Below are 233,933 nucleotides of genomic sequence, written 5' to 3'. Positions count from 1 at the left end.
GAGGCTATCATTCTTCCAGTGAGTTTGATTGGCCCCTTTATCAAAGATGAGGTGGTTGAGTGTGTTTTTGGTTGTGTCTGTTTCTTCCAGTCTGTTCCCTGGCAAGTGGTTCTAAGATGGCAGGGACCCACCCACTGGGGGGGCTAGCCAGGCTGCAAGAGTGCACATGGCCCTTGCAACCCTGTGGGAGCGCGAAGACTGTCTGCTGGTCATAGATGGCAAGCAGATCAATGCGCTGATTAAATACACAGTGATGGCAATCAGATCCATGGAGTAATACTGCTGAGGTGGGGATGGGATCAGTTGACCGGTTAAGTGCCACAGTGATTAAAGGCAGGGGATTTGGAGCCAAAAGGGTTTACACTCAGATCCTGGCTCCACCACCCATGAGCTGCATGACCGCAGCAAATGTACCTCCTCTGAATCTTTTAATCTGAAAAATAGGAGTGACAGTGACCCCACCAGGCACCAAGGTATCCTAAGGACTTTGCATGCAGCCCTTCTTATAGCCCTTGAAGACAGCAAATGGGAATATGTGAAAATGGGTATATTTATGATGGCCGGGACTGTGACTGTTACCACTGTGATGGTGATGATTGTTAATATTCTGTCTCCAGAAACACAACCCCCTGCCCTCTGGACAGTCCTCTCCCTCCTAGCCGTGCCAGCCACTCAGCCCTGCAGGCCCAGCTGTCTCATGACACCTGTGGCGCTCTGTCTCATAATGCCTGCGGTACACAGAGCTCACAGCCCGTAGTGGGTGATGGTACTCAGGAGCGGGACCTGAGTCCTGACTTCCCTGCTGGAAGGATAGACAGGACAAACTGGATAAACACCAGTAAACAGACGTGGGGAGTCTTACAAACACAGGCCCGTGCCAACGCCGCTTCTTGCTGATAAACACAGCCCAGCCAAGTCACCGGGTGGGAGCAGAGGGAGCGGGCAGATGCAGAGCGGGGTGGGTTGCAGGTGGGGGCAGGAGACAGCAGGAACGCGTGAGGCAGATGGGAGAGCCCGGCCAGGGAGAGTGGAGTGGGGAGTGTTTGGAAGGTGGCTGTGCTCCTGGCCACCACTGTGGGGGCAGAGAGGAGGGTGTCCTGGACAGAGTCCTCAGTTCAAGTCCCTGCTCTGCCTCTTGCCAGCTCTTGGCCTTTCTGAGCCTTCAGTTAAGCATCTGTAAAAAGGGACATGAGAGAGTGTTAGACTAGACCGCTCTGTCCAGAATCCCTTCCAGCTTAAGACTTCTAGGAATTCCTGCCCCACAATAAAATCTCTGCCATAAACTTGTTCATCCTGAATTTGAGTCACTGTGGCCATCACCTTCATCTGCCCAAAGTGTCAACACTTAACAGTTTGTAAACAACATTCCCTCTTGTTTTCTCATCCACTTCTGCACAAGATGAAGTATGAGTCCCATTTTACAGATGAAGGACCTGGACTCCTGGAGGGGAAGGGACTTCCTGGAGGCTGGAGCCAGGTGGCAGTGACACCATGCTCTGCTCAGGGACCATCTCAGCAGCTCCTGAGCTCAGGTCCCTGTTGGAGATGCAATCAAACTGGACTACTCTGGTCCCCGCACACTACTCACAGACACTCTCATGGCCTGGTCCCATGGTCCAGGCCAGGCCCTCTGCCCACATGGTCTGTCTCATCCTCTGGGCAGGTGTGGTTGTGGTACCCACTACATGGATAAGCCTAATCTGCTCAGAGAGGTTGAGTTACTCCCCAGGGTCACCAGCTAGTGAGCATCATGGCTGGACTGCCCAAGACCTCACACACACTCCGTCCCTCTTTTACACCCGCCTAGAGAGGGAGCTTATACCTCACTGGCACCTAAAAGCCATTTACTCTCTGCCTCATGCCCCCCTGCCTCAAGGCCTCCCCCTTGCCACTTCTGCCAGGAAGCCTTCTCAGCCTGACCCATCCGCTCCCAGGCATCCAGCCTTTCCTTTTCCCCTGGTGTCACTCATAGGACCTTCCCATTTGGGTCCTCCTGGTGATCTTTGTCACCCTCCCGGGAGAGGAGGACTGATTCTCCTCCTCTGGGACTGGGGCTTGTCTTTCTTGTGTAGGTTTGCTTTTTTCTAAATAAGTTTTAAGGACAAAAGAAAAAACATGCTTATTATAAGAGTGAACACCATAGAGGTCAGCAAAGCTAGGGCTTATATCTGTGTCACCATGCTGCAGACTTGGAGCAGGACTTGGGCACAGGTCATTCATCTGCTGCTTTCCTTAGGATGTTTTATTGGTCGTGAGCAGGGAAGGGAGGGAGGAATGGAAGACACCAATCAAGGTGTGTGTAGTAGGTGAGTGCTCCAGGCAGTGGGACTCCATCTAACCAGTGAACTCTGTGAGCCAATACTGACATGTGTGGGGGGTTAACACTTGTGACACCAAATCTACGGAAAGTTTTCCCACACCAACCTCTTCCCCAGCTTTCTACATTGTCCTATAGTTCAAGCATGGCACCAACCACCTAGAGTCAGCACACAGCCCAGAGATGAGGGGCTCAATTCTACAAGATGCCCCCCACTTTGAGTGCCAACAGCCAATGGTGAGTCCCCAGTGTCCCAAACTTCTGTCGTACTTGGCCATCAACCAGATGTCCCCATTACCTCTCCCTTGGCTTGAGTCATTTGTCCTGGCAGCTTCCAGAACCATGATGGCCCACAGAAAGTATGCTGACAGATGCTGACATTTACCAGTTGGTGCTAAAGGCCACAGAGGAGCAGTAAGTGCCATGGGGTGGTTCTGCCAAGGCACCCTGGGGACTTTTCACATTCCCACAGAGGTCATATGGGCAAAGGCTTAGACCACAGTGAATCTTGGTCTCAGGGGAACACCTCTAGACTTTCAGAAGTTCTGGAGATTTGGAGGTGCACAAGGAGTCTCATGAAGCCACCTCCTGCCCCACGCTGCATGATCTGGAAGGTCATCAGGAGGCCATTTGTCTTGCCAATGAGGCTGCTGCAGATTATGAGACTGGCTGCAGCCTAGACCTGGTCTCTCAAAAGCTGCCCTAGTGCTTGCTGACCACTTTCCCACGGATACCATCTTTGTGGCGTACGGGACAAGGCACACTTGGCTCCTCTTCCTTTTACAATCAAGTGGCTCATCATCTCTTTATGGGATGGATCAGCCAAGCCTCATCCCTGCCAGTTGTGTGCCTACCACCAGGATGGAATGGTGACACAGAGTCCAGGGAGGGTGGCCTGAGCAGAAGGAAGCAGGGAGGTGGGGGACTGGTGGAAATCATACCAGCAAGAGGCCCTATCTAGAGCCCCGGTGGCCACTGGTGGTCCCTGGAACCAGCTCACTGCAGGCAGGGCTGAGTCGTGGTGCACGGCAGCCAGACTCCCTGACAGCTCCCCGGCCCAGGGAAGGTTCCAGCACAGCTTGGAGTCATTAGCTCTCTCTGCTCACTGCCTGTGGTGACAGCTGGGCTTCAGACCCAGCCTCCTCTCCTGCCCATCCTTCCCTCACTTCCCCACACAGTGGGTGTGCCCCACAGCCCTGTGGGGAGGGGAGATGGGAATGTTGCTCAGCCCCCCAATATCCCCTCCATCATCCAGCTTGATTTCACTCTGCACCCCGTGGTTGCTTCTCTATTGCTCCATCTGAGATGAGCCACTATGGCCCTTGGAAGACAATAAAAGGAAAGTGGGGTTCTGTGTCATGTCCACTGTGTGACTTTGGGAAGGTCACATAACCTCTCTGGGCATCTGTTTATTTTGCTTGTCAGCAGGAGCTCCTAGTCCCTGCCCTCCCTCCTCCTTTGGAGATGAGCAAAGCATGTCTGAGAAACATTGACATGGGAAAGCAGATGCTTCAAGGCTGGAACACATATAATCTGGAGGGGTCAGGCTGTGGTCAGCCCGGAGGATGCTGGAACACAGAACAGCACGCAGAGAGGCCACCTAATTTTAAAGATAGGGAAACTGAGGTCTGGGCTTCTTTCTCCTGCACCACCTTGTCCTTTGATGATGCCATGGGGAACACTGACATAAAGAGCATTTATGTGTCAGACGCCATCCTGAGAGCCCTCCACAGAGCGCAGCCATGCATCCTTGGGACGTGAGTTTCAGTCCCATCGGGCCTGGGACTGGAGTGGCATCGGAACCTGCAGGGACTGTTTGCTTACAAGGCAGCCTTTTCCAGGCCCAGAAGAGGAAATCTATGCTTTGTTGACATAAAAAGAAATGATAATCTTTTAGGACTTTCCTCTCCAGTTGGATGAGAGACAAGATAGGGATGCTCTCAAGGCCCCATGGGACAGTCTGCTTCTTGGGGTCAGTGTGGCTGGGACTGGGACACAAGGAGGGACTTTTCCCATGCTCCTTCTCAGCTGATGCCAGGGAAAGGCCCCCGGGGCAGTCTCAGGTTAGTGCCAGGCATGACCCTTGCAAGGGATGGGGAATTTATACCAAAGGAGGAAGGGGGGGCATGGGACCAACTCAGGTCTGAGTCCCCACTCTACCACTCACTAGCTTTGTGACTCTTCATGTGACTTGATGTGACACCTCTGAGCCTCTGTTTCCCTAGCTATAAATCAACACTTGTTACAGTCTCATTGAAAAGATTTGAAAAACTCATGGGATACACTGGACCTGGAGCCAAAAGTTACAGTGGGACCATTGAGCAAAGGGCAGTGGGACATGTGTGCATGTGTGTGTCCAGGGCAGCCTGAGGAAAGAAGGAAGCTGTCAGAGCCGCCTGGCAAGAGCGACCAGCAGAAGGTAGCAGGCCTTCTCTAACCTCTCTGATGCCCTCATGGTCAGAGCTGGCCACTGCTCAGACACCTCATGGAGGGATCCTAGGGGTCCAGACCAGCCTAACTCAACGAGACATGTTCTGGCAGAGACCCCACGTTCTCCTCCGAACAATGTCATTCTCCCAGCCAAGGGCAGCAAGAGGTAGGCCAAGGAGCTGACAGCACTGGGTCGCTTCCGGGCTCCCACTGCTGTGTGCCCTCCATGTTTGCATGTACCCCTGGTCTGGCTGCCTGCTTCTTCAGTCTTACCCTGGCCAGGATCTCAAGAGCCACACAGTAGCTCAGTGGCTCTGGGCCATCCATCCTTAAACTGAAGAACTCCTAAGGAAACTGGGTCACTTTCCTATTCTGTAAGCAAAGGCCCTGGGTCATTTGCAGAGTGCTAAAAAAATGGCTGCCTACCCATCTCAGGCCATCTCCAAGGCTCTGCAAACATGCGTATCTCTCAACATGAGCAGGTGTGAGCATGTGCGCATGAGCATGCATGGGATGCATGTGCACATGTGTGTGGATGTGCGTGTGCAGAGGTGTTGTGCCTGAGTGTGTGTACTCACAGGGGAGGCAGAGCTTCCTGTCCTGTACTCACAGGACAGCAGAGCTTCTAAGGGCTGTCAGCGGCTGCAGCCAGCTGAGGCCCATGGCTGCACTGTCCCCCATCTCTGCTCCTTCCATGTGGGCCCGCAGCCTGGCACTGGCGGGAGCACCATAGCGACCATGTGGTGGGGAAAGGCCTCATCTCCTGCCCCACAGAGTTTTTGTGCTGAGGAGAGGCTGCAACACACAGGTAAACTAGCAAGATGATGTTGGAGGACTGGCGATGAGAAGGAAATGAAGCAAAGCTGAGATGTGTGCCTTGTCTTTTCCTTCTTTCTTCTTCTCTCAGGCTTCTAGGGGACAGAAGGCTGTGAAAGGTGAATTGGGGCAAGGAGTTAACGGAAACAGCAGGAGCGAGGTGGGCTGCAGGAAGACGCCAGCGTGGGCTCCTGCTGGCCTTGTCAGCATCTGAGGAGCCGAGGCCTTGGTCCAGGCAGCCCAGTTGCCCCACACCCCAACCAAAGCTTCTGATACCCAGAGGGGTCCCCACCCTTGCACTTCAAAGTATGCTAAATTTGTTGCTAGTGGAAAAAAAGAGCAAGAAAGATAGAAAATCTCATTGCAACTTTTTGAGTGAAGCACAAGTTTCCCTCCTTCCTTCCTGTCTTTCTTCCTTTCCTCCACCTTTTCTTTCCTTTTCCTTTTTTTTGTTTTTTGAAAGACCCATGAAACATTAACAAAAAGGGCCCCTAGGATAAGTCAGGGCACTCTGCTCCAGAACCCCAGGGAGCCCGTGTTCTCCTAGAAGCTGGGGTCTGAGCAGAGGGACGGAGGGTCATGAGCCGACTGGAATCAGGGCTGATCTCTGGGCTACTTGGGAACCCTCCCTATCTTCTGAGCGTGGAGCTCAGAGTCTCAGCACCACGAGGTCCCAGCTTGTGAGGGTAGCCCTGCTCTGCTGCCCTCTGTGGTCACAACTACTTCTCCATCTCCCAGTATGCAATCTCCAAGCTGTCTACTACACAGCAGGCTCTGTGTGGCCCCTGAATCTGAGATGAACAAGGCACCGGGTTGGTAGGTCACCAACCAGGTTGTCAGCACAATGTTCGCATGGCAGGGCCACCTGCCATGTCTCCTGGCATGCACACCAAGTCCCCCACATCGAGGCCAGCACAGAGTATGTGATGGGTTGGTCTGCACCCAGCTCTGTGGCACAAGAGCTTCTTTCTGGGCACCCGAACACTTCCAGCCTCTGTCTGGATTTCCCTGACTGTGGAGATGGACAGGGCATCACCAATTTCTGACCACAAACTGGGTCCTTTCTCCCTCTCAGCATTGTGGAGCCAGTAACAAGACCAGGCACAAATTGAGCAATGAAAGGAGACTTCTATTCCTGGTCAAGAACAAGAGATAAACTCACAAATCAACTTCTCAACCTATTGAAAGTCAGAAAGTTATAGATATAGGGTAAAAGATGTGTCGGGGAAGGATAGCTAATGAAGGGAAGGAATAGTTGTGTCTTTTCTAGGAATAGGCTGAGATTTTTCTGAGAATTCCAGTGCCACCTCTTTCTACTCCTTTCATTGTTCCCTCTGGTCGTCATCAAGGCAGTCATTAACTGTCGCGTGCAGAGGGCACTACAATGAAGTTAGAGGTGGAGTGGGAGTCACTCTGGCAGTCATCACAGACACTTTCTGCTAGCCCACCTGGCCTGCAGGCACCCTGTCCTTACAGATAAGCTAGACTGGACAGGACAGAAGTCAACTTGGTCTAGTAGTCAGCACAAGATAGGGCAGGGTAGCAGGAAGAAGAGCCCAACAAAGGAGCTGAACCTCTGGTTAGAAGAGCATCAGAGAAGTTAGGAGAGCCGGCTCTGGAGCCAACAGCCCAGCTCCATCCGCACAAGTTGTGTGGCCAGAATCAAGATCCTGAGTCTTGCTGAGCTTCTGTTTCCTCACCTGTCAAATGAAAGCAATCAGAATACCTTTCCCATAGGACTATTGTGAGCATGAACTGAGCTAGTGTGCACTTAGTCCAGTGCCAGGCACATATTGAGGGCTGGGAAAGCAGGAATTATTACTCTTTTCCCATAAGAATGGAAGCAATACCCCAGCCTTGATACTATCACTGAGTATCATGTACAGATATATGGTCTAAAGTGGTTATTCCAACATGGTTGTCTCACAGAATGGAAGACTATGGCTCAGATATGGGAAGCAACTTGAAAAGGTCAGATGGGTTGCTAATAAGATGATAAATTGGGGTCAAAATCCCAATCTGCTGACTCTATGACTATTCTGTTTCTGTCTCTTGTCTAGATTTTCTAGTGGAGTAGACACAGAGAAGCCCAATAAGTCCCCATCTCAGGCTCACTCCTCCTTTAGCTCCTGACACCGTGGGGAGATTGATGGGTTGTTCCCCAGCAAGTCCCAGAAGCTGGTTCCACTCAGAGCCAAGGATGTCTAGAGTGTTCAGAGGGGCCTCCCTGAGCCCTGGGGCTGGGAGCGGCTTCAGGGAAGCACAACCTCAAGGAGCATTAGCCTCTCCCAGGAGCCCTGGTCCCTCCCCTTCCCCAGCCTCCCTCTGGCCCATCTCCACAGCTGTCTGTATTGGGTTCCTGAGGGCCTAGCATAGCCAGAAGTTCACAATGGCAGGTGAGACGGCCCCTGGGCCTCCAGCACCTAAGAGCAAGCTTCCTTCCTGAGAAGGGGCTGCAGAAGCTGGCCTGCAGCCTAGGGTCTGGACTGGGGCCCCATCACAGGATACTTGCCACAGAGGGAGATGTGGGTATAGACAAAACATCCCTTCTTGTATCTGGAGTCTTGTCTCTGGCCGAATCGTCTTCCTGCCTTGCCTTCCTGCAGCTTCTCCCTTGCCGCCACCTCACATTCATCAGAATTCCAGCATGATGACATGCAACTCACACATGAGGCCCAGGAGGATGCAGAGGAAGACACGGTTATCACGGGGCTGGCCCACAGGAGCAGGGAAGCCGTGCAATGGGGTGAGGAGAGCTAGAGCTGAGTGCTGGTCTGAGTTCCATCACAAATTTCATGTGGCCTTGAGTAAGTAACAGCTCCGCTCTGGGATGGCGTCTCCACCCATCTATCCTTTGAGAGGTCTTGTGGGTCTGACCTAGTGTTTGCTCTTCTTTAGTGCTTGCCAGTACCGTAACCACTAGCTAATACTAAGCACCCATCATGTGTGACGCCTGGTCTTCAGGCAGGATAGGGACGTCATTATCCATCGTGGCAATGCTGCTGCATGAGAAATGACCCCAAACTTAGTGGCCTAACACAGCAATTATTTATTCTCAAGGAGACTGGCTGAGGCTTAGCCGCTCTGGGCTCTGCCTCAGGATGTTTCGTATTGCATCAGCTGGAGACACCTGTCCCAGAGATGTGCCTCTCGACCTCCCAGGACGAAAGAATAACTGGGACATTTTTCTTTCGTGACAGTGACATAAAAGGCAGAAGAGGGATGAGGAAGTGCATGCAGCCTCCAGGGAGCTGGTGCTTTCTTGCTTCTGCCCTAGGCCACTGGCCAAACAAGTCACATGGCCAAACCCAGGCTCACTCCACCACGACCAGACCATGCAAGGTGTGGCTGCAACAGGAGTAAAGAATCAGGGCCCAGCTTCCACTCTGGCCCACAGAAATGACCCGGCCTCTTTTAACATAGTAGGCAAACTCTTCTTTCATATGCTTTATTCCTATTACACTTTTTAAAAACAAATGAACACAAATATATCCCCTTACTTCCCCCTTTGAAAGTTTGAGATTTAAGCATGAAACCTCCCATCATCAAGAAAAAAAAAAAAATTCCTACTTGCTGGAGGGTAGCTGGGTCCTGAGTAGAAGAAGCTGAGAACAGGGTTTAAGTCTAGGACCAGGGTGGGAAGATTTCCCCAGAGGCGAAGGTCAGAGCAGTGTGTGAACAGTGTAGATAGGGGGAGGATTGAGACTTGATGTGGGAAGGTTGCCCAGAACTGTCACATGAGGTGACTCAGAAAGAGACCTCATAGAGGGGCATTTCTAACGGCCCGGGAGCTGCTTGGACTCTGAGGCACCATCTGCCAACCTAAGAGCAAAAAGTTTCCATTGCCTGGGACAGGTCAACACCAGTGGACCCCTGGCTTCACTTGGGCCCCTCATGAACAATCGTCAGGTCATAGAGAAATCACCAGCCAGATACTGGACTTTGCTGAGAGCCATGTGATGATCCTGTGTGAAATTTCCATCTGTACCCTGAGGTCCTCACGCCAGGTCTCATGTGTGAGTCCAGAGGTAAGTGCACAAATGGTGCCCCACGTACCATAGGTCAGAAGTTTTCTCCTCACCATCTGACACACTGTTTCCCTCAGGTGCCTCCCGGACCTCAGCCCTAGGGCAGTGGCGCACAGGAAGTGAAATCACAGCCCTCACCAGCTCCCAGTACACCATGTAGCTGAAAAATTCAGCTTACATTAAGGAAGTGTTCACAAGCCCCATGGTGCAGGGGACATCTCAGTAGAGCAACACAAGACCTTCTTCCACCAGACATAAGAGATCCCTGGGCTACCGGAGAAGCAGTGTAGATGGAAGCCTCCAGAATGTCACAGAATGGAGAAGTAATAGTGTGCTGAGCTAGTTAATACCAGTTACTCCTTCATTTATTCAACAGCAACTGTGTGCCAGGCTTGGTAAGAGGCCCATGGAGACACGTTGAAGGGACATGCTTTCTCATCTCAAGGTGCTTATAATCTCAGAAGAAAGACTGCAGAGCCTTTGTGGGAGGGGAAGGATTTCATCTATCTTTTAAAGAAGAGGATAGATTTTTGGAAGCTGAGACAGGAGGATTGCAAGTTTGAGCCCAGCCTGGCAACTTAGTGAAACCCTGTTTCAAATTTAAAATTTTTAAAAAGGTGTAGTGATATAGCCCAGTGAGAAGGCCCTGGGTTCAATCCCTAGCATCTCCCTCAAAAAAGGACAAACTGTACAGAGGTGGAGAGACATGTTTTTCAGCAGGAGAAAGCAAGGCTTCTTTCCACAGGAAACTTGGTTTGCAAGGGTTCCACAGTAGAAAGAATGGGCATGGGCAGTTGAAAAGTGTGATTCTGCTAGTGGAATTCTACTAGTGCCAAGCATGGCACCTGGAGATACCAACCACGTCATCCATATCCATAGTCCCCTCCTTTGTGGATCTGTGGCTCATCTTGCTCACCACAGCCTGGGTAAGTTTTCGAGCAGCTTCACAGAGGCAAGACATTCTCTTTTCACATTTTTCCCCCTAAGCCATGATTCCTTGCTTCTGGAAACATAATACGCCGCCCGAGAGAAGTGCTATGGAAACCTTACCACAAATAGACAACCTCCCTGGTTGTACTAATTAAAGGAAAAGCCTGGTGGAAAATGATTGGAAGGAAACACAGTTTTATTATTTCTAAGTTAATCCACTTGCTCGAGAGAGCAGACCACTAAGCATTCCACAGTGACAGTCTGGAGGGGACCTGCTGTCAGGGATTTATCTGGTAATTCATTCCCTTACTGAATGCATCATGGGCTACAGGCCAAGGGTACAAGCCTAAGTCAGTCCCTGCATCTGCTTTCAGGGAGCTCAGTCTGAAGAGGGGGGACAGACCCAGAATCACCATTACAAAGCCAAGTGCAAAGCATAGCAAGAGCGACAGGTAGGAAGCACAGCACAGGGTCACTGTACAAGGCAGGATGTTGGGGTCACCAGGGTACTCATATTCTTGGAGGACTGTGGAGACTTGCAGGAGAAGAGCCGGGGCTGGGTAGAGTCAGCAGGAAGGTATCTCATGCAATGAGCGTGGCAAGCTCAAAGGCCTAAAGAGGAGAGGCAGCAGGATGAATAGAAAACCAGAAACCAATTAGCTGGGCAGATGAGAAGGCTTGTGACGGCAAGAGCTGAGGCTGGAGCACCAGGTGAGGCCACACCCTGGCACCTGTGAACTTTAGGAAGGCTTTGCCCTTTGTCACATAAGCACTGGGGACACTGAAAAGTTCTAAGCAGGGAGGGATGCAGATAAATGTGTGCTTCTGCCAGAAGGCCATTGCCCACGCAGCATGGCAGATGCTTTGGAAGTCAGGGGTCAGCTGGCAGGAGACCAGCAGGAGTTCAGGGGCCCATCCTAGGCCGTGAAAGGAGGGATGGAGAGAAGAGAATGTACTTGAGACATGTTTAGGGGGAAAAAATAGTGGGTCCCGGCAGCTTATGGGTATAAGGAAAAGTGGGAGAGGGAGAAATACTGCTATGTTTACAGCTTGAGTTACAAGGCATATCAGTCAGTGCTCACTAGAGAAACAGGTTTAATACATATATAGGGATTTTTGAGGTTGGCTTAAAATGGTCGCCTGCAGAGTCGGGTGTGGAAGAGTGCAGAAGGGCTGTCTGAGTGCTAAAGATCTGAAGAATCCAGTCAAAAGCCCTGGCACTCACCGTAGCGTACTGTGCAAGTCCGTATCAAGCAGCAGAAGGGTCTGCGATGGAAGGTTGAAGGGTCTGGCCTGGAAGCCAGGAGACGGCATCCAAGATGAAGGTGAAGACTGGCCCTCTTCCAAAGAAACAGAAACAAGCCTTCCTTCTTTCCCTTTTTCATTCTGTCCAGGCTACAAGCCTGTCGGTTGGTGCCACCCCCACACAGAGCAGTTCTTTCATCTTCAGAATCCACTCAGCCACACCCAGAACTATCCTAAACCAATCAGTTGGGCATTTCCCACTCACACTGACCCAACAGTTTACTGTCAGGAAAGGCGGACAGTGATGCTGCCAGCTGAGACTAAGCAAAGGTCATTTTGGAGAAGGGAAAAATAGGATCAGTTTCAGGGGTTGAGATGCAAGAAGCTGTGGGTATGGGACTGACTTCGGTGGAGGGGACAAACCGGCAGGTGGATGCTTGAGCTTGCTGCCATGGAGGGAGAGGTAGGCCGGGACAGTTGTGAGACCATGATGAACTTCAGAAGCCACAGGATGTTTTAATTTTCAAGAAACAGAACACCTCTAAAAGGGGCTCCGACAGTGAGGGCACCTATTTATTTCACTCATGATGTTTCCAATCCTAGGCTGCTTCGTCCTCTCAGTGTTTACTAAGGACCCAGCTGTATGTATTTTGACACCGCCGCGTCAGTTCTTCCCTATGTCCCTCAGTAGCATGGAAGGCACGCTAGGTCCTGGAGAATGTTTAGCCCCGGGAGTGAGGCTTAGAAACTAATTTTTTCATAAATGTAAAGACTGCCTTTCGCTATGTTTGGCAAGCTGCATTAAAAAAAGGATTAGATTCATAAAAGAACCGGCTGCTTAATAAGCAGAATGAGAGGAAATTGAATATCAACTAATTAGTAACTGTGGGATTAGAAGAGGTAACTGCTTCTTAACCCTACATGGGAAAAGGTAAAGTTGAGAACTGTTTTCAGTAAGAAAGGCTGCGAAGACTTCTGCTTTGGACTCCAGCAGAATAACAGATGCTGGGCCAGCCCACCACCACCATAAAAAAATAAAAAACTGCATTAAATATATGAAGCATCTGTTTTCAGACACTAGATAACCAGCAGAACAAAACTGTGTCCACTTAATAAGATGAATTTTGAACAACTTCACTTGCTCCCTAAAGGCACTGATCAGACCATGGCTCCAGTAATGGGAACCAATACAGAGCAGAAGTTTCATTGTTTTAGGAGACAGAGACCCGAATTCTCAGAAGTTATACAGCTGGAATTTGCAGAGTGAATACTGGAGGGAAGACAGCTGCATAGGGAAAGAGCTTTTGAAACTACTGAGGTGTCTGAATCTCTGGCTAAATAAGTACGCACGTGTAGGATGACGTCCGTGAGGTCTCAGACCAAGAACAAATACTGCCGAAAGAATCATTATTAGGGAGTTGTAAGCTGAACAGTGTTCTGAGCTCAGATATTAGACTGTATTCAAGTTTAGGCAATCAGAGTAGAAAAACTTCAGTGAGCACTGGCATAGTGAGTGAAGACCTTAGAAGTGGCTCCGTACCTTAGGAGTAGCATTAAACTAGCAAGCCCTAGCAAGAAGGCTGTTCTAGACCCATCCTTTCAAACATTTGTCCCCTGCAACTCTTTCTCTGGAGCTCTAATTACATATACTTAAGATCATTTATCCGACACTGAGAGTGCATTAATGTTTTTCTCAAACTTGCCTTTCTCTTTACGTTTCAGTTTGTCTTCAATCTCACTGATTTTTTTTTTATCAGGTCTAATTTGCTATTTAGCCTACCAGGGGAATTTTGATCTTATATACTGTATTTTTCAATCATTTTCCAAATTTGGTGAAAAATAAAATTCCATGATCTAAAAAACTCAATGAATTTCAATCAGGAAAAACACAAAGAAAACCGTACCAAGGCACATTACAGTCAAATCATAGGAAACCAATGATGAAACAAAAGACTTTAAATACAGCCAGAGAAAGGTGTAGGCCCTGTGGCCAGGATTAAACTGATGGTGTCACTATCATATCCATTGTTGAAAACTCTGAATGGACTGAGGTGTTTTTAATTAGATCTGCTAATGGGGGCAGTGGGATGACCATCGCATCTAAGTTTGAGAGCTCAACCTACCTGCAAATCACTGCCCCCAAATCCAGCAGTTTGAAAGGAATGGAGGCCAACGGGGACAGAGAGAAATTCAGAAAATATAAAATGTGTACCTACCTAAAATAAAAACCAGGTATGTGGCCTTGTCCAGATTCAAATAGATAAAACTGTTATAAAAACAATCACAACTCTGGACTTAAAGAGTCTTTGTTCAACTCGGGCTTTCAAAAATCTACAGATTGGAGAGACTGAGAAAAGTGCTCATCACTGGGGAGGGCCTGTTTGCCAGTGTGCACTCTGGGTGGGGCTGGGGGAGGCTGGACTGTGCAGAACGGCAGATGTAGCTCCAAGCATCACACTTTGCACAGTGATAATTCAGGTGGAAGGCAAAAGAAGGGCTTTTCCCTCATCTCCCCCTGTTGGTCAGGGAGAGAAACCTTTCAATGAATGCCCAGCAGGCTTCCCCTAGGTCCCATCACCACCACTTGATCTCATACCCTCACTCCGGTTATGAGGGAGGCTGCTTTAGTGGGCATCCGGTGATGCTGGCCTCAGTTACAGAAGGTGGGAGAGGAAGGGATGACTATTAGACCCCTCAGCCTAACCCAAGAATGGGAAATGAGGTGACCCAGAGTGGAATCCTGGGGAACATCAACATTTCTTGGAGCTCCATGGATGGGGCCAATGAGAGAGTGCAGCTAGGTTCTTAGAATAAGTTTTCCAAAAGCTTAATAGTTTAAAGCAGTGAAGATTTATTTTTTCATATTCTCTGAGCACCAGGAATCTGGATGATGCTGACCCAGGATATCTCACGGGGTGGCCATCGAACTGGTGGGTGGGGCTGCAGTCACCTCATCTGGGGTGAATCTGCCCCTAAGAAGGCTCCTCACATGGCTATTGGTTGGAGACCCTATTTCCCCACTGGTCAGTGGCTGAGAGACTCAGTTTCTTTCCCAGCAGGCTTCCCTACAGGCTGCCAAGGGTTGGCAACACATATCAGCTGGCTTCTCCCAGAGCAAGTGATCTACAGCAGCAAATGAGAGAAAGCCAAGGTGGAAACTTCCCGGGGTCTTAACACCTAATCTTGGAACTGACCTTCCACCATGTTCTTTCAACCACATTCACCAGCCCTAGTGCAATGTGGGAGGTGTCCATGCAAGGTAAAATCCAGGAGGCCGGCATATTTGAAGACCATCACAGAAAATGGCTCCCAAGAGCCCTTAAAGGTGACAGAAAAGAAGATGAGAGAGTTGAGGCAAGCTTCAGAGCCTGATATCACCAGGGCAAAAGGAAAGCGTTCTCAAACAGATACATTTGTATATTTCAATACAACAGTGAGAATCAGTAGCCAAGCATTGAGAAATGTCAATCAGGGTCATTTAGGTTACTAAGAGCAACTTCTGCTGACTGGTTTGCAGCAGATTGAGGTTTGGGTGGCTGAGGAGCGAGTGGAGAAGAGCAGGTGTGGGTTTTTTGAGAGGGCTGGATGAAGAGAGGAGAAGGGAGGTGTGGTGGACAGAAGCTGGAGAAGGCCGAGGAGGACGGAATTTTTGGATATAAGAAGACTGAGTGTATTTTTAGGCAGTGAGACATAGCCAGTGGGTGGGGAGAGGGAAGATGCAGGAGGTAGAGGATGATGGATGAGTCCACCTCTTGGAGGAGGCAGGCAATGTATAGGTCAAGGACACAGGTGGGCTGGCTGGCTTTGAACAGGGAGATGCCTCATCCTCAGAGCCTGCAGCGGGTGAGGCAGGAGGAGTCTGGCTGGGGCAAGACCTGTGGGTGAGGAAGCCTGGAAACTGAGAACACATACCTGATGGCCTCAATTTTCTTGGAAAGAGTGGGAGGCAAGGTCGCAGTGAGCAGAGAGAACAATGAATGGTGTGAGTCACCATGGTGATTGCTAACATATGAAGGAAGGCTCAGAAACAGTCTGTTCTCCTAAACAGGGCAAGCTCAGTGATCTCACGTTCACGTTCTACGTCTCAGCAAACTCATTTTTCACAGCTGATAATGTCTCCAGACAGCACCTGTCTGAGTTGCCACAAGGTATGAGTTGGCGAAGCTGCAGTGAATGAGGTGGAAGATACTAGAACTCAGTGGTGTGAAAAAAAGCTAACATCTCAGTAGGGCAAGGACTTCCTGAGTCCCATCTGACTTTCCAACCAAGAATCTTTCTCACTGTCAAAGGTTCATCCATCCTCTGTGTCATCTCCCACTGATGGGGAACTCACTGCCCCTAAGAAAACTTACGATCTGCAAACAAATCCTTCAGTAGGGCGATAGTCTCATTCCCCATGTCCCTGGTGTTGCAGGATTCCCAGAACAAGTCCTATGCCCACCTGACAGCCCTTCACCAATGAATATGAGTTGCTTCTCTAGAATATATGTTGTTTATTCCATCTTCCTTCACTTGACAGGGTTTCTTGACCCCTCCTGACTCTAGAGTTGCCTTCTCCCCTACATTTTCCCTATAATGTTCCTTAAATTTCAGCCATTAGAGCTAGTCATGGTAGTGCAGCCTGTAATCCTAGCATTTGGGTGGCTGAGGCAAGAGGACTGTTGCAAGTTAGAGGCTAAATTGGGCTAGAAAGTGAGTTCAAGCCCAGCTTAAATTTCACAGTGAAATCCTATCTCAAAAAGACAAAGAAGAAGAAGAAGAAGAAGAAGAAGAAGAAGAAGAAGAAGAAGAAGAAGAAGAAGAAGAAGAAGAAGAAGAAGATGATGATGATTCAGCCATGAAATGGCTCGCCTTCCTTCTTCAGAGCTTCCCAGTGTGTTTGGAAAGGTGCTCAATGACACAATCTCCGAGTGCTGTGCTGTTTGCCCTCTCCCTGGATGATTTGATGGGGCTGTTGGCCTTGCAGATCTTCCCTTCATCCTTTGTCCAGGTGTTAGGATCCCTTTTAGTTACTTTTCTCATTGCTGAGACAAAATACTTAATACTGACAGTTAAACGGGGAAAGGTTTGTTTAGCTCATGGTTTGTAGAGATTTCCATCCATAATCAGCTGGCTCCAAGGCAGGATGGCATGGTAGACAGGTACCGCAGAGGAGAAACAATTCATGGCAGGCAGAAGGCAGAAGGCAGTGTGGCAGCAAGTAACAGTAGCAGTTTCTTTCTGTCCCTTTTATATTCTATCTAGGCTACCCAGCTTAGGGTGAATGCCAAACCAATCAGTGGACTAATTTAGTAATCACACAGCTTAATCTCCACAACACGGGTTCTAGATCCAGCCACCTCTGAAAAAGCCTAGACTGCATGAGGCTTTGGAGGGACATCTAGACACAAGCCATAGCATTCCCCATTGAGCTATGGGACTTAATTTTTGCCCTACTGGATTTGGGATTTGCTTGGGTCCTTCTCCTTTTTATCTCCCTATTTGTATGTTTTGGAAAGGTAATGTTTATACTCTGTCATTATATATTGGAAGTGTTTAACTTTTTTTCATTGTACAGGGGCTTGCAGCTAAGAGTTTGCCTTAAATCTCAGAGGAGACTTTGGACTTGGACTTTTCAGCAATGCTGAAACTGTTAGGACTTTGGCAACTCTTAGGGATGGACTTTGCATAAAAGGATATGCATGAGTCTTTAGGGGGCCAGGGACAGAATGCTATGGCTTGTGTCTAGACGTCTAGAATCCATGATGCTGAGATTAAGTCCTGTGATTACTAAATTAGTCCACTGAATGGTTTGTCACTTGCCCTAAGGCAGGTAGCCTACATAGAGTATAAAAGACACAGAAGGAAGCTGCTATTATCATTTGCTGCCACGCTGCTTTCTGCCTTCTGCCTGCCATGAACCGTTTCTCCTCTGAGATGCCTGTCTGCCATGCCATGCTGCCTTGGAGCCAGCAGATTATGGATGGAAACTTCTACAAACTGTGATCTAAATAAACCTTTCCCACCTTTAACTTTGGGTGTTGAGTATTCTGTCTGAGCAATGAGAAAAGTAACTAAGGCACTCCACATCCATGCTGTCAACAGCATGCCCACGTGTGGGTTGCATCCCAGTTCATGTTGCTCCAGCACATTTCTGTGCTTGGTTGCCCTCTTCACTGCAAGCCAGACAGCGACCCCTGCCTGGATTTGGTCATGTGGAAAGTGGCTCAAGATCTTCCTTGTGAGTCTGTTTGTGATTAGTGGTGGTGTTTTTAGAGGCTCTGTCTGGGCTTCGGGAAACCTAGGCAGCACTAATCAATGGTTTTCACCTGGTGATATTTTCCCCTTCCCTCCCACCCCCACCCAGATTCTATCCTGTGTGCATGGTCTCAGGGAGCAAGTGTAACTGCAGGAAGCAGAGGAAGGAGTCTCCTGCCTGGGAATTGAAAGCTCTAGAGCCCATAAGGCAGCAGTGACAAATCTACAAGGGAACATGAGCAGAAGCAAGATTTCCATGCCTGACCTTGGCAAAAGAGCCCCTTCCTGGAGTTGCGGAAGGTCAGGTGCCACTGAGAAAGGTTTCAGAGAGACAGCCCCAGAGAGCTTTGTGGGGATCTGAGAGCAGAGACCTAGCTCCTATTACCCAGAGAGCCTTGGGAAGTGACAGGACCCCAGGAAAAGGAAATGGCTTCAGGGAATGTTCTGGCAGCAGTCTTAGCCAGCCTTGCAGAAATTCCAAACACTAGCACAGACCTGAGAAGCAGCATAATGAGGATAACATGGGACTCATCAAGGAAGCAGGTCAGCAGGGCCCTGCAAAAGACAAAGGCCATCTCCACGGCAACCTACAGGGACCAATGCACAAGGACAAGCATGGTGATGGACACCATGGGTGACACTGAAGTCAAGGCCTGGACACCACTTAAGTCTCCAGGAAATTTGAAGCCACTGTAGAAAAGGAGGTGAACTCCAAGTTGACGCTAATGACAGTGCTACCACTGCGGCAGAAGAAGGTCTTAAAACTGACAAAGAATAGAGCTGGTTCCACAGTTTTCAGACCTGGGTAGTGCACGGGTCTTGTTTTCCCACCAGTCTTCTCTCCCATATCTGCACAAGTGTTTCGGCAGGTGGGGACCTCGTGAGGTTGTATGATGTGAGCTCACAGCCAACAAATGAGAACTCAGGGCCAGGGTGGGCTGGGGATGGGATGACAAGAGGCCCTGGCTTTTCCGAGTGGTGGAAGTTGGGCCCATGCCGTGCCTAGGAGCTGAGGGTCAAGGAGGCACCAGGTGTGGTGCTTGGATACAGGGAAAGATGATGAAGTGAGCCCCTCTCTTCTCCTGCTTCTCCTGCACCCTTCCCCTCTCCTGGGGTTATTTTCCTGGGATCAGGTGAGGCACAGAGCCCCTGAGGACATTTCTGGGGGCTGCTCCCTGAGAGCCCTGTTTCCCCTTCCTCTGATGTACTAGGCTGGTTTAGATACTGTGATGTATGAGACATGCAGTGTCTGGCTCTGAGCCCAGCTTGTCAAACTGGCTTAAAGAAAGGATGGCCAGAAAAACAAGAACTTTATTAAGGAGAAGACCCTAATATGAAGGCAAAGTCTCAGTTTCCACAGTTAACTCTGAAGTTTTCATAACTCTCTTTAAATGTAGCGGCAGAAAGCCCAGCAAGGAAGACAGCATGCAGAGGACAGAGGGAGGGAAGGATGCTTGGCGTGTCCCTGCCCCCTGGGTCCCCTCACCCAGAGAGCTTCTCGCCTCTCCTGGAGGGAAGATCTCTCACCTTAGGAAGGGAGCCCAAGATGGGACCCTGTGACTTGCCTCTCCACACCTCTCCCTCAACATTTCCACAGAACAGTCCCCAGCTCCATCTCACTTGCCCCGCCTCCTAGCAGCTTGTCTTTCCACTCCCTGCCTTCCCCAAGCCGGCCTATGAGAAACAGGAGTCACAGGCAACTGACATCAGGTTCGTAGAGGGCCCAGCCACATGTGGTCCTGGCTGGAGAGGAGGCCCAGAGACAGCTCCTGGTTACACAGTCATGAGACAGGTGACAAGCCCGTGGCTCCCAAGCGATGGGATTCCATTAGCTTGAATTCCCCAAGAAGTATGTCTCTGTTCTGTTAAACTTGGCTGCCTGAGGCAGACAGGCAGGGCAAATGTCATATGGCATGAAAAACACCAAGCACAGCCCTTCAGATTTGTAACCATCTGAGGAAGGGCTCGAGTGGGAATGTACAGCACAGCATGCTGGGAAACATTCCCAGCAGTCAGGCTTCATTTCCCCAGGGAGCCAGCTACACATTGCCCCCTGCAAAAACTTCGTAAGGGACTGACCTTGCCTGCCTCTGTCTGCAGTTTCTGTTGGGAGCACCTCTTTCTTCACACTTTGCAAGAAGGACCCTTGTTCTTCCCCAGCAAGGACAGCAGTTCCTTGACAGGATGAGTTTGACCCACAACAGACAACTGCTTTTTCTTCTTCTTCACAGGCCCCAGTTTCAGTTCCTCCAAGCAGAAGCCTTTGGCAGGGAGAGTTTCCTCTCTGGCTGTCTGGGCTCAGCACCAGACCAATTGGGGGTTTAGGGCCAGGTGAGTGGGTTGGGGGAGTCAACGCACACTCCCCTCCTCATTAGGACTCTTGAGTTGCCAGGGACTGAAAACCCAACTCAGCAGGCTTCAGCAAAAAGACTTTTTTGAAACATATTACTGAAATTCTCACCATAGCTCTGCTTTAGGTGCAGCTTGTTCCAGGGTTTTGAGTTGTCTCCAGGAAGCAGTCTTGGTCATTTTCTCAGCACTGCTGCCTTCGAGTTGTTTTCATCTTCTGGCATCAAGCTGCAGAAAGATGGTTGTCAGCAGCTCCAGCCTATACCTGCCCAGGTACAAATTCAGCAAAAGAGAGTTTCCTCCTCTACTAATGGAAAAACAAACTCTTTGGGTCTGGCTGTCATTGGCCCCAAGTGGAACATGTATCTATCTCTGAGCCAATCACTGCAGCCAGGAGAGTGGCATGAATGCACTGATTGGTTCATCCTAGGTCACACGCCCCCTTTAAATGATGTGGGTGGAGACTGGGAGGGATGAGTGTTCCCCAAAGGGAAACTGGGGTGTTGGTGCTGGGGGTAGGGGAACAAGATCATGAATGGTAATGAAAAGAAGTACCTACCATATCACTGTCACCAGAAGCCATGGTATATGACATGGACAGACAACTGGAGTTCTAGAAGCATGCATATCTGTACCTCAGTGGTGAAAAATCACAGAACTTTTTATGCTATTATTAAATGTATTTTTGTTGATAAAAAGACTGAGAGGTCCACAGGATCGTGAACCAAGCATGCGTATGGTGCCTCAGCCCATCTGCTCCTCCTAGTAGCTCTACTTTCTGTCTAGTGATGGTGAACATGGGTTTGGGGATGTTGACTGGGGAACATGAGTTTTATCCTGACCCTAGGCAGAGGTGGATTGCTCTGTGGATGAGCATGTGACCTAAGCTAGCCCTATCAGAATGACTCTCAGGACTTTGATTTCCCTTCCTCCTTTAATGGGATATAAGACAACATGAAGCCTGGGAGCTGTGGAGCGTCATCTTGGGGCTACAGGGAAATGGGACTGAAGGATGATGATGCCATGTTGGAAAAAGTAAAAGGGGAAGGAGAAAAGGAGAGAGGGAGACATGAGAAAGAAAGAGGGAGAAAAGAAGAAAGGAGGGAGGAAGATAGGGAAGAGAAGAATAAATAAAAGAAAGAAACCCAGTCCTTAGTGACACAGTTGTGTTCTAGATCAAGCATCACCTGAAGCCAACTTGCCTCTGGAGACAGACTCTGAGACAGATGTGTATTCAGGAAGGGGCAGGTACTGGGCTACGTGAGCAGGGCTGGGCAGAGGCCTGTACAGCCTGCATGCACATCTGTCTCAGAGTCTGTCTCCTCGAAAACCTGAGCCATGACACAAGGTGTGCAGGAGTCGGCTTTGTGGCATGACATTAGAGGCCTGACTCCAGTTAACAGTTGTGTCATCTCCTCCTCCTCTTTTTTTGTTTTATTTTTTCAGGACTATAGATTAAATCCAGAACCTTTGCACTGACCTATTTCCCAGCCCTTTTGTTGTTTATCTTGAACCAGGGTCTTGGTAAGTCACTAAGTTGCCCTGGCTGCACTCAAACTTACAATCCTTCCCACCCAAGCATCCTAAAGTATTGGGACTGCAGGCATAAGCCACCCTGCCTGGCAGTCATGTGTCCTTACTGATGGGAATACATCCTGAGACCTGCAACCTTAGGTGATTTTTGTCATTGTGTGACCATCATAGTGTATTTACACGTAAGACAGCTGCAGCACCACTGGGTGGTATCACCTGTGAGACTATCAGAGAAATGCAAACCTCCATTCTTGACTGAAACCCCATCATACTGCACACGACTTCTTTTCCTGGACTCATGGGAATAGTGTTAAGGAAGCAAATGAGGTTGAGAAGCACAGACACTTGTTTGGGTTTTATTTAAAATTAAAAGAAATGTTTTCACCAGAGAGATAATATAGATTCATTATAGAAAAACCTGAAAAGTCCAAATATCCAAGTAAATTAATCAATTAAGACTCCTCTCCACAAGAAAAGACTCCCACATCCTTCCACAAGCAGCAACAGCTTTGTATGTTGAATTTGAAAATATGTATTGAGACCCTTCTACGGCCCAAGGCCTTCATGCTTCAGACAAAGGAGTGGGTGGGCCTCTCATCTCTGCAGTGCCGCTGTGGGCCATGTGGAAGCTGAGGAGCAGGGCCGTAGAGCCCAGGTCTCTGACTCTAGACCAGCACTGCTATGGTTTGTGTCTAGGTGTCTCCCCAAAGCCTCATGCAGTCATGGGGCAGGCTTCTAGAGTTTTTGACTGATTATGGGTGTGAATGCTACACCCACCCTAGGGTGGGTAGCCTGTCTGCAGTGTAAGGAAGGGAAAGAGGCTGCTTGCTGTTGCTCCTCCCCTTTTGCTCTTGCTGCTTTTGCTGTCTTCCAACACCTTGAACTGTTGCCCTCTGCCATGTGCCACTCTGCCTTGGAGCCAGCTGAGTACAGACTGAAACCTCCACAAACAGTAAATAAACCTTTCCTTCCAGTAAAATAAACCTTTCCTTCCTTAATTTTGGCCATCAGGTATTTTGCCTCAGAAACAAGAGAAAAGTAACCAAGAAAAGCACCTTCCCCCTCACAACTTCTCCCAAAGCACATGCTTTGGTGAGGTAGAGGGTGTGGGTGAGAAAGAGACTTCTAGACTAGGAAATCCAACACTTTGCTCTCGTCCTGGCTCTGCCACTAACTTGCTGGTTGACCTTAGACAAGGATTTCCACCTGGTGGGGTCTTCGTGTGGGAGTGTGCAGGTCTGTGCAGGATCCCTGAAAGGAGAGAAAAGAGGCAGGATTAAGGCACACAGTGGCTCTGGCTGCCTGCAGGGGGCACCACTGAGAAGAGGACAAAACTAAAAGGGAGGTGGGACACTCGTCCTCCCAACAAAAGACACTGTACCCACTATAGGTCTCCCACGGGGCTCCAGGGGAACAGGGAAGGGACTCCAGGGGCAGCAGGGGCCTCCAGCAGAGCCAGAGCCACGCAGGGTGGGGCCCAGAGCTGGAGCCTGGTACATCTCAGTAAAAGGCTTAATTTATCTTAGTTCTCTTTGGCCAAGGGAGATGACAGGAGAATGTTTGACTTTCTTTCTTTTTTTCTAAAGAAAACTTTCCATTGTGGAAATGGCATGTGTTTATTTTTAAAACTCCAGCCACAAGGCTATGTAACTTCTGGGGGAGGGAAAAGGCCCAGGGGCCGGTACTGACCCTCCTGCCATTAAAATCGGGTCTGGGTTTCTTTAGCCAGCCAAATCCTCCTGGGCCTCTCTTTTTTGAGCAGAAGGGAAATCTTGTTCTTGGATGAGAGGAAAAATGACAGAGTAGATCCGAGGTCCAGGAAGTTAAAATACTGTCACAATAACTATGGCTGACATTTATTAAGTTCTTACTATGTGCCAAGCTCTGGTCTAGGTGCTTTTCACACTGGAAGTCCCTGGGAAAGAGGTTTACTATCTGTACTTTATAGACGCAAAAGTCCAGTCACAGAGAAGTAGTTGCCAGCCCCAGGTGGTGAAGGGAGAATCACACGTAGGTTCAGCTGACCCCAAAGCCATAACTCACTATCTTATGTTGTGGCAGAATCTTGGAGCCCTGTGCTCACTACTGCAGGCAGGAAGGGGAGTCTTTTGTTTGGGAGGAGGACTGACCCCCCCCCCCGCCTACTACCCAGGCCTCCTCCCTCTTTGCTCACTATGTGGAGGATGCCAGGACCAACCATTCCCTAAAGTAGAAGCTTCTTACATAGAACACACTCAAGTTCACTTCCTCCCTCTTGACCACAAGCCCTCCCTCTGCAAAATTCCCTTTTGGGTAAGGGATGAAGAAGGCACCTGGAGAAAAGTATAGGTCAGAGGCATTGCTTGGGGTGGGGGAAGAAGTTCCCCCTAATTGTGATGAGTTGGGGGTGGGATGCAGAGCTCAGAGCGCATGGCTCCCCAGCCTCCCTTCCTAACAGCCTGACCTTGAGTGAGTTACATAACCTCTCTGCACCTGGACTTCCTCATCTGTCAAATAGGAGAACAGAAATACCTACTGTTGTGAAGGTTGTACACCATGAAGGATATAATGCACTTAAAACAGTACCTGGTACAGGGTAAAGACTTCAAAAAATTAGCTACTGCTATTCTCCAAGTGGACCATGGTGAGCAGATATTCACAGCTGAAGAATAAATGGTCAGACAGAGGGCATGGTTTTCTGTTATGTCTTCTGTCCCACTGGCCAACAGTGCAGCTCCTACCCCAGGTTCATTTTACCTAATGTTTGAACCCAGACACTCCTCTTGGCTGGAAGCCCTTGGGATTATCAAAAGAACCTGATGAGCTTGAAAGCCCCAAATCTCTCTGTTCCAGAATATTTCAATATGGTTCTCAAGTCCTAAGAGGAACCATCATGACCTTCTTGCCTGTCCAGGTACAGATTCCATTAGGAGTTATCTCTTATCCAGCTAAGAGAAAGGACAGGACCTGACATTCTGGAAGAATTTGTCCTCCCTGCCCCCACCCTAGCCCCCAACACCCCTTTTCTAGTGGTTCTTCCTTGGATCTGCTGGACCCGTGTTTCTAAGATACATACCCAGACTGGTAAATCCTTAGCACCTTTTTGATTATCACAATCAATCACATGATTAATGCCATTACCATCAATATCATCATGGTCAATGTCATCACCTACTCCTGGTCACCATCGCCCCTACTAGCAACAGCACCACTGCATCCCACAACCTCCTCAGTCATCAGTGTGGCCTTTGCCATTTTCATTTCCCTCCTTGCCATCACCACCGCTAGGATCTTGCGCATGGTCATCTTTATGCTTCCACGATCACCCGCTGCTCAGAGTCAGTCAGAATCCTTGGTAGTGAGAAACAGAAACTCAAGTCAACTAATAAGAAAGAAAGTGATTTGGGGGAAGGGGATTATGTCTCATACACCCAAAGCAGAAAGACTACCATAGGGATGGCCATGGGCAAGGGACTCAAACACCCAAACACCAACAAGCAGCTTTCTTTCTCTCCTCTCAGCTTCTCTCCATTGTTCATTTCAGTCTCTTCTGTGGACAGACCCTATCCATATGCATGACATAAAATCATAAGGATTTCCACCCCCCAAGATCAGATTGAAAAGTCCAAGGAAGGCCCCTGTCTGATTTAGCTTGGTCACCTTTGGGCTGATCACAGTGGTTGGAGTATAGGTTCTATGGCTGGCCCGGATTGGCCATATGCCTAGTAAAGACATGGCAACCAGGAAAACTTAATGAACAGGTGATCATCCTGGTTTGCATCCATATTCACCCCATCACCATCACCACCATCTTCACTACCATCATCGCCAACATCACCGTGACCATCACCTTCATCACTATGACCACACTGATGCAGCTTTGCCATCACTGTCATAACTACTACTGTCACATCACCACTACCACCATCACCATCACTATCACCACCACCACTATCATTGCCAGCACCGTCACCATCGCCAGCGCCATCACCACCTTCACACCATCATCACCACCATCGCCACTACTACCACTGTTTCCGCCACCACCATCACTGTCCCCACCAGCATCACTTTTTTGCTAAAAACTATAATGGCTCCAACCTTGAGCTTCACATTAGAAACTATAATAAATGCGAGTTTGATGAAATCCCCAGCCCTGCAGAAAACATCTCTGGGAGAGAAAGCGGACATATTCAAGGAGATGGACTCAGAGTCCCTGGCCATGGGAGAGGAGTGAAAAGGGAAGTTGTGGGGACAGACTCTGCACCCTGGCAGGCCCAGTGTTCTTGCAACCACCGGAGCTCCTGCACATCTGCACAGCCCTGCCCCAGCCCAGTGCCCCACACCCAAACAGGGCCCTCCCCACATTGCCCCGTCTCCCGGGGCAGGGGCTTGCTTTTGGCTCAGTGCCTCATGTTCCTGCTCCATCTCTGAGCAAACATCTGTTTCCAGATGGTGTCCCAGAGCCTTATAAAGTTGAGGAAGGCCTGAGTTAATACATCTAGAGCAGACCCGCCTGTCGGCGGCAAGCTGATGTCAGGAACGGATCAGTCGAAGAAAGCAGGACCCTCATTTCCTGAGGGGGCGGGGTGTGCAGGAAAGACAAACAGGGCTCCCCACCACCGCTTCAGAAATGACCTTAACAAAGCAACCGCATTCAGGAAAAAGGGGGAGAGGGGAAAGACGCCTTTGTAATGAGGTTTACAGAACAAATGTTTCAGGCAGGTCTGCATTTACAGCTACTGCTGGCGAAGGAACTGGAGGGGGAGAAGCTCAGCCAGGAGAGGAAAGCGTCCCCAGCCTTACTGGCCATGGGCCCCAATCCAGACAACAGGCTGAGCCTGAACCTGGGGCCTGGGTGGTACCCGGCAAAGAAGAGACCTGGCCCAGCTTTGGCTGGGTGACCACACTCTGACCTCTCTGTGTGCGGTTTCTACAGGTGTCACATAGCAGTGGAGCCTCTGAACGCATATAAATGTCCTTCTGGGAAGGTGTGGGGGATGCTCCTGACTTGGAGCAAGAAGACCAGCTCCTAAGATGAGATTCAAAGAGTGAGTGGCGTGGTCAAGACAAGGGAGACCAGAGTGGTAGGGGTGAGCACAGGGCTGGGGGCCAAGAGTGGGCAGAGACACAAGGCCTTAACTTGCACGTCCCAAATGCTGGTAAACAGGAATCTGTTCCAGTAAACAAATCAGGCTCTTTGTTATCTGTCTGTCGTCAACCAGAAACATCTGTCCTCAGACCGCAGTGCCTGCCTTTCTGACAGCTCCGCCGCCTGTCAGGGGGAGCACACAGCCTGGGCTACTTCTCCAAGCACATACGTAGGGCGCCTTCCACTTGCTCTGTGCAGAGGCCCACATTCAGAGCACTGTTTCCACAGGCTGACAGCTCAGGGCGTCTCTCTCCTCTACCGACTGTTCTGTCTCCAAAAAGCTGCAAAGAGGGCCTCATGCACGCATTTGCTCATGGGTTCTGACGTCCGCCTACAGCATGAGGATCTCCATCCGATCCTGGGGATTTTATGCTTTCCAGGACCTCACACACATGATCTGAGTGTTTCATATTCCCATGAGTAGGAATTAGTACCCCGCATTCCAGACAGGAGGATGACTTCCAGTGAGGTTAAGACAGTTACTGATAGACACAGCTTGCAGATGGAGAAGCTAGGACTCAGAGCTTCTGAGTCCTTTATTTAAAACTTGAGTCAGCAAAATGGTTTCAACTCAAGTATTAATTTCGCGATTGATAATAGCATCCTGCTTTGAGAAGCCTAAGAGGTTGTGTGTGCGTGGCTGGTGATATTCTGCAGTTGATTAGTTATGTCTGCCAATGGTATGAGAATAGGAATATTGGAAGAATAAAAGGGACTAAGGGCCCAGGTCCTTGGGTATCAGGAAGTCATTTGGTACATCCCTGACAAGGACGGGCCACAAAAAAGTTCGGAGTTTGTTGTCTTTCTCCTCTCCTCCACCTGGGTCCTGCCACACTACAAGGCCCAACGCAGGCCTCCCTCTTCCAGGAAGATTTCCCAAACCTTCAGCACCAGTCTTCCTCACTCCCTTTCTTCATGTCCCAAGACACTAGTCACCCACCTGCTTGTTTGGTCCTGGGCACTGCTCTCCCCTTTCCTCCACACCCAAGTCCCTGCAGAGGCCCTCAGGACTTCAACACCTGCCTCAGTTTTGCTTCTAGCAGGAGCTCCATAATGGGTGGCACCTATGGACTGAGCACTGACTCAGCCAGCACTTGACATGCACCACTGCACACAATACTCCTAGCATCTCTAGGAGACAGGAAGTGTCCTCCCATCACTCAGACTTTAAAATCAGATGCAGAGCCTGCATGATTTTCCCAGCATTGCATAGGTAGTAAACAGTGGAGCCAGCACCTGAAACTACCGGGAACAGCCTCCAGGTGAACAGAGAACAAGTCAAAGCTGTTTATGCCTGTTAGAATAAGGCCATGTTGGAGTTATTCTCCAGCCACCCAAGATCAGAGTCACGTGGGCTGTTTGGGGCCCCTGCTGTTCCTGGAAGAAGTCAGCAAGAAAGAGCTGGCTAGGAAGGCTCTGGAAGGATCTGGGGTTAATAGATGGATATGACCTTTGCTAAGCATACCTTTCTCAAACCTCCTTAGCAAGGTCAAATGATCCTCTAGCCATGTCCACTAGCCTGCCCTACCAGGCATTTCCTCCTTGCTGGGGTAAACACATCTGTAGCCTCCATTGGCCCATGCATCCTGCTATTTGAAGCCTTAGGTAGTCCTGGGCTTGGCCGTATGATTTGTTTTAGCCGAGGGACACTAGCAGGAACATACATGCACAGGCATGAAAAGCCCCCTCCTGGAACTCTGCATCTGAAAGCCAACCTCATGTTGTGAAGATGCATAGGAGAGACTGCAGAATGTTCCAAGGCCACCTATACTGGCCCCTAGAGGATGAGACGGCACCTTGGATGTGTCCATTCCCACCAAGCTCTGCCAAGTTCCCAGAATGCAGCCATATGAGTGACGTCAACCATACTACTTAGAGCAACAAAGCCATTCAGCTGAGCCCTATCAATTCACAGGTTTAAAAGAAATACTACATCACTGTTTTAGCCTCTGAGCCTTGGAACTATTGGTTACACAGCCACAGGTGACTGAAGTACTGTCCTCATTACTGTTCCTAACAGCTATGGCTGGGGTCCCAATGGTTCAGAAGCATGTACATGTCCTCCTATACACTCTTGACTTCTATCTGGGACCCATGCATGGACACATACCCGTAACACACACACACACACACACACACACACACACACACACACACACAGAATTGGAGGCAGCCCATGTGTATGCTGGGGGTATTCCCAGCTTAGTGAAGAGGGTCCCCACTCACAGGGCCTCCTGGGAAGCCTGGCCTCCCCCACACATCTGCAGCCCTGATCCTCGACCCTCATCCCTGCTCTGCAGGTCACAGCTCTGCACGGTTGCATAGGAAGGAAGTGAGGACTCAGGAAAAGACATTTCCAAATGTCTACTCTGCGGCTCCCACCAGGAGCCTCCACTGGCCCTGAGGCCCTAAAGTGTTCTTCCTGGTGACACTGCACACTACTCTCTCCTGACCTGGGGCAAATATTTGATTTTACAGCCTGCTCAAAGGCTACATTAAGATCCAAAGTCCCAGAGAGCACCTGCCTGGGGCATCCCACGTCTGCCTGGGGCAGGCTTCAGTTTCTGCGCTTTGGGATCTGCATCTCATGCCTATCAATACCTCCCACATCTAGCATGGAAGCACAGCATCTTTCATAGCTCCCCTTTACCCTCAGGACAAAGTCCAAAGCCCTTCTCATGCTGGCTCATTTTCCACAAACCACCCAGCTTTGCTGAAGCACTTCTCACTTCCTCACCTCCACTTCCCACTTTGCACAGGTGGGACCCTCTGCTTGGCCGCCCAGCCTCCCTTCACCTGGATACTCTGCTCACCCTCAGGTGTTAGGCCTAACAGGGGCTCCCCACACACCCACAGCAGTACATAGCAATACGGCCTGCACCGCTGGCCTGCTTTGTTGCATTCCCAGCACCAGCACAGGGCCCAGCCCTCAAAAGTCTTCATAAATATTTGCTGCATGAAGGGATCTTTGAGCTGGGATGCCTCTAAGCTGCCCACTTCTTTCCCTTCCTTGCCCACTGATCTCTACATCTCTGCTTCCTCTTTCCTGCACACAAGAGGAAGGAGAGGTGCAGAGCTTGGAAAAGCCAGAACACCCCCATCATTTATCACATGCATGTTCGCTGATTCCTATTGCTGTTCCGGGGCCCTTGCTCCATGCTATCCACATGGGTGGACACAGGTATCCCTGCTCCTAGGAGCTCACAATCTGAGGTGACAGACTCAGGCACAGTTAGGGTAGGGCTCAGGCTAGAAGATGGGCCCAGGACCACCGTGGCTCCTAGGAGCTAGGTGACTTTTCACTTATGTGAGAGTCCAGGCTTGTGTACTACTTAACCCCACGAAGCCTCTAGGGGCCCAAGAGAATCAAAAGCAGAGCTGGAGATAACAAAGCTTTGACAAGAACTCCGGCATGGGGAGTCTGGAGTATTTGGAGAGGTTCTGGTGGGTCCCGGCCCAGCCCCCTCAGGTGGGCTTCTCGGGTGGGGTTTGCCAGTGGTCGCCACTATATGAGAGAAATGGGTTGGGTAAAGGAGTAGGCTTGGTCCAGGCACCAGGGGCAGAGAATGCAGACAGGAGGGAGGTACCAGGAGAAACTCAGGTGGCATTCACAGGGCAGTCACAGCTGAGTGAAGGAGGGAGCAGTGAGATAGACTCAGACAGGCTGGGCCTCAGAGCAATGCCAATGCCCTGAACCAGGGGAATGAACAAGAAGCAGAAAGAGCCAAGAAGCTGGGTGCCAGGGGAGGGAGAGGAGCTCCCAGGGCCCCAAGAGCCAGCTGGAGATGTGGGTGTCAAGTGTGGGGAATGTCATCTGTGAGTTCACAAGGGAAAGCCCATAGGCAGAGAGAAGAGAATGAGCCCAGGTAGGACAAATCCCCCCAGAGCCAGGGTGCAGGGCACGGCCGCTACCCTGGAGAGTCCTCCAGTCCCTGGGGGGGTTTGTGAGTGGGATAAGAACTGATTCCTTGCCACCTCCCACCAACCACAGAGAGATTCAGGGTCAATAAGTGGGGAGAAGCCCTCTGTGTGACTCCAGTCTCTCAGACTTGCAAGAAAAAAATCCAGTTCAAATTGGTTTAAGCAAAACTGATTCTCATGGGTAGAAAGCTCAGCCATTGTGTCAGTTTTCCATTGCTGTGACAAAATACCTGAGGAAAACAGCTAAAAGTAGGAAAGGTTTACTTTGGTTCATGGTCTCAGAGGTTTCAGTCCATTTGGATGACTTTACTGCTTCCATGCCTGGAGTCAGGCAGAAACGTGTTGGCAGAGGATTGGTGGAGGAAAACTGCTCATTTCATGGTGGCCAAGAAGCAGAAAATGAGGGAGCCTGTGGCGTGGGCTTCCTCTTCCTTCCTCTTCTGTTCCATCCTGGCCCCCAGCTATATTTAGGTGGGCCTCCATCATCAGTTTGGTGTTCCACACACCAGTCATCTCTGGAAACACCTCCACATGCACGCCAAGAAGTGTGCTTCACTGATTTCCTAGGTGTTCCCAACCCAGTCAAGTTGGCAGTCAAAGTGACATTATAAGCACAGAGGATCTTCCAGCCTGTGAGGCCAAAGGGCTTCTGATGGCTTCAGGACTTGGTCTTTCACCATTGACTGCCTCCATGTTGGCTTCATTCTCAGGCTCCATCGTATTTCCAATAGTGGCAGGGTGCACACTGTAACCCCAGCTGACACCCTGCTAGCCCTTCCCAGTAAAGTAGCCGTCCCTTCCCAGTCGGTGCAGCCTGGTTCTCATTGCCTGAACTGGGCCGCTCCTCATGTCTGAAAAAGAAATTCACTGGTTAGGTTAGTTCATATGTCCCAGGGCCACATTGGTATTAACCCTGCCAGAGCCACATGGACAGAGAGGAAGACGGGTCCCCAAAGGAAGCTGAGCCACAGTTGCCAGGAGAATGGGGAATAGGGTTAAGTCAGGTAAAACAACCAACACCTGTTTTCCTGTGGCCTCCATGGGTGGTTCTGCTGTGCAGCCAGGTGAGAGCTGTGGACAGCACAACCCAGCAGAGGGCCTGAAGTCCCCAGGAGTCTGACCACCACCTCTGACACAGGGAGTGGGGGCAGAGGAGTGTCCAGGAAGAACTGGACAGTAGACGCTCAGCAGTCAGATAACGCAGGCTTTGGGAAGAAAGAAGGTGATGTAAAACCATGGTGAGAGCAAGAGAAGTGGAGTTCATTCAGTAAAACTGTGTTCAGAGCAAAAGGCAGGATTTTATGGGGCAGAGGACAGGAGGATGAAGACGACCTGCCTGGCAGACAGGAGCAAATGTGTGGAGGGAAAAAAACACAGAAAATTCCCAAAGAACTGTCCATATTTATGCACAGGGGCATGGTCTCTTAGCGGTCCATCCTGGTTCCCAAAGTGACCGTTTTCATCTAGAATATAACTGCGACTGCAGACCAAAGTTGGCAGTGAAGGCCTCTACCTTCTTGCTGCACATCAGAAATTCTGTTTCCTGGGGACTCTTCCTAGATTCTGTCCTTCTTTCTGGGGACTCCTGGAGACCCTTTCTCTCATGGCCTGGCACAATCTCGTGGACTTTCACTGCTTGGCCTCGTGTGGTCATTGCATGGCAATGTGGCCTGAATTTTTAGAAGACAAGGTCATTTCATCTCTAAGCCTCTGGGGTGGGATCCCCAGCTCTGAAGAAAGAGGGGTTTAAGAAAAGCCCAGTTTGCTGCAACATTTATCTGGGAAAGTCAGTGTTTAATCGGAGAAAGTCTCTGGGGTCAGAATTTCAAATAATGCCAGAGAAGGAAAGGGACGTCCATGGCCCCTCATGTCACAGGAAGTCTTGTTTGTCTTGAGCTGTTATCCAACCATCAGCTGTGGGAAAACAGAGGCTATCTGCCACTTGTTTGTTTCTTTGTGGGATACAGTTTTTGCCCCATTTCAAACCTGGGAGCCCAGAGGTAGCTGTGTCCTACCTGGAATTAGCAGTGATATCATTTATTGAGTGCCTATTATGTGCCAGGCACTGTGATTTATATGGATTTCCTTATTAAGTCCTCCCTTCCGGACCGGGCGTGGTGCAATCCCAGCACTCGGGAGGTTGAGGCAGGAGGATCGTTGCGAGTTCGAGACCAGCCTGGGCTACAAAGCGAGCTCAAGGCCAGCCTGAACTGCATAGCGAGACCTTGCCTCAAAAAGACCAAAAAAAAAGTCCTCCCGTATTGCTAGACACTTTTAGTATAAGCCCATTTTATAAAATGAAAAAACTGAGGCCCAGAGACAGACTCCAGCATAATGGAATATGATCTATGCCTGCGTTTCTCTGACTTCAGCAGTCCCAGGAAGCTGTGTGGCTGGGACATGTTTGCAGTGTTGGGGTCCATAATGCACGGCCCCCTCCTCTCACCTCCCAGTCACAAAACTGCCATAGCCCCATACTGTTTAGGTTTCCCTGCCTTAGCATTTAAGGGCCCCTGGCAACCTGAGAGGGAAAAGACCAGCTTGCTGAATAAGCAAGGATTGAAATTAATTTCCAGTACAATTCCTCTATACCTGCCTGGAAGGGAGTGGGGAAGCCCCAAATCACAAATTTCCTGGTCTGCACCACCCAGCTGAGAAACTCTCCAGTGCCCCCTAGTGGTCTTTCATACCTGTGTTCTCAAGGGTTGGTACTCTGCACAGGATATCCCGGGGCAGGGACATAGAAACAAAGGTGCACTTATTCAGTGAGGCACATTAAGGAAATCCCAGAGCTAAGACTGGAATCCAGAGCTCCTGGCCACCCAGGCCTTTCTGCTCCCCTTCTCTTCCTATACTCCTCCATGGCAGCAATGTGACAACGTTTATTACTTATGACATAATTACTATGTCACAAGTTGAAGGCACTCTTACACGTGCCACTTCTACTAGATGTGCTGTGATACTATTTTACTCATAAACTCCCTCCCGTCCACAAGTGCATGGTGCAGTTTGTAACAACACCCCCTGTTAATATGAAGAGTTGCTCCCACCTCCTTTTCACATTCAAGGGCCAGGCTTCTCTCCCCTGCCTGGCTCTGGCTTTCTCCAAAAACCCAATCTCACCACCTCATTCGCAGGAATGTCCAGAGACACAAGGAGATAAAGTCTCCTGGCACACAAATCTTACTTAGAGTGGCTGGAGGTGACAAAGGAAGAGAGGAAACTACAAATGCAAAACGGCCCTCAGCTTTTCTCTGGGGGAGTGGGTATGGGAATAGGAAATGGCAGCAGGAGGGAAAGGGTATGGGCAGGCGGGACTCCTGCGGGGATGGAGGCCGAGTGTAACAACTGCTCACCTTCGCTAGCGGAGATGAATGGGCAGGCTGGTCCAGGAGCAGCACAGGGGCGAATGCTAATGCCCTTAGATCTCTGTAAGCAGGAAGGGAAGCGATCAAGGTGTGACCCCCGGCTCCCCTTCTCCTGTCTCTTGTGAGATCTCAGTCTTAAAGGAAAGAAAAGGATGGCAGGGCTGCTGGCCTTTGGAGGGCTGCCTTTTCGCCCCAGAGTCTAGATGTAGACCCCGGATAAATTCTCCTCCACGGGGCGACGGAGGAGCTACAGAACTCGGGGTATAGAGACCAAAGTGGGGTTAGCAGTGGGGGAAGCCAGAATGGGAGAGAGGTTCCGATAGTGCTGCCTGGGACCCGAGGTCCATTTGGAAGCCCTGCCGATGACTCAGCCAGGTGTCCGGAGCGTCCCAGAGGCCGGCTTTGCTCACTTCTAGGAAGGTAGAGGGCCGAGGCGCAGGATCCTGCGACTGTGGCAGCAGGTTAACGGACTCCCGGGGGGAATCTGGAGAAGGGAGAGCAGTGCAGCCCCAGCTCCAATCCACACACCCTCCTGTCTATAAATAACCCCAAGTGTCACTTCAAAGAGGACAGGGAGCGCGGGAGAGGGGCTCCCGGGCCCGCAGGCGGGTGCAGTGGGCCCCGCACACCACGCCCCCCACCCCGGGCGAGTTTGCATAAATAAACAAATCCAGGCCGCCTGCCCCGCAGGAGGTGGAGGAGGAGTGAGGAGGAGGAGAAGGGAGGGGGCGGGAGAGATTAGTTTGGGAAGTAGCACGGATTGCTCATCCGATCCGTGCGGCCGCAGGGAGTGTGTCAAGTTACAGAGGCGCCGGAATCGGCCCCAGCGCTCCTCGGCGGCGGCCGCGACCCACCTCTACCAGTGGGGCACTCCGCGCGCGCCCCTGCGCCCGGGGACTGAAACTGGCTGGCCCGGGGGACTCGAGACACCCAGCGGCACCGACTGCGCGGCACCAACGCGGGGACCCGGCACGCGCTGGAAGGGAAAGGCGCGCGGAGAGCTGGCCAGATGCCCCCAACTTTCCTGGACTTGTAACGTTCTTCGAAATAACTTTTTGCTCACTTCGTTGTACTCTGATTTCCGCTGGTCGTGACTTTGGGCTTTCCCTCACCTACTGCTAATTTTTCCGGTCCTCTTTGCACGGAGCAAAGGAAAGGGACGTTTGCCAGCAACACAAGTCCTTTCCCCTAACTCCGCAGTTTGGATTGCTCCTTTTGGTAGCGGCTTTGGCTTTTATTTATTCTATTTATTTATTTATTGATTCTCAAGACCCGAGGGGATGGTGGCGGAGCGCGCCCGCAAAGCTGAAGCCGCTGGCGTCCGCTGCCCGGGGGAGCTAGGCGCGCCCGGTACGGTGGCGCAGGCGGAGCACTGCGCGCGGCTGCCTAGCCCAGGGGCGTGCGGGCTGCTGGCGCTGGCGCTGTGCTCGCTCGCGCTCAGCCTGCTCGCCCACTTTCGGACTGCGGAGCTGCAGGCCCGGGTAGTGCGCCTGGAAGCAGAGCGCGGGGAGCAGCAAATGGAGACGGCTATTTTGGGACGAGTCAACCAACTGCTGGACGAGGTCTGTGCTCTTTGTTGGCTTTTATCCCTCCCCGCGGCGCCCCCTCGCGCAGCCTCCAGACTCCACCGGCCAGTGCCCAAGGGCGCTCGCTCTCCGCCCCGAGCCGTGCCCCCCGGGCTCGCACCAATTGTCTGTGGGAGGACTTGGGCCACAGACAGACGCCGCCCGGCCAGGGACCCGGAGCAGCTGGGCGGCAGGAGCGTGACCCGGGTTCCCGCCCTAGCAGGCGACTCCGATACCCCGCTCTGGGAGCGCCCTAGGCGCGCTGGGCAGGTGGAGGAAGGCAGGGCGGGCGGAGCCGCGCGGAGGCAGGCAGGCTGCTCTTCCTCCCTGGGGCCTAGTGGGGGTGGTGTGAGCCGCCCCGCGCCCACGCGGCTGGCAGCCAGCCCTGCGCCCCGGCTGCAGCGTGCGGAACCCCAAGCCCCACCCCCACGAGAATCGGTACCGGCCTGTTAGGGCGACATCCGAAGAGGAAGAGGAGGCAGTCGGCCAAGTGTGCTGGCGTGGGGCAGAGGGCACAGTCTTTTCTGGAAGTGGTGTCTTGGTCCTTGCTGCTGCCCCAGGCGGCCAGGGCCCAAATGTGGGTCGCCTGGCCCTGCTGTCCTGGGGCACAAGTGAGCCCATACTTTCCTGTTCCTAAAGGGGATCTTCTACTCAGGCGCCTCTGGAAGGGCCCGCAACACTTTCTGGGAGAAAGATGCTGAGCTTCCTTTGATCCTAAGTGGGCTAGAAGCTGCCAATGTGTGCCTTAGCCCGGGCGATCTTGAGGCTTCAGGAAAAGGGACCACCCTCTGGGAAGGAGAGCCTCCGGTCTCCCTGCACCACCAGAGCCAAGGCTGGGGCACCATCAGAGCCAAGGCTTGAGAACGTGAGGCCTGGGGACAGGCGGGGAGTCAGGGGCACAGAGGACCCAGGCCCAGTGGAGCAGAATGGGGTGGGGGGAGGCTGCAGTCTGGGTGTCCTGCTGGAGCAGCTGGACTGGAACGTTCCCGTGGGGAGGCTTGGGAAGGGTCTCTGATGTAGCAGGAGGTAGGGTGGAGCTGTGAAGAGCAGGGCAATGCCTGCAGCTACCTGGATTTTTATCCCCACTGCTACTTGGAAGCTGTGCAACTTGGGGCTACTATGCTAACCTCTCTGAGTTTGCAGCATGCTGGTGGTGATGGCAAGCTCTAACTGGTAGGTGCTGTGGGCATTCTGGCAGGACACACTGGTTTCCTACAGCCAGGCCTCTCTCCAGGGCCTCTTGTGCTTTCCCATTCCCCAGGATGGTCAGGGAAGGAAGGAACACCCACAGGCCAGGGCACCAGGCTGTTACTAGTGCCCCACGGCTGCCACCAGTCACTTCATCCCCACTCCTGCCAGCCCCCAGGGAATCCATCCCAGCTGGTCCCCTGGGCCTGTGGCAAGCCTGGGTGCAGTAGGAGGAGTGGGTGGCCTTGCTGGCTGGCAGGGTATGCAGAACCTTCACCCACACCCCACAGCACCCCACCCATACCCCATGTTTGCAGGGATTGGCCAGCAGAGAAGGGGGTTTGGGTGCCTCCTGGACCTCCGGGGCCCTGGCTGTGCCCAGACCAGCATCTGACTCTGGAGCTTAAACTCTTGCCGCCCTCTTATGGAGGTCAAGGTGAGCCCTGCTCACCACCACCCCCGACCCCCGCTTCCTGATTCTCTGTTCAAGACGCAGCCTCACTGCGCTTCCTGCTCTTGGTGTGGGGCTACTTCACCCACACCCCACAGCACCCCACCCATACCCCATGTTTGCCCTGCAGACTGATGGGCAGTCAGATGGGCTCCTCATCTGCCAGAGCTAAAATCACCCTCAAAGATCATCTGAAGTGACCCCCATTTTAAATGGGAAGTCTGAGGCCCGGAGAAGGGCAATAGGTTGCTCTAGGTCACATGATGAGATCTGAGACCAGAACCTAAGTTTGCAGACACTGTAGACAGTGCTCTGTCCTCCAGTGTTTACTGAGGGCCAGCTATGGGTTAGATGTCGTGGGAGACATACTTCTGTCCTCTACACATAATGGCAAGTGGGACCCAAAAAGACAATGGGCAGTGACCACGTTGTATGGGAAATGGCGATCATGGAAGGGGGCGGGGTAAGTGTATGCAGTGCAGCCTATTGGCAGTGGCAGTCGTGGTGGTCTTCCTGGGAAGTAATCTTTAGGTGAGCAGTTGAAAAGGAAGTAGGAGTTTGCTGGGCAAAGAGCATGAGTGTGGGGCTTTGTGCTAAGGGCCAAAGGAACAGCTTTTGGAGGCTGGAGCCAGGGGGAGTGCTTTGCCTTGGGCTCAAGGAAGTCCAAGGCTTTGGGAGGTGGGAGAGAAGGAGGTGGAAGCTGTGGCTGGAGAGAAAGGAGCAGCTCAGCTGGAGAGGGGCTTAGTGACAGTGAGATCTACATGAGGGTAATAGGGAACCACTGAAGGGCTCTGAGGCGGGCATTTGTGTTCCCAGAATGAGAGTTTAAGGTGGGCAAATCAGCAAGGCCAAACTGCTGCAAGCCTAGGGGCCATGACCAGGACTGGGGCAGACACGGGCAGAGAAGGTGACTGGACATGGTGGCCATAGTCTAGGGACCTGAGGTTGGCAGGGAAAGGCATTGGGGTCAAAGGCACTGAGGGGCCGTCTGGTTGGCAGAGGCCTGGCACAGGGCCTATGGTCCTGGGGCTCCCAGAGGACACTCTAGGGTCACATGCATCCCATGGAGTAGCCACCAGCCACACGTGACTTCTTATATGTGCATTAATGAAATTAACTAAGATTTAAATTTGAGTTGCTGGGTCATACAAGCCCCACCTCCAGGGCTCCGCAGCCAGGAAAGCTAGTGCCTGCCACACTGGGCAGGGTGGTGGTGCTGCAGGAAGTCCTCCCCATGGCACTGTCCTAGGGGTAGCTTCTAGCCCTGCAGAGGTGTCCCCGAAGCCACTTGAGGGAACCCACCCTTGGCCTCTCCATTCCCAGGAGTGTCCTCAGATCTGAGCAAAGACTGAGGAGAATAAGGGGTGAGGCAAGGCCTGGGGGCAGGGGCCAGGAGCAGGTGAGGAGAGGGACAGGTGGAGGAGAGAGGCCACATGGCTTTGTTTTCAGTTACAGTCATGCAGAGGGCCCCCTCTCACACGGCGCACGTAGGCGGCTGGTGAGCTCAGGGGGCCAAACCCAGGATTCTATCAGCTGTGCCAGCCATGTAGCCTCAGGGGAGCCCTATAAACTGCACTGAGTCCCCCCTCTGAGACCCTTGGAGATGGCACTGAGAAGTGCCACCACCAAAGGCCAAGGTCAGGACCAGTGAGCCTTTATGGGGCTCTAGGCACTGTGGCAAGTGAGCCTGGACCATGCCTGGATGTTGGGCGAAGGGTAGGCACCAGGAAGGCAGGGGTGCTCGAAACAAGCTGGGGACAGAGACTGCCTGTGTGCCCGGCAGGAGGAAGAGGGAGGGAGGACAGGCTGAGGCAGTGACACTGGTCAGGTGGGTCAGCAGCCGGAAGGGGTGGGGAAGCCGGAGTGCGGTTTCCGGGCCTCGGCACCCCTCCCCCACCAGTGCCTCGCTCAGGTCTGGGACCTTTAATGAGCACTCCAGCTGCCTGCTACTCGACTTGCTTGCTATGAAGAAAGACACTGGAATGTCCCAAATGGAGAAAATCAGATGACACCTAGAGCCGACAGCAGTGTGCAGGGGGAGAGAAGGGACCAAAAGTGGCCAAATCTACTTTGTGGGCCCAGGGGAGCAGGGGAAGTGCTCAGCCACCACCTTCAAGGGGAATGTTGCAGGATCCCAGGCAGACTCCCCGTCCCTAGTAATAAAAACAGTGGTAACAGGGCTATCACTGCTCGGGTAGCAAAATGCAGGCTCTTGATCCTCCCAGCTTCCCAAGGGATTGGCGCTCTCATGAGCCCATTTTATAGATGAGAAGACTGGTGTCACTGTCCCTCCCTCCCACTATCTGCGACTCATTCTTCAGGCACTGAGAAGACCTCCTAGGAGAGGGACTGGTTGAAACTTCCAGGCTAAAGTATCAATGAACCCCCAGGCAGATTCACTCACCCCTAAAAATAACACCTGTCAGGTAAATGGCCTCATATTTATAGGTGGTTACAGAGGCCAAAAGTGATTAGAGGTGAGATTATGGCAGTGGCTGAAAGACTGGAGCTCCAGACAGGGTCCCCAAGGATGGAAATGCTGGAATGAGGGTGGGTGCAGGCCCTGAATGGGGTGGAATACGCCCCCCATGCCTCCAGTCCCAGACCCAGCTATTGACGCCTTGCCTTGGGGAGTGTGTCCTGGGAATAGGGCTTCACAGCAGTCCACAGAAGACCAGATGATCAACTCGCATAATCCAGTGGTCCCTGCTGGGAGTGTGGGGTGACTCAGTGCCGTGACCTCCAACCTAGAGCAGCCACAAGCACCCACTCCCCTACCCCCACTGTCAAGGTCAGGAGCTCCATTTTCTTGCCTGGGCTGCCCTTGAGGTGTCTGCTTTTGGTGCAGAGGTGGGGGAACAGTGAAGCAGGCATGCCCGCCTGAACCTCTGCCACTAGTCATGTGACCAGACTCAGAACCCTGATTGGAACATGGACATGACAGCATCCCCTCAAGGGCTGCCATCGTGATAAATAAAATCATCAACTCATGGTTGATTACAACCTTGTAACTCATGGTTACCACTCATGGTTGTAACCCTTAGCTCCTTCCTCATCACTGAAGAAGATGAGATGGGGCCCAGGGCCACAACTTGTATTCACAGCTAGTATTTATGAGTGCTTCCTGTGCAGCCAGGCATTGTTCAAAGAGCTTTTTACCTCTAGAAAGCTTTCTATCCACAAAGTCTTCACAATAATCCTATGAAGTGCTTACTACTTTTACAGTTCCCTTCTCACAGAAAGGAACATGGCAGCCTAAAGAGGTGAAGTAACTTCCCCAAGGTCACACAGCTAGTGAGGAACAGAGCCTCAAGACCTTGAATCCTGGCCCTGGAGCTGGCATCGTGAGGCACCAGGATTGACTCATATGGGCAACATACTGTATCTAACCTGCTGAGGCTGGGCCCAGTCAACCGGGGGTGGGTTTGGCTCCCACAGAGGTGGCATTTGCTGAACGGACTTGGTGTCAGGCTCGCATCGCGCCCCTGTTGTAAGAACCCTCCTCACCTGCACCTAATGAGGAGCCTAGCCAGCCTGTCCAGGCCTGGCTTCTGGACTGCCTGTGAGGGATGGGTTTGTTCCTGTCTCTTGGGATCAGCAGTGCCCAACCAGAAGCTGCTTAGCATCCAGTCTGGGCCTCACCCAGTGGCACATCATGGTCCTTCCCATCAAGTTTTATATAAGTTGCAATCCCAACTACTGCTCGCTCACCGGCCCTTGCTTTTCTTTTTTCCTTTTTCACCTTCTCCAACTTCCCAAATAATATCTGTCTCTCTGTACCAGCTGTGGTGCCCCCTTTAGACCCAAGCTAGGGTTTAATGTTCTGAAGTAGCTGGTGTTTTAAAGTTACTCTCTTTCCTTCTCCTTGTACCCAGATGTCCTCAAAGGCCTGCACCTGGACCAGTGACCAGATGGCTGTGTTAGAATCACCTTGGGAGCCAGAAAAACACTGGCCAGATCCCTTACCTGGGCCCGTACAGATCCTGAGGGGCTGAGGGGGAGGCTTTGGGGTCATGGAGAAGTGTCAGAAGTCCAGCTGCACACTGAGCACTTCAAAAGACTGCCAGATTTAAAGAAAAATCAACAGTAGGTTCTCTGCTGCCATCACTTTTCTGAAAAATGGAATCACCCAAGGGCAGGCTCAAAGATTTGTGGGCTTCCCCGCACCAAATACTGGCATTGAACACATAGCCTTATGCATGCCAGGGAAGCATTCTGCCCCTGAGCCACAGCCCTCGCTCCTCTCTTTACTTCCTTTAGTTGGACCCTGACCTCAGAGCAGCTCATTGAGTCTTCAGTAAGTGAGAGAAGTAAGCAGGTGTTCCCAAGGGAAACTGAGGCCCCAGCAACACCCCACACTGACACTCCCTGTCTCCCATCAGTGCTGCCATTTGCAGGGGGGATGTGGGGTGGGGTAGGGAATCCCCACAGACAGCTCTCCAAGGCACTTTGGGGCGGGTGGAGGCTGCTGGCAGCTCATGCCCTGCTCCTTCAAAGAGCCTAGGCAAGCTGAGCACAAAGGGACGGAACTGCCTGCCCGTAAGGCTGGGCCTGGCCTCTGGGAGGGACACTGGTCTCCTGTCTCCCTGGCTGGAGGCTGCTGTGAGGTTTCCCGACACCCTTCATGGCTAGGGTCCACTTGGACTGGGCCTCGGTCCCTTCCGCCCTTTCCCTTCCTCAGCCCCACCCCAGCCGTGCAGCCTTCCACAGACTGGAGTAACCCTGGTCTTCATTCTTGACTGTTGGCTTAGGCAGGTCCTTCCCACTGCCACGGGCTCCCCTGCCACCCAGCCTCCCACCAGTGGCCGCATTTCTCCCTGCCCCTTAGGTTGAAGCAGGGAGGCCTGGCCGCCCCAGCCCTGTCCCAGACCTGGGCTTCTACTCTCCCTGGTTCTAGACATGCACAGTTTACTGTTAGGCTACGGGGATCCTGGGAGGGTACTTCTGGGTCGGGCCTGTAGGACGGGCCAGGAAGAATGACCCCTGGTTTCGGGGTTTCAGAAAGAGGATTGGGTTAAAGGGACATTTGCTGGAGCTCTTCACGCCCGCCTCCCCGACTGGCTCTTGGGCTTTCCTGCTTGTAGGCGGAGGCTTAGTGACTCAGGAGGTCAGAGGGCCGTCCTGTGCCCTCCAGCCTCCCCCACCTTATAGAATCAGAGTGTTGGAAGGAAAGGCCTTTGTGAGGCACATGCTGCTGGGTGCAACGGCACACACCAGTAATCCAAGCACTCAGGAGCCTGAGGCAGGAGGATCGCCACAAGTTCAAGCCCAGCCTGAGCTACATAGTGAGTTCAAAACCAACCTGGAATGCATAGTGAGACCTTGTCTCAAAAAGAAAAACAACATGCAGACACTGAACGGGAAAACCTCCTCTGCCTCCCACACCTTTATCTTGGTGTTGCTGTCCCAGCCCTACATGCTGTCCTAGACCCTCCCTCACTGCCTGCCCTGCCTGAACCAACGCACACCCGACTCATCTGCTCCCACCACCTCCTTGGGCCTCTCTTATCATCCATACTGCAGCCAGGGAGCCCTTTTACAGCACGTCGCTCTCCCTGGCTGCCCAAGGCTCTCAGACCAGAAACAAATCTCTCATGTATGCCGCGTGTGGCCTGTGGGCAGCCCTTGCCAGCCACTCCAGCTGCATGGCTACCTGTCCCCGCTTTTTGCTCTCCGCTGTTTGGAGTTGCACTGTTCTGCCAGGAGCACAGGCTCTGGAGCCAGATTGCTGAGCGCAAGTCCAGCTCTACTAATTATGGCTGTGTGACCTTGAGCAAGTTGTTCAACCTCTCTCTGCCTGGAGGTGTCCCTCTGTTAAGTGGGAATGATAGCAATGTGTCTTGCTATCATTTACCTTACCTTTGAGGGTCTTGCCCTCAAAGGTTGTTTTCAGAATTTGAAAAAGTTAAAAGAGAGAGCTTTGAACAGCACCTTGTCCCCCAGCAACAGATATTTTAATCTGGAAAGGGCCAACCAAACTCCACCTGTCACCGACAGAGTGAAGGACACGGGCTCTGAGCCAGGCTCCTGGGTTCAAATCGTGCCTCTGAGCCCCTGGCTGGGTGCGGCCCCGCGGGTCATCTCCCCTCTCTGTGCCTCAGTTTCCTTGCTCGTGAACTGAATGCCGAGAGCACCGATGCATGATGCATTTGGTGCATTTCCGTGCTGGCTCTGTGCTGGCCCCTGCGCCTGGCCTCTCACCTGGTTAGTTGCCCATGTCCTCCGTTCAGCTGTCACCCCCACGATGAGCCAGTTAGGGTGAGCCTGTGACGGGCTCTCAGAACCTCGCTCCTGGGCCACAGCTCTGTAGACACTGGCTGCTTCCTAGAGTGTCAGCACTGTGAGGGTGGCCTCACACCTGCTCAGCTCTGCACATCCCCAGCACTTGGCACACTTGGTGCAGTGGGGTTTCCACACCCATGTGTGCAAGGGAGTGGTAAAGAGGTATGGCCACAGCTTCCCTCTTGGCTCTGTGAAGGGGGTTGCCACCTCCCCTGCACAGAATGAGCCCTGACCCCTGAGACCCTGCAGGTCCTGGGCTCCGTGGCTCCCCCTGTAACCAGCTGCAGGGCCCAGCTCCTCCACGCCTACGAGGCAGCAGCAGTTCCTTGGGTCAATCGGAGGCAAAAACTTTGCGAGAGAAGTCTGGGATGGTCACACAAGGATCTGTCTCCGCTCCCTGCCTTTTTCTGAGCTATAGAGCAAGGGACCACAGAGATCTGTGCTTCTGTCAAAGAAGGGAGCAGACAGACCCTCAGGCCCTGTCTCATGGCCCTGGCAGGCTGTGATCAGGTGCCAAGTCCAAAGCACAAAGAGCGCTGCAGATAGAAGAAGAAGCCAGTTCCTTGGTCCCCCGCGGAACCGCTCCAGTGCACAGGCCCCAGGCAGCCGGGTGAGTCCTGGTGGGCGGGTGTAGGCTAGACATCCGGGCTTCCTCCAGTTTGATTCCACCCTGCCGAGCTGCCTGCACCCTGAGGCATGTGGTCCCACGTGGGCTCTCCCTTGAACAAACCCCTTCTGTGGGGTTGGCCCTCCTCTGTGGTCCCAGGGAGCCAGCACTGAGTAGCCTCTGCTGCTGGCTTCAGGGCCCTTCCTCCCCATCCCCATCTCCTCTGAGCTTAGCCCAAAACCCACCTCCTCCCGAGACCGTAAGGACCAGCCTAGTGGGCAGACCTAAGAGTAAGTAATTCTGTTCTAGTGTAGAGCAAAGATACCAGCTCCTGGCCCAACTCATTCTCTGAGGGCTCAGTCTCCAGCATTTAATCAGCATAACTGCTCCAGTTGATAGGGTTAAGTGCTGCCCAGTGCCTGGCACTGGGATGATCGGGGCACTGGCAGAGGTGCAGAAGCTATGCCTGCCCACCACAGTCACGTCCTCAGGTATCCACTCTTATTTAGCTTCTGGTCTCAGGGTTAGAAAGACCCCACCTTGCTCCCTTCCTCTTACGGGAAGCAGATCTGGGTTTCCCAGCACAGGCAGAGGCATGGTGAGTCTAGAACACATGGCCACTTGCTCAGTGGTGCACTCGACATAGCCAGGTAGTCAGGCCTTGCAGTAGCCCTGGACAGACAGACAGACATGGCCTGCACCTGGCCACTGAGAACACCACCTTGCCAGGCAGGTGCTCATGCTGCCTCATGCCTGATGCCTCTTTTGGTTTTCTCTTCCCATCTGCTGCGTGGTCTAGCAGATAACTGTTATTACCTTATTCCACAATTGAGGACATCAAAGCCTCCAGGGGTTCCATCTCCTGCTTGTATTAGGGGAGTTGTTGGGGAAGTCAGGGTGAGACCTGTGGGCCTGGCCCTGCCTAAGTAGCTCAAGGTCCTATCCACACTGCTAAGCCTACACAGGATGGACGCTTCATCCGAGTTTTGGGGCCACCTGTGCTAAATCCAGAGAAAGTTCCAAGGGCAAGTGGGTTCTAATAGGCTGATATACTAATCAAAAACTAATAATTAAGTGACATTTTTCCCTGAAGGGCCTAGCTCAGTGCATGGTACACAGTGCTTGCTACTTGTGGCTGGGATCATTGGCCATTACTGTCAGTGATTCCTGGTCTCTGTAGCATTCACCTCTGTTATTTTATTTGGTCTCCATGTCCCTTGGGAGGTTGGCAGGGGACAATACCCCCACTTTACAGGGTCCCACAAAAGCAGGGCCAGGTTCTTGGTCACAGCGTGCGGAGTAGAGCTCTGGCCCCTCTCTCCTGTTCCCCACACCACGACGTGGACCCAGCCCACATAGGACAGAGGCCAGGTGGAGCCAGGTCCCTTTAAGGGCCCTCAGGCTGGGCCATGGGGAGGGAGTGGCCCCTAAACCCAAGGCCGGCTGGAACTGCATTCTCTAGGGGAGCGAGTGGCCGCCTGGCATTTTCCCTTTGATACTGATACAGGCATTTTAATAGCTTCGACCCATCAGGCGGGTGATGTTTCAGCTCTGGCCATGCAGGGCATTCCGGGAGGCCCTGGCTGCCAGCAGGGGAGAAACGGGAAGGCTTCTGCCCTCAGGGTAGCAGGGGGTCCATGCAGGGGCTGGGAAAGGCTCCCACCCACTCCTGAGCCTCAGCCTAGAGACTTCGGACCCGAGCTCTCAAACTCACGCACCTACGGAGGCCAAGCTGTTGCCTAAGCAGGTGAAGTCAGACGGGGGAAAGAGTGCCATGCCATCTACGAGGAGGCAGCCACCACATGGCACCGCGTGGCCCACAGCTGCCAACCCTCCCATGGTACAAGGCAGACTGGAAGTCAGAGCTTCATGTGACATCACCTGATCTGTACACAGCCAGGACTTACCGAGCACCTGCCACGTGCCGAGCCATGTTCTAGACACTGGGGACATGGCAGAGAATAAAACAAAACAAAGTATCCATGTCCTTGTGGAATTTACCTTCTAATGATAGAGGGAGGCACTAAGCACAATAAATATGCAAAATATACAAATAAGTAAATCTAAGGAGGAAATGAATCAGGGAAGGGGATTGGAAGTATAGGTATAGGGCTTACAAAGCAAGGAAGGCCTCACTGGAAGCATGCCAGGTGGACAGCTAGGAGAGGATGTTTGCAGTGGGGCGAGTAAGCGCAAAGGCCCTGAGGCAGGAGAAAGGCTGCTAGGTGCGGAGCAAGAGGCTGCATGATCACCCTGGCTGCTGTGCTGAGAACTTGCTGTGGGAGCATGGGTAGAGGCAGAGGGCCCTATTGGAAGGTTATCACAGTAATTGGGCCCAAGGTGATGAGGTTTGGGCCAGGTGGTCCTGGTGGAAGTGGTGAGAGGGGGCTGATGCTGGGGGCATCTGGAAGATAAAGAACATGAGCAGATCGTTGAATGGGTGCATGACAGTGAAAGAGGCATCAACGCCCATTCTGAGCACCTGGCGGGATGCAAATGCCATTCTCTCCCCATGATGAGGGAGTTGGTAGGAAGCAGAGGTGGTCTGGGCAGGGGAGAGCGATCAGGAGCTCAGTTTTGTAGTGCTAATTCCGAGATGCCCGTGAGTGGACACATCTAGCAGCCATGAACATGTGCACTGGGATTCTATACGGAGGGCCAGGTGAGGTCCTTGAGGGAGTCATGGTTTAGCAGCAAGAGGTGAAGCTCTCGCCAGTGGTCCCGGTGGCCCACAAGACTTAGGTGTCAAGTGGACAAGAAAAAGCCAGTGAAGAGGACCATGGGGGCAGCCAGGGCGGCAAGAGGGGAATGGAGTGAGCTGGCTGCTTGGGAAGCAAGCGCTGGAAGTGTTTCCTGGAGGAGGAGCAAGCAAGCACTGCCCACGGAACTGTCACTGCACCTAGCAGCTGAGTGCCCGAGGGAGAGAGCCCTGTGCCTTGACAGAAGCCGTGTGCGGCTCCTGGTGTAAATGAACTATGTGGAGGGAGACGCTGACCCGGCAGGAAGGCAGAGGACTCGCTGGCCTGTGGTCCCTTTATGGGCAGGATGGGGAGATCAGGGGAAACGGAGGGGTTGGTTTTGCGGGGAGCACAGATGGGAGGGTGCAAAAGGGCACTCAGGGTCACAGAGAGAAGTTCTGGTTGGTGACAGTGGCTGGAGCCACCATGCGCACTTCTGCTGGCACCTAGCGCCATGCTGCTGTTGGATGAGCCATGAGCCCGTTGGTGACAACCCGAGACCAGGTTGTTGCAAACTTCACCGGCTGTGGCCTGTGGGTCATTGACTAGCTCTATCACTTTCGCAGACCCGTGTCGCGTCCCCCTGAGGGACAGGCCCTCGGGTTGTTGGTGGGAAGGGGTATGCACATAGGCTCTGAAGTGTCTTCCTGCGAAGTGCCGTTCATGAGCCAGGCTCAGGCCTGGGCGTCAGAGACTCTTCCACCAGACTTTGTGCTGAGGATCACTATTCGCCCAGCGGCCACTCTGCCCAGCTACAGTCTGGCCTCGATATCCACCTCCCCTCCCCTCTGTAAGTAAGGGAATGTTCCCACTCCTCCTGTCTCTTTGACCTCCAGCCCCCTGCTGACCTCAGAGCCCCCTTCCACCTCATCTATCCCTGTGCCTCCTCACCAGGGACATCTGTACTCACATTTCTCCGGCCGGACAGAGTGGACTTGGCCTCAGAGGCCTGAGTGCGCAGCTCAGATCCACCACGTTTGGCAAGTCTGTCAGCTTGAGTCTATTTCCTTGAGTAGCTATTAAGCCTCTCTTAGCATTTGATTATGAAAGATAGTCATGCTTCTCTGGATTGAAGCACTCAGCTCAGTGCAGTGGGGCTCAGCAGACACTGGTTTGCTCTGAAGCTTCCTGAAGCTTCCCAACCTTCCCTCCCAATATCAGTTCCAAGACATCTCTTCTCTTCTCCTGTGGCCCATCCTGAGAGGCAAAGTGGCATGGCACTGAGGAAGCAAATGTCAGGGAAACTTGTACGGTCTGCCTGACCTCCTAGCCAGCCAGCACTGTCCAGTGGGATGGCAGCCTCCAAATACAGCCAGATTTTGCTAGCCAGAGCGCAGGCCCATGTGGCAGGATCTTCCCATTTTTCAAGAGAAACTGGAAATGCAAATTTGCTTGGGAAACCACCCACTGAAAAATATTGGCAGCAGCCTCCATAACAGTATTTAAAATCTCTATTGGAATCAGATGAACTACACTAAGGGCCAAGTTTGCTCTGTGGCTGCCAGCTTCTAACTGCTCTACTAGTGTCAGAGAGTGTGGGATCGAATCCTAGCTCTCTCCTTTACTTCCCTGTGACCGGGCTGGTGGCAGTCTCCCTCTGTGCCCGGTTCCCTCACCAGCATGAGTGTAGCAATGTCTGACGCTCATTAGGGCTTCCAAGGTGTGGGATGCATGTTTTGTATGCACTGACCATTTCAGTCCTCTCAGTATCCCACGAGGCTGGAACTCTAGTGGCCAGGGTCCGAGAGCCGTGTGAGCCTGGCAGTCTGGCTCCATACACCCCTGTGATAGTTGGGCCTCGTCATTATGAGGATGAAGCAGGAATCCTCACTCAAGACACTGGGCAATCTGCCACGAGTGGAGTGGGCACTCGAGATGCTAGCACCTGTGGGCATCCTGCTGTGTGCTGCATGGACCTGTCCACTTGCCATCACGTACGTGGCACTCCTGGGGAGTAGGGGGTGTCCTCCTTCTTCCAGATTGGCACAGTGATCTAAAGCTGTCGAGGAAGAGGTCTGTGCCTGGTGTCAAGGGCCTTCAAGCCCCCACCCCTGCCCACCTGCCTGTGCTGGCTTCATGAGGGACACCAGAGGGACACAGGGCATTGTCTCTGCCCAGGATCCGTTGGGAGTGCTGTCCAAGAAAGGAAACAGCGCTCAGCTGAGAAAAGCCTATCATTGTGCACATGAGCATGGTGCAGAAGGCCACAGCTGGTTTATAGGGGCCCACGGTTGGGGTTAAGAGCTTGCTGAAGACATCGGACCCTGAGATTACTGTGATAGGTCTTCTCTGCTTCTTATTAACCAGATGCCCAGTGGCCAACAGAAGGCCAGTAAGTATCAGTCTTTGATCCAGGAGCAGTACCCCTTCCCCTACCCCCCAGCCCACAGGTGCTTCCCAGGGCCTGGTGTTTGCAAGCTCTGGGTGACTCCTCTTTCTCTCTCCTTGTACAGAAATGGCAACGCCACTCACGGAGGCGCCGGGAGGCCCCGAAGATGTCTTCAGGATGTAACTGCCCACCAGGTAAGGAGCTCCATGAATTATGAGGTCAGTGTCCCTAGGACAGGCACTAAGCACCGGAAGTCCTTCCCAGTGGTCATGCTGAATTCATAGGCCACCTGGGCCATTACTTCTCATCTGAAAGATGGGGGGAATGATAGTATCTATGATGATTGTGGTGTCTACTCACTTATGGGCCTGCCTGTCATCTGTCCATCCATCCATCCATCCACCCATCTACCCACCCATGAGCCATCCACTCAAGCATGCATTCACTGCCCCCCCCCATTCTTCTATGGGGCTGACATTCTCTGAATCAGGTTGCAGCGGAATCAGCTAAGATGATGGTTATGGCCGTGTCTTGAAAATCATGATGTGCTATGCAGAGCCCAGGGGAAGGTCAGCTTCACAGGAGTGGGGACCCTACTTGCCATGTTCACTTTTGTGCCTGCAGCTCCTGACATGTTTTTGGTGCACAGAAATGTTTATTACCTGAGTGAACAAGTGCCCTCTTATTGTGAGGCTTTATTTGGCCTCACCAGGTGCCTTGGGGGAAGATTGCCCAATGTATGGCATCCAAGCCACGCGAATATACCCACATGCTCACAGGTACCAGACACCCTGAAACATTGCTGGGTGATGGGGTAGAGTGAAGTTAGCCAGTCTAATCTGGATTCAAAGGTTGCTTTTACTATTTACTTGCCCAGAATGGGCAGGTCCCTTACCAAGGATGCCTATTCTAGTGTTGCTGGCCTGCTCTATATCTGTGTCTCTGCAAGTATTTAATGCTGTGCAGGGCACCTGCTGTGCGTCAGCTGCTGTGCCAGGTGCTGAGTTGAAGTACATTATCCAAATTTTATACCGTTGATACGGGACAGCTGCTGAGAACTTTCCCAGGTAGCTATGAGAATGACAGATGAAGAAGGTGCCCTGTTCCTTTGAGCAACTAGAGTGAGCTGTGCTCCTGTGGGTTCACAGGAAGCAAGCACAGAAAACCGGCTGAGAGAGACAAGGTAACACACGAACGCAATCTCAGGGAGATTTGGCTCTCTGCCAGTCCAGAGTATGGCCCCCTGGACACCCACTGGGGCAAGTGACCTTGGCAGGACACTCTCTGGGCTCTCCTGGCAAGTCCTACTCTGGCCACAGGAGATGAGGGCCCTAGGAACCCTCACCCAGGGAAGGAGGCTGACAGATATTAAACATACGGAAGTGCAGGGACCGTACTTGCCAGGCGTGAGTGGACTGGGATGGGAGTCACAGATCGGGCATGCTGTGCAGGAGACATGAGGGCGTGAAGGGATTCAGCTGGCCACGGTCAGAAGAGGGTCGTCTGGGTTAATTAAAAGGGTATCCAGATGCCCTGGGAAGCTCCCTCCCTCTCTCCCTCAGAGCCCAGACAGTTGGGCCCTGGGATCTGGGAAAGCTTCCTGGAGAAGGAATGCCAAGATTAATGAGACAGGGTGGAGATGGGGGTGGGGTGACAGGGCCTGGGCAGAGCAACTGCATGCATCCACATTCTGGGGCTGCCCACAGTTAAGTAATTTTGTCTTTTGTCTTCATAACTCTTAAGCATTTGCAACTGATGAGAAGCAGATTTGTAACTGCAGAATACATAAGTGTGAATTCCACCTTTACATATCAGCTGTGTGACCTTCAGAGAGTTCCTTAACCTCTCTGTGCCACAGTTGTCTGAAAAGCGGGAGTAATAGTCATCGTCTTGCAAATATGTGGTAGAGATTTAGTGAGATGATCCTGGACTATCTGCATTACTAGCACAGTGTTTGATCTACATTAAGCACCATTATCATATTATTTCCACTATTATTTCCTTACTTGCCTCTTGTAGGTCAAAGACACCCAGAGATCCTTATCAGACTGCATATCCTGGTATTCAGGGCATGGAGCGCTGCATGTTCATGGCCAGGCTCACTCTTTCCCGGCCTGATCTGGGAAAGCATGGTAGCTGTCTGATGGCCCTCGGCTGGCTGGCCACTGTCACAGTGAGGGTCCCTCTCTGTGTTCTGGAAGGTCTGCTCAGGTGGTCTGCGAGGTGGCACCAGGGAGAGATGTGGCAGGAGGACTTGGAAGAGCACCTCACCTCCTCCTTGCCTGCTGGGAGGCCATGAGGGACTTGGGAGTCTTGGTCTTTGACAGAAGAAGGAAGGGCTTGAAGCAGGCCCTCTGTGGGGCAGCAGGGAGGCACCAGCAGGAACTGCACTGGACAGGCGCAGAGCAGAGAGAGCAGGGGCTCGTGCATCTGGTTCCTGGGGGTTGAGAAGTTCAGCAGGGCAGTTTGCTCAGAAGCCCGCAGTTAAGAGCAGGAGAGTTTAAAGAGAAGGCCTCGAATGGAGGCAGAGTCTGGTGACTCAAATGCCTTCTGCTGCTCTTTGGAGAGTCAGGCTGTGGACTAGGAAGGTGGCAGGAGGGTGTCTCACACCTTGGATCTCAGAGCACCGTACATCTCCTGGGTGGGCTCAGCCCTGCAGGCTCCCTGCGTGCACCTCCCTCTCCTCACAGCCTGGGGCATTGTCTCCTGCAGTAAAGAAACCTCCTCAAGACAAACAGGAGGCTGCTTTGAGTCATAGCGGTTTCTGTCACTGTCCCCGAGTGAGTACCCACTGTGTGATGGGCACAGTGCTGAGCCCTTCATCTGATGGGGAGCTGTCCTCAGAACACTGATGAGGGAGAGAGAGAGAGGGAGAATCATACATGCTGAAATGCTGCTGTCCTCAAATATGCAAGTAAAACCCCAATCTCCTCTGACCTGCCCCGTGCAGCTCTGACCCTTGCTGGGTTCGCTTACAATCATTTTACAGTGCTTGCAGGACTCAGGCTACTGTAAAGTGCCACGTGGAAATGCAGAATGTTATTTACCTTGGTCTCCCCAGCCCTTACTATTGTGCCCCATACATAGTAGATGCTCCATGAATATTCAGCAAATTTAGGAATCATTCCTGATGACTTGATTCTTTCTGGTGATCTCCATCTGCCGTCTGATTGCTTTGGATGCCTTGCTTTCTGTCACACCCCCGTTCTTGCCTAATGCAGGAATTGCCACCATAAGATACAACAAATAAACACACTCTTCCTGCCTATGATAGCCCTTGGGATCAGGGTCTATAGCCCCAAACCCAGGCCTACCCTGTTTGTCCCTCTGTGGCTAGCTTTCCGAGTCCTGTGGTGGGTGTGTTCTTCCTTGCGGCAGCCTGGGCCCTTGGGCGGTACCCAAAGGGCTTGGGACACATAATCATGGGCAGAGAACCTACCTTCTTCCCTTCCTAGTCTGACCTCGCCAGCATCCTACTGGGATCCTCCCTGTCTTAAAATAGCCCTTGACTGGCCCGGAGCTGGCCGCATCCTGCTTCTGGGCCACACGTGCTGTTTGCCAGGGGAGCGATGGTCTACCAGGCCAGGGATGGGATGCCAGAGGTCAAGTCTCAATTGGGAAGGACACTCGGCCAAGAGTTTAGAGGAATAAGTGTGGACTATTTGCAAAGCTGCAGTCAGTCTGGTAGGACAGGAGAAGGGCCTTGGGAAAAGACGTATATACCGTGGGAAAAAATGTACATACCATGGGACTTCCTGGGCCACTTGAGATGAATACAAAGATCGGGGAAATGCACCCATTCTCAAGCCCAGTTCTAATTAACAAAGGAAGAGCAGGACAATATAGGTTCTAGCTGGCAAGGAAGCAGCTCCTTCAGGCTCACCTCACCGGGGCTGGGTGGGGTGGCCAGTGCCACATCCAGGCTGGGGCTGATGGCCTGAGGCATGGAACGCTGTCACACACAGAGGGAACCTGGCCAGTTGAGGTGCAGGGGCCACTCACGTCTCTGCCTGGGCCTCATCTGTAAGGGAAAGGGCAGCCCATGGTCACACCTTGACCAGCCAGCTGAGAGCTTGGGCTGCAGCAGCAGCAGCAGCAGCAGCAGCAGCAGCAAGGGCAAGTGGGGTCAGCCCTGCCTATTAGTGCCGTCCATCACTGGCCCTTGTGTGGAGGATAGGTGGTGAGGAGGGAAGATGCTGTTGGTCAGGCTTGTGGGAGAGGCTGTGAGCATGCCCAGGCTCAGAATGCTGGTGACACGTGTGTGTCAAGTGCCAGAGAGCCCTGAGGAACTTGGGACCCTGGCAGAGCTTCACCGAGGAGGTGGCACTGAAGCTGGTCACAAGGAAGCAGGTGGTAGGGTAAGCAGTTAGAGTACAGGCTTAGCTGCCACCATACCAAAGCCCCCAAACAGAAGGACTTAAACAAAAGTGCAGGTCTCTCTCATGTAGCGTGCCAAAGGGGCGCGATCCAGGGCCAAAAAGTGACCCTGTCACCTTCGTCTTCTGGCAACCATCTCTGGATCCCTGGCCATTGCTTCAGTTCTCACCGTCTCCCAGCTAGCACGATCGAGGAAGGGACTAGGGCAGTATATGCTCAAACCCTCAAGAGTAGAATGTGGGGAAAGCAGAATGTGTGTGTGGAGAAGTACCCTTCACCTCTGCTCACATCCCAATGGCCAGCACTCAGTAGCCTGCTTTCCCAGGTCTATGAAAGGCCAAACAATATCTTTTGCTAGGTGGCCTCATGCCAGAGAGCACTTTGTTACTGTGGTAGATGGGAGAACAGATATCCAGGAATGACAGCACTCTGCACAGAGAGCTTTCCAGGGACTGTCCCGGACAAACTTGCAGGGATGGAAACAAGGTAGGAATATTTGGGGATGACAAGCAGTATAAGGCATCTGGAGCACAGCACAGCATGGTTATGGGAAATGGATAAACAAGGATGAGGCTGGAAAGAGATGTCAAGACTGCAAAGAGTTAGGCTGAGGAGTTTAGCTCTCCCTGGTCAATGAGGTCAAATGGTTTTCATGCTCAGGGTGATGACTGGTAATTGCTGCCTGGAGGGTTGTGCCAAGTCAGCTTCCGAGGCTGTATCAGGCTCAGCAGGAAGTGTGGTAATCACTTAATCATGTCTGCCATGGGTGCAAGAGCATGAGCAGCAGCGCCTATGCCCTGGCTATTATCCTTACAGGACATAATGTGGCATCAGAGAAGGTTTGGGGAGCAGGGTGATGTGGAGGATGCCTCGGAGGGCAGAACAGCCCCTTCCAGCAACAAAAGTCTATGGTCCTATGGACAGGACTTGATTTTCTCATGAGCTTTGATTTATGTCCAGGTTGGAGCAGCTTCTCCAGCCCTGGTCATTTCCCCTCTGAGGTGAGAGCTGCTGCCTGCACACCCTGAACCCTTCCTTTGGCCTTCTTTGCTCTGTTTTCCTTAGCACCAGATTTTGTCCCCTCAGTCCACCGAGCCCCATGCCATTTACATGGGCAGAGCCTGTGGCTGGGGCCTTGGTCTTACTTCAGGCTCCTCATGTCTCCCTGTGCTGCCGCAGAGCAAACCCACAGCCACACCCCATTCTTTGTGGTCCTCTTCATTTCAGACTCAGCTAACCCAGAAAAGGGAGACTTCAGACCGCACTGTCCCTTGGTGCCATTAACAAAGAAAAGGATCACAGAGCTGATGGTTATTTCAGGGAGAACATTTCAACTGAAGAAATACTGTTTTCAAGCAGCTCAGAAGCCCTGCTTGACATGCAAATAATTGATGGGTTACCTCTGAGTCATCCCTGGCTATTCCTTAAAGGAAGTCCCCAGGGCCACCTGGTAAGGGACCCTACTGTTTGATTGCTCTTGTCATTGATGTTCAGACACTCCCTTGGTCTGCAGCCAGAAGAGTGGTTCACGTGCTGCATGGGCCTCGGTCCCCTTCCCATCTCTCCTGACTGTGCAGTCCTTGTCCTCACCTATCTGCCTTCCCCAGAAACCAGGCTCGCCCCACAGCAGCACAATCAGCTCCTGCCTCACCCCTACACTCTCGACACTCCACCAGGTGCTAGGATGTCTTCAGTTCCACTCTGCTCAAAAACCACCCGTGGCTCCCTCGTGCTCTTACTCACCCCCACTGCAGTGACAGACCCACTGTCTTTCCCTAGCCTGGTCTCCGGCCACCCCCTGCCATCTTCCTTGTCTCTCATACAGTCAGGCTGCTCCCAGTCACACATTCACTCTTGCCATGCCCTGCTGACGTCTTCGTTCTGCCTTTCTATCTGCTGAAATCTTAAGCCCTCCACTGCCATGACATTGTCCCTGCAGCACCTCCTGTCCAGCCCCCAAAATAAGACCAGGTCTTAGCTTAATTTTTGCTCCATGCAATAGGGTTTATTTTCAGTTCACTCTTATTTTGGGAAAAATACAGTATTTTAGGTCTATCCCTTAGTTCTGCTCTTTGACACTATGCTGACAGAGTGTCTGGTGTGTGCTCAGTATATAATAGAGCAAGACCCTTACCAGGGTGAGTAATTTGTCTCAAATGAGGAGTGCAAGCAGACCCAGATCAGGTACCTGCAAAGGTTTCCCCACAGCCAGGACCATTAGCCACATCACGTGGCAACACCACAAGACTGTGGTGGGAGCATCCTTTGTGGGCTGTGGCTCTGGAGAGCCTCCCATGTCCCCTTGCAAACAACACTGGGCAATGTCCTTGATGTTTCACCTGGAAGTCCCATGGGCCACCCATCCTCAAATGGCACATGACTGAAGCCAACATCTCTCCCCACACCTGGCCTTTTGCAACTGCTCCATCTCACCCAGCACCTAAGTGGTCCCGGGTCCAATCTTCTCCCCGCATTCTGGGTACCACAAGTCCCATTGATGTCATTCTGTGAATTTCTTATCTCTACAATCTTCATCTTGATTCAAGCTGCTACCGCCACTCCCTTATGGGCCACCAGAAGCCCCTAACTGGCTCCTCCCTTCCTTTCTTCACATAGAAGCCAGAGTAATATTTATTTTTAAAAAATGCATGGCCCTAGTTCACCTAGCACTTGAATGCTTCCCATCACACTTAGGATAGAGGCCCAAGTGTCTGGCCCTTCCCAGTATCCTTCACTTTCCTAGCAGGCTCGGTGGTGGCACTGGTACAATCTGACCACATTTAGCATGGCAAGGCTGTAGGAGAAGACATCCATGGCCTCTCTACTGCAAGGATGCTATGCTTTAGAGATGGGATAGCAGTCGTAAAGTCCAGACTTGAAGCTCCAAACCAGGGCACTCCTTTGCCCTTCATAGCCCCTCTCAGCACCACTAGCTCAAGAAGGGAGATTCCTTAACTGTCATCTTGGAGAAGGCCCTTGAGCCCAAGCAAGCTGCCAGCGCAGTCCTGCCTCCTCACCATCCCTTGAAGGAAAGAGAGTCAGGTAACTGGCATGGGAAGAGCCAAAGCAACCACAGCAGCCAGGAGGCCCGGCGCTGCCCAGCTGCCTGTGACAGTACTCCACCATCTGCCCCGGGAAGCCCTCTGCGCTCCAGGCCCTCTCTCAACTCTTGAGCGCCGCCTGGGAGTTCTCCAAAGCTAATTTCTTCCCCATTTCCTCCCGAAAGCACTTCCAGACCCCTAGCCCTCCTGGACACCACTGATAATGTGTTTCTCCTAGATCAGCTCTGATAATGCCCGGGTGGTTGTGGAGACTTGTAGGGAAACACAAATAAGGAAATAGAGGGCTCCAGAAAGGCCAGAAGAGCCTGGTAGGAACCAGTTTCAGAGCCCAAGGGAATCTGAGCCACTCCCTGTTCCCTCTCTGGGCTTTTCTTTCCTCACTCACATGAAGAAGTGAGCCACTTTGAAGAAGCATGTGGCAGGGTCTGGCAAAAGACAGATTCTCCCCACAAAGCAGCACCTCTCCTAGGCACAGTGGAAGGAGACACTGGTGTGTGTGAAGGAGAAAAGGCTGCTGTGTGTGCCTCTGTCCTGCTGCAGAACCAAGGAAAGGCAGAGAGATCCTGTGAGCAGGACAGTGGACAGATAGGTCATGGGACATTAAATTGTAGTGCTTTTATCACGGAGACACCATCCACCGTGAACGTGAATCAACTAGACCCAGGACCAGGCAGTTCCTCAGATGAATCTCATTCTGTGGAGGGAAAAAAGCAAATGACAAAAGAATACTTACTGTGTAATTTATTCATACAAAGTAAAAACATGTTAAAAAAGCATAATATATTGTTCAGGGAATAGATGCACAGGTCAGAAATAGATGAAGAAATATGGCAATGATAAACCCCAGGTTTGGTGAGGAGCAGGTATGAAGAGAGGACACGCTTGAAAAGGATTCTGGTGAATCCATAGCTGTTTAGCTGGGTGGTGAGCATGCTAGGTCTGTCATATATTTTCGGAAAAACTTTGAGATGCAGTTCATGTTATCAAACCCCTCTACTTAATACGTACAATGCAACAGTTTCACATATAGTCATACAGTGCCATATCACCACAATGAATTTTAGATTTTCATTAGTCCCAAAAGAGACCCTATACCTTTCAGCAGTCACCCCATTTCTTCTCAACCCCTAGCCCCAGGCTACCCCAAACTCATTTCTGTCTCTAAGGATTTAGTGTAATGTTTTCAAGGTTTTTTCGTGTTGTAGTATTTATATGTCAGCATTTCTTTCTTTTATGCATTTATATATGTATTTATTTATGTACTTATTTGGCAGTGCTGTGGTTTGAAGCCAGGCCCTCACACATGCTAGGCAAGCACTCTACCACTGAGCTGTATCCCAAGCTCCTTTATTGCCAAATAATACATTATTTGAAAGCTTCTCTGAACATCTGAACTATTTCAGGATGAAACAGTTGTTAATCATGAGTGTTATGATTGAGATCTAAAGTGTTCTCCAGAGACTCATGTGTCAGGGGCGGGGCTTTGAGAAGATGACTGTATCCTGGGGTTGCTGTGCTCATCCGGGGATTTATCCACGGTGAGTTCATAGCTGAATGGGCTGTTAGGTGATGGGTCATGCGGGGGTGTGACCTGGAAGTGCGTTCTTGTCCCTGGCCCCTCGTCCCTCCCTCTGCTTCCTGGCTGCCATGGGTTGAGTGGCTTTCTTCCACCAGGCCTTCCCACCATGTCCTTCCCACCTTGGGAGGCAGCCAGCGATGGAGTGAAATTGTGAGCCAAATGAATTTTTCTCCTTGAAGTTATATACACCAGGTACTGTGTTTCAACAATGAAAAAACAATGAGTACAAAGATTAAAAGATGTCACTGGAATAGAGGACATTAATCTTTTGGGTCTGACTCTACCTAATTGTCATTCTCCAACAATGAAGATACATCACTGCTTGGGACCTACCTCCCTCAGCCCTCTCTGTGTTGGTGACAATAATGCCAACCCTGCCGGAACCCAGCTGTAAGGGGACAAACCTGCTCAGACTTCGCTCCAATACCCAATTCCCTGTGTAGTGCTGTGCTGCTCCCTTGCCCATCTTCTGTCCCTGGTCAGCGTCACCACCTGGGTCCCCCAGGCAGGGCTGCTGGCTCTTCTCCTGAGCTCACTCAGACTTGAGCTCCAGCAGCTGTTCGGCCCCATGTGAGAGAACAACAGCCACACTTACAGCCCGGCAAGGTCCCTGATTGCTCTGGGTGTCAGTCTGCACCAGGGTCAGGTGGAGATACTGGGGCCAGCCTGACAGACCAGAAGTTTAGTATGCGTTAAATTGTTCAGGGGTGGCATAGGAAACTGCTTGGGTGTCTCTGACAGCCTCGAGGACAGGAAGACGGCCCTGGGCAGGCACTGTGCTGTCTGTAGGAAGGGATGATCACCTGGCTTCAGTAGCAGTGGCACCCAGCCGACATGCACTACAAGAAGCAGGCGAGCTGGGAGCTCCTGAAAGTGGACTCTTCTTAGAGGCCACATTCATGCCCCTTCCCCTGAAGCCTTGCCATGTCCTGGGAGGGAATGGACTACATCTGGAGCAGCTGTTGTGGAGTAAAAGTGAATGGTTTTTTGCAAGAGCTCCATTGTGCTGGAACCCTCGGGACAGTCAGAGGCAGAACATGGGGCAGCCTCAAAGAGCCAGGGGAGGGGACTTGCAGATAGCAGAAGCCATCTGCTCAGCTCTCAGGAGCATCGTGGCCTCCCACTGTGCCTCATAGCTATGTGGCATTGCTCACCTGTCAGATGCCTTTTGCTTTGACCCTGCCCCTGGGAGGTGGAAACTACAGGTAGAGGAATCCACCCACTTACCCCAGCCCAGCAGAGAGAGGACAGGGACATGTGGTCAGGCTCTTGGACTGGCCATACACTCTTGGGGCTCCAGGCTGCCCACAGGTTATATCAGCAAATGACCTGGGTCTGCCAGTGGGGATGGGGCTGCTCTAGGCTGGTGCTCAAGTGTCATGGGGTATAAGGTGTTCAGACCCAGCCTCTCCTGTCCAGGGCTAGGGACATGCTAGACAGAAGCAGAGATCCCACCCATGAGAAACGCAAAGGCAAGAGTGATTACTCTTGAAGGGAAGAATTAGGAAAAGCTCTGTGGACAAAGTGGCATTTGAAACAGCCCCAAGGGCGAGACGGTTTTCAGTAAGTGAAAAATGTAGATAAGGACAATTTAAAACTGGGAAATAACACAATCAAAGAATAGAGGTCTGAAGGACCATGGTTTGGTTTGGTTTGGTTTCCTCCTGCGCACTCTGGGAAGTGAGGAATAATGTAGAATAGTTGTAGCAGGCCCACATGGAGCTCGGAGTTAGAGCTAAGGCTGGAAAGAAAAGTTGAGGATGGGGTGGCAGGGCGAACAGGCCACAGAGATCGGCTTCAACTGGCGGGCAGTGAAATCCATGAAGGATTTCAGAAGGAAGGTGACAAGATCCAGCTGTGCACAGCTGCGCAGGAAGAGTGAGAGGTGAGAACAGCAGCCAGGAAGAGACCACAATGATCCTGTCAAGAGAAGTCAAGGAAAAGGGGGCAAGGTAGGGGCAAGAGAGAGAGACACTGCAGACAGAAAATTGACAGCTTCTGGTCACCTGTTACAGATGGACAAGTGAAGAGGTTACCTGAGCCTAGGTAGCCCATGCTGATCATGGAATACATTCGATTAAGAGATGACCTTGAACTTCACATTTTGAATATAATATTGTTATATCCAGTCCAGCACCCTGTGATGGAGGCCATGGTTATCCCAATTTCAAAGAGGAAGAAATTGAGGCTCAGGTACATTAAGGAATCACTCAAGGTTCCAAGGTCTATAGTTAAGAGCCAGAGTCAGAGCAGCGCAAGACTTAGAATGCTGTGCTTTGCCCTCAGGATGGAGGAGCAGCAGGGGGAGGCTGGAGAGGAATCAAACAGAGCTTGATTTTAGAGCTCAAGGTGGGGGCTGGGGATGCAGGAAGTGCTGAGGGCCCTGGAAGGGCTGGTCCTGGGCAGGGGCGAGACATCATCTCAGATCCTGTGTTCTTAGAGAAGAAAGGGCCTCCCTGGGTGACTGCCAGGGTCTTGCTCAGGCCTGGGAGCAGGCAGGACACATCTCACAGCAGAGTTGGCTGGAAGCACCCAGGCAGGAGACTTTCTGCCCTGGCTACCCAGGATTCATGGCTTCTCCACAGCCAGCGCTGGCCTGTGGCACTTTGGAGTGACAATTGTCCCCTGCCCTAACGGAATGGAGGGTGCCTTGATCTGGCCCTCATCAGCTTTGCCCTGAAGAGTTCCAGAGGAGTTTCCCACAGTGCCAGGAAAGAATGCCAGGGGGTTTAAGGGACTAGAAGGTGTGACCCATCATACACATGACCCTCGGTTCTCCCTGGGAGCCACCTCAGCCATTCTTGTCCTTGTCATAACCCAGCCTCCTACCTCATGTGCTCTCCGCCAGGTTCCCATTCGGCCATCAGCGTGGCTGGCTAGTCTTTGCTGGCGGCGGTGTGGTGGTGTGTGTGCACTTTGCTGCCTCCTTGCATGCTCCCAATATCTTTCTCGAGTTCAGGCTCCCATTAAGGACCCTGCTGCTCAGAGGGCTTTGCTCAAGGACATGGGGTTTGGAAGTGGCTGGGTCAGAACTGGAACCAGCTTCCAAAGACAACATCCAGTACATGATGCCTGGGGCTATCCTGGGCACAGTGAGCAAACCGAGGACTTGCAAAGGCCGTAAGGCTTGTCCAGGGAAGGTGGTGTTGTATGAGGCTGGAGGACATTAACAATGACAATAACAACATGTATTAAATGCTTACTGTATGGCAGGCCCTGCGATAAGAACTTTCTTGCACGATCTCCTTTATTCCTCGTAATTACTTTACATGGCAGGAACTATGGTGTTACCTCTACTTCACATGTGAGGCCTCAACAGAGTTATACAGCATGGCCGAGGCACAGAGCCAAGATTTAAGCTCTAGTGATCTGTCTCGGGTGAACCAGAGCAGTGTCAGAGCACAAACCGCTGTCTCTCTCTCTCTGTCCACCTGGCTCCTTTACTTGCTCATCCATCCAACACTTGCTGAGTGCTGGCTCTGTGCCACAACCTGTCCTTAGGAGACGGGAACTCCTGGGCCAGGTGAAGAGGTGCACAAGTAATGCAGTCGCCACTGCAGAGACCTAGGGCTGCAGGCCTGGGACCCCATCCTCTAAGATCACACCCCCAGTGGGGCTGGTTTCAAGCAAGTCAGGGACCAAGACAAGGACATGGGTCTGGAGCCACAGCTGGTAGTAGCTTGTGTGGCTGGTGTTTGCTTTAAGGCTAAGCTGGGGGGAAATTGGTAGGTGTTTACTTTATGATTAGGAAGGCTGGGAGCTAGCTCTTTAGAATTGAACAGCATTTTCCAAAGTCAAGTTCTCTTTCTTTTATTCATGGTTGGTGAAAAAGAAACAAATGGGTGGGGTGTATTTGCAAAAAAATAAGGTACGTTGAGCATCAGACAAGATAACCTCAATTAACCAGAAAGAAACTCAGTTATCCAGGACAATGGCTATCCTTTCTAAAGGAGGCCACGACTTCAAAATAATTACATAACAGAGATTTTTAAAATTCTCCATACATGCCAGTATTTTCTCTGAGACTCAGCACACGGCCAATTCAATGGTCCCCCCCTCCTTATTCAGCACCACTTCCCAAAGCAAAACAGAACATCACACTCGAATCCTTGCCTGTAAGTGCCAGCAAAGGACAGCACAGCTAAGGTGATGTGCTCAAGTGCGTGGGCCTAGAGCCCCCTACTCACAACCACAGCTGCAGTGATTCGCCAGCAAGGCCCTACAAATGTTGGTGTGGCTACCTGGAACACAATGTGGGCACCACGAGGGAAAGGAAATCCGTCATCCAGAAAGACACACATCGAGGTCCCCAGCCCAGAGGACAATGAAGAGGCTGCAGGCTTTCCAAGCTCTCTGGTCCCGGGTGACCTGGAGCCTGTGGCCAGGAGACCCCTCCATGCCAACATGCAGACAGCCAGTGGGCCTTGCACCTACTGCCTCCAGAGGCTCTGGACTCTACTCCCTCCCTGCTGCCCTGTCATGGTGTGCCAGGCCTGCTGTGACAGCTCACATAACTATGTAGGGAGCTGGCCTTCACTTACACACACATTGCCTGCTGGGCATTCTTTTGTGGCTCCGTGCCAGACTGGCTCATCGCGTTTCCTCCCCAGTTGGGATTGAAGAGACGCCTTCTCATTCCAGGCTCACTGGGGCTCCCAGGGGTCTGCACCATGCTGCCAACCCCCGTGGGTCTGCATGCACCAAACTTGCCCATCCTGCTCCTTATTGACCAGTCCCCTGCCTGTCGGGGACATTCTCACAATGTTTTGCCTGTTGTACCTGCCACACACAGACAGATGGCAGAGGGTGGAGGGTGTGGGAGGAAGTGTCAGGCTGAAAATGAATATGTGAAGTGAGCCGGAAAGAATGAGCGGGTAGGGCCCCGCTGCCAATCAGCACTCGAGGCTCTGACCCCTCAGACCCCTTACCATCCTCCTTTCTTCCGGCCCACCCTTCCCCCACCCAGCCTCCCCTCCCCCGTAGGCACACCCTGCTCTCTGCATTGGGGCCCTTCCTGCCTTTCACCAAGGAGCCTGGCCGCTGAAGGAAACAAGCTCTATAAGTGATACATTAAGACAGTGAGGGTGAGGAGCACTTAAGCTGTGGGCAGTGTTGGTTTCATGGATCCAAATGACCCACCTGGCCAAGCACAGGGGAGGGAGTTTCTGTCCCCTTCCCTAGTCATGCAGGGATCCAAGGAGTGGAATTCAGACTGTGAACACCAAAGGGATGTCAGAGGCTTTCTCGGGCATGGCTGGGCAACCACCAACCTTTCTTTGGAGGAAAACTTACTTGCGCTCAAACACATACTTCACGTACCTATAAGAGCAGATCCCTGAGGCTGGGATTGAAGGGACGGGTTACTTGGATGCCCAGAGTGTGTCCCCCCAGTGGCTCCCTCCAGACACCTCGGGAGACCCCCAGTGTGCTATGAGCACGTTGTAGAATCCACTGATCTCATCCAACCCCTTCCTTTTACAGTTGAAGAAAAAGATGTTGAGGAGGAGCAAGGAACTTGCTCCACCCCCACATCCAGACAGAGATGAAAGCATGCGCCAGTCCGGCAGACTCTGTCCCCCAAGTGGGTCTCAGAGCCACAGTGGGGATCACAAGGAGGAATTAGGAGTTTGATAGAAACTGGGGTGGCACGGAAGGATATAAAGTTGCCTCGTGGCCAGGCTCAGCCAACATCAGAAGCCCCAGTGCCTCTCAGTGCCAAGGGCTCCCGCCAAGCCAGGTACGTGGTTCCGGATTCATCTGCCCATTAGACAGCTTGTCCTTCCTGACAGGTGGTACCTCTGCTAAAGCAGAGCAAAGGATGCTGCCACATCCTTCAAGCCGATTGGCCTCTGAAGCCACCACCCACCACACAACTATTTCTAGAGGTGAAGTCACGTCCTGTCTTCTGTACTCCTCCCCGCAACATTTTCCCTCTGTCCCTCTGCTCGCTTCTGTGGAGCACAGCAGACTCTGTAGAGTTAGCTCATGGCCTTGATTCTCATGCTTCTCCAGCCTCCAAGCCCACCCACTGTGGGTGAACACCCAAGGCAGCAGGATTATGTTTCTGCATAAAGACAGATTTAAAGATTCTGCCAACAGCAGGGGTGCTGGGAGAGATATAGAGATGGAACCAGATTTTATTATTCAAAGGAAGCTCAGGCTGGGCCAATTTCTGATGTGCATTTTAGCAGCCCACTGGCGGGGCTGGCTGTTATTCAGCATTTGCCTGCCCTAAAACCCTACCCCGTGTGACACGAGGAGTCACTTTCTTGGTCTCAGTCTTAGGAAGCTCCCAGATCTCCCAGCCCTTCTTCATTCCTACATGTCCTCGCCTCTGTCATCCAGCCAGCACGGCAGGCTGGGGTCCTGGGGATTGGTTACCCCTGAGCACTCAGCCCACAGTGTCCTGGGAAGGGTGAGGGCCGCCCTGCTCCCAGGCTTCCAGGTAGCCCCTTCTTCATGTTACAAGGGTCCCAGGAAACCACGGTGACAACACCCTGCTGTCTTTCCTGCCTCACCCTGTCACAGGCCTGGATAGGACCTGAGCTTTAGAGACACAGCAGGCACGGGGCTCTTTCATCCTCACCCAACCATTCCTAGCGATGCCTGGACAACAAAGTATCAGGATTGTTTGTTGGCTGAGTTGAGGATCTGACTGAGTTACCAGAGATAAGTGAGTTCACCTCTCTGAGTCTTAGCTCTCTCACCTGTAAAATGGGGACAATGATGACATCTAACTCCTTGACCCATCATGAGGGGTAAAGACATGCATGCAAAGTGCTCTGTCTGGTGCCTGGCACAGGGGAGGTGCCTAATAAATGTACGGAGCTGATGTTACCCAGCCGTCCTAAAGCCCAGCCACTGCCCTTTTGACCACCACCACTGTCCCTTGTGAGCCTGTACACCACTACCCTGGGGACTGGCCTCTTCCACAACAATCTGTTCCAAGAGGAGCATCTCTAACTGCCTGCTGGCTGCAGTAACTGCAGCTGCCTGTACTGAGTCCTGCTGAAAACAGAGCACCAGTACTTGGGCAGATACAGTCTCTAGGAAGAGCTTGGATCTGTCTGGGAGTTGTGGCTGGCCCAACTCAGGACTCCAGCTCCCCATCTATAAAATGGGGCTATGATGGTCGCTCTGAGCAGATATGAGAAGCCAGTGAGTTCATGCCTGGGAAGCTCCTTTGCAAACTGAAGAGGATCTCAGCTTGCTGCAAAGGCTCCAGTTGTTATTTTTGTATTTACATGATGATGGATAAGACCTGATCCCTGCCTTCTAGAAACCTATCCCCTGATTGGGCCTCCAAGCAGCGTCCACAGGAAATATCTCACCAATTATATCCTGCAGTCTGTATGCAGCAGCTGTGGTGTTTAGAAGCCTCCTTGTGGCAGGTGACCCCTTCATTCACTCACTCAATGGATATTTCTCAGCGCCCGCCATGCAGGCCCCGGGCTCTAGGGACAGACAGGTCTTTCCCTCTTGGAGCTTCCAGTTCAGCGAAGAGCCAGACAAAAGAAGCACAAAAAGAAATAAACAAGAAAACATTGTTGATAAGAATATAAATCAAGGGGATTCCTTTTATGATCACCACCCATCTTTATTAGAGTATCACCGACAAATGAAAAATTATATATTTAAAGTGTACGGCTTGATCAAGGGGGAGTTTTCAACACAGCCTGGTGGGAAGCAGTAGCAGCAGGTTGGAGGTGGTTCGAGAAGGCCTCTGTGAGACGGTGACATTTGAATCAACAGTGGGTGCCGACTGTGCAGTTAATAAATAATTCAGAACATAAGCGCTGGGACTGAGCACCGCTCAGAGTAAGCCACCATCAAAAGTGTCTATTAAATAAGTTCAATAGACTGAATTATTTCCAGAGTAGCCAGGGAAATGACTAAGAGCGCGAGAGAGGGGGTGACACCAGCCCTGGGGCGACCTGTGATTCTCTGTCCTGTAGAATTTGTACATTTCCCCTTCAGAGCCAGGATGGCCCTGGAAAGCTTTAAAAGGAGGAACATCAGGCTCTGGGTCCAATGTTTCCTTCCTTTGGTGAGGTAGAGTGAATTACAGAGGTGGGAGGACAGGCGGGGAGGGAGGTGCTTGTTCTGGGTGCCCAGGTAAGAGGGGACAGTGGACATTCAGGACAAAGCTTGAAGATGGCACCGCAGATCCCCCCTCTGGCTGGCTGTGGCATGGGAGGCACCCGAAGCCAGCCCCAGGGTAGGACTCTTGAACCTGAGCCCTGGTGGGCGGGGCGTGAGGGGCGGAGCAAAGGAGAGGCTGGAGGATGGGCTGGTGCCTGAGGTCCTGTGGGTTGCAAGCTCCCAACCAGCAATGGAGCCGCCTGCTAGCTGACTGCCTAGGTTCACTTCCAGTTCATCAGCACAGGCCAGACTGGGGAGCAGAGGGACCGCGCCGTGGGAATACAGCTTGTTGACTGAGGGGATGTGGGGGCTGCTGGAGCCGGCTGTCCTGAGTTCCCCTTCCCACCTCGCCAGCTCAGGGCACATTTCCTCCTTCACTAAATCCTGAAGTACTGGGAAGAAGGGGCCCCCTTTGAAACTTGAGTGAGGTTAAGTTCAGGACAAATTAAAGGAAGCCCTGCTTCTCACAGTGACTCTGGACCCCAGGGGACTTGTTACCCTCGGAGGTGGTCCGGGCAGGGATGTGGGATCTCTAAGGGGCCTGGGTAAGAGAATAGAACAGGCTCCTAAATGGGCCCTGACAGGAAACCTGGGACTTGGGTGACCTTTAAGTTGACGTCAGGGTGGAACACCAGTCTCCAGAGGCTTCTGCCGTCAGCGTGACAGAGGCAGAAACCTCAACCTAGCGCAGTATGCTGTGCCCCCTGCCCCTGCCTGGACAACCTCGGCGCCAGAGCTGCAAGAGCTCCAGACTGACTCACTCAGTCCTCTCCCCCACCCCAAGGACTGCCTCTGTCGCCCCTGTGCCTGAAACCCTGTGGGTCGAACCAGCACTTGCCAGTCACAGCCAGCCAGCCTGATCCGGCCCCACCTCACCAGCCTCCTTGCTGTAGACCACTCAGGGCAGGTGAACCCACTCTCCTCACCAGCTCTCTCCTCAGCAGCTCATCGCCAGGCTGTTGCCCCTGCTGCCCTCTGCCAGGAACACAGTCTTTTCTCCACATTAGCTTTCAGATTTGGCCTGCCCTACAATCGCCTGTGTCGTGGTCCTTGATTTCTAGCTCCACCCATCTCCCCAACCTCAGGTCACTCCTGAATGATTATGGCCGCAAGTGTAAGCCTATCCTGTGTACCATCAAGGCCTGTGGACATCTACCTCTGCACGGTCAGTTCTGCATCTCCCCCATACCTGGCTTGGCGTAGATGCTTCCCCAGTGGTCATTTTGGGCATCAGGGTGGGAGAGTAGATTGCCCTGCTGCGCAGATTCACAGCCACATCGTTTCATTCATTCGCACATGCATTGAACATTCACGAGAGGCCAGGACTCTGCTAGGTTCTGGGCAACTGAGGGGGAGCAAAATGTGACGCCTGCCCTCACAGAACTTCTTAGCTCCGGAGGCAGCCTCCATCAATTGCACCAGCAAATGTACAATTACAGAGGTGACCAGCACTAGTGAAAGGACGTGCAGGATTTCATGAGAAACTTGAGAGTCCTCAACAGAGATCTAGGAAGTAACCCTGGAGCAGAGATCTGTCAAGAGAGTAGATACTGACCAGCCAAAAAGGAGGAGGACGAGCAATTCAGGCAGAGGGAACAGCATGGGCCAAAAAAAGATCCTGAGGCAGAAAGGAGAGCAGAGAAAATTAGGAATAGAAGGAAGAACAATATGGTGTAAGCAGGAAACTAGGAGCCAGAGAGTGATATGAAATGCGGTTTGGAAGGTCGGCAGGAGCTAGAATATGCAGGACTTTATGGTCTTTAGCCTAACAGCAATAGGGAGCCACAAACAGGTGTTGAGTGGTGCCATTACCAAACCAAATCTGTATCACGAAAGCTCAGATTGGCTTCTGTCCAGAGCAGAGCTCAGAACCCAGGGGTCCTGACACTCAGTTCCTATCTGATATCCATATTCTGCATCCCTCCCTGGGTCACTGCACCTCCAAGGACCTCCCCTACCCTGAAGCACTGGTCGGCCCATGTTCAGCCTGGCAATAGTATTTTCCCCTGCAGGAGAGGATGGCAGGACTCAAATGCCAGCTTCCTGGGCACTGGGCACAACCATGCTGCACAAGCCAAAGACCACCCAGCCTGATCTTCAGCAGCCAGGACAGGCTGTAGGAGTCCAGATGTTGACCCAGCACCCTGGGAATGAGACCTTCTTCACCAGGGTCTGCTCTCTTAGAGGCAGGGAGCCCAGCTCCTACCAAGCCTGCTGGGTCATGCTGCAGGAGAGTTCCAGACAGGGGCTTCCCAACAGTACCGATGCCAGTGCAGTGGTCCTTCCATGCCTCTGTCCTCAAGCATGGAGGGTGGTTCCAGCACCAAGCAAGATTAAATCCTCCCAGTTTCCAAGGCTGCAGAAATGCCCCGTCAGCTGCTTATGTCCTTCAGCTGCTAAGTCTGGGACCAAAGGCTTCCTGCAAAGCACACGTGCTGCCAGTGTGTCCATGCTGAACTATGTCACAGCAGGGCAGGGGACCCGGGGAGGTCCAGGGTCTCAGCCACACCATGGTTCTCGTGCAATTAAAAGATTAGGACACCAGCCTGCACTAAATGTGGGGTGAGGATGTTAAATTCCTCTCCGCTACATCCATGATCCAGAGCTAAGAAAAGAAGATCCAGGTGCAAGGTGGGAAGTTCAGAATCTGGGTTTTGAAGACAGGTGACCCAGGGTCTAAGTCTTGTCCTTGTCACTTGTCTAGCCACGGGCTCCTGGGCAAGTTTCTTAACTCTTGAGTATTTCTTCATCTCTATAGCAGTGTCCATTATCACTGCCGTTAATTGCATGTGGCTTTTTACATTTAGTTAAACTGCAGTGAAATTTAAAATTCAGTTGCGGGGCTGGGGATTTAGCTCAGTGGCAAAAGCGCCTGCCTGGCAAGTGCAAGGTTGTGAGTTCAGTTCCCGGTACCGGAGAAAAACCAAAAAAATAAAATAAAATAAAATTCAGTTGCGTGGTGGCACCAGATGTATTTCAAGTGCTCTTGTGGCTCGTGGCTATTGCACTAGACTGCGCATGTTTAGAACATTCCCATCAGTACAGAAATGTTCCCTTGCACAGCTTTGACCTATGCAGTGAGGATACTGAGAAGACTTATTCTGTGGATCAGACTAGGAATCACCTGAGACGGCTGTTGTAAAGCAACCTGGCACTGTGCCGGGGTATAGTAAGTGCTCAACTGATGTTTGCTGTGGTGGTGATGGGGGTGATGGGGTTGGTGGTGTCCATTTACTTCCATGTGCATTTTTTACATCCTCTTGTGTCCATGGGAGAGGTTTTGGAATCGGGCACCCATATGCCCGAATTCATTCATCTACACAAAAGTGTTGATCACCTGCTACTGGCCAGTCACTGTATAGGCTTGTGATATGGCACTAACTGGAAAAAATGTGGTCTTTGCCCTCCAGGAGAGATGGCCACAAATAAAATGGAGAGTGTGAAGTGCACCTAAGGCAGCTCAGAGTAAAGGAAAGGCATAGCAAACCCTGAGGGCTTCCTGGAGGATGAGTCATTCACTCAAGGAGGTCTGCAGGGAGTAGGATTCAGTGGGAGAGGGTTGGAGGGCGCCCCACACAAGAGCAGCATACGCCCACTTTGGGGGCCTGAAAAGCTCTCTGTGCCACGGGATGAGAGACGACTCAGTGTGCTGGTGTGGAGAGAGGAGAACCTGCTTCTGCTGCAGATGTGAGGGTGTCAGCATTCTCTCTCAGCTCCGCATATTACCCTACCCGAGAAATAGGGTACTAAGGAAAGCCACTTCCTAGAGTCATTGCAAGGATTAAATGAGTTAATGCGGGTGACATGTTTATGACAGTTACATGCACAAAGTGAGCCTGTGTTGTAGAAAGATTGGCTGTCACTAATCACAGGGGCGTGATGGCTACAGAGAGTAGGGAGAGGAGAAGGGAAGCATTGCTGTTTTGTCTGAGCAAGGCTACAGGTTCCCAATGTTATGTTGGTTGATTGGATTTCACTCGCCCTCATCGTTATTTGTAAGTGTGAAGTTCAACCACTGCTGGGCGAGTGTAAGCTGGAGAGAAAGGTGCCCCAGACTCACAGTTATGCCAGCACTGGCTGGAGGATGGGATGAGTGGCTGGAGGAGGATGGGATGAGCCTCGGCTCCTGGGTGAATTCACTGCCTCTAGTGGGTTTGCTCTGGAGAAATGGCTCTGTTTGGAAATGCTAAGGGGTGGTTTTTCCTGTGGGTTTTGAGAGATGAGTAGGAGCTTGCTGGAAAGGCCTGCCGAAGAAGCCTCCTAGGCTGACTCCTAACTAGTTATAGGATCCCAGCATCTGAGCCATTCAGCACCTCCAGTTTCCAGCCCCTCACCCCATCTCAGCACTTGGAGACCAGGGCAGTGGCCTTGATGTCTGATCCCAGACCTGCTCAATCACAGAGGTTCTGGGACATGTGGGACAGCCCCAGCTCCCTACCTCGATGCTGAGGTCTCCTCTGCTCTTTGGGTGCCATGTGCCACTGCCCATCCAAGCATCAGGTTAGGCTCCCTGGGCTCCAGGCCTCGCTGAGAACCTGGCACACAGTAGGCCTTCAGTGCAGATGACTGACTACAAGGGGAAAGGCAGCTATGATCCTCAGCACACATCCTGCTTGGCTCCAAACAGCCCAAGCTTGACAAAGATAAGGACATGTCCCTTCCCAAGACCCAAGAGGCACATGTGCTCTGTGGAGAGGGGTGGCTGGCAGCCCCTCATGGGCCACGGCCCAAGGGGACAGACATGGGGGAGAGAGACACCCCGGGTCTCCTTGGGTAAGACCATGCATCTCGGTGGGACTCAGTTTCCCCATATGAAGCAGGGCCCAGGTGCACCTGAGGCCTCCGCCTATGCTGACCTTCTATGTTGGGTCCAGGTCAGGGTTTGGCTGTCCTTGGTCTGCCAGGCTGTGCCCTGCTGGCTCCTGCAAACTCTTTCCAACCCAGGCCACAGGCATCCTGCCACTGGCTTCCTTTCTTCTGCAGATGCCCTGCACTCTCAGAGAGTGTCTTTGCAGGGCTTTCCCATGGCTTCCTTCTCAGTCATCGCCTTCATCTCCCAGCAGCCCTGGAAATCTCAGGGTTCCTGGAACCCACATTTTTACCTTACACTCTGTCCCTAGTCATTGACCCCAGTGACTCCTGTCTCCAAGCAGATCAGTGGTTTTTAGCTGTGGGTCACAACCTGTCAGGTCATGAAATCAGTTTAATGGGCTGTGACCAGCATTTTTTTAATGAAATGAAGTAGGGTGAAGTCACAGATGTCAAGTGCATTGCATGTAGTAAGGGCACCACCACCCCAGGAAGCTTTTAGTTGTGTATTCCCCACAGTGGTTTCATTATACTAGGTCTGCCACATATCTGGAAGTCCTAGATGTAAGTTGGACTTATGTACCCAGGTACCCACTGCCTATCTAGGATGGCCCACAGAGATGCCAAGTCACTGGTGCTGACAAAGTGTGCCACTTTCCTGAGCCAGCCCACCCTCGTGTGTGCCCTGCACCCTCTGCCCCTTTCCAGCCTAAGGACTCTGGAAGCATCCTAGCGGCTTCCCCTCTCTCCCTCACCCCTTAGTCCTGTGCCCTGTGGACTCAGCCTCCGGGGCATCTCTGCCTGTCCCCTCCTGTCACCCCAGCACAGCCTTACTGCTACCCACATCAGCCCTCGTGGAGAGTCCTGCCACAGCCTCCTCTCACCTGCCACCTCCACCCTGCCCTGCCACCCACTTTCCACTGTACAGCAAGGACAATCTTTCTAAACTGCAAACCCAGTTGAGACCGCCCTGTTTTAAGGCACTGAACCCTGAGGCGCGTCTGCAATCTCCCCGTGCCTTCTCGTGCAGCCCAGTCTTTGTTTACTAGGTAAGGAGCTGGTTCCAGCTCCAGCCCCACCAAAAGAGAAGACATCACCCAACCCACCAGCCTGCCTCTCTCCTTCCTTCTCCTCCTCCTTCTTGGGAACTGGCTTTGGTGCTCACCTCCAGGAAGCTTTTCCTGTCTCCACACCATCCCACTCCCCCAACTCGGCATTACCTCTGCTCTCTACACTTCAGTCTTTCTCCAAATCAACCCTGACATTCACCTGCTACAGAATCACCAGCCCTCCTTAAAAACGCAAAGGTGCAGGCCACCCGTCAGACCTACGGCATCGCACCCCCCAAACCCATGGCTTGGAGATCTGCATTAGGTCCGCAGTGCAGGTCATCCTTTCGCCCATTCAGTTTGAAAAGCTATGGTTGTGTACGTTTCATCGGAGAACATTTCTGTTCCATCTCTTTCCCTACTACCCAGGATCTCTTGGGGGCCGGGCAGGGACAAACCGTGGCTTGCCATCTATTTTGCTAGGGCCTGGTGCAGGACTTGGCACAGAGCAGGTGCCCAGGCAATTCTGAATGAACCATTCCTGGACATGATATGGTTCCCTCACCCTCCCTCCTTCCAGCCCATCCTGCCAGAAATAACCTTCTATGAAGGCTTTTGTGATTGACGTGTGAGCTCTCTGGGAGGCTGAGAAGGTCCTCCCTTGGCTACAGAGGAAACTAGCTGAAGAGTGGTGCAGCCCCGGTGACAAGGGGCTGGAGGTGGCCCCAGGACAGGGAGCCTGGATGAGGAGGGGTCCGGTGGAACTGGAGGGGGTTGGGGCAGTGTCCTGGTTCCTAGTCAACAGGAAGGGCCTACTTCCTCCAGGATCACGTTTCAGCCCAGCTGCTTGGACAGAACCTGAGCTGGGGTTGGAGCAGTGGGGGAGGGGTGGCGACAGACAGACAGACAGACAGACAGGCTGATGGGGAAGCCAGCACCGGGACACACAGATGGCCGGTGGGCTGAACTCGCCTGGACTCCCACACGCCCCCAGGGCTGTGCATGGGCAGGGCCCAGGAAAGCAAGCGCGGCTGGGACGCACACAGCACCCTCTTGCCCTGCCCCTACCCCTCCTGCCCCTCCTGCTCCCTCCAAGCTCAGGGACATTGAATCCTTGCCTTGATGGACAGCCAAGAAAAGACTTCTTCCACATCCTAAATGTGTTAGCACCCGTTAATCGTCTTAACCTTCCTCCCTCTTGCACTCCCGACAGGCACCTCCTGAAGGGCGGGGTGTTTCTTTGATTCTCAGCAGGGCGCCCCAGGGGGCACCAGCTTTCCACAGGGGACAGCAGTGACCCTCTGGAGGTGCCTCCTGGCTGCTGAGGAAACATGGGACAGGCGGGGATCTGGGGGACAGCAGAGACCATTTGGCTGCCTGGAACCCCGGGTTCACCCTCCGTTGTTCGCAGCTCGGCCTCCTGGCAGGATCCTCCTTAGTGCCTCGCCCCAGGGTGCTGCCAAAAACTGAAGCTGGCCAGATATAGGTGGAGACAAGTAGAGGAATTCCGAGCCCAGGCGCTCTTTCTAACCCTCTGTTATTTTCTCCTCTTCTCCTTTCCAGCTTCTCCCTCCTCTTCTCCTTCTTAGAGCCACCACCTGGTCCAAGTGTCACAGTGAGCTGCGCACCACGCTCAGGCTGGACCCCCCGCCCCCGGCTCCTGCAGAACCCTAAAAGATAGGAATTCTTAGCCCTGCTTTACGGAGGGAAAAAGTGAGGCTCAGAGAAGTGAAATAACGCATCTGTGTATTAAGGGTCCTCCCCTGAGAGTCAGGGCTGAGCTTGCTATTGACCACTGTACCATCCTGTCTCCAAACACATTTCCACACTGCTCACACACACGTGCATGCATGCAGCCAAAGTCACTAACTGCGATGTGTTAAAGGAGGTCGCCCCTGGAAGCATCTTGTACAGGACTAGGCACATAGTAGACCCTCAGCACGTGTGTGCCCCTCCTGCATCCTTCATCTCTCCCTCTCTTCTCTCCTGACCTTTGTCTTTCCCCCCGCTGCTCACAACTCAGGTGAGAAGATCCAGGACAGCAGGGAACGCACTGTGGCCTCTGGGCCTCCTGGCCCTAAGCCTCCCAATAAATAACGGAGTCTGTATCTGAGCCTCCGGCTCTGCAGCAGCTCAGCTGGAGGACAGGCGCTTGCTGGCTAAGGGATTAGGAGTCCTGGAAGGCAGGAATGGGGCCTCCGCCAAAGCAGCAGGGGAGGGGACCTTAATCCATCTCCCTTTCCCCAATCCATCTGTGACCCATAAAAGCATGGCGGCCCTGCAAAATCAGCCAGGAAACCTAAAGAAAGGCCAATAGGTTCTCCACATCAAGGGCCTCCGGAGGGGTGGGACTGGACACTGGGCGGGAGGGAGAGTGAGAAGGTCCCTCACCCTGCTGATGGTGAGCCCCTGGCCCCAAGGGAAGAGAGAACCTTCTGAGACCCACTGTGCTTGGAACGTGGGCAGGAAGCAGCCCTCTTGCCCCTGCTTCCACCCTCCTTCCAGTCCCAGCTCACCTGGGCAGTGTGGTTGTCTGGCCAGGTGCAGTCCTCTAAGTCACTGGGCCTGCTAAGACCAAGGGGCCCCAGAAGGGGGCAAGACAAGTGCAGAGGTTTCCAGGAAGAAGGGTCAGATGGCTGCCAGTGTCACAGAGCAACCCACCTGAGGTTGCTGATGAAGTGTGGGTTCAAAATGAATTACAGTCACCCTGAAGCACACACCCTAAACCACAAGGCAGCGGTGTAGTACTGAGACACACAGCTGTCCTTCCCTAGGTGTCTATCATGGGCAAGGCCTTCCATGCTTGCATGGGTCTCCTGCTCACAAACAGGTTCCACTGGTTCATCATTATCAAGAAAGAGACTGAGGCTTCAGGAAGTGAAAAGAAACTTGCCAGGGGCTTTAGCTGCTGAGAGCCACCGGGCTCTAAGCCCAGGTCTGTTTGGCCCAAAGCTCACATACAAGGTGCCTCCAACAAGACAGCAGTGGGAGAATGCTCAGACCCCAAATGGAGCTGGTGTGGTGAGGATAATCCCAGCACCCTGGGAGGCTGAGGCAGGAGGTTTGCAAGCTCAAATCCAGCCTGCAACAGTTTGTCAAATTAGCAAGACCCTGTCTCAAAATTTAAAAAAAAAAAAAAATCAGAGAGGTAGGATGCTAGGGATGTAGCTCAGTGCAAAGGCCCTGAGTTCAATCCCTAGTACTAAAAACGAGAAATCACCCAAATTAGAAAATCTCTCAGAGTGAGAGCTTGAGCTGCCCGACAGGCAGGGGTTGATCCTATGTGACCTCAGCTGGCATCCAAGTTCTGCTGTGTATTTGTGGAAGCAGATGTTTCACTGGACCAGAAAAGGATGGCCCCTCCCCGTATGACAGCAAAAGGAAGCGTCATCCATACTGCAGGCACCAAGGGGGCAGCTTGGGGACAAGTGAGGGGCAAGGGAGGGCCACACCGTCACCCCCTGGTATTGCCCTCTGACTGCTCACCTTCTTCTTGGGGCCACGTGCTGTGCACAGTGGACATTTGCACAGCCACAGGCTGCCACCTGCAGCCTGCATGTGCTCCTGTGTCTCTGTCTCCATGGGATTTCCTAGCATTGCCTCTATACCCAGAGACCTGGGGTACACTGGCCCCCCGATGGACTAGAGCTTTCTCAATGATTTTCACGCCCATAGGAAAATATTTAAACCATTTTTAGATGTCTCAGATTTCTCAAAGGTTCTTACATCACAGTGCTCACAGGAAACAGGTTCCCCACCCTAAACTGATGGAAGGTCACATCCGGGTCTCAGCTCCTGTCTTGTCCCATCAGAGGTGGATGGGGCTGCCTTGCCCTCGAATCCCTGCCCCCTTCTTCCAGGGTGCTGAGGTCACCTGGCCTGGCCCTGGGAGTCTCAGGCAGTGACGCCACCTGTGTCGTTCCCAACCACCCGTTGTGGAGGTCCACGGTGGGGACCCAGCTCTGCAGCCCTCCTGCCCTGTCTCTGGGGAGGGTCGTGGGTTTTTTTCTATTGCCTCACAAAGGCAGGATTTCATTTTTATTTAGTTCTATTAGAAGAAGGATATTTTTTCTCTCTCTTTCTCTCCCTGTCCACTTCTTTTGATCTTGGCCTCAACCCTCCCCCATCCCCAAATCAGCAGGACATTCTGACCTTGGTCATGTATAAGGCCTGTTTCTTCAGAAGCCATCTGTGTAGTCTTGCGGGGCTAGGGAAAAGGACAGTGCCTCCGCCATCTTCCCAGGAGCCTCAGCCTGTCCCTGGGACAGATTGCTACCATGCCGAATCCTTGTTGGGGGGGTCCCCATCTGCTAAGGTCACATGTTCCTGGCCTGCTTCTAGGCTCCTCACCCCCGTGACCTGCCTAGATGACTTCAGCTTCCGTTGTCCTGCCCAGTGCCCCACAGGATAGCAGTGGTCCCCCAGCCAGCACCTGCGGAAGGGCAGAGGTCAGGAGAGGAGGTCGTCTCTGCTCCACTCCCTGATTTATTAGCCTCTGTCCCCATTAGGGGCTGTTGTCCTAGAAAAGTAGCGACTGGGCAGCCTTAGCTGGTAGCATAGCTGGGCCATGGACCTTCCACTGGGTGCAGTGGGGTGCAGGGAGGGAGGGATCACTTTGGTTTTGGACTATAGCACAGGCAGATGAGGTCCATATGTCCGTCTTTGCTAAAAGAATCTATGTGCTAACGCAGGACCTCCTCGTGCCTGGATCTGTGTGGCTTTCTGTCCAGCAGTGTAGTTTGCCTGAGCTTAGAGCCCAAGGGGAAACTGCACTCAGTCAAAGCCCTGGCTTGGCCTCCAATGGGATCTGGGTAACAGTGGCTGTCCTAGGAGACCTGTGAGGACCTGGAAGCACATGTCCAGACTTTCTAGCACAGGGGCACATGCTGCAGGCCACATTTCTTACCCCACAGGGTAGGGTCCCCCCTTTGGAGGAAGCTGCCCCCTTAGAGGTCCCTGCTAGTTCGGTCAAGATGATGTTCCACGGGGCAACAAGTATGCTCCTTGCGGTGCTGGGCTGTGGTGGAGCTGAGTAATTGGGGTCCCTGGGACGCTGGTGTTGAAAAGGAGAGTAGCTACCGCTGTCCAGGATGAAGCAAAGAGAAGGCCTTGGCAAAGGGAGACACGAGCTGTGATGCATCTCTGTGATGGCCATACTCTGCCCTGGGACTTCAAAAGTGGGTCCGGCCTCCAGATTTGCCAAAAGTCCAGCGTGGGGTCTGTGCCACAAAGGGGACCATTGGACAAGGTGGCTGCCTTCAGCCAAGCAGTTCCTGAAGGGAACTGATATCTGAGAGGCATCCGCTCAGCAATCTCAGGGTGTGGGAACACAAGTCCTTCACCCGCGGTGAGGAATCTGAGTGACGCAGCATGGCTCCACTCCAGGTGTCAGGACGTGGCTGACAATCTTGAGACCAGGCTCCACTTCTGCCCTCACCAAGGGACCCACACAGCCCTCAGAGCACCTCAGGTCCCCAGCAGCGGCTGTGGCACTCCTGTCCACACTTCAGAACTTGTAGCTTTAGGGACAGGAGAGTGCTGGGCTCAACAAACACATCTGTTCGCCCTTGATGCCAATTGTTGAAGACTGTCAGGCTCACAGAAGTGATCAGAGAGTGGAATCTCTTTTCACTGCTAAGCCAAAGTAATTTCGCCAAAATCTGGACACCCCAAAGATTCCCCATGCGTGGAGGAAACATATCAGGCTGCCTGTTGTGGTCTCAAGCTGAGGCCCTACTTGCCTTACTGCTTCTGCTACTGTAGGTCTCCTCTTACCTCCTGAAACTGGAGGGTACAGCTGCTTAACAGGCCTTTTTATGGTGATGAAAACATTTTATACCTGGCTGAGGATGTAGCTCATGGACGAGCACCTGTTTAGCATATGGGAGCCACACATATGTACACACACACGCATACACATGTACACAATTACACCTGAGCCATCTAATACAGTAGCCTTTAGCCATACATGACTGTTGAACAATTGGAAGATGGTTAGCAAGACTGAGGGATTAAACTGATCTTTTATTTTAATTAATGTAATGGCCGCAAGTGGCGAGCAGCTACCCTATTAAACATCACAGCTCCAGCCAGAGGCCTTTTTTTCTGTGTCCCAGACCCCAACCCTTGTTCCCACCCCAGGGCCTTTGCACTTTCTGTGGCTAGGATGGCATGCTTGTCCCTTAGATGCTGTCCTGGTAGCTCCCTCTTATTATTTAAGTTTCAGTTTTCTATCACCTCCTTCCTTAACAACCTAAGCTAAAGCATTTTCTCAAATCTGACCCCCCCCCGACAATGTTACTATATTTCAACTTGTCCATAGCTGCTGTTAGTGCCTGAATTTTCCCACTTATGTACATCTGCTTATCGTCTATCACCCATAACCAGGAATAGTAAAGCTGATGATCTAAAAGCTAATATTTCCATGGCACAATGTGCCAGGAACTGGAACAAGTGCTTCATGTATATTCTCTAAACTCCTGCAACAGCTCTGTGAGATAAGTAATGCGTAACCCCCACTTTACACTTGAGGAGGCTGTGGCTCGGGGTGGAGTGGCCCAGGGCCACAAGCTGGGGCTCTGTCTTTTTCCCTCCGTCGGCGTAGCACCCACAACATAGGGCAGTGCCAGACGCACACAGCCAGGGCTCCTCAGGTCATCAGTGACTCCTGGGCTGGCGAAGAGTTTGGCCAGGTGTGGTCATCAAGGCTGTCTAGTCTGGGCTGTGAGTACCAGCCTGCAACCCAGCTGGAAGAGTGGGCGGAGGGCAGGGACGGGCTGGGAGTCCCGTTCACCCTCCTCGGAGACCCTCATGAGCTGGGAGGGCAGAGCAGCGGGCCTGTCTGGGCAGCGAGTGACACTGTTGGCCAAGGTGGACCCTCCACTGGTCACAGCCGCCACCATCACTGCTAAGGCCCAGCTGAGGCTGCTCAGCCTGTTTATTGTGTTTCCCTAGTGCCTCAGGCAGAGAGAGAGCAGAGCTCTGAGACCACCCAGCCTCTTCCTCTGCAGAACGCCCCTGCCCTCCCGCCCACCTGCCCTCCCTCCAGAGCATGCGCCTGGGGCTGCCCAGCTGCAGGGAGAGGAGAGGCGCCGGAGAAGCAGAGGCAGAGATGCTGTGGGGGACTCCTTCCTGGGAACCACTCCTGATAACACAGCCTGGCCCCCAGGGTGCCCCACCCCCTCCAAACAGCATCTTCTCTTAATTAAAAAGTCCATCAGGGGGTCTCCTCAGGAAGGGCCATTCCTGAGGCGGAGAGGCCACCAGCAGGCTTGGCCTCCTCTGGATGCTGCTGTCCCCATTTTCTGCACACTGGCATCCCCCTCCCCACCCCCTCTGCTACATCCAGGGCCTCTAAGCATGAAAGGGCTTTGGACAAGGAACTGAACCGCCAGCCACCAATTCCAATAAGGCATCTTTTTGGCTGCATGACCTGGAGTTTCCAGCCTTCCAGCCTCTGGGGCTGGTTGGTGTAAAGGAATGTGCGAGACTCCTAGGACAGCTGCAGTGTCTGGGGAAGTAAGGGCTCAGAAAACTCCCAAGAGTCTAAGCACGTGAGACCAAAAGCACGTGCAAAGGAGCCCTAACAATACTCCTACAGAAGGTTCATGTTGACCTCCTAGTCCCACTTCCATAGCCTAAGAAAACAATGGAAAGAAAAGTGCTGTTCATCGCACCATAGAACTTAAAAAGCATGGAAGCATCAAGACGTAGTAACCCATCAATATAGGTCAATCACAATATTTTGTGCAGCTATTTTAAAAATGAAGCCAGGCACAATGGTGCATACCTGTAATGCCAGCTGCTCAGGAGGCTGAGGCAGGAAGACAGAAATTTGAGGGCAGCCTAAGGAATTTAGCTAGACTCTGTCGCAAAATAAAATTTACAGAGGGCTGAGGGTATAGCTCAGTGGTTGAGTGGTTTTGTTCAACCTGCACAAAGTGCTGGGTTCAATCTCCAGCACCACAAAAATCAAAACAAAATAAATATAATTATGAGGGCTGCATAAATGTAGAGAAGGGTTTGCCTTGTTACGCTATGTGAAGAGGGCTGTGGGTGCTACTTCCTGCTCTGGGAACATAGAAGTAAGAACGAGAGAAAATGGAAACGTGTGTGAGCAAAGCTGGGGGTTGGGGTGGTGCTTTTTTTTCAGAAAAGGTTCTTTAATGTTCTGAAAGAGCTGTTTTAACAATAAATAAATGTCAGAAAAGCAAACCAATTTGGAAAAAAAGGCAAATCCAAATATAAGATCTAAAGAGTTTTGGCTCTTCTCGGGTCAGACTGACCCAATTGCATGGGTCCTTGGTCATCCCTGCAATCCACCCTACCCCACACATGGCTGAGAAGGCACCCAGCTAGCTATGCATCTGGGTCCACTCCCTACCTTTCTGGTCTTGTGAGTGGCACTACAAACCTAACACCACCCTTCTATTTTTCTTCTCTTTTTTTCAAGCTTAAGCCACTGTCAGTTCAAAAGACGGTGGTTTCTGTCCATCTCTACTTGCTACCAGTCTCTAGTTAGAGCTTCTGCATTCCCACTTAGGCAAGTTTTTGCAATTGTAGTTGTGCTAAAACCCTGGGTCAGGACTGCCCAGGATATTTCTCACAAGGGACTGATTCTGACTGATTGGTTATGGCTGCCAAATGTATAAGAAACAGCACTGCATTTGATTAGTCATGTCTGCATGGAACCTGGATAAAGGACTAGAGTGGTACTTGTGTGTGTCACAGGTATTTGCTATTCTGAGGTAGTCTAGTACCAAAGGCAGACTGATAACCTGGACTTTTATCTCAGCTCTGCTAACACTTTCTGGAGAATCAGGGAATCTCTATAGCTCCTATGTGTAAGGAAGAAGAGGCTCTTGGCTTCCGCAGGGAAGTTGGCTGGTGTAGAGTCATGATGGCCTTTGCAGTCTCATGGGCTCAGGTGAGAATTCTATCTCTATCACTTATTATTAATTTGGCCTTGAACAGTCCATTCAGCCTGTGGACCCTAGGTATTTTCATCTGAATATTTGCAGGTAGATTGAGTTACGCAGATTAGAAATAGTGAATAGAAGGGGTATCATCTCCTGCTGGTACAACTAGGCATGAAACACAGAGTAGCTATCATGTTGGGCACCTGTGAGCTTTGAAGGGTTGGCTGGTGCCAGTCAGGCAGGTGTGGTGACAGTAGGTCCATGACGGGGTGCTGAGTTGCTGTCCCTCAGGCTGTGTTCTTTATGCCTCCCCGACCACAGGTATGTGTGGACTAGCCACCTTGATTTTGGCCTCAAGAACAAATTATACAGCTGCTTGAGATTTGATTAACTGAGAGATAAAGACAAAAATGATGTTTCACTTGATTATATTATAAATGAAATTACAACCAGTTGCCAGCACTTACTTATTACTAATCATGCTATATGTTTTTAATTGTGCACAAGTGAAAGTGAGATTTAAGAAAAACATACCCAGAGAAAATTACATACCTTACTAATTTTTAATTATTCTCTATTACTGCTCCATAAAGCCCTGGTTTACCTCCAGACCTGAGGGATACTCAGTCTTCTAAGTCACCTGGCATCTGGGGCATCGCTTCAGTGCCTCACACACACCAAAGGAGGCATAACCAGGCCATTCTACTCCTGGCAGAAGAGAACTCCCAAACCTAAGCTCAGCTTGTGAACACCCCTAGGACACTGTTCCCACCTACCCATCCATTCCCTTGATTACCCATCTGGGTGCTCTGCAAAGATTTTCTGCGCATGTTCTCTCAGCTGTGGAGTTGTTACAGTTCAGGCCTGGGAGGTCTCTGAAGATTGTGTGCTGTGAATTAGCAGCTTGAGGAACATATGCATCTCCATCCTTGCTTTGTTTGACTTGCAGAGTGGTTCATTGTGGTTGTTGTTGTTTTGTGGTGCTGGGGATCAAACCCTGGGCACTCTGCCACTGAGCTACATCTTCAGCCCTTCTTATCATCATTATCTTTTCAGACAGAGTCTTGCTAAATTGCTTAGACAGGACTTGAACTTGTGATCGTCTGGCCTCAGCCTCCCAAGTTCTGGGGTTATAGGCATGTGCCACCACACCTGGCTCAGAGTGGTTTTAAAATATTGTTAAATTAATATCACCATTTAGAAACCAGAAGACTTTGCATAGAATATCTAAAGCTTTACTTTTCTTGAACATGTTCAAGATCTGGCACTAATAGTTCTGCACCCCCTGCAGCACTGTGTTGCAGTGAGCAGTGGTCAGCGGTCAGCCCATCGTAGGCACACAGGCGGGCCCTCGGCCCAGCTCCCCTGCCTCTGCCACTCCAGTTGCACCACACCTGGTCTACTTCATTCCTTTGTGTTATATGGCTGGCTCCTTATAGGCCCCAGAATGTGCAGCCACCAAACTCCCTCAACTCTCCCTCAAGAGTCAGAAGTACTGACTGAGGGACAAATGGTGGTGCCCCTTATAAATCTTATCACATAACAGAAAAGACAAGGTAGAAAAACATGGATGCTGTCTGCCCACAGAAATGAGAACAATGATGAACTGAATGGTAAATCAAAGTCCACTTCCTGAAAGAGGTGGTGTGAGCCTGTGAAGTACATCCTGTGACCTTTGCTGGAGAACTGTATGTGCCTCAGTGTGGAAAGGCACCAGGACTTGCACAACTGCTGACTTCCTGGGAAGGGTCTGAGACGAGGGGCCAGGGGTGGGGCAGGAAGTCCCTGCTTTGGGAAGCTCTCTCCAGGTCAAGTGGGAGGATCTTACTGCTTCGGGGAGATTTAGTCAAGGGTGACAAGTTCATGTGCAGAGACCCTGACACTCCAGATTCTTATCAAATCAGTTGAGGGGTTGGAGCTAGCAAAGTCCCGTGGGAGAGCCCATCTTTAGTTGATTTCCACCTTGACCAAGCAAGGCATAACTTGACAGAGAACCCTACCCTGGGTCCACTGCTCCCATCTGTACACGACCCCCAGCCCTCAGCCCTGGGCCAGAGGCTGAGCCAGGAAACTGCTCAGCCTGAGAACAATGCCTGCCCTTGGCCTGAGTCTGCAAAACTGGCCTGTAATCTCCACCAGCGAGACCCACCCCAGGATTCCCTCACTCAGGACTTTGGGTTCTGACCCCAGCCTGGAAGTGTCAGGGGCCCAAGGAAGCAAGAAAATGCACAGCGTGTCCCACCAGTCCCACGCTGGTGACACTGATCTGGACTGTTTTTTTCCAGCGGCCGCCCAGCCCCTACATCCTGCCATGCATCCTGAGCCTGCGTGCTTTTTCCTCTCGCTTTCTGGGGTCCCAGCGGGAGAGGGGGTTGGTGGCCTAAGCCCTGGATCAGCCTACCCTGTCCAGCTTGAGACCCCAGGCAGGAGGTATCACCTCTGTGAGCCTCAGTTTCCTCCTGTGTAGAATTAGGATGATGATGGTGTCCATGTTATAAGGCTTACAAAGGCTAAATACGACAATATCCATAAAACTTTAAGAACAGTGCCCTGCCCGGGTCAGAGCCATGGGGTTTCAGGGCAAGAGGTCCTGCTAAGCCCACCAGCTGCTCATAGTCCCGCCACTGCCCATCAACCCCAGAGCCACAGAGGAGGAACTGTGGGAGGTGGATGTGGGAAGAGCTGGAGGTGTGAGGTGTCACTCGCTTCTGAGATTGGACATCATTACATCCCACTTCACAACTACAATAATAGCTATCATTTATTGCATACATACTGTAAGCTAGGAATGGTGCCAAACACTTACTTGTGTTCTTTCATTTGCTTCTTCAGATCCTGGAAGATAGACACTATTATTACCCCCATTTTACAGAAAACTCAGGCTAAGCAACTTGCCCAAGGTCACACAGCTACTATGTAGCAATGTCAAGGTCCTAACCTGTGGCTGGGTGGCTCCAAAGCCCAGGTTCTTGCCCAGGATTCAAGACAGGAGGCCAATTTCATGGCTTCTCAGTAGTGAGACTGCGCGTGGTCATGGCTGGGTGTAGCTCCACCTCAGATGCACCCAGTCTGGATGGGGTCAGCAGTCAGTCCTCCATGGTGGGCTCCAGGAGCCAGATTCAAGAAGTACATGATAGTGATCGGAAATTGGCCTGTGGATGAGGCCATGTGGTCCTCAAATGGACTTGAAAGGATTTGCTGCAGATTTTTCTTCTTAGCCGCCTAAACATCTGCCCTCACCACTAAGTCTTGGTGACTCTTAATTTGCTTTCACAGCTGAAGCAATAAATGCAGAGGTCATCAGGGAAAGCTTTAGGACATAATAGCTGATTCCAGATGCTGGCTCCACCACCTACCAGCTGTGTGACCTTGGACAAATTACTTAACTTCTCTCTGCAGCAAAAATAGGGCAATATGAGCATTGAAGGTGCTGTCAGGTGCCTTGGGGACACATCTGGTTCTAGCTGCATGGTTCGGGGCTGGCATTTGATCTCAGGGGCCTTGGTGTCTTGGTCTACTAGGTATGGGTAATAGTAATGTTCCCTGGAGCACTAGTGGGGAAGTGGAGGGGACAATGCCTGGAGTGCTCAGGAAATGCTAGTGCTTGCCAGAAATGTAATAAGACTTGGCAGCACAATGCCAGCCCCTAGGAGGTTGTTAATAAAATGACTTTAAATTAAAAGGTCCATCCTTCAGGGAAAGACACAGGCCTGGTTGTCCAGACAAGACCAAAGGAGCCCACAGCCTCTGCCAAGTCTCATCAGGCGGCACCCAGTTGGTCTGACCAGGCTGTGCCCCTTCACTGCCTCTGCCTCCCATCCCTAGGCATGGCCTTCAGGGCCCCCCAGCAGAGGAGATGGCTGAACTGCCCCAGTAGGGGCTCGCATAGCACGTTGGATTCATTGTAGGATCCTGTGTCGGGAAGCAGTCCCGGGTCAGAGCGTAGTGTCCCAGGGCAGGCCCTCCTGCTGGGGCCTCTTGGAAGACAGCTAACTGGCTTGGGGCCTGAGGGTGGGGGCTGGCAGCCAGAGGTCTTGCTAAGCCCACCAGCCGCTCACAATCCTGCCACTGCCCATCAACCCCAGGGCCACAGGTGAGGAACTGTGGGAGATGGAAGCCAGCAGAAGACTCAGCTCATGGTGGAATTTTCCAGGGGGTTCTGGACAACTCCCCCCTTTCTGCACCTTGGTCCCTGTTCCTAAAAGGGACTACTGAATCTTGCTCCAGCCCTGCAGGGTGGCTTTGTGGTCCAGCTGGGAAAAGGTCAAATGAGAGCCTTGAGAAGGCAGACGAGCTGGATGTGAAGGGACAGGCCTGGTCCAGCCACATGACACCCAGGCTCCAGAGAGTAGGACCAACACTGGTGGAAGGGAGAGATCACTGTCCCCCCCCACCCGGGGACCAGCAGCAAAGCCAGCTGTGAGCTGGTCGAAAGTTGGCCAGGGCCCCGACCCCAGAGAGGTACATCGGGCTGCAGAGACTCTGAGATTCCTGGCCTCCATCTGGGAGGAGTGGGGGACAAGCAGGTGAGCCTGCTCGGAGGAAAGGTCACCAGAGCCTCCAGCCTGAGGAGTCAGTGTCAGAGGACTAGAGAGGAAGCCACCTAACGACAGAGACGGTGTCTGACTTTCACAGCATCGGGCACAGCAGTCCTCCTATAGCCGATGCTGAGCAGATGTATAAGAGAAAGCAGCAGTCCCCCTTACCCCTGGGGACACGTTCCGAGACCTCGAGTGGATGCGTGTGCTGCAGGTAGTACTGAACCTTGTATATAGTACTGTTCTCCTCGGCTTACACGCATGTGCTAAAGTTTAACTTTTGTATTTTTAAATTTTATTTATTTATTTATTTGTGGTACTGGGGATTAAACCCAGGGTGTTCACACTGAACTACATCCCCCGGCCATATATATCTATCACCTATCTATCTATCTATATATCTATCTATCCATCTATCTATATATCTACCTATCTATCTATCTACATTGAGACAGGATCTTGCTAAGTAGCCCTGGCTAGACTCAAACTTACAATCTTCCTGCCTCAGCTTCCCAGAATGCTGGGGTTATGTCATTACACCCAAGTATAAAGTTTAATTTATAAATTTGAGTATAGTAAGAGATTACCTATAATAACTAGTAATTAAACAGGCCAATTATAACAATATACAGTATTTAAATCCAGCATCACTATTCTTGTTCTCTGGGGCCACTATAAAGTAAAACAAGTAACAAAGTTACTTGTTAAGTAACAAAGGTTACTTAAACACCCATCATGATACCATGCAACATTTGATCCAGTGGCCCTGATGGCTACTAAGTGACTAATGGGGAGGTAGCATATACAATGTGGATATACCAGACAAAGGAATGATTTCAGTCCTGGCAGGATAGAGCAAGACAACATGAGATTTCATCATGCCACTCAAAGTGGCATGAAATTTAAAATCTATGGAGTGTTTATTTCTGGAAGTTTCCATTTAGTATTGGACTATGATGACTGCAGATAACAGATATCTCAGAGGCAAAAACAGAGGTAAGGGACACTACTGTACAAACATTTCTGAAGTGAGCATGAGAGAACAGAGCTCAGAGTACAAAGAGGCAGTTTTCTTTATCCTCCTATGCTGTGCTTAGTTTTGCTTGAAGCCTCTGTCTTCTGCTGAGGAGTGAAAAAAATATTTCTGAAAAACTCAACTTCCTGTTTAATCCTCAGGCTTTTGCACTCCCTATCAGTATACCAGTCCCTTCTCTCTTTCATCCTCCCAGGATTATGGCTGGCTGGGGAGACCTACTGATGTCACAGGGTTGGGAGGCACATGGGGGTGTCCTCTGGCCATCTTGGGTCTGAGTGTCATCCTTCCAGGGCCTGGGCTGGGTCTCCCATACCAAGGCTCCCTTTCCCACAACGTGCAGCCTGCTGCCATTTCCTGGAGCTTTGAGGCTGCTTCTTCCAGTTAAAGGAGACCTGGAGTAGACAGAACTACAGTAGAGGGATGGGGTTTTCTATGCTTCTGTGTCCTTGCTGAGAGCTCTCCCCATCTACCCGCTCTAAATGACCCAACCAAGGCTATCTGCAGCCCTCACCGGGCTGTGTGGAAGACGGGAAGTGGCTAGAATAAAAGCAGGGTTCCTCCAGGAAGGAGTGGAATAGAGTGGCTACCAAGGAGGCTGCCCAAGGCTGGCCAGGCATCTGAGTCTTCCTCCTCCCGCTGACTCAACCCCTACCTACTCCCAGGCTTTCACCAGTCAAGATGAGCAGGAAGTGGGTATCTCTAGACTGAAGGGCAGGCTTTGCTAAAGGAAGGGTGGTCAAGGAGCCCTGAAACCCATTGCCGTGGACACTCCAGCAAAGTGGTCTCTGGCATTGCCCACCAGTGGTTTCAGGTATGGCACTCACAGCAAATAACAGAGGTCAGCCAGGGACTTCTGGGGCTAAAGCAGGAACTACCCTGGAGGGGACCTTGCTGGAAGAACTAGACAGAACTAGAGCTAGAGCCCTCTGGAAGTAAGGCAAGGAGGGAAAGCATGCGGACCTTTCTCTGACTTACCTGGCAGGGCCAGGCTCAGGTTCGGTGGGCAATAGAGACAGCAGTACACAGGCTGGTGTAGGAACCACTATGAATCGTCACCCTCCCCTGCTGATGCCTACCCAGCTGTTGAGATCAGCAGAGATGCTAGCGGGTGGTGTAGGCACGGAAGGAACAGGTCCTTCATTGGCAGCTGCCAATGACCACCTTGGTGAAGCTACTTAGGTTCCCCTTCTCCACTGCTCTGTGAGGCTGAGGCTGCCCCTCTGATTTCCACTATAGCACCTCCTTCTGACTTTGGGGTCATAGTCCTGACCTGTGTCTGTGCTGTAACAGTCCAAGGCCTGGATCTGAGCATCAGCTCAGATGACAGAGAGCTCCATGACCTTGCACTCTCTGGGCCTCAGCCTTTTTATCTCAGAATGGGAACAGTAATCACAGTAGCTGCTCCACTGAGTTCTTGGGCAGTCTGAATGGAGTAGGCGCTTAAAGTTCCTTGCACGGTGTCAGGCTCAGAGCAAAGACACAAAACGTAAGTTATGATGTGTCCTAACAAATTCTGGAGTGGAGGCAAAACAGGCAAAACTGTAAAAGAATGGGATCCCAAATGTTGACCAATCATAGCTCAGGTAAGGGCCGGGCCTCAACAGAGGGGTGAAGGCAGGGCAGGAGCTGTAGAACCTGTAGTCTGCCCTTGGTCCAACATGAGGTTTCTCACTCTCAGTACTGTGACATCCCGTGCCAGACAAGTCTCTGTCATTGGGGCGTCTGTGCATTCTCTACTTAGCAGCACCCCTGGCGTGTACCTACCAGAGACCTATAGCAGCCTCCCAATTGTGACTATCAAAAACGTCTCTAGACACTGTCCGTAGTCCCTTAGATGAGAACCCTTGTTCCATGAGCAGAAGAACGTCTGCCCTGCGGAGATGGGTGGCTCAGACACATGACAGCCAAGTGGCAGGCGGTCAGCTGCGAGCATCCTGGCAGCAGCCTCCTGAGGCATGTGGGTCAGGGCTTGGGCCTCAGCTTCTGGGAGCTCAGCAGTCAAGCAGGACCAGATTGCAGCTCACGGGACATTAAGCCTGGGAGCATGCTGTGACTTATTCCCCCTGCCTAGGACCAGGACTGGATCCCGGGACTGGGTAGGATCAGGCAGGCAACACCTTCTCCTTTGAGGATCTTCATGACCTCAGCCTGGAAAGCACAGGCTTCAGAGGAAGAGGCCGGGTTCCAATGTAGGCTCTGCCCTATGGAAATTTTTAAAAATTTCTCAGAGTGGGTATTAAACCAGCATAGTGGCGTATGCCTGCAGTCCCAGCGCTCTGGTAGACTGAGACAGGAAGACCATAAGTTTGAGCCCAGTCTGGGAAACTTAGTGACTTAGCAAGATCCTGTCTCAAAATAAAAAAAATTTAAAAGGCTGGGGATATGGCTCAGTGTAAAGGTCCGGGATCCAATCCCTAGTGCAGCAAAAATAAAATAGCATAAATTAAAAAAAAAAAAAAAACTAATATTGCCTTTGGCAAGTTGCTTAACCTCTAAGGCTCAGACTCCCCATCCATGAAATGGGACCAACTTTGCAAGATGTAGTAAAGGTTAATGTAATGTTAAAGTTACCTTACTTAGCTCTATACTTGCCACATAATAAGCAGTCAGTAAATGTTGAATGAATGAATGAGTGAGTGCTCTTACAACAAATCTTTCTCCCCAGATCCTCATGTTTAGTTCAGAACTCTTTTCTAGAAATTCTCCACCTTTCTTACTGGGGCTTAGTATTGTACCTGGTAGATAATGGGTGCTCCCCAAACTAAGCTTTCTTTCCTCAAAGGGCAATGACTATGCATCATGCATCTTTCTATAGCTCATAGCCCAGCACAGCAATAGATACATAGTAGGCATTCCTTAAATGCTGTTGAATGAATGAATGAACACACAAAAAGGGCACTGACAAAAAGCCAGAATGCTGGCTGTCCCAGGATTCTTCATAGAGTCCTTTCCTGTGTGGCCATTTAGAAGGAATGTGGCCGCCTTACTCAGAGAAGGTGGGTCACATGGGGGGGCAGGAAGCTGGTGGGTGACAGATATGATCAAGAAGGTCCCCACGCTGGGTAGCTGCTGTACACCCTTCCCTGGCCCCCAGCCCTCCCTGGTGGGCAAAGGTTGCTCCTGAGGCCACAGCAGCCTCAGATCAGAGGCTTGAGGACAGACTGAGGCACAGCGGCTGGAGATGACAGGTATCCAAACAGGTCTAGGGGGACGAGGTCTGAAGGCAGTTTCGGGGTGGGCTGAGTTGCTGTTTGAGTGACAGGCATAGAGAGATGCACTGCAGCAATGGGTCCGGAGTTCTGCCGGTTACTAACTGCTTGGCCCTGGCAGAGTCACTCAAGCTTTCCCTACCTCACTTTCTTCATCCACATAGTGGGGACATTAGAACCAACTTCAGCAGAGGGTATAGCTCAGTGGCACAGGTGCCTTCCTGGCAAGCGCAAGGTCCTGAGTTCGATTCTCAGTTCCAAAAAAAAAAAAAAAAGAAAGAACCAACTTCATCAAGGAAAACCCTTAGAGTTATGCTTGGTACCTAGCAAGAACTTAGTGGAACATGCAGTGACAATGGCAGTGATGCAAAACCCACCAAAGTCTTCCGGAGAATGCACATCCTTCAGCTGTCCTGTGTCTGCTGCCTGTGTCTGGTTCCTGTGCAGCTGAGACTGCTAACCAAAGGGAGAACCCGTTGTCAGGGATCTGGCCTGTGGCACGGGGTCTTCCCCAGAGCATCTGCCCTCTAGGTAGCTGAACTGTCTCAATCGCCACAGGCTGAACTTTGTCACCAGCCTCCTTCTCGTCATGAGCCAGGAGGCTTGGTTTTCCAGCTGGGCTGGCCCCGCTGACAGACTGGCCTTGAGGGAAGGTTCCAGGTTCCAGGTGACATCCCCCTGCCCCTCAGCCTAATCGGCCCCAGATGCTCCCCTCCCCATCCCGGGCTTGTTCGGGAACTCTGAGTGCAGCTCCGCCCACCAACCTGGGGCTTCCCGGCCTGCACCACAACTCTTGGCCTTCTTTTGTTTTTAATTCCAAACACTTTGTTCCCCTTTCACATGACAGCTTGCGAGAGGCCAGCATCAGATAAGCTGTTTCCTAAAGGATGGCCACAAGCTCAGGGACGAGGGCAGATGGAGAAGGAGAGGAGGAAGCCAGCTTTGAGAATGTGAGGAGCGAGAGGAACATAAAAAAGTCTTATTGGTCGAGCTCAGGAGTGGCTCCGGGGGCAATGTGGCCAGGTCACCAGGGGCTGGACCGATGCACAGGCCCAGCTGGGAACCTCGGGCTTCCTGGGATTCTGCGGCTCCCGTCCTGCAGAAATGTCTCTGGTTCCCCACTTTCCCGCTACTCTTTCCCTGCCACCCCCTGTGCCCCACTCCCCTTGCGCCTCCCTGGAATGCTTGAATTTGTCTTTCATGGCCCTTGCCAGTAATGAGATAGGGCTGCCTCGAGGGACAGTGAGCACAGGAGGGAGAGAGGCGCGCAGGGAGGGCTGGGCGCAAGGCCGAGTGGTGGGCGTCAGAAAGCAGCAGGGGCGGCAGACCCAAGAGGGCAAGACGCCTGAGTCACCGCTTAACAGAAACCAGGGCAGGCGGCAGACATCAGATGGGGGCCTGAGGAGAAGCCGCCCCCGCCCTGCTCCTTCCTGCTTGTTTTCCATTGCGTGTCCTGGGAAGCTTGCTGGACAGCAATCAGGCCGACGATGCCGGTCTCCTGGGCTTGTGATTTGGACCTTTCTGCTGTGCTCTGGTGTCCTCTGCCATACTGTGTGGAACACAAGTGTGGGCAAGTCCCCAGGAGCCCATTTTGTGCGGTGTGAAGCGGAGCCTGGGGACCACAATCAGCACCCCCACTGGACCCAGACCTAGGGGGTTTCTCCTCCAATAATGGAAATAGAGATTGAGAAAAGCGGGGAGAGATTAGATTGGTGAAAGCGAGCCAGCAAAACACCAACTTTGAAGCCCAGATGGAAACCCCTCCTCCCGGGGGCTTTTGGATGCTGCTTTTATGGTGGCCTCCCCACCGCCCCCTGCTGGCAGCAGTGACACTGACAGGACATTTTCTTTCTCTTGCAGGACCTCCTGTAAGTACTCCCCCTGGAGCGGCCGTGTGTGTCTGAAAGGCCTGTGTCATCTGCCGGTAACGGGGTGCTGGGAGGACTGTTGTGTAGACGGCTTCTTTGTCTACATAGGGAAGGAGACTACTGTTTTGTCTACCTGCACCTCTGCAGGGCAAGGCAGGGCTTGTCCCCAGGGGAAGCAGGCCCTAGTTTCATTCTGCAAGGCTGGCTTGCCCCTGGTCAGACCAGCTCCTCTGTCCCCCAAAGAAGCACGTGGAGTTGAGAAAGCAGCAAGTACTAGAGAGGGGAAAGATTCTTAGGGAAGGTTCTTTCCCACTCCATCCTGCTCCTGAAAACATTCCTCCCCATTCAGGAAGCAGGTCAGGGAGTGGCCCCCATCCCCGTACGGACAGCTCAGGGGTCCCTGATGTCCACGCCCCTGAGTGGGCAGCTCCATCCTGGCCAAGTCACTTAGGGAAGGTGGAGCTGGCTGGCAGTGCCAGTTGTGTGCAGGAGCAGTGTCAGCTGGTTAGGCTGGAGATGACACATAAATTAGGCAGCACGTCACCCTCCTTCCTGGGCCTCACTCCCAGAGTGGGCGGAGAGCCGAGGCATTTCCAAAGAACCTGAGACAAGCCCAAGGAGACACCTCCCTCCCAAGGTAATGGATCCAGAGAGCAGGGCACATGTGCTCCGAGGGACAGCATTTGATACCCCAACAAAAGACCCAGAAGGCACTGGGGGAGCCCTCGATCAGATCGTTCTCAAGGTTACTGAAATCCACCCCATCATCCTCCCTCTCTCTGAGAAGTCATTTCCATCTGTGAGAGCTGCCTGCCTGATTTCTAATGAGACCATTATTTGTATTCCATCGGTGCCCCAAAACACCCTCAGACCCACTCAGGACCCTGCCAAGGCCCTGTCTGCTAGGTCACAGCAAGAGAGGAAAAGCCTGTTGCTCCCTGAAGAGGAGGCGACGTTTGTCATGACACTTCAGGGTTGTCAGACAGCAATTTCTGTCATGCATCTTCTGTAATAAACTGCCACCGGGAACCCACAGGTGACTGCTGGAACTAGGCCGTGTGTCCATCTGCTCCACACACCCCACCCATGGGGCCAGCCTGTCAGTACCAGCTCGGAGCCCCTGCCTAACCTGAGGGGCCTCTCTCGACAGGAGCTCAGCATCCTGAGAGCGTGTGCACCCTGACCCAGAAGCTGTTCCCAGGGCTCGGTAGTACAGGAGCAAACGAAGAGTCATTGTTCCCGGTCTCTGTCCACCTGGCCACCAACTGAGCCCTGGAGCAAGGGGCAAGGGCCCAGGCAGCTTTCCCCACGTTCAAGCCTGATACAGAAGAGGAGCCTCGAATCTCTGCCGAGCACTGGCAGGAGGAGACTGCAAGGCAGGAAGAAGGAACAAGAAGCTGGCCCAGGTGGAATCACCACCACAGCCCTGTTCTCGCCACTCCCTGTGAAAGATGCGTGCCAGTGGTCCAAGGTGGGGGCCTGAATGCTGTCCTCAGGAGGACTCTGTCTTCCTGCCTGATGACCCATGTTCCTGTGAGCACAAGGTTGGCACACACCACGGGAGATGAGTTGATGTCGCCATGGGGACCACTGAAAAGGCTGCAGATCTGGGGCCACCACCACCCCATCCCTCATGTGCTGGGCAGGCATTGCTAATCAACTGGGAGGGTTTTTAACATAACCTCTTGGTCAGTTACTTCCAGTCCATTGGAACTGGGGCTCCAGCTGACATCTGTTGGCATCCCTGGGTCAGATTTGTAGGGACTTTCTTAATACTGGAGCTGTAACCCTGAAGTAGATGACCAAGGGAGGTAGGAGCATCTCCTTCTCTGAAAGAAAATCAGGAAATATTTCACATCAGCTGCCAGGGTGGCTGTCTGTGATTCTTGCTGAGCTGCAAGCTGACACCGTGTGTAGGACGCTGGCAGATTTCCATGAGGATGAGTGCCAAAGTCCTAGCACTGTCAATTCTAGTTGTGTGACTCAGCAATTATTTATCTCTGTGCCTCAGTTTCCTCATCTGTGAAATGAGAATAACAATAGTGTTGTAGTCAGGGTTTACAAGGAAAATAATTTAATACAAAACACACAATTTATAGGATTATTTTACAGTAGTCACTCGAAGAGTCAAGTACAAAGAAGTGCAGGAAATCTGTCCACACACTAAAGACGCAAAGAATCCAGCCGAGGGCCTGGATCCCACAGCAGTCTCCTGCATGAGTCCAGCCAAAGACCCAGAGTCCATAACAGTGCCCCAAAGAAGTCCAGCTGGAGGCCTAGAGCCTTCCACAATGTCTCATGCAAGTCTGTTTCACGGATCCGCGCTGGGAAGGTCCAAAGGTCAGTAGTGGAAGCTAAAACGTCTGTGCCAGCAGGATGAAGGATCTGTGCCAGCAGGCTGAGGGATCTGCACTGGAGCCAAGAAGTGACACTCAAAGAAAGAACCAGAGCTCCCCTGAAAAGTACCACAGCCATCCTCAGCAACAACGAGGTCTTGAGCTCCTCTGATGATGAGAACAGGAAAGCCACAGTGACAAACTTCTCCAGGACATTGAACAGTGCACCATCTTCCCCTCCGGAGCCGGGAAGCAATATTCAAAGTGAGGACCAGAACTCCCCTAAAGTGAACCATAGCCATTCGCAGTGATAACAAAGTCCTGAGCTCCTCCAACGATGAGAACAGCTGAGTTTGTATCAGGAAAGCCAGCACGACAAGCTCCTCAGGAGGGCCAACAGCTCCCTACAGCACCTCTTCCTCTCCAGTTCTCCTTTTTATACTGTTGGCAACAGTCCTCAGGCGGGCACTCCACACCCAGCACCACGCTGATTCTGTTCAGCCGGGTGTTACAGGTTGACCACCAGTTTTCAATCCCTCACAAATAGTATATCTCCTTCTTCAGGGTATTGTGAGGAATGTGTGTATATAAACATATTACACATTTATATTTTTTCTGCTTAGAATATATATACTTAACCTTCCCCAGAGGTTTTTGTAAGTGTCTAATTTTAAGAAGGAAATTATAATTCTGTGGATTTTTTATATTTCATTTTTTCTACCCTGTTCATTCCAAGGAGGGGGATGATTTACAAACCAGAGAAGGAAATGTGGGGCGAGGGGCAGACGTAGAACAGAGGCAAGAAACTTGGCTGTGAGCTCCCTGCTCAGCAGAGCAAAGAAGAGAACAGAGTTTTTGTGAGCCTCAAGCTACCTTGGGGTAGAAGTACACCCGGTTTTTCCTGGGCCTGAGCCCTGAGATAGTTCACGCCATGTGTCCTCATAAGGCTGGCACAACCGGGGTGGTGTGGTTTGTAAGTACATAGGAGCAGTAAGTGAAATGCCCCCTGTTCCTATCCCAGGCAGACCCACTGTGGGAGATTGTAATCTTGCACTGACCCCATCCACCCTTGAGAGTGTGTGGGAGGAGGGCAACACCCGCTTCTCACTCCCTCTGGGTAAGGTTGGGGTTAGGCAGGTAGGAAGTGAAAGAGGGTAGGGCCTTGGATCTGCAGGTCTGGTGTCCTTTTGGGGACTGGGACAGTATGGAGTTGAGCTGTCAGTTCATTCAGTCCCAGGGAGGTGTCCAGGAGGACAAGGAGCTGAGCACCTCTCAGGCACTTGAGCTCACATCTTAGTGCTATGGGGGAAAATCATGCAGAAGGCTGAGAATGAGTCCTGAACCCTGTGAGGGCCATTGTTCAACAGTCCCCCAAAGACTCCCAGCCGGCCGGAGCCCCTGCACCACCACTGAGCAACTGTCCTCAGGAAAAGGGCAAAGCTGGGGGTACTTACTCCTGGTGCTGCCTGAGTTGGTCTCAGCATCCTTCAGGGATGGACTTGTCTCCCAGGGACACTTGAGACCCACTCCTAGTTCTGTCCTTGGTCTACAGGAAGAGCTGATGGCTGGACGGAAAGATGCTGCCTTAGGAGAGCTAGGGGGGCCAGTTCCACGCACCTCCCCGATGTGTCCTCTTTCCTCCTACAACAGTGACAACCAGCGTCCTCCTAGGCTGTCTATGGTTCGGCCCCTGACCTCAATGCTTTATACACTATCTCGTTTAATGCTAAAGGATGAGTAAGGATTGTTTTTGTGCTTTTAAGATGATGAAACAGAGGCACAGGGAAACTGAGCCCAAGTAGCAAGTGGCAGAGCCAAGACTTAAGCTCACATGGGCTGACTCCAGAGCCTGAGCTCCTAACCTAGAAAGTATGGTCCCTCTGATGGGGCACCCTCCCCTGTCCCAGATCCTTCCCTGCCAGGGCAGGCATTCAGCTCCCAGAGATCTCCCCAGGGCTTCTTCCCTCTTTGGCAGGTGCCCTTGATGCCCCAGGAGGCAGTTTTAGGGCAGTTTCTCAACCTCCTTCTCATGTTACATCCACCCAGAAGTCAGGATCCAGGGCCAAAAAGACACATCTTCAGGATTTACTTGGTTCTTGAGCTTCCTCCTGTGCATATTGCTACAATGATAATTATTCTAATTTATTACAAGTATCTTTTGTTAAATGCTTTCCTCTTTTCAATGGGATTTCAGACCCATTTTCTGGAGTCTTTAGTTTATGCCCAGAATTGTGCCATGGTCATGAATAAAGGGCAGGAGGCAGAGCTGTGGTCAAAGGAAGCAGGCTCCTGGAGTTTCAGGGGCTTCTATGTACACCAAGAGCCAGTACCAACCTCCTGCCCTCTCTCCAGCCCACCACTGACCCATCGTGGAGTGGGTGGTTTGACTCTGGTCAGAGAACGTCAAAGGAAGTCCCACTGCCTCCTTCATGATGTAGGAAAGCCCCCACCCTGCCCCATTTACCACGGTCACAGCCATGGGCTCAGATTTGGCAGGTCCAGCAGGAACGTCCCAGCAGATGACAGGCTCTGCCCAGGTTTTTCCTGTGTGGTGAGACGGGGGAAGTTCTGGAAGTCCTTATGCGGTGAATGGTGCTGCCATGTGCCATCCAGCAGAAAGGTAGACTTGTAAAAACTCTGTAGTATGTCGGTGTTCACCAGATCTGTCACTGGGCAACCTCTGCCTCTTTCCCAAAGTCAAAATGACCACAAAAGGTACATGTTTTAAATCAACTCAGAACACTGAGGCAACCACCACAGTACAACTAAAGACACTAAGGAGGACTTGCAGAACTGCTTCGGAAAGTGACCAGAACAATGGGAAGTGTTCCAAGTGAGGGGGAGGGTTCTGAGAAGGATTAGTGGCAAGATGTTTTTTACTGTGATAATCCTTTTTAACATTCACCTTCTCCCAGCAGCCCACAGAGCACAGTGATTTACCCAAGGGTACACAGCTGGCTGAGGTGGTACTGAACGGTTGGCTGCTCATAGCATGACTGTGTAAACTTCACTCTTCCCTCCTTTATCCAGGGCCCCACTGGAAGACCTGGGCTCCCTGTAAGTAACTGTTTCATTTCTTCTTCCTTCCATTTCTCTTTTACCTTTCTTTCCTTGAGGCGGGTGCTGGGGATGGAGCCCAGGGCCTTGCACATGCCAGGCAAGTGCTCTACCACTGAGCTACCCCCAGCCTCTCATGTGCCTTTTCAGTCTGGGGTGAGTGGCTGATTCTCCCGTAAGTGTCTCTGGGTGAGGGGCCTCTCTGAGTCTGTGGCCTATAGCTGAGAGTGGTACTTCCCCCAACTCCCTACCTAGTTCTAGATGCCCCTCCTGGTTGCCAGGCAGCGATCATAGCAGAAGACCCTCCCAACACTAGACCTGACATCTAGACCAATGGTCCTATAATGAAAGGGCTGGGAGTAGGGTGTGGCAAAACTCACTGAGATCTCCCTGTTTACCAGCTAATACTCCAACCCCTGCTCCACTTTCTCCTGTGCCCTCTGGTAAAAACATAGACTCAAAAACTTTGATTTTCCCCAGTTACTATTTCTGAATTCTAGAGAGGCTATGCCAAGTAGAAATAACACCAATAGCTATCTCTTACTAAGACTTTAATAGGTGCCACACATATGCTAATCTTTCTTCATATGTGATTTGGTCAACAACTCATTGAAATGGGTACTATTATACCCATTGTCCAGATGAGGAAATTGAGACTCAGAAAGGTAGAAACTGTTCTCCAGTTCTTGGAGCTCCCTTATGTGAGGTCCATTCCATACTGCTCCCTTCTGCAGCCCACACTTGACAATTGAGAATGATCTTTAAAGTCGCCTAGGAAATTGTGGAATCCAGCCTAGATAAATGACTGGATATTAACACCGCAGGCCCTGGGATGGAGGTGACTGAGGCAAGATGCCATAGCCAGTCAGAGCTCCAAGGTGGGGCATGGAGGGGACCAGGGTGGCACCTGTGTACTCTGTGTGTCTTTGCTCAAGACCAAGACACTGGATTCCAGACCCTTCTTCACTTCTTTCCTTTAGACATGAGTTACATTGCAGCCCTTAGGGCTAAGTCGGGAGCTTCTAGAACTCACGCCAGGTGGTGACTTTCTTAATGAAATGCATGTGGGAGAATGTTCAGCCTCCACAGTGGAAACCCTCCCAGTAAGCATGAGTCTAGGAGGACAGAGGGGCAAATCAGTCCCATGAAACTCAAGGAGGGGAGAAGTCAGATGACTGCAGGGAACGTGGGCAGACTTTTGTTTTTTTTTTCTTATGGTATCCACCTTTAAAAAGCATTTAGGGGGCAATTCACAGAGCAGTGGCTGCTGCAGTTTCCAGGCGTTGGCCATTCCGTGCCTGTCCCTAACCCGAGCATTTTATGGCCAAGACTGCAAAGAACATTAATTTAAAAAAAAAAAGAAATGAAAAAGAATCCAAAACACACATCCTGAAATATCATTCAAAAGCCCGAGAGCAAGTGGATCATGGAGATGTCACAGCTGACTCCCAGCATTGGCCTGGTGTTCCCAGCAGGAAGAGCAGATTTCAGATCCATGGGTCATGGTCCTGTGGATTCTTTCTCGTAGAGGACCTGGGAGGATTTGCAGGCGCCGGCCCTTTGTTGTAAAATAAGAGATGTGAAGCATGAACGTGCTTAGATGTGTACTTGTCCGTGGCTGTGGCCATTCTAAGCTTAGCACTAGAATATGTGATTTACTCAAAACTCTCAAGTGCCAAGCACTGGGCTGAAAACGGCCCTCTTATCACGTTCAAGGAAGCTCAAGGACATTAAGGAAACAGTGCTTATAGCCTGCACTACCGCCTTGATACTTTTGAGCAACAGCGGAATGTTTTACTCAGACAGTGTGTGTGTGTGTGTGTGTGTGTGTGTGTGTGTGTGTGTGTGTGTGACAGAAGTCTAATTTCAGAGCTGACCACATTCTCTGATGTGTCCCATATACATTTGGGGATGCCACTTGTCCCATGAGGCCTTCTGCCTCAGTGAGGTCAGCAGAAAGAGTCACCCCAGAAATGCCTATGCATGTCAGGGAAATTAAAGAATGAACTCCTCTCCTGCCCAGCAGGCCAGACAAACATGACCTTACTTCCCGCACGCCAGTGCTTTCCGTCCTTTCAGGCCCCACCCCAAATTTTATGATGTCTGCATGCATATGATTGCAAAAAAATATTTTCTACCAAAAAGAAGAGAAACAAAACTTAATAAGCAGATTTCCAGAGTGAGAAGATGTAACCCCTGGCAACAAAACAAAGCAGCTCTCTCAGCATCTGAAACTCATGATGCAGCTCAATCCATATGGCCCGAGGTCCTTCCTGCTCTTACTGGAGGTGGCCAAGAGGTGGGAGGGCAGGAGAAGGACTCGGTCGCAGCTTCTGCAGACAGAGGGGCCCAGAGGAGCAGGGGAGCATGGGCACCGCTCTCCAGCTCAGGCAGACAGCCCTAAGAAAGTGATTCACCCACCAGTCACCTTGATCGGTGCCTTGAACTTGAGGGTGATGAAAGTGAGGTGCATTCTGATCATTGTTAGAGTGGGTTGCTGTTTAGCCTAAACAGCAGCAGAGGTCTTAGAGAGGAAGGGCTTGGAAACTGAGGACCAGGCTGGAGATTAGACTTTGACTTCAGTGTTCATTCTACGATGCAGGCCTGAGCGCAGGTAGCCACTTACTGAATAGTCTGGGGGAGCCGCCTGGGGAGTTCATCCATAGCAGCTCGGGCATCGTGCAGGATGTCCCAGCTGCCCATGCAAAGTGAGTGGGCTGTGTGCTCGACACAGCTCCACACAGCTAACCCAGGGCACACACTGGCTGATTCCAGCCACATCTGATTATTTCTGCCTCCTTCATCAGGGGGACAAAGGTGCCATTGGGATGCCTGGACGTGTGGTGAGTTGGCATTTGTACCTGCTCGGGTGGCCACTGCTTGCTTCTACGTGCTGGCCTGTCCTCCAAAACTTGGCAAACTGCTGCCCATCCCAACCCCAAGCAGCTTCAGGGACAGGGAAAGAGAAGAGAAGAAATTTTATCCCAGTATTCAGATCTCATGATAAGGCTTCGTAGTAGTTCTCCCTTATGGTTTAACTGTGTCTAACTGTAGTCCAAAAATATTTACTATACAAGGAGGTATGCTGAAAAAGAGACCACGTTCATACAATTTTAAAAATATATATATTTTTATGATTGTTCTGTTGTATTATTATAGTTGTTAATCTCTTAGCCTAATTTACGCTTTATCACAGATATATATGTATAGGAGAAAAAACAGTAAATATAGGGTTATGTACAACCCATGGTTTCCAGCGTCCCCAGGGGGGGTCTTAGGATGAGTTTCTGCACAGGAATGAAGACAAGTGTGCTCTGCAGACAGCTGTCACAGCACCCAGGAAGTGCCAGGGAACTGGAAAAACAAAACTCTTTGCCTCCTGGATGATGTTGGGGTGAAGTCTTCACCTCCTTATCCGGAGGACTCCACTGACCTCCCCAGAGCAGGCAGTTCACCCCCAGATTTACCGCCCCTCCTGCAGCTATCCCCGGGGGGCCGGCATTTCTGGAGTGTCTTCTGCAGTAGGAGATTCACTCAGAGATGGTGAAGACAGGGCTTGGCTCTAGACGGTGCCTCCAGATCCTCACCAGCAGGCTCAGCGTGAAAACATTTAATGATTCTTGATGAAAAGTGAAGATGGAGAAAGGATGAGGATGCTAGTTAGGGCAAGTGAGTCACAGGAATGGAAAGGCTGGCACAGGCCCTGGTCCTGGCACCCGGGTTTTTCCTACCAGCCTCAGAGTGATGGGCTCCAGATGACCAGAAGGGTGACAGCCTGGTGTGGTAACAGCCAGGCGCCATTTCACTACCAGGCAACCTGGTGGAGGACATGGCTAGGACTGCTTCCCCCCTCCTGCCAGCATCAGCCTCGACCTCCAGGCTCCTCCAGCCCCACCTCATGTAATTCCTGGCTGGCTTGGTCTTGGCATGGCTGTGGCATCTTGTGTGACTTTGCACGCCTGGGCTGAGCATGGAGACCAGGCATCCAAACCGTAACTAACCCTTCCAAGTGCTAACATTATGCTGGGCATTCTGCTAGGGGCCTCACGCATAGTGGATTGTTGAACTGCACAAGGGAAGCACAATTTACACCCCCATTTTTCCGATTAAAAAATCCCCCAGAGTTTCAGTAGTTAGATCTCTTGCTCAAGGTCACACAGCCAGCAAGGGGTTGAGCAGGAATTTAGCCCAAACAGCCAGACTCCAGATGTATGCTGTTGACCCTAGCAGTGCACCCACAATATCACAGCTGTCAAGGGGGTCTGACTCAGGTGGAAGCCCCAAAGCTGGAACATTCCAGAGGTAGGGACAAGTGCCCGTTGTCATAAAACTGTGAGCTCCCCAGAGCCCACCCCAGGCTTGTCTGTCAATGCCTGGGGGCTGGCAGCCCTCAGCCTCCTCACCTGAAGCTCTCCCACCAATTCCAGACCAGGACACTGGGGACCTCGGCCTGCCCCATCACTCTGCTTCAGCTTCACTCGAGAGCCCCCTGCCCCCCGGAGCAACACCGGGCTTCAAAGAAGGATGCAACACGCGGAGTGGCCCCTCCTCCTCCTTCCTGCCCTCCTCCTTGGGCCCTGTGGATATCTTCCCCCAGGAAGTGTCCACCCAGCTTCTTGTGACCCCTAGCAGTAGGGAGAGGTAGGGGAGCCACAGGAGGTCTCCCACTTCCCAGGTCAGGGCTTCTTTGAAGCCTCTTTGGGGCTTCATGCTGCTGGTGCTACTTTAAATGTGACAAGGGCCCATTTGGCTGCCCACTGGGGGTCCTGGCTTGGGTCATCCGATAAGGACTGGGCACCTATGGGTGTGAAATTCCTGGGTTATTTTCATACTTTGGCAGAGGTGGCGCCACTGGGAGCAGGGTGGAGGGAGCTGTCCATCATCCGCTGGTCACTATGGTTACATCCTTACATGGGGTCCTTGGTGACTCCCCAGATTCCTCTGCATCCTGACCCCTCCCCCACCCTTGTAGATGTGTGTGTGTCCCCTTCTGTCCACCCGTGTCCCTCTGCCCTTCCTCCTTCTGGCCTGGCCATCCCTAACAGCTCCAGGCTTGTTGAGCTTGGCAAAGCTTTCTACTTGGTACCCAGCTGGGCCTTTAAAGTTCCTAGAGTCCACTGTCACAGCACGGTCCTTGGGGCCCTCTCCCAGCCCTACCCCACCTCCCCCGGACTGTCCAGCTGGGCCGTGGCTTCTCAGAAAGGTTTTCTGGCCTTTTTTCAGTCTTGTTCTCTCTACATCTTTCTCTATGCTTGTGTCTGTCTGTCTGTCTGTCTGTCTGACACACACATACAAAACCTCCTGCCTCCCAGCCTGTTTCCCTCTCACTGATCTGGAGCAGCCAGCTGGGGCGGGCCAGGGCGAAGCAGGCGCTTCCACACGCGGTGCGGGTTGGACATGGGACCTGCTGTGTGTCAGCATCTGTGTTTGGTTGTGCTTCTTATTTCATGGTCATTTCTTCTGCTTGGTTGCTGTGCCATTAACACGGATTCCTGTGTTGGTGCCTCTCTCTCATCCTCCTCCGTTTCTCTCCCTCCCTCCCTCTCTTCCCTGCGCCCTGCGGTGCCTGTGGCTGCCCCAGGGAGTGAAGGGTCCACCCGGCGAGAAGGTGAGTCCCCACTTCCCCACCTCTTTCACCCAGCCCCTCTTTGGCAGGCAGGCTGCGTTGGGGGACAAGTCCCCTAAAAGCCCCCCTCTCTGCCCTCCCTGCCACCCAGGCCCAGCAGCGCATGTGGCTGCTCTGCCCTCAAAGCCTCTGTCAGCCCAGACTAACAGCTTCCACACCACGGAGCAGGATGTTGGGATTCCTGGCTGTGGGCCCCACTGTCCTGGCTGAGCGGGTCTCCCTGCCCTGCCTGGACTGCATGGGCCTTGTGCTCCAGTGCCTGGCCTGGGCGGGAGAGCCCAGGAGGCCACCCTGAAGTTCAGAGCACAACACCCCTAACCCACTCATTTAACAGAGGGGGAAACTGAGGCCCAGAGGCCGGGGGCTTGCCCAAGGTCCCACAGCAGTAGTGATGGGCAGGGGCTGGAAGCCAGATCTCCGTGCCTTGCTCAGTACTTCCTTGCCTGCACGCAGCAGTCTGTCTGCACAAGTGTCTCCTATCTCCAAGAGGGCCACAGTGGCAGCAATAATAGCCACCTATCAAACATGAATTCTGCCAGGCTCAGTTTTAAGTATTTTTGTCTCAGTCTTGTTACTTCAGTTGATACTGATACACCCCTTCCGGAGAAGCATTAATATTGCCAAGTACATGACACATAGAGAAGGCTAAGTCCCATCCCCAGGTGACACAGCTAGAAAGTGTCAGAGCCAGAGAAGAGCCCGATCTGCTGACTCCAAGGCTGAGGCCCCTGACCACCATGTTACGCTGTCCTCCACATGGAAGAAGACTCTCTCGGTCCTACCCTGGCAGTGAGCGACACTGCCCAGGAGAAAGGTGCATGACCCTTCCATGGGCCGGCCATTATTCTGAGCAATTTGCAACATTATCTTGTGATCAGAATAGAACCATTATCACATTCACCAGGTGGGATGGTCACTACCATCCCTACTAGAAAAGGAAACAGGAACAGGGAGGTTAAGTAACTTGCAGAGGGTCACACAGCTGGTAGGGAGCAGAGCTGGCATTCCAGCTTTTACCACTATGTTACACTGCCTTGTGTAAAAATTATATTGTCATTGCAATGGCATGTACAGTTTCTAATTTGAAATCATTCCTACTTGTGTGCGCGGTATAATATACAAAGTGCACATTCATCCCTGCAGCACAAGGGTGGCGCCAGCATCCTAGATCACAGCGCAGTGTGTGGGCTCGGAGCTCTTTTATCCCCTGCCCACCTCTGTTGAGAGGGGTGGTTGGCAGGGCACACTTGGGACCCTCTCCAGGAGCCAGAGCAGCCTCTCTTGCCCCCATCCATGTCCATACACCCTTCCATCTCTGCTGCCAGACACGCATGCACACGCAGGCACACACATATATGCACACATGTGCACTTGGAGCCCCTAGCCCAGCAGCACTGGCCACCTCCCAGACTGAGCCTTCTGGCCAGCCTTGTGACTCCATGGCATGCACAAAGCAGGATGAGGACATTCGCCACAGCACAACCTTTCAGCCTCAGGCCATTGGACACATGTGGCCATTGGGTTTCCCGTTCCTTCTGTCTCCCTGGCCCCAAGCTCAGGGCAGATGGCCATTCAGCAGCTGCAGTGTGTGCAGCTAGATGGGCTCTGGAGGTGGGGATGGGAAGATGACATTGCTGAGCACCGCCCCCTTGCGCATCACCGGTGTGGCTCCTGCTCTCTTCCCTTCCCGGGTCCATCACCCCATTTCCTGTTCCGCGTATGACTCATGCTCTCACTTGCATCTCCTCTTTCTGTGCCTACTGTTCCCCACTGCCCTTCACAACCCTTCCTGAATATTTTACTCACCCCATTGCCCCCTATTCCTTCATGTCCTCTGTATCTCTGGCTCCCTCTGGTCCACACGGTGGGCACCCCATCCCTGCCCCACCTGTCGACACCTCTGTTGTTTCCTGTCCCCACACCCTCTCCTCACTCCTCTCTCCCCACAGGGCTCCCCTGGAGATGCTGGGATGTCCATCGTTGGTCCCCGAGGACCACCTGTAAGTTGTTGCTCTTTGTGGGGATAGGGGAGTTCATGAGAAAGGCTTCGGGGGGTGCGGGGAGGGTGAGTCCTAACTGTGGCTGCCGTAAGGAAAGTGACCCAAAAGCACAGCGTAGGACAGGCTCTGGCCAGCCTGCGGCCCCAGCACTCCCACAGCTGGGAGGACCCTCTGTTTACAGCTGGGAGTTTGTGCTTGCTCCCCTGGGTGAGTGCTGAGCCCTCTGAGCAACAAGCTTTGTTTGCAGAAGCTGGGGAGCAGATGCCGGGAATCCAGGTTTTCAGCCAGCCATCTACTGCTGGGCCTGGTGGAGCTGACTCAAGGACCCTTTCTTGTCAACACTGTGTCCTGTGTATTCAGTGCGAAAGTCCGGGGGTTCTCCTCTGATCTGCTGCCTGAGAGAGCAGAAGGGGATATGGGTGACAGAGCCAGCAAGATGATGCAGCTTTGGGGAGGACGGTAGAGGGCTTTCCCCAGGGTGCCCCCCCGTGGGCCTTCAATAAAACCACATATCGGAGGAGAGAGATACCCAGCCACAGTCTAGCACAGCCCTCTCAGAAGAGGAAACCGAGGCCCAGATAGGAACCCTGGGAGGTAGGGACTGTGTTCAACTCCACTTTACAGATGAGAAGGCCGAGGCACAGAGAGGTTGAGTGACTTGCGCGAAGTCACAGCTGGAGCTTGGCCACACTAGGAGTGATCACTCAGCCCCGGTTGTACAGGTCTGAACCCTGTGCTATAATGGCCTGGCCAGGCTGCAGTGCCACTGTCACACATGCTCCTCTGCTCACATGGTTGCTGCCCTGATGGGCTTTGCCTCCTTTGTGTACTGGGGGATGCCTGAGCCCAGGTGTTACTGAAGAAAAGGATGGCAGGGGTCACAGAGAAAAAGAGTCCCGCTGACAGCAGGGATAGAGCCGAGGGCAGGCCTGTTATGAGGAAACACAGAACACAGGCCACCCTTCAGCCATCGTGGCTGCCTGCTTCCTGGTCTGACCACGGATGTCCTGTTGTGTGGCTCACACTGACCCTCTCACAGCCTTCCAGCAAGTACTGTCCGTGACCCTAAGGCATTGCAAAGCTTCCTTGTTCGTACAGGATCTTTCCCTTCAGAAGACAGTTGTCCTGGTGGGTTCCTATGTTGGTGCTAGGAAAGCTTTCATGGCCCCAGGAGTCCTGACCAAGCCTGAGGTCCTTTGATGCTGGCCTATAAGAACGGCCTCACCCAGATGGCTCAGTCACCCCAGCCAAGTCCTCACCAGACAGCTCTGGCCACCACCTCAGCTCCTGCTGCTGCCCTGGGCTGTGAGAGCAGGGGACAGGGAAGACAGAGTCTGCTTGTCATTAAGAGGAGAGGTCAAGTGGGCAAGCCCTCAGGGGGCCAGGGATGATGGGGACATGTGGCTTTCCACTCAGCCAGGAAGAGCCCAGAATAAGTGCTGCTAATCAAAACCAGCCTTGCTACCCTCTGGGAACCTGATAAATGGTCCAAGCAAAGGGGAGCCAGCCAGGCACCTTGAAGGACAGTTCACATGCCAGGGTGCAGAAGAGTTGAGTGTGTGGACTTTTGAGGGAGCCCCATCAAACAGAAGGGGAGGCTGGACCCCAAAATGCTGGTTGGCCCAGCATGTGTGGGACCCCTATTCAAAACAGGGTGTTCCCTCCCTGAGCTCCCAGCTGCTTCTCAGGCCTAGAGGAGCAATCCAGCTTCCAGCTGTCAACCAAAAAGAGCCACTCCGTGCCAGGTAGCCACATCTGCTTGTGCTTTGGCTAGGAACCTAGTGTGTCGAGGTGCTAAGGAAACAATGGAAGCCCAACCCAAGACCCATGATCGCATCAAGGATCACAGTAATTGCTAAGATGGGAAGGTAAGGGATCTGGGGGGCATTCAGGGACAACTTCTGGGAGGAAGGGAGAACTAAACCATGCTTAAAGACTTGCGGTGGTGACCCAGCCTAGACAGGAGTGCAGAGTCCCTGAACCTAAGGGAGCCCTCAGAAACTGGTGAAGAATGGAGAAGCCTTTCCTCTTCAAGGAGGGCAGGGCAGAGCTGGTGAGAGGCAGGGCTGGAGAGGTGAGCAAGGGCCAAGTTGCAAAGGACCTGACACAGTGCTCAGGAGTTGGGGCTTCATCCCAGGGTATTGGGGAGCCCTTGGGTTGTGCTAAGTTGATGAGGATCAGGATCTGCAGGTGGCTGGCAGTTCCTTGTTCTGGTTGGGGTGTGTCTAGAGGAATGGCAGGTTAGACTGTTGGAAAGCACCCAAGATCACCAAGGCCTGGGAGAAGGCATGAACTAGAGCAGCCAGAAGGGGGAATCAGTGGGTTTAGTGATGACAAATGCAAGACTTGAAGGAGAAGAAGGAGCTCGGGATGTCCGCATGTCTAACTCTCGGGCATGGTGGTGCCAGCCCCTGGAAGTGGAGCTTGCCAGGAAAGAAGGTTTCCCTACAGCAGGGTGGATGTGAGGTGTCTCTGGATGTCTAGGGGGAGCACTGTATTTTCTGCTGGGGGCTTGGGGGCACAGGGTGCCGGCTCACAACCGTGTGCTTTGTGAGCTTCCTCTCCACTGTGATAGGCGACCTCACAGATCATAGCCTGGAATCGGCCACGAGCACAAGCAAAGCTCTAAACATTTCCCACATTCACAAGCTGTTCAGTGTAGACAATGAGGCAGGTCCTAGGCCGACATAACGGGGCCTTTTTGGATGTGTCAAAGAAGAGAGAAAGGTTGTGCTTGCTTTGGCAGCACATATGCTAAAAAGAGGAGAGAAATGAGACTTCCCACGGTCTCTTTCCAGCCAGAACTATGTTGCTTTACCCAGCACAAAATTCAGGTAGGAGAAATATGGGGAGCAATAACACAGGCTTCCACTCTCAGGAAGTGAGGAGCCCCTGGGCTACCTTCCTACCCTGGCCTTGATGAAGGAAGGTAGTTTCAGAAATCAGTGTAAAGCTTATTTCTCTTTTTCTCTGTGAGAAGGGCATAGTGATAATCCATAAATAATCTACTATCTATACAGTTAGTGTGCTCCTAATCCCAGTGAATTTTTTTATGGAAATGAGAGTCCAATAAAATATTGAATTTTATTCAGAAAAAAAAATAAACTTTTGAAAATGTCAGGAAAGTTGTGAAAGTACAGAAAAGGGGTTAGGAAAGAGGGAACTAGTTGTTCTACTAGATACCAAACTGTACTATAAATGTAGAACAATCAAAACAAGAAGTGGATAGAACAGAACAACAAGACCAGAAATAAAGACAATTGTATATGGGAACTGGGCACATAACGACAGCTTCATTTCACAGTAGGAAGAGAAAGAGATTGTTCAGATGCTGGGGCAATTGGCAGGCCATTTAGAAAGAGGTAAACTGAAAGAAAGATGTTTATTTCTTTTTTTAAAATAGCTGAATCTCTACCCCAATCATTATATTAGGACAAATTCCCAATGAATAAAATGCTTAGTTGTAAAATATGAAAGCATAAAATATAGACAGGAAACAGGAGCAAGTGTTTTATAATTCTGAGCTGGTGAAGGCCCTTCCGAAACGTGACATAAAACCTCCCCAAAAGCCATAGGAAAACCTTAGTTAGTTCATCTACATAAATGTAAGACTTCTGTGTGATGGAAAATATAAACAAAGTCAAAGACAATAACCGAGTCAAAAAATATTCCCAACACATATGACTGTCAAAGAGCTATTGTTCTTGAAAAAGAACTTTACTCAAATCAATAGGAAAAGAAATAAACAACCAGATAGAAAATATTAGTAAAAGCCAGGTGTGATAGCATGCCCCTGTAGTCCCAGCACTCAGGAGACGAGGTAGGAAGTTTGGTTGGACTGGGAAGTTCAAGGCCAGCCTGGGCAAAATAATAAGACCCTATTGCAGAATGGATGGGTGGATAGACAGACAGACAGACAGATAGATGTAGTAGGCAATATAAGCATAAGACTGGCTGGTGAATATAGAGAGACATCTCAGCTCAGCATATAACTGAGGAGATAGGGGTTAAAATCCAGTTCCAAGCCTCCCCAAGTGCTTTCCCCATGTCCTGCCTCTCCAGGAAGCAGAGTCTCAGTTTCCATTTGGTCAGTGACAACATTCTTGCTGAGTTGCCTGAAAAAGCCCTGGTTAGCCCCGCACTTGGCCCTGGGTTGGAGAGATGCATCCCGCTACCAGAGCAGGCTCTGTAATTAGCAAAGCGTGTGATTAGCCCTACCACATAAACACTATCTAGAGCCTTCTCGATGTTTCTTGGAATCCTCTCCTTCTGACCTTTCTTTCAGGCCTCGGCTTGTTCAGAGGAGTTTACAGAAAGCTTGCCTTGAGGGGTTTCGGAGATTGCGTTGCAGGGTTTCCGGGTTTCTCCTTAGGGCTATTCTTAGGCGCACTTATCCTGAGGAGAAAAGAAGCGGGACCTTTCTGACATATGAGTGGCATCTCCTCCCTCTTGTCCTTTGGACGCCTGCCACAAGCCCATCCCGAACCCATAGCAGCCTTCGGCCAGCTCCCTGCTGGGCCAGCACTGCTGCTGTGACATGGCAGGGTCTCCGTTCACATCTCAGGCCAAGAGGCCCATGTGTTCCCTGAGCAGAGATCTCAGGATGCTCGTGTCCACAGCTTTGAGGAGGAGCTAGGCATCCTGGAGACATTTCAGAGTCACAGCAGATGGTTCCAGATGCAGTCTGGTTCTGGAAGTATTGCTTGGCCAGGACTAAACCTCCATAGATCCCAAGACATATTGAGCTCAAAAACAGCCTCACCTTTTCTGATGCCTCTCTGATCAGCTCAGCTCAACAAATGAGTTCAACTCAACTCAACCGTGACAGCGGCTACCATTTCAACAGACCTGACAAACCTGAGCCTCTGAGGTCATACTATTAGTCCCATTCTACAGATGAGGAAACTGAGGCTTAAGCAGGTCAGATAACTTGCTCAAAGTCATACTGCTGTTGGAGGAGGCAGTATTAGAACTCACCTTGCCAGATGCAAAAGCCCATCCCTAGGGAAGGACTGTGGCCATCTTAGTAACCCAAAGGGTGACCCCAAGCTGAGAGCTGACTGTGTGGGGGCGGGGGAGGGAAAGGCAGGTGAGTATGTGCCTGAGCCTGGAACGGGAGGAAAGAGGAGGCAAGCAAGGCAGCTAGCATGGTTCACTGGGATGAGGTGGGATGACCAGAAATAACAGGCGAGTAGAAGGGAGCTCTTGCTCATTCTTCAGGAAGTGGTGAGGCTCACGTTTCTCAGATCCCTGTCACCTTCACATTCTGGTCAGCCTACCAGCATTGGCTTTTCACAGCATCAGACTGCTTCTAACTTCGGCACCTCTTTCTGGTCTTGAATCTTGACCATAAACCACTGGGATCTGGCCAGTGAACCTGCTTCTACTCTGCAACCTGAAAATCTGTCTGTATTATACTCTGCACCTCCAGGGAAATGGGTATAGACTGGTGTCTTCCCACAAAGCCTAGGGGACCCAGAAACCAAGCAGCTACAGGGAGGAGACTGCATATACACCAAGGCATCGTGAGCAACTTGACCTATTCTGGCCTGAAGCCGCATTCTGAAGGTCAAGTCCAGCGCTCTGCTGATATCCAAACTACCCTTGGATAAGTGGCCACTAGCGATGCCTGTAAATAAAGAGGACATGGAGCATCTCGGCCCGGGGTTCAATGCACTGAGGGCAGGGTCCCTGCTGGCCTGCTGCCTCTTGGTCTGTTTACATGCTGAGGCTCAATGCACCTACCGCAGCGAGAGGCTGCTTCCTAGAAACTGGCCCAAAGATGCTGGCCCACCCCACACACACGCTAAGTGCATCCCATGGAGGTCACAGGGGAGTGAGGGACCGGTAGGGAGATGAGCCAGGGAGAGGGGCTGCTCCGTCCCTCCTAGCTCATCCTCACTGTTCTGTTCTTTTCAGGGCCAGCCGGGTACTCGGGGCTTTCCTGGATTTCCGGTAAGTGGTGAGGGTTGAGATTAGCTGTGCCCTGGTGAGCTCTGGCCTGACAGGGTTAGACTGTGTCCACCAAGGGAAATCCTGAGGCCGCTCTTTTCCTTCCCCTTCCAAACTATGGTCTTTCTCTTTTTGGGGGTGAGGCTAATACTTAAGACTAACCCAGGACCTTCACGCTGAGCTGTATCCCTAGCCTTTTATCTTTTTTTTATGTTGAGATAGGATCACTAAGTTACTCAGGCTGGGCTTGAACTTGTGATCCTCCTGGCTTAGCCAGGGATTGCAAACATGTGCCATGCTTCTGGCTCCTATCTTGGTCATTAAGAGTCCACTCGGCAGCCTTTCCCAGGAGGGTAGCTCAGCTCTCAGCTCCAGGTGCAGGAAGGGACAGGGAAAAGGCACACACAGATAAGGGGGCAACAGGACAGGCTAGTGAGCCCGGCAGGACACTGGAACGTGAGCATGAAATGCCTCAGGAAAGCAATAGGACATCAGCCTGCAGCCAGGCTCTGAGAGAAGGTCCGGCAGCGGGAGGCAGGGGGAGGCGGGGAGGCAGCCTCCTGAGTATCCTTTCACCCCAGCCAAGTGGGGAGCAGCCGCGTTCCTTTCCCTGGGCCTTGCTGCTGAGCGAGCCCAGTTTCCTAGGAACATGCTGTCCACTCTCCTCATGGGTGGAGAAGGGAGAAGGAGGAGGCCTTTGACACCAAGGACAGTACCACCCAGTGGGTTCTGCCCTGTGCCAGACACCTGGCAGGTGGCATTCACTGCTCCTCACTAGGACCCATCAGGGAAGGCTCTGCTATTCTTGACCCCATTGTAGGAGGGAAGTGGAGGCTGAGGCCTACCTGTGGCTACACAGCAAGTAAGTGGCCAAGCAGGGACTGAACCCCTAACTGGATGGCATCAGGTCCTGTGCCTCTTAGAGCCCCTGCCCCAGGCCCAGGGAGGAGGCCTGCGGTGCTGGGTCTTTACATCTGGCCTTTCTGCTTGCAGGGTCCCATTGGGCTGGACGGCAAACCGGTGAGTGGGCCCCCGGGCTGGGACTCCACTCCACACTCCACCCGGCTCCTAACCCTGGCTCCCCCGGGCCTCCTGTGAGACCCTGAGTCCTGGGAAGATGCCTTTGATAGAAAGTACCTGGCTAAAAAGGGGTCACTAGAAGGAAGAAGGAGGAGGGGCTGTTGAATGAGTCCCCCTGACCCAGCAGCTTCCCAGGGCACAAGTCACCAGCAGCCAAGCCAGCCGCTCAGCAGCTACACAACAGCTGTCCCTAGACCTGGTGATTCTGGCTGCTGCTGGAAAGGTCTGGGGTAGGGGAAGGCTGGGAGGTGCCTGGAGGGTGCAGGAGGCAGAACTCAGCAGGCTGACCCTACAGAGCACCCAGCGGCTTGTCACACACTGTCCTCAGCCCCCACCCAGCAAGGTGCTCCTGTGTCTGCTGCCCTCTGCTGTTCCCTCGGGTGGCAGTTGAAGGGTCACCCTTTCCCCTGACCTTTCCATGACTGTGAGCTGGTACCAGGTAAGCCTCCCCGCCCCCACATACACACCAAGGCCATGTGAGACCACTTCCCCCTCCCTGCGTCTTTCCAACTGGCATTTCTAGCCTTCGGCCTTGGCCCCGGACACCAATGTTCCTGGGGGAAAGCAGCCCCCACCTTCTAGGAGGAGGTGAGGTACAGGAAGGTTGGCCCTCAACACCCTCTGGGACCCCACAGGCAAAGACACAGGGCAGGGGGTGCTTCCTGGGCCCAACCATTCAGCCCTCCGAGGGGTAGCCAATATCCTCTGGGGTAGGGGACCTGGTCACCTGCCCTAGCCACCGTGGGCATGTCCATTGCCACCCTGGTGTGGGACATGGTGAGGCTGGGGTCTGGGGACACACCCCCAAATCTTCCTCTGAAGGGCAGACAGCAGTCATAAGGCCCGGGGAGGGCAGGGCAGCAAATGGCCTTGCCTTAGCCAACTGTGGGTTAGGGACTGGGGGACAAGCAAGAGATGGAGTAACTGAGAAAGGAAAGACGTGGGCAGTGTGGTGACCGGAAGAGCAGGTGGAGGCAGGGTGGGGCTTCTGTGTTGCTGACCATGGGTCTGACAGTCACCTTCTTCTCCTACCAGGGCCATCCCGGACCCAAAGGGGAGATGGTAAGAGTCCAGCTTTCCTGCTTCCCGAGATGGCTGGGGGACAGAGCAGGCGACTGCCCTGCTTGGTCACTCCCCACCTGTGCACGCACACAGACCCGGGTCCTTCATCTTGCAGCGGGGAGAGGCAGGGTGGGTCCTCCACCGGAACCACAGGGAGGAGGGCCAGAGAGCACCCGCCGGGCCAGGACCCCAGGCGGTGGGCGGCAGCTGAGTTCTCCCCGACTGCACTCGGCTTGGTGGACCCAGAAACATCAGCCCCCTTGAGGAGAGCGCTGCCTCTGCCAGGTGGCTGGCTGTGTGAGCTCAGCTTGACTGCCCTCTCCCTGTGCCAGCTCTGCCCCCAGCTGCCCAACAATGCCTGGGCTTCGGCCCACATGGGCAGGAGAAAAGTCAGGTCTCAGCTTTCCCTCTTTCCAGCCCCTCTACCTGTGCAAAGTGGCTGAAAGCAACGAGCTCCCCGCAGGCCACCTGTTCTGGAAGGGAGTCAGAGCTCCCCCTTGGTGAGGGGCTTGTTCTCAGCAGGGCCTGATGGCCGCTGAAAGCAAACAGGCCACCTAGGCTGGGACACATGCCTGCCTCCCGAGCTCTGCCTCCTGCAAGACAAGCTGGCACAGGGCTGGCATTTGCGCCACAGACGGTGAGAGCAACATAGCTGGCTGCCCTCTGCCAGCTAGCAGGGGTCTGGGCTGTGCCCTAGCCCGCATGCTGGTGTGAGGACTCCTTGACCAGCAGCCAGCCAGGGCACCAAGGGAGGCAGGCACTTCTGCGAAAGGAAAGGGAAATGAAGTGTTGTCCCAGACGCTGGGACTTCAGGTCCCACCAACCGGCCCCAGGACCCTTAACCCAGCCCCTTGGGGTCCCTACCCAGCCTCTGCACCCAGAGCCAGCATTTGCAGCCTAAGGACTTCATGTGCACAGTTCCATGTTACTTAACGACAAGAATGCATGCTGTGGGATGCAGCATGGGTGGTTTCGTCACTGTGTGGATATCACAGTGTGTACCTATGTCACTGGATGATGTAATCTGTGGGACTACCCTCCTGTACATGGCCCATCTGTGACCAAATCGTCATTTACGGAGCGCATGACTGTATTATCTCATTCAGTTCTCAGTGGGACCCGGAACTCCTCATCCTTTTAGGGTCCCCCCTGACAGCTGTGGAAACAGGGCTCAGAGATTTAAGTAACTTGCCTAAGTCACACAGCTGGGAAGTGCCCAAAACAGGCTCCAAACCCAGTTCTCAAATCCCTCCCCTTCGTTGCCTCCTTCTTCCTTTTATGTTTCCCTCCCTGCCTGCCTTCCTGCTTCCTTCCTTCCCAGAACAGATTTTTATTGACTATCTAAAGTGTTCTGGGCACTGCGTCCAGTGCTGGGGGAGTGGACAGGAACAGGACACACCGTCCTTGCCATCCTGAGTTTGTGTTCTCATGACGGAGTCAAATATTTAAAGAACCCATCAACGCAAACTGCCCTGCAGTGGCTATTGTACAAAGGTAGTCCCCAGGGCCCTGGGAAAACTCAGAGTAACAAAAACCTCACCCAGGCTGAGAATCAGAGCAGGCTTTCCTAAGAAAGAGACTTAGAAATAGGTCCTGAAGGATGAAGATTCAACCATAAGAAAATAGACAAGGAGATGTGTAAGAACAGCATGTGCAAAGGCCCTGAGGCCAGGGAGTCTTTGAAATGCCCACAGAATGGGAGGAAGGACAGTAGGCACAGGGGCAGTGGGGAGAAGAGCACGCACTGAAACAGGTCTTCTGTCAGCTTTCTTCTACCATTGCGCACTGCCCCTGAGTGCAGTACACAGCCTTGAAGTAACAGAGGCTGAGACAGTGGTGAACTTCGATGCTGCCTTTGTTACAGAGGCATCAGAGCTTTGGTTGTTGGGAGTTTGGGGTGTTTATCACTTCAGCCCCCTCTATACCTTCAGCCCGACACCACCATAAGGCAGCCATGGCCCCTCAGAGTAATAAGAATGGTCACCCACCAGGCGGTTCTGTGATCCTCGTAGCACATGACAAGAGGGGAGAGTGGCTCAGTACATGGCCCAGAGCCTCGTGGCTCCTAAAAGGGCTGAGATTCAGGCCACGTGACAGGGCCTCACCCTTCAACAGCTCCTCCCCTCTGCTGTGCACACCCTTTGTCCTGAAGGCCAGGAACCCTCTGTGGGGCGCTCCTCACCCTCACGGTGCCCTGGCCACCTTACCTGATACCCACAAGCCTTCCCTCTCTGTCAAGGGGAGGGACCGGGCCTCCGCCCCCCATGAGACGTGACAGTGTGGCAGATCCCCTGTCTACTTCAGCACGTTCGAGCCACTCCTGTCTGGCTTGTGCAGGGCCCTGGGGTCGTCTGTGTGTCAGCTCTGCCTGGTTGTCATCTGTTTTCTCTCTCCCGGGGGTCCCAGCCTGGACGCCGGGCCTGAGTGCTTAGCCTGCACCCTCACTTGTCAGAACAGGATCCCCTCTACCCATCGCTTCTCCAAAGCCCAAGAGCCTGACATGAGATAGTTATGCAAAGTGGGTGTGGGCACGACTGGGGGCCCAGACTCTGGGGCAACAAGGCCATAAGAGAGCCCAGACTCTGCATCCACATGTCACCCCAGCGCTGTCCACAGGGGCAGGGCCGTCATAAGGCGAGAGGCACTGTCACACAGTGCCTGCGCCCAGGAAGCACGGCGGCCTCGGCCCTGTCTGGTGCTGGATGCCGGTGGAGGGCTGGTGGGCCAGGGCCTCGACTGTAGCCGCCTGCCAAGAGCTAGTTGGTACCATGTGGTGTGGGGCCTTGATATAGTTAAGGGAATTTCAGATTTTAATTTACCCTCTCCTGGTTCATTAGCGTTGGAAACAAACTGAAATAAATCCATGTGGGACAGACAAAATACCCAGGGAGACCAACACTGTCCCGGAGGCCATGACTTGGTGTCTGGACTCAACCCTCCATGTCTCTGCAGTCCTGAACCCCAGAGGGGTTTCATCAGTCCCTCACCCCCATCACACTCCTCTCCCTGTCCTGACGGAGGGTGGCCTGGTCACCTGGGGTCTGGCTTCTGGCTCCGCTGAATGAGACACCAAGCGCTCGCCAGCCAGGTGGGCTGGGAGTGCTGTGCAGATCACCCCCAAGGCCCTTTCTCTGGGTCACTGGGTCTCGCCGGGGTTCTGAAGCAGCAAGACAGGGGCAGGAGAGGCTCTTTCCCCACCTCAGCAGCCTGAGGCCACCCATCTTGATTGCCCCCAACTCGGGAGCTGGAGATGGTGTGGCAAGGGAGTCCCCGCGGGCTGAGGGGTGCAGAGAAGGACCTCACAGGACCTGGTTTTCATTCTTATCATGGTGCAGGCTCCTGAGAGCCAGCAGGACCCCAGGTCCTCCTCGGAGAGAAGTGCCTGCCCGACCCTGTGTGTTCCTCCAAGGAACTCAGAACCTGGCTTAGGGCACAGACCTCCAGCTTCCTCCCTGTGCCACAGAGAGGAATGCCCACTGTCTGCAGTACTGGCGTGTTCTCCTCCCATTGTGTCCCCTGTAGCTTTCTGGTTCCACGGATTCCCCTGAGGCAGAAGCAGCTGATGTCTCCTCGAGTTTGGGTGCAGGAGGTAGGGGGTTCCGAGGGGCAGACAGCCACCTGACTCCTGAGTGCAGCCTGCTGCCTGGCCAGTGTGGGATGACAGTGGCCGAAGGAATGAAGGATGGCATCTGAGGGGACAGGGCACACCTGGACATGCCTGCAGATGGCAGAGAGGTAGTGGCTTGGACTATAAGGCCACACCACTCTGCATATGTCAGGTACAAAGGCCGTGGTAGACAGATCCAGCCTTCAGGACATTCCGAGAAGCCCCTGGCAGCATCTGTCCCCGCCCTACCCAGGTACCTGTCTCTGACCTGCCATCTGTCTGTTCACTGACCTGTGTGTGTTTCCTTCCCCAGGGCCTGATGGGTCCCCGAGGACAGACGGTTGGTACCTCTTCTTCCTTATTCCCTAGCAAAGAGGTTTGGGGCCACTGCGTCCCAAGTTTCAATCCCTAACTCATTTCTGTCTCTTCATAGGGACTTCAAGGACAAAAAGGAGAAAAGGTGGGTGAGAAGGGGGCTTCCTAAAATCTCCAGCTTGGACACAAACTCCCAACAGGCAGATGGAGGTTAGAGTCATTGTTTTGAAGTTTGAGGTTTATTGACCGAAGCAGGAAAGGCCCCAGGGTGCCCCCAGAATGTAAGATAGACACCATGGCGCTGCCCTGGGTAACATCTTTTCTTAGGGGAGGGGTCTTCCCAGAGAATGGGCCTTTCCAGGGTCCTCCTTGGCATCTCCCACCTGCCATTCTCTCAGTGTCTCGGACCCCGAGCCTCTAGGACTGTGAGGCGTCCTCACCCCTTCCTGGCCTCCTACTTTCTGTCTGTTGAATTTCTGCTCAGGGCTCCAATCCAGCGCGGTCAGGTAACCTCCGGCCAGGCCTGGGGTGTAATTCAGGCCCCTCCCTCACTCGTGAGGCCACTTCCAGGCACACCCCAGACTTGCCTCCAAGATCAGAGGAGGGACCTGATTCTCCCACCTCATCTCCTACCCCTGGGTCAGAGGGCTCAGGCCCGCAGTAAGACACTGAGCAGTGAGATTCAGGGTGTGTCTGACAGCTCACAGGAGCACTCTTGACAGACAGAGTCCCTCACAAGTGTCTAACACCACCTCTCTCCTCCTCCCCTCCCAGGGCCAGTGTGGCGAGTACCCACACCGGGTAAGTGAGCCCCAGAACAAACGGGCCCTTCGATCCACTCCCAGGCACAGCCCTCATCTCACTGGGGTCTCTGCCCCTGACAGAGCTGGGGACAGGAGCCTCAGGCCCTGCTTGGCAGCAGGAGAGGTGGCAGGGTGCCTGGTGCGCACAGTGAATGTGGATGGATCCCTGTGTGTGTGTGTGTGTGTGTGTGTGTGTGTGTGTGTGTGTGTCTAGTGGAGCCAGCCATCTACAGTCCCTGTCCCTCTGCCGTCTGCCTGCTGCCCCGGGTGCCTGGCATCTCTCTGGGGTGTGTCTGCAACTCTGGCTGCCTCACCTCACCCTCTTGGATGGCTGCGTGGCTCGTGAGGGTCTGTGTGATTCCTCGGCTGTGCTGGGAACAAGTATGCCACTGTGTCTGCGTGTTTTCTGGCAGCCTTCCAGAAAAAGAGGGACTTCTAAATTCCTCATTGCTTCAGATGACCAAGCTTTGGGAAGGGAGAGCATTGAGGGGACTGCATGAATTCAAGGGATAAAGTTTCCCCTCTCCTTGTGACAAGCACAGGAAGCCCTTCTCCCAGCAGTATGAGGATTTACTGGGGGCTGAGATGGTTTTTCCCTATCTGGCTCCTTCCTTTTGTTTGCTCCATTCCAAAATACAGAACTCTGCCTGCCTATTTAGAATCTTTACTTGTGCACCAACCCAGAGATCCTGCTTGGGACAGGGGAGGGCAAAGCTGAGCCCTGCTTCCTCAAGCAAGAATCCAGAGCGCTAACACCAGAAACGAGCCCTGCACACAGGAATCAGGGGCCAGACAGGCTGCGCTCAGCCCTGGGAGGCAGGTGTACACAGGACAGGCATCTTAGGAGACCTTTCCTTCCCTCATGGCCCAGAAACACATGGGTGGCTCCCCTGGCCCTGCACCCTTGCTGGATAGGACCTGGGGTTGGGGATAGGGGACAGAGACAGGCACAAGCCAGGCTCAGAGTGGATCTGACTCTGTCTGGCCCTGGGAGGGCCTGGATAACAGGGCCTGGCCTCTGCCCAGCCAGTGAGGGGACAGAAAAGCATGTGAGTCTCAAAACTCTGGGTTCCTGGGCCAGAGAGAGGCCATGATGGGCCTGGAACATGAGAGACAGGGATAGGTTTGAGATCGAGGCTGTGCTGGGCCTGATCTAAGGGACACAGGCCACAGCCACACAGATGGAGTTGGCCTTGGCCTGTTGGTGGCATGTGCTCTGGGGACACAGGGGCCCTGGCGTTCTGGCCAGCCTGATCCTGATACAATAATTGAAGGCCAGCTGTGTTTATTTGAAACGGTGGGCTCACAGGACTGTTATGTTACCCAAAAGGAAGACAGCAGCCCCCAGCACAAAAGACACCCAAATGCAGACTCTTTGTCCATCTGTCACCAGTCCTAAAGGGACACTGCTGGTAGGCAAAGATGGGCTCTCTACCCCTCAGCCCAGCACAAGAACAGGGAAGGAGGCAGTGATAGAAGGTTCTAGAAGGGCCTTGGCAACAGACGCAGTGAAGCCCAGACTTCCAGACTTAGGTCTACAGCAGTCTGGGGAGCAGTCAGAAAGGGGAGTGGATGTGGGTATGCAGCAGATGAGCAGAACAAGTTTATTTAGAAGAGGTAGGAAAACAGGGAGCTTTGAGGGCCCTGCTGGTTTCACAAGGGGTCTGTGGCCCAGCAAGCCCGAGACTTTTCCAGCCTGAGACTTCACCAGGAAAGAAGGGAGAGGAGAGGGTTGCTGGGTGGGCAAAATGGAGCCCCCAGGACTGGGGCAGAGGGGCTGGCATCTGTGCCCCCTACTCGGTCTGTTACCCAGCCTCTGCTGTCTTCGTTTCCCCTGCACACCAGGAGCATCTGGGCAGCACACTAGGGGCTCTGCGCTCCAACCAGATAATCACCCTGAAGGTTTGTAGGTTCTGGAAGTTCTCCTGCCCCTGTCTGCTGAGACGCTTTCTGCACAGGAGCCTGGCACTGCCCCTCCCCCTCCCCGACTCAGGTGGGTGGGGTTCCAAGGGTGGCAGCTGCCAGTGAAGGCGCAGGGCTGACCCGGAAGGTCCCCGCTGGCCTTCCAGTCCCCAGCTGGGCGAATTCTCAGTCCTGGTGGCTCCTGGTTCTTAAAGATCATCCCAGGGGGCTTGAGGGAGTTCAAGCGCTTTTGAAAACAAGTAGCTGATTATGTGCCATCTTTGTTCTCCTGTGGGCTCACCGCCTCCTAAAACCATGGGTCAGTTGGATAGAGGAACTGTGCAAGAAGTTCCAGAAATGAAAATCCCATTCGACAATAGGATTGCAAGTTGCCTCCCCCTAAAAAAAGTGGTTGAACATTACAGAGACATCTTTACCCAGCCTCTATTTTCCAGGCGTGCCAGCACCACAGTGAGATCTCAGTAGCACTTAGCCTGTGCCCACATCGGCCTCGCCCTCACCGGGGCTCAGCCCTGGCAGCTGCTTTGGCCCTGCCCTGACCATCCTCAGATTCGCTGACATCAGCCCTTCTCGTCTACCAGCAAAAGAAGCCAAAGAGGGCTGCACATCAGCCTGGCTTCAAGTACCAATTTAGCTGTCCCGCAGCTCCCAAGCCAGAGCCTCTGAGTCTGTGACCTCAGCACAACAGCCTCTGTCCCCTAATGGGACAGAGATGGGTGGGGATGGCAGTGCAGTGTCAGGCCCGTGTTAGCAGCAGAGCAACCTCTGCAGCCCAGCATGTCTAGGAGGCAGGCTGGGCCAAGCAGGACCCTTTTCCCAGTCCAGGGGCTTCAGACCAGTACCCAGAGCTCCAACCTGGAGACCGAGGCAGAGTGCAGATGGGACGCTGCCCCTCCTTCCCAGGGCTGGCCGTGCCAACCCGGGCCCGCGTCCCCAGCTTCAATAATGCCGGTTCACACCTTCCCACCTGCCCCATGCTCACGCTAATCTCTCTTTTCTCCTCTTTTCCTCCCAACCCTCTCGGCCGCTCTGCCCTCCCGGTGACTTTCAACATCGTTCTGAATACCTGCGATCTTTGGCCTTTGCCCTCTGGCCTTCCAACTCACCTTTCTCTTCAGCTGCTGCCTCTCCTCAATTCAGTGCGGCTGGCTCCACCCCCAGTCATAAAAAGGCGGACTTTCCAGGTAGACACCTTCCGTGTGCCAGACCCGTGTGGCTTCCCCCAGGGGCCCGGCAAGTCTGTGGGCCCTGACAGGCCAGCTGGGGCTGTAATCAAAGCCAGAATCTTCTCTAATACAATTCAATTAAATGACACACCCATGGACCCATTAATATGATGTTGGTGAATACCCAGCACACAGAGCAGGGATTTGCCCTTAGGTCCTCTGCCTGTTGCTAGCTGTGTGATTTTAGGCAAGTTACTTGACCTCTTGGTGCCTCAGCTTTCTCATCTGTAAAATGCAGATGATAATATTGTCTATGTCACGGTGCTGTTGATAGATAGATAGATAGATCACTAATATAGTTCCTAGTATGGTGTAAGTGATATAATGTTAGCTGATGTTATTACTGTCATCCACATTTTGGAGACAAAGAAATTGAGGCTCAGAGAAGTGAACTGATTTGCCCAACATCACACAAACTACAAGAGAAAGACTTGGAACTAGCTGCAGGTCTCTGGCCCCCATATCCACCACTCTCATCCTTTCTGCTTAGCAATGCAGATCCTGGGAGGCCTCAGTCTGAGGGGCAAGAACATTTGCAGAGGGAATGTAGTTCATAACCAAAGGCTGTGATCGTGAGCGACTGCTTCCTTCTTCCGGCCGTGCTAACCTCAGGAGGCGGGCATAGCCGCAGATCACAAAGGATGAAGCAGTTTTGCCCCTGTCTCCAGGAGGTCACAGCTTGATTCCAAGCCAGGTCCAGGCTGCTTTGCCCTTCGCCTTCCTTACCCTGCGCAGATGTCCCCAAGGCACAGGGACTCTGGAAGTATCAGGACACTTAGCTGCTCTCTGACAGTCCCACAACAGGGCTATAAGCCACCTTTCTTGGGGACCAGGAACCCAGGGGCCTGGATGTTCAGGCACCTGATGGAGGACAACTGAAAAACTGCCCCAATGAACAGCTAAAAATATAGAGGGACATGTGGTGTGTGTGCTACCCACACCTGCAGCCTGAAACTCACGTGTCCCTAGCCAAGTCCTTGAGAGCCTTTGTGTGTAACCAGTGCTTGCCGCAAGCAGGGCAGCTCAGAGCAACCCCAGGCCCACACCACTGCCAGCCCCTAAAACCCAGGCCAAACCCCAGTGCAAGAGAGCTGAGGCCCAACTCTCCAAGCACCATCCTCCTGGGCACCCACATATACAGCCGTCTCATGGCCATGGTCATGACTTATTAGCAGTTATTTGTTGAAAGCTACTGGGCTGCAGGCCCTGGTGTGAGAATTCTGCATGGATTAACTCCTGTAAATCCCCACATCTACCACCCAGCTGTGGGGCATCATCCTTATCCTCATCCTCATCCCCAATTTGAGGAAGAAGATGCCCAAAGGTCCTAGGATTGGAGCCAGGCCATGCAGGTTGCTGCCTTCCTTTGCAAGGGCAAACAGTGGTTCAGCCAGAAATTTCTGGGCTGCCCTGACCTGGCCCAAAGTAGAGAAGAACAACGACCCTCTGCTACCTGCTACAGACTCTGCCTGGGGAATAAGGTTTGCATGCAATTGGCCATCATAGGACATAAAAAGGTTATCCATTTCCTATCAATGAACCAGATATTGGTTTCACAGGATCTGCAAGGTGGGCCAAGGTTAGCTGAAAGAGGAGAATTTATATAAGACACAATGTGCTTAGCAGATGGTGTTGGAGGTCATTTCCAAGGTGTAGGAAGTTGGACTGAAAGCCCATCTTGCTGGGGCTTATTTGGATCCAAAAAAATAGTCTGGACTTCAGAGTTGAGTCTGGATCCTGTTCCATCTGAAATGCTCCCTGTGACGTTGGTCAGAGAGCTCAGCTTCTCTGAGCCTGAGTTTTCTTTTCTGTAAAATGGGATTTGTGGTGTTGTATTGTGGATTATCCCTCTCCAAAGGTGTAAGAACACTGGAGAACATAAAGCAGGATTCTAAGAGTGTCAGAGGACAGGAGGCTCAGCCAGGTCTATTCTGGTTGGAGACAAGGCCACACAGGTTCCCTTAGAAGCCAGACTGTACCTTGGTTCAGGGGAGACAGCCTCCCCCATAACTACAGGGATGGGCCCCTCCTCCCAAGAGCTGAGCCCAGATTTTCCCTGGAGAGGTCGTTTAGGAAACACTGCATTGGCTGGGCATGAGAGCACATGTTTGTAATCCCAGCACTCAGGAAGCAGAGGCAGGAGGATCACAGTGAGTTTGAGGCCAGCCTGACCCTGTCTCAAAAAAAACAAAGGAAAGAAAGAGGCAGACAGAAGGGAAAAGGAAAGAAAAAAGACAGAGAGAAATGAGGGGAGAGAAGAAGGAAGGAAGGAAGGAAGGAAGAAAGGAAGGAAGGGAAGGAGGGAGGGAAGGAAAGAAAGAAAGAAAGAGAAAGAGAAAAAGAAAAAAGGATGGCATGGATCTAGATGCAAGATGGCTGGCTCACCCCACCCAAAGAGCCAGGTCACATGTCTCCTGCTGCTGAAGGAACACAGCACCATGCCCACTTCCTGGGCCACTGGCACATCTTGGGGACACCCGTGGTGGGTGACAAAAGCTGACCTCAGAGCAGCTGGCTGAGGAGGGCGGGTAAGACCAGGGACGTGCACCAGCAACCCGCACAGGCGCAGAGCACTCCTCGGCCCCTCCAGAGCTCCTTCCCCACAGCAGGGGTGGCAAACACAGCTGCTCCGGAGAAAGGGTAGGCAAGGTGGGGACCAAGGCAACCAGAAAACTCATGGCCAACCTAAAGGGGTGACCACTCCTCCCAGTTTGCCAGGGCTCCCCGTGGTTCACAGAGCCACCAACTTGAATTTGGTAAAGTCCCCGCCCCATTCAACAGTGACCTCTGGCCGTGGCTCTCATCTGATCCTCTAGTTGAGGTGGCCATAGACTGCAAAAAGCTGAGATAGGAAATAAGGAACATCTGTTCCGCTCTATGGCTGACAGCCTGCGGCCTAGAGCGATGATGTGACTTGCCACACCGAGAGAGGGTGACAGAGACCCTGCAGCCTGCACCCTGGGCATCGGGCCCAGGTTCAGCCTCTGGTCAGGCCTTGGTCACTCACACTCCCAGCTGGCCCTGAGCCCTGGGGAACGGCTACTCGGGCAGCAAGTCCTCTCTGGCAGCCCCGCCGCTTGGGACCTGAAGTCTTGGCACTCCTCTCACTGCCAGCAGCCCCTGCATGTGATCACCGCCACCACAGACTCATCACCACCACGCCCTCTCGCCACTGTCACCCCCACCTTCCCCACACAGCCGCAGCGGGGCCTCGTGGGTGCATGGCATGGGCTGGGCCGCTCCGCAGCTCTGGAGTCTCCTCTCTAACACATGTCTCCATGAACCTCAGGGTGAGCAGGGCCAGGCTGGCATCCAAGGCCCACCAGGGCCACCAGGCCCCCCTGGACCAAGTGGACCTCTGGGGCACCCAGGACTACCAGGGCCCATGGGGCCACCCGTAAGTATCCCCTCCCCCTCTGCTTCAAGATTTGCCCCAAGAATTCTCTGTAAACCTCCAAGCCTTGAATTACCAAGGAGAAGCTGGGTTCCTACCAAGCGGCAGAAAGACTTTAGCAAGGCCACTGGGCCATGTTGGCCCCAGCAAGACTATCCACTCCTGGCACACTCTCCTGCTGCCCTGCAAACTCACCTGGCAGGGCCATCGCCAGCCATGGCTTCCTAGGACAGAGACCACTAATAGGCTGACTCCTCCACAGAGGAGCCTAAAGGAAAGATCCCCAGGGCCACCTTTGACTACTGTCCCTGGTCCCTGGCTTAGGAAAACCCAAGTCAGAAGCAGTGGGTTCTAGAAAAATTCCAAGGGGGTGCACCACCACCCCCAGACCCTTCTGTGTGAGTGTGGTTTCACACACAGGTCATCTTCCCAATGGGATGCCCCTCTACTAGGACCCAGCACCAACCCCAAAGGCTGGCAGACTGCTGCTGAAAGGGGTCCAGAAGGCCAGCTGCAACCTTTTCAGACACAATTCAAGCTCAGTGGCCTCCAGTCACCCACTTTCAAGCCCTGGCTAAGACCTTCTCCTCAGCTCTTTGGTACAACAGAGCTGAGGACAGAAGAGCGGGAGCTGGGCATCTTGGGAGAAGCGAGCGTCCCCTACAGGGAGCACCCACTCTGTGTGATCCAGGGAGCAGGGGTCACAGCAGAGTCACCTTGCCTTTTAAAAGTGCTTTTCCCATGGGCTAAAAACATGGGGGTTTTGCCTTTGATGATAAAAACATCATGCATTCATTGTGAAAAACTTCAAACATTAACAAGGAAAAATGTACACATCCGCTATTCCCCCACATTCAGCGCCCACCTCGTTAGCATTTTGGAGAGTCCTTTCCTTTTTCTCCCCTGCAGACCTGCTGTAAACACTCTCCAGGTTGGCAGGGTTCTGAATGACCTAGCGGTTTGCATCAGAAGTTTTTCCCTTACTGTCATAAAGCGAGCCCTTTGCAGGTCCGGAAGGGATCTCCCATGGGAGCAGTTGCAGAGCTGCTGGGCCTGCTTAGACAGCATTGAATGAGTCCCCTGCTGTGACCCATGTCCTGGAACATAATGTCTGTACACTTCTGAAAGTTTCTCTGGGATTGATCCAGAGGTAGAGCCACTGGGGTGAGGGACGTTCCTGACTAATAGCCCTCTGTGGACATGGGCACCATCTAGATCAGTCGGCTTCATTCCTGGGCCCTTTGGCTACCCTCACGGCTGATCCTGAGGCTTAACATAGGGTCCTTCTGGGCTGGGCGCTGGCTCTGCTGGACAGGTCAGTGCTGTAGTGTGAGGGCCTAAGTTGCTGGGAGCTGTCTCCTAACTCAGTTGGCCCTCCCAAATGGATTTTAAATATTCCATAATTTCCCCCAACACCACAAGCAAGGAGATTAGTCTCACTTCCACCAGTCTTTAAATGGGAAAATGAAAAACCTAAAAAGAAGTAAATTTAAAAATTTGAACCAAACCAAGCCAAGGAAACCAAAATGTTCAAAATTCCTTTCTTTGTTCACCACTGCCCTCCTGCCGAGCACATTGGGCAGGAGCTTGCTGATTCCAAGCTGGTAAGTCTTTGTTCTGTAGTTTATAAAGAAAAAACCCAGAAAGCATGTTTTCAATCCTGTTGAAACAGAGCAGACCTACGGATCATGGTTTTCTCCGGCTCATGTCCATTGCCTGGGCCTCTTGGCCTCTCCCTTGGGCTCCTACAGGCCCCTGGGCCCACATCCTGGGCAGAGAGAGACAGCAGGAAGGGCCAAGGACAAAATCAAGGCCTTGTTGGGCAAGACTGGCTTTTCAGGGAGGGGTCCCAACTGGGAGGTGAGTGAGTGAGGCTCTGGACCAAACCACACCGTTAATTTAGCACGATGCCACTGACCTACTTTCCAGTGGATCAGCACAGACGCGTTGCCCACAGCGCCCACATGGCTCTATAGAGGGACATGAGCCTACTGTCCTCACGTGCCCTCAGGTTCCAGTTACCCTTGCAGATACTCTAAAGCTATGCTCTAGGATTCTTGTTCTCTTGTTAGCGCTATCTGGGGGTTGCTGGGCCCCAGTTCCACTATAAATGCAATAAACGCAGCCACCTCCTTTTCTTGCTTCCACAGGGCTTACCTGGGCCTCCAGGACCGAAGGTAAGAATCCACCTCATAAAGCCTTGCACCGGGGGGACAGTTGCCTGGCTGGGGGATGCTGACAGAGCTGAGCGCAGCAAGATGGATCAGGCTCAGCTCACTTCCCAAACACTGCTCTGGCTCCAGCATGTACAGCCCTTCCTTTGCACTCAGGTTGACCAGTAAGCTCTCCAGCTGCCATCCAGAGAACACAGTACTGCCCACCAGAGAGCTTATGTTCTAGTCAGAAACTGAAGGCGGTTGCCTCTGACATGGCCACCATATCCCAATCGAGCAGTGCTTTGCAAGGGGTCAGACCCAGAGGAGGCCTCCAGGGTCCTCTGGTCTTTTGTGAAACCTTACCCAGAAGCTCAAAATGTCAAAAAGATTCTCACTTTGGATCTGGGGATCCGGGGCTCAGGGAATGAAAAGGTGCAAAGTGTTGATCCTCTCCTCCTATTTTGTCACTGTGGATGCCGAGAGCTCTGAGAAAGTGACTTGTCCAGGTTCCAAGAGGGCTGTGCAGCAGCTGAGCAATCTCTGTTAGCCTCAAAGACACCGAGAGCTGTTATCTCAGGGATGGTGGGAGGTGGGCGCTGAAGGAGCAGGAGGATTTGGGAACCTTGAGAGGAAGAGGAATGGCACTGTGCAGGGAACAACACCGACCAGTTTGGCACTGAAAAACCCACTTGGATGGTCTCTTTGTTCCCCCAGGGAGACCCAGGGATCCAGGGCTTCCACGGCCGGAAGGTAAGAAGGAGCGGGTGGGGAGAACCCTGGCTCTCCCACGGGTACCCAGTGGGCCTCAGCGTGGCACACACAGATCAGGAGTAGGTAGTGCACAGTGCATATCTGCACACGCACTGCCCTGTGAGCCTCACAAGTCCTAGGTATAGATAGGAGGGCTATCTATACTATAGAGAGGTATAGATAGGAGGGCTCAACGTGTCCACTTGGGAAAGAGGCACAGAAGAAGCAGGACCTTGGACAGGGAGGTGTCCCAGCAAGACCTCAAGCCCAAATGGTATCTCTGCGCAACCTGGGTGACAGCATCTGGCCTGAAGGAGCCAGGTTCTTGCTGGCCCTCTGTGGGTCTGATAAGTGGAAAGAGAATGACCGCCTCCACTTCCCTGGTGCAGAAGTCTATGCTGAGTTTGGGTTGGGGGCTGGTGGGAGGCCCGCTCTCTGACAGCTCCCAGGCCAGACAGACTGAAGTAGTTCTATACAAACGACACCGATGGAAGCTGACAGTGCTAAATGCCACCATGGAAGGTGCTCTGTGCTTCCAGGGGTAGAGAAATGAGTTCCAGGTTGGGAAGAGTCTGGGAAGTCTTCCGGGAGAAGACAGCCAAATGCTCAATGCTGATGAGTGGGTGTCAGTTATCTCTTGCTGGGTACCAAGCTATCCCAGACTTGCTGGCTTCATTCTTTCTGATTCTGTGGACTGAAGAACTGAGAGTTCCTCCAGTCTCACCCTGATTCCCTGTGCTATCAAATGACAGCTGAGGGCCAAGCCAGCCTGGCACCTGTGCATTTGTCTAGCAGTCAGTGCTGGCTTGGAGCTGGGGGCCACTGTTTTCCTCCCTGTGACCACTCATCCTCTAGTAGGCCACATAAACTACCTCACGGCATGGCGAGCCAGGGCAGTGTGCACATTAGGTCAGCCCCAGGACATAAGCACTTCCCTAGCATCCGTTTGCCTCAGGTTGTCCTGATGGTCAAAGCAAGTCATGTGACCGAGTCCCAAGCATCAGCATGGGAAAGGATTGGTCTTCACTGCTTGATCCAAGGGGTAGCAAAACACTTGTGTCCATTTTTAATCCACCGCTGCAGTCCTTCAGCTGGTAAATTTAAAAGAAAGTGGTATTTTAGACAGCGAAACAATTTGAGCAAAGGCCCAGATGCAGTCATTACAATAACTAGAACCACAGAGTAGTAGTCACTACTTCCTGGGAACCTGCTACATGCCGATCACCACCCTTCAACATGACCTGCATTCTCTCTAACCCCAAACCACCCTGAGGCAGGTGTGACTCTCTTCCTGTTTATTCAGTAAAGGGAAAAACAGAGGCTTACTCAAATCTTGCTTGGAATAGCAGCACCAGAATTCAAGTTGCATCTGGGTCCTTCCTGTGGTTCCACCTGCTGGAAGGCCCATCCTAGCCCTCCATCGCTAGCTAGGGAAGCCTCCAGAGCTTCTGGAGGAGGAAAGTGGTAGGGAGGAGAGGCACGGAGAGGGGAAGGCGAGCCAGGACGAAGAGCACCTCCCAACACTCAGATGCAGTCCTTGCACGCTGCAGTTGGGCAGCGGCTGTCGCCACTTTGTTTTATGGGTGCTTGGAGGGTGAAATGGCGAGACCTGAGAGATCTTTAATTAGTTCTGCATAAACTGAGAAGTTTGCACTGCGTCAGGAAGTAGAAATTATAGCCCCCGCGGTTGCCTCTATCCATTCATGCAGACTCACAAAATTTACTGCCTCCTGGTGTAGTGCAGGGTCGGTTTTCCCATTAGCAGCTGGACCAGCTCTTTCAGGCAGTGACAAGGCTGGAGCCAGTAGAGAGGCCCTGGAGGTCATGGCAATGCCCTCAGCTGGCATCGTACCATGACAGGTTCTGCATCTACTGCAAACAGGAAATCTGATTCCTCTAAAAGGTTGTCCTTAGGATGGAGAAGCTTCCACTGGCGTCTCCAGCATCATGATGCTAGGGAGTCTGGGCCAGTGAAGTGACAATCATAGGTGCAGACTGTAGCAACAATCGTTCCACCCAGGCTGTGTCAGGTGTGCAGAGAAACAAGTACAGTCCTGCAGGTGGAGAAGCAGCTCCTGGCCCCAGGAAGCCAAGCCCCAGACCAAGCCTCCCACAGCTCCTTTTGTTCTGGGAGGAAAGGGAGGCTGCTGAGGGTGTCACTTGCTCTGGAGTGAAAGGCAGGGCCATGCTTCTTTCTTGTGACTGAGCAGTGGAGCAAGTGCCACCGGGTCACTCTCCAAGCATAGCAATTCCAGGTCCACTGGAGGAGCTTCCTAACGGCATTGCAGGTAGAGGAACCAGCATTTTGGGCTCTGTGAAGAGAAGCTTCTATATTAGGCTGGAGGCTGCTGATAGTCCCTTCCAGCTCAGAGACCCACAGCTTCCTGGGCACAGATCGGCTGAACATTCTCTAGAGGAGCAACCCCCTGGTTGTGGTAGGAAATTTGATTTCCTCGATCCTCTGAGCAAGACTTTTAACCCACATGCAGGGCTGTCAGAGTCATCCCGTCCTAGGGCCCTTTCTCTTCATGCCCTATGCCTTCTTTCTCTGCCGTAGTACCCAGTTCTGCCCTTGCACGATGGCCTCTTCTCACAGCCACCTGGTGGGGCTGCGGCCCTGACTCGCCTCCCTGCCTCTCTGGGTCTTTGAAAGGCTCCTGCAGGCTCCACTCCCCCCAGCCATTAGCCTCATACAGCCAGCTGGGCTGCAGGTGGTCTCAGCACCTTCAAGTCTGTGCCAGCCCTCACTCTGCTGGGACCCTCGTCCTGTCACCAGTGTCCCAGTACCTTCTGGTCCACAGCAGCTGGAGGGCCCTGGGACCTGATGGCTAACAGCACAGCTCCACCCCCAAGAACCAGGCCATTCCTCAGGACACTCCAAGTGCATATTCTGCTGCCCCAACCCCATGGGAGTGGACATGTTGGCCTCAGTGATCACCATGCCAAGGCAGATGTTTGCATCCCCTCAGCATCCTAGGATGAAGAGACTTTTTCTTTGATGCCCAAAAACTCATGCAGCAATACTTCACCTCTCCATGTCAGCCTAAATTCAGTCACTCCCTGTCTCATTCAGCCCCTGCTGTGCCCAGTAATTGGAGCTCATCAACCCCATGGTACAGATGAGAAGCCCAGAGAGGTTATTACTTTGCCCAAAGTTGCCCAGCTGGTGAACAGCCATGCTAGAATTAGCAACCTGATCTCATAAATCCAAGGCCAGCAGCAGACTGACTTAGCCAGCCTTCCCTGAGATTTCTCTAGGCTGCGGAGGCTGATCCCCAACTCCCTTCCTTTGCCCAGCACTCTCCCTTTCTTTGCACTGCCCTTTCTGCTCTCTGGAATAGGGCATGAGGAGGAGACACTCACATGGAGGGTGCTTGGTCACAGGTGCTAGGAGGATGGGTCTGTTCCCCGCCCCCGGGCAAAGTAGCTCTGGCAGTAGGGAACATGGAGCTGAGCAGGGTGACCCTCACCCCACGGTCAGGGTGGGAAAGGACTAGCAGGGGGTGGGGCAGATGGGCTGTCTGCAAGCTTCACCTGTTCTGTCCCAGAAACTTGCTATACACCAGGAGGTCTTTCTTGCAGCGCAAGGTAAAGTTTAGCTTCTCAGCCTGTGAAGTTTGCTAATTATAAGTTCCGTCCACTGGACTGAGCCTAGTGTCATCTCAAAGGCCAGCAAGGCCAGCTTCTCCACTGGCTCTTTAAGATCAAACCCCAGTGTGGCCAGCAGCCCTCATATGGCCCCCACGCCCGCCCTGGGCCGGACCTCCTGCCTAGACACTGCTAGTATTATTGTGCACCCATATGGTACCTATTTGATTTATGGGACAGATCTACTTTAAATATGTTGCAAGATGCAAAGTGTGTTTACAACCTTGGCTCTCTGTCAAGAGGATTGATGAGCATTGTCAGATGGATGTGGGTCACAAACCCCATAGGAGCTTATTTCTAAGTGCATCAGAGCTGGTACAGTACTTATCTCACCGTGGGGGCATGCCTGACAGTGTGGTCTGGGTGCTGTGCCTCAGAGTTTACATGAAGGACCTGCCTGAGGCTTACATTCCTTCCTCCAGGCCACAAGCCAGGCAATTTTAGACCAGAGGAGGAGTGACACCAAGACCTCATGCCACAGCCACTCACAACTGTAATTACTCCTCCTAGAGGCCTTGCCCTCCAAGAGGCCTTGTCTCTTCCCAGAGATAAGGACACCCAGCAGAAGAGATCCCATGGGTGCTTCCTTACTCCTTCTACTAAAGGGTATGCCGATTCTGACCTGCCAGTCAGTAAAAGTGTATACAGTGCATATGAGTCTATAGAATGATAACCAGCATTGTTATAACTCCCTCTCTGAGCCTCTTCCACGTGCCAGGTTGGGTACCCAGCACTCCATGTGCACCATTTGACTGCCTCCCTGTGATAGCCTCAGAGACATGCATTACTCTAGTCCCAGTTCATAGATGAGCAAAATGAGACTCACAGAAGCTCCTCCACCATCTGCAGCTAGGAAGTCATGGAGCTGGGTCTCTCTGGCTCACAGCCTTGCTTGGAAGGGCTTTACTACCTGTCTCAGCGGGCACCCAGGGACCCCATGACTTAGCCTTTCCCCAGGAAGGCAGGGAGATGGAAACTAAGTTGTTTCCTCCCTGGTGAGAAAAGGTGTGGCTGGATTCAGGTCCTGCCTGGAGCCTCCTGGCTCTCAGCAGGTAGCTGGAGGGTTGGTGGCAGAGGATCTGGTGCCTTGTGTAGGTGAAGGGAAGAGTCAGGGCAGTGCTTTGCCCATTAGCACTGACTCAGCTGAGTCCCCAGAGAGTTGGGGTGGTCCCTGACTCCTGATACAGCCAGGGCAGCGTGTCTCGACCTTGGTGACATCTGTTCCAGAAAGCTTCCCTCACTCCGTGCTCCCAGAGGGCCCTAGTGACCCCAGGCCTCTTCCCATACATCAGAGGGCTCCATGCCGGTGGGAGCCTGTGGGTGTGGGGACAGCATTTTCTTTCAAAGCCATGAAATCCCAGTGGGGACATCCAGACCATTTAAATGAAAGCAGATCAAAAAACTGAGACACAGGCCCCAGATCTGAGGCCTCACAGGGGCTGGAGCCCCAGCCCTGTACTCTCCAGGCCGTTTCTCCTGCACTCCAAAGTCTACAGATTAATTAGAGCTGACTTTTTCTTTTTGGAACTAACTACAAAATCAACCGATCGCAAATTGAGATTAGAAGCCAGCCGCCCTTCCAAAGCCCTGCCCTTCAATAGGGCACCCGACCCCGGTAATTCCCCAGATCACTTCCTGCCGGCCCTAATTACCGGAGCACAGGGGACCTAGGATTTCCGTGGTTCCGGTCCTCTCTGGCCTGGAGACCCGCTGGGGCAGGGAAGCAGGAACTACGGGGCCTTTTCCAGGAAGGATGGCCTGGGAACTCTTTAGAGGGAAGAAAGGCATGACCCCACCCATCCACCCCACTAGTTTCTCCAGTCCAGGACAGGGCCCTGGACCACTCCCCACTCTCAGATGGCCTTCCTCCTCCCCTGCAGAGAACAAAGGCTCTGTGTGCCTTGCCTTCTGCCCAGAACAACCCCTCCCCACAGCCTCCTGTCGGGGAGATCCATTCATCTCCTGAGTCTCTACCTGACCTTTACTGGCTGGGGAGCTGAATGAACTTAAAGTTCCCCCACCTCCCTCTACACCCTCTTCTTGCCAAGTTCCTGCCCAGCTTGTTCAACAAAAAGTAAATCACGGTGTAAGAGGCCACTTGCACACAACCCAATACAGCCTGCTCCATCCTGTCCTCTCCACGGACAGGCCCTCCCACCTGGAGCCTGTGCAGAGAAGAGGACACAGTGATGCTGGGCCTTGGGGAGTCTGAGCTGCAGTTCTTAGGCAGGAGCAGGGACAGGCCCTCCAGGCCATTTCAGGCAAACCCTCCCTACCCACCGTGTTCCCCTGACCTTCTTAACTACAGTGACTACAAACCATCCCTCCAGGCATCAGTTCTTGACATCAAAGTTAAAGAGCCAGCCTCCCAGAGGGGTGGCAGGGCCCTTTGCACGCTTGGAGCACCAAATTCCCCAGCCACAGGGTAGCCCAGACTGGTGGCTGAGCTTCCCCGCTGGGAAGACAAGGAAGGCGGAGGTAGAGAGGAAGGGAGGCCCTTGGGCTTGGAAAGACTGGCAGACCAGTCCCCTGAAGATAAGCACAGACGTGAGTGAGCAGATCTGAACCAAGCACTTCCCAGCCTACATCCTTGAAGTAGGAAATCTTAAGAGAGCTGGAAGAGGAGGTGCTGGGTAGCAGATCTCATAAAGACGTGCCCCAAGGAACCACACTATGAACAGTCGCTGTCCTTCAGCAGCAGCCTGTCCCCTGCAGATGTGCCCTTGTCACAGCACCCTGGCTCCTGGAGGATGACTGGCCCTGTCTGCCCTCACGCACCATCCAGGAAGCAGTGTTTCCTGGTCTGGGGGAAGCCCAGACCCCCACCTCAGGGGCCAGCCCACAGACTGGGGCCCTGAGCAGCGAGACTAATGAGAGTAGGGTGAGCTACAAGGGGTCAGCAGGGCACCTCTGCTTCCTGCCCTGACGAGGGGATCAAGGGAGCCTGGGTCATGTGCAGAATGGAGAGACTTGACCTCGAGGGGAGGGGCAGAGGTCACCACCCTAATGAGCAGGGCTGCTGCCCGGGAGGCACAGTCTCTTCCAAGATGTGTGTGAGACAGAAGCCTAGCTTCCTCCCTGGCTAGACTGTCCCTCTGCGGGTGGGAGGAGGGGAGAGTGGGGCCCCACTGCCCCTCCTGGACCTGTATTTCATCCAGTACTGAGCCCCTCCCCCAAGAAGCTACCAACAGAACAAGCATTGCCCTCCAGCTATGGTTCCCTGCCTCCTACAGGCTGCTGGGTAGAGGTGGGCAGCAGGCATCCGGTCTAATCTCATTGTGCAAGCCAGGAGCCTAGACCCACAGAGGGAAAGTGGACACACAGATGCCCCGAGGGCCATGGAAAAAGGAGGAGGGGGCAGGGGGAAACTGAGGAAAAGAGAGAGGAAGAGGGACAGTGGACAGGCTCTGAACAGCGGGTATTTCCAAGCTGATCTTCCACCGCACCCCCTACCAGGGGCTCTCTCTGGGGCCTCCTGGCTGAGTCAACCTGGTGGAGTCACTCAGAATGTTAGCAGAAGACCCTGGCCCTCCAAAGGGAAGCTGGCGCTCCAGAGGGGACTTGGACAACTGTGGCAAGAATGGCAGACTTCAGATGAGGGCCTGTTGCACCCTCTGCTGGCCACGGAGCAGCCCTGCACATGCAGGAGCCCCACCTCCTGGTGTTTCCAAGACCCCAGGCTGAACTGCTTTCACCCCACTGACACAGACCTGGGGACCCAGCAGAGAGAGAGCAGCCTGCAGCAACTATCTGAGGGAAGTGGACAGAACATCAGATCACCTGATGTCGGGGTGGCCACAGGGCACCAGCACCTGGACATGGGGAGAGAGCAAAGCAGTGTTCAAAGCCTTGCTCTACACAACCCTGGCAGCCATCCCTGGCCTCCCTGAGCCACTGCCTAGCAGAGAGACAGGAGGCACATCTGCCTGCATGAGAAGGCCCCTTGGAGCTGGAGGGGAGGCTTGGAAGGCGAGCATCACATGCAGAGCATTGCAGTCAGGGCTGCGCCTTTCTCTGCTCTTTCCACAAGAGGGAACTTAATGAATGGGGCATCAGTTTAATGGCTGTGGTCACTTCCTGAGGTCACCTCCCCACCTGTGCTGAGGGGTCACTGTCAGGGGTAAAAAAGGAGTTTGGCATTTGGAGCTAAAGATGCTGGCCTTCTGCAGAATTCCAAAGAGCATGAAGCTGAAGTTGACAGGCAGATGTCCATCTGTGCGTGCAGCATGGTCCCTGAGGCACTGCAGCCAGCAGTGAGCCGTGGGGATGGCAAAGGGCTGCACAGAGGGCCGATACTTGTCCAGATCCTGAACAATACATAGGGGCTTCTGTTGAGGGAATGGCAGAAAGTGTGACTGTGTTTTCAGGGACACAGATAATAGTTGATGTAGCCCAGAATGAGAGGTGAAGAGGTGAGGAAGGGAGTGGGTGTCAGAACGCCATGCCCAGGAACCTGGCCCTTTTCCTAAGGTCAGTGCCCAACAGAAGAGACTACGGGCAGTGGAGGTGCCTCGCCCAGCCCATGTTTTGGAAGCTTGCCTGGATGCCAGCCCAGGACCTATCACTGAGGAAGAGGGCAGAAGTCACTCTAGTCTGCAGCAGGATGAAGGAGGACCAGGACTGCCTGTAAGATGGCAGGGAAGAGGGAGCAGACACCCGAACATGTGGGGCCAGGTGCCCCTGTGCCCCACAGCCTGTGAATGCCAGCCTGGTCCACAGGTCCAACACTCAGACCTTGTAGGGCAGCTTCCTAGGAGCAGGCCTGGCAAGGCTCTGTGTGACCCATGCGCAGCCCCAACCTTCAGATGGCAAAGCTGCAGCAGGCTGGCAGCCGTCACCTTTGCTGGACAGCACCATGGGCCTGGCTGCAGCTTCCCGCTGGGGTTCCCTGTGGGCTGCAGCTCCTGAAGACAGGCTCTGCCCTCCTTCCTCCCCTGATGTGGCTGGTTAAAGTCTCGGCACATCTACCCTTGGCACATTTGTCACCGCCTGTCATCTCCATCTCCCGGTGGTGTGTCCGTCTTTCCAGCTTCACCCAGCCCATCAATGCAGCGTTGTCACCGGGAGATAAAGAGGTCGAACGTAAGGAGGAGCCGGGCTGAGATGGCAGAGCAAAGCTCATGACACCCCAGAGAGGCCACAGATGGCCTGGTGCCTCGGGACGGGCATGGCCAGGAAGGGGTAGAGAGAAGTGGACACGTGCAGGCCCAGGTCCACAGGCCTCAGGAGAGTTAGGCCCAGGATGAAGAGAAAGGGGTGCCCCTGTCGCTTAGTCAGCAGGCACCGTCCTAGCACACCTGCTGCAGAGAAAAAGGGACACGAAGTACCGGGCAGGGGCGGGGGCAGGGATGTAGTAGTCCGCAGCCACGTGGGCTGCTCCTGCCCATCGCCCTGCCCCATCGCACTGAGATCCAGGCTCAGCGGGCCACCGAGTGGCAGTGGGTCTTGAGCATGTCACCTTCCTCGCTGCACTTGGATTCCATTGGGTGGCCTCTGTCTCTGAGGGCCCTTCCTGCTCTGAATCTGTGACTTGGTGTCATGCAGGGGCGTGGCCCACATGGCTATGGCCACAGCAAGGTCCTCAGAGCTGGTGGGAGCTGGATAGCCATGCAGCAACCAGGCAAGCATTCTCACTGACGTCCTTGCAGGCCACGGGCCGAGTCTGGCCCTGTTCTCACAGCCTCTCTTATTCCTTCCTGCAGGGAGAGCGGGGCATGCCAGGGATGCCGGGCAAGAATGGAGCCAAGGTATCTACCGTTCACGCACCCCGAGCCACGCCCCCCACAACCAGCCCCTCTCCCATGCTCTGGGGAACCCCTGGAGTCACAGCTCCTCCTTGAGCCCTGTCCTGCTTGTGCCTTGCTGTAAATATGAGGTGCACATTCCCTCTACCCTCCCCTCTGCCGAGTTTACCTGGCCTCCATCTATCCCCAGCACCTTCCTGACTGGACCAGGCCTCCTCTGGGGTGTCTGAGTCATAAAACCTTTCTCAGGTAACTCAGCACCGGCCGCAGTCCTGAGACCCAAATGGGGAGTAGGGAACCAAAAAGATCACCTCCACTTTGAATTTGCTGAGTAGCACTTGGGGCAACAACTCGCTTCAGAGTAGGTGGTCTTGGGCCACTGTGGAAACAGGGTTCACTCCCAGCCACCTCCAGTCCATGAGGGCAGCAGTCCAGAGAAGCATGGGTGAGGTCCCCCTCCATACACGCTCGGGGCTGACTACACTTGGCAACGCCAGCTCCTTTATCTAGTGTGGTTCGCCATTCTCCCCACCCTCATTCGACTGCCCAACCCCCATCTCTCCTTCCTCTTTTGTTGCTCCCGACACCCAGGGATACCCCCTCTAGTCCAGCTGCTACCCTGTGGTAGTACCACCCTAGTATGCCTCCTAGGAACCCCAGCAGCTCGGCTACCCCATGCCTCATCCCCAGATGCCCTCCCGGGGTGCCAAGCTCAGCACTGGGCTCTCCCCACCCCCAGGAGCCAGTAGAAGTGACCGTCCTCCTCCTGTCCCACCTTGTCCATGCTGCCCATGACTGCAAAAAGCCTTCATGCCTTTTTCTTTCCCTGCCAGGGGGCTCCTGGGACCACCATGGCTGGGATGAAGGTCAGTAGAAGTTGTGACTCCACCCATCAGGGCAGGATGGGCAAACTGGTGCCCAAGACAGGAAGGGACAGCAGGGGCGCAGTGGTATGGCTGCTGGGCCAAGCAGAAGACACACAAGATTCGAAAGCACTTTGCACATGCCAGACGCACAACCTACAGACAGATGTTCAATTAAGCCTTGCAAGCAAGGGGCAAAGACTTACCAGCCGGGGCTAGGTGCTTCCCTAGCCTGCCAGCAGGCACCCAGAAGCCAGCTCTTTCCTGTGTGCTCTGGAACTCAGCAACCACATGCTTCCAAACTGCAACAGGGGACAACAGAAAGGGTCTTTCCCCTGAACTCCCACCCCAACACTCATTCACCTGGGAGGCAGGTGGGGCACCCTAGAAAAGCACTGACCTCTGCAGTAGGTGTGTTTGTGGGGGCACCATGTCCAAACCACAGGCTCCTTCCCCCTCCTCCCTCCTGGGTTACCCCACAAAGGTTCCACCTGCCACAACCCACACCTAAAGGAAGACGAGGGCCCTGTAAAGGTAGTGGCCCAGGAGGCCTCTGCCTAGCAGAGGAAAGCCAGGCTGGCCAGATACTTCGCCAACACCCTTGCATAGGACCCCTTTGCTCATTTGTTCCTGCGTTTTCTCTCACACATTTCTTTTCTTGAATCTTCCTTTTGTCTACACAGGGTGAGCCGGGGACCCCAGGAGCCAAGGTATGGATGCATAGGGTATGCCCTGGGCCACATGGTACACTCACAGGGGAGGTGGGGTGAGGCAGAGGGGCTTCTGTGTTTTGCTCTTGGTCACCCTGAGACCAGCCTGGACCCGGTTGAGCCACTCACTTGTCAGGAGCACATTGCCGGTGGCATTCTCTTTCCTGAAGCCTGACCTGTAGCTCACCAGCTGCAGGAGGCAGTGACTGCTGCCCCCTCACCCCCTGTACCTGCAGGACTCTCTTTCATTCTTGTCTAAGACAATAAGAGATGTAATATGAAAAAATATTTCCATGGCCAATTAAGTTTGAGAAACACTGGGTTAACAATATTACACAGGTTTCTTGGCTGCGGGCCTTCTCAGAGCCTTTAAGATGCTAACCATCCACTGGGAAACCCTAAAAAGGCAGCGTCTTAGGCAACATTAGCAAAGCTTTTCTGCCCAGTGCATCCTTGATTTACGAGGAGGAGCTCAAGGGCACAGTATTCTGGGATCTCTGGTCTCTGATCACTGCCCATCCACCTCACCCTACCCTATCCTCTTATCAGTGACTTTCTCTTCTTACAGCAGGGAAGCCAGGGCCCTCAGGTTTGCTGGGAAAGAGGGGCACAGGGTAGGACAGCATTATCTGAGTATCCCCTTTCCCCTTCCACACCTCCGCGGTGGGTGTGCTGGCTGCTGTGTGCTGTGGGTGCATGCATGCCAGGAACAGAGGAGGCAAGCTGGGCCAGCAAAGCTGACGCATCCGTGCTCAGAGCACGCCGCCCCTTTTGGGGACCTGCCTGCTGTGTTCCTGCGCGTGGTGGTTCACTGCAGGCCAGGACCTGTGGCCTTTCCCTGTAGACTGGCCTGTTTTAGCAGGGACACTCAGGCTGGGTCACCGCCCAGGAGCAGCCCAGGAGCAGCCCAGGCAGGGCCAGGCAGCTGGGGCCTCCTCAGTATTCACTCCCCTCCCATCTCCCGGGCCCTGGCCGCCTCTCCTCAAGCCCTCTTGGCTGCTTGCATTTTCCCACCCAGCCTGTACCTAAGGGCATGACACTTGGAGACTTTCCATGTCATCTTTTGGGGCTCCAGCTGGAAAGTTCATTGGGCCCGCAGACCACATGATGGCCCCAGGGCCCCCGCTTCACGTTGTTGCCTCTGGAACCATCGTTCCCCGGTGCCAGGAAAACAGGCTCTTCCTATGCTGATCCTCACTAAGCCCCCACTGGGGACACTCAGGGGCTCACCTGACAGTGGGCACGGATATGGACTGAAGCCCTAAACTTCAAGGTGACTGTGTTAGATGATAGGGTTGTAGAAGGTAATGAAGGTGACATGAAGTTGTAAGGGTGAGCCCCTCATCCAATGGGGTTGGGGGCCCTATAAAAAGAGGAAGAGACATCTTTCTCTCTTGTGTGAGGACACAGCAAGAACACAGCCATCTGTAAGCCAGAAGGAGGGCATCGCCAGAACATGGCCCTTCTGGCATCTGATCCCAGACTTCCAGCCTCAGAACTGTAGGAAGAGAGACTGATGCCATGCAGGCCCCGGGCTGCGGTGTTTTGTCCTGACACCAGAACAGACTCACCCAGGAAAGAGAACCTCAGGAGACCTGAGGCTGGAGGAGACCCCACACACTCGGGGGAAACTGTCCCCAGGAACACACCCTCCTGGGGCCTGGCTGGCTTCATCCGTGAAAAGAAACCAGGGTTCATTTTGTCTCTAAAGTACTCTGTGAGTCACGCCTAGGGGAAATCAAAGCGTTCTTCAATAGTGGACAAAGCTAGTGAGGGAACTGCCACATCAGAGACTGCAGTAGAACTGTTTGCTCCTGGTTCTAGAGGCCAAAAGTCAAACCCAGGTGTGGGCAGGGCAGGCTGCTCCTGAGGGTTACGAGGAAGCATCTGCTCCTGTCTCCCCTCTGTCCACTGGTGGCTTGGACTATCTCCCCACCTCTCCTCCATCCTCACATGGCACTTGCCCTGTGTGTGTCCAACTCCCCTGTTTATAAGGAAACCAACACATTGCAGAGGTCTGCCCCAGCAGGTCCAATAGGACCTCGCCTTAACTAATTATACCTGTAGTGACATGCTTCCCAAATAAGGCACCATTCTGAGGAACAAGGAGGTAGGACTCAGCATTTGAATTTGGGGAGCACGGTTCAATCCATAACAGGAAATAAACTTCCCAAAATAGTCCTTGAAAGGCAAGGTTCTGGGAGATGGTCTTCCCCCAGAGACAGGAGGAGGTGAGCAGAGAAGATGGGGGGCTCTAGGCTGGACAATGAGGGTGTGGGAAGGTTTCCAAGGAAGGAAGCGCTCCCCCAAGTACTGGCTTTCTGAATATCTCATCCATCCTGGGGACCCCAGAAAGGTCTAACTGCTGCTGGCCTCAGTGGTGATCTGTGGCCAGCGTTACTCGCTGCCCTGAGTGATGCGGGACAAGGTCCTATGGGGAGCAGTGATCCAGGCTGTCACCAGGTGCAGTGGCCTGGGGAAGGGCCCAGTCTGGGTGGGGTCTGGGAGGAAGTGGATCACCTGTGGAGGGGAAGGTAGACAGGCAGGAGGGAAGCAAAGACATCCTGGAGAAACAACTCCTAACCTCTGCCATCTGCCTCTCCCCACAGGGTGAGAAGGGGGCTGCCGGCTCCCCTGGCGTCCCCGGCCTCCTGGGACAGAAGGTAGGTATGAGTGAGCTCGGAATGCTGGCTCCCTCTAAGACCTCTGTGTCCTCCCCAGCCCCACGCATTCCCTCAGGCCCCAGCATTGGAGGTGTCCATCTCTCAGAAGGGGGGAAAGGGTGGCTGGACCACAGCCAGATTCCGGTTTGGGGGAGGGACATAGCTAAAATATGCCCTACTTCAAAGAACCTGGTAGCTATGACCCGGTTGGATTTCTTTACAAATACTCTGAAAACCTGTCCCCAGTCACAAGCCCTGAAAGATACTTCATTTAAAGACATTTTAAAAATGAAGCCATTTTAAAAAGACTTGAGGTTAAATAAGACTGGGGAAGGTTGCATAAGATAGGCCCCTTGGAAGTCGCGTTGCTCCCCAGCCTGCTGGAGGCTCTGAGCACACTGCAGTGGAGGCACTGACAAAGCTCCATGTCACTCTGCAGTTCTCAACACTGTTTAGCCACCACATCCTTTTATCACATCTCAAATATTCCCAAGCCTCTGGGGAGTGTTCCACAGAACACACTTTGGGAAACACCACGCAAGCCCCAGTGCTGCTGGCAGATCCCTCATTTTATCACTAAACCTGTCCCCTCCAAAGTCATCAGTGTTATGCTCCCCTCAATCCCACAGCCAGGTCAGGCTAGGTGGGATCTGAAGACCTCTGTTGGGAGCCCCCAGGCCTTTAGTGTCCCTTGGGCACCCAGCTTCTCTGCTCTTTTGAACTGGAGGAGACAGCAGGCGAGGTGTCAACCGCTCCAAGAGCAGCAGCAGCCTGTGACCTGACTCTGCCTTCCCCCTCAGGGAGAGAAGGGTGACACTGGCAACTCCATTGGAGGAGGCAGGGGGGAGCCAGGCCCTCCAGGGCTCCCAGGACCCCCTGGCCCAAAGGTGAGTCTTTCCTGGAATCGGGTCAAAGGGGTTGTCTTCAGCCCATTCTCAGGATCTCTGTGTCCTAGACACTGCGACTTCTCTGTCCTTCTCCCGCCCCAAGTGTGTAATTTTCCCAGTGGATTCAGGAAAGATCACATGGACCAAGTTCCTGCTTCTAAGCAGGTAACCAACCTTCCAGGAGCTATGTCTCCCCTGGGGTTCAGATGGCTAAGATAGACCTCAGTCAGGGACTGCTGGCCACAGGGCCTTGGCATAACTGGGAAGCCCCCACTCTCCTGCTCAAGATGAGTTGCAGTTGAGGCAGTGCACTCGTTCACCCCGCCAGCGTGTATCCAGAGCCCTGTACGGCGAGTAGGGCTGCAGAGAACCTGCCTTCGCCTCATTCACGATCTACCAGGAGAAGCAAACCCACAACTCACAGTCTAGAGCGCAGGGAGCCATAGGATCCCGCAGAGGCAGGCAGGTGAAGTGGCAAGCAGGACTGCTAGACAAGTCCACCTGCCACCTTGACTGTGGCTGAGCAGATCTTCCAGCCGAGCAGCGTCTTCACCCACGCAGCCCTGCCACCAGGCCCCAGCACTGACCCACTGAGCCAGGCTATGGGGCCTGCCACGGCTTGGGGCTCAACTGGGAGCTGGGGAGCTTTCCACCACTTCGCTGCATGCTGGGACAAAGGAAGGCAAGGGGAAGCTAGAAGGCTGTGTCCCCAAACTCTGGTCCGCTTTCCAGGTCCAGACAAAATGTCTGTAAGTGAAGTATTTGGACCAAGCCCCTCCTGCCCACCTCTCTCCCTATCTTCCATCCTGGAGTTCCTGGAGTCGCCTCCCCTGATGCTCAGGGCCCTCATGTGCCCCTCCGTCACCCAGGCAGGACCCGAGGAGTTGTGCCTTCCCAAGTGTCCCAGGTCCAGTCAGGGGCTGCAACTGGTCCCATGTATACTAACCAAGAACCAAGAGAGCCTTGGCAGGGCATCTAGACACCAGTAAACCGCACAGAATTCGCAGGAGCAAGAGAGTAGGCAGGAAAGGCCTCCAAAGGAGGTGCAACCAGGCCGGGCCGGTCAAGGGATCCAAGGCAGCTGGGTGAGAGTTAGTGGAAGCCAGTGGGGAAAGAGAGGCCAAAGACTAAATCCAGAACAGGAGCAGCAAGACCACCTTTTACCCCTCACACCATGTGTCTTCTTCCCCAGGGAGAAGCAGGTGTTGATGGCCAGGTTGGCCCCCCAGGACAGCAAGGAGCCAAGGTATGGACTTCCCCTCCACATATCCACCAGCTGCAGGATGAGGGTCCACTGAGAGAAACAGGCTGTCTCTAGACTGGACCGTAGGGCTGGACTCCAGGGCACAAAGCGGATGGACCATGACCCTGGCTTCCTTCTGGTTGGCTTGATGCTCGCCACCATCCACGGGAATAGCAGTTGTAGAAAAGGCAGCCCAGGGTTGGGACACTTAGGTTAGCGAGTGACACCAAGCTCCAGCTTCTGGCAGTTCCCCAAGCCACACGTCTAGTCAGGGCTCTCCCAGCCTTCCAGCTACTCCCTGTGAAAGGCTTGCGTCCCTCAAGGGGAGACAGGTAGGTAGGGGACAGCTCCCCTGGAGGTGGCAATGGCTGCATACTCCACCAACTGCCTGCCTGTAGAGCAAGTCATCAGACTTGAAATAGACCAAAGGCTCCTTCTCCTGTGTCTTGTCTTTCTATCTTGATTTTTTCCCTTAATATTAACATTATCTCTGGAAAATTAGGCCAGTGGTTTGTTTATCGCAGTTGACATCTACTCCCCATTGCTCTGCCCTGCTCCTTCCAACACAAACAATCCCTTAGCCCCAGCCTACTATGGAAGGTCGGTGTCCCTACACCTGTATCCGCCTGACTTCCTTGACCCCCGCGATTCATCCTGCATTTTGGCTGTTTCACAAGCAAAGTGGTCCCTGAAAGACCAGACAGGCTCTCAGGGCACCATCATTTTGTACCCAGGCAATGGGCAAAAAAGTGGCTGAGCCTTTGCCACCTGTGCAGAATGGAAATCAAGAGAAACAAAGGGCAGGGCTCCTGCTCCCAAGCGAGTAGCTGACTGGGGGGACTTGGGAGAGGCAGCCTGACGGACAAAGGGGTGTTACCAATAACTGATGTGGACAGAGAGAATACCATCAAGTGCCAAGCGGGAGGAACTCAGAGGAAGAGACGGGTAGGACAGGGGTTCAGGGACAGTTCCTGAAGGGCCAGAACTTGCCCTTTAACACCCAGAGGCATCTGCCTCCCGGTGGCCTGTGTCAAGATGAGCCTCCTGGCCCCCTGCAGGGCCCCTCACACACACCTGGCCGTCAAATTCCCCTGCACCCAGCTTTCTCAGCATTTTCCATTCATTTTGTCATGCAACAGGGGCAGCCAGGAGCAGCCGGACAACAGGGACCAGCTGGCCCCAAGGTAAATGTATCTCTAGTGCCTCTGGACTCATAATGCAAAGCATTGGGGTCTTGAGGGCAGGGCAGGGAGGGGAAGAGTATGCTGCTCCCAGGTGGGAGGTCTGCATGGCCACTGTGATTGGACCTAGCTTCTCTAGGCCTGCCTGTCTTGACTGTTGAAACAGAGGCTATTATCTGTTCTGTAGTCCCTGTGCACCCTCTGGACTGCCTGATAGGTCCACCGTGGCCACGCCAGATCACCCTGGGTGCAGGTCTATCCAGCCCGTGTGGGCTGCAGACCCTCTGATTCCTCTGGGTCAGCCCCTGGTTGAGATCTCATCTGCCTTCTAGGGCTCCAAGGGAGAACCCGGGAAAGGAGAAATGGTGGATTACAATGGAAACATCAGTGAGGCTCTCCAGGTGAGTGGGCTGCAGCCCAAAGGCTGGAGATCTGAAGGTTCTAGAGGACCTCGGCCCTGACCTTCAACAGGCCATTGAGCAGCTTCCAGGAAGAGCTTACCCGCTCCTGCTGTCCTTTGGCCTCTTGCTGTGCAGCATGCGGGCAAATGCTTCCCATTATTTGGCATCAAGTGGCCTGGATGGGCTCGGCTGGCTCTGGATAACTCTGGGCCCTAATGGAAGCATCCCGGCACCCTGTATGGAGCTGTCCATCCAGAGCTCTGTATTCCAGCTCCCCAGGACACGTGACTCTCTTTGCACATGGTAGAATCTGTCTTCTATCTATCTCTCTTTAGTGTCAATTTTACCCTATTTCAAGTACATGTGAACTCCACTTTTTAAAGCAAAGTGTCCCAACCTTAGCCAGGGTTGATGACTATGGCAGTGGGATGGAGAAGCTGTCCTGGGTGTTACAGGACGTTTAGCAACATCTCCCCTGACTAGCTATCAGGAACACGCCACCTGCAGTTGTGACCACCAAAGGTCAGGCATGAGCAAAGGTCCCCTAGGAGACAAAGCCACCCCAGACTGAGAACTCTTCCTGCAAAAGAACCCATTTGTGTGCATGGATTCATTTACAAGGTGCCCACAACCATCCTGCTAACCTACTTTGTGAGTGGTTCTGTACTTTGCTATACTGTGTCTTTCTAAGGACAGGTGTGGGAAGTCTGGGTTCTGGGAGAACAGAAAAGAACAGGAGAGGCCCCAGAGCAGGGGGTTAGTGGGAGAAGAGTTTGCCTCCTTCCCTTTTTGCTAAAAGGGAAGAGCGTTTGCTGTCACCACTAGGAGCAGCATTGGGCGCATAAGATGCTGGGAGTTCCCTGCCCAGGTGACAAACCTCTGGGAGAGGTGCGGGTGGCATAAAGCTGGGAGCCATGGAGCCCACCCAAGGGGTCTGCCTCCGCCTGTGCTCTTCACGGGACCATGGTGGGGCAGAAGGGACCTTCCAGATAGCTCTGGATCTACCCTTCAGCTAACTGCATGGTGTTGCTTTCAGGAGATCCGGACACTGGCCTTGATGGTAAGTCCTCCTCCTCCCTGGCTTTCCTGGGACACTGGGCTGGGCACAGGGAGGGCAGCTGGGAAGCGAGCACGTGAGTTCTCATCTCCAGGAAGCACACGCCAGGCTTCTGGGCAGAGCTGGGCCAAAGGTGAGCTGGCCTGGGACAGGGCAGGGGCTGGGCCTCTGGAGCACCCAGGCCCTAGCTGTTCACCAACACAGCTGTCCCCTGGTGGCACTGTAACTGTGTCACTAGAGCTCTGCTCACAGCTGTGTGAAGGAAGCAGCAGCATCCAGGAGCATGTGCCGACGTTTCTCCTTTCTATAAAACCAGTAGCAACCCTCCACATGTCCCCTTTCCTAGAAATCGTCTCATTATGTGTGCTTGGAAAACCAGTGAACTCCAAGCTGAGATTAGCACACATGGCTATCAGTGACGGGCTCTCAGGCAATACTCACAGTTAAAGTAACCACTCCTAGTTTCACTTCCAAGGTGGAGAGGGAGGTGAGACCGTGAAGTCCTCAGACTATAGGAATTTCAAGTCACCTGGTATTTTTTGTGACTGTGTGCGCAGACACAAGCTCAGAATCAAATGCCACTTACAGCCCATCCCAAACCTTGATTGATATTAACTGGATAATTCTGAAATCAATGAGCTTTAGTTAGGGGACATTAAAATACATCATTTGAAATAACTACTAGAAATAAAATTTTCCTAGACACTTTTTTCTTTTAAAACCAATCTAGGGTACAGCTCACAGTACAATGTTCCCACCTTAAGTATAGAATTCGATGAGTTTCACAAATGCAAATGCCATGTATCTGCAGAAAGTTCTTTCATAAACGCCAGGGAGTCGATCCCACACCACCCCAGCCTCAGGCCACCACGGACCTGCTTTCTGTCCCTGTGGACCTCGTGTGTCTTTTCTGGACCTTCATGAAGTGGAGTCACACTTCCAGAAGGACAGTGAGGGAAGGCTGTTCACATGGCTCTAGCCCACCCTCTTCAACCCACACACTCGGTGCTCTCTATTCCTATTCTAGGTTCCCCTTGTTATTTCCTTTGCAAAAAGCCAAGTGTTCCTACCACTGAGGAAATAATTGAAAACAACTGTCAGCCAGCCTCCCTTCGGCCAGCCTCCTCACAGAGCCCTCTGATGACAGCCAGCCTCCTGGGTGGAAAATTCTTCCATGTGTCTCCTCTCCTTTCTTTCCTAGGGACCTCCTGGTCTTCCCGGGCAAATCGGCCCACCTGGAGCCCCAGGGAGTCCAGGCCAGAAGGTAACACTTGCCTTGACCAGGGAGTAAAGATCTGTTAGGACACAGCATCCCTGAGCGATGATGCCAGGGCCACCCCTCGTCTTCCCGAGCCCGCCATGCTCCCGCCTGCAGTTCCTGCCACAGAGCACATGGGCTCTGCCACCCATCATAGCCCCCTCACCCTACCCACCACAGTTGCACCCGCCCTCCCTTGCCATCCATGTGCGGTCTTTCTTCTGGGGTGCTGGAGCCTGGAGATGAACCCCGAGACCCACTGGGAAACCAAGTTGCACCTGTGCAGGGTGGTATTTGAGTCCCACACACCCCAACCATGGCTTTCCCTTGGTCCATACACCCACCCATCCTGGTGCTTTTTCACAGCAAGATCACCCCTCTGTCCCCATATTTGCCCCTCTGCCTGGGAGAGCCCCTGCCCTTCAAGTGCCTTCCCCTCTTCCCTACCTTCCAGACTCCTCATCTTTCAAGCCCAATTCAAGACCTCCCCTGAGCCACCAGGCAGAGCCCGCTGTCCCTCCCTGCTCCCCGGGAACACCAACATGCTTTGCAAGGCGTCCCACTCCTGCCTCCCTGACCTAAGGAAGGGGCTCGGGCTGGTGAAAGAGGAGACAGGAGGAGCAGGGCAGGAGGAGACAGAGCCTGGGGATGCTCAGGGCTCACAGAGACCACACTCTTGCAGTCGTGGCTGAAACACGTACCACGGAGCCAGGTGGCAGGGTGGGATCCTGGTTCCCAGCCACTAACAGTGGGCCTACACAGCGGTGCTGTGGGCTCTGGTCTGTAAAGCAGAGACAGTGAAGGCACCTACCTCTCAGGACGGCAGGAGGAGTAAAATGCTCGCGCTCTGTGGGAAAGTGCAGAGAAGGCTGCTTGCACCCAGGAAGTGCCGCCTAGGTGACAGTTATTACTGCCTCTACTCCAAGAGTCACTCTTAGTTGTTCTGGCTACAGGGGGAGATTGGACTACCAGGCCCTCCAGGACACGATGGGGAAAAGGTAAGAAGAGCCATCTCCAGACAAGGCTCACTCTGGGCACTGAAGGGCTCTGGAACAGGCTAGCTGTGAGACCTGTGGGGACCGGGAAAAGCGGGCGGAGGGGCCGCAGGACCAGCCTGGGGTGGGATGTCTTTGTCTTCTCCAGTCAACGCACCAAAGAGCCCAGGGGTGCTCAGGGCTTACAGAGCCTGTGGTCTAGACATCCTTATCATTTCTTGTCTTTCCCCCTCTCTTCTCTTTTCTCCATGAATGTGCCTAAGAAGTGCTATTGATATTTTCTAAAGGGACCTCGTGGCAAACCAGGAGACATAGGCCCCCCTGGTCCCCAAGGACCCCCAGGAAAGGATGGGCCTCCAGGAATGAAGGGAGAGATTGGATACCCAGGGAGCCCCGGAGAAAAAGGGGAAACTGGACAAGCAGGCTCACCGGTGAGTGGCAGGACTGCTGGTCCATGTCCATGTGCCACCTTTATGCCCAACTTTGGCTCTGCACAATGCCAGCTGCTGCCTGTGGTGGAAAGCTAGGGCCAGGATTTGGGAGAGTGAGAGGTGTTCACGTGGTTTCCCTCAAGCCACTCACTTTATGAAGGACAGTTTTCTGACTCGGGAGAACTGAGTCTTGTTATGTCTTCACCTGTTGTACCCTTGGGAAAGTCCCTAAGTCTTGCAGAGTCTCAGTTTCCTCATCTCTAAAATGGGTACAAAAATGCCTTCCTTGTATACCTACCTCATGGGCCACTGGGGAAAGAGATGGTCAGGGGTGTGGAAAGCATGCAGAAACCCTGTCCCCAGGAGAGGTTGCATGTATGTAAAAGGGGCCTTGGCCGACTCCAGCTGGGCTGCTGTCTTGACCTGGGAGGCTTTTCATGGTTTCCATCTATGAAACAGGCACCATCCAGACCCCCAGCCATGGAGGAAGGCAGCCGTGCGTGTGTGCCATAGGGTCACAGACACTCGGCACATGACCTTGAGCTTCTCTAACAGAGGTCTTTGTTGATCTGTAGGGTCTAGACGGCCCAACTGGGGAGAAAGGAGAACCAGGTGACCAAGGGAGGCCCGGAGCAACAGGATTGCCTGGCCCCATCGGGCTTCCAGGATTTACAGTAAGGCGAGAGGGCCGGGCAGCAGGGGTGTTGGCAGGCAGCTTCAGATGAAGGTGCAGGAGCAAGAGTGCTTCTCACAAGGCCTCCAGCCTAACATCCCATGACAAGGCCGCACGAACCCTGAGCCTGCCGCCCAGCCTGGGGATCTCTAGATAACAGCTCCTCCATTTGAATGCGCACAGGGTTCCAGCTTCCTCCCACACACGCACAGTGACCTGTCTGCAGGTGCCCACCTGGCCCCAGAATGCTGCGCTCTTGGACTTGGAGCCCCTGCCTTGGAAGTGGGAAAAGCCTTAGGGGCCATCCAGTCCCACATCTGACTCAGTGCCAGAACAGGCAGGCAGCTCCCGTTCCATGGCAGGCAGCTCTAAGATGGAGGGGACGCTCGCGGGCGTGGTGGGGTGCTTCCCCATCAGCCTCCCCCTTGACCACCCCGAGGCTCTGGGCTCTGCAGCCATATTCGTTTTCTACTGCTGCATAAAAAGTCTCCACAAATGTAGCAGCTTCAAACAGCACATATTGGAAGTCAGGGCCCTGGCGTGTGCTGGTTGGGCCCCCTGCCCCGGGTCTCATGGGCTGCAGGCAAGGTGCCGGCCAGCTGTGTCTTCATCTGGAGCTGGGAGTTCTCTTACCAGCTCCCCGGCTATTCACAGATTGCAGTTCCTTGCCATGGCAGGAGAGTCCCTGGGCTCCTAGGGGTCGCCTACCATTCCCAGCCACCTGGCCCTTCCCATGCAAGCAGTTCAGCGTACTTCTTCAAGGCCAAGTACCCAGTGCTGGCAAGGTGGGGCCGTGTGTATGCAACATATTTGCAACATAATCTTAGCACACATTACATGTTTTTGCTCGTGTAACATGGATGTGATGATTTGTGACAGTCACAGGAGCGACAGCCATCAACTTTGCCCCATGCCCTGTTCCGTGGTTTAGAAACAAGTCACAGCTCTACCCCAGGCTCTGTCACCACAGGGACCATACAGAGCACCAGCCCCTCCCAAGGCTAGACCTCAGGTCCTTGGAGTCAGGGTTGCAGCACCTGTCTGTCACAAAACCGGCCTATAGCTTCCATGCGGAGGGTAGAGCCAGGCGAGTTTGTCGCAGATGTTCGGGGTGGGCCTGTGCCAGGCCCCCAGGACTCACACCCTGATGTTTTGTGCCTGCAGGGTGAAAAAGGAGAAGCCGGGGAGAAGGGTGACCCGGGAGCAGAGGTAGGTCACACCTGCTCTTCTTTTGTGTCCTAGATGATCATTTGACAAGGGCCTCATCAGAAATGATGGTCTCTCCGGGATACCCAGCATCTCTGTGCTCTAGAATCAAACCCCAGCTGCCTGACCCCGGGAAAGGCCAGAAGCTGAAGGTCTGCGGAGCTTCCTGAGCACCGCATGGCTGGCATTGAGCCTCAAGGCTGCTGCTCTGGGGTTCCCCACTGGCCAGGGCTGCAGGGTTACAGAGCATGCGCACTGTTTCTGTCCTGCTGCTAGAGTCTAGACATAGAAAAATGAACAGAACCATCACCAGTGGCCCCCAGTCCCTGGGGATGAGCACTCGCTGGGACAGGCAAGCATCCCAGAAGCTGTGTCACTTAAACAGGACCTGATGGCTTTGTAGGAATTTGCCAATAAGCGTCAAAGGACGGCTTTCCATGGAGAAGCACAGTTCTTTGACAAATGTGGTGGTGCAGGGAAGAAGAGAGAACAGCAGGGTGAGAGGCATCAGGGAAGAGGTGAGGTTTTCAGAAGATGGATTTGTAGGCTCAGTGGAGGAGGCCAGGGTGGCCACAGAGAGAGGACAAGTGGGAGGAAGGCCTGACCATCCAGCACACCTTAGAGCTAAGGGAGAGGCCCCCAGCCTCCTCCATCCCGTTCCCTGGCCCCTGTCACCCTGTCGTGTTACCAGCCCCATCCACCCCATCTGATGTAGTAACACAGACCTGATCCCGTCCTGTGCAAGTTACTTGTTAGAAATGGAACCCCCAACAAGATGGTCCCAATTGCAAGAGAAGCATCAGACACCAAAATGCTCCTCCCATAAGTATTTAATGGAAAAACTAGAAATAGCTCATATTCCTAAGAAAAGGAAAGGATTAAACAAGTCTTACTAATGCTGCTGCTCATGGTAATAGTCACCGTGATTAACAATTTTCCTCACATCAAGCGCTGCTCTAATCCTTGGCCAGGCGGTGACTCATTGTCGGTCCCCTCAGTGACCAGCACATCACCAGGGAAGGAGGCTTGTGGGAAATGTCACACAACAACTCAGAAAATATGTCTCATGTTAAGTGAGGAAAAACAAAATCAAAATTATATTTATGTATCATCATAAGTATATGTACATTCATATATATTCAACATGTGTAAGTATATAATATGTATATATTCAACATATTTTATGCATTTAAAAATGTGGAAAGAAAAGGCAAAATATTAGCAGGACTTCTCAGCTAGCTAAGTCAGGGATTTATTCTTTTTCTTTTTTTCAGTTCTCTTTTCATAAAATACTGTAATGAGTTTAACTTTTTTTTAGTTTTAAAACTATTAAATAGGAAAAATTGCCATGCATGGTAGCACACGTTTGTAATCCCAGCACTCAGGAGGCTGAGGCAGGAGGCCAGCCTGGGGGCAACCTGAACAATACAGTAAGACCTTTCTCAAAAAAAAATGAATAAATAAATAGGAAAATTTGACTTCAGGGAGGAGTGTATGCAATTCTGTGACCTGTAATACATGTATCGACTTGTATAACCACTACCATAATCCATTTCTTATTTATAATAAGAAAAAGAAAAGTAAGCGTTTTTTAAAGGAAGGTAGAGTTTCCAAAGGTTATTTTTCCTATGAAGTCACTATTAGGGAGCTGTGGAGCCCAAGGGACACTAGGGGCCTGACTGCTGCCACTATAGGCTGGCCTGACAGATGGGTCCTCGGCCAGGCCACACTCCGGGGAATTCTATCCTGGAAAGCCGAGGCACCTGAGAACCCTGAAACTGAGTGGTGTCCCCTACTCAGGAAGGAGCAGGCAGTGGCAGACCGTGCACAAGTGGATGTCATCTTCATCAGCGACAGACCGTGTAGAGAAGTGGCTCCTCCCCTCCACTGTCCAGTCTGAATCTCTTCCGTTGCTAGCAGCCCTCAAGGGGAATGTTCCCCACCTTGTTCCACACCCAGGGGACTTGAGCAGTGTTCTTCAGAGACACTTTCCCCTTCCCCCTCCAGATCGTCAGTTTCTGCTCCTCTAAGACAAGGGTCTCAAACTCAAGTGCCTACAGGGCCCGGGCACACGGCACACAAAGACCAGAGGTCTGAGCAAAGACGGCAGGTAGTAGCAGAGACTGACTGCATCAAGGACCTCAGGTCCCACCCAGTGGGAAAAGCTCTTATTCCTCTCCAGGAAGTTGTTGCCATGCACGGACATGACCTGAATCTAGTGCTACTACACTTTCCAGCTCTTTAAGAAATCTGGAAGAATAGATGCCCTGGGGACATTCTCAGGCAATGTTTTTTTTCAGTGGTGTGCAGGCAGGTGGGTTGCTATGAGTTCCTGAGCCTTCTCGTGGGAAACTGTGTATGGGGCTGGCCTCCCACGGGGGTCCTGCCCTCCAGTGGCCTTGGGAGGACCCTGGGCCGTGTCAGGAGAGAGGACCACATGGAATATAACAGGGCTCCCTTTTGGCTTCTAGATTCCTGGGCCACCAGGGCCAGAGGGGCCTCCTGGACCTCCGGTGAGTTTAGAGGCCTTGTTGGCAGCAGTTCAGTCCACTGTGGTCAGGTTCTCAACATCCCTCCCAGGTTAAAGTTCCATCCCAGGGACACTGGGGAGCCTGCAGCCATGCCTCCTTCTCTGGAAATAGTTGGCCCACACGGCAGCCCTTTCTTTCTCTCCAAGCTCTGCCCAGCATTTCTTAATCCTTTGCTGTCAGACATCTACTCCTCCTTGTCCTCCTCCCTGCTACCCAGCTGGCAAGAAAACAGGACTAAAATAGAAAGTGTCCTATTAAAAAAAAAGGAAGAAGGAAGCAAGTGGCCCATTAACACCAGTCCAGGGGGCCTTCTTGTGATTACAGAAACATAACCTGGGACCCCTTCCCACTGTACCTAGAGGGCCCCCATGCACCCTAATCTGACAAATGCTCATTTGCACCTCTGTGTGGCTCACAGTCCCCGCAGCACTGGGTGTCACCTGTCGTCACAGGTAGAAGTAGTAGCGGCAACAATGACAGTAGCCAACATTTATTCAAACTTACCATGTGCCAACATTAAACACTTTGTATACATTAATTTTTTTCATTTTTGCTGTGTCTCCTCAGTCTCCTCTTCATGAGATTCTAGGTCAGCCACGGGAGCCACAGACAAATTTTCTGTCAGCTCCTGGCTGAAGAAGACTGGCTCCAACTGTACCCAGAGAAGCCCCAAGCAGTACCCCTCTTTACATTCCCTCTGTCTGTCATGGGCAGGGACCCCAGACCACACTCTGCACTCAAACCCCTGCTCTGCTGCCAGCCAGCCCGTGGGCAGGGACGTGAACTAGAAACACAGTTCTAACGCACCTTGTTTTCATTTCACATGCAGGGGCTCCAAGGTCTACCTGGACCAAAGGTAAGAAGAGGTCATGTGAGAGGAGCTGGAGGAAGAGGGAAGAGGGGCTTGACCAGTGAAGGCAGAAAAGAGGGAAAGTGCTTCAGAGGCCCAGCTGACCCATCTCCCTAAATGGTCCCATGTGACACTCCAGCCATGGAGTGCCACCAGGGAAGAACAAGCTCTCACATTCCCTTTAACATCAAGCATTGACACCTGCATTCTTGGAACCCAGAATTTTCCCATCCATCTACTGACTCCACAGAGTGACAGGCTAGATTCTTAGAAAATGTGAAACCCCTTTCCCATCTCATCCGCTCCAGACCCTTCACTCACCCTGAAGTACAGGAGGAAAACAGACAACAGTGTAGCCCAGGACCCCTCCCAGGGCCAATCCCATTGGCCTCTGGTTTGGGGCTCTCCTGACCTCCTCCAAAGCATTGCAAGTGATTAGAAAGGGCTGGAAGCTGGTGGTTGGACAGTGACCCGTACCCTCTGCCCACACTGTTCAGGGAGTTTCTTCTCCCAGCAAGTTTGTGAGCCTCTGAGGTCTGATAGTGGTGTTTTGGGCATCTACCAGCAAATCCTGCAGGGTCCTAGCTTTCCTGCCCTGCAGATGGTCCCCTGTCCTGAAGCCTGACCCAGAACTGCCCTGTGTGTTGTTCCCACTCTGTTCATCCTCTTTGCTGTGGAGGATGCTAACTATGACAAAGACAGGCTAGGGATCTGGGGATTCTTGGCACCCCCAGCCTGCCACCTCTGGCCCAGCCACCTTCACCTCCTCCTCCTCTATAAACCAGAATGAGGTGGGAAGGAGCTGTCTGCGGCAGGCCCTTTTGTGATCTCCTCCATCTCCCTCTCCTGCAGGGGGAAGCAGGACTAGATGGAGCAAAAGGAGAGAAGGGTGTCCAGGGAGAAAAAGGAGACCGAGGGCCTCTGGGATTACCCGTAAGTATCTGGGCCCAAGCAAGACCACTGTGAGGAGCCCACTGGGGTGGCCCTGACGAGGGACTGGGGTGAAAGCTGCTTGAAAGCAGGTTCTAAAGTTCTAAAGGTTCTAAAATTCTGAGTATTCCAAGGTTCTGTGTGGCCTTCCTTCCCACCCGGGCAAGACCACAGGCTTTAATTTTCTGAGCATCTCCCCCAGAACAAGCCTTGCCTTGGTGCTGGGAGAATGTGAAGCTAAGTCGGACAGGTTCCCACCCTGAGGAGGTCAGATGGAAAAGCAGAGGGACCCAAGAACAGCCTCGGCACCTGCTTGTGCCTGAGTCAGGGCAATCAAGTGTGCTGGATGCAGGCTTAATATGGAGGGCTTGGGAGCAGTGTAACAGTGCAGTATCCTCCATCTCACCTTTGTTTCCCAGAAGGACCTCCAAGAGAACCGTGCTCTGTCCTCTTAAGCACCAGCCTCAACAGTGAAGTATGTAACAGTCAGGCTCCGTGGTCCCAGCAGACTAGGCCCACCCTTCCCCAGGATCCCAGAAAGCTCTGCCTGCTCAGATTTACAGGCTCCTGGTCAGTGGCTCAGGCTACTCAGGAGGCATCTATTTGTCCAGAGGTAGGGGCTGGGCTGGGCTGGCCTGGCCTCATCCCTTTGCCCCATGCCCCTGTGGCCTGATGGTCTTCTCACCCCCATCTGTGTCCAGATGAGCACATGACACACCCTACTGAGGTTGGCACCCTTTGAGTTGGGTTTTCAAGAGCTGGAAGGGGCATTAGCAACCTATGTCATCATTTCATCGGTGGCCAGCTGAGGTCACGAGGAACTTAGTGGACAAACTGGGCCAGACATTGCTCCGCTACTGAGTCGACGTCCTTGCAAAGGGGTTCCTTTCAGCTATTCTGTCTTCCTCCCTCCCCCCTCAAGGTCTGTCCCCACCCCAGCTAGCCATAAAGGTCAGGGCAACAATGGGAAACCAATTACCCCAGCTCTGCAGAGCCTGAAGATCTGGTTAATATAATCACAGCCAATGCAAAAGGTACAATTACACCCTCATTAATGCAAAAATGTAGGAATATTTGAGAAGCTGATTTGCTTGACAGGCTACAAAAAAAATTGATGACTTGAACAGACATTTTCCTTATTGTAAGTTGTGTCTGCAGTGAGTAAGTCCTCCTTCCTGTGGAAACTCCCTCCTGTCTGCCCCCACGCACAAACCTCTCTTCACCCACCTTCATGGCCCCAACAACCCCAGTGAACATCAGAGAATGCAGTCAGGGGCTGACATGCAGATGGCACAGTGACAGGCCAGGTAATATGGATAGATAAGTGCCATGTGAAAGACAAAGTGCCCGGTCTATACTGAATTCTCCAACTTTTGAGTAGAGGCAGGCCCCTCTGGGAGACACTGATGGAATTAGGCTGGGGTGTGGTTGGGCATCTGGATTGTGATACCAGCCCAGAAGATGCTAATGTACGCTGGAATTGAGAACCTCAGCTGTAGCCTGAAGGCCCAGAGCCTTGCAGGCCTAATGCTGAGTACTAAGACCTCAACAGATCTTCTACCTGATGCTCTTTCTCTGGGAGGAATCAGCGCCCTGGCCTCCTCTCCTGGGTGCTTCCTCCACCTTAAAATCCTGAGACCGAGGCTCACCTCTGGGCTCAGTTGGAAAGTTTCCAGGAATTCAGTCCTTACCTGCTAGAGAATCCAGCTGCCTTCTCCTTGGCTAGTCACACTGGCACCTTTAGAAAATGTCTGCTAGTTTTCTTAGGTTGGCAACAGGAATAGCTTCTTAGCCTGGCCCTGGAGCAAGCACTCCATTCCCAGCATCCATCACTGGTGGGTGTGGGTCTGAACAACTTCCCATGTGCCTGTTTGCCACGAGGGATACGTGGGCTTAGACCTATGATCCATTCAGCTGCCTTCAAGGCCTCTTCTATAAAGGGCCTTGCTTGCAGCGTATGAACAGATTGAGTTTGTGTTAGGTTCTGCAAACGATAAAATGCCAGAGAAGTATCAAGCACTGTCAGTATTCTCATTTAGGGGCTGACCTCTTCCAGCCAGCTTCTGCCCAGGTTTCCAAAGCAGATGCTGGAGCTCAGGGCTGACCAGGTTAAGGAAAGAGGACGGGGGTCTGGCCTGGTCTCAACCAGTGTGCCAGAGGCCAAGAAGGGCCCCCTTGCCTGGGTCCTCAACAAGGCCTCCTACTTCCCAGGAATCCAGTCCTGGGCACAGCCCCGGGTCTAGACCTCTTCCAGGATTCCCTTTCTCTATCCTTTTCCCTGGAGCCCCGAGGCCCCCCAGGCAAGGGGTTCCTGAGATGCAGCACAAGAAGAGTGAGGTGTTTGGAGGACCAGAGCGTCCTCTGTGCTGGTCTCTGCCCAGCCTGCTCAGCAGTGGCCACAGCATTTGGTGTCTCCGTGTCGTCCTGGTCTCCATGTAAACACACTCCCTGTCCTCCAGGCTCATTCCTCCCGTCGTGTTTGATGCCAGCATTTGTGTCTGTCCAGAGTCATGCTTACTCACCTCTTCCCTTCCCGTTGTCCCTTTCTCTCCCTCCCACTCCTCCCTTCCCCTTCTTTTGGTCAAACTGTGCCCTTCGTCCAGGGAGCTTCAGGTTTGGACGGCAGGCCGGGGCCACCGGTGAGTGTCACTTCTCCCCACCCGCCCACCCCACTCCCAGCCTGTGGTCCCTCCTGTCTGTCCCACTGTGGCCTCGTTTCCCCAGTGAGTCATGCCTTGTCCCCACCGTAGACACCAGAAAGGCCCCGTCCACGCTCAGGTCAGAGTGCTTTCGCAGGCCTCCTGGCCGAAGAGGGATGGCCTGTATCCAGGCACCCCATCTACCCTGTGCACCCGGGGACCTTGGGCCTGCAGGCACTGTCCCAGACTCAAAGGACAGTTGAGTCCCCAGCAAACACACCAGTGTCTGTATGTGCCCGTCCCGCTGTGTTGTCTTCATGCTGTGAGCTCTGTTCTCCTGTCTGCCCGTGGGGCTTCCACATCCTGCGTGGCCAGCCTGGTGGGTATGGGCAGAGCAGAGAGGCCAGTTCCAGCTCCGTGTCCCATGCACGTGTTTCTACCGTAGACGTTTCGCTGCCAGGACCCACCGCCGCCCTGCAGCACAGCAAGGGGGTGTATTACAGAGCAGGGGCGGGCGCTTGGGTTCCCTTTCTCCATTCTTCGTAGACGTACCAACCCTTCTGTGTGACAGACAGCTGAGGCACCAGAGACAGTGGCCTCCTCTCTACCTTCAGTCCTCGCCCTGAGCATCCATGAGGACATCAGTCACCTCTCATGGTGTGGGGATCACGCCTTCTCCAGGGTCAGGCAGCCACCTTCCCTGCTCAGGGGCCACACAAGCTGTGTGTATGCCCAGCCCCTCCCAGCCAGCAGATCCCCCATCTGTCTAGAGGCTGCTTTTGGGGCCACGTTGGCCCAGGACCCACCTGGGAATGAGGTTTTTTGATGAGCAGACGCAGGCGGGATGGGGGCGGAGACTCCAGGGCTGATGTGGTGGCCTGCAGGAACAATGTTAACATCGATGCGCTGAGACCTAGCAGCGGCCTGGCAGACACTGATGTTACCGTGTTTTATAGTCAGAAGACCTGGCTCTCAGACAGGCTAGGGGACTCCTCCAGGGTCCAAGATTCTGGGGCCTCCAAGGTGCCTTGAGCCCAGCCAGGGACTCTAGAGTCCTCTTCTGAGCCTGGTCTGGCTCTGGCTTTTAGCTGTGCTGTTGTCATGGATGCCCATGGCCTCCTTTCTTCCTCATAGCTGCAAAGGGGCCATGGAGAACAGCTCATGGCTCTTTATCCTCAGGTGAAGGAAATCAGCTTTTTCTCGCTTGCTCGTGACCTGCTTTCACAGCTACTCTCAGAACACCCCGTACCCCGCATCCTCGTCTGAGTTAGACACGTAAACATTGAGCAGAGAAATAGGGGCTGTGAAATACATGCCTGCTCCAGTCCAGCTGCAGGTGGGGACCGGGGGAAGATGTCTGATGATGCCATAGCACCTGCTCAGTCTCTAAGCAATGCCACTCCAGTGGCTTCCTCCCCCAGCTCCCTGCTGCCCCGGCTAGGAGAGCTCCTGCCCCACCTCCCTGCAGGCCAGTGCAGTACAGACACCAGGACGCTGTTCACTCCCTTCCAGCTATTCTGCAGGCCTGAGGGTGGGGACAAAAGGCCCGGACAGAGGCTGGAGCCAGAGACAGGTCCACAGTGGGGGGCAGGGTGGGTGCTGCTGAATGACCCTCTCTAGGCTGCCTCTGTGTGCGTCCGCATTGGTCTCTGTGGCATGAAAACCCTCCTGCTGCATGTGGAGCTGTGACAGCACAGGGGTGCCAGCCCCAGCCCCTGTTCTGGAATGTGGTCACCTTCCTCCCAAGTGCTTCTGGGAGCAGACTAAGCAGCCGTTCTCCTATTGTTTTCAGCCTTGGTGAGCTTGGTTGTGATATAAAAGGGTCTCATCCCATAAATCCGGCTCTGAGCCAGCAGGGAGGTGCTTCCTCCTCTGAGACCCCCAAGCCCCAAAATACTCACAACCGAGTCGCATGACTGCCCTGAACACACCCGGCCTCGCCAACCCTGAAAACTGGGCCTTGGACCTCACTCCTCTCCAGGTGTCGGGCAGGACTCCCAGGGCTCCCCAGAATCTGGTGCCTCACCTCTGCTCTCTTTCCCTCCCAGGGTACCCCAGGACCAATTGGCATTCCAGGCCCCGCAGGACCAAAGGGCGAGAGGGTGAGCACACTGGGAGCCCAGATGGCCCGAAGGGAGGGATCAGGCCGTCCTTCCTCAGCCCCAGCCTGGGACCTGGGACCCCGGTGGTTACCGCATCAGCCCCAGGAGTCTCAGCCCTCAGCCCTCCCCTCATCTGTCACTGTCACAGCACCCTTGGGACTGGCAGGCCTGTGCCCATGAGTGTGGGCAACTTGGAAAGATGAGACACGGCCTCCACCTCAGCCTCCGCTCACCTAGTGTCTGACACAGTGCAGCCTGGCAAGGCTTCCAGTGCTGCTGTCACCGGGCTTACCCTGGTAATGACTTGGGGACCAGCACAGAACAGAGTGCCCAGGGGTGACCAGAAGGTTCCCAGAGGACCTCAGGAAGTCTGGAGGGGAGAGCATTAGGCTTGGTCCCTGGGGTCCCTGTTGAGTGGCCCTGGCCCTGTGCTTGACACCCTGATGTCAGCCCATTCTGTGCAGAGCAGGCATAAGTGAGCTTGAGGGAGGCTGGAGGGAGCTTGGTAGAGACAGGAGAACGTAGCTCTTTCTCATCCGCTCCACCCAGCTGGACCCCAGGGCATCCACTGAGTGGTCCACCTGGCGGAAGCATCCCTTTCTGTCCACCCACCTTGCAGACTGCAAGCAGGGCTGATGGAGTGGGGAGGGTGGGCTGTGCCTGCAGAGGGCTAATGGTTGCTCTGAGGGCTGGCTCTGAGGCTTCAGAGAAGACAGCGAAGCCATCCTGTGCTTTACTTTCTTCTGTGAGGGGCCCATATACCAGCCCTTCTGGAGGGTCTTGGGGAACAGGCTCTATTGGACAGAGAGAGTGAAGGGGTTCCCCAGCCCCTCCGGGCCAGAGTCAGCAGCCCCACCCCTACACACACACACACACACACACACACACACACACAGCTCTGGCTTCCTGAGGGCTTTGAGGGGGTTAAAGAGGTTGCCTGGGCTTTGTACCAGAATAAGAAATGGTGACAGAAGGTTGTTGCCACATCAGTAAGGATTCATAGGCTCCTTTCTCTCATTTCAGGGCAGCAAAGGAGATCCAGGGATGACAGGACCAACGGGAGCAGCTGGGCTTCCTGTGAGTCCCATGGGACCAGAGGTTCTTTCTCTCTCTGTCTCTGTCTCCCTCTCTATCTCTGTCTCTGTCTCTTTTTCTCTCTCCCTTTCAATCTTTCCCCCACCCTACCCTTGTACTCACTGGAAAACAGGGCAAAACAGAACATCCAGAGCCTGGAGCATTCTGTGACAGAGGATGCCACCGAGAAGCTACTGGTGGGGGAGCTGGAGCTCGCAACGGCACTCTCCGGTGCTAAGCCTAGGGGACCAAATAGCAGGACATAGCAGCCTACCCGGAGCCCCTGGGTCAGGTGCACGGAGCCTCCCAGGTGACTGTGCTACCACCTCCGCCCTCAGAGAAGAGCAGCATCAAATCCAGACCTCCATGACTCAGAAGAGACACTCCAAAACCCAAGCAGCTTTTCCAAGGGGGCTAGACCTTAAGAAGCAGATTCAGGTCTACCTGCAGGGCGTTGGCCTGGTGCTTCATTGTGAAAGCAGAGCGTCCACCTGAAAGAGCCTGGAAGGCTCACTGAACTTAGAGGTTGTAGTCACGGGTTGCCTAAGGAGGCGAGTCCAAGCCAGTCTGTGCTCATACTTATTCCCCAAGCCCATTTGTCACCTTGCAAGAAGGTCTGAGAAGCTGTGGAGTCATTTTGCCTGCAAGAGCTCAGAAGGAGAGCCATAGAAGCTCTCCTCTGCCAGTGACCTCCTACGCCTGCCCACCACATCCTCAGAACTGACCACTCATCTGCACTGATGACCTCAGAAGAACATAACTAGGAACATGGACTCAAGAGCAAGAAAACCAGAACTGTGTTCTTGGCTTTGCCTGTAACTCATCGTTACCTCTAGGTCAAGTTCCTTGGAGGATTTATTTATCTGTCCTTCTGTAAAATGGGGATAATTAAGCCTGTCTCCACTGAAGCAGGCACCAGCAGGGAGCTTTCTGAGCCCTGGGACGAAGATTGTGTGGCTGGCTGTTCTGTATTTGCTCATTAACGTCTTCGTTTCTCTGATTTATTGTAGGGTTTACACGGACCACCCGGGGATAAAGGAAACCGGGTAAGTCAGAGGCCTCACACTCTGGCCCTGGTTACTAATGTTTTCATGATAGGGTGGAATGATCGACTGGGGTGTCCTGACCTAACGTGGAAATACAATGTTTCCTGATAAATCACCTTAAATTGAAAGGGTTAATAGTAAAGGGCTTAATCCATGGCATGCAGGAAGCCTGAGCTAATCCTGAAATTGAAGTGCACTATTCCACATTTCAATGTGCTAAATCCCACAGTGGCCATCAGATTAGCATTGCCATCCAGTGTAACAGGAGCTATGAGTCCAGCCCTCTCCATGCTGCCCTGATAATAGGCCCTAAGTGATATTTTCAGATCCATCCTTACCTCGTCCTTGCCTTCTGAAAGTTAGTTTTGCCAGGCACTCCAGACCACTGGTGAGTGAGAAAATAAATTCCAGCTCCTAGAACAAGTAGAAAGCTGTTGTAAGCAGCCAAGCTTTTAAAAAGAATAGCTGCTATTTCTCTTGCAAAGAGTCTGCAGACCTCCCAGGCCCCTTGCTCTCCCTCCGTTTCTGCCATCTTCCCCAGGATGCCCTGAACGGCCACGGTGCCCACAGCCATGCAATGTTTTGTGACACAGGCGCGGCCCTGGGCACATGGGCCGTCTCTCCAAGAAAGGACTTGTGTCCTTCCTAGAATGTCTCTTCCATGGCTTCCTCACAGCAGCTCTTGGCACGGGCCACATGCCCCCCAGAGGCCCAGAGTCGTCTTCTAGTGGGTCAAAAAATCTCAGAGAAAGAATGGCAGGAGCAGATGGAGAAACACAGCCAGCATGAGGATAAGAGGTACTGATCCCCCCAGAGAGCTAGAGGCAGGACACATGAATTCCAGAACCCCATTCTCATGACTGATCTTTTAATGATGATGCCATGTTCATGGGTGGAAAGTACCAGAATCTGTATGTTCATATGTGGCACCAATTTCATTCTATTTTCTTCAGTGTAGGAAGTATTTACTGAGTGCTTCAATATCTCTAAATACTCCTTCTGGAAGCTTGTCAAAAGCAACTCAGTTTGTCCCACAAATTATATAAACCAGTGGGAGCAGGCAGAGCCACTCCAACTGGATTGCCCACGGCAAGACCATGTCTAGAAGCCACTGGAACAAGCAGATCTGATTCTGGATCCTCGGCCAACTCTTCAAGGCTGACTAAGAAGCCGCTTTTCTTGAGGCAGCATCAAGGAATTTAGGCCTGGACCAATGTGATCATTCCACCTCTTCAGTAGCATGCTAACCTCCTTTCTGACTTACTTCTAAAGTGTTCTGGTTTTATTCTGTTTGATTTATATTTTCAAAACCTATTTCTTGAGACATTTTCAGTTGGCTTAAGGCATTGAGCTACTTGAAGGCTGCAGAATCAGTCCTTGTAGTGATAGCGATGATAGAAGTGGAGGAGGATGGACAAGGGCCCCTGGTCACAGATGAAGGGAGGAGGAAGAGCTCGATCAGGCTGGTGACTCTGGTGCCAAAGGAACCAAAGTTGTTGAATAATCCATGGAGGTCCTGGGACTTAGTGGGAAAATAGTTCTTCTCAACTTCTCCTTCTTGGTGCTGACACACTTCCCTCACCCCTATATAAGTTAGAATAAGTTACTTAGTCAAAGCCAAGTTCAGAAAACAATACAATGGCACAAAGTCCGCCATAAAGAGCCACCTAATTTACACCAAAGAGCAGTTTTCAGAATTGAAGAATGGTTCTTCTCTTCATCTAAGAGATTTGTCTCTCCTAATTCACACTTTGTTTGCCACCAGCCCTATCAGGATTTGGGGGGCTAGACTGAGGACTTGGTAATAAGGCTTCCAAAAGCTCAAGCAGACTCGGGGAAAGACGTTTAGTATTGTTTCATTTTTCTGCTGAAAGCTTGGGATTTTGATGCTTTCGTCAAGGTAAAATGCCACCAAGCGAAGCCCACATTCTGGTTAGAAGCCCCATTGTTCCCCTAGAAGATGAAGCCAAGCTTGTTGAAGCCGCCCACGCCACCACAATTTTGGAGGGTGACTCCCTGTAGGCAGCCCCCTAATTTCACCCACATGGTGCCAAGGGGACCTCATGAGAGATCTGTTCTACCTCAGTGAACCATGACACAACTTTAAGATTATGCTGCTTCGTGTCCCACCCGAGGATGGTCTGGAAGCCTCTTTCCTGTTTAGGGAAGGAGGAAGCTCCTTCTCGTAGGCCCCAAACAGAAGCTTGCTTAGGACACATATGACAATGGGAAGGCTGCTCTGTCCTGGTCACTAAGGAAATGTCCCTTGTCTCTAAGTAGCTCTGTGAAACTGGCCCAGGAGCCATGAGTGGGATAAGACATCAGTCAGAGCATAAAGGGTAAGGTGAATCTAGCACTTCAGTCATCAGGAAAATCGGGTGTTGCCATGGAGCTGCCTGGCAGCCAGCCAACTGAAAAGGTCTGAGGCTTCACTGAGATGCCTGCCTGGGTCTGTGTGTGTGCATATGTGTATACATGTGTGTGTGTGTGTGTGTGTGCATGCGTGTGCACGCCTTGCTTCTCTCAGCCCTCCTTGTCCCCTCCTCTCTTCCCACCACACTCTCTCTTCTTGCCTGGGCCTGTTTCTTCCTTCCTTTACTTTTATCTTCTCCCCCCAAAATGTTCACCCCATTATAATCCCACATCCCTCATCCCCTCTCAGCCACTCCCCACCTTCCAATGTATTTCCTCAGAAATCAACTTTATACACTTACTTTTATTGGTTAAGAACCCTCTGCACTTGATTTTATCTGCCCCTTTCCCCCTTACCCACTAGAATTCCCCCGGCAGGGTCCCTTGTGTGCCCATCTCTGTAGCAGGAGGCTGGGAGGAGGTAGGGAAAGCCACTAGTCTAACATCCTCAAAGGGTACCCGATTTGGGAAGATGCCCAGGCCCTCAGAATGAAGTGCGCCCTCCTGGGTTATAGGTGCACCATAGACCCAGCAGGGAAGTCAGGCATTTGGTCTACCCTTTAACCCTCATGAAAGTCGTCTAGGACTTGGAATCTCCCATTCTGTGGCAGCTTTGCACACCTTCTTAGTTAAGAAACTGTGCTCACACCCGAGAATGAAGGGCCCCCTCCTGGGGACATGGGCTTCTCCATCCAATGGCTATGCACCATTTAGGGCTCACTGATGCCATGCAGCACTGCCCAGGGGGCAGGCCTTTGTGCTGATGGGGTCACACTGAAGATGTATACCCATGTTTCCTCTCAAATACATACCATTTTCTAAGTGGGGATGTGTGTTTTTAAAAATAGGTTTAGAATAATGTATTGGCAATTGCAGATGGTCTCTAGAATCAAGAAATTTGGATAATTTTCAAAGATTCGAGGAAATTTTCTAGCACTTTAATCATCACGGAAATTGGGTGTTACCAAGTATTCCTAATGTCTACCTCCTAACCAACTTGATCCTCAAAGCCTTTCTCTGCAGAGCCCTGCAGACATGACAAGACTTTGTACCCTCTGATGGCAGCTTTAGCTCTTCTACTGGTTGACAAGAAGTAACAATCTTTACTGTTCTCATCAGGAAGCAACTGTCATCTACTGAGCGTGTACCCTGTGCCTTGCTAAGCATGCACTCATGTGCACACAGACCTCACCACAAATTGCTGAAGCAAGTGTTATTGTACCCACTCTATAGGTGGGGAAACTGAGGCTCAGAGAGGTTAAGTTGTTTCCCAAAGTCATGCCACTTATAATTGGCAGAACCAGCTTGGACTCCAAGCCTTTGTTTTAACCAAAATGCTGCCCAGCCTTCAGGTCCTGTCATCCTAAAGGGACACTGTGGAAGTCCCCAAGCATGAGATACCACCTTCCAGAGAGAAGAATCCTAGGAAACTCCCTGGGGCGCACTTGGTCCCTTTTTAAGGAAACAACACGTGAAGATCCAAATTCCAATTCATTACAAGGCGATTCTTCACTTTTAAGAATTTCCTGCAGCCCTTCTTAAAATGAACACTGACACATTTAGAAAATAGGGCCAATTTAGATGACATTTACTGAAGCTTTTCACAAACTAATGAATTCCATGAACCACCATGTCCACATACAAATAGTTCTCTATAATAAAACAAAATGTATAAAAACAGCTGTCTATGACTTCAGACCAGGATGAACCAGAGACATATATGGAATGGGGGAACCCAGGTGAGAACCACACACACCCATGTGCACATGTGCACACATACATACACACGCCCAAGCACAGACCCACTCTAACACATGTGCACAGGCATGTAGGTGTATATGCTCTCCTAGGCTACGCTTGCACACACGTGCAGACAGACACATACCCAAGACTCTGAACAAAATCACTGTGATCCCTCGTAGAATATCAGAGATGAAAAGCAATTGAGACAAAATGTTGTGAGCCCAAAGCCCTTCAAAAATAGGCCCTCAAAGAAAAGGAAGGTGGTCCTTTCATCGCTCAGTTCATCTCAGACCCTCTCTAGGCTTAGTATTTCAAACATGGGCATCAGTGTCTTCTGTCCACCTGCCAGCCTTCCCCCTTCGCGAAATTCTTAAGTGCTTAAAGGGGAGAAGTGGGCGTTGACCTCAAAGCCTGCTGGGCAGAATATCCTAATTAAGAGAACCTACTTTTTCCTCTTTCACTTTATTTTTCGTTTTCTGTTTCTAACTTTAACACGTGAATGATCCTAAAGTTTTGATGTTTGTTTTTTCTCCCTTGGACTAAACCATTATTTACAGGGGGAGAGGGGGAAGAAAGGCTCTAGAGGGCCTAAAGGGGATAAGGGAGACCAAGGAGCACCTGGATTAGATGCCCCCTGTCCGTTGGTATGTTTTCATCTCTCACTTGTATTGTTCTGGTTGTTTCCTTGAGGTTTGCAAGTTGGAAACAAAGAAGGCAAATCAACTAAGATGAGAACCAAATGACTACACTGATGCTACCAAAGTCTGTCTGCTCATTGGAAATTCTGCCAGCTGTGGGTGTTGCCTTCCAACCCCAGCTGCAAATAATTATGGCTCAATCCCTTTCCTTTGAATCGTTTTTCTTTGAAGATGCAGAACAATTGATGCATGGGAGTGAAGAAACCACGAGGAAAGAGGGTTCTGGAGAAGGCCTCGGCACTTGGCTCCGGCCTGGCTTTGGAAGCCGGTGGAGCATTTGTGAGCCATGATTTGCCTTCTTTGTTTCGTGGCCACTTCTGTGGCCAGCAGCTCTAGTTATCTGAATCCGCACTTGGTCAGGATGCAGGATGCCACAGGGAGAATCTCCTGAGGGTGCTCAATGCTCAGTGCTGGGCAGAACAAGGCCACACAAGGGGCTTTTCATACCAGCCCCACAATGCCCACCAGCCAGCCAAAACCCTGAAAGCTGCAGCCTAAAATCAGTAGGGCGACACCCTCAGGAAACCTTCCCAGAAGAGCCAGCATCTAATGATGTGTGGCACCTCTGACAGGTTCAGTTCCCTTTCAGTCCTTCCAAAGGTTCTGAAATCTATGATGCGCTGCAGGCGAAGGTTACCTGCGAGCGCTCCACAGGACTCTGTAAACAGACGGGGTCAGTGCAGAGGGCCGGCTGTATGCGACCCTTAGCTGGACGCTGCTGGCACAGAGGCTGAAAGTGGGGCGTGAGGGGCCAGCGGGACTTAGCCCTACTTGTTGTAGGTTTACATGTTGAGGGTCCTGCATCCTGGCCAGGGTAGGACTGGGCCTCTTCACCCCACAGTTGGAGCTGGCCACCCATGACCTAAATAATCATCGTGGTTGATTTTGTGAACAGGGACATCGAGGTTTTAAAGGAGAGAAAGGGGAACCGGGGTTACCAGGGCTGGACGGACTGGATGCCCCATGCCCATTGGTATGGCATCGCCCTGCCTGCCTGCATGGCTGACTTGGGTGTCTCATGTGTGTGGTTTAGGCCCTTGTGCTTTCTGTTCCACCTACCCCGCCCCCGTTTGCTGCTTCTTCCCTCCATGGACACTGAGGGTCACCTGCCTAGGACTGTGAGGGCTCCCAGCACGCGGCCCTCTTGCATGCAAAATTTGCTGGGTGTTTTCTTGGCTTCCCCCTCTAGCTGCTTCTGATTCACCTCACCTTGGTCTCCTAGCCCCCAAGCAAGCTTTGACTGCTTCTGACCCTTCAAGGCACTTCTGACACCAGAGATAAACTAGGTCAGGCTCACAGAAGCATGACTTCCTGCCCTCCATGCCTTGCAGTTAGGGCAGAACGCGCCTGTCCAGCACCTACCAAGCCATTGGGATGAGTGCCTGTTACCCTCCTCCCTGCCCCCCGCATCTCACGGCTCGGCTGTGGACAGGTGGGCATGTTCTAGACACAGGGTAAACTGAGGAGTTCGAGAAGCAAGGTGAGAAAGGATGTACCCTTTCTGTTCTTCCAGACTGGGTCCTGGGTCACCGCCCAGAGGACACCATGAAAACTAGGGGACAGTCCAAGACCAGGTGTCAGATCCTAGAGAGCTTATTCTCCTTGCTTAAGTCCCAGAAGACATATGGGACCATCGCTTGGTCCTTCCTACACCCCCGGGTGGCTCCCCACGCAAGAGTCTGGAAGGGATGGGAAGGTGGAGAACACAGTTAAGTGGGGGGCAAGGACACCTCTTGCAGCCATGTCCTAGGCTGAGAGGTAGCAGATGGCTCCTTCCCGGCCCAGTCCCTCTCCAGGTGCAGATGCTTTAGAGCTCCTTATGATCCTCTTAGCTAACTGCAAGAGAAGCAGAAAGTGACACTTTGCTCCAAGGGGAGCGGTTCCGAAGCTCCTACTCACCCAGAAGGGTTGGGGTTCAGGAACTATTTTTGTACCAGACTTCCCAGCCTCACTCTGGGGTGACTCAAGAATTGAGTAGGAGGGAAAACAGTATAAGAAAATGTGGACTCCTCCCCTGAGCCCCTAGGTCTGCTCTGCCTCTGCCCTGGGACCTGCAGTTGTGGGATCTGGCTGCCTTGCTAGTAGATGGGACCAGGGCCTTTGGAGGCCCAGCATGTGGGTGACCTTGGAGCCCCCTTGAAGGGCACTGGGGCCTGTGTAGGCCCCACACAGGACAAGCACATGGAGGAGCATGCCTCCTACCCCACTGGCTGCCTGGGACTGACCCGCCCTGCAGGCCGCACGAGCACACTTCTCAGCCGCAGGTGTCAGAGCACCTGTCTCCATGAATCCCCACCGGCCTCCCTGGGCCACATCCTCTCCCACCTTTGAGCACCTTCAGTTCTGTGCCACCACCTCAGCCTCCCTGCTTCTCACTGCATGTGACCTTCCCTTCTCTGCCTGCCCGCCTCCTCTGCTCCTGCCACCAGTGGGAATGCCCTGTGGCCCGTGGAGGCTCCTCTCCCTCCCAGAGACTATGAAGAGTGTGTCAAAGCACAGCGGGCTGGAAAGAGGGCAGAGGGCCACCAGGACACTGTGGGATGCACCAGATACCTGTGCAGTCCCTTCCCCGGCCCATGGGGAGATAAAGGTCATTCCTTCACGCAAAGTGACGTTTTCTCTGGCAGCATCCCATAGCAATGTGCCATTTGTCTTAATTTTCCATGGAAGGATCCATAGCTTACCTTTGTTATGTCTCATTCTGCCTCCTGCATTGTATTCTTAGGAACTTGGGGGGCAGGGGAGCTATTGATGACTTTTAGTACAAGAGAACTCCACGTCTCCCCCCTCATGTCTGGCCAGCACCTGCTGAAGGCCAAGTGACGAGGGGGGACAGGTGTCTGGTGTGGGTGGGGAAGATGGTCCGGGCAACAGAGGATGCCTGGTTGGCCTCCCTCCTTTTAGAACTGAGCACTGGCTCCTCCCCTGAGCCCCCAGGCCTGCTCTGGCCCTGCCCTGGGGCCTGCAACCCTGGGGTCTGGCTGCCTTGCTAGTAGAAGGGACTGAGAACCTGACTCTGCCCTTGGTTCAGCCTTGCCTGCTAAGCCATTGCTAGGCTCCCCTGGGGTGTGCCAGAGAGGACAGGATAGTAGGTCAAGAGAACATAGGAAGGTTCCATCACCGTGGGCACAACATCCTGAGGCTACAGGGTGCTCTGCAGTTACCCCAAATCATGCGCAGCTATAGCCCCACCCTGCTCCTCTGCTCCCAAATTCCCAGCCATGTCTGAGGCCTGGCCAGATCCTTGTCCTCTCACTGAAGGCATCCCTGGGACATGTTCCAGTACCGCTGAATGCCTGTCCCTTTTTGTTCCCAACCCCCACCCAGGACTGACCATCCCTGGGACTGTCTAGATGTCCTCCTCCCATTCAGGCTGGCTGAGAGGGTCACTGACTGCTGCCTCTGCCAAGACTTTGCAGCAGGAGAAACAGAGGCTGGCCAAGTGCTGGGTGACAAGCATCCAGCACACCACAGAGCAGCGACTGCCCCCTCCTGGCCCTCCAAGACATCTGTGCTCGCTAATCCTGCAGGCTAGGACGGCCCCCTCTTGGCCTTAGCTGCAGCCACATGAGACCTTAGAGAGGGGGAAACAGCAGCATCTGTCTCCCACCCGCTTCCAAGGGTTTTGACCTGGAACAGAGAAAAAAAAATAGACAGTGGTGGGTGGGCCAGACCCAACAAGCTGCCAAAATGTTTGTGGGCCTTGTCAACCCTGCCCTGCCTGCTTGGCGGACCAAGCCAAGAGTCTCAATGTTCTGCCTCCCTTCCTCCCGACAGGGTCAAGACGGCCTGCCAGTCCAGGGCTGCTGGAACAAGGTAAGCCCGCCCGCCCCCCAGCCCGCGCTGTTCAGACAGGGTGGATGCCTCTCCCCCACCAGTTCTGCCTCCTGCCAATGAGGCAGCGTGACATGCGTTGGAAAAGGCGCTCCTTCAAAGCAGGTGCCCAGAGAGCACCCCAAGCCCAGCGCACACTCAGAAAACACTTAAAAGTTTAGGTAGTGCCTGTCCTCCGAGGAGTTTGAGGGCATATTTTAAAATAGGTTATCAATTAGCTACCCTCATAGCATCCAGATGAAGTTATTTAAGCCACATGATATTCATCCAGATGGAGGATATCCACACTATTTACACTAAACTCATGTGGCTTTTCTTTTAGTACCGGGGACTGAACCCAAGGCCTTTGCTCTAAGCTACATCCCAGCCCTCTTTCCTTTTTCTTTTGAAACAGATTCTTGCTGAGTTGCTAAATTGCCCCAGGAGGGCTCAAACTTGCCTCAGCTACCCAGAGTGTTGGGGTTACAGATGTGCACCACATCTGGCTTTCACATGGCTTCTATCCCTGCTCACAGGGATGGTCCAGCTCCCCATCAAACCCTTCCCCCTTGGGCCTCAGCCACAGGAGCCTTGCGTTTGCACACGTGCCACCCGCAGCCCAGTCTTTCCTGGGCTCTCAGCATTCCGGCCAGCAATGAGATTTTGCTGATTCACATCCCCTTGGCATTTGCCACCATTAAAGCAGTCTCAGGCCGCAAAGCCAAGCCCTTCCACAGATCACCCACTCAGCCCTGGCCCCCCTAGTGCACGGCTCCCCCGCCTGCCGCCATGGGCTTGCTACTGCCTCCCTCCACCTGGCCCCCTGCTCAGCATCTCCTCAGCAGCCCTCCACCAACATGTCTCAGGTTATCACTGTGTCTTCCTAAAATGCCTGGAGACCCCACCTGCTCCAGGTTTGTGCTTAGCTAGTCCAGTGACAGCAGAGCCACTCCTACAGTGAGATAAATAAGCTCCCCGTGCTACAGTGCCCACAGGACTGGGTGAAAGTAGTGAAGCGACCAAGACACCAGGCCCTAGGTTGAACACCTGTGTGTCCGGGTAACTAAAGCACCCCCTAACCAAAGAAAGAAAAAGCTCAACACTCAAGGGAGCTGCCTTACCTAGGTCTGTCCCCTACAAGATAGGTAAAGCTCCACATTATCCAGGGACACAGCCCCTTGCTCCCAAGAAAGAATTTCTGCTTCAAGGTTGCTGCTGATGGTCAAAAAATAAAAATATCCCTGAGTTTAGCAAGGGAACAGCAGCCACTATGGAGAGAAAGAGTTTTGGAGAAGCAACTAGAGAGCTTCCGGTTCATTGGTCCACACCCATTGAGTTGCATTTGAGACCTGGCGGGAAGCAGCCAGGCCTCCAAGACAGAATACCGAGAGTGCCCTCTTGTGGCCATGAAAGGGAGTAGCTGGAAGGTGAAGGAATTTCCCGCCCTCAAGGTGCTTAAAATCCACGGAGTTTCTTCCTACCAGGGGGCTCATGATTCCCCAGTGTTCTTATCCAGAGTTCCCATCCAACCCAGGACAGGACCCTCCTCCTTGCCTATGGGGAAGTAAGCATCCACAGACCCCCCTTGAAACTAACTGTACATTGTTTTGTTTTTGTTTTGCAGTGATGCCTCTAACCCTGGATTGGCCTGTGTGTGTGTTTATACATAGAATATTTATTTTTATACAGTTTTCACTTTTTGAAAATGCCAGAAGTATGATGCATCTTACAGATTATTAAAAGAAAGAGAAAGACTTGCGTATTTTGTACAGAAAATAACACCTCTCCCCTTTTGTTTACAAGATTTTTGTGTAACCCTATCTCTAATACACTTTCTGTTTGTGAGTACAGTCCTAATGTTTGCATGATATTTGTGCACACTTATTTACGTACAGAAGCTTAATAAATTATTGTGCTCTGGTGCCAAAGAGGGCAGCCAGCACCAAGGTGCTGCTAGCGGGTGTGTGAATTCCCATAAGCATGGAGGTTGGTGATGGTTACCAGACTAGATGTATCTAAGAATATTTTTAAGCAATTATGAGTTTTCATTATTAAAAAATGAAACATGACAGTGCACGATCCTGATTAATCACTAAACAGATTCTTTCTTGTACAAGCAGGAAGTCCCAGAAGCAGGGGCCCTCAGAAGTAGGGAGAAACATTTTAAAATGTTAAGCCCAGCAGAGGGAAGGAGAGATGCTATTAGGCAACATCCGCTTGACCTATCCCAAGTCATCACAGCGACATTTGAGCAGTTGGGGTTCACGGTGGGACCCCACAGTACAGATGGCCTGTTTGCTGTTGCTTTCAGGTGTTGGTGGGGATTTTGTCTGTATGCTTGTTTTATTTTTCCCTTTTGAACTACAATTGTTAGTGCTGTTCCCTTGATAGGACTTTGTGGATTCACACACATCTAGCTGGTGACGGAGCTTTGCCTCCCCTGACATTTGACTCCAGCAAAGGACAGTCAGAAAATACCTCCAGATCTGGGCCACCTGGGCCACTCTGAAGTTGTTTTTATTTTTTAAGAAATCCAGCTGTAGTGCTTTCCATTCATAGCCCACCGCTCACCATAGTAACGGTGTCAGGAAGCCTATTTCAATGACTAGGAAGTATTACTATGGTGTAGCATGCAGTTTATTGTTAGCTGTTTTCCAACATAAATCAATGCTTCTAAAGGACTTGAAAACAACTGACCCAGAAGTTTAAGCCCCCCCCATCCTGTTTACAGTTTACATTTTCCTCAGACATTTGCTTTCTTTATAATCAGCAGAAGGGAAACTTAAACTCAGCCTCTGTCCGCACACAGAGGGACAGGCTAACATAGAGGACCACACACTCGCGAGAGCCTGCCTGGCACGGGATGAGCCCACACTCGCGACCTCTTGCTCCCCAGACTCAAGGGGCTATCCCACAGTTCTGACTCTCAGTGTCCACTAGTTATTTTGGAAATCAGATCACTTCCTCCTCCAGGTCTCGGCTTCCTGGTTTGAAGAGTGAAGCCATTAAACTAGAGTTGATCTCTGTGGACACAAATGGTGCTTGTCTACCCCCTCCCCACAAGGTAGAAAAATGTGGCCACCCAGGCTTCAGTCCCCAGCTGGCAGGAGAGTTTGCTGCCCAGGAGAGTTCCGGGATGTGGCATGTCCAGATCACCCTCAGCCCAGACTCCCGGGACCTGCCCTGGGCAGCTTCCCCATTAGGCATAATGGCCACAGAGGCTGGCAACATAATACTTTTAGGGGCCCCAAAATATTTTAATTTTCAGTACTTTTAGACTCAGAAGCAAAACAGAGAATATTTAACAATGAATCCATCCAGGAACATATGTGCCTTGCTACCAGCAGTTATCAATTGTAATTTTAATATATGTCTCATGAAAGCAGGAGCATACAAAGGCCAAGTGTCCAGGGCCCCAAAAGTCACAGTGCAGCCCTGCTCCCTGGAATCCAGTCGGCTCCGTGGGTTACCCATCTCCAGGGCCTGCCTTCTGGCCCCAGGAGAGGCCCTGAGAAGTCAGTGTGACGGGTTCTCCAGAACCCACTGCCTGATTCCCTTTCAGGCTCTGGGTGGAGCCGTCAAACTCACTGGTCACCTCAGAAGCAAGCAGAACAATGACGGGAACCCCAAAGCTGAGATTCCGAGCTCACTGAATCCTCCAAGTGACCGTAAGCAGCCACAGGCCTCCCCTCCCTTGATTTGGCCTTAGCGTCATTCCCACACTTATCACACCCCAGCCACCTCGACAAAGGGCTCACAGCCACCTGTACAAATAGCTGCAAGCCAGGAGTAGTGGTGCAGACCCTGTAATCCCAGCCCTCTGGGAGGCTGAGGCAAGAGGTCACAAAGTCAAACCCGGCCTGAGCAATTTAGCAACTTAGTAAGGCTCTGTCTCAAAACTAAAAATAAAAGACAGGCTGGAGTTGTACCTCAGGGCAAAGGTTCAATCCCAGTGCTGCCCCCCAAAAAGCAAGAAAATAGAAGTGTGGGGAGACAGCAGTGGCGGGAGCCTGCAGAGTGAGGGGAGGTCCTCACCATCACTGAAGTGGGCCCCATGTGTCCCTGCAGGCCACCATAGGTCAGTGGCCTCCAGCCTCCTGAGACTCGGCCCTGTGTGCATGATACCATCCCCATGTGGCTGCTGCCCCATCTCCCTCAGCCAGGAGCCCCCTATCTGTCACAGGGCAGTGAGACGGACCCCAGACTACTACTGCAGCCCCCTCTCCTTTGCAGACTTTTCTTGGATCTTTATTTTAGGCTTTTGTTTTGTTCTGTTCTGTTTTATGTTGGTTTTTTAGACAGGTCTCCCTATGTAGTCCAGCAGGCCTTGAACTTGTTTGTGTAGCTCTGGCTCGCCTTGAACTCACTGCGATCCTCCTGCATCAGCTTCCCGCATGCTGGGATTACAGGCGTGTGTCACCACACCCAGCTCTTCTTGGATTTTAAGTCTGTGTCACATGTGGCATAGGGAAGTAACAAGTAAGAAGGGGAACCAGACCTGATGGTGCAACCTCCCAGCACTCAGGAGGCTGAGCCAGGAAAAACATTCAAGGCCAGCTTGGGGTACACAGTGAGTTCCAAGCTGGGTTGAACTACATAGGAAGGGGTTCAGAAGTATACAGAGTAGCTGGGCATCATTCCTCATGCCCAGGGCTAACCCTGACCTCCCACCTTGGCCTTAGCCCTCGGGAGAAGGGTGCCGTCCAACCAGCCCAGAGACTCGCTTCTGGACATTGTCTCCCACTAACCAGCCACCTGGTCCGAAGTATCTCACTCCTGGTCTGTTTCCCCCAGTGTCAGATGCCGCAGGTAGACACAGCTGACCTCCATGGGACCCGCCTGCTCTGACACCCCTGACAGGTCAGCTGCTAGAGGACCATGGACGCCAGAGCACCCTGTGTCCCCTCCACCTGGGCCAGCTGCCTGGGATCACACTGAGCACGGTGTGGGGTTGCAGAACTGTGTGCAGCATGCGTGTGCTCATAACCCTGAGTAACCAAACCCCGTGGGCCTGTGCCACCCAGAAGGCAGGGAATGGAGTCCGCTTCCCTGAGAGCAAGGACGGCCATGGAGGCTGCGTCCCACATGGGTCTCACCCCGAGGGCTTATGGGAGGGTGAGCAGTGCAGCTTTGACCCCCTCGGGCCTCCCAAGCACTCGGGGATATTGCTGGCTTGGCAGGATCTGCCACCCTCCCTTGCTCCTGTCAGGAACAGCCCAGGCCTCTGTAGTCCAGGACTTGGACACAGTCAGGCTGCCTGAGACAGAGCCCCCGAGGCTCCATCACATAAACAGAAGAGAAGGGCGGGCTCTGGGTGATCTTCAGAGAAGTTGGGGAGCAGAGGGAGAGGCAAGGGTGGAGTTGCCTTCACTTCTCCAGGAAGCAGAGTCCTCTGGGCCAAAGCTGCCCCTGAGCTCAGTGGAAGGGAGGACATTGCCCCGGCAAGGGACACCGCCTTGGGCACTCAGGCACAATTCCATGTGCAGAGGACACTCTGCTTCTAAGGGAGGCTGGGCCTGAGCCACAGCCCACGCCCTGCAGAAGGAAGACACAAACAGAGGCAGGCTGGGCTGGGAACTCGGCCCTCAGCCCTGGGGTGTCCCCATTCTAGGACCTGCATCCCCCCTCTGCTCTTCCTGCCACACACCTGCCCCTCTGGATTGCCTTCTTCACCTCTGTCAACCTTCCCCGCTTCTTTCAGGGCCCAGCTAGGCCCAGGGAAGACACTTCTGGTCCCCAAGTTGGATGATTGTCCCTGGAACTCAGTAGTTCCTCTGCCTTACATTAGAGCAGGGGGGCACCTCCTAATTACGCGAACCCAAGAGAGCAGGGGCTTTTTTTATTGTTAGGCTCCCCAAAGTCTCGGCTCATCCACACCTGTTACTGCCGAGTTATTAACCAGCTTTATGAAGCAACTACTATGTGCAGGTTCTGTACTTCCTATGGGACAAGTGGCAGGGGGCAATCCTGACCACAAGGACTGAACAATGCAGGGAGCTGTGTGCTAAGTGCTCAATGAGGACCACAGCCAGGGTCCCAAAGACAGAGGACACTGTGATGAGCAGCATAGCCAGGAGAAGAGAGGATTGAGTCAGCTGGGAAGGGACAGTTGCCTCCTTGGCTTATGCTCCTCTCCCTGTTAGAATCCTGCAGTGGGACGACCTGGGCCATGCCATCTTCTCAAATCTGAGGAGAGCAAGTGGGTAGGGAGGGCAGGTCCCAACTGGGGGGAGTTGGGAGGAGATCTCTGGCTCCCAAAAGGCTCCCATACTGGGCCAGTCTCTGGCAAGTCTCCTCTCAAACACTCCCTCTCTGTACCTCCTCAAGGGCCAGAGTCCTTGGTTGGTCGCCAAGAAGTGAAGCTAGCCAGCCCAGAGCCTTGGGAACGCACCTGCCTGGAAGGAGGAAGAAGATGGCGGAGCTGCCCCTGCACAGAGGGTCGCCGGCCGAACCTCCCCCGGGCCTGCTTTGAGGAGCTGGCCAGAGCGAGAGCAAGGCCTCTGCCTTCCCCAAGGACAAGCACTCAGGCAGACTAACCCAGACCCTCCCCCTCGGGCCTCCGGGGCTTTCTGGGGGTTTCTGCTGTGGCTGTGATTTCAAGGGCTCTTGGACTCCCCTTTCTGGTGGGAACCATGGTTTTTCAGAGCAACATCCCTGCAGCAGGAACTATCTACTGCGTCAAGCCCTGACCTTGGGAAGCCTCCCCAGGAAGCAGCGGTCAGAGACCTGTCACTTTTCCCAGCCCTTTCTCAACAGAATTCCTTTTCTATCCTTTGGTGCTGCCACCACAAAATGCTTGACTTTCTGGCCTCTTAGGAATGTCAGAAGCAGATGCAAGTTCCAAGCCTGATAAGGAGAAAGCATTCACCTCGGAAAGGGAAAAGGCACAAAAAAGGGCAGTGCTATCATAGAGGAGAGAAGCTGGGTGTTCACGAAGCTGTGCCATCACACTTCTAATCTGGCACCCTGGGGAGCCCCAGCCCCTGCTGAACACACAAGGACGGATGCTGGCGGAGGCAGGCGGACACTGCATGGAGGACAAAGGTGGCCCACCCTGTTCTCACCTCTGGCAGGGAAGTGAGACTGGAACACAAGGAAGCTCACTTCAGCAGAGAGAACAGGCCAGAGGTCGCAACCCAAGGGGCCTTGGTTTTGGGGGAGGAGAGCCCTCCGTGCATAAAGCGGCGTCTCAAAAGAATCTCTCCCAGGACCGTTCCAAGATGAAGAGGCAGAGTCACTGGGATATTCTGTGAATTGACTTAAGTTCTGGGATTCTGGCTTTCAATCCATACCAACACCTTTTCTCAGCCCTGGAAGGTTAAAGAAAATGCCCTTGAACAAGTTTAGTGTTTTCCCCCATTCGGAGCATCTGACCATGGACCGGTCGAGTGCCACCCTGGTCTGCATTCGGTAACTCCTTCCCGCCTTTATGGGCTCACTGTGCAGGAGGAGCAACAGCCTTTCCACTAGATTAGGAGGAGCACGTCCTGGGTTGCAGGCAAATCACAGGTGAAGGGACCCTTCTGGGGCCGGGGCACGTGTGCATAACTGACAGGCAAAAGTCATACTTAATAATGGATCCAAACATGACATGAGGCTTGTGACCACGGTATTTCTCACCATCAGTTCATCTGCCATCCAACCCTCCCGCCAGCCCTGGCGCATGGGAGAAATCAAAGGTATTCCTGTGTAAAATGACCCTCAGGTGAAGGGGGCCGAGGACTTTGGATGATTCACAGGATCCCGACATTTTGTATAATCTGGATCTTCATTGCCTGCCCCCCAATCACCACCCTCAGTCAACGACAGTCAAGAAGGACAAACCATCTGGCCACCACTGCGGAGAGGGCACAGCTGGTCCCAGTGTTCGCTGTAAGTAACACAGTGAAACCGCACACAAAGAGACATTTTCTTACACTCCACCCATTCCAAAGACAAAATGTTTGACTGAGAAGTCTGCTAAAATAAGTGTGCCTGAGATTCTTCGGCCAGCCAGTGGTCAGGTGCTCCAAGCAGGGCGTAAGGACGTCTGTGTGGCTCCCTGCCGTGCTTGCTGGCCAGGTGAGCTCTACAGAGTGCCTCCTCTTCCTCTCCTGCACCAGGCATGGTGCCACCTGCCTCCGGGGTGCTGCGGGGCTGTCTCTGGGAAAGCACTCAAAAGGATGTGTAAAAGGCTAAAAAGTACAACTTCAGAGTTCAGGTTAGGGAAAAAAAATGTCCTTTTCATAGATAAACCTCAGTGAACTGCAGTCATCTGAAAGGTTCATTAAAATTCCTGGTGAAATTAGGTAGGAAGGGACCCTCCTCATACCCACGCGGAGGGGCAGCCTGATAACTGTGGTCACAGAGAGGTAGAAGCGGTGGCCGCTTGGAGAGGGACATGAGGAAGGGCTGACCTCCAAGAAGTTCCTTTTTAAAATTAAATTCCATAAATGTTTATAGGGTTTTTATTTTTTTCCTAAAAGAGAAAAATCAGCAATTAAAAAAAAAAGCTTCATGCTTTAAAATGCCAATCACTGGGGGCTGGGGATTTAGCTCAGCAGCACAGCCCCTGCCTGGTAAGCGCAAGGTCGTGAGTTTGATTCCCGGTACCGGAAAAAAAAACCAAAAACAAACAAACAAAAAAAAACATAAAATGCCAATCACTAGTACCGTTGGGTAAATGAGGCTTTTCTCTTTCATTGGCTCTGCCTGCCTTTTTGGTGTTTTGGGGCCCAGTTTCTTTACATTAGTGCAACTTTTATCTCTTGAGCAGCCTTCCTCCTCCTCTTTCCAGCCCTGTCCCCCCTTGGACACTGGGACAGACTCCTCACGTGGCCAACCTGGTGTCTTAAGCATAAGAATCACAACCTCTGTATTTCATTAGAAAAAAATCTATTTCCTTGGGTTTTGCAATAGAACTCAGTCCAGTTAATTGAAGATTTAATGTAGTTTCTTAAAATCAGAACCCAATGTTAGAATCAGACAGTGAAGATTAACAGCTTATGTGGCTGGCTCTATAGGTTAAGTAATGGGGGGAAATGCTTTCCAGAGTAACCCCTAGATACTGAAGCACTAGCTGCTTTTTTTTTTCTTTTTCTGTCGGGATGAGTTTTTGTAAGGACCTGTCCATACTGCAGGCAGTGGATCTTTTATATGGAAGAAGAAAATAGGAGCTTGCATTCTATTTTATGTTAAAGCAAAATGTGTTCTTTTTACTAACTGTGTTCTCCTACAACTGTTAAAAAGTTGTTTTTCCTAAACTCTCCTTTGGGTCAGAAGGGCCTCCTAGGAGGCTACTTGGTGCTGAGTCCCCAGTGCAAGGCTTCCTCCTCATCCTCCCCAGTGGCTTCTCAACCACCTGCACAGCTGTCCCTTGCAGAAACCTTTGCACACCCGGAGCCTTCCCCAAAAAGACCTCCTCTGTCAACACCTTGACCTCTCAGCCAACCGCCAGTCCCCAGCCCACAGTCCCCACGGTGCGCCATGTTTACGTCCACCGAGGACCCTGCTGCTCGCTTCTCCCGCATCACGCAGCGGGTGAGAGAGCTGGGAAGGCTTCCACCTGCTTGCTGCCCCCGGGCACATCACCAGTGGTTTCCTAAGCCCCTTAGCAACTTCGGACCCCTCGAGGAAGGTGACCCCAGCCCTCCAGTTCAGATGCTCCTCCCCGCCTGCTTTTCCTGGCCCTGTTCCTGCTTAGGTTTGGCCCCTCCTGACGGTCTCACCTCCTTCTCTCTCATCTGCCCTTGCTCTCTTGTTTTCTTTCATCCTTCACTTCTCACCCCCCCACCCCGTACCCATCTCTTTTTGTCTCCATTCCCATCCTCATGCCCACTCCCAAGAGCTCCCCACGTGCCTTTCGTGTTGGTCCATGGAGTCTTATCACTGTTCACCTCTGCGTGATGCCCCTAGGGAGAAAAAATCATAGTCTTGTCAGCTCGTCTGACAGCTTTGTTTTCCTGCCAAAAACTCCTGGTGCTTTTCATGTAAATAGATTATTTGACAGATATATCTTATTATGTTCCCCGTGAGAGGAGAAAACACATTTTCACTTGATTTTTAGTTTCTATTATAAGGCTGATAAAGCACCTGTTACTTGGTACTACTCTTGGCTATCTTTGTTTTTTTCTTCATGGTCATAAGCAAAGTTTCTAGAGTTTCCTGTTTGTTTGAAGTTCAATATGTCCCAGCAAAATTCTTAATCTAGGTCTATGACACCCCACATGGAGGTAAAGGAAGACCGCAGGTTCAGTTCAAAGTGTTTAAAAGGACAGCTGGGTGTGGTGGTACATACATGTAATCCCAGCACTCAGGAGGCTGAGGCAGGAGGATCACTGTAAGTTTGAGGCTATCCTGGGCTATATACTAAGTTCAAGGCCATCCTGAACTACACAAAGAGACCAAAAAAATGAAAAACAACCCAAAAAGATTTTAAAAGGTAGGACTGGATGTAATATGTTGTGATTCCATAATTCAGTGACTTCTATTTTTAGTAAGTCAAGTGCACTTTGCCTTATGCTTATTGGGGTTTTATTGTTTTCAATCACCCACATGTCCAATTTTTGAATTTAAAGAGGTGCTTTGGCCCTGGCCTGAGTTGATACCTACTCCTTCCTCCACTACACCTGCATGGAAGGTTGCAGCGGACACAGAGGGGCTAGAATTCCCTGTGCTGGAAAAGCTCAGCACAGTGCTTCAGTATGTGCCCTTTCCTTTTTCTCTGGGGATCCGAGTTGTGGGAACATGGGATTAGGGCCCTGATAAGTGAGGAGACACCCAGAGACACCATGTCTGGAACCCGTGGCAGAATGTAGAAGAACTAATCATTTTAGGGGCTGGGGATTTAGCTCAGCGGCACAGCGCCTGCTTGGCAAGCACAAGGTCGTGAGTTCGATTCCTGGTACCGGAATAAAACCAAAAAAAAAAAAAAAAAACCTAATCATTTTAAAACCCAACACCTCGGTTTATGGCTAAACCTAAAATAAGAAAGCCAGTCCCACGGCCATCCAGATTTCCTGAGAGGCCTCCAGTATCCTCCACGGATAACCAAGGGTCTGCAGGGTCCCTGTCACCACCGCCATTAGAGTTCTGTATGTGCTCCAGAATGCTGAGTAAACACGTAAATCTCCAGGTGGTTCTGTCACCAAAGACTGTTTGAGAGGTTTGTTAGCACCTGTGTGTTACACGGTAACAGAGAATGTCACAGGTCCCTGTGGAATGGAGTGACATCTCTGGGAATATGACTGAGTATGGTCCATGTTAAAGCATGGACCACAGGAGCAACGCTTGACAATACTAACAGGCTGAGAAGCTGTTGTCACCTGCCACACGGGCTCAGAGGGACAGCTGAGTCTGTGTTAAAGCACAGGCTCCAGCCTGCATCCAAACATGAATCACAGTGTAAGAGGGCCCTGGGGAAGTCGAGTTTCTCTGTCTCTTTCTGAAAGGACCACTGTCATGGCTGCCCACCAAAGGCGAAGGCCTGGTCTAGGGCGCTTTGAAGTGCCTGCAGGGCTGAAGGCCAGTGCTCATGGGTCGGCCTGTCCACACCAGGCTGCAGATCAAGGGAGGAAGAGCCATCCAGGGGCCCCCAAGATCTCTAAGAGCCATTCCATCGGGCAGCAGTGCCCAGAGGTGATAGCCTTCGTGGCCTCCATGGCGCTGGCCTCAAACTCAGCCTCTCAGGACTGACAAAGGACAGAATTCTGATGTCTCGGGCTGTGGCCGTTCTCCAACAGCCCACAGCTCTTAGTCTGAGTCACTAGAGTTCACCAAGCACAGAGCCATCCCGTGGCCTCTTTGGTTACTGATCTAAAAGGAATTTGAGTTATTCCATCTGTTTGAGAGCTTTCTTTATGAGAAAGATTATGGCCCCTCAGATCATATTTCAGTAATTTAGGAAAAATGCCATTTCACCAGGAAAATAGTACTAAGAGGAAAGTGTTGCTTCTCTTATCCCTAAAACATCCTTTCTGCCCAAAGGAAACACACCCCCCACCAGCCCCAAAGCATCCCAGTCTGATCTTACCGGCCTGCTCAGTGAAGCAAGCAGGTTTTATATATTTGTTCCATTGACTCTTTCACTTAAACTTTTTTCTTATTATTTTGGTGCATTTGGTGTTAATAATTAAACATCCAGTATTTTATTTCTATGTTGAGCTTGATTATAGAATATTAATTTCTTTTGTTTCTCACAGCCTTCAGATAATTTCAGAAATGTTTAAATCTTCATCCCTATTTTAAATATGTGGTGCTGTTGCTAATTTCTTATATGTAAATACATTTTGACATATCTCCGGGTGTTTTAAGTTCTGTGTCTATCTTTAATTGTGATCTTATCACTATGATTCTATTTTCATTCTTAATCTGGGGTATTTTTTTTTCTGATGCACTCAATTTATTTTTAATCACCTTGGATATTTTGAAAGTGTTACTTATTTGTGTAAGTAGACATAGGAAAGTGCCTAAGCTCTCTGATAGACACTGAGCTTAAAAGATTGGTCTTTTAAGTGCCAGCTGCAAGGTTTTCTTCCCATTATCAGGTGCTATTTCAACAAAAATTGTTTCTTTACTGGACTTTTTTCTGTCCTTTCCATTTCTATCTTTGATTTTCAGTTGCCTGGGATTCAACTTACCAATGCCAGAATACACCAGGTCAAAGACAGATAGTTCCCTTAACTGTAGCATCTTTTCTCCTTTCAGTAACTTCCAGGCTAACAGTGAGGGGCAGGAAAAGGTAGCCCAAGCAGCCAGGGTTGGCCAAAGGGCCTGCTGAACTTATGGCTCCACGAGTGGCCTGCTGACTGAGGAGGGGGGACCCCCGCCAGGCAACCACCACACCTGTTTGAAACTTCCTGTCTCCCACTCCCGCACATCTCGGCAGGCTTCAACAGGGAACTCTAGAATTATCTGGAGCCCTGGTGCTGTTCACCAAGGAAGCAGTGGGCACAGAGATGGGCAATGTGGCCTCCATTCAGATGAGACCTTCTCTCTGACCTGAACACTACCAGCCACACAGTGTGACCCCTGCATGGGAAGACAGAAGACTTGGGTTCTCACCCTACTTCTGCCACTAGTACACCCAGTGGTAGCCTTTCTGGGCTTCAGTTCTATAAAATACAGGACTGGACGTTCAGTGCAGTGAGAATATTCTAAATGGAAAGACTTAGTTGAACAATTCAGCCTGTTTCTTGAAGTATAACTTTGCTCCCACCCAGATGGGGAGGATTTTAGCAAAGGAACGCAACCAACTGCTCTGTTCTTGAAGAAGGGCCAAGGACTTGAACCTCATGACATTATCAACATCCTAAGATACTGATTATCAATATCCCCAAGAGAGGGACATGCGAAGATCAGTTACTAATTACACTAAACCAAGGCTCTTACGGAGAAGCCATGAAGCTACAAAGATAAAACAGTGATTAAACTAGCAAAAGAGACTACAGCCTTTAAGAACTTCAACTTAGAAGGGAAAACATAGCCAGGAACTTCCTTGCTGAAACTGTGTTGTCTTGGAGTTTTATATTGCTATTTTGTATTTATTCTCTAAGATGTAAATATTTTCTGTTGTAAAAATGTAAATATTAATTATATATTTTGCTCTTGTCTTTTCTAAAATGGAAGTTGATCAAGGAATAAATCACAAATCATTTACATCTTGGTCTGTTTTTTTTTTTTTTTTTTTTTAGAAATTATATGCTTTTCCTTTACCACGCTTCAGAAAGGAAAGAGTTTCATGATTAAAGAGGGCCTTCATCCCTAGCTAACGGAAGTAAGATGGCGCCATCTAAGGAGGCAAGGATTAGGGGTCAGGGGAGCTCATTTTAGTTCTGACTCTTTCAATAACAGGTGCGCGACCCTGGTGGAGCCATTTAACCTCTTAGAACTTCATTCCAAAAGTGAAAACAGCTGCCACAGTTGTTTCAAAACTCAGCACAGTAACAGATGCAAAATACTTTGAAAGCAAAAAGCTGTACTCAAGGCACTATGTCTAAACTGCCATGGTGTCCGTGGGGGGATAGTTCATATATGAGGTGTTTCTGTTTAATATTTTATTTTGCTTTAATTTATCTGGGAACAAAACCAACAAGAAATTTAGTGCAAAGTTAATTTCTCCTATTTCACATGGTGAGTAATCACAAGTAGTTTATGAGCTTTAAAATCATTTAAAAGAATTAAGATTTCATGTTTATAACAAAATATTTAAGTTTTGAATGGTCTTGGTTTGACCAAAATTTCTTCATCAACATCTAACGTTCCACGAAGAAGGCTTTTAACAAGCAGAACTATAACCCAATGACCTGGAACTGACAGCTTACCTATAGCCAACAAGAAACTCGAGGAATATCCCATGCAAACTCTGCTTCAGAACCAAAGAAATCCCATTCTTAACTACAACAAACTGATAAGTGCCTTCCTGTTCTTTGTGAAAGACCAATACATTTCAAAAGGAAGCCATGGTGATTATTAGTAGGTTGCCTTCCACTTCAAAGGACCAAGAGCCTTGACTTTGGATGCTGACCAGGCTGGAACAGAGAGAAGCCTTCTAGATCACCTGTGCCACTCTCATCTCGTGAGGAGAGATTAGGAATTTATAGGACTCACCCAAGGTCACTGAACATTATGTTTCCTCCAGCTCATGAGAAAAACAGCTAGAGACAAAGCGAACATCTAGGCCCTGCACTGATGTGGCAACCCCATCCCATCCCATAAAGCTCAGGCAGAGCAGCATGGAAGGCAGGTAAAAGGGAACTTGCTCCATTCAGTTTTCGGTCATCTACAGGCCATCATCTTCTTAGACCGTCAGAGACAGAGCCAGTGCACTGTACAGTCTGAGGATCTGAGGTAGGAAACAGGCTTTTAAAAGAAAAGTTTTCTTCCCCTCTTCCTCTTCTAAGAAGCAGGATGAAGCTGCAAAGTGGACCCAGGAGAGGTGAGGTGCAGGCCAGGCTGTGCCATTCAGTGTGACCCTGAGCTGCTCCTGCTCTGAAATGCCAGTCCTGAAGTGAAGCACAGAGAAGCTCCTTCCCTGGTTTCTTTCCTGACTTTTCCACTCCCTCTGCCAATCGTAAATTTCCATCAGATCCTTGATGCAAAGTTGGTAAAGCAAGTAGGCACTTTAGGACACAATTCTGTTATTTTCAATTAGTTAAACCAATAATTCAGAAAAGAGCATTTTTTAAAAAAAATATTCTAGCCAGCCAGGCATGACGGTGCATGCCTGTAATCCAAGCACTTAGGGAGGCTGAGGCAAGAGGACCACAAGTGTGAGTTCGGTTCCCGGTACCGGAAAAAAACCAAAAAAAAAAAAAAAAAAAAAAACCAAGAGGACCACAAGCAAGTCCTATCTAGGCAACTTAGTGAACTCCTGCCTCAAATTAATGGACAGACAGATGAACACGCTGGATATAGCTCCATGCAAAGGCCCTAGGTTCAATGCTTAGTATAAAATAAAACAAAAAATCCAGCTATATTTTGTTTTAAATGACTGACATTTACAAGTTCTAGTTTAAAAGTCTCCAGAGAACTGATCCAGACTTGATCCAAATCTTGGAAAGATGGGGGAAATGAGGGGCTGAAGCATTCCGTAAGCAGTTGCGCTATGAAAGCACTTAGTGTTCAAAGATAATGTTCAGACAGAGGTAAAACCATTCTCTCTTACAGATATCAAAATGGACACATGTTAAAGATTTTACCTGGCTCACATGGTGAGCGAAGCAGACAGATGTTTTCACTGGTCCAGAAGTCAAATAATCACAAATCTCTATGGAGCGAAAGAATGTTGAGATGAATTGCAAATGAGAACAGAGTCAATTATCACTATCAGACAAGCCAGAATTTGCATCGCTATCAGTTACCTACAAATTACAAAGGTCTGCAAAGCTCAGAGACAAAGACCAGGTCTAGATTGGGTGATCCAGAAAAATGTGCAATAAGAGAGGCTTAGTTTGCATTGAAACACAAATTTTTTTCTACAATTGTAAAGCACAGCTCTGCTTTATTTAATGTCCAGACCCAAACAGACATTAAAACACATCATCATTTTCACATCATACATTCTGCTGGTAAATGCGCAATCAGGAAAATCCCCTTGGGCAGATATTGATGCAGCCTGAATGAGTGTTAACCTTCTGACCTCTAAATTCTCCCAGGCCTTGCCCTCCTTCTGTTCACTGTCTCCCCTACCCCCCATTCCCACATAGCTAGGGGGTTAAGAACTCTTGACATAAATAACCAGTTCTATAGAGCTGATCAGAAGCAGATGTCGGGAAGGATGTGACCCTCGATCTCATAGCACTCATCTCTGGCTGAGCAGTAAATCTCTAAGTTTATATGGCTGGAGTCTTTCCTCTGAGTTAAAGATGCCTCACCCTTCACATTGGTGAAGACTGGTTAACAGTCTCTTCGCTACTAGCCCAGTGTGCTGACAGTTAAGATGCTCTTAGAATAATGAATGGCAGTCTCTCTTTGGTGACCCCATAGAGCCCCATCCAACGCTACTTCATGCATATCATCATCCACCTGGGGTATTTAATTGGACTGGCAGAATCACAGCATCTTCGTACTGGAGACGAACTGTCTCCCCCTCCTTTTCCAGTATTAATTAAGGTGGTCATTGTACTCTTGCCACGGCTAACCAACAGTTTCCTCAACAGTGCTGGATCATTGCAAGTTTAAATAGTAAATCAGAATATTAATTCAAGATGTGGCTGTGACACTAACAAGTTAGTGGCCTTCACCAGCCCTTCATCTCCCACGGCCTCTACTTCTTCATAAAGGTAAAGATGAGGGACTCTACATCTTTTCTGATGTTATCATGTTCTACAGCAATGGTTGGAGATATATTGTGGCTGTTGGCATTTTCAATATTAAGTGACTATAGTTGCTGTTGACAGCTGTAAGTGTGGCTGAAAAAAGGCAGCATACAATCTTCCAGACAGAAGATTTGTTGTGTGGGAACTGGGGCGAGACAGGCTCAGATAGCTCCAACCATGCTGAGTTCTTTCCTGGCTGCTTTCTCATTGCAGAAAGCCATACACTCCTAAAAGGAGCTGTTAAAGGGCATCTCCAGGGATCCTGAGCTCCAGTAGGCCTTGAAGAATTCAGGGATTGGAGATTCCCAAAGCAGACTGTTTTACCTTTCTGGCTTTTGAAGAGTGAAGATGGAAGATGCTGAGTTAAATCCACAATGGTTTAGTCCCTCAGCAAAAAAATTGGCCTGTACGCCTCAAAAATACAATGTCATAAAAGAGAAAGAAAGACTGAGGAATGATCCAAATTTACCAAAAGATCAAACAGACATGAAAACCAAATGGATTCTGAGCAGAAAAATAAAATGCCGTAAAGTTCACTGTGCAGTAATTGGCAGGATTTGAATATGACCAGAGATTATTATAGCATTGCCCTTAGCAAACACACACTGAAGCATTTAGATTTTAAGGGGAAGGATGTCTACCACCTGCTTCTGAGTGATTCAAAAATAGATATAAAGGAAAATAAAATAATTTTTTTAAAAGGGAAATAAACAGTGTAAACCTGGGTGAGGGGTATGAGTTCTTCATACTGTTGTAGTTTTTTCCTATGTTTGACATTATTTCAAAAGATATTAAAAGACAATTCAATAATAATTTCAAACTTCTGAAACAAAATCATTTTGAACCTATATTCTATATCCAATCACTCTGTTATCAGAACAATAAATATATGTTCATATCAAAATAAATATATGTTCATGGCGTAGGACTCAGAATATTTCTTAGATCAGTGGTGGCGAACTTATGGCACACGTGTTATTTGTTTTTCTTTTAAGACAAAAGATGTTAGTGTATGGGTTGTTTTTTCTAAACTAAAACTTCAGTATTAAGGTTTAATTGCAGTGTTGGTACTTTGCGATATATAAGTGGGTTTTGGGTTGCAGTTTGGGTACTCGTCTCTAAAAGGTTTGCCATCACTGTCTTAGATTATAAACTGTCACTGAAATTCATACCAGAAAATGATGTACTTGCCAAAGAGGAAGACATGGATACAAGAAACTAATATATATGTATATGAATAAACTGTAAAGTTAAGCTTAAACAATTATTGTTTCATTGATAGAATGTGGAACAAACAAAATACCCATTAGGCTCACAGACAGGGTGGCAGAGGCTTGGGAAAGGAGAAAGCAAAATCGTACCCACATTATTCCTTAATCTGAATAAAAGGAAAGATAAAAATACTAATTAATTGTGGACATATGCAGGGAAGAGGCTGTGTGCTAAAACCAAAGGTATTGAGGTGACATTAGCCAGAATGGTGCAGTAGGGGGTTCTGAACATCTTCCCCTCCATGAAATCAACCAGAACAATACCAAGTTGTCAGAATCAAATTTTCCAGAACTCTGGAATTAATGAAAACTGACAGCAATACAGGGAGTATTCAAGAAAACTGGCTGGAACTTGCTAAGAACAAGGTTTGTAGTTTTAACTTGCCCTATTTCCATGCTGCCCCTGAGCTCAACCTGGCAGTCACTAGGGGTAGGGTGATGGTGGCAGTGCGGAAGGCAGACTCGAGGTGGAGTTCCCTCAAGACCAGGCTTCCGGAAAACTACTGTTACATAATGTGTCTGGTCACACCCATGATCTTGAATTTGAGGGCTTCTTCTTCTTCTTCTTCTTCTTCTTCTTCTTCTTCTTCTTCTTCTTCTTCTGCTGCTGCTGCTGCTGCTGCTGCTGCTGCTGTTGCTGCTGCTGCTGCAGCAGCTTCTGCTTCTGCTTCTGCTCCTTCTCCTTCTCCTTCTCCTTCTCCTTCTCCTCCTCCTTCTCCTCCTCCTTCTTCTCCTTTTTCTTTTTCTTCTAGAGTTGCTGTTCCTCTAGCCTCATCCTCAATTGTTTATTCCTATTCCAGTTCTAACCCATACCTCACGTTTACCCTGCTCTTCATGGCATCATTTCCTCTTGCACTTCACTTCAACTCAGGTTGTTTTGCTGGCTGTTGTAGTCAGAGTTTACAAGGGAATAGATTTAATACAAGACACATAATGTATAGGATTATTTTATAATATTCACCCAAATAGTCAAATACAGAAGAGCACAAGTATGGAGAACCACTCAGATTGCTTCAAAGCTCAGGGGCATCTAAGGACACCTAAGGATGTGACCCTGCTTGTCTAGCACAGGAACACAGTAGGATATAGTTATGTAATCATGACTTAGCACAGGTAAACACACATGCAATGGTTACAGCACTGTGTAAGGATGTAAATATGAGGTAACAACCTGTATAAGAACTATACAATGAAGATGCAGGTGGCTCTCCTGTGCTCTTGCACTCTTCTACTCTGCTCTGCTCCATGCTGCCTGCTATTGTTGCTGATGTCTTGCACACATGCGTTCTTTTACCTTGGGACCTCATCCTTAAAAGTCTCCCTTAGGCCCCCTGAGTTGGACAAAAACAAGAGATCTGTCCATGCATGAGAGACCCAAAGAATATAGCTAAGGGCCTTTATGCCACAGCAATGTCCTGCATGAGTCCAGCTAAAGACCATGGCAAAGTCTTCATGAGTCCAGCTGAGGGCCCAGAGCCCACAATGTCTCCTACAAGTCTGTACCAAGGATCTGCACTGGGAAAGTCCAAAGGTCAGTGGTGAAGGCTAGAAAGTCTGCACCAGCAGGATAAAGGATCTGTGCCAGGATGCTGAGGGCATCTGCACTGGAGCCAGGAAATGATGCTCAAGGTAAGGACTGGAGCTCCCCTGAAGAGAACCACAGCCATCCTCAGTGACAGCAAGGACCCAGCTCCTCCAACAATGAGAACTGAATTCATATCAGGAAAACTAGCATGACAGGCTTCTCCAGGAGAATCAACAGCATGCCATCTTCCCCTCTAGTTCTCTTCAAGCTGTTGGCAACAATCCTCAGGTGGGCCTTCTATACCCAGAACCACGTGGATTCAGTTCAGCTGGGTATTACGAGTTGACCGTTAGTTAATCCACCACTCTGTTCATGGCTCTAAGCATACAGAATCCACTGCAAATGTTATCTGTAAAAGACCACACAAATGGTTACCCTGGAAATGAAATTAAAAGCAATCAAGGACTGGGACTTTGGAAAATCAGCATGCTTATTCCTTGCATGTACCGTCCCACCATGGCTATGCTTTTGAGGAACTATAACAAAGTAATAGAAGCTGAGCAATGAGAATGACTAACAAAAGTCATTCCTAGAGGCAAAAAAAGACACTTTATAATGATAAAAGACCTCACCAAGAAGATATAAAAATTATAAACATATAAGGCCCTAACAAGAAGTCCCTAAATATACAAAGTAAAGTCTGACAGAATAGAAGGATGAAACAAACTAAAAAAAATAGTTGGAGGCTTCAATACTCAACTTTCAATAATGCATGAAATAACAAAGTAGGAGAACAAAAAGGAAACAAAAGATTTGAGCAACACTATTAACTAACCAGACCTGAAGAATGCAGGGAAGACTCCATCATACAGCAACAAAATACACATTCTTTTCGTAGATGTGAACATATCTTAGGCCACAAAAAAAGTATCAGTAAGTTGTAAAAGATAAAAATTATACAGGCCAGGCATGGTGGTGCACACCTGTAGTCCCAGCACTTGGGAGGCTGAAGCAAGAGGATCTCCATGGCTTCAGGGCTAGTCTGAACCACATAGGAAGGTCCTGTGTCAAAACAAGAACAACAAAAAAAGATACAGAATTATATTCTCTGACTACAATTAAATTAAATTAGAAATCAGTAACAAAAGAAAATTGGAAATTTTACAAATATATGGAAACTAAACAATATACCCAAAGGTAAACATGTTGACAGTGGAATAGGATTGAAGATGCAGAAATAATCCCAGGCACCTTTAACCATCTGATTTTTGACAAAGGGGCCAAAAATATACATTTGAGAAAAGATGACCTCTTTAACAAGTAGTGCTGAGAAAACTGGGTTTCCACATGAAGAAGAATGAATATAGACCTGTATCTCTTACCTTGTACTAATATTAAATCAAAATGGATCAAAGACCTAGATATAAAAACTGAAACATTAAGTCTGCTGGAAGATAAATAGCTGAAATTCTTGAAGACATGGGCATAGGTGAGGACTTTCTGAACAGAACACTAATTGCACTAGAAATAATACCAAGAATCAGAAAATGGGATCATATCAAAGTTAAAAGCCTCTTCACAGCAAAGGAAATAAACAATAGAGAAAAGGAGACAACCTATGGAATCAGAAACAAAATTTTGCCAACTAACTCCTCCTTGGACAGAGAACTAATACCTGGAATATATAAAGAACTCAAAAAAATCAATCAAAAAGTAGACAATTGAAATGAATAGACATTTTCACACAAAGAAGTGTAAATAATCAATAAGTATATGAAAAAATATTCAGCATCTTTGACCATTAGAGAAATGCAAATCAAACAACACTGAGATTCTTACTCCAGTAAAAATGACTGGTTGGGTTTCTTTTGTTTTTCTTTTTTTGTTGTTGTTTTGGTTTTCTTCGAATACCAGGAATTGAATTCACGACCTTGCGCTTGCCAGGCAGGCACTGTGCCGCTGAGCTGAATACCCAGCCCCCCAAAATGGCTGTTATTAAGGACTCAAAAAACAACAAATGCTGGTGAAGCTGTGGGGGAAATGGAATCCTTCTACTTACTTGTGGGAGTGTAAACTAGTGTAAGCACTATGGAACTCAGTATGAATGCTTCTCAGAAAACTAAAATTAGAAATTCCATTTGACCCAGCTATACCTCTTTTGGGTATCTTCCCCAAAAAGGTAAAGACACTATATTATAGAGATACACGTAGTCCCATGTTTATAGCAACACAAATAATAGCTAAATCTTGAAAGCAACCTATATGTCCAGCAACAGATAAATGGATAAAGAAAATATCTATACTACTCAGCAAAAAAGAAGTATAAATTTGAGTCATTTTTAGGAAAATAGATATACCTTGAGAAAATACTAAGTAAAATAAATAGGCACAGAAAGTTAAATATCAGAGTTTCTTTTATATGAGAAACCCAAAATATAAATGTCTTAGTTACTTTTCTCATTGCTGAGACAAAATACCCAACGCCCAAAGTTAAAGAAAGAAAGGTTTATTTAGTTCACTTGGGGAGGTTTCAGTCCGTAATCAGCTGGCTCCAAGGCAGGGTGGCATGGCTGAGAGGCAACCATTCATGGTGGCGGAAGACTGCAAAAGCAGTAAGACCAAAAAAAGGGACGGATCAAGCCTCTTTTCCTCACTTACTTTGTATGTGGGCTACCTGCCCTAAGGCAGGTGTAGCACTCACACTATCTCCAAGCCCTCTCCTTGCACAGGCTAAGGATGTTTTCAAAGTGAGAACCCCAGCCCCCTGTTGAGTCAAGCTGAAATTGCTGTAACTCTGTTTCCTGAGCTAAGGGCATGAATACAAGATGTAAAGGTTTAATAAACTGTCTTCAAAAAGCCCAACCCCCATTACCACTAAGGCTTTGGGGAGATATCCATATACAAACCACAACAATAAATAACATAAAGAGCAAAGTGAAAGAGAGGTAATAGGAAACAAGGTCATAGACCTTTGTGGAGAAAGAAAGGAGATCTAAGAATGGAGGGAAAGAGTGGACCAGGAGGGGAAGGAAAAGTAAAAATGATTAAGATGCAATATGTATATGTACCAATTCCCCAGAATAAAGACAGTTATTATGTATCATAACATATACCCCAAAAAGGAAAAACAAGTTAATGAAATGGAGAACAAAAACAATAGAGAAAAAACATTGAAAACTAAAGTGAATTATTTTAAAATATCTACAAAGTTGATAACTCACTAGATTAACAGGAAAACAGACAGATTCAATTTACTAAAAAACAGAGTAAAAGAGACATTAACACCAACCCAATAGAAATAAAAGAGGTTATAAGGAAATGTTGTGAATCACTACATGCCAACAAATTAGACAACCCAAGTTAAATGACAAATCTAGAGATGCAGCTGTAAAAACTGACCCAAGAGAAAACAGAAAATCTGAAGACCTATTACTAGAGATGACACAAGTAATTTTTAAAACTTTTCACAGAAAATCCCAGAATCTCATGGTTTCACTGGTAAATTTTACCAAACATTTAAAGAAATAGTAATACCAATATTTTATAAATTCTTCCAAAAAATAGAAAGCAAGAAATACTCCCTAGCTCATTCTATGAGTCCAGTACAAGTGTGATATCAAAACCAAAGACATCACTGAAAAATAAAACAGAGCAACATCACTTATGAATATGCGTACAAAATTCTCATTATATTACAATTTGCATCTTGCAGCATACCAAAGAAAGGATTATACAAGACCAGATATGATATTTATCCCAGAAATGTATTATTTAACCTCAGCCACCTTGTTTTCAAAGTTTAGAAATTTAAAAATAAAACATTTTGTATTCTAAACTGCCAATAAAAATATGGTTCAATATATTAAGATACTTATACTTACATTGATATTTTAAAAATAAGATAATTAGGAATAAATTTGACAGAAGACAGACCAGACTTGTACACTGAAAACAATAAAGTAGCAAAAGAAATGAAAAAACTAAATAAATGGAAAACATCTTGTGTTCATAGACTCAAAGACTTAATTTTTTTATGATAGTAATACCTCCCAATCTAATTTATATATTCAGTGGAATCCTTGTCAAAATTCAAACTGGTTTTTTATAGAGAAATTAACAAGCTGATCTTAAAATTCATATGAAAATGGAAAAAAAAAAAACCCACAGAATAGCCAAAACAATCTCGGAAAAGAAGAATACAATTGAAGACTCAACTTCCCAATTTCAGAACTGACTCAAAGCCACATTTGTCAAGACTGTCAGATACTGGTAGAAGGGTAAATATGTGGATCAACGTAATAGAACTAAGTGTCCAGAACACAACTTCACATAACAAGTGATTTTTAACAAGGATAACAATACAATTCAATGAGGAAAGAATAAGTTTTTCAATACACAGTATTGTAGCAGTAGACACCCAAGAAAGAATGTAACTGAACTCTTACTTTGGACAACATGTCAAGCAACTCAAAATTAAAAATTTTAAAAACTCAAGATAGACCCAAGTATAAAATTTAAAACTATAAATCTCTTAGAAGAAAATATAAAAATATATCTTTGTGATCTCTGGTTAAATAAGGCCTTTTTCAATATGACTCTAAAAGCACAAAGAACAAAAGAAAAAAATAGATATATTGACTTCATAAAAATTTAAAACATTTGTGCTTCAAAGGACATTATCAAGAAAGGGAAGAGGCAACCAACAAAATAGGAGAAATATCTGCAAATCATACATCTAACAGAGACTTGTGTGTACAGCAAAAAAGAATTCTTCTAAAAAAACAAATAACTGAATTTCATATTGGTAAAGAATTTTAATCCACATTTCTCCATAGATGATATACAAATGGGCAAAAAGCACATAAAAATATGCTCGATATCATTAACCAATTCGGAAATGCAAAATCAAAGCTACAATGAAATGTGTATCCACACCCATTAGGATGGCTGTAGTAAAAAAGATGGGAAAACAAGAATTTTTTAAACATGGAAAAACAAGAATGTGGAAAATCTAGAGCCTGATACACTGTTGATGGAGAGGTAAAATAGTATGGCTACTTCGGAAAGCAGTTTGGCAGTTCTGTAAAACGTTAAGCATACAGTTAGCATATGACCCAGAAATTCCACTCCTAGGTACAGACTCAACAGAACTGAAAACACATATTCACATAAGAACATGTACACTAATGTTCACAGCAGCATTGTTCACAAAAGTTAAAATGTTTAAACAACCCCAAGTGACTTCCAAGCAATGAATGGATAAACACAATGCAGTATATCCATAACATGGAATATTAATCAGCCAAAAAAAGAATAAAGTCCTGATCCATGCTGCAACAAGGATGAATCTTGGACGTATTATACAAAGGGAAAGAAGTGAGATACAAAAAAAGGTCATGTATTGTATGGCCTCATTTAGTGAAATATCTGGAAAAGGGAAAGCCAAGGAGCTAGAAACAGATGAGCGGGTACTAGAAACAGCGTGTCTTAGGGCGGGATATGTAACAATTGCTAAGACATATGAGGTTTCTTTGGGGGTGGATGAAATATTCTGGAATTAGTGGTAATGGTTGCACAACTTTGCTGACACACGAATACCCACTGAGTTTAAACTTTTAAAAGGATAAATTTTATGGTATGCGAATTTTACCTCAATGACAAATGAATAAATAATTTAAAGGTATTCTCCTGAAAAAGAAGAAATAGAATTTAAAATTTCCAAGTAATTAGAATGGAAAAGTAAAACAAGGAAAACTTAATCTAATAAAAATCATAAAAGAAAAGAGGAAAACATATAGAAAAATATAAAAGGTAAAAATACGTTCAAATATCTAAATTCACTAAAAATAAAGTGAGTATGTTAAATACCTCCAGCTAAATACTGTTCAAAAAAATTCATAAAATAAAAGAACACGGAAAAATTGAGATAAGTAAGAAGACATAATAGTCATAAATCTTCATACTCAAGCATAAATTCACATATGTGAAAGAAGTTTAAAAATCCAAATTCAAGTGGGATTTTTTTTGAGACAGGGTTTCATTATGTAATTCAGGCTGGCCCTAAATTCACTATGTAGCCCAGGCTGTCCTCAAACTTGCAGTGATCCGCCTGCCTCAACCACTGAAGTGCTGGGATCACAGATGTGCACCACCATACCCGGCTAGAATGGGATTTTTTTCTATTTTTTTTTTTTTGTGCCAGGAATGGAACTCAGGACTTTGCGCTTGCTGGGCAGGCACTGTGCCACTGAGCTATATCCCCAGCCCCTAGAATGGGATTTTTAAATCCACTTTTCTGATACTAAGAAAGCAAGTAAATTTATTTTTAAATATCATTTTAAATTTAATCAATAAATTTTATCAATTAGTTAATAAGCACCATAATGCTAAAATAGAATATGACTTTCTTTTAAAACCTTATGAAAGATAAGCTAAATGTAGCCATATCTTACCTCAAAAAGACGACCAATTATCAAAAACAGAAATTTGGAAATCTTAATTCAGTCCACAATACAACAGAATTGTAAATTTAGGGTTAAAAGCTTAATTTATGAGATATCATACAGAATTTTGATAATCAATATACCAATACATTTGATAATCTGTGTGAAACTGATGATCTTCCAGGAAAATAAAGTATATACTAGCACTGACCCAACACGAGGTAGGTGCCTACATAAACAAACAACTGTAAAAGATCAAATATTTACTAATGAAAATAGCATTTATTGAACGTTTTGTACACAAATTCTGCCAAATCTTCAAGAAATAGATAATTGCCATGAAATATCAATTATAAAACTATACAGCAGGCGCCAGCCCAGCCCTGAGCTGCCTGAGCGGCAGAGCTGCAGTGCGGGCCGGCCTGTGAGGCCAGCTGTCCCGGCCAACGGCCCTGAACCGGGCTGCTAGGGACTGGCTCTCAGAACACCAGGCAGCCTTCCCCGGGCGACCCCCACCCGGCTGGCTGGAAGGTAGCACTAGTGATCCCTAAATGTGCCCTTGGGCGTAATTAGCGGTTCGTTTTTGATTAGGAGAAAGAAGACAGCCATTCCCTTGTAAACAAAGCTTTAAGTACCTGGGGGAATTGTGGACTTTTTGAATTTTAAGAACAGTGAAGTTGGGGCACTGTAGAAGATGTGTAAAAGATTACACAGATTGGAAGGAAGACTGATGAAGAAAAACAACATGATTCAGGCACACCATTGAGTTCTTAGGAATGCACGAAAGGGTCTGGTTAAGAAACGTATGATGTACAAGACAGGAGCCTGCATCAGGAAGTTCACATGAGAATTACTTTCAAGGAAGTTATCCATAGATGCAAAGAGTAGCTGTGAGAGGTGATGGGGATATACTGGAACAATGGGAGAAGCTGGTACCTTATAGAAAGCCAAGAGGACAAGAATTTTTTTGCATAATCTGAATCAGTAATCAAGCCTGAAAAAAAGAAAACCTAACTTCAGTGTGAATGTGACGGATGTTGTGAAAGATGTGTACCGTGCGCAGGAGAGAGAGGCGAGTTACCTGGAGGGCAGGAAAAGTGGGCTGGGGCAGGGAAGAGTTCAGGAACAGAGGCTATTCGAATTTTGAATATTAGGGGCTGGGGATTTAGCTCAACGGCAAAGCGCCTGCCTGGCAAGCGCAAGGTACCGGAGAAAAACAGTTCCCGGTACCGGAGAAAAACAAAAACAAAAACAAAAAAAAAAAAGAATTTTGAATATTAGATGACTGATGTCTTTTATTAAGTTATAAAAGTTAACATTGATAATGGAAGTAGCTGGAAAACGGAAATCACTAAACATGCCAGTATTATCATTACTGAAAGATAACCACTGACATTGTATTTTGTATTCTGCCATCTTCTTTCTGTGCCTAGATTAGAAACATACTTTTTACCGGCAAGGGTAACCAAGTTTTAACTATTGTATTGTAATCTACTCCAACTGTCAATATATTGAAATAATGCCACATCAAAAAATATACATATACTATAAAAAAACTATATAGCAACAGATGAAATTTAACTTATACTATAAAGTTAACTAGTTTTTCAAAGAACATATAAAATGTAGATTCCATAATGTAAAAGATTTAGAGTTGGCTTCATTGAAATTTAAATTTTCACTTTCCATAGGCTTCCAAGGGCATTTAATACCGTGCACAGCTGGACATTCCATGAAGGTCAAACACTGCAGGTGACCAGTAACTCCCAGTTTTGATAAATTAATTCCACTATCAGATCTTCTTCCGACACTACATATGGAAAAATTGAGGGAAACAAAATAAGACATGGCAGCCTGTATTCTTGTACAATACAAGAAACTCAGAGGGGGGAAAAATGGGGGAGAAGGATGCACAAATATTCAGGAAATAAGCAAAGTAGGGAACCTGTCAATCAGAACATTACAGTGGTAAAAGGAGTCTGGAATAAGCAAAAAAGATTGTTCAGTGTCTCCAGTGGAAATCGATGAATTTTTACTGCACATTCCTCCAGGTTATCTGAATGTAGGCCATTCACTGCCCTTGAGCTATTTTATACCTCTTCACAACGGAAATAACTAGTATTGATGCTAAATAATTCTTGTATAAACACGAAAATACTAAATTCTGTCCAGTATTTAATTGACATCTCTCTTCCATTGAGTAAAAAAAGTTGTACTACTTTATTTTCATATTTATATATTTATTATTACTACTAATTTATTAATATTCTTTACCTATAAATGCATCTGTTTGGATTATCTTTTCAACTGCTTGTAGTGTCTTACAATTTCTCTCACTTAAAATGAGTCTACATGCTCATTTTTAAAAAATGTTAAAAGTGTTCTCTCTTGAAAGATACAATAAAAAGCCAGGCGTGGTGGCACACACCTGTAATCCTGACATTTGCAAGGCTGAGGCAGGAGGATCATTGAGAGTTTGAGACCCACCTGGGCTACAAAATAATTCAACGGTGGAAGTAAATCTCAAGGCCAGCCTGAACTGCATAGCAAGACCTTGTCTCAAAAAGAAAAAAAAAAGTCGAACTGAAATTCAATAAGTGTCTTTCATTTTTTAAAAAGGAGGTTAAGCTGCTATAAAAAAGAGATCTCAAAAGTCACAGATTCAATAAAAATATGTCTATTTCTCTCTCTATGAAGTGTGGTAGCCATTTGGACTGGGAGGAGGCAGCTCTGCCATTCTTACAATATGATCTTTAAAAATGCTCAGGTTAAGTGTTTCCAAGTGTTGGAAAGAGAAAAAAAGAAAAAGAAGGCAAATCTACACATCACTTTTACTTGCATCTTATTGACTGGAGCTAGGTCACATGACCAAAGCAAGTGGCGAAGGCAGCTGGGAAATGTAGTCCTCAACTACTAAAAGGAAGAATAGGCCTACTAGAGGACAGTTAGAGGTATCTACCATACAGCAAATACAAATCAAATTAAAATAATAAAAAAGCACTGGCAATCATATCAAATATTTTTGCCTTTATCATATAAAAAACGATAAATATAAAGGAAACAGACACTCTAATATCCCATCAGAAAAGGTGTAAATTCAAGCAAGCCTGACATCTCTCAAACTCAACGTATCTACTATATGAACTTGGAATTCTACTCAGAGAGACTTATATATAGGAATTATTTCACTTGTTCTAAAAAATTATATACAATAGTATTCACAGCAGCATATTTGTTATGGGGAAATATCCATCAAGAGAGGAAATACTTTCAAATTCAGACACAGTCTCTTCTGTATCATACCAAATAGCTACAAAAGAGAATAATGAAACTAACTTTAAGATACATTTTTAAACTAAAAAGGTGAGATACAAAATGGCATATACATATTTTTATTTGTATAATAAGAAATAACTGTATATGTATTTATATGGATATAGCCAGCTAGGAATAAAACTGGAATTATTTTCATAAAATAGTAAACAGTAATCTACTTCTAAAGGGGGGTAGATGAATGTGCTAAAAGGAAGGAGAACTTTATTGTTTCCTCTCTACTTAACAACTATTTTAATAATTTACAGTAAGAATGTATTTCTATAGAAAAGGAAAAAAGAGAAACAGAATTGGCAGTTGGGGTAAGGGGATGTCCTGACTTTAAAAAGTGGAGGGAAATAATTCAACGGTGGAAGTAAAGCTAATTCCCCCCCCCCGCTCCCTCCTCCTCCTCTCTCCTGCTCCTCCTCCTCCTCCTCCCCACCTCCAGCCTTCTCCTCCTTTCTTCTTTAAATTTTGTGACAAGATCAATTCACTTCTGGAGTGAAAACATTTATTGCTTTTCCCTGGGCTGAACAGTCAGCAAACTGGGCACCTAGTGTTTCTCTAACTTACATCCTGAAAAGCACCTCTTTTGAATAGAGGCCCAAGGACCTACGCATCTTTTGGGAAAGGGATGAGGTCACTTTAACCACATTTGATAATGATGTCCATAAAAGAGTTACGGGAAGTTTCTATATCATCTTTCCAGATTGTAATGATAAAAGACTTTGCAGCTCTGTGAGGAAATATTGATTTTTTTTTATTTTAAAAAGAATAAAAAATAAGAAAAAAGGACAATAAAAATGATACAGAATTTGAAAACAAGATGATAGGAAATTAACAATGGTTGTTGTATTGCATATTATTATCTTCAAAGTAGTTGTTCAGACTACCAGATATAGGCATACAAAATTGATTAAACAATTAAGCATTAACTGTTCCTTTCAATAAACCAATAGATATTAGTAGTACAGTTAGCTTAGCTATCTTGTGTATGTATGTATGTGTGTGTGTGTGTATATATATATATATATATATTCCCTTCTTTTTTTCTCCTTTCCCCCATTCCAGTTGTTCTTTCCTTTCGAGCAGTTTCTTTCCCTTTCATAATATCTACTGTACCTTTCAGATTTTCTTTACTCTTTCAGTTTATTACACTAGGGAGACAATACAATGTTTACACATGTGGGTCTGATTTACTTCACTTATGAGCATGGTCTCCATTGTATCCATTTATACTGACAGTTTCAAGTGAAACTAAAAATAAGGAAACAAAGTTATAGGCTTTACTTACATATGGGCAAAATTAACAAATGTAGCTCAAAGAAAGTGTAACACACAAATGTTTCTGAGGTGGAGTGACAGGGTTATGAATGGGCTTTTGTTTTGTTTGTTAATGTTTCCTTGAATATTTGTTCTCAGAATAGATATGAAATATCAAAGGGGTGTGAGAGGAAACAGACAAAGTTCCAGAAATGGAGAGGTATGGTCTGTGACAATAAAGACAGAAAAATTCTGATCAATGGTTCCAGAAATTGCCTTTGTACAACTTTGAAATATTTTTCAATCATATATATATAATCTCACAACATCTCTTTTCTATTAGAAATGTGGAATTGGGTAGGAATTTTCTCGGAATCAAATTTGGAGGCAGGAGATCTAAAAAGGCTTTGTAATCTCCTTCCCACAATATACTCAAATTAACCAGATAATTGCATTCCCAAAGGAAGTCTGTCAAACATTTCCATTTCTGAGGGGAGCTGAAAACCATAATGCAGTCCATTCCTGTACAACAAAAATGTTTTGTTTTTAATCATTGAAAATAACATCAATACAACAGCCAAACAATACCAAAAGTTATTCAAGAAAATGAATGAAATAACTTACATAAAATGAACCACAAGGATTTGGAATACAGACAATCTTCTTTCATAGGAAACTTTTCTGAATCCCTACAACACTCAGAGTAGAAAACCACCCACCACCACAGAGAGATAATTCCCATGGGATAATTCTCAGGGCCGTGGCTGCCAAGGTTGAAGGTGAAGTGTCCCTTTCCATCCGGTGCTTCGATGGAAAGTGCTGGATGAAAGTGTCTCTTCCTGCCACTTTGTGGAGGTGCTGGTTCTCTCAGTACTTCCAGGTCTCCACAAATATACTGCTCATAACCTCCTGAAGTTTCCAAATTTTTTTAAGAATTATAGATTCCCCCCCCAAAAGAATTATAGATCCCAGCAGTAATTTTCCAACTCCACAACCTCTCTTGCATTTCTCTGCCAACTCCTAAACAATGCCATTTGCAGTTTACAGTCTTTAAAGCAGATTGCAAGCCATGTGACTGCTTTTAATTCCAAGCCATCTTTAAATTTTACCCGGAAAATTTTCAAACATTGTTTGAAATGTTTTGCTAACATTTATGCATATAACATCTACTGCATCTCCTCTAATTTAAAAACTATCAAAATAAGCAGCAACATGTTGCCCGATATATCTTTTTCTTAAAAAAAAAAAAAATAAATACACCCTATCTGCTTAAAACTCACAGTTTCATGATCTTATTGGTCATTAGCCAGTTCTCTTCATTTCTTTATCATTCACTCAACATGTCAATGGTAGTTGCACATAGAAATACTCAACTTTATAAACAACTTCCAATGGTGGTAGAAATCTTTAAGAAGTGGGGCCTACTACATGTCAGCCATTGGAGACATGCTTAGTGGGACACCTCTGTCATTTATGTCCTGGCCATAAGGCAAACAGGCTTTGCTCTGCCACATGCTGCTGCCGTTATGTGCTCCCTTACCACAAGCCCAGAGCAACAGGCCAATTCATCATGGATAGGAACCTCTAAAATCTTGAGTCCAAATAAACCTTTCCTGTTTAATGAGTTGATCAACTCAGGTATTTTGTTCCAGTAATAGAAAGCTGACCAACACAATACTCTTCAAATTATTCTACAAATTTAATGCAATTCCTGTCAAATAGCCATATATTTTTGCAGAAATTGATAGCTCATGTTAAAAATTCATATATAAATTTAGGGAGCCAGGAGAGTGACAAGAATCTTTTAACAGAAGAGCAATTTCAAAACTCATTATAGTAACCAAGACAGTGTGGTACTGACATAGGAATAGGCTTATAAATTAATGGAATAGAATTGAATGTCCATAAATAAAACCTCTCATCAATTGATTTTAGACAAAGGTATCAAGACAGTTCAATGGGAAAAGAATCGTCTTTGACAAATGGTGCTATAAAAACTGGATACCCACATGCAAGAATAATATAGTCAAATTACTGTAGAATGGGCCATAAAACCAAATGTAGAGAAAAAGCTATAAAATCCTAGAAGAAAATATAGAAGACAGTATTCATGACCTTCATCTAGGAAAAGGACTCTTAGACATAACATCAAAACACAAGCAAAAAAAGAAATGCAAATTGGATTTTATCAAAGTATAAAACTTTTGTGCTTCAAAGAATACTAGAGTGTGTGCTTCAAAGGAGATCATCAAGAAAGTGAAAAAGAAAACAGAGAGGAGACAACATTTACAAATTCTGCATCTAATAGTTTTCATCTAGAATATGCAAAGAACTCTTAAAACTCAATAAAGAAAAAGACAACCCAGTTTAAGAAGTAGGCAAAGGATCTCAGTAGACGTTATTCAAAAGCAAATACACAAATGCCAATAAACAAATGAAAAGCTGCTCTCCAACATTAGCCATCAGGAAAAGGCAAAACAACCACATGATTCTACTTCCTATTACTAGAATAACTATAATCAAACAGATGGATAATTATAAGTCTGGAGAGATGAGAAGCTGGAACTCTCATCCCCGGCTCACTGGAATGTAAAAGGTGGCAACCACTTTGGAAAAGAGCCTGATAGTTCCTCCAAAGGAGAAAGATGAAATTACCATCTACCTATCAATTCCAGTCCTGACATATATCCAAAAGAAATGAGAATCTACAAAGGGTGATGAAAAGGTGCAGTAAATAATTAAATTTGGGGGGGTTTGCTTAATTTGTTGAAATTATTATAGTGAGACACATTGCCATTAATCCCCCTCCAAACACTCCCACTCACTTCTGACACACTTATCTCTTTATTTTTGCCACTTTGTGAAGCAGTTCTGGAATCCCATTTTGTGAGTGTCTTTATAAGATGTGATCAAAAATATGGTAAACACTGCTGCCAAGAGCCAACCAACCAAAAGGTGGTTCACAGAGACATCACAGTGTGTCCTCATCCATTTTATTCACTGGGTTTGGTGCTGTGAAACTTCTGGTTCTTCCCCAAAGTCAAAATGACCGTGAAGAATTAATGTTTTGAATCAACACAGGACATCAAAGTGGCCACGACACCACAACTAAAGACATGACAAAGAATTTCCTGAACGGCTTCAGAAATGGTCAAGAACAGTGGGTAAGTATGCTCAAAGAGAAGTACAAGACTTTGAGGGAGTATTAATGGGAATGTGTATTTCACTATATTTTTTGTTTAAACACACATTACATTTTTCAATCACAAATCGTACATTCATGCAAAATTTTGTGCACACATATTCATAGCAGCATTATTTGTAATAGCCAAAACATGTGGGAGAAAACTAGCATCCATCAGCTGAGGAATGGGTGAATGAAAGGTGGCATTTCATGCCACGAAATATTACTCAGCTGAGTAAAGGAATGAAGTGTAGATTCATACTGCAACATAGGCAAGCTCTGAGAAGTGTGTTAAGTGAGAGAAGTCAGTCACAGATGGCCACATACCATGTGCTTCTATTTGAAATGTCCAGAACACACAAACCCAGAGATAGAAAACAGATTAGTGGTGGATTGTGGGGCAATAATAGAAAGGGACTTCTCTTGAATAAGGGGTTTCTGTTGGGGATGACGGAAATATTCTGATATTCAATAGTTGATAATTCCACCAATGTTTGAATATACTAAAAACAATGAATTATACACTTTTAAATGGTTAAACTGTTGAATTTGATTAGTGAATTTTACCAGTTATAAATTTTGTGTGTGAGAGAGACAGGGTCTCGTTATGTAGCCTAGGCTGGCCTTTAACTACCAATATTCCTGCCTCAAACACCCAGATGCTGGGATTACAGGTATGTGTCACTTTGTCTAGCTTCTAGCTTTTAAAAAAAAAAACAAACTATGGATAATAATTACCTCAAAACCAGTGAGTGTGCATACATTATCAAAACTCACCCAATGTAGCACTAAAATTCATTCACTTTATTGATTGTAAATTATGTATCTATTGGGAAAAACTTAGATATAAGGAATCCCAGGATTGGAGATATAGCTCAGTAGCACAGCGCCTGCCTGACAAGCACAAGTTTGATTCCCAGTACCACCTGAAAAGAAAAGGGAGATATAAGGAATCCCCACAAACACCAAAATACACTTAGGAACAAAATCCTAATAACCACATCGGCATCAGTGCAGGGGAAAAAGAGGAAAGCAATGGGACATCTGATGAAGTCAAAGATGATAGGGCCTCCAAAATATCCAAGAGGTGTTGGGTACAAAATATAAGGAGCAGATTTTTTGACAGCTAGAAGAGTATGCTTTACACAGCCCTTGCAAGAGATCCCCCGTGGTATACAAAGGACCCGGAGCAGAATACACCTTATGGATTCTCAAAGTGGACCTATATGGACTCCCTTTAAGGACAGGGACTCAAACTGCAGAGCACTGGAGACGAAGAAATGAAAGGGTCCATGCAACAGAGCAGAGGAACAGAGCTGCACTATCACAGAAAGCAGCCACCGTGGGCTTCAGCACTCCACGGAACAGGAGAGGTAGCTCTGCTGAGTCAGGGAAGCTGCTCGGACCCACACCTGCTCCCACGAGCGCTAGGAAGTAGATGGCATGAACTTGAGAATGGTGAAGTGTGCATGTCAAAGGCATCAGCAGCAGCAGCAGCACCATTTTTAAAGTTATTCTTTAAAAAGAAAAAAGAAATGAGCAAAATAACATTTTAGTAGACAATTGATCAAAATTATAGTATTCTATTTCAACATGAGCTAAATGTTTTTGCTTATTTGTTTTAGTTGAGATACAGGGTCTTGTTATGTTCATTCTCCAGCTGGTCTCAAACTCCCAGGTTTAAGTGATCCTGCTACCTCAGTCTCCTCAGTAGCTATAACTATAATAAATGTGTGTGTGTGTGTGTGTGTGTGTGTGTGTGTGTGTTGAAGACTGAATCAAGGACCTCACACGTGGTAGGCAAGTGCTGTACCACTGAACCACATCACTAGCCCTTTTTGAAATTTTTATTTTGAGACAATCAGTTGCTCCTGCTGAATTGGAACCTGTGATCTTCCTGCCTCAGCCTTCTGAGTAGCTGAGATATAAGCATGTGCCACCGTGCCTGGCAGTAAATAGCATTTTTAAATGATACAAAACATGAAAGAATTAAGAACTAAAACATGTCAGAAATGAGCTGACAGCTCATCACTAAGAACCACACAGTGACGCATGCTGGGAGAGTTGTCAAGCTGTGTCCGCAGCAAAGGCGCTTGCCCTAGAAGGCCACTGGAAGTCTGTCCCTGCTGTCCCATCGTTTGTTCCTAGCCACAGACCCAGGTGTTGGGAAAGAGGGACCTGAGCTAAGCAGCAGGTGTCACTGTCACCTTTTACAGACAGCTGGACAGGGCACAGGTGAGGGGTGGCAGGGTTTCCCTTGGTTCCAAAGCAGCCATAGCCTCTGAAAGAGGAGGCGCCCTGAGTGTGCAGAGCCACCTCCATGGTGAGCCACGGAGTGCAGGCTTTTTGTTGTTGTTTTTAAACAAGAGGCAGAAGGAAATCATCCCAGATTCTGTCCTTCAAGGAAAGGGAAGGGGCAGCTCTCCAGGTCCCAGTGATCTGGAAGGTCATTAACAAGCCCTCAGCTGGGTGAGCTGCTGGCTCAGAGAACACGTGCCAAGCAGGGGCAGGACCAACCTGCACAGACCCCCGTGTCACCACTGGTGTGTGACAGCCACCTGAGCTGTGGGTTCTCAGCTCTGTGTCTAGGGTAGAGCATGAGGAAGAAGGACGTGACATGGTGACTTTTTGCTGTGGCCTGGACTATTTTAAGGACGTGGGGCAGAGTGTCCTAGCGAACAGTGTCATGTGTGCCCTGTCATTCCGGGTGCCATCCAGCAAGATGTGGTCGTGTTGAAAGATGGTTACCCCTTAATCTCTCGCTTTGAGCAGTTCTTCTTGCCTCTACCCCCAGCGCTTCTGTTATTACAAATTTCACATTTTCTCGTCTTCACCCCTCCAGTCTGTATTTTTCAGCCCCTCTTGACAGGCCAGCCACCTGAGAGAGTTCACCAGCTTGCATCTGCCCGTTGTTCCTCAGCAGCTTTTCTCATCACTGATAAACACTCTGTGGTCCCCGGCCTGCCCCCGTCGCAGCTCTCCATCCTCGTCAGCCGTCCCTGGTGAGCCTGGATCTGCTGAGCCACGCAGACTGCTCTCCATTGCTTTGGAAACACAGCCCAACCCCCTCACCCTTAATTCAGGTGTCCGTTATTGCGAGAAGAAAAACTTCTTTCCCTCCTTTTAAAATTCCATGCAACAGGGCTGGAGGCTGTTAGAAGCTCAAGATATTCCCTTCCAGTGAAATTGCCCTCAGGGTCACAGTACTTCCTGTTTGAGAAACAAACAAAAAAGCTTAAAAAAGAAGAAGAAAATAGGTGATAATTTAGTAAAAAGTAAATAAAGAAGAGGGAAGGAAAATCAGTTCAGGAATAAACATCAAATTAGAAGGGACAAGTGAGCAAGTAATCACCATGCAGAAAAAAACCAGGAAAGATTTTGAAATAGAAAGAAAACTGTCCTGTCTGGTTCATAATGAGATTTGAAGTCATCATTTTGTCCTAACAGGTAAAAAGCTGAACAAATAGAGAGTCAAGGACTTTTTGTAGATTTGTCGATAGTTAAAGTCACAGGATAAACCCATGTCCCCAGCGACAAGAGGATACAAACAATCACAGCTCACTAGAGCAGAAACCAACACGCAAGAATCCATGGAAACCAGAACCACAGCAGGGATGAGTTACTGGAGGCTCAGTGTGATCAGGTCTGAGAGTTACAGTTCCGGGAGGGCTGGCTGTTAGGAAGGGTGCCCACACTTTTGTAATTTTTACCTCCAGTCATCAAAGTGAAGATAAGAAAAAAAATCCCCATGAGATCCCAGTAGGGGAAGGAGAAAACATTAATAAGGGAAGATGAAAGCAATGGTGTAAATTTGAAATATGCCAGAACATTCTGATCATAACAAGGCCTGCCCTCAGATAAAATTACTTTACCAGAGTCTAACTAATGGGGGTTTTATTGAAGCCTAACAAATCCAGCCCCTTCTACCCATCCTGTCCCACCTAAGGTGGTAAAGCTGAAAAGCACCAGTGTGGTATGCAGCCCAAGGGCCCAGAATCAGTGAAAGCCAGAGACCTGATCACAGGTCTCCTTTGCCCCTTGAAATCCATCAGTAGAGACCTGCCTGCCACAGCTCCTTTCACCCAGTACATCAAGACTGGCTTTCAACAGAAATATTACAAAGCATACTACATGGAGAGTGGAAAAAACAGTTTGAAGAGACAGAGTAAGCACAAGAAACAGACTTATATGTCAGGAATGTTGGACTTATCGACCATAAATTTAAAATAACTGTACCTTCATGTGCTAAAGGAACTAATGGCAAAAATAAACAACATACAAGAGCAGATAGGTAATATAAGCAGAGAGATAGAAATTCTAAAACAAACAACAAAAACTGCTAGGAATCAAAAACACCATAAGAGAAATGAAGACTGCCTTAGGTGGATTTATTAGTAAACCAGACATGGCTGAGAAGAAACAATCCCTGAGCTTGTTGATAAATCAACAGAAATGTTCAAATCTGAAAGGTGAAGAGATAAAAGTCTGGGCAAATGGAACAGAATGTGCAAGAACAGTGGGACAATTACAAAGGGTATAATATATGTGGAATAGGACACCAGAGGGGAGGAACCCGTGAGACTGAAGAAACATCTGAAGAAATCATAACTGAGCATTTCCTCCAAATTAATGTCCAACACCACACCACAGATACAGGAAGTTCAGAGAATACCAAGTAGAATAAATGTCCCTTCTCCCCTAAAACTACACCTATACCCCAAAAACTACATATCATATTCCAACTGCAAAAAAAAATCAAGACAAGGAAAAGTACCTTACTTATAAAGAATAAGAATTACCACAGAACCCAACTTCTCCAAAACCATGGGAACAGAAAGAGAATACAATAGAATATTTAAACTATTGCTGAAAGAAAAACAATGACCTTGAATTATCTTGAAGTATCTTTCAAAAATGAAGGAAAAAAATGAAGGCCTTATTTCTTGGACAAATAAAAATTAAAGGAATTTGTTGCTAGTAAATCTGCCTTGCAAGAAATGTTAAGAGAAGTCCTTCGGAGAGAAGGAAATTATATAGGTGAGTATTTGGGATCTATGTTGCACCTGATGGGTGAGGCCATTACCAGCAGGCATGGTGGAAAACCACAGAAGAAAACCATCACCCATCCCAAGAGACATGACCACACTGGAATCTCCCCTGCCTGTTCAGAGAAGCACAACCACACTATCTCTGCCCCTAAATTCCTGAAGGCAACGAACTCCTCCCTTCCCCTTTAAATTCTTTGTTCTACCCTCACTTCCTGCTGATTCTGCTCTCCAAACTCAGCCCACTCCCATGGAAGTGAATAAACAGCCATGGTTGCTTATACAGTTTTCTCTTTACCCTCCACACCTTTAATGTATATAGTCCTGAAATCCAGGATAGGGTACCCTTCTTTAGAGGGACTACAAGCCCTAACTCAAGCCCCTGTGAGAGAGGCCATCCTGTGACTTTGACTTCTCAGACTGTGCGCCAGTCACTCCCTGCAAGCTTCAGATCGAGTAAGATGTCTCCCTCTCTCCTCTCCAAGCCTGTAAGACTTTCCCCTCTGTCTCTGACACCCTCCTCCCCACTACCACCATGCGCCTTGAGGCATGCCCTTGGGACAAGGGATGGGCCACAGAGGACCAGCTGCCCCACCCCTGCGCCAAACCTGGGGTCCCCAGACCACACAGCCCTGAATGCCTGGCCCACCCTACCCTGAGCCTACTTGCTGCCCTCATAGCCCCAGCTGCATGGCATAACAGGTATATGGTGCCACCACAGAGGCCAAAGTCCAACTGCACTCATGCATGCAGTGGAACCACAGCACCTAAACACACAGCCCACCATCTGATGCCTGTAAGCCTCCCAGTGCCTGAGTACGGAGCCCTCTATCGGCACAAGCACACCAGAGCCCAGCCCAGGCAAGGAAAACATGGGCCAGAGCCCTCCTCACCCAACCCTGTGCCGCTAGACCCCCAAGTGCAGTAGGCCATGCCCCCCACAAACACATCTCTGGCTATATCCCCCCACACACATACCATACTGCTGCTGCTTGGTTCCATGAGCAAGCTGGTCTGCAACCAGCTCAAGCCCACCCAGGGCTTCCTTCTGAAAGACCACAGCCGCTCTCAGCACCATGGGCCCAGGCCATGGAGTCAAGGGGCCAGAGCTGCACGCTTCTCCTCTACCCTCCACCATGTGCTCTCCCAACCCTCACTCCACCACTGTGCCACACACCCTGTCCAGACTACAGTTTTGCCTTACTCCCTTGACCTCCACTCCTCTATACCCCCTCTTCAAGGTCACAAAAACAATAGTCCACGTTCCTCTCTGTGTCAGACCTCTCCCAGGTCAGCCAGCCTCTTAGCTCTCTCTCTTCAGATTTAAAACCCCAGGTTTTCTCCAACTTACCAAAAGTTAACTTTAAACCCCTTGATTAGAGAGCTTCTCCCTAGGAGGTGAAATTCACAAAGCTTACAACTGCTTGCCTTTAACAGGGGACAACAGCTATCAAAAAGCAATTCACACTGTGCCTTACATATTACAACTAAGACTAATATAACTAATCTCTTCTGGGTGTTCAACAACTAAAGTTTAGAGACCAGAACTGCAGAGATAACTGGGCTAAAAACAGCCAATATTTTGCCCCTGGCCCTCCAAGTTCAGCAAAAAGCCAGGACATGAGAAAAACCTTTTCTACAGGATCCTACAATTTTGGGAAGTCACCCAGTCTCCTGAGCAGGGAGATTGCTAGATCCTAGAAGACAGAGATTGATAAAAGTACAGTGTGCCAAAGGAGGGTCACCAAGAGAAGACAATTCCCCATGCTTTCACAGAAAGCAACATGGTCAAGCAAGACCATGACCCATCCAGGCAGCTGGCACTGACAGAGTTGCTGAGAGGCTCCGTACATGGTTCCAAGAGTAACCTGAAGAGGCTCACCTGACCTGGATAGATGGCAAGAGGTCAATTTTAATTAACACAACTCTCATTTTAACTTGGTCTTAAACACCCAGCAGAAAAGTATAATCAAAAGAGATAAATAGCCCGTCTTATAATCCCAGCACTCAGGAGGCTGAGGCTGGAGGATCGCTGTGAATTGAAGTCCAGCCTGGGCTACATAGCGAGTTCAAGGCCAGCCTGAACTGTGTAGTGACACACTGTCTCAAAACAAAACAAAACAACAAAAAAACCAGAGATCAATAAACTTTTGTCATCTGTCTGTGCACCCTCCAAAGTAGCAGTTATTCACTGTAGAGGACACCTGAACTGGTCTCTCTCTCTCCTAAATAAAATTAATGAGACAAGCCATCCTCTAAAATCAGATGCCCTTAGAAGTCCTCACAGCAGCACAAGGAGAAACTTGTACAATGATACAGAGTAAATGTTGTGAGTACATTCCTGATACTTTTGCTAATATCTTGATGACTACTCAAAATATTAAATGACAGGTTAATGCCATGTCAGATTCTAAAACTCCCTGGACATTTTCCTTACCCTCTTTGTGGGAAACTATTACTGGTCTTCCTGGTAAAAATATTTCTTTGATTATATTTGTAATAGCCTTGTTGATTTTATTGTCTGGCCTTGTCCTCCAGACTTAAAGTTATAAGCCTACTCAAGATGAGAGCACCTGACATCTACTGACGGCCTTCAGACAGACCCTCTGGAGAGTGTTTCTCCTATGAATCACAACAACGACCCCCTTTAGGCTGAAGCAGCCAGAATGGCGATGGCCCCCACCTCCTCAGGGCAGTTCAAGATACCGCTGCAGAAAGGGACTATTATAGACAGCTAAATTAGGTAAAAATATTATAGGCAGTCAGGTAGGACTGGGCCCTCCAGAAAGTCAAGACAAAAGGTAAAAACATATCACAACTGTGGCAAAAGACATATCAGTTAGAGGCCATGCACTCAAGATAACAACAAAAGGACCAGGCCTATATACTCCCCAAGGGATGACCTAAACATTTTACTTTTGCAGGCAAGATCTCATAATCCTATCTTATATGTGCTGCATTTAGATTCACTTAAAAAACGTCACCTGGTGGACTTTGATACTAACCACAGGATAAATTTTAAAAATGCTGTACAATGGGCCTTCTTATTAAATCTAATTTATGTTTAAAAGTTATACAAGCCTATTAATAAATCATGGGCCCCTTCCATCATTTCAGCCTTTATCTTCTTTTATGTGTGGGTAAAATTGATGGAATTGCCTTTACTGACTTGTAAATCATGGTTGCTGGGCAATGAGTATAAGTCCAACCTTAAGAGACACAGAAATTTTATTTAGTTTTTTTTTTTTTTTAGACAAAGTGTCACTATGTAGCCCAAGATGGCCTCACCCTCACAAAGATCCTCCTGTCTCAGCCTCTCAAATGCTGGGATTACAGGTGTGTGCCACCATGCCTGGCGACACAGAAATCTCAAGTTGGACTTTAAACAAAACATAGCCTTGTCTTGCTGCTAAAGGGGTTGCCTAGATGATTAGATAAATAACACAGATATCTTGGCTTTTTTGCCCTAGGGCCCAGGGCAGAACTCCTCCAAGCCATTTACTTGCTTCTGTCTAATTCTAGAGGGGATCTCTTTTACAAGGTAAAAAGTGCTCCAACTATTTCCAACATGCTCTTTGATATTTTCTCATTCTCTCTCAAAAAAAATTAAAAACAATGGTTTAGATCTCTTTATTAGTCTTGCTACCAATGCTTCCTTCTTAAAACATGACTGTTACAGCTCAAATCAATTGTAACATGCTCCCCAGGGGCCCTCAACCGGCTCCTTCCCCCACCTTCTTGGCTTAGCCACCAAAGACTGAAGCTTCCCAAAGGCTTGGAGGCCCCGTGGCACGTCATGGATGCTGACCTCTGGGTAACTCTCACAGTGGAGGGTAAGCCCATCCAAGTTTTAATCAATATGAGTTCCTGCCACTCCACTTTGCCTTTCTTCCAAGGACCAACTTCCTTGGCCCAGTTGTGGTCATTGATGGTAAAGATCTCCAAGCTCTTAACTCCCCCAGTCTGATGCCAATTGGATCAACACCTTTTCCCCACACTCCTTTTTAGTCATCTATACCTGCGCTGTTCCTCTTTTTGGGCAAGACATCTTCAGCAAGTTGTCAGCTACTATTACCATCCCCAGGACACAACCAACACTTACAGCCACCGTAATGACTCCTTCCCTGGTCCTATCATTTCCCCTCATCTCAACCCCAGAGTCTGGAACACTTCCACCCGATCCTTGGATTCATTCAAACAACTACTTCGTATCTCTTTCCAACCATCCCTACCCTGCCCAATGACAGTACAACATCCCTGACCTGGTCTTATGGGGATTACAACCTGTCATTTCTCACCTATTGAGACACAGCCTCTTAATTCTGTCACCTTTCCTTATAACACCCCCATTCTCATGGTACAAAAGGCAAATGGCTCTCGCAGGCTGACACAAGATCACCACCAGATTGTCCTTCCCATACACACCGAGGTGCGACACTTTTATCTCCTGTCACTTTATCTGCAATTCATCACTCTGTCTTAGATTTAAAAGATGCCTTTTTCACTATTCCTGTGCACCCCTCCTCACAGCCTCTCTTTGCCCTTACCAGGACAGACCCTGACACTCATCAGTCTCAACAGTTGACCCGGACTGTTTTGCTACAAGGTTTCTGGGACAGCCCCCACTACTTTTATCAGGCCCTTGCCGTGATTTGTTTTCTTTTCACCCCTCTTCCTCTCATCTCATACCTCTCAGTATGTAGATGACTTCCTCTTCTGCAGCCCCTCATATGAATCATCCCGTAGACAACTTCTATTATTACAACATCTAGACTCAAAGAGATACTGTATATCTCCCTCTAAGGCTCAAATCTCTTCCCCATCCACCACCTATCTGCACATCATTCTCTGCAAATATGTGCAAGCCTTATTTCTAGACCACGTCCCCTTGATCTCCCAGATTCCAGCCTCTACCACCAAATAACAACTCTTCTACTTTCTCAGTGTAATAGGATATTTCCACCTCTGGGCCCCCAGCTTTGGTCTCCTGTCTGTACCCCTCTACAAACTCATAAAGGGAGACCCCACTGAGCCCTTAGATCACAAGACCTTTCCTCACTTGTCTTTTCAGAGGCCCTATTACTCTTAGAAATGCTCAGACTCACTAGACATGCCCCACTCACCCTCTACTTAATCTTCAGGGACTCACGTCTTCCTCCCACCTCTCATACTTTCTCCCAAGCCCTCTCCTGCTTTTCCACCCTTCTGCCCACTAGGACAAAAAAAGGCTCACCCTAATTTCCATGTCATTTAAACCCAGCACTGGTCATGGAAACACCCTCCGAGTAGAACTCTCTTCCCTTGTTGTTCGGCTAACTGCAGGGACACCTGCCTTGGCCACTCACCCACACTCTCTTACAGTCCTGAGTCCCAGCTGTTGTGGACCTTGTTGTCACTGTCATTTTGGCACACCAGGCATGACAATTACCTCTCTCTGCTCTCCATAGGAAACCTTCCTTCTTTGATTCCCCCTTCCTCTCCCCTATTCTGTCTCTTAAAGAAACTAAAACCTCCACACCCCACCAGCCTCAATTATCCTAAAAGGTCAAGAGTGATAACAGCCTCCTCCAGACTCACCTCAGTAAGGGCATGCTCCAGCTCCAGAAAGACTGGATTTCCCTACTTCTGATCATCCTCCCTCGAATCTAAGCCACCCCCCAGGGAGCCTAGGAGATACAGGCCATTTGAGCTTTTATATGGCCACACCTTTCTGCTCAGGCCAAACCTTAGCTCAGAGGATGGCCCCATCAGAGACTATCTCACAGGAGGTTCTTGTAGATGGACCACTGCCAAGGTGCTGTAGATGCAACACACTGCTAACCTTCTCCTGCCCTCTCCTGACTCTAGCCTTAGAAAGGCTAACAGGTGGGTTTTACTTAAAAATTTAAACCCCTGGTTGCTACAGCCCAATTAGACAGGACCCCTCCTGGCCATCTACAGCACCTTGGCAGTGGTCCGTATCCCAGATCCTTCTGTGGGTACATCTCTCTCAGGTGAAGCTGCATCCTGCTGACAACCTGCCTGACTCCTCCTTGTGAAAATCACAAGTAATTTCCCTCAGGCTGACCCAGGTTACAGAAGATGCCTGAACCCCCTGTCCCTGCCTATCCTGCCACTTCACCCACTTCCCTCACTCAGTCCACTTTGATCTTTCCTGGTTTCACCCACGAGGCATTCCTTAGTAGATAAAAGATCTCTTTTCAGGACACTCTGTGCGACATCTCCCCAGATGGGGTCAAAGTAGCAGCCTCTCTGTGTACTGTCTTGCCTGGCGAGCACTCCTGTGCCTTTCCCCATGCCCCACAGTTACATCCCAGCCACTCCTCCCAGCAGCCCCTGCTCATCTCTACAGGACACTCAGTTAACTCACTCCCTGCTAAACTGGTCCAACCCATCCTTAGCCAAAATTACTGGCTTTATATCTCCACATCTTCAGCTACCTATACAGCCACTCTAGTCCCTCCTCAGGTCTGAGTCCTGACTAACCTCACATACCATTCCGTCCTCTAAGAACCCTCTCCAGAGGGTTAAGGTGTCTGCCACTCATGTGTCCTGAGCAAAGAAGCCAGGAGAAACAGTGCCCACCTCCCCTATCCTTTTTCTTTACAGCAACAAAGAAACAAGAATGTCACACCCAGTGGATGAGGCCATTAACAGCAGGAATGGTGGGAAACCACAGAACAAAGCCATGTGCATCTGCACCACCTGTCCTGAAAAATGTGACCACACTCAAATCTCCCGTGCTGGTTCAGAGAAGCACAACTACACCATCTCCACCCCAAATTCCTCATGGCAACAAACTCCTCCCCTCTCCTTTAAATCTTTTGTTCTATCCTCCTTTCCTGCTGATTCCATTCTCCAGACTCAACCCACTCCCCTGGTAGTGAATAGACAGCCATGATTGCTTGTCCAGAGATTTCTCAGGTGTTCTATGATAACATCAGGGAATGAACACATAAAGATAAAATGAAAACTTTCTTTTTTATTCTTAATTGACATAACAGATACTATTTGTTTAATATAAGAATAATAATGTATTTCATAGCACATACTATTTGTTTAATATAATATTAACAATGTATTTGATAATTATAGCATCTCTATAAGTGTATCACAGCAATGATACAAAAGAAGGAAAAATAGGAATATGCAGTAACTATGGAACATTTGTGAGTCCATGAAGTACTGTAGACTGATTTGTAAGGGAACATGGTTTGAGTCTAAACTTATATTACAAACTGTAGAGCTACCACTAAAAATGTCTAATTAAAACTGGGTGTGGTGGTGCATGCCTGTAATCTCAGCATTCTGGACCACAGGAGTGAAGCAGGCGAATCAAAAGTTTGAACCCAGGTTAGGTAACTTAGTAATTTAGTGAGACCCTGTCTCAAAATACAGTGATCCCTCACCTATTGCTGGAGTTACATTCCAGAGAACCCCAACACAGGTGAAAATCTGCAAAGTAACAGCGTTATATTTATTTTATTATTTATATATTTTAAGGCTTTACAAACCCTTCCCACATTCCTATAAACCTTTCCCACTCTCTTATTAACCTTTCCCACACTCTATTATAAACACTTCATATGCTCTTAAACACTTTCTACACTCTTAAACCTACATAATTTTAACAACATGTAAAATTCTATATGGGTACTCACCAGTGAAGTATATAGCAGACATATATTTTTTTTAAACCCATGATACAGTGAAGCCACAATAAGTGAACTGCAATATGGTGAGGGGTGACCTGTAAAAAATAAAAAGGGGGGCCAGGGATATAGCTCAGTGGCACAAGCGCCTGCCTGGCAAGTGTAAGGTCCACTTTGATCCCTGGTACCAAAAAAATAAAAAATAAAAAGGGGACTGGGATGTAGCTCAGTGAGAAGGCTCTGGATTCAATCCCTATAATTAAAAAATAGATAAATATCTATTTCATATGCTGAGGAAGCAAAGATAATAGAATCATATGAAATTTCAAGTAAAACTACAAAGTGAAGAAGAGCTGTGGTGGATTAACTAATGGTCAACTTGTAACACCCAGCTGAACTGAATCAGCATGGTTCTAGGTGTGGAAGGCCCACCTGAGGTTTGTTGCCAACAGCTAGAAGAGAACTGGAGGGGAAGATGGTGCTGTTGATTCTCCTGGAGAAGGCTGTCATGCTAATTTTCCACATATGAACTCAGTTGTTCTCATTGTCGGAGGAGCTTGGGTCCTTTCTGTCACGAGGATGGCTGTGGTTCTTTTCAGGGGAACTCTGGTCCTTACCTTGATCATCACTTCCTGGCTCCAGTACAGATCGCTCAGCCTTCTGGCACAGATCCTTCACCCTACTGGTGCAGACTTTCTAGCTTCCACCACTGACTTTTGGGCCTTCCCAGTGCAGATCTGTGAAACATTGTTGTGGTGTCTAGGCCTCCATCAGGACTCATGGAAGATATTGCCGTGGGCTCTGGGTCTGTAGCTGGACTCCTGCAGAACATTGCTGTGGGACTGAGGCCCTCAGCTGGATTCTTCAGATCTCTAATGCATGGGCAGATCTCTTGCACTCCTCTGCATTTGACTCTTTGGGTGAATATTATAAAATAGTCCTATAAATTATTAAATCTATTCCTTTCCAAATCCTGACTGCAATAAGAGTGAACAACAAAAATAAGAACAAAGAATAAAGGCAACAAATAGTACACACATTAACAAATAAAGTGGGCATTAATCCAACACAGCATCCTTCCTTAAACAGCAGTTCACTGTCAATGGATTCAGTTACTGAGGATCAACCATGATCCAAAAATATTAGTAAAAATTTCCATAAATAAGAATTTCTGGGCCAGGATATAGGTCAGCCACACAAGTGCCTACCTGGCAAATGCAAGGTCCTGAGTTCAATTCTTGGTACCAAAAAAAAAAAAAAAAAGAAAAAGAAAGAATTTCCAAGTTTTAAATTGTGCACTGTTCTGAGAAGTGTGACGGAATCTTGTACTGTCTCTCTCCATCCTGCCTAGGACATGAATCATCACTTTATCTTCTGTATCCATGCTGTATATACTACCCGCCTGTTAGGCATTTAGTCTTGGCTGTCAGATTGACTGTGGCAGTAGTGTAGTGCCTATGTTCAGGCATGAAGATCAATAGTAGTCTAACACTGTGTCACAATGCTCATATCACTTACCTCGCTTCACCTCATCCTATAAGCATTCTATCATCTCACATTGTCACAAGGAAGTTGAGCACAGGACAACAGAAAGGAAAAGAGAGTACATTCACCTAACTTTTATTACAGTATATTATAATGTTACATTTTATAATCAGTTATTATTAAGCTTTTATTGTGCCTAATTTATAAATATAATTTTATCACTGTCTTAGTTATTTTTGTTGTTGTTGCTAAGACATAATACCCAAAGCCCAAAATTGAGGAAGGAAAGGTTTATTTAGCTTACAGTTTGTGGACGTTTCAGTCCATAATCAGCTGGCTCCAAGGCAGGGTGGCATGTCATAAGGGCAACACTTCAAGGTAGCACAAGACAGCAAAAGCAGCAAGAGCAAAAGAAGGGGGAAACAAGCCTCTTTTTCTCCCTTATATTATAAGCAGGCTACCCCCATGGGGGGGGTGCCACTCAGATAATCCCCACGCCCTCCTCCTGCACAGGCTCAGGATGATACAAAGTAAGGACCTGGCCCCTGCTCAGCCACTTGGTTAACCGGCTAAACTTCTCAGATTGACACAGTGAACAACATCCCAGAGTGGTAAGGGCATGTCCTTTTCACCCTAGGATGTAGAACTGCTGAGTCACTTAGCCAAGCCTCCAGACTCCTCAAACTGACACAATGTATCAACCATAATAATCTACCTTTGTCAACTTGGCAACTGGAGACATTTTTTAAACCAATTTTTAGATATAAAGACATTATTTTTATCATTTTACAACTTGAACATTATAATACAGGTTTAACAATCCTTAAGAACCAGTATTGTCTATCAACATTATATTATATTAGAACCATAACATTCTGTCCCCCAAAGACTCACGTACAATTTTTATGCAAAAGGCATTTAGTTTATCTGCAAGAGTTGCCAAGGTCCTAACAGTTTTAACATTGCTGGAAGGTTTAAGTACCAAGTTTCTGCTGAGATGTAAGGCAAACTCTGAGTTGCAAACCCCTCTATAAATGAAAAGTTATACACTTTTAACATTTAATGGCACAAAACAAGCATTTTTATTTTAAAAGTTATAAACAGGGGAATACAAAGGAATGGGACCAATCAAGTCTAAAATCTAACAGGGCAAACATGAAGTCCTGTAGTTGTATGTCTAGTATCTGAAGCAATCTGTGAGCTCTAAAGGGCTAGCGTGACAGCACCGCTGTGGCACGTAAGGACCCTGCCCCCTGCTCAGTCACTTAGTTAACCTTTTAAACTTCTCAAGTTGACAGAATGAACAACATCCCAAAGCGATAAAGACATGCCCTTTTCATCCCAAGATATAAAACTGCTGAGTCACTTAGCCAAGCCTCTAGACTCAAGTTGACACAATCTGTCAACCATCACAATCATAGTTATGTACGTATAGGAAAAAATACACATAAGGTTTGGTGCTATCTGTATTCTCAGATGTTCACTGAGAATCTTGGAATATATCCTTTGTGGGTAAAAGGGGATCACTGCAGATCAACAATCACATTAAATATCAATTGTCTAAATACAAGGATTAATGACAGAGATTGTCAGAGTGGCTCAAAAACAAGACTGACTCAACTATATGTTATGTATAAGAAACCTACTTTAATAGAAACTCATGTATAAGTTAAAAGAATGGACAGGTTTGTGAATGATTTCCTGGATACGACATTAAAATCACATGCAGCTAAGGCAAATGTAGCTACTACATCAGCTTTAAAATTCCTATGTACCAAAGAAACAACCAAAAGATTGAAAGTAAATATTTGCAAATTATTTATTGGATAAAGGGCTAATGCCTACAACAAATAATTTTTATAACTCAATAACAATAAAAAATGTAAAATGGGCAAATGATTTGAACAGACATTTCTCCAAAGATTATATACAAATATCCAACAAGTATATGAAAAGATACTCACCATCAACTAATCCTTAGAGAAATGCCAGTCTAAGTGACAATGAGATAACATTTCACACCCACTGGGATATGTACAGTCAAAAAAGAAAACAGTATCCAGATGTGGTGGCACACACCTGTAATCCCAGCACTCATTAGGCCAAGGCAGGAGATTGCTGTGAGTTTGAGGCCAGCCTGTATTGCAGAGTAAGAGCTTGTCTCAAAAAAAAAAAAAAAACACTGAAAAGAGCAAATACAGGTAAAAATTTGGAGAAATTGAAGTCTTGTACACTTTTGGTGGAATGTAAAATGGTATAGCTATTACAGAAAACAATATGGTGGGTCCTCCAAAAATTAAAAATAGATTTGACATATGATTTAGCAAACCCACTTCCAGACATATATCCAAAAAATTGAAAGCAAGATCTTGAAGAGATATTTAAGTAATCAGTTTCATAACAGCATTATTCATTATAGTCAAGATACAGAAAACAACCAAAATGTCCATCAGTGAATGAAAGGATAAACAAAAACTAGTCAAGATTGTTGAGTTGGTAAAAGTGATTAAGTGGTTAAGACAAAAAATTTTACCAGGCATGGTGGCACACACCTATAATCCCAACACTTGGGAGACTGAGGCAGGAGGATTGCTGTAAGTTCAAGGCCATCCTGGACTACACAGTGAGTTTAAAGGCCAGGCTGAACTACATAGCAAGACACTCTCTCAAAATCCCTACTCCCCCCAAAAAAGTAAATTTTATATTTTTATCAAAACTAAAAATAATTTGTAAGTAAAGGAATTAAAAAAGATTTATTATGTAAATTCTAATGAAACGAAAGCTAGAGAAGCTATATCCTCAGACAGAATGGAAAAAGAAAAATTATCAAGAAGAAGAAGGGACATTTTATAATAATGAAGGGGATAATTCTGCAAAAAGACATAGCAATCTTTCATGTGTAAGCAACTCACAACAAACCATCAAAATATGTAAAGCAAAAGATAAAAGGACTTCAAAAAGAAACAGATGCCAGGTGTGGTGGCATACACCTGTAATCCCAGCACTCGGGAGGCTGAGAGAGGAGGATCTTGCAAGTTTGAGACCAGCTGGGCTACAAGGTGAGCTCAAGGCCAGCCTGAACTGCATAGTGAGACCTTATCTCAAACAGACAAAAAAAGAAAAGAGAAGAAATAGATGAATCCACTCACGTAGTTAAAGATTTAAATGCCCTTTTGTCAGTAATGGACAGATCCAGCAAGCAGAAAAGCAGTCAAGACATAGTTTTACTCAACAGTACCATCAAAAAACTGAATATAACTGATATCTATAAAATACTCCATCAAACTGAATATGTATTATTCTCAAGCTCACTTGAGACATTCACTTAGGCCACATACTGGGCCATAAAATACACTTTGAACAATTTTTTTTGTCTTTTTGAGACAGGATCTCCCTATGTAGTTCAGGCTGACCGTGAGCTCATTTTGTAGCCCAGGCTGGTCTCCAACTTGCAACGATTCTCCTGCCTCAGCCTCCCAAGTGCTGGGATTACAGGTGTATGCCCCCATGCTTGGCAACAATTTTTAAAAGTATAACTCAGTATGTTTTCAAACCACATGGAGCTGACACATATATGAAGATTAAATAACACACTTCTACATAATACATGAGTCAAAGAAGAATTTCAAGAGAAATTTTAAAATGTTGGATTAAATGAAAACATAACTCAAAATTTTGGGATACCTGAAGCAATGCTAAAAGAAAAATTTTTAGAGTTAATACTTGTATTAGAAAATAAATATCTAAAGCAACAATCTAAGCTTCCATCTTTCTTAGGAAATTAGAAAAACAAATTAAATGTATCACAGGAAGAAGATGAGAAACCATCAAAATTAGGGCAGGTATCAGTGAAACTGAAAAAAGGAGCTCAATAGAGGAAAAAATCAATGAAACCAAAAGCTGGTTCTCCAAAAGCATCAATTAAATTGATCAACTTCTGAGGAAAAAGAGAGAAAATATAGATTGCTAATACCAGAGATGAAGGAGAGGCCATTACTACAGATTAGATAAAAGATTCGATTTGATTAAAAAGATAAAAAAGAAATTCTATGAACAATTATATGTCCACAACTTTGAAAACCTAGATGAAATGGATCAATCCCCTGAAAGACAAAATCTTCCAAAACTCATACAAGAGGAAATATACGATATGAATAGGTCTAGGTCTGTTAAATAAATTGAATCAACATTTAACAGTGTTCCAAAGTAGAAGTTACCAGGAAATGATGTGTTCACTAGTGAATTCTATGAAACAATTAAGAAAGAATCTCTATAATTTCTTCCAGAAGACAGAAAGGGAGAGAATATTTCTTAACTCAGGAGGTCAAAATTACTCCAATCCCAAAACTAGACTAAGATAATACAAAGAAAAATAAAAACCACACGTCAATATCTCCCATACAAAAATCTTCACCAAAATATTAGCAAATTGAACCTAAAATATATGAAAAGAATTCTACACCATAATGAAGTGAGATGTATTCCAGGTATGCAGGGCTGGTTCAACATTCCAAAATAACATAATCAAAAGGCTAAAGAAGAAAAATGACCACAAAAATAGATTCAGAAAAAGCATTTAACAGAATCCAATAATAACCACTTCTGACATAAAAACTCAGCAAGCTAGGGATAGAGGGGCACTTTATCAATCTGATGAAGAACACGTGTAAAAAGTTTTCTTACATGGTACTTAATGGGGATAAACTAACCACTTCTCCACTGAAGACCAAGAATAAGACAATGGTGTCGCTGTCTTCTCTCCATTGCACTGGATAAGAAAAAGAAAAGAAAAGGTATCAATATTAGGAAGGAAGAAATATAACCATCTTTGTTCACAAATGGCATGATCATCTCTGTTCAGAATCTCAAAGAAATGACAAAAAAAAAATTTTAAACTCCCTGGAACACGTGAGCGACAGGCAGCAGCAAGGCTTCAGGATACGGACTTCGTGCTAAAAAGTCAGTTGGTTTCTTACTTACCAACAGTGAACAAGCAGGAACTCTGTACTTTCCACTCAAACTTACTGTGAACACGAAATTGCTCTAAAAGTTTATTTATAACAGAAATTTTAGAAGTGATGAAAATCATTAGAGAGGAACTAAAAAATATCGAAGATAAGCAAGGTAGATTCAACATGTAATTAATAGGGATCTTCAAAGAAAACTAAAGCAAGAGAATGGAACAAGTACCAAAAACTGTAACAAAGAAAACATTCTTGCCGGGCGTGGTGGTACAAGCCCGTAATCCCAACACTCAGGAGGCTGAGGCAAGAAGATTCCAGTGAGTTCAAGGCCAGCCTGAGCTTCATAGCAAAACCCTGTCTCAAAATGACAAAGGAAAACTTTCTTGAATCTTTTTAAAAAGATTCTGAAATTACATTTTAAAAGAACACAACATCCCAGCACCCACGAGCCTCAGGCAAGAGAATTGGTTAAGCTCAGGAGTTTGAGACTGGCCTGGGCAACATAGTGAGACCCCAGTACAAAAAAAATTTTAAACAGGAAATGAAATAACACGCCATGTGCCTAAAAACACTGACACCAAATGATTCATGTTGTAAAACATTCTAACGATATTACTAGGCTTTAAGAAAGAGAAAAAGGAAAATCCCTTTAGACACCTAAGCAAAACAGTTAATGAGTAATAACAGAAAGATAAGTCCAACGTTGTGAAGCATTTCTACATCAATAGTCTTCCAGAAGCAAACAGAGGACATATTTAAGATACTTGGAGAAAAAAATGTAAGCCAAGAAGTTCATAGGCAGCAAAACTGACATTCAAGTATAAAGGGCATAAACTGTTATCAACATGCAAAAAATATAGAGTACATTGGTCCCAAGAGCCCTAATGGAGAAATATACTAAATCAGCTTTGGTCAACAAAATGGCTCAAGGAACATTTAGCATAAGGACTGGTGGTAAGTACTAAAAATGTAGTTATTTATATTAAGTGAGTGCTAAAAGGAAAAGATTATTGTGGACAATCTGTAAAGATGTGTGTGTGTGTGTGTGTGTGTGTGTGTGTGTGTGTGTGTGTATTTTGATTTGGCATTATTGAGGATTGAAGCCAGGGCCCCCGGTATGCTAGGCAAATGCTGTATCACTAAGCTACATTCCCAACCCTGTAAAAAAAATGTACTTTAACTTCCCTTAATAATAACGTTTATGGTGGTCATATTACTATTATCACTCTGAAGGTGTTTTGTGTGAATGTAGGATGAAGTAAATGCATGATTATGGCATATTCTAATTCCGTCTTATGTCCTTAGGAAACAAGAGTCTTGATATGGAAGAGAGAAGGTACAGATGTAGTGTGGAAAAGTTGGAATTTCACAACTCTGTGGTTAGGAATTAGAAGTATCAACATGAACTTATGAAATATTTAACATCTAAAAAGAAAAAATGTACACACACACACACAGAGTCTCAGCTCTGTTTACTAAAGGAGCATGAATACCATTAGCAAACTAATAACATCAGTCATCCCCAGCACATAGATTGCTTGAAATAACCATTTTCCCCTGAACAAAATGAAGGCTTGCTTCTTGGGAGAAATGCTCTTCCCTGTTTGGAGTCAGGAAATGCAGACAGGCCTGGAACATCTTGCCACGCTAGATAAGAGGAAGTTATCAAGCTCCCTGTGAGCTAACCATGACCTAGAGAAAACTCGAAGAGGTTTCCACCAACCAAAGACAGGACAGTTTGAGCTTCAATAAAAATCATTATAACTGGCTAAATTCCATCAATAAGTTAATGATTATATTAAAAATTATTTTTAAAAAAATGAATGGGTAACCTTGAGAGGATGATATGAAACCAATTCATTATCTTAAATGAAGCATTTATTCTCCTTTCTCACATAAACTGTACCATAGGTAATCAGACAGTAATGATATGTTCTCTTTATAGTGAAGAAGAAATTAGAGAATTAGAATATCACCATTTTGTAATCCCCAGTGAATTAATAAATTTAGGCATTTAGCATTAATGGCTGCTAACATCACAGAGAGACAATCAGATACTATGTGTCTCCTAGTGAAAGCACACACAGCACTGTAGTCTTGTGAAAGGTATTGAACCCAAGTCTAACCAGATCTCTGAATCCAGCTGGAATAAAAATGACTGGAACAATGTGTTAAAACACACTTGTGCACCAGCAAAAACGACTGTTTGTAATTATGCATCAAATAGTACAATTCTTCAATAGATAAAAAAAAAGAGGTGAAGGATACTCCATATTAAGAGAGATCTAGAAGATGCATATTAATTTTTGAATGGGCAAGACTAAACTACAGTGTCTAAAAATGTTCACCTAGGGTGATGAAATGACAAAATAATATAAGGAAGCAATTCCCATAAAATCCAAGATAGGGACCACTGCTTCTTATAAAGTTACAGGGGCTAGATTTCCCTTGCTGCCCAAAATAACTAACATATAGCCCAAATATATAAAGGGAAAACAGACCCTATTTTCAGACATTAGATATCTGGCGTAATGAAGAGCTACCCCTGAGAGAGAGGTAACAAATGAAGCACGTCCTCAAATTGCCTCAGCTTGCTGCATCTGTCCTGTCCGCGTCAGAGCTCAAAGGAGACCCAGCAGCCTCCCTGAGTTGCGGAGATGAAGCTGGAGCCTCAAGATGCCAGAGAGAAGAGAGGCACAGAGACGGCCCTGGAGACGCAGAGGCACCGCTGGGTCCTCATCAGCAATGTGTGTGGGGAAACTGCCTGAACCACACCAAAGGAGCAGGATGGAGATTTTTAGGGGCTTACACAGAACAGGAAAAGTCCATGGTCTCACCCACCATAGTAGAAAACCTCATAATTCATGAGGCATTGAGTAATAAAACAAAAATCCGCCCTAGAACAAAAGCCACTCTGAGCTCAACAACACTTAAAAGCAAGCCTCAAGATGATCAAATGGTTTCCAAGTAACTTAACTGCATCCTAGAAAGAAAATCAAGAATGTTTGCAGGAATGCAAACCAGCCAGCACCCCACATGGTACAACTCACCATGCCTGGATCCAATAAAAAAATGTTACCAGACATGAAGAGAAGCAGTAAAATGTGACCGATGATAGGGAGATGAGGAAAGAACATAAATGATAGGATCAGTAGACAAGGGAATAAAATATATAGTGTGTATGTTTGGTAAAGTTTATATGTTTAGTAAATTACATTTTCAATTTTTAAAACTTGGTGGGAAGAACAGCTTAGTACACATTGCCAAAAAAAAAGGTTAATGGATTTGAAAACATAGGAACAGAAATCCAAAATGAAACACACAGAGAAAAAAAGACTGAAAAAGGGAACCTTAATGAGCAATGTTCTCCAGCAGCCTAAAAAATGTGTCATCAGAGTCCCCAAAGGGGAGCAAAAGGGGAAGGAGGGAGGCAAAAAATTTTGGAAGAAATAATGACTGGAAATTTTCCAAATATCATAAAAGTTATTAAATCTTAAATTGAAGAAGCTCAACGAACTCAAAGCCCAAGAAACAAAAGTAAAGTCAACCAAGATATAGCAAAATAAAACTACCTAAACCCAGCAGTAAAAATAAATCATACAATCAGCCAGGATGACAAAAAGTTTAAAATAGAACTGACTCCTTGGTGCAGTCAATGCAAGCCAGAAGTCAGCAGAGCAACTTTTTTGAAGTAGGGAACACCACCACCAACAAAAGCTACTGGCACCTATTACACCCAGTACAAGTGTTACAGAAACAAAAGTGGGAAAGCATAGAAAATCTGAGAGCATTGATTAGCTGGGACCTTCACGTCAGGAACATTAAAGGAACTCCTTCAGGTAGAAAGAAAATGATGAGAGAATTTTAAAGCTGTGTAACAGAATGAAGAGCATCAAATGTGGTAAATGCGGATAAACAGAAAGCCATCTCTCCTTTTAAAAATCTTTAAAAGATAATGGGCAGCCTAAAGCAAAAATAATAATTGTATTATGAGGTTTACAATACATGTAGAATGACAAAATGTTAGACATGATAAAACTAAGAGTAGCGGTTACTTGTGTGGGAGGTAAGGTGGTTGACAGGGTGACAGGCAGACTAAGGAACCTTGGGTAAGGTGGTCAGAGTATAATTTCTTTATTTTGGTGCTGGTGATAATTCATGTTAATCTATGCACGTGTTTTGTTTTGTATACGAGAGTTTTATTTTATAATACAAAAGTTTTAAAAAGCAATGAAAAAGTGAAGCATTCCCTTTTTGTGAACTCTATCACAACAGTAGGAAAAAATACATAAAACAGTTAACAGTAGCTACTTCATGGGTATTGAGAGTAAGGATGACTTTCTTATTTTTTTCCAAAATACTTCTAATAAATATTATATACTTTTATAATCAGGAGAAATAAGTAAAAGTAAATATTTTCTATTGATACATTATTCACAAATTGCAGCTGTGTCCTTTGGGAACAAAATTCATATCCTTGGGCTCATTTCACTATCTTGCTTCTTTGCTTTGATTACATCAGTCCTGCCTGTTCCTGTCGGAATTGCTTTTGATACGTGCGCACAGCAAGAATGTAGTAAATGGTAGGAATTCAAAAATAAAATCCAAGTACACAACCAAATTAGAGGCAGCTAAAATTATGTTTTTAAAGAACTTCTTGCTCTAATTAATAATAACTTTGGCTGAGAGCTGGGAGGTGAGGAACAGTAATCCCAAAGCCAGAGTTGGCCATCTGCTACCCCTGGATTTCACTGGGAGACTCTGGCATGGTTCAGTGGATTTTGTGGTTATTTTGTAAGCAAGGAGACTGAGACATTGCATTTACAACGCTGTAGAAGATCCCTGAGTTGTAATATTCTAAACTGAAAAACAGAGTGCCTCTAAATTTCATTTGACAGAAAACTTATGCCTGCATTAGCTGTACCCAAAACCAAGCACAAGCGTAAATGAAGACTGCCACAAACCTTTAACATCATCAGAAGATGGGATCCCAAGGGAGGGGAAGTCCGCACAAGGAAATACCAGGTTTGACTAGAAATCTGAGGACCTGGTGAAGACACAGCCTACTACAAAAATTAATTGCTCACAGAGAAAGCTGGAACCTACAAAACACACAGTGAACGTCTGTTGTTTCCAAATCACTAGGGTTGAGTCAAGTCAGATTAGCCATATAGAAGAGCAACCCTCTTGTGCTTCCCAACAAACACCTAACACATCCTAAAGATTAGCAACACAATTGCAAAGCACTTCAAATGGAAAGGAACACCCTGTCTGATTGCTGACTTAGAAAAACATTAACAATCTGAAAAGGAGTTTAACATGTCAGGCGCTCTCATTAAGTATAATGCAGGATTTCTTTCACTATGGCAGAACTCAAAAATTAGGAGTTTACCTAACCTTTGAGAAATAGAGGAAAATTTTAAATACTTTCAGAAGAAGCCTTGGAGAGTATTAATTGAATTAAATCAGAAATACCCACGGCCATTTTCAGGGTACTTAGATGTGAGCTAAAGGTTATCTGGACACTCATTCTGCTTGAACAATAGAAACATGTACACATGAAGATATACAGTTCATTCTTTTAGAAAATTTGTTTTTTGAAAATCCAGTGGGTGAAAATTTGTTTCTTTGCGTAATGAGCTATAATGTCCCCAACATAATTTTTATTACAAACAACCATATGGGTTACCAAGGCAGACATATACATCACTGCAGCACCTTGTAGTAACATATGCAGTCCTTTAAGCCAGCGCACAGATGTGTAATGCAGAACTGGCAGCATTTCCTAGACAGTGGACCACTAACAATAATCCTTAATGGCCCAGGGTCCCCCGGGGCACATTGAAAGCAGGATTCCTAGAGGCTGCATTTGGGATGAAATAGCACTTTGGAGTCAAGCAGGCAGTCCTGCTGCTCAGCACTGGCGGGTTCCGAGCCACTGGCTCCTCATCTCAATGAGCAGCAGCTGCCATAGCCACTCTGCAGGACCATCTTTTTGCAAGTTCTTGAAGATCTTCATGGTGAACATCACCTGGTTCTCAGCAAGACTGTCCTCCCTCTCTTGTCATAGAGTTTGGAAGCAGTCAATTTTATCACAACACAGAACAAAGTGGAAAATACCCTCATCTAATGAGCTGGAAAAAAGGAACAGCCAAAAAGAGAGGCCACATGGTATGTTAGGGAAAAAAAACCTGGGCCTCTTGACAAAACCTGACTCCAGGGACAGGCTGGGGTGACCTATACTGATGAGAGAACTTATCACTAAAAATGGTCAAGCTTCTAACATCTACAGATATCCTACAAAATTCTAGATAGATTTGTTTAATATGCCTCTTTGAAGAGGGTTGTCTTAATCCATTTGGGATGCTGTAACAAAATGCCTTAGGCTGGGTGATTTATAAATAATAAAAACTTACTGCTCATTGTTCTGGCACCCTGGATGTCTAAGATCAAGGTGCCAGCCCATTTAGTAGTTCCTCATAGATGTGTCTTGCTTTTCTTTTCCCTCTCTCTTTTTCTTTGTCTTTCTTTCATTCTTTCTCTCCCTTCCTTCCTTCCTTTCTTTCTTCCTTTACTTAGTAGTACTAGGGATTGAACCCAGGGCCTTCACAGTGAGGTACAACAGCAGCTCTTTTTATTTTTTTATTTTGAGACAGGGTCTTGCTAAATCACCAAGTTGCCAAGGCTGGCCTCAACTTGCAATCCTCAGCCTCCTAGAATGCTGGGATTTCAGGCATGTATCACCATGCCCAGTTTAGGTGTGTCTTCTTGATGCACCCCCACGTGATGGAGGAGAAGACAAGTTCCTCCCATCAGCCTCTTTTAAAAGGGTACCAATCACCTCCTAAAGACCCCATCTCCCAATAGGTGCAATGGGGTTAGATTTCAACATATCAATGGGAGAAGGGTCAACATTCATACCACAGAAAATATCTTTCCATGAGAATAAGCACATGCAATAAAAAAACTGGGCCATACTAACTCCTCCACATAAAGCACAACTGCAAAACTTATGTTCTATCACTTTGGAGTCTAGTTTGGTTTTCAATGTCATATGAAATGTATGATATATTATATCTCATATATACATATGCATACAGACATGCACAGAGTTATCTGTGAAAGATTGGTACCAGAACCCCAACAGATATCAAAATCCAAGGATGCCCAAGTCCCTTACACAAAATGGCATGGTATTTGCATATAGACCCTGCACAGCCTCCCATACTTTAAATTATCTCTAGATTACTGATATGACCTAACACAATGTGAATGCTATGTCAATTGCTGTTATACTGTACTGTTTAGGGAACAATGATAAGAAAGAAAGAAATTTCTATATATGTGCAGTACAGACAACATTTCCCCCAAATATTTCCTATCCAAGGTTGGCTGACCCCATAGGTTCAGGGGGCACAGTGTATGTATGTCAATACTCACACGCGTGTATACGCACCCTGCACATGTGAAATGATGCTGAGATTGACTGCAGCATTGAGGCAGATGGGGTGAACCTTGGGATCTAGAGAGCACAAGTCCCAAGGCCCACCAGACTGCTGGCTGGCTGAGAGATGTGGGACACTCATAACACGGTTAGAAGACAGGTTCTCTCTGAGGCTGTGAAGCAAGCACTCCTACTGGAGGAAATATTCCAGAGAAAGCTACAAGATGGTGCCCCAGGTACCTTTCAATGATTGAAATGTAAATGCAAAAGGCTAGTGTTAATGCAAGAGTGCTAGTGTCAATGCACTTCCTTAGTTTTAAAGATGTAGTAAGCTCTCCTGTTATTCAGTAGGGAAAATAAAAATGTGATCGTGTAAACAGAAAAGTGACTGGGTTGGTGAGTGCCAGTGGGTTGGGAAGGGCCAGATCCCCCCGCCAAGCCATCACAGTGTGTGCACAGTCGCAAAGGACATGCAATACTGCCCACTCCCTGTCCATAAAAGCTCCAAGGTCCCACTATTCGTCACAATAAACACCAACCCTTCACCCATGGGTCAGAGCTCCATATTAGGGTCTCAACACCCCATTCCCAAGATGCCTTCTTGTGAAGCTGTTCTCTGGGCACCTGATGGCCCACCAGGCTGGGACACTGATCACGTCCCTAGTGACCCACTGCCAGCCTCTGCCTTCTCCCATCTCACCTGTTGAAATCCCACACAGCCTCTCACATTTAGCTCAAATGCCATCTTCAACCCCCAAGAGGCTGGGGGAGGAGGAGGGTGAGGGATGAAATCCCAGGAGAAGTGCTACCACTTGATTGGTTCAGCTTCACAGGGCAGCAAGTGACATGGGGGCTTCGGTCTGAAAATAAACACTATTGAGATTCTCTAGGACCACCACAGGTACTAACAAAGCATAAAACCTCAGCCAGTGAGGTCTAAAACAGAGGCCAGGGGCCATCTGCCCCAGCCACCGCAGCAGGAATCCCACATTGAGTGGGCACTTACACAGAAAGACCTTACATCTCCTCTGTGACCCAAGCTGTGTCATGCCCAGGATTTTGAAGCAGTGCATTTCAAGGTGAACGTGAGTTCTGCCTAAAGTCCAGTTTGTGATTCCTACTTATCTGTTATAAATTTTTCATAAAAAATAAAATGAAACATTTTGTGAAAAGGTGAAGAAAAAAATCATAATAGTGCAACAGGAAAGCTTTGAAATCACCCTACACTTGAGTGTAAATCCTACTCTTAGGCTAGTTCCTCGACCTCTGTAGGTCTTTCTCTCCTTGTTTGTAAAGTGGGCTTATCAAAGGAGTTATATAAGAGGTTGCCATAAGGAGTAAGGGTTGCTACACACAACACAGTGTAGCACATGGAAAATAGTAGGCACCTAGTAAGGGCTTATTATTATGAGCATTAGTATTATGACTAAAGTGCTTTGCAGTCAATGACATGGAAAATGTTTAATAAATAGCAGCTAATATTATAATACATGTAAAGTTACACATTAAATAATGTTCATTAAAGTTTCTCATTTTAGATTCATTTTAAAGCAAATATTTAACATAATAATTATGAAAGCAGAATTTGGTATACTGCCCCCTCCTTATTAACCACTGTTATTATTTTATAGGTAAAGAAACGAATACTCGAAGAGATTCTATTGCTTATCCAAGGTCACATAGTGAAGGATTTAGGAGTAAAATTGAGTCTTTAAACTCATTTTTTCATACCACAAACTAGCAAATAAAAATGAAATAAATTGGAAGAGGGTCATCTATTCACCCAACTGAGAGATGTGTTCTTCCTCCACTGCTGGCCATTTCTGAGCGCTTTATTTCTCTCATGTGAAAAAAGGAAATTTTGACGTATGATAAATTTTCCTCCAGTTAAACAAGGCAGATTAAACACATACAATGGATTAGGCAGGACATAGTTCTACTAATACTGCCTTAAACAAGATGAAGGTGTAAATCTCTCCCACATAACAAGGAGTATTAGAAAGTCAAAGCTGGACCAGGTGTTCTACAGTGTTAGAGGCCCATATCCCTTCTCCCGTGTTGCTCAGCCTTCCTGGGGTATACCCTCTTCTGCATGCTCAGGGCTGGCTTTGCCACCATGGTTATGTTCCAGGCAACAGGATGGAGAAGGAGAAGACATGCATGTTTGGAAGACAAAAGTAAATAAATGGGGGTGGGGTGAGGTGGGGAGGGCATGGCTTGGCTCACTTTAAGAGTGCTTCAGAGGACAGGAGTGCAACTCAGTGATAGAGTCATGCTGGGCAAGGCCCTGGGTTCAACCCCAGCACCACACACCAAAAAAATCTAAAATGTGAAAATTGATGCTAACTTAAGAAAGACATTCATTCTGGAAGACCGAAGCCAAGGGAGAAGGAGAATTTCAAGTTTGAGCCTAGCCTAGGCAACTTAATGACTTAGCAAGACTCTATCTCAAAATTAAAAATTAAAAAAGGTCTAGGAGCCAGGCATGATAGTGTTCACCTATAATCCCAACCCTCTAGGAGCCTGAGGCAGGAGGATCACGAGTTCCAGCCCAGCCGAGACTACTTAACAAAACCTTATCTCAAAATAGAAGATGAAATACGGGGTGAGGTTGTAATTCAGTGAAAAAGCCCTGGTTTCAATCCCCAGTACAGTTCAAAGAGGAAAGGGAGAGGAGAGGGGAGAGCAAAAGAGAGGGGAGGAGAGGGGAAACGAGGGGGAGAGAGCTCAGTGATAATTACTGACTCCTGTTAACCATTTTGCTTTGGTAATTTCAAGGTGATTTCTGCACCTGCCAAGTTACCAAATCGACTGCAAGCTTTCAGGGAGAAGACAGCATGCCTTTTCTTGCCTGTCCGGTGACCCAGCCCAGTTTCTTGAAGAGAATATGTACTTAAGGAGTATTGGATTCAATTCAAAAATAAATAAATATTCAATACAGGCAATTGACCTTTGACAAGGACACCAAGGATACCCAATACAGCAGGGATGGTCTCTTCAACAATTGATGCTGGGAAAACTAGATATCCATGTGCAAAAGAATGAAATTGTACTCTATTTATATGACCCACAAAAAATAACCTGAAATGACTTAAAGATTTAAATGTAAGATCTGAAACTGTAGAACTCCCAGGAGAAAAGCGCTCTGGCACTAGGTTTGGCTATGCTTTTTTTGATATAACACCAAAAGCAAAATGAAACAAACGGGACTACACCAAACCAAAAAGCTTCTGCACAGCAAGGAAACAACCTACAAAATGAAAAGGCTCCGTACAGAATGGAAGAAAATATTTTCAAACCACATGTCTGATAAAGATAATATCTCAAATATGTCAGGCACTCATGCAACTCAATAGCAAAAACAAGAACAAAAAACCATAAAAGAATTCATTTTATTTTATTTTATTTT

The 233,933-nt window shown here is 49.8% G+C and overlaps 1 protein-coding gene across 14 annotated transcripts; it reads left to right on the top strand.

Moving 5' to 3' along the window:
- Positions 1–35,014: 35,014 nt before the first annotated feature.
- Positions 35,015–171,990, top strand: Col13a1 (collagen, type XIII, alpha 1). 14 transcript variants are annotated; one of them, XM_013517025.1, is made up of 41 exons: positions 35,017–35,867; positions 49,590–49,659; positions 92,045–92,052; positions 97,419–97,445; positions 100,253–100,288; positions 103,027–103,053; positions 105,021–105,071; positions 110,991–111,026; positions 112,017–112,043; positions 113,139–113,165; positions 117,086–117,112; positions 117,206–117,232; positions 117,862–117,888; positions 120,932–120,997; positions 124,329–124,436; positions 126,584–126,610; positions 127,304–127,339; positions 136,690–136,734; positions 137,565–137,597; positions 138,278–138,304; positions 140,914–140,967; positions 141,768–141,854; positions 143,047–143,100; positions 144,237–144,281; positions 144,611–144,679; positions 145,716–145,739; positions 146,938–147,000; positions 147,948–147,992; positions 148,277–148,420; positions 148,996–149,094; positions 150,258–150,302; positions 152,771–152,812; positions 153,660–153,686; positions 154,533–154,613; positions 157,214–157,249; positions 159,298–159,351; positions 160,375–160,428; positions 161,436–161,471; positions 166,184–166,270; positions 170,102–170,140; positions 171,762–171,990. In XM_013517025.1, exons 1-41 carry the CDS (start codon positions 35,586–35,588, stop codon positions 171,762–171,764), a joined length of 2,202 nt encoding a protein of 733 aa, XP_013372479.1. In that variant the 5' UTR covers positions 35,017–35,585; the 3' UTR covers positions 171,765–171,990. The 14 variants fall into 14 exon arrangements, with proteins under 14 accessions (XP_013372481.1, XP_013372489.1, XP_013372484.1 ...); XM_013517026.1 differs by lacking the exon at positions 120,932–120,997 and adding an exon at positions 119,736–119,792; XM_013517035.1 differs by lacking the exon at positions 148,996–149,094 and having other exon boundaries at positions 35,016–35,867.
- The last annotated feature ends 61,943 nt before the right edge of the window (positions 171,991–233,933 follow it).

This window comes from Chinchilla lanigera, unplaced genomic scaffold (assembly GCF_000276665.1).
Source record: "Chinchilla lanigera isolate Chin_1 unplaced genomic scaffold, ChiLan1.0 scaffold00036, whole genome shotgun sequence".
In the NCBI taxonomy this organism is placed as follows: Eukaryota; Metazoa; Chordata; class Mammalia; order Rodentia; family Chinchillidae; genus Chinchilla; species Chinchilla lanigera.
Note: the sequence above shows the minus strand (reverse complement) of the source record. Positions and strands in the feature narration are given on the sequence as shown.

Excerpts from the sequence above, each read along its gene's own strand:
- Col13a1 (XM_013517025.1), top strand. The coding sequence starts at position 35,586 with ATGGTGGCGGAGCGCGCCCGCAAAGCTGAAGCCGCTGGCGTCCGCTGC. Across the intron at positions 136,735-137,564 it reads CGGGCAAGAATGGAGCCAAG|GGGGCTCCTGGGACCACCAT; the intron begins GTATCTACCGTT and ends TTTCCCTGCCAG. Across the intron at positions 160,429-161,435 it reads CGGGAGCAGCTGGGCTTCCT|GGTTTACACGGACCACCCGG; the intron begins GTGAGTCCCATG and ends GATTTATTGTAG.